The 255545-nt window shown below is 43.8% G+C and overlaps 3 protein-coding genes across 7 annotated transcripts; 1 reads left to right on the top strand and 2 right to left on the bottom strand.

Moving 5' to 3' along the window:
• The first annotated feature begins 9443 nt into the window (after positions 1-9443).
• Positions 9444-15838, top strand: Dynlt1 (dynein light chain Tctex-type 1). 2 transcript variants are annotated; one of them, XM_048420527.3, is made up of 5 exons: positions 9444-9537; positions 11714-11755; positions 14486-14609; positions 14961-15038; positions 15420-15838. In XM_048420527.3, exons 1-5 carry the CDS (start codon positions 9511-9513, stop codon positions 15488-15490), a joined length of 342 nt encoding a protein of 113 aa, XP_048276484.1. In that variant the 5' UTR covers positions 9444-9510; the 3' UTR covers positions 15491-15838. The 2 variants fall into 2 exon arrangements, with proteins under 2 accessions (XP_048276484.1, XP_048276492.1); XM_048420535.3 differs by lacking the exon at positions 15420-15838 and having other exon boundaries at positions 14981-15036.
• Positions 15839-18418: 2580 nt separating this feature from the next.
• Positions 18419-73006, bottom strand: Tmem181 (transmembrane protein 181). 2 transcript variants are annotated; one of them, XM_087912252.1, is made up of 17 exons: positions 72861-73006; positions 47351-47454; positions 41200-41255; positions 38918-39008; positions 36892-37013; positions 31018-31128; positions 30079-30159; positions 28370-28469; positions 27768-27898; positions 27430-27521; positions 26081-26138; positions 24471-24573; positions 24014-24065; positions 22614-22696; positions 21637-21726; positions 21261-21327; positions 18419-20470 (listed from the first exon to the last, which is right to left on the bottom strand). In XM_087912252.1, exons 1-17 carry the CDS (start codon positions 72989-72991, stop codon positions 20392-20394), a joined length of 1551 nt encoding a protein of 516 aa, XP_087768378.1. In that variant the 5' UTR covers positions 72992-73006; the 3' UTR covers positions 18419-20391. The 2 variants fall into 2 exon arrangements, with proteins under 2 accessions (XP_087768378.1, XP_087768381.1); XM_087912255.1 differs by lacking the exon at positions 72861-73006 and adding an exon at positions 61364-61496.
• A 17145-nt stretch (positions 73007-90151) lies between these two features.
• Positions 90152-250743, bottom strand: Tulp4 (TUB like protein 4). 3 transcript variants are annotated; one of them, XM_085687695.2, is made up of 15 exons: positions 250640-250743; positions 214949-216913; positions 159239-159367; positions 150768-150929; positions 139143-139323; positions 136222-136356; positions 125374-125540; positions 118959-119183; positions 117694-117928; positions 110210-110354; positions 107494-107638; positions 105763-105856; positions 101329-101472; positions 96915-99430; positions 90152-94690 (listed from the first exon to the last, which is right to left on the bottom strand). In XM_085687695.2, the coding sequence occupies exons 2-15, from the start codon at positions 215198-215200 to the stop codon at positions 94574-94576; spliced, it is 4647 nt and encodes a 1548-aa protein (XP_085543821.2). In that variant the 5' UTR covers positions 215201-216913; positions 250640-250743; the 3' UTR covers positions 90152-94573. The 3 variants fall into 3 exon arrangements, with proteins under 3 accessions (XP_085543821.2, XP_085543828.2, XP_085543834.2); XM_085687702.2 differs by lacking the exon at positions 250640-250743 and adding an exon at positions 219143-219216; XM_085687708.2 differs by lacking the exon at positions 250640-250743 and adding an exon at positions 193096-193225 and having other exon boundaries at positions 214949-215088.
• Between the last annotated feature and the right edge of the window lie 4802 nt (positions 250744-255545).

The following is a 255545-nucleotide window of genomic DNA, read 5'->3' as shown; positions in this document are numbered from 1 at the left end:
CTGTGACTGCTGAGCCATCCCTCTGTCCTGCTCTTCGTATTTTTAGAGCTAAAACCTAAACTTCATTGCCATCCAATAAAGTTTCATATTCATGAGTATATGAAAGTGTGTTATTTTAAATATATCTTTGGGTCAAAAAAGAAACTTCCAGCCAGAGGGGCACAGTTAAGGAAGTTCAGAGACCTTCACCTGCAGCTTCCAACCAGTGTGAGCAGCAGGTCGGGCGTTGGCAAAGACGGATGAGATGTGGAGTAGAGACTGAGCAGGTGTAAGTGAGATCAGATTCCAAAGAGATCCAGTCCAAAAGAGAGGTGACGCCACACTGGCCTTGGGATCAGGTGGATTAGCAGCGGAAGGGCAAAGTAGCTGCTGGGTGACAAAACCACACAAGAGCGCTGAGCAGCAGGCGCTGGCACCTCCAATGACGTGTGCAGAGATAGATGGCGGGTGCCACCAGAAGCAGCACTTAGACCGGTTTTCATATCACTGCTCCCCTTCCTTCACCCTCCCTTGGTGATTGCAGAGGGCTTAGCCATCAGTGCCGCACCAGCATGGAGAGGCCATGGCAGGTTCTCAGCAGTCATGGAGGGTGGGCAACAAATCAATCCGTGTTGCCATGAGCAAGAGTCCAGGGTCCTTTGTTTCTGCAGATAACTTAGCTTGTTCTGATTGATATAATACATATTTTTTCATATACACACATTTTATTTTATGTTTTAATTTTTTTTTGTTGTTGATTTTCGAGATGGGGTTTCTCTGTAGCTTTGGAGCCTGTCCTGGAACTAGCTCTTGTAACCCACGCTGGCCTTGAACTCAGAGGGATCTGCCTGCCTCTGCCTCCTGAGTGCTGGGATTAAAGGTGTGCGCCACCACCGCCCAGCTACACACAATTTATAATGAAACAAACTTAAGTATTTGTGTGTGTATGTTTGTATGTGTACATACGTATGTAAGGCACATGTACGTGTGATGATATGTGGGGGCCAGAGGTCTCTCTTGGGTGTCTTCCTCCATCTTTGGATAGGGTCTCTCTGACTCTACAGCTCATCAATTCAGCAAGATAAACTGGCCAGCTGGCCCCAGGGACCATCTTGTCTCTGTTTCCCAGTGCAAGGATTACAAGACACATCACTGACCCTAACTTTTAATATAGGTTCTGGGGGATCAAACTCAGTCCTCACATTGCATGAAAAGCACTTTACTGACTGAGCTGTCCCCACCCTGAGAGCAACACAATGTAAAGCAGAGATGTCCCGTTCAGTTCCGACGCCAGTTGCAAGCTCCCACTCTGCCATGGGTAATGCTCTAGCTGATGGGTCCTGGGGGCTGTGTCCCAGGGAAAGGTTTGCAGAGCACCCCAGCTGAATACTGACCCCATACAGCCTCTCTTGGCTAATCTCCGTGCATGACTTCTCAGCCCACGACTCCCACCTGCAGTGTGTCAGCCAGAAGCGCGCCTTCTTGCTCTTTGCATTAAGTTCCTCAGATGAGTATTTTCCCACTGCTGCTCCCCTCCCCCTTCATCTCCTCCTCCTCTTCCTCCTCAGCTTGTTCACAGCATATTTTAGGAACATACTCCTAGATGATCTTCCCTGACCTCCTCCCACATAAGGCGGAGGGGTAGAGGGTGTTATGGGGCAAAGCGTCAGCACTTTTGAACCCCTTTTCTCCTTTTTTCTCACCCTTTTCTTTTTTTCTTTCTTTTTTTTTTTTTAGTCTTGCCTTTTCAAATTTGCTTATAATTGCTTGTAGTTGCTTATCTGACTCTTTTAACTTAGAAAGGTCCGGGTATAACTCTCCCCACTCCTGATGATTTCTTTTACTGTTTGTCTTTTTTGACTTTTTTGATCTTTACTCTTGTAACATTTTTAGCGCTGCCTGTCCAATTTTTATCACTTTACTGTAACGCTGATCCTCCAGACAGCCTCTAACTAACTTTTAAATTGGTTTGATCTCTCCCTTAAGGATCCAAACTGTCCTTGTCCTCGTTCATTTTTCATAACTTTATTAGGTAAATTAATATAAGGTAGCAGTAATAGTTGAGCAATTCTTTGTCCCTTGTGGATCTGAATAGTTTCAGATAATGGTTTCACCATGACCTTAATGTCATTTTCTGTGTCTGCATCTATGACACCTGGCACAACTTCAAAATTCTTTTGATAGTTGGAACTTCTTCCTATAATAAGTCCCATAGTTTGTGGCAACAATGTTCCTTTTATTGATGTGGGTACTAAGGCAATGCCATCCCATTTAGAAAGGATCATATTCTTTGAGCTAGCCAAATCAAGGCCAGCGTTACCTGGTGTCGCTCTAGGCAACTCATGTATGAGAAACTCTGGAGCATCAGGATTTAAAGTTCCTGGCTCTGATTTCTTAACTGATTTCTCCTTTCCCTTAAGGATCCCTTGCTTAAATGTAAAGTCTAGGTCTCTCCCTTCTTCTCCCATAATGACATCGAGAGACTCCCTGAAACAGCAAGCCAGGGTGCAATGGCATCACGTTTATTTAAAAGTTTCTTTTAAGTATTTTGTCTTATCTCTAGATTCTTTAAGCATAGTAGCTCATTAAGAGCCTAAAAATTTGAGTGCAATTGATTAGCACCCATGTTTAATTTATATTTCTTTTACTTTCGTTTTGTCAACTTGTGAAACTGCTTTTTACTCACTCCTTATTTATGGAATGGGCAATAAATCTCCCGCTTTGATAGCGGCTGCTCCCACTTCACTTCCAGGGAAAGCAATTAACCCCCCACTTTGCCGCGGTTGCCTTCTCTCTATTTTTAAAGAGAGCTATTAATGAATCCTGCTGTAACAGCAGACACTTTTCTTTTATTTATAGGAAAAGCAATTATTCATTCCTACTTTAGTTGTAGGATTCCCATTTACCTGAGAACTATTTACCCCTGCTTTGGTCACAGGATTCCCAGCTTACCTGAGGACTATTTCCCCTGCTGTAGTCCATGGTCTGGACCAGGTCCTGGCAGCAGATGTTGCACTGGGGGTCATCTTACCCAGTGGTCAGCATCATTGTTGTTATTCAGGTGGAGACATCATGGTGTCCCATAATCTTCTCTGTAGACCTTGGGTCACTGTTAGGATCTCAGAGTCTCTGTCTAATATAAGCCTTTCAAACTTTATTTTAAATAACATTTTGTATAGATTTTTGAAGCATTTAGGGCTGTACAGGTATCTCTGATTAGGCAAACTTTATTATTTTTATTAACTTATATTTTTAACAAACCAAAAATATATACCATATTTTTGTTAGAGTAAACCTGTAAATTAATCATTTTTAGCAAAGACAATGAGGCTAAAACCTAAACATTAACAATATGAAACATTTTATAAGCATTTGTGTTTTATTTTTAAGACATAAAAATTCTCAAAAATTGTATGAGTCAGAACATTTGAATATTTTACTGCAAAGAATAACTGTCAAGATATTAGAAAGTCTTTACATAGAAAAAAGACGAATCTTAACTATAATTTCTTTGCTGAATGTGGAGAAAGCATTATTTATTTTAGTATAAACAATTAATCAATGACTATATTATTAAAGAAAAATATACCCAAATCAATATTTGTTCAGGAAGTTTTTGGCAAAATATGGCAAAATCATATGATGTTCATAGGACAGAGTTTTTGAGACCCTCATTCTGTTGAGTATACTCACCTCATATATTTTAATATCACAAAGCTACACAAGCATGCATAAAAGAAATAACCATGACCCTTTCACAAAATCTTTTAAAACCAGAATTGGCCATTAAACATTCAGATATAAGAAATTACAGCAAACTTCTTTTTGGCCTCTTGTTACCTTTTATGACATTTTATATACCTTTTGTAATTTTTAGGTTTGACTCCTTTCTCAATCTTTGTTTCATTGATTAAGCCAGACACTTTTAGACAAACCCCTTTTATTATTTTTATTTATTATTGTTATTATTTTAGCCTTTTTGCCCTTTTTAGTTTTTAGATAATATGGAAGCCTAATGCATCTTTAACATTTATTCTAAAATTAATGTTTTTTAAAGTTACAGGTTGGTATAATTTAAAACTTTTTATAAGCAGTATTAGGACAGGAAAGAGTTAAGAGAAGAAACTGCTGGCCAGCGGAAGAAACCTTGAGTGTTATCACAGTGAAGAACTTGGCTCAGAAAAGAAAAGAGGCACAGAAAGTGTCCTTAGCTGCTAATGCCTTTTTAAATTCCCTGTTAACTTTTCTCTGATCATAATTTTAAACCTTTTTGTTTTATGTTTGTCTGGTTTTTATTTCTATTTTTATGTTTATTTTTTTATTCTTATCTAAGAGCATTCCATCTTGGATTTACATTCATTCTTCCAGTGCTTTCCCTTTTTGCACAGGGGACAAAGTTCGGGAGTTTCTCTTTGCCCTGTTCCCCTGGGCCTCCTACAGTCTTTCTGCATGTGCCCAGGTTTCCCACAATTATAACAAGTGAGAGATGAGGAGTCTCTTATACCTCCTCCATATGTCTTTTTAACATTGGCACTGAATTTCCAACCCTTCATTGCTGCAGCATAAGCCATTCCTTGAACTAATGCTGATGAGGCATCTCTCATAGATTGCCCCATGGTTCCTCAGATTTCTTATGCTTGATCGATAATCCTTTACCGACGAGACTGCAGATCTCTGGTAAGAGCTGTTCCTGAAAACTAATAAAAGGAAAAAGAAAGAAAAGAGAAAGATTACCTGTCCTTCAAGTCCCTGTTCAGGCGCCATCTGCTACGGACCGGCTCAGGGGAGCCACTCAGACCGTGGGGGAATCAGGGCGAAGGCACAGGAGAAATCAGGATACAGCGAGGAAAGTGACAAACAGACCATTCTCAATGTATTTGAGACATGCTGTTGTGCTTTACTTATTCAGTGCAAGGTTTTTATATTATTACAAACAAAGAACTTGGCAAAGGCATACATCATCAGATCATAAAATAGAAAAGAACAGCATAAAACAGTTTCACAAAGAGAATCTTTAAAGATGCTTTGGCATGAGTACAAGGACTTTTGCTTCCTCACATTCTGTAAAGTTACCTTTTTTTCTTGTTATTAGAGAGACCATTGTTCTTGAGTTAGGCCACCTTTATTAGCTTGTACCAGGTGGCTGACTGGGCTCAGCTAAGTGACCTTGTGTGTCTGGGTGAGAAAAAAGAAGGCTACTATCTTTCTGGGAAAACTTTCTGCTAGGAAACTTTAAAGACATGATTTCAAACTTGTCTGAAACTCATTTTATACCATTAATCTCAACTCCCTTTCCTTCCCGACTCTCAGGGTCAGATGTTAGCCTAGGTTTTCTGGCCATAAGGAAGGTTGCATAGGCCTCCTGTTAAGTTGCACGTAAATGCCTAATGCTGTTTTCCTGTAGAAGGTTTCTAAGGTTTTTCCTGCTAAGATTAACTCCTTTTATTTCACAACATCAAGGAATTGTCCTAATGATGATTTTGGCAATTCCCAGAACTGGCTACTTTTTTAAGGCTTTAATTAATAGTGGAGCAGAATTCAAAAATGTCCTCAGCAGTCTTGTTTATATCTGCAACTGTCTGGAATAGTCTGATCTGTTAGCAATATGCAAGGATCACAAAGAACACACAGACAAGGGAAAAAGACAGACATATAGCACCAAGTACAGTCAGGTCGAGTCAGTACAAATGGCGACTCAGGTGGCATTACACCACAACTGATTGCCAAGGGACAGCCCGGAACTCAACTCCGTGGAGCGCGAATCCCAATCCTCCGGCAATATTTGCCTGCCTAGTCAGCATTTCTGCTACACTGGCGAGACAGCCGTGGATATAGCAAGAGTTCTCTTTCTCTTTCTCTTCATCGAGGCGACCAGGCCAATATGCAGATCTTCGTGAAGACCCTGATGAGCAAGACCATCACTCTCGAGGTCGAGTCTGGAGGCACCGTCCAAGGCCACACCTGACCAGCACAGGCTGACATTCGCTGGCTAGCAGCTGGAGGATGGCCGCAACCTGTCTGACTACAAGACCCAGAAACAGTGAGAAGGTAACTTGTATTTTTAATTCAGTGTCTGGCGTGGCAAGGCGTTGATGTCTTTTCTCTTTAGTATATATGATGACACCTTTGTTCAAGTGTATCACGTAACTTGACTCTATTATTTCTTCTTCTTCCTGAATGGTACCCATTCTTTTCCCATGTCATTTATATATGTGATTACACGTACGACTTATCTATAAATTGAGGTCCCCACATGCCAGAGAAAACGTGGTATTTGTCATTTCTTTGGGGGCCTGTTTTGTTTCGCTCAGCTTTTTATCTCATTTTCCTGAAAATAACATAATTTCACTCTTGCTTATGGCCAAATATACCCCACTGAATATATACGCATTTCTTTTATCCATCCATCCATCAGTTTCTGGTTCCATGATGAGGCTATTGTGAGAAATGCCACAGTTAACTTGGAGGGACAGGAGTCTCTGTGCCATGACGACTGAGACCCCTTCAGGTCTATTCCCAGAAGTGGGAGAGCTGGATTATATGGTAGCTTTCTTTTTAGTTTTTTTTTAACTGATTTCCTGGTTCACACAGTGCTGCTACATCCATGCTAGTACTTGATTTATTCACTTACTTATTTTTGAAGCTTCAGATAATTTGTTAGAGTTTAAAAGGAAAGTCCCATAGCCAGGCAGTGGCGGCACACCTTTTATTCCAGGACTTGGGAAGAGAGGCAGGGGGATCTCAGTGAGTTCAAGGCCAGCCTGATCTACAAAGTGATTTCCAGGACAGCCAAGATTGTTGGACAGAGAAACCCTGTCTTGAAAAACAAAACAAACAAGGAATAAAATAACAGGAAAGGAAAATTCCAGGGCAGGTGAGCTGTCCATCTCCAAGCTGCCCAGAAGAGAAGAACGGAGAAGTTCTGGCGGAGGTAAGTCGTGTGGTACCAGGTTGTCACACAGTGGAGGAGGCACTCTGGGAAAAGAACACAAGAGCCCGAAGCATCCGTTGGGTAGTTTAAAAGCACTCTTAAGCTCTAGTCAGTATCTGAGAGAAAAAACTGAAGGGAAGGAAAAGAAAGAATAGCTGCCTTTTGCTGAGCCAGGACCCAGAGGCGCAAGCAGATCCAGATGGACCTCGTGGAGACTCGGTTTCTCGGGACTGTGGTCGTGGTTGATTTTAGTATAGCCATCCTTTCAAATTAAGATAAATAGCCATTCTGGCGCAGGTGAGATGGAATCTCAGTGTGGTTTTGGTTTGCAGTTTCCTGATGGCCGAGAATCTTGAGCATTTTCTTGGTGTATTTATTTGCTATGGTGAGATTTAATCTGTTTATTTCATTCACCCATTTATTGATGGACTATTGGAGGCTGGCGTTCAACTTCTGGGGTTCTTTATATACTTTAGATAGCAATCCCTGTCAGATGTGTGACTCACAAAGATCTCCCCCATTCTGTGGCTCCCTTTTCACCGATCACTTCCTTTGAAGAGCAGAAACTTTTTAATTTATGCAAAATTTCAATCTTAATTTCCTGAACTATTGGAGTTCTTTCCAAAAGTCTTCCTCCTATGCCTATATCTTAAACTGTTTCTCCCGAGTTTTCCTTTAGTACTTTCAGATCTAACCTGAAGGCCTTTGATCCATTTTTCAAAGTTATTTTCACTTGAGGTGAGTGATATGGATCTAGTTTTGTTCTTCTATACAGGGATATCTAGTTTTCCCAGTATTTCCCACTTATTAAAGAGATTGTCTTTTCTCCAATGGTTGCTTTTCCTCCTTTGCTAAAAGCATTAGGAAGCTGAACTGCGGTCAGTGTATTCTCGAGCCTTTGATTTTATTCACTGTGTGTCTGTGCAGGTCCTGTGCTGCTCTTCTGTGACTGTGTAGGAGAACTTTAACTTAGCCATTGCCACACCTCCAGAGTGGTCCTTTTGTTCAGTATTGCTTCGGCTATGTTTTCTTTTCTTCCAGAGAAATTTAGATTTTTTTTTCTACTTCTGTGGCAAACACTGTTGGGATTTTGATGGAGATTTCATTCATCTATAGATCACCTTCATTATTAGTATAGCCATTTTCACAATATTAATTCTGTAAACTCATGAGCATGAGAGATCCTTTCACCTTGGGTCTACAATTTAAAGAAATTGTTTTAAAATTCTCCTTCCATGCTAGCAAAGTCAGCATCGCTGCTCTTCACAGGAAAGACTGGGACAGAGGGCAGTGTCTTTGGAAAAGTTAGCTTCTTTCTCAAGGACTCTAGTTAGACCCTAATGAATCATCCAGATTCTGTGGTCTCAGTAGTAATCCAAGTGACAGACACCAACCTTGAGCCTGAGTGTAGACAAAGGGTCACTGAAGGATCCAATGGAGCCTGACCCTGAGGCATCTATCATCTATCTATCTGTCTGTCAGTCTGTCTGTCTGTCTGTCTATCTATTATCTATCTATCTATCTATCATCTACCTATCAACCATCTATCTATCTATCAATCTATTATTTATTTATTTATTTTTGAGATAGGGTTTCTCTGTAGCTTTGGAGTCTGTCTTGGAACTAGCTCTTGTAGACCAGGCTGGCCTCGAACTCACAGAGATCCGCCTGCCTCTGCTGGGATTAAATACGTGTGCAACCGCTGCTCGGTGACTCTGAGCAGTGACCCTTAAAACCAGTTGTTCCCAGGGATTCCAACAGCTGGCTTCGGGGAAGTCAGGAGTGTCCCTTCGGTTTTAAGTGCATGGTAAAAACAGAACACACGCCAAAGTCAAAGCTTCAAGCCTCCAGTACATGCAAGCAGGTGCTAACACCTCATTTCAAGTGGGGGAACTGTGGACGAGCTCAAAACATCTCCTCGTCGCCCTGGGTACAAGTAGGCGCCTAGTTTAATCTGGTTAAGAAAGCTAGGAAGTGGACAGCATTTTACAAAATGTTGAGTGCAAAACGTTTTAAAAAGTGGTTCTTAAAAGGAAAAAACTCGCATTGATCGTATATGGAAATCCTAACGTCTGCAAACTACCGTTCTGATAGCTGGGAGAATCCTGAACCTAGATCCCCAAGGGGAAGCAACCAACGCGCAGTACTGGTACTGTCCCGACATTTTACAATTTGTTCCTAGTTGTTCGGACTTATTTGAAAGTTTCAGTCAACTTCTACAGTGCTAGCGGGAGGGAGGGCCAGGACCGTGCTTTTCGTCTTAGACTGGCTTTTGTGCCTTTGTTTGGTTTGGGTTGCCACAGTTTAGAGAGTGGTTAGGGGACAGTTTCTTTGGCAACCACCTCAAGACGACTGAGAGTCACGCCCTGCTACTTGGAAACATAGGAGGAGCAGGAGGCGGGGTCCGAGCGGAGGGCAGAGTCACTTGTGGGCGGGGCGATAGGCGGTGTCCCCCTAGTGGGAGGGGCCTGGCCTTAGAGCGTGGGTGGCTATTGGTAGTGGTCAGGATCCCTGGCGCGGGGGCGGAGGAGTGGGCGGGGCCTAGGTGCGCCTGCGCATTCCATTCTACTTGGCGGCGGAGGAGACGCGGTAGAGGAAAGATGGAAGACTTCCAGGCTTCCGAAGAGGTAACGCCGGGATGGGCCACGGGAGGGTGGTGGCCGAGATCCAGGCGTGGCGCGGCCCAACCTGGGAAGCCGCAGCTACTTCTGTCCACGGCCACCCGGCCCGAGGCTGATGAGCCTGGGTGGCGGTTCCCAGCGGGCCACTCCGAGTCTTTCCCGCGTGGGCGGTGCCCGTGCGGGCTGGTGGACTCCGTAGGGCTCTCGTCCTCCGCCGGGAGGATGACATCATCCGCCCCTTTAGTGCTGCTGCAGACCCCAACCGGGACCGGCTTGGGAAAGTAGGGGTCCTGCCGTGGCATGGCCTGATGACACGGGTGCACAGGGCCTGCTCCCGGTCCCTGCAGTCGGGGTCTGCTGTCCTACCAAGTGCAGACGTGCAAACAGAACCTGCCTTTGTCTCCGTGCCGCACCTTGTCCTTCAGTGCGGCGCTCCCCACCACCACGGGGTACATTTCATTTCAGTTTAAGATAGTAATGAGATCGCTCAATCCTGGGGTAGGGGGGAGAATGCAAGCCCCAGAGTGCCCTAGACACTTTATTGGATGTGTTGTCAAAATGGCTTTTCCTTCGTTCTGACTTATTCAGGAAACAGCTTGAATGGACGCCCCAGTTATAGTTGCTCGTTTTTTCTTCCTGAATGATCTTTTTTAAAGCTCATTAAAGTCTCATGTATTACGCAGTTTGCCAAAAAAAAAAACCCTACCATTTCCTCTTTTGACATTTCTAAAACGTAGTTCAACTAAGGATATTCTGAGGGAAGAATAGGGCAGTTGCATTTATCGGAGACTTTCAGTTTTGGTCTCATTTCTCGACACAAACTTTATGGCAGTATCATTCTGTGTTTGAATGCTGGTGGAAACCAACTGAGTAATCTCAAGCCACGATTCGGATGCAGCTGGCAAAGGGGCTGGCTTGCCCAGATAGCAAACTGACAGAAGGCTAAAAATTGACTTGTGTTGTAGTCTCGACTAGTCGAACTTTATAAAAAGGAAATGGCCCATGTGGAGAGAAAGCCCCTAAAACTGCATTGTAGTTCCAGTTTGTACACGTGAACTGGCTAGCCGATGGCATCTGCTAAGAGATGTCTGGGCAGAGCAATCTGAGTTTTACATGGGATGTTAGCGGCAGGAGGATGGATGCTCACTCTTATTTACCCAGCAGCCTTTTCTGCCTGCTCCAACTCTTTCTTGTAGCAGCTGGCACTGCCCGCTGGCTTCCATACACTTTGTCTTCTTTCTCCTGCTCTAGCTGTGTGGAAAGCTGCAGAAGGGACTTTGCTTTGTGGTTTAGGATCACTGTAGTTACTCAGGAAGATTCTTCCAACTGACTCTCTAAGACACCACATTTGCACTAGTTTAGTGATTCGGTTTTGTTTCCAAATGTTAGACTTTGGGAGTCTAACAAGTGAGCTGACTTTGGGTCATCAACTCTTGTTCCTCCTGAAGAGAAAGGGTATTACTCAATACTAGAACAGGGCAGGGCCCACGGTGGTCAGCAGCCAGGAAGTGTCTTCAACAAAACAGGACTGGCTGCCTTTCTACCAGGAAGGCAGAGGCCTCGGAGCTGCCAGTGCTAAGGATGTCCCAGAACTTGGAATAGTTTGTTCTCAAACGAGCAGCTCCCAGGCAGGCTAGTGTCTGGCTGATGTCATTTTCAGGACACCCTTACACCCATTCAGATCCACTATTGTGTTAGGAGGAGACTAAGAGAACTCCTTCAGACCCTGTTTTACCGATGGCCCACAGGGTAGAGAAATATGACACACACCAGCCTCTTACACGTTAAAGGTCCTAATCCGTTTACCTCAGGGAAGAGAATGTCCTGTCTCTAAAATGGTTACGTTTCTTCAGCTAGTTTGAAGTCGAGTAACCTATAATACAGCGCCTGCACTGGTTAATGGTCCCAACAGCCAGCTGCAAGGGAAGGAGAGAAAGGATTCTCGTGGGAAGTGAAGCTTGGGTTGCAGTGGGATTTTAACAGGGTTTACCTGTGCTTCAGCCCTGCAGAGCAGGGATCCTGTGGCACCCAGCTGCTTCGCGTCTCCGGGCTCTGAGCAGTGCAGCCCTCTGCCTGGTCAGCAGCCGGATTTCTGAGTCACGTTCATTGTCTCACTGTGTTTATTGATGCTGTGGAGAAAGAGGTTTTAAACCAAACTTATCTAAGTTTTCTTCCTTAACAGACTGCATTTGTTGTGGATGAAGTGAGCAACATTGTGAAGGAGGTAAGTGGAAGCATGCCTGTCTTTCAAGTGTTTGATTGATGACTGTGTCTTAGGGTTACCATAGCCGTGATGAAACACCATGACCGAAGCAGCTAAGCAGCTCGCGCAGGGAAGGGTTTACTCGACTTACCCTTCCCCGTCACTGTGCATCACTGAAGGAAGTCAGGACAGAACTCACTCAGGGCAGGAACCTGGAGGCAGGAGCTGATGCAGAGACCATGGAGGGGAGCTGCTTCCTGGCTTGCTCTCCATGGCTTGCTCAGCCTACTTTCTTAGAGAATGCAGGACCACCTGCCCAGGGATGGCATCACCCACAATGGGCTGGGCTCTCCCTCTTCATTCACTAATGAAGAAAATACCCTACAGGCTTACCTACAGCCTGGTCTTATGGAGGCATTTTCTCAATTGAGGTTCCCTCCTCTCAGTTGACTTTAGCTTGTATCAAGTTGATATAAAACTAGCCAGCATATGTTACCCTCATATGTATGAGGGTAACACTATATGAATTAAAATGAGGAAAATCTCAACAGCTCTTGAGCCTGTGTTTTGGCTTTTCAAACATGTTTACTTATATATGTAAAACTTACTCTCATATACAAATTATGTATACTGAGTCAGGAAATCTCACATGGCATTAGATGATGTCAAGGCAGAGTCTGTACCCTTGCAGCATGGAGGATTCACGACACCCACATGGATAAATGTCTCCAGTGTCTGATGAAAAAGAGCAGCAGCAGAGAAAATGTAACAACTTCATAGCTCAGGACCTGGTGATACAGCTGGGGGATGCATTGTTGATAGGAATCTTAGTACCTCCCTTAACGAGGATGACAGACAAAAGGAATTGGACCACTGTGATAGGGTAACACACAAGAGCAGTGTTAAGGGAGGAAGGTTGTTTTGGCTCACAGTTGGAAGGGATCCAGTCCATCATAGCGGCAGAGTGTGCAGACTGCTCACCATGCGTCTTTGTCTAGTTTAGGTTATCCTAGTTCCTGGATGTGGGCAGCCCCATTCCACAGGCCGGGGTCCCAATCCGAAGAGAAGGGAGAAAGCATGTTGAGCGCCAGCATTCACTGCCTGCTGCTTTCTGACGGCAGACTAATGTGATCAGCTGCCTCGGGCCCCTGCTGCCATGATGTTCCCACCATCATGACTGGGAGCTAGAATTAACCCCTCTTGTTTTTGCCAAGTGCCATTTGAGGTCCTTCAAAGTAATTTTGGGTTGACTGCCGCACAGGGTTATTGATGTCCATTACTGAGTTGTGCCAGCATTAAAGAATCACTATGTTGTAAGAAGTATCCAAAACCAAAGTGACATCTCTTTTATGTACAGTGTTGAGCATTGGGTGCGATTTTTCTGGTGCTTTGCAGGGAGCGTAAGTTTGCCTTTTATTGTTTCTTCAGTGTAGTGTTTCCTGTGGAACAGGTGGGAGGTGGAAAGTGGTAGATTAAACCAGAGCTGGGGAAACTAGAGTGGGCTTGTTGGGGGTGACTTCTGCCTCTTGTTTTCTGCATCCACTGGGACTCAGGTCCCAGGCCACAGGTGGTTGAAAGCACACATTAGCGGTCCATAGGGAAGTGTGAGGTGACACAGCCTTATTGCCCTGGCAGTAGGCTTGTCCTGCCCTCAGGCTGTTTAAAAGTAGTGTGTGTGCGGGGGTGACTCCAAAACTAGAAGTTTCCTTTCTCCCTTGAAACTGAATTCCACAGTGCATAGAGGGCTGCCCTTCCTCCTGGGCAGTATTTGCATCTGGCAGTACCCTGACTAAAGCAGGACCACTGGTCCTCAGCCCACGGTGTGTTCTCAGCCTAGAGTGGGCGTTGTGTCAGCGTGACTGGTGAGAGCCCCAAGCCTGCAGCTGCAAGTCATGGCCTCTCTGATGTCGGCTTTCATCCTGAGGCAGCCAGTTGCTGCACTTGGCCTGCGGTGTCCGACCCTGCTCCTTCACCATTGTGCAGTGAGGGCCCCCGAGCTGTGTCTGAAGACAAGTCCTGGCCCTTTAGTGAATGTTCTTTAGTCTGTCAGGAAATCTTCATTTTTCTGGCTTCCGGTAGATTAGAAGAGGTGGGGAGGGAGCTACTTGGAGCTGCACTGGCGTCTGGGAGTAGGGCTACTGGGGAAAGACCCAAGGGGTCACTGGATGGGAAGAGGGATAGGGCAGTGAGGACATTCTCCAGAAGCGCTGGAACATGGGGGATGTGAAAGCCTGGGCAGTGTGTGGTGCGGTGACCTAACCCATAAAATGAGGGCGAAAAGCATTAGACTGGAAGCCTGGACCGGTTGTATATTGCCAGCTGTACAGCCAGTAAAATGTCATCTAACATACACTACTAAATTGCATATTTTATGGTTTGATTAAAAATGTCTGGTATACTTTATAGAGAAGTTGGTAAAATAAAATGTTTTTCAACCTCTATAAGAAAACGTGTTGCTTATCTCCGGATATTAACAGTAGCGTGAACAGTCAATCCATTTGTTTAGTCAAAATGTTGAACACGTTTGACAGATTCTGTAAAACACAGATCTTCAGCCAATGTAAACATAACTGGAACGCAGTGTGATGCTGCTGAAGGAAGCCATGCATGCGAAGGAGCCCAAGATTCAGCGTTAGCACACATCTTCCCTGAGCCTGTCTTTAGCTGCTAGGTGGCCCGCGGGCCATTTCAGTTGCCTGGAGGCTGTGGCATCTGGGTTCCCTCCGTGACCTCTTGTGCCTCTTTCCCTAGGCTATAGAAAGTGCCATCGGTGGTAATGCCTACCAGCACAGCAAAGTCAATCAGTGGACCACAAATGTTGTGGAGCAGACTCTGAGCCAACTCACCAAGCTGGGGAAGCCATTTAAATACATCGGTAATGGATCTTCTTCTTGTGTGTTTTGATACCAGTCTTTAAATACTGATCAGAGGTGTAGTGATTTGTTGCCTAAGCTCAAAGAAAGTTCCTTTCAGGACCAGGTCTCTTGTGTAGTGAATGAACCCCGCACTTCTTCCATCAGGCTGATACCACTGTTACAGGACTTCTGCCAAACAGGCATCTACAGAATTTCTGATCAGACACTTTTAGAACATGTTAAGATAAAGGAAATATAGATAGGTAATATCTATAATTTAGGAACATCAGCTGTGTGATATACCTACACTTAAAGCAGGCAAAATGAACTTATGTTGCCAAGGTTTCTAACAGAAGTTTGTTTAATTTAAGTGACCTGTGTAATCATGCAGAAGAATGGAGCTGGGTTACACACCGCAAGTTCCTGCTTCTGGGACAGCTCTACTGACGGTAGGATTTTCACCCTCTTAGGAAATGTTGTTATGCCCACTGCTCTTCAACTTTCCCATGGCTGTGGTCCAGAGCACACTGTGAAGTGTGCACTTAGTTGTCTCACATTCATTCTCCAGTGCATCTCTGTAAAAGTTACCATTGCCTGGCATAGTGGTGCACACCTTTAATCCCAGATCTAGAGAGGCAGAGGTAAGCACATCTCTTGAGAGTTTGAGGCCACCCTGGATTGCATAGTGAGCCCCTATCCAAACATCCTGTAGACATTGCCCATTTATCTGTATTTAAATGAAGTCACTTTCTGTGTCTGTGGGAGGCAAGCCCTCCAGCCTGCATCTCCTGGGCCTCCTCATCTCCCGTGCCTGTCTGTCTTCCCTGCAGGGAGCTGCACAGTCCGATGGGAGAACAAGACCATGTACTGTATCGTCAGCGCCTTCGGGCTGTCCATCTGACCTCCTCGCCAGCCTGCCGCCTCCGTGGCTCAACATTTCTCTTTCATCTTAACCACCAGCTAGGGATTGGGTGAACGTCTTCCTCCTCTTTGTGTTTTGTGGCACTCGAAACATAGAGAAAAAAACCAAATGACTCCACAATCACAGGAACCAACGGTGTCAGGCAGAGGAGCAGTCAGCTGTCACCGGAGGCTGGTAGCACCGCTTGTCTTAACTCTGTCTTTTCAAAGGTGCTAAAAACCGAAGTCTGCTAGGGGGAATCTTTCTCTACTGTCTGAAATGATTCAGATACACTAATTTTCCATACTTTATACTTTTGTTAGAATAATAAATTATTCAAAATTAAAATTTTGTTTTGTGGTCTGGAGCATCACACATGAATCTATGTTACTGACTTCAGAAGTATTTCTTTTAAAAGGTTGCTTTCAGCCCTTTGCACGCTGACATAAAAGTGTCGGTGAACACCCTGCCCTGGCTGACGGTCTCAGAACAGGTCGTGGGCCTGTCCTTTACTGTGATGGTGAGACCTGGTGACGCTGGCGGAGATGGAGAGACCGTGAACCTCAGAGGCAGGTGAGACACGCGTGACAAGATGAGCCTCCGTCGGAGGCCTGGAACGATGGCAGATGTCTCTACCCCGCAGTTTGGCTGTTTCATTTTTAAATTACATTATTATTTGTGACTGTGAGTGAGAACACTTGTGAAGGTCAAAGGGCAACTTGTGGGAGTTGTTCTCTCTCTGTCCCTGGGCCCCAGGGATGGAACTCGGGTAGGCAGGCTTGGTGGCAGCACCTTCACCTGCGGAGCCATCACAAGTGACACAAACCAGGAAGCAAAAAAGCATAGGAGAAAAAAAAACTTGGATTCTTTGCCCAGCAACATAGTAAACATAAAATATCTTAGTAGAGAGGAGACATCGCAGCTCTGCCTTGGTCCTCCAGAACGGAAGTGTGCTGGTTTTACCTGTGGAAGCAGGAGCCCAGCCACGTGGTGACCCTTCATGCCTAGTTCCTGCTTTCTGGAAGTGAAAGGGTAGAAGGTGGACGAGCCAGTGAGCCCCAACTCCTGCATGTGTGGCTCAGCGCTGCACACTGCACCTTTTAATCCCATGTTGTTGAGTTTTCACTAGCAGCCATGCGTTTAGTGAATTACTCTGGTCACAAGTAATTCAGTTGCTTGGGTATCACACAGGACTTGCAGTCTGTCTTATTAATTCCAAATTGCAAATTATAGTGAGGAGGGACCCCAAAGAGCAGGCTGTCTGTTGACCGCTTTGGGGTTCTTGCGGGCCACATTAGACACTATGATTGGCATTACCGCTTGCTTGGTGTGTGCATGTGTGGTCTGTGTAGGAGTGCACACTCACAAGTGTGTCTTCTATGCTTGTCCAATTTCAGCTTATTTTCTCACTGAATGTACGGCTATTTCACTAGATTGGCTGGCCACCAAGGCCCGGGAGCCACCAGCCTCTGCTCTGCTTTCCCAGCCTGGGTTACAGACACATGCCACTGTGCCCGCTTCTGCATGGAAACTGTGGATCCAAAGTCACGAGCACTTTACCCTTAGCTGTCTCCCAGTGCCCCAGACTGAGGGACTCCTCTTTGTAAAGCACTCGTGTAAAAAGCAAGTAATACATAAAAGGTGAAAAGTCTGAAATACATCAGCATCGATACACAAGATATTGTCAGCTTGAAGCTGCCACCGTTTGGATGTGAAACGGCCCTTCCAGGTTCCTGTGCTGACAGTGCTAATGGGGAGGTTCTGGAGACTTTAGAGGTGGAGTCTGCTGACAGAAGCAGATCACAGCAAGCATGTCTCTAGGGACAAGGGCCTCTGGTCCCATTCTGTCACCCTCTTTGCTGCTTGGGCACCAGGACGTGAGCCACTTTGCCACACTCGGCACTGTGTCCATCATGGGCCCATGGTGGAGTGAGCTAACCACGGGCCCATGAGCTGGACTAACTGGCCTGTGAATCGTTCATCAGGTCTCTCTGTCATAGCCACGAAAGGTCTAATACAGAAGTCATTCCTAAAACACGACTTTTATTGAATTTTCCATAAATAAGCATTTATTAACTCCTTGACTGACTACCCAGGTGACTCTGCCACCCAAACTTAATTCACAGTTCCTGTGTTCCTTCTGGACTTAGAGCCTAGTGTCTTTACTTAACAAATATTTATAGACATTTTTTAAAAATGCATTTTTCAGTAGCAGAAAACCCTGTGCATAGAATGTAATTACACTGTTCTGTGTCCCGGGATGTGTCATGGGGTGGTATTAGACCTAGAAGCACCCAAAACACCAAGATAAACTGTTTAGCAAGGTGTCGGACTAAATTAGTTTCCCTTTGGCCTGAAAAAAGTTGTCTCTCTCCCCCTTCCCCCATCCCTCCAAAAAAGAAATCTAACCACGAAAGCAACGGATTTCTAAACCCTCAAATGTACAAACACACATCAGGTGTTGGGTCTGTTCCTCACGGAGCGCTCAGAGAAGGCCCTTCTAATTCTGCCTTTCATGGGTGTGTTCTCTGTATAGCTAGTAACCACCTTCTAACCTGTTTCTCATACCTGTGCCCTCAGTGGCTTAGCTCTTGAGCCTGTTTTATAAACTCTGCAGTTGACGTCACACATGTAAACTCACTGCAGTCTGTAACTGCATGGAGACCCACCTTGCGAGCCTCAGATGTATTTCACACATCCCCTCCTCTAGCCAGTCAAATGGGGTTTGAAGGCACCGTGTCACTGCTACAGTGGTTTGACAATAAATCAAGCAGACTCACTATCCACAAAGATAATGAAGCTCCCTCGGGGGAAGCCAGGAGACGTCTCTTCATTTTCCAGGCTCCCTTAGATTGGACCAATATCAAAAATACCCAAAGACAATAATATTCAAACCATTACCCTGAAAGAACTTGTCAGCCATTGGAATTCGTAATTTAAATTTATAAAACTTTAATTCCCTTAGAGCAAAACAAACTTCTCATTACTATCAAAAGTTTCTGGTTAGTGTTTGAACCTAACACCTACAGCTTCAGTCTGCCCACCCAAGTCTCTAGATCTGTAAGCAGAGTCTACACAGCATATAATCCATGATTGTGCATGACGCAAGGGAGGAAAGTGTGAAAACAGTTTCATGACCACTTCCCCTTAGGAGCTTCTTTGTAATTCCTATTTCCAACAAAAAAATTATTCCCTTATTTTAGTTTCACAGACACGAGGATCAGTCTATAATTATACTGCAGGACAGTTTTAAAAATTCGCAAGTCTCTACATAAATGCTTAAAATACCTTACACTGACTGATAAACAGCGTTCTAAATCATGGAGAATTTTTTATAATGATCAAAACATGTAAACTATCACATATTAGAACATCATGGACTCGGCACAAGTCAGGGTCTAGAGGACGGCAGCTGCAGTGGTCGGTTAGGTAGCAACCTTCCCAGGTCTCAGAGCAGACTCAGGGGTCACAGCGCCGCAAGTGTCAACATCATGTAAACTTGTCACCCTTGCAACTAGAGTTCTCATTCAAATGTTCATATTTGCAAGGTTCTTTTTTAAACAATGCACATGGAATCCATATTAAAGTACACTGAAGTTTAAGAAGACAGGCAGGCAGAGTGAAGTCTCCAGGCATCCCTGGGCAGTAACCTGCAGCTCAGAGCAGAAATCTGAGTCGGTGCATAGATGAAGGGAACATGGGCGGCTGTTCCTGGGCCTCTGGGTTTGCAGCAGGATGATCGGCCCCCGTTACCAGGCGGTCACCAAGGTGTTAGTGGGAGGCTCCATGGAGTGTGAGGGAGGGCCGCGACACACACGGGACTTCCAATGTGACATCCCTTTTCTACAGCAACATTCCAAGTCCCTTCATCTGAAGGTGTCTCCACAGCCATTCAGAATGTTCAACTTTGTCTTCATTTTAGTTCCAAATGTTAAACTGAGAACTTTTGGTAATAAAGAATTTCTGATACAGTGGTATTTCACATAGCTTTCATTAAAAAAACAAAACAAACCAGAACTCTTTGGGGTTTCACATGCAGCAGAGTTGCAAAAACTCTTGGACTGGGAAGGGCACCCTGTTTTCCATCCTTACCACAGGAAGAGAAGACCCAATCCTATTGTGTACACAGATACTTGGACACAGACCCTTCAAAAGCACCATGGCACAATACCTTGCCCACAGGACTACTGACTTGTAGACACTTTAGCTTCCTCCGGTCTGGCACACACACGTGCACACACACATACACACAGCCCAACTCAACTGGTTATCACTTCTACTCACATACACGTGCACGCACACACACACACCAACTCAACTGCTCTGGGGCAGTCGTGGACTGCCACCTAGCTACCCACCATTCCTGAAAGCTACATCGTGCGTGGCTCACCAGATGTTCGGGAGTCAGCACACTGACCACTCGTGTCTGTGGAGATGGAAGCGGACTGCCCACCTGAGGCGGGTGCAGGCCCAGCTTCCACTGAGGGTAGGATACTACAGGAAGGTGCCCTGGAGAAGAGACTGCCATGCTGGGACCTCGGTCATCAGGCCTCCCACCAACTCAGAGTTAGCAAATTGCTTTTTAAAAGGAAAAAAGTACATAATTCTTTTTATTAAAATGGGTAATTTCTCCTCATTGCAGACAGGCTTCATCTCATCCAGGATCCTGTGAAAGGATCTGCCTTTGGATTCTCTTCGGAAACAGTGGAGCTACCCAATAGCAGACTCCAACCAAACATTTCAATCCATTTGGTTTTTCTTTTTAAAAATATGTAAACAAATAAGGAACAGGGAACCTTTACTTCCAGGAAGAGTCCAGACACACACAGGCAGAAGAAGGACCAGGACACGTCACTAGGGAAAACCTCTGGCCCCCACGCTGTCCCGTCTGCTGCCAGGGCTCAGTCACTGTCCGACTCCTCCTTGTACTTGGCCCGGATGGCCTGGCCGTTCTGGAGAGGCATTTCTTCATAGTCGCTCCTGCCACAGAAGAGACCTTTGACACGCTGCTCTCTGGCAGAGCTTTTCCGTGTGTGCACGTGTGTGAAGGGCAATCGAGTGTCTCCCTTAATCATTCTCCACCTCATTTTATCTGCCTGTTTGTTTATTTATTGAGGCAGGGTCTCTTACAGAACTGAGCTCACTGATTCAGCTGGAGTGGCTGGTCACCGAGCCCCAGGGATCCTTGCATCCCCAATCCCCAGTGCTGGGACTGGAGACCCACTGAGCACTGGGTCTGACTTTTGTTTGTGTCTTGTTTTATGAGACAGGGTCTCACTATGTAGCCTTGGCTGGACTTGAACTCAAAGATCCTCCTGCCTGTCTCCTAATTGCTAGGATTAAAGGCGTGTGCCACTCCATCCAGCTCAAAGTCTGGCATTTACCTGGGTCCTCAGGCTTATATAGCAGGTATTTACTAAGTCACCTCTCCAGCCCCTGTCTGTTAGCCCTTGACTGCCTCTGTTGTAACACTGCTGTACGGAAAGAACTCCTCTCACAGCCTCCCTCTTAGGGCCTATTCACCTGACACTTGTCCACTCTCCCCAGCGTGACTCTCCACACCTATTAGTTCAGACAGACTTAGTCTGTAGTTACCACACATGGCAGGCCTTGTGGAATGCCACTAAATCCATGCGAAGCACACAAAACAAAGCCATAAAACTCCCTCCGACACTCCCAGGCAACAGTCTAATGCATGGAGACAGTCTCCAAATGCTGTCATTTCAGTAAGCAGAAGCAGGCTGGAATGCACATGGTGACTGTGACTTACCCGTAAATCACATCATCATCAGAGTCGTTCAGCATGGAAAAGGCAGGGTTGTCTTTTAGCTGAGACTCTGAAAAATCAACAAAAGCATTTTGAATAAGAGCATTTTGTGTTATTAGCCCAGGTAGGAGTCCGAAGGAACTAGGACCCAAGTCCTAAACAATCTCAGAGAGACGTGCTGTGAGACTGTGACATCCCGGGCACAGCACTGCCGTGTCCTGTGTTCAGCTGTGAGACTGCTGAACACAGGCTACCATTGTTCGGGCTGCCATTCACCTGCCTTCTCTCTGTCCCAGAGCCCTGCACCTGGGGAAAACCTGAGCCAATGGAAATTTCTGTTTCAGCTCTCTGGACATCGACCCCGACCCGGGTGGCTCACCGTACAGCGCATTCTTCGATGGAGAGTACACGAAGGCCAGCGTGTACAGGTAAAAGTTCAGCAGGCCGTAGAAAGACAGGAATTCCGCTGGTGGTGCGGGTCAAGGGAGAAGCGTGGGTTTGGACACACAAGCCTCCGCCTCCTCCCCCATTCCCCAGAATCCCTTTCTGGGATGAACTACTGACCAGCCTAGGGGGTCCACGGCCCAGAAGCCAGGGTGCCTCAGCTCAGGCTCATGGCTAGATGTCACAAGAACCCTTCGGGGTACATAACTCCCAAAGCACAGGAAGGGGATGAGGTCCTACCAACCCAGGCTCAGGGTGATCCCCACCTCCTCCACACTACAGACTCCCAAGCACCTAAGAAATCAGCGTAGAGCTTAATCACAAGTAATAAAAAAAGCCACCATAAATCCTAAGACACATATGCTTTCCATCCACCTGACCACGGACAGAGCCAAGAGAAACGGTGTGGACTGGGCACAGCAGGAATCGAAGCTCCAGGGCTGAGTGAGCCTTCTACCCAGACTCACAAGCAAACTGTCATCACAGTGACGCTGGTATCCGACTGCACCTGAATGATGCTTAGAAGGAGCTGTTGGCACGCAGAACTCCAACCATCTCTGCCTGTTCCTCAGTGCACGCTCTCTCTCTCTGCTAGAGGGAGCAAGCAGCTCAGGACTGCCTGCTACTGAGAACGGTCCGGTGCGGTCAGCAGTTTGGGTCCAGGCTATGCAGTGACTAACCTTGGGCACGGACTCAGCCCTGCTGTGTGTGAGCTTTCTGTCCAACAAGGAGGACTGACGAAACTCACCCTTCCCAGGGCCATCAGGGAGCCGAGAGAGGGGGCAAGGCATGCCTGAGGCCTGCTGAGCACAGGCCCTAAGGGGCTGACCTATCCCTTGTAAATGTCCAAAGCTAAGGTGTTAACCATGAACACGGGCAGCCCACAGGCCTGGCTCCCCACGACAAGGATATAGTTCTGGTAGTGAGCCGACAGCTCTGCTACAAAGTTGTCTTGCAACACTTGTGCTCCAAACCTTAGGTAGAGGATGACGATGCTGAAAGAGAAGGGGGAACCACGGTGTAAAAACACAGAAGTGCTCGCTCCGTTAAGACTTAACAGGAAATTCTACACACATACCTATGCGACCCTCACGGTCACTCTGGCTCCCGGGAAAACACATCTGCTATGTGCTGCTCAAGCAACTAGAAAAGCAGTGTGGGCACCCGCTGGACGGCTTTGACAGTCCCTGCAACTTATTCAAAGACAGAGCTGCCTGGGGGACGGCTTTGTGGATGGCCGCCTGCCCCGACAGCCCGACAGCGGCTTCTCATTGGTGTCTGCTGACAGCTCACGTGGGATTCTCTCTTTAGCACCAAAAGGGTCTTGAGGCCCAGACACACCTCAGGGAACTTCGAAGGACGTGTTTCCCTGAGGTGGGTCACTCCATGTGTTTGGTAGGGTTAGATCGAGGAGGGAAAAGTGGGGCTAATGGCTTCACCAGCCAGGACCTTCAGGATGGAACATTTATAACCTAGGCCATTAAATAACTTTTTTTGGTTTTAGTTTTTTGAGACAGGGTGACTCTGGGTAGCCCTGGCTGTCCTGGGCGTACTCTGCAGACTGAGAGGGCATACTCTCTCGAACTCAGAGATCCACCTGTTTCTGCCTTCCACATGCTGGTATTAAAGGTGTGTGCCACCACAGCCTGGCTGTTACATAACTTTAATCAGGAGCCCTCTGCCTTCGTGGATATGTGTGGCCACAAGAACCCTGAATTAACTTCACACAGGAGATAACAGGCAGGATGGGAATATGTCCTACAGCTGGGGAAAGGCTCCATGCCTGCCATGCCAGCATGAGAACCTGAGTTCGGATCCCAGTGCCAGGTAAAAGCTTGGGTGGTGAAGGGCATCTGTAAGCACTTGGGAAGCGGGCTGGAGGAGCGCGGGGCAGACTGTTGGACAGCCAGCTCAACAGTTAGAGAGCACGGGGTCCAGTCAAGTCCCTGTCTCTAAAACAATAAGATGGAGAACTGGGCTGACCAGATGGCCCAGTAGGAAGAGATGCCTGAGGCCAGGCCTGATGACCTGAGTTTTTCCTATGGACCGCACATGGGAGGAGCAAGCAGCAGAGAATCTTTTCCTCTGATACATTCTACATACGTGTACCACCCCAACATACACAGTGCATTAGTGAATTAGTTCATATAAAATGAAAGAGGAAAACACTCATGTTGACTCTCTGGCTCCAAACACACATGTGTACACACTCAGACACACACATGCATACACACTCAATCACACCCTGATGCACACGTGTGCACGCCCCCACACAGACGTGCATGCCCACACCTACACACAATAAGCCTTACCTAATAACAAGCACTACAAAGGTCAATGCAGTCAAGAACTTTAACCTGAGGTCTGAAAAAGAAGGAGACATTCGCATTAACAAAGTCCACCTCACCTCAGAGTCTGAAAGACACAAAGACAGTAAACAAAGCCACCCCTGGGCAGGCCCTCTTCCTTGCATGCTCTATGCGTGTTCGACTGTGGCTAGGGAAGACCACACACAGTGGAGCCCAACACAGTGGTTTCAGACAAAGGACCCTAAATCTTGTGCCTTGCTCTGGTCAAGGACAGTACTATTTATGGCCCTGATAGATCTCTGGCAGTTCTCACAACCCTGTCACCAGGGACCACTGGCTACTACTTTAAAGGCTTCTTTCCAAATTGCCAATCCTTCCTGAGGCATCTCATGGCTTTCTAGAGCCAAAGGCTTGCAGGGCTGTGGCACCTGCTGCCCATGTGTCCCAGAGTGGCACTCACCCACATAAGGCATGTGACGAAGCTCAGAGCATGCCCGCACTACCAAGAACAGGAGGTACAAAATGTACAGAGCGGCTACCACCATGAAGAAAACCTTCATGCCCTGGAATAAAGGAGATAGCTGAGGGTGAGACCAGGTGTCGGAGTGTCGAGGCCCGGTGTGGTTAGAGGTGACCCCCACTGCCACAGCACCAGGAAGGGCTCCCCAAGCACAGGCATCTCATGCCAAGGCCCCTCTAATCCACGCACCAGTGCTTTGCCTAGAGCCTGAGGCAACTGGTGGCAGCCACTGAAGCCACCCTGGGGTGGGGCCTGCTGCCTGTGCTACTGAGGGCAAAGGTTATGCTGACAGGGCTGGACCCGGCTGGTCCTCATGTAAGTCTTGACTGTTCCAGGCCTTGTGCTCCTGAGAAGGAGGGGCTGAAAGGAAGATTCTAGGAGAGCTCAGGTCTGGAAGCATTCATTCCCGTCCATGGCTTAAGGACAGGAACACCCTTATCTGAGGGCAGGAAGTCAGTGGCTCCCGTGAGAGGGTGACGTGTGCTCTCCTCATGGAGCCTTCTTGACTGTGGAGCTCCTCTATGTGGGAGCTTGCACCCTCTCCTGTCCTCCCTGAAGAAGAGTCCCTCTCTTATGGTCACAGCCTCGAGGCTGGGGGCTGCAGGTCAGGGGCCAGGATTCTGCTTCTGCTGTGGAAGAACCTTTGGTCTGGGTTCCTGTCCTCATAGAGGGGAGGGGCAGGACAGCTGTCCCCAGCACCCTAGCAGTCTCTGACCCCTGTTGTGTCCTTCAGTAAAGGATGTGGGCTGCCCCCTGCTCTTGGACCGTCCCAGCTCCAGTCCAGAGAGCCTGGCTGGGAAGGGCTCACCAGCAGTTCAGGACAGAGCCTCGACTGTGACATTTGGCCAAGATCTCTGCATTCCTTGTATGATGGAGGAGATTGCACTACTGACCCATTTTACAGATGAAGAAACAGAGTGGGCTCAGTCACTGGTTGAGCCTGTAATGGCCTGGGCTGCATACCCTTGCAGTGTAGCTCCTGACTCTGCAGCCCTCCTTCCTGCCTCAGCTTGCCACAGAAATGACGAACCAGGCCAGACAAGCGCAGTGACAACAGCACAGCAGGTCCATCCCACCAGGGCCTCCACATCTGGAAGTGTCACTCCCAATAGCCCCAGCTGACTCCTTCCTGGTCCCATCCCCCACCCAGAAACCCCCTTCAAGCTCTCGCCCTACCTATAGCTGGCTCCAAGCTCCTTCCCTCCACACACAATATGGATTCCCTTTCTGACTAAGCTCCTCCCAGGTATCTTGCCCCAGGTCCCTCATCCCAGAATCCTCTGGTCTCCCCCGATCCTAGACTGGGCTTCTCCAGTCCAGCACCCTCCCTGGCTGAGGTCCTCATGCCTGTGTGGCAAGTACCTACCACATGAGCCATCTCCCTCAGCCTACTTTTCACAGGACTCAGCCACTTTCCCCAGATCTTCCACTCCTGAGCTTCCTATACTCGCCTTTAGACAGCCACTGGAAGCTTGCACTAACAGTGTGATTACAGACCAGAGCGTCATCACGAGCAGGAGCAAAAGTGAGGCCGCATGAACAGCGCTTACCTGAAAGTTTCCCGTGTCAACACGATACTGGTACATGGGATCATGTAATTCATTAAATCTAAAAGGATGATGTTAAAAATCAGATTAATAAGAAAGTTTACCCTGAATTTCATACTCTTCTGAGTTTTTGCTTGTAAATGTACAGCACTTGCTCCCAACACTGGAGGATCTGCAAACAGCAGCTTTTATTTTACACTGAAAAAGTTCCTAGCGCTAAGCCGGGTATGTGGCGCCTGCCTGCTAACTGTCCTGATCAAGAGCATTGATTCTTACAAATATCCCTTATATAGTTCAAGAGCTATCTCTTATACAAATTTACTTTTTAAATTATGCATATGTATGAGTTCCTGGGAAGGATGTGTGCACGGAAGCGTAGGTTCTTGGGGAGGCCAGAGGTGAAGGATCCCCGGAGCTGGGGTTAGAGATGGTTGTAAGCCACCTGATGTGGGCACTGGCAAGTAAACTTAGTTCCTCTGGGAGAGCAGTACACTAACTGCCGAGAAGTCTCTCCAGCTCTAGGACCTATTTCAATGGCATGCGTGGGCACATGGGAGAGATGAAGGCAGAGCAAGCAAAAAGAAAAGAGAAAGCAAAAAAGAAGGAAAGAAAGAAAGAAAGAAAGAAAGAAAGAAAGAAAGAAAGAAAGAAAAAAGAAAGAAGGAAAGGGAAAAAGTGTACTATAACCAGGCAGTGGTGGCGCACACCTTTAATCCCTGCACTCGGGAGGCAGAGGCAGGCAGATCTCTGAGTTCGAGGCCAGCCTGGTCTATAAGACCTAGTTCCAGGATAACTTCAGAATTAGCATTGGGGGCTAGGCTGGCAGAGAAGGAAGTGACTTGGATGGCATGAAGTCTTGTCGGGGTCATTGATCATGCACAAGGCATGAACGCCATCAAACCGCACAGGGTCAGGGGCCGAGCGGTGTCTCTGGGGAGTTAGGCAGTGATGCACAGCTCCAGGAGCAAAGCCGTTTCACCAAAGGGGGACAGTCTAACCAGGGTCATGTGCGTGTCCAAAGCTGAACAAGGGTCAGAAAACCTGAAGATGCAAGAGGGAACCCCAGTGTCTCTGCTGGGCAGTCCTGGGTGCTGTCCCAGCAGACTAAGGCCTTTCTAACTAAAGAAGCCCAGGATGACACAGACTTTCTCCCTTCCCGCCTTACACTAGGAGATCTTTCAACGTGGGCCACACAAGCCAAGCCCAGTTGGATCCAGTTGTCTGACTACACATGAACCGGAGCAGAGGCTGTCATCTGGATGAGATCACAGGGCAGGCAGGTCGAGTCTGCCCACTGCTGTCAACACTTTCCAGGGGTGACTGTTTCACACCCAGTAGCATTCATTACTCACGTCTGCCATATTCCCAGTGTAACGGAAGCCAGCCACAACAGTCCAACAATGAAGAATTTAGGCAAATAGAAGGTTAAGCATTTTCTTTCTCCCTAAAAAAAAAAGGGTAGGAAAAAATAAGAAATAGAGCAAACAGTGACTAGCCCCTAACCATCTACACAGCAGCGCAGGCCAGGGAGGGTCTCAGGACACCACTCGTCCTGAAGGATGACCGGCATCGGACGAGGAGATGGTCCGTCTGCTTACCTGCACCCGTACCCCGTGGTACGCGCACAGCCAGAAGAGCAGCAAAGCACACAGGAACAGAGACTGGAGGAGGAGATGGTCCGTCTGCTTACCTGGACCCGTATCCCGTGGTACACGCACAGCCAGAAGAGCAGCAAAGCACACAGGAACAGAGACTGGAAGAGGTCGTCCAGCATCCCTGGGAACCAGCTGCTCACCAGGAAGGAGAGCGGGAAGAATGGGTCTGGAAGGCAGAAGACAGAGCATGGGCAAGAACAGGGTTGGCTGGCAGTCCGCACAGAGCCCCCAGCCTCTGATCCGGGAAAGTACAACAATGAACTCTGAGCTCAAAGGTGATTTTGTTTTCTGAGGGTCTGAAAGCCACTGGGCAGATTGAAACAATGATCCTAACAGAGAGAGAGCCATCTGCCCCAGCACCGCAGCTCAGGAAGCAAATGCTTTCTGGAATGGGGACAGAGGAGGAGAGCCACACGCATGCATGGGCACCTCAGCCAAGTCCCAAGACTGCTGAGTCTGCAGGTCGTCCAAGCTCTACTACCCAGGCAATTTGTGTCTGCTCAGGAGCCAAGCATCTGCTATGGCTGTGTAACATGGTGCCTGGGGAGCAGGAGTCCCTGCGGACACACCTGGGGTCTCTGGGACCAGGCCAGCTCTGGATCTGGAGGGGAAGCTCTGACACGAAAGTGGCACCCACCGTTGTACAGCAGCAGCAGCGGCAGGAGGACCGACATCCACTTCTGCTCGATGCCCCAGTCTCTCATGGAGAACTTGCGCAGGGAATGTGCAAACAGGCACTGCAAAGCAAATGGCCGGTGACTTTCAGCTGGGCGCTGCTCCCCAGCAGGGCGAGTCTCACCCCAGCAGGGTGACACCGGGCAGGATCCACTGAGTTATTGGTTAGAGTGGCTACTGAGGTCCCACCAGCTGTCGGTGACAGCCAAGACAGGGTGAGATATGTCACATGCTGTTTCCACGAGGCTGTGAACTTTCTGCAAACAGAGAGCATGCCCACCCCTTGCATTTCTGCTTGGGCTGCTTCGGTCAGGCCTGTTCCCACACGGAGGCTCGCAGGGCTTCCCAGGGCACAAGCCCATCTGCAGGTCACCTACCCAGCAGGACAGTTGACAGAGGGCACCATGTACTAAGGATGACATCAGGATCCCCAGGGGAAAGCCAAGAGCAAAGCCAGGCCGCAGTCAGAGGCTGAGCACGTCTCCCCTGTGTGTAGGGCCCTTGCGAGAAATGTCTTTAGACAGCTCAAATGCTGTACATGTTACATAGGGGTTATTTTTCCCTGTCATCTCATATAAACTAATAATTTTCTGGGCTGCTTGAATTTCCTGGCCTGGGGCTGTTTTTTTCCCAGTACAGGCTATCTGCTAATGTTTAGGACTCTTCTCCATTTAAGAACAAACTTCGGTCTGTGATTACCAATCTCTGGGCCCCAAGAGACTCCAGATACCAGACAGCCCTCAAAAAATAAATAAATAAATAAATAACAACCAACCAACCAAACAAACAAACGAATGGGGGTGGTGGTGGAGGATTTCTGGGAGACGAAGTGTGAGGTCAGTGGTCCTGTTCTCTCTCCATGGCCCAGGCAGGGCACAGCCACCCTAGCCTGACTCAAGGGTCCAGGCCCTGCCTCCATGCACCCTACAGTAGATGCCCGTGTGCTGCTCTCCACTGTGGCCTATAATATGCCAGGGGTGCTCTCTGTGTCCGCAGAGAGGTCATCCCCACACAGTGCAGATGTGACCACAGTCCCTGTCAGCACGAGGGTGCACAGCAGCTGACAACAGAACACGGCTGTCAGATGTCAATCAGCCACTTGACCCGGTGCACTCCGCCTGCAATGTCTGCACTCCTGTTCTCAGACGCCCTTTCTGTGCTTGAACACCCCCACAGTGTGTGTGCTGTGGGCACAGATTTCAGGTCCCCCACAGTGTGTGTGCTGTGCGCACAGATTTCAGGTCCCCATGAACCGCTTCTCTGCCAGCTTTTCCTTTAACCGTCCCAAAACTCAAATATTCAGAATAATTTTCCAAACATAAAAATCTAATTGGAAGCTGCTGAGTGACCCTCCAACAAGGCCAACTCCTTTCCTTAACGGTTGAGTGATGTTTACCTTGTGATGATGGGTATTTACTAGACGCCAGTGACCGACAACACTTCTTACACTACACAGAAACACCCATGGAATGATTCACCACCCATTCTTTTTGCAGCACAGTGCCTCAGTGGACACAAACTGGCTAGTAATGCCCAGATGGACCACTAGAGGACCTAGCTCAGCGTCTGGGTAAAGCTCCCTGGAGCTTGCTCTCTGCCAATAGGAACTTCACAGATTAGCCTCATCCCCAGTGATGCGGGGGAGGGAGCCCCCAGGCACACGGTACTCACAGTGACGATAAAGGTGAGCACCACAAACACGAAGCGGAACCAGATCTCCAGCTGGGAAAACGCAGGGTTGTACGTCTTCCACTGAAACAGGAAACAGATGTATGTGTGGGGTTGGGGTGGGCGGGACAGGGCAGGGCAGGACTCAGGTGGAGTGGGTTGTGTGAGCATGCTCCCCAAGACACCAAAAGTCAGATCTGCACCCAAAGGGAGAACTCCTGACTGATTATCAGAGACAGTCACCCCATGGTGAGGGCACAGGGAGGCACACCTGACATTAGTAACCATCCCTGAGGAGCTCAAAATGCTTTTTCCTTCTGTTTTCTCACAATGTTACAAAATTTTAAAAAAAATTTTATTTCTCTATTAAAGAACAGATTTTAAAAAGCCAGAAGATGGTGGTGTAGCACTTAGAAGGCAAAGACAGGGGATCTCTGAGTTCGAGGCCAGCGTGGTCTCCAGAGTGAGTTCCTTGACTGCCAGGGCTATACAGAGAAACCTTGTCTCAACCCCCCCCCCAAAAAAAAATTCTTAAATACTAAGAACTTTTTGAAATGGTTTTATATAGTGAATATGGCAGATAAACTATTCTATAATCATTTGAATTTCAGATTTCCTATCAAAAGTCAGCCTTGCCAGTCTTTACATGAAAAGAAAGCAGACTTGTGTTGTATGCATGTGTGAGAAGTATTTCCTAAAATACTTAAGGAAAATATATAAATATGAATGTGCGATCCTAACAGTCCTGTGGGCTGTGCTGCCGAGTAGGCCCTGGCTGGCTTGGCCTGTGCTGCAGGGCCCCGACTTCTCCATTTCTGTGCCATTTGTTTAAGCTATTCTTGGTTCCACACACTTAAAAAACTGGTTTTCCAAAATAAGCCATATGAGGCACTGATGTTCCCAGGCACCTAACAAGGCAGCCGCAGGAGCGTGTGAACTCACCGTGAAGTTCATCTCCCTGATGGGCTGGTTCAGGTGCTCAAATCCCACAGTCACTGTGTACTGCGTGTAATTCAGGTAGCCAAGGTGGGCCACAATGATTTCTGCACATTTCTGAAAGAAAGGAGGTTCACGTCATCAAAGCAAGTGGAAAGGACCCTCCTACCCACAAACCCAAAGTGACTCATTCCAACAACAGATGAGCAGAACACATCCTCTCAGGAGAACTCGCCAGAAGTTCGGGGAAAGGCAGATGCCAGCCAAGGACAGTTCCTAGAAAGCAGGTGCCCAATGGGCATTTAGTGACTTACTGTGATCAGAATCATCCTAGTGCGGGTGACCAAAGACAACATATCACCCACATAGAAAAGCTAACTATGCAAGTACACAAGCCTGGCTCATCTGTAAATGTGCTACTGCATGGGGGACCTGCATGCTTAGCCATGACCTGGGCCCACTCTGCAGTGCTGTGACCATGTGCAGTCTATGAGAAACGTATTTTTCTCTCCTCGATTTCAGCCTGCCGTTCCCTACATGGATCTCTATAGTGATATTTTATTTGTGTTTTAATAAATAAAGCTTGCCTTAAGATCAGAGTGCAAACTTAGCCACACTAGTCAGCCATAGAGGTTGGGTGGTGGTGGTGCACGTCTTTAATCCCAGCAGCCATACTAGTCAGCCATGGAGGCCGGGTGGTGGTGGCACACACCTTTAATCCCAGCACTAGAGAAGAATGTAAGATGGGAGGAGAAAGGAGCTCAGGGGCTCAGTCTCAGTCTGAGGATTCCTGGAGGCAGGATCGCCCGTTTTGGTCTGAGGTAGAGGTAAGATCCAGTGGCTGGTTGCTTTGCTTTTCTGACCTTCAGCTTGAATCCCAATAACTGTCTCTGGGGTTTTATTATTCGTGCTACAGATGTCCGTCCCCTGCCCCCCACACCCCCACAACAAAAGCAAAGGCCGCGAGCAGTGGCGAGTTGATTGGTAGATGTGGATGCTTCACGGGCTACAGAGTCTCTAGTCCTTCAGGATGAGGACTTGGGCCCCCACTGCATGGCCAACCCTCCCGCCAGGGTGTGGCTGTGTAGCCTACAGAGCCTGCAGGCACTCTCCACCATGGCTCTGCCCCGACCCTGCCACAAAGGCCTTCAGCATCTGGGTGGTCAGGCCCTCTGCAATGGCAGTGTACCCACGCCTTGTTCCTTTCCCTGTGGCTCCCAGCAGTGCCGTCAGAACCACACCTGTCAGACATACCAAGTGACCAACGTCTGGGGTCGGGGTTAGAAACCTTAAAAGACAAGAGGGCAGTGACAGGATGGGGTGCCACCATCACTGTCCATTCTTAGGGACAGGGTGGGGGCAGAGGCTGGAGGCAAGCACAGGCCGTACATGCAACCTGGAGCTGCAGTAAACCCCTCCACAGCCAGCCAGCTGGGCAGCCCCTCGAAGAGGACAGGAGCCCTTTGATTTACCCCTGCTCCCAAGTCACAGCAAGAGTGAGTTGTGATGACTCCTACCGGAGTGGCTACCTCCTTCTCAGTGCTGGTTGCCTGCCCTCTCCACCTGTGTGGTTCTTACCCCCTGCAAAGCTATGCTCCCCTTTCTGCTGTGACTGTCGTCACAGGTGTCACTAAGGACTCAGTGGAACCAGGAATAGTCAAATTCCATGTCAGTAGCACACCCGTACACCTTTTCTGTGAGGAACCGACCGACTGACCTTCCTTCTTCTTCTTTTTTCTGAGACAAGGTTTATCTGTATGTAGCCCTGGCCGTCCTGGACTCACTCTGTAGATCAGGCTGGTCTTAAACTCAGAGATTCGCCTGCCTCTCTGCCTCCTGAGTGCTGGGATTAAAGGCATGTGCCATCACCACCCAGCTGTCAGAGACATTTTTTACAGGTAAAAGAATCTGCTGGGCGGTGATGGTGTATGCCTTTAATCCCAGCACTCAGGAGGCAAAAGCGGGTGGATTTCTGTGAGTTTGAGATCAGTCTGGTCTACAGAGTGAGTTCCAGGACAGACCCAAAAGCTACACAGAGAAACACTGACTTCAAAAACAAAAAACCAACCAAACATACAAAAAACAAGTAAAAGAATCCTTTGGAATGTAAATGTTGGAGAGAGAGAGAGAGAGAGAGAGAGAGAGAGAGAGAGAGAGAGAGAGAGAACGCACGCGCATGCCCAAAAACACCAGAAGAGGGCATCAGATCCCTTGAGCCTGGGTTATAGGAGGTTGTGGGCTACCTGATGTGGCTGCTGGAAAATGAACTTGGGTCTCTGAAAAAGCAGCAAACGATCTCCACACGACCCATCTCTCCAACCAGAGGTGTTTTTATTAGGAGACAGAGCGCAGTTCATATGCACTGCCACAGACGTCATAGCGAAGCCCTACCTGGTGATTTGTAGATCCCAGGGTCAAGCTATGCTCTGTTTGATTAGGAAGCACCCCGCAAATGACCAGGGTTTTCTCGCCACCTCAGGGTGCTAGTGCTTTTTGTTTACTTTATATCAAATTAGCAACGAGGACTCGGGAGGTGGCTCTGTGGAGAAAGTGCTCACCAAGTCAGGTCTCCACCTCCTTCAATCCCAGCACTCTAGAGAAGACAGGAGACAGAGCAAGGCCGCCTACAGTGAGCTCTGGGCTCAGACAAGAGGACCTCACTTAATAGATAAGGTGCAGAATTATTGAGGAAGACACCCAACACCAATCTCTGACCTCTCTACCCATGTGCACAAACGTGCAAACATGTGCATACATACACTTCACACAGCCACACAAAATGAACATGCACATACATACACTTCACATAGCCACACAAAATAAACATGCACATACATATACTTCACACAACCACACAAAATAAAAAGATTTCAAAAACCTAAGAGGGTGGTAAGTATCCATGCAACATAAAAATTCCTTGTTTTCTTGAATTAGGACAATTTCCTCGCAGCAGTAAGGGGAGAGCAGAGTGCCTAAGGAGAGGGGGAGATATTTCCAGACAGTGACCAGTGTGCAGACTGACCCACAGAAGCGCTCTGAAGGACCACCCTGAGGATAGCTGTGGAGGGCACATCCCAGGAGCAGTGATATAAGCCCCGATTGCTCGCTCTCCTTGAAGCCAAGAACTGAAAGTCGCGTGTGCTGGGAGATGCTGCAGATGTGCAGGCCAGGGCGACCTGTCACAGTGAGCAGCTGTGTCCCAATCTGGTGGCGGAGGGAGACTCACTGGCTCCTGCTTGGGGCTGGGCCGTCTCTCAGGACTTTCACAAGTTATACTCATTATTCAGCTGAACTGACCCAGTGTCTCCTGCACACTGGATGTAAGGACATGGGGGACCTTGATCCTGGCGCCTTTCCCAGAACAGGCCGGAAGGGCTTAATCCCCCACAGACAAGATTATGTTCCAGAAAATTGGCTCAGGCTGCTTGCTTAGGAAGGAAGAGAGACACAAAGTAAGGGGCCAGCTAGTTCTCTAGCTAACACCTGTCTGTGATGGGTATGGCTGTGGTTGCTGAGGTAAGGGCTGCTCCCCCGTGCCCCCAGTACAACTCACTCTTCTACAGCTCGGCACCCTCAGGCGGGGGGCTGAACCCTTTGAATCAGCAGAAAGGAATCACGAGAAGGGGGACTAGCCACTGCACAGGAGTCCTTCCCTGCTCGAGTCTCTTCTTGCAGGGAGAAATCAGCAGTGTTCTTACTGTTGGGAACTCGGCAGGATGCGTGTGGTTAAAGCCACGCAGGCTTGTGGATAAAAGAGCGCCAGCTTAGATCCTGTCCCTCCCACTTAGTATCTGTGTCAACCTGCAACAATGCCTGTGACCTCTTGAAGCCTCTGTTTCTTCTTTTATAAAGTAGAATTGGATAGTAGTTTCCACCCCGTGGACCTCCTGTGAGGACTTAATGAGTGGCGTACAGAAGGTACTCAGCATGAAACCTTGCAGCCCACTCCAACATCCCTTGTCTAGTTAGGCCTCTAATCAACACCCTGCCTGTTCTGACCCAATCCAAGGGCGCCTGCTGCTAGGAACCTGTTGAGTCCTGATGTGGCTCCTGGCAGTGGCAGAGGTGGGGTCTGAGTTATTGGCTTCTGAACAGAATACAGTATTGATGAATAAAGGTGCGAGAGTTCATCCTTATGCTGGATCCCACAGCCATATACTATGTCCCGCAGCAGATCCTACAAAAGTGGTCGCTGATCACAAAAAGGCCTGGGCACCCTGTCCCCCATCCACAGATGGACCAGAGCACTCAACACCCAGGATAAACCACTCAAAGTCACCATGATCAAGACTAACCCTGAACAGTGGCAGGGGCTCATCTGAGACCTGGCTTTCCACATCGCCTACTGACTGCAACCATCAGGTGTCACATGGACTCAGAGTTCGTGGCAGACTGAGTGTGCATGTGCATGCACGTGTGTAGGGATGTGTGTGTGTGTGTGTGTGTGTGGTTACATAACATTAAATGCTTCTGTGCAGCAAATGAAGCAATCATTTGATTAAGAGATAGACCACAGCAGGGCGAGGTGGGTGAGGGTGGAGGTCTTCACCAACTCTCAGACAGGGGATTAATACTTAGACTACAGAAAGAACCACAAAAACTAAACACCAAAACCCAAGTCATCCAATCAATAAATGAGCTAAAGAACTGAACACACAGCTCTCAAGAAGAAACATAAATCATCAAAGCTTCAAAAAGTGCCCAACATCCTTAGTCATCAGGAAAATGCAAATTAAAGGTGCTTTGAGAGACCATCTTGCCCCAGTCACAGTGGGTTATCAAGAAAACAGATTCTGGTGAGATATGTGAGGAGAGAGGAGCCGGAGTCCCTGCTGGTAGGAGAGTAAACTACAGCCACTACTGACATCGATGTGGAGGCTCTCAAAATACAGAAACTAGAACTACTATAAGCCAGCTACGGCACTCCTGGGATATGCCGGCAGGACCTAAGTCAACACACCACGGAGACATGGCATACCTATGTTTATCGTTACGTCACCGACAGAAGCTGGGAAATGCAATCAACCCGGATGCTCACTGACAGACTAGAGAAGGAATATGCAGCACATAGACTAAATGGAATTTTATGTAACCAGGAGGAAATAATGGAAGCATGAGGGTCATGGGAAAACAGATGTAACTGGAAGGCAGTATGCTACGCAAAATAAGCCAGATTAAAAGAGACAAATACTGCGTGTTTTAGATGCAAAACCTAGACTTAAATTTATGTATGTGAGTTTACACATGTGTGTATCTGTGTTGTGCGTAGGTCACAAAACTAGAAAGAGGGTCATGAGAGGGAAGCGGCCTTGAAGGAGGTGAGAAACAGAGGAGACAGGACACACAGTAAGAAAGCAGAAAGAGGGTCTAATGGGGATGGGTGGATGGGGGCGGGGCCCATGGGAAAGGGAACAGATGAGAACCAAGTATAATGGCATGAGTGTATGTAGACGGCAGGAGGAAACCCATTATTTGCACGCTATTTTAACATTTTTTTAAAAAAAATTTATTTATTTATTTATTTATTATGTATAGAATATTCTGTCCCAGGCCAGAAGAGGACACCAGATCTCATTACAGATGGTTGTGAGCCACCATGTGGCTGTTGGGTATTGAACTCAGGACCTTTGGAAGAGCAGGCAATGCTCTTAACTGCTGAACCATCTCTCCAGCCCCATTTTTATTTATGTGCATTGGTGTTTTGCCATGGGTTTCGGGTCCCCTGGAACTGGAATTATAGACAGTTGTGAGTTGTCAAGTGGGTGCTGGGAATTGAACCTGGGCCCTCTGGAAGAGGCTAAGATAATTTAACATGTTTAAACCCAGTTTTGAAGGCTTCCCCTAGCTGTGCCCGCCTGCTGGGATGTCAACCGCACTCACCCCTGCGCACGTGAGGGTCCTCGTTCGATTGTGAACCTTGTTATGAATGTAGATCGTGCTTCCATCGTGAGCCACACCATTGACTTTCACAGTCATGGAAAAGCTGGTTTGAATAGACGTTTCTACAAGAGAAAGAAGTTGATGAGACCACACTGGGCATCTCCCAGCAGCAAAGGCACCTGCTGAGAGACACAGACGGATAGCCCAAGAGCATCCTAAGGCTTCATTACCTCTTCTTCTGTGTTTGCAAGCCTTATGTCATTCAGCAAAGGAAAGTCTTCACTAACTCCCTCCATTGCTGAAGAACCTGTGCTATGTTAAACCTGCATTTCTGATCCATTCATTTTACTTCACGTAAGGGCGCATCGCTATGAAATCACCCCTTTAATTCTCTATAAGTTCTTTAATTTATACCAAGATATAATCAGTTCTCTATTTCTGGTCAAAATTAGTCTAATTATATTTTTACTCTAAAAAAGAGAACAGGGCTGTTGAGATGGTTCTATGTGTGGTGTGGGAAGTCCTTGAATGTATGTGCTGTTTTTATTGGTTAATGCATAAAGAATCTGCCTTGGCCTCTGATAGGGCAGAATAGAGCTAGGTGGGGAAAACTAAACTGAATGCTGGGAGAAAGAAGACAGAGTCAAGGGGAAGCTGTGTAGCTGCCACCAGAGAAAGACGAGCAGGAACCTTGCCGGTAAGCCACAGCCATGTGGTGATACACAGAAGAATAGAAATGGGTTAACCAAAGATATAAGAGCTAGCTAGTAATATGCTTAAGCTATTGGCCAAACAGTATTGTAAATAATATAGTTTCTGAGTGATTATTTCAGGAGTCTGGGCAGCCGGGAAACAAATGAGCAGCCCCCCCCCCCGCCCAATGGGTGGGTAAAGAAGCTTGCTGCTAAATCCAGCCAACCACCTCAGCTCCATATCGAGGACCCACATGGTGGACGGAAAGAACTGACTCCCTAAAGTTGTCCTCTGACCTACTCTCTCTCTCTCTCATAAATAAATGCAATAGATTTTTAAAGAGAGAGAAAGAACAGTTTGAAGAGATGGCTCAGGGTTTAAGAGAGCTTGCTGCTTACGACCGGAGTTCAGATCTGAGCCGTACAAGTGCCCCCAACATGTGCCTGTAACCCTAGACTGGACAGAGGAGATGAGGACGGCTGGGGCTTTCTGGCTCCCAATGCAGCCCAGAAAACATGAGCCTCGGGTTCAGGGAGAGATCGTGGCTCAAAAGAACAGGCAGAGGGTTACACAGGAAGACACAGGATGCCCTCTTTTGGCTTCTGCACCAACACAGGTGTGCACCCCCAGCCACATACACGAACAAACAGTATTTAAACAAACAGACAAAATACCCACATAAAGGTGGCTTCACTGAATAATTACAATCCCACCCTAATAAGCATAATATTTTTGTGGCTATCATTCTTCTAGACCATCTTCTAAACACACAAGTTCTGATGTAAAACTTATTTTTGCTTTGTCTCCCTTGTTTTACTATGGTAAAGGGATTGATTTTAAATTCTTTCCTGGAGTGTCTCAGATGATCAGAGACCACCTTCACGTCTTAGTAGAATGAAGTAACCCTTGTGTCATGGAAGATGCAGAAAAAAGTCTTTGAAAACAATGGTACCCCAGAGCTGGGCTTCTCAGCACCCTGCCCTTCCCCACCCCCTGCTGCCCCCAGCTGCTGACTGGCACTGCTGTATGTGCCCTACAAGACGTCAGTGGCAGTCCTGCCTCTCCCATGTCAAATTGTCCTCACACATCACCAAGTATCCCTGGGGATCAAAATCATGCCTTGGGGGTATCAGGATATCTCTCTCAACTCCGCACTGAGCTCAGCTGTCCGCACCCTGACTCCCACTGGGACAAGGCAGAGGAGCGTCCAATCTCTCTTCATGTAGCCATGGGCTTCTTTCTACACATATCTGCCAGCATGTGCCGTCTTTCCAGTTCTCAGAATGAGAGTTTGCACTAAACACAAGAAGCCACCCAAACATCAGGTGCATACCTTCTGAGGGCTCCAGCTCCACCACACATGTCAGCCATAGTTGTTGGTTATATGTAGACAGTGTGTTTGAACGTATTTGAATTGACCTTAGCTGAAGCAGAAGAGAAAACAAAGTCATCATGTGCCCTGTTCAGAAGCCCTGAACACCTCTTTTTTTGAGGCATGGTTTCTCTGAAGCTTTGGAGCCTGTCCTGGAACTCGCTCTGAAGACCAGGCTGGCTTAAAACTCACAGAGATCCACCTGCCTCTGCCTCCTGAGTGCTGGGATTAAAAAGGTGAACACCTCATCTTAATGTACAAACAGATGTTTTGCACACAGCTGTGAGCACGAGCCCTGACCAAGCTGGGAGGGCTTCCCTTTGCCAAGCACCAAGAATCAGTGTCCTAAAGAAATGTGCAGCTGGACTGCACTGTCTTCCTGCCTCTCCAAGACTCTAGGCAGCAGTTCCTACCGCCAGCGCCTGCTAGACACCACAGGAAGCCATTGGAAGGAAAATGAAAAGGGCAGACTCAGGAGACACACGGCAGCAAGGGACCCCAGAGAGCAGGGTTCCTATTCTAGGGAACATGCGTCTCCATCCCATCTCTGTGATAGCCGTAGACTGGGTATGTTGCTGGCTAGTGTTTGTTACTCTGGCTTTAGAGACGTCTTAGCCTACCTGCAGAGGGAAACGAGAGGACCGCGTGAGAACTGTCACTCCACAGTGGTGTCTCACGGCAGAGGCTGTGGAGGGAGCTGGTGAAGGTGCTTATCTCCACTCCCTAAACCAGCATCACTTGAAGGCCTCAGCTGTGGAGGTGAATGTCTTGTTCCAGGCTGTCAGGGTCTTCGCCAAACTTTCTGAGACCACACTTGCCAAAAGTCAAAGGGGGAGTGGAGGGGAGTGGAAGCTATTGGGTGTGTGGGTGGAGGGGGAGAGATGTTGTCTTTCTCAAACAAGATGCTTGTATAGAAACCCTCAGTTCCATGGGATGGCTTACTGTCAGAGAGAGACCCTGAGAGGCAGAGACTGGGAGACTCATGACTGTCAATAAAGTCATGGTGGTGCTTCTTCAAAGCTGACCCTCTGTCCCAGACCTCAAGACAACAGGAATGCAAAGAAACCTGGCCACCCAGAGGTCGTTCCAAGGCAGCAGCAGCAGCTAGAGGTATACAGCTTTTCTCTCTGCCCTTTTAGAAATCATAAGGAGAGCCATGCATGGTGACATACGCCTGTAATCCCAGCACTGGAGAGGCAGAGGCAGATAGATTTCTATGAGTTCAAGGCCAGCCTGATCCACACATCGAGGTCCAGGCTAATCAGGACTACAACGTGGAACCTTGTCTTAACAAACACAATGTTGTAAGAGGAGACCCTAGAATGCAGGCAGGAGAGCAGAAGGGAGGGCGAGCAATGACCGAATCTACAGGAGCTGTGAAAACATGGCAGCACGTTCAGTGTACAGAGACTCGGTGTAAGACCCTACTGTTCACTTCTCCAGTGGAAAGGACTTGTTTTCCATAAAGGTGGTGATAAATCAAGGTACATTTAAAGAGGGGGGAACCGACTTCATTTTAGGATGAGCTCATGCAGGGAATCCCAGACAACAAAGAGCAGCCGCTACTGGAACGGACACCGAACAAGTCCTGACTTGGACGAACACAGCAAACGGTCAGTCTGTAAAGCACTTCCATGCAGGCATGAAAACCTGAGTTCTGCTCTGGCAACCACCAGGCTGAATGCCACATAACTGAAGGCAGAGACAGGAGGATTCCTGGGCTCACTGGCCAGCAGCCTAGCTGGCAAGCCCAAGTGCCAGTGAGGAACTCTTAACTCAAAACAAAACAAACAAACAAACAGGCTGCCAGCCAGCTCCTGACGACCAAACCCTATAGTTAACACACATGAACACACATGAACACACATGAACACACATGTACAGATACACAAATTAAGCTTTTTAAAGGAAGGCCCAAATGCCTAAGTAATCATTGTTAAAACGGTGAGTATGACAGGATTTCTGACGTGAGCAACCAGGACAGGCTACAACATTTGGAAGTCAGCTGTAGTTTCATCAGAGGAAACACCAACGTCCTTCTGCTGCATCCTTCTGAGGACACCAGGGACCTCAGAAATGGGAATTTCAATGCCAAGAACCTGGCTGAGAAGTAAGAGCCGTGAGTCTCTTGAGGACCCAGAGCAGGGGAAGGGAGGTCTATCCTCAGACTCTCCCAGCGGGGCCACGTCTCAGGGACTCCAAAGTTTATAGTGAACCACCCGATGCTTTGAGGCACCTCTTACCTTTTTGCTATTATTTAGTGAGAAATTAGCAGCAGACTGCTGGATCACTCTGGGTCCTGAGAGTAACAAAGAGAAGGGGAAAGGGATTAGAGCAATTAACTTACTTTATTTTAATGCGAGAAAGACACATTAGACACCGTGATCTCTAGTCTTACTATTTTTTTTAGAGAGATTTTATGTAAGTAGGTAAAATATCAAACACAGAACAGACATACACTCTGACACAACTTCCATCACACTAAGGCAGAAGGACCAACATGCCATGGCGGGATCTCCACAGACGCCCTCCAGTGCTCTCTACAGGGCCCCAGCGGACACCACTAAGAGTGAAGTCAGTGCATTCATCCGGTTAACCCAGTCTTCTAGAAATAGTAAGCAGAAGCAACAAAGTGACGGATATCCTGCAAAAGCACGGCACAGGGCTTTCTTGAAATAGATGCTTTATGAAGTTCTTTCTTCCCCGATTTTACTGCAATTACAAAGAACTAACCAATATCAGAGGACAATTCAGCAGGATTAAGTACATCTCTACTGTGCAGACATGGCTCCCCATCTCTGCAGCTCTCTTTGTAAAACCCAGTCTGCCCCACTAACCGACTCTGCGCTCCACCCCCTCTGCCCTGGTAACCTTCTTTGTGGACCTCGGGTGAGTGGAATCACACAGGGTTTATCAGATTGGGACTGGTTTATGTCATCTAGTAAATATCCTCATGACTCACGCTGCGATGTGTCTAAACTATCTAATGTTTTCCTTTTTACAGCTTGTGTGCATGTGTGCCAGTGTGCGTGTGGAGATCAGACGACAGCTCTTTACAGTTTGTGTGCACATGTGTCAGTGTGCGTGTGGAGATCAGACAACAGCTCTTTACAGTTTGTGTGCACATGTGTCAGTGTGTGTGTGTAGATCAGATGACAGCTCTTTACAGTTTGTGTGTACATGTGCCAGTGTGCGTGTGGAGATCAGATGACAGCTCGAGGTGTCCTCCTTCAGAACTGTGAGGCTTGGCAGCAGGTTGCCCCCAGCTTTATTCACTGAGCCATTGTTGACAGTTTTCTGCAGGGTCTCTTTAAACAGAAAGATGAATAACTCAAAATAGCTTCAGGAAGTCCCTGAAACTGACCAGATTCACTAGGCCTCTCCCTGCCAGAGTCCGCAATAAAAGCTGAGAGTCCTCCTCGGAGGAAGGGAAGCTGAGCTGGAGAGGAGATGGAGAGGAGAAAAGCTGTAAAGAGCCTGAGCCCAGACCAGCTGACCGGGAGAAGCAGAAATCAGTCAGGCTGCCTGGAAGAGATTTAGTCCGGAGTCACCTGGAAAAGACCCTCCTCAGCTTTTGTGAGCTGTCACCCAGACTGGGTGGGCCTTGGTGATGCAGCTGTCTGAGCCATTTCTGCTCCTGTTAGTGACCCCCTAGTTGGACTTTGGTGGTACCCATACTCTGGTCTGTTGTGGGCTCCCTATTGGGGGTGAGTAAACATGTGTGTTGCATCTCTCCAGGCAAACAAAGTCTTGTCACACAACAACCATCTTGAGGCCTCACCGTAAAGATTGAATGATGTTCAATTGCAGCACATGCCACATTTTCCTTATCCATTCATCTGCCAATGGATGTGTCCCTCCGTCTTGCTGTGGGCAGGGTTCCATCTGGCTTAGGTTTTCTGCAGTTCAGCTACAGTGTCTTGGTATGAAACTGAATTTAGTCCACTTGAGCTCATTAAGCTTCCTGGATATATTCACCTTTCATTCAATTTGGGAGCCGTTCCCCTGCCTCCTCTCTCTTCTCCTGAGACTCCTACAATGTGTGTATTGATCTATCTGATGGTGGCCCAAAGCCCCCACAGGTTCTGTTCATTATCTCCACTCATTTTTCCTTCTGCTCCTCAGACTCACCATGCCTCCCACCCTACCTTTGGGTCCGTAGATGCTCCCCTTTGCCTGCCCCGATCTGCTTTTTAGCCTTCCCGTGAAGCTCAATTCAATTATGGTCTCCTTTAGCTCCAGAATTTCCTTTTGGTCTGTCTCCCTTTCCCGTCATTCCCGCCATGGTCATGGTTTGCTCTCTGGCTCTTTCCATACTTTTCTCTTACTCCTGAAGCTGTCATAGCCTTTGTCTAGCTGATCTGCCCCATGGTTTCAGGGACAGAGTCTTGATACATTTAATTTTTTTTCTTTTGACAGGCCATATTTTATTATTTCTTAGTTGGCTTTGCCTTTAACTATAACACTGTGGTGCCCTGAAACTCCAGAGGTTTTCTTCTTTGTTTGTTTTTGGGCTTTTTGTTTTGTTTTGTTTTGTTTTGTTTTGTTTTGAGACAGGGTTTCTCTATGCAGCCATGGTTGTCTTAGAACTTGCTCTGTAGATCAGGCTGGCCTTGAATTCACAGGTCTGCCTGCCTCTACCTACTGAGTGCTGCACCACCATCACCTGGTGTGCTTTTGTCTTTTGCCAAAATGGTTGTTGGTACTGTAGACGTCTGTGCTGAAAAGCAGCTGGCAGTGTTAACTTAAGGTCTTCCTGGGTTTTGTTCTCCTGTGTGTTTCTCTGGACAGGTGTGGTGATTGCCTAATATCTCCTGACTATGCTGCTCCTTTGGAATCTCCAAAAGTTCGTTGTTTACTTCCCAAGAAGAAAAAAGGAGAACCATGCAGGGGACCGGAGGAGAAGGGCTAGCTATTCAAACTCCCTGTTCGTTGCCTCTGCTAGATGGGGTAGGGTTTACAGCGATGGAAGCCTTGAGTACACCAGCAATGGCTGCCTTGCCTTGCCTTGCTCCGCCTCTGTGACCAGAAGCAGCGACTGAGGCTCAGAGCTCAGGTTCCCAGTTTAGGGAGGACAGAGTCCTTTCGTCCCTTCGTTCCTACAAGCTATACACAGGCCAATCAGAACCGGAGCCAAGGATGCCTGCTGTAGAGCCAGCGTGGGTGTGAGGGTCTGCCACAGCAGTAAGGGCCGGACTGGCTGAAATCAATCAATAGTGTATTGTCCAGCTGCCCCGCCCCTCGGAAGTTACAAACCTCCAATAGACTCAGTCAGGTTCCACTGCCAGGGCTGGTCTGGGCATGGAAGCACATTCCTCCCAACACTACCATCTTCCCAGAATCCCTAGCATCTCTGATTCTAACTGTGATCGATCCTTCAGGGCTTTGGCCTTAAGTGATTTTAAAATTAATTTATGGCTAGATTTGTCTAAGACATACTATTCTTGCCAAGTGTGGTGTCACACGCCTTTAGTCTCAGCCCTTGGGAGGCAGAGGCTGGAACTCATCTCTATGAGTTCCCACGAGCCTGGTCTACACAGCGAGACTCTGTATTTAAAATAAATTTTAAAACTACCACTCTTAACTTGTGACGCCAATTCTTTGGGCTGCCTCTGTGGCCGCCCCAGGCTCCTGCGCTGGTGCAGGGTCTGCACGTGACTAGCACAACTTCCTGTCTGAGGCACCTGCAAAGGCCCCGCTGCTGTCTCCACACAGGAAGGAGCCGCTCCGCGGCAAGGTATGTGCCAAGCAGACTCCCAAGACCAGTGAACTCTTACTCTGGCTTCTGGGAAAGACTTAAAAACCGGCATCAGTAGCACCTGGACTCTAAGCTACACCTGGGCACCCTGGGCTTCAGTTTCCCCCACACTACCCCGGACTCTCCACTAGTAACATCACTACGTAAGTAATTGAGGAGAGAGCGCTGACAACGGCTGGCTTCATGCATTAATCTCAGCGGGGCACAAGTGTTTGATTAAACTCTGCTCTCAGGTGTCTGTGAGGAATTTCTGAGTAAGAGTCCCCTTTCAGTCAGGAGACTCAACAAAGCAAACTGCCCTAGCCAGGGAAGGCGGGCCTCTTCAACCTGCTGAGGCCTAAACAGACATGTGGAAGAGACTCTGGTCTCCCTGTCTCCATTGGTAACCTGAGTATCTGGCCATGAGACCAGACCTGGACTGGGGCTTACACCATTAACCTCTTGGCTCTCAGGCCCCTGGACCCTGACTGATGCACTGGCTTTCCTGGCTCGCATTTGCTAACTGTAGACCTGTGGATTCCTTAACCTCCCAAATCATGTGAGTCAGTTCCCTTATTTCACATAGATATAAAATAATATCACATATAATTATTATATATACTAAAGCTCATAATTCTATTACATACTTAGATCTAACAATATTAAAAGATATTTATGTTGTAAATAATTTATACTTTAATCTAAATACACTGTTTGCATTATAATTATGAATATATTATAAATTATGTATTATAATAGTATACAGTAATGAGATATAATTATAATAATATAGTGGGTACATATATATGTGTGTGCACGCGCGTGCATACACACACACACCTTATTGTTTGCTTTTCCAGAAGACTGACAGTAATCTGTGTGGTGGAAGAAAGTGATGGGATCCTGACATCGCCCCTGTCTTGGCCTTGGGGCATCAGTTTTTGTCTTCGTTTCAGAGTGCAGGCTGGGTACAGTCTGGACAAGAGCTGGCTGATACCCACTGAGACTGCACACACTGTTAATGCCTCCCTACCAATACGAAAGGACAGTCTGACATGGAAGTGAGATAATGGGTAAACCTGTATTAGGATTAATGTGACTTTAGCCCCTTGGTGACTCAATGGGAAGGAGAAGAAGTTGGCTATAGTTGCTATGGTGACAACTGTGTCATTACCACAGGGCACGAAGGATCCCAATGGTCACTCTCTGCCCCAGCCTGCTCTAGCCACTCGCCAGTCCAAACTTCTGTTGAGATTAAGAAACTAGCTTTTGCCGGGTGGTGGCGCATGCCTTTAATCCTAGCACTCAGGAGGCAGAGGCAGGAGGATCTCTTTGCTAGCCTGGTCTACAAGAGCTAGTTCCAGGACGGGCTCCAAAGCCACAGAGAAACCCTGTCTTCAAATACAAAAAAAAAAAAAAAGAAAGGGAGGAAGGAAGGAAGGAAGGAAGGAAGGAAGAAAGAAACTAGCTTTCTGAGGCCTGAATACCTCTGGGATTTAACCACGCCATCGTTTAGAATAGCTACCACAAACCACCCTCAATGAATAGGCTATCTTACTTAGAAAGAAGGACAGACATGGAGGAGAACACTCTCCCACCAAGGCGGGCTCCTGCTGCCATGCTGGAGATGAGACAGAGGGAACCCTGGCCTCTGAGACCTTGTGAGGACCACTTGGCTTCTGTAGCTCTGTTTTGTGATTATTAGAAAGAAAGTTTGGGGCAGGGGGACAGCTCAGCAGGCATGAACTTGTTGTGCAAGCGTGAGGAGTAAAGTAAACGCTGGGAGGTACAAGGGCTGTCTGCAATCCCAGGGCGCGGAAGGCAGCGACAGATGCCCAGAGCAAGCTGGCTGGCGAGACCAGTTGAACTGGTGAGCACTGGGTTCAAGTGAGAGATCCTGCCACCAAACATAAGGTGGCAAGTGATAGAGGAAGACAGCTGTCATCACCATCTGGACACACATACACACACACACACACACACACACACACGACAAAAACAAAATAGGTTAGTCTTCCTAGAGGATGTCAAAGCTAAACATCGCTAAGATGTGGCTCTTCTGCGAGGACAGTTTCTCCTGCCTGGCACTTTTCACACAGTCCTGGAGCTTGAGATGTCACCAGCCCAAATCTCTACAGCCCGCCTAGACTGTTACATGGCCTGTTCCCTCCTAAGGAATCAGTAGGTTCTGGACCCCCCCCCCCCCGCCCAGGACACAACAAACTCTAGAAATGTTTGCATGGGTTACAGAGCAGATTCAAAGCCAGTTTGGCTTATTTTAAAAGGAGAAGGAAGAAAGGAGGGAGAAGGTAGGAGAGAGGAAGGAGAAGGAGGAGAAAGAGGAGGAGAAGGAGAGGAGGAGGAGGAGGAGGAAGAAGTGGTAGTAGTTATATGGCAAATAAAAGGCAGGTAGGAGTTGCCTGCACTGACAAACTGACCTAGGCTGTTTGCCCTGGATGCTGTGAACAGCATTACCCAACTTGCCCCCTGCACCTCCAGAGAAGACAAGGTTCAAGGCATGACCACCTTGTGCCCTGTGGACTCAGAGAGAAGGAACATCTCTCTTCATACTGAGACCTGGCTAGGAGTATGAGCTGGGCTGGCAGCACTGAACCAGAGTGGCTATAAGTGGGAAAATGATTAAAGGAAAGACTTACCCTTGATCCCAACGAAGACGGTCAGTCCAAAACAGATGAAGAAAACGACAAACACGAGGACAAAGTGGCGCTTGGAGAGCGTGTAGAGCCGCATGGGCGCCAGCCTGCGGGGCAGAAGCCGGGAGTGAGGACAGTCAGCGCTCCCACATCAGCCCAGGCTAGCACTACCACAGGCCGCACCAGACCTGCTCCTCCTCAGAAGCACACCGCTCCTGGGGAACCTCTCAAGGGTGGATCATCTGTCTGTTTTCTGTCAGAGTCACCGCCACTCTGGCTTGCCTCACGCAGGCCAAACCCAGAGCTGTGGTTGAAGAATGAATGCATGGTGGTTTCCATGCCAAGGAGAAATGTCACCACCCCACAGAAGTGACCTAACCTTTTACATAGCCCACTTCTAGCTTCCAGAGTAGAGCCACAGCTCAGGCCAACAAGGAGTCTGACTCTATTTATCCATTACTGTAAAACCCAGGGAGAGAATACCAGGGACCAGAGGCACCAGCCATTTCCATCTGGTCTACCCAACGCTCAGAGTCCTAGTCCCCCACACTAGTGAAAAGCAGCCCACCCTTCCCAGAAGAGAGCGTCCAACTCCTCCACGCTTCTGTGACCTACAGGAATATAGAAGCCCTTGGAGAGGCTTGATCCCCGGATGTAACTACACTTCCCTCAGAACAAAACATGGGGGGCGGGGACACCAGAGAGACAGTTTTGCGGCTACAATCATGTACTGCTCTAGCAAAGGTCCCAGGGTGCACATCAGTGGCTCACAATTGCCTGTGCCTCTTGCTCCAGGAGACCCAATGCCCTCTTGGCCTCTGTGAGCAAAACTGCACACACCACAGACCCCATCCCTGCCACTGACACTTGCACCCACACATAATTTAAAAATTAAAATAAATCTTTACAACAAAAAACTCAGGAAAACATTTCCTGCTCAGCACTTAATGCAGCATACTAGGCAGGTAAACCAAAGAAATCTGTAAATTCTTCAGCCTTGCGAAACACGGAATCTGCAGTCTCAGAGCTGTACCCTTCAGCGTGGTCACGGTCTCACAATCACATGAGCAATGTTTGTACTTCAATTAGCTTCACTAATAAAAAGCAGTGTTGATAGAAGTGGCCAACCCCAGGAAAGAGTCCTAAGGAGGGGGCTGACCCCCAGGGGAGGAGCTGGGGCAGGGGGTGGGGTTTGCTTGCTGGCTGCACTGCACCTGTGGTCCTGCTGCTTAATTTGGAAGCTGAAAGCAACAGGAAGGCTGAGTCAACTGGGGGGTAAGGGTGTGGCCTGGAGATGCAGGGTAAGGTTACCCGCCAGCTTGGACTCACAGTGCACACCCCTTCCTTCCACATGTGCCTGAGACTCCAGATGGCAGGCAGGAAGTCAACCCTGGGGCAGGGCAGTCTAAGCACAAAGGTGAGGCCAGGGAGCCGCTGCCGCTCTGACGTGGCACTGCTGACTAAGCAGGCCCGTGCAGCCACCTGATGAATACCCGAGTGGCCTGCCTGACTCTCAGACCACTATCAATGCATTTGGTGAAAGATGGATTGTAACCTGGAGGTCTTCTTGGGGCTCTGGCTCCAACAGAGACCCCTAAGCCACCCTGTTGGCAGGGCAGGAGAAACTGGTGACATAAGAGAGTGCTCCAGCTAAGACAGGGCCCCTCCCGTATCAGATACAGAACTGCTCTCAGAAGGAGACAGGTTTCTTTATAAACTATAGTTCTCACTCCAAAGGGCACAACAGAGAGTTTGCTCCAAGTTAAATATGAGTGACCAGGGCCCAGGCACATGGATTCATATTGCTTTGATGATATCTTCCACTATGGAAGTGGTTACATAAGCTTTTATCAGTCAATACATTTACCAAATACATTAGTGGAGACACTAGGCAGGCAGGTCACAGCAAACGGGGAGTCTCTGGTATAGGCTTCAGGAGCTGTCTGATGGGATTCTTAGCTTTGGGATTGATGGGCCCTAATGGCTGTGTCTTAGGGTTACTACTGCGGTGATGAAACACCATGACCACAGCAACTTGGGAGGAAAGGGTTTATTTGGCTTATGCATCTACATCACTGTTCCCCATCAGAGGAAGTCAGGACGGAAACCTAAACAGGGCAGGAACCTGCAGGCAGGAGCTAATGCAGAGGCAAGGAGGGTGCTACTTACAGACTTACTCATCATGGCTTGCTCAGCCTGCTTTCTTATAGAACCCAGGACCACCTGCCCAGAGTTGGCACCACCCACCATGGGCTGGGCCCTCCCCCATTAATCACTAATTAAGAAAATGTCCTATAGGCTTGCCTACAGCCCAATCATATGACTTTTCCAGGGACTTTCAGTTCACACCTAGGCTTTACAGATAGGAAAGCTGAGATCTGGAGGTGACAGACCTGTCCAAGATGTCACAGCCATGCTTCCCTGGAGGGAGGAGGCTCTGGGAGACAGGGCCCAGTTAACGCCCACCTGGAAGAGGCCTGAGGAATGTGAGTGCTGGCAGAAGCACAGGTGTCCCTCTTGTCCTTCTGTGACCCAGGTGCCTATTTATTTAGACAGTCTGTCTGGATATATTTCTGTTTTAAGACTGAAAGGAAGGGACGGTTTCTAGGCAACTGCATAGGACATTTCCACAAAGAAACCAAGATTTACACAAAGCTAAATGGACTGGGTGGTGGGAAGAGTGTGAACAGCGATAGTTAACGGCCTCTCACCCGTGTTAATGATGCCAACTGAGATAAAGGTGCCAGGTCACATGAGACGCTGGTATCAGGGGAGCCTGGTATCCTTGCCACTTTCCTATGGATTGAAAATGGTTTGTAGAAATCTCAGAGCCATTTGTGAACTATGACTGCACTATGCTCAGAGTGACCCCATCTTGCTGATAGATCAGAGACAAAACAGCATGGAGAACTCCGTATGTGAGGGCTAAAGCAGCGGCTTGGAGAGAGACATCAAAAGAAGATTAGATTTTAAACCTGTAGTTAAAAATGCATCAATTGGCCACGAATCATGGTGCACGCCTTTAATCCCAGCACTCTGGAGGCAGAAGCAGGTGAATCTCTGTAGGTTCGAGGACAACTTAAACCACATAGCAAGTATGAGGACAGCCAGGGCTACATAGAGAGATCCCGTCTCAACAAGCAAACAAATGCACCACTGACTTCCCGAATGCGTGGTCACTTAGCAGACGAGAAGCCGGGGCTCAGTACCCAGCACTGTGCTGGAAGTCAGGAGCACAGACAGTTCCCTTGCCCCAGATCACACAGCTACCACACAGCAGTATCAGACCCAAGCATCACACTTGCTTCCCAACAGTCCAACCAGACTCCAGTCAAGTTCACTCAGAGTTTTCCTGATCTGAAACCTCTTCTCCCAAGCCACGGAAATCCTATGCTCAGCCTCCCACCTTCTCATGACACCTTCCTTCAGTACTCCATCTCTTGTGGCTGCCCACATTGTCTCACTACAAAGAGAACTTAGTGCCTAAAGACATTACCTGGCCTGTTGGGGCTGCAGACCCTCAGACCCTTGACTTCCTGTGACCTTTGCCTGCTGGAGTGAGCTGAGTAAACAACTTGTTTTCCTGTGCCTGCTCTGAACATGAGATCCTCATGAGTTCCTGATGGCAGGGGAGTGGTTTTTGGTGGGCCTGCAGCTGAAAATCCCAAGAGCTGGGGCGTGGATATCAGTTAAGGATCCCTATATAAGCTTCCCTGGTGCACAATAAAGTTGGCATTCTTGTTTCAAGGATGACCCATGTCTCTGGCTGAGTGTGTATGTGTTTCAATCTCCAGCCCCTTGCCCGGCTTGCGAACTGTCCCGTAGTGCAGGCGCTACAGGTGGGGAGACCCCCAGTGAGATCGGGAACTGGGGTTTCCTGAGAGATCACCCTCAGAAGGCTGGCCAGCAAGTGAGAGGTTGATGGTGGGGGTGGACTGAAGATGGGTGCCAGTAAATCTGTTCAAGTATTGATCGGCCAATTGATAGTTCTTTTAGAGAAGCAGGGCACCGCTATTAAAACTGAGACAGCACAAGAGTTTATTAAGACAGTTTTAGAATTTAGTCCTTAGTTTTCACAGGCAGGGGGTTTTAATATTCCTGATTGGGGGCAGGTAAAAGCTGACCTTCAAAAAGCTTTAAAAGAGTGAAAGCCAGAAGAATTTCCTATGGCAATACTTTCACTATGGCGTTTAGTCAAAGGTGCTCTTCTCAGTGACAATGTAAAAGTGAAGGAACAATTAGACAATTTAGCCAAAACCTTTGAGGAAATTCAGGTATTTTCCCAAAATGTCAAAAGGGGGGAGGCATTGGGCTAATGAGTGCCGCTCTAGAACTGACATTCAAGGAAATCCCCTTCCTGTACTGGGAAACAGAAGAGGCCTGAGTACTGTGAAAATAAGATAGAACAGAGCAGGGTTGGAAACTTTATTCTGAGGGCCACTGTTGAGCCACGAGTTGCAATTCCCATCAAATGGAGAGAAACTAGACCAGTGTGGGTGAAACAGTGGCCCTATCAGAAGAAAAGCTATTGGCTGCTCAGCAACCTGTGCAAGAACAGTCAGCTGCTGGGCATACAGTGCCATCCCCTTCCCCCGGGATACCCCCATGTGTGTTATCAAGAAGAAATCCGGCAGTTGGGACTATTGCAGGACCTCAGGCAGGTTAGCAAATGTATGGAACATCCTCTAAGGGAGCAACATCCCCAGCAATATGTCATTCATCATATGGATGATATTCTTATTGCAGCCTCAAGGGAATGTGATTTGCATGCAGGATTGAAGACACTTTATGAGGGACTGCAATGGTCTTGTTTAGTTGTTGCCCCCAAGAAAATGCAGACTATGTTTTCTTTTCAGCATTTGGGACATCACCTTCTACAGACTGGAGTTCAACCACAAAAGATTACTCTTAGATCAGCTCTGCACTCTTAATGACTTTCAACAGCTTTTAGGAGGCATTAATTGGATTAGACCACCAATGGGACTAACAACAGGAGAACTAAAACCCTTATTTGAAATCTTAAGAGGTGACTCAAACCCCAGGTCTCCCAGGCTACTGACACCCGAAGGCGGTGAATGTCTTAGGCTAGTCAAACAGCGGTGAGCAGAAGCCCATCTGAATTATATTGATTGTGGCCAGCCTTTGCTTCTGCACAGCCTTGCAGCCCACTGCAGTCTTGGCAAGAGGGACCTAGTCCCTGTGTTCATGGACGAACCTCTCCCAAAAAGGTTGTGCAGCCCTATCATTTGGCTGTCCTGGAGGTGTTGCACTTTGCCTACCTGGAAAGTCTTAAGACATTTGGTAAAATCCCTGATAAAGTGAGTATTCCATACAGTAAGGAGCCATCTTAACTGGCTCCAGTTATGTGGCCCAGAATGGACCATCTTTTTAACCACTCAGTCTGCTGAATTTGACAACTATTACGCTCCCCCCAATAAATTAGTAAAATTTTTTGAGGAACATCCGGTTCGCTTTCCTAAAATTATTTCACTTGCTACCCTTAATGTATTTACAGATGGGTTCTCTAATGGCACAGCTGCTGCAGTCACAGCCCAGAAGACTGTTAGGTAGGTTGCTAAGGTTCTTCTCACCTTGGAAACAGTAGGGAATATAGCCACTACCTCTGCAGTTCATGAATTGTTGACTAACATTCAATTACTTTTATGGAAAAGATCTCATAAGATTTATATTGGCCACCTTCAGGCACATTCTGACTTACTGGCCCTGTTAGTGAAGCAAGGCACAGGCTGACCAGGTGATCTGAGCTCTCTTAATCTCTCTGCCCCAGGATTCCTTGGCCTCTGACCAGCGAGCTCATGATAAATTCCATCTTAATGTCACTTCTTTGAGGCCCACATATAAAATTTCTAAGGAACAAGCTCTTAAGATTGTCAAAGCAGGTTCTTTGTGTGCAGAACTTGCTCCTGCCCCTCATCTGGGAGTCAATCCTCGGGGTCTTTTGCCATATTTGGCAGATGGACGTTACTCAGGTGGCATCCTTTGGCCAACTGGGATTTGTACATGTTTCTGTGGGTACTTATTCAGGCATGCTCCTTGCCTCTGCCCACTCAGGGGAAAAGGTGAAGGATGTAAAAAGCCATTGCCTGCAAACTTTTGCCTACATGGAGGTCTCAAAATTGATTAAAGTGGACAATGGATCAGCTTACATCAGTGAGGGCTTTCAATTATTCTGTGACAGTTATGACATCCTTCATAAGACAGGAATCCCTTATAATCCCCAGGGACAGGCTATAGTGGAACAGGCTCACCGAACTCTCAAAGACTATATCAACAAACCAAAAAAGGGGGAGTACAGTACTCCCCAGGATATCCTTTCTAATGTTCTCTATATATTAAATTTTCTAACGATTGAATCACATACTCAAACATCAGCTGCTCAGAGGCATTGGCAGCCCCGCGGCTCTACTCATCTATGGCACAGTGGAAGGATGTGTTGACTGAAGCATGGAGGGGCCTGATCCAATCCTCACTTGGGGGCATGGAAGTGCATGTGTGTTTCCACAGAATACTGAAAGTCCCATTTGGATTCCTGAACTGTTCTCCTGACCATCAGCCACAGCCAACAGGTACAATGGGCCCCCGGAATCCTCCGGTGCTGATGCGGGTAGGACTGGATAGTCCCGTGTGGCCGTACTTCCTTTCCACTAACCGGGCTATGGAACAGCCAGCCATTTCCATTGATTGGAGACATAATAACATTATTGGTATGTGGAAACTATCTGGCAGCTTGTGTTTTATTTTTGCTGAATTTTCCCTCTCCTTGTACAAAATGTTGGCCCAGTACTATGGTTTATGGCCAGAGTGCATTATTCATTATGGTGATGGGAACCGTGATCACTTTACAAGAATGTTAGCAAGAATTCTCAGGAGTTTCATTTACAGAATCCAGCCCAATATTGTACTGTATCTGCCTTCACAGGATGGTATCTCTGTGGACTTTGTGCCTGTTTAAACTTTAGACCTTGGCTATGCAGGATTTTACCTTGTTTAATAGCACAGCAAGATGGAAAACCAGAGCCAAAATAGGGCTTCTTGTGAGGCCGTCTGTGGCTAATTATACCTTGAATGATTCTGCCCTTAACAGTTCTCAAGTTTTGTGTCCTTTGAACAGCTGTTGGGCTAACGAGATGACTGCCGCTGTGGCCCAGGTTCCGTCTATAAATTGCCTTGCTCACAGTTTTTTATTATAGCAACAGAAAAGGAACTAAGACATATACTCATCTGCCATTACTTGTTCCAACAGTGTGTAGTTCTGCTAAAACAGAGGTGGGATGCCAGGGTGCAGGAAGGAATCCCTGTTTCTCTCTATACCTAGGCCATGTCAAACACATCTGCCGGCCAACTAACCAGATGTCTACGGCTCCTGCCGGATCTCTGTTGTCCATCCTTGCACATGTGCTGGATTTCCTCTCTGGATCAATCAACCACTTGGGATCTCATAAATATGCCCTACAACCCTGGACAAGATGGGCCCCAACGGCCCTCGGAAAAAACTCCTAATGCAATGAAACAGTCCATCCGTATGGCCTCTTTGGGCTCTGAAACGTCAATTTCATGTGCCACGAAATGTAATATGACTTTGGAAGAAAGTCTACCACCACCCCAATGCAGCCATTATCCAAACTGTGAGCCCAGCCGCCACCTCCCAAGGAACTGCTTCCATGGTGAAGTCTGTGACGGTATCAAGGCAGGTAAAGCTATAGGGGTCTCCGTGACAGAGGGTCTCTCCTGGGGATACACCCGGTTCTTGCTGTCCTTCGCTTCTCTCTTCTCCTTGTCTCTGCTCACTCCTTAGCTTGTCTCAGGCATATGATCGCAGGTGAGGGGTTTTGAATCATCCATCTCCATCCAGCCCTCAAGTCCATGCCCCTACTGTACTGCCCACTCACCTGATCCACTTGGGGAGTCAACAGACACCTCAGTGTGAGTCCTTTGAACTCAGTCCCCTGGCCCTCCCCATCACGTGCTCCGCCCACAGCGCTCTTCACTTCAGGCCCTAGCCATTCTACCTTCTAGTTGCTTAATTCTGGATGCCACAAGCAGTCTGGTGTGGGGACTGGGAAGACAGATGCCAACTAAAGTCACTGCAGTCTGGTCTAGTGGAGTTGAGCCTGGCCATGCTCCACTGTGACTTCCAAAGAACTGAGGTTGGGTCCCCCTGCGGGCTAAGCCCCCTTTCACAAGACATTCTATTAAAGCCAGAAGCTTCCTGTGAGTATGCTTATCCTTCCCAGATCGCAGAAAAGCAAAATTAAAAATGAAACCCAAAATACTAAGTCACTGCACCAGCTGAGGACTGCACTATCTCACAGCACCAGAATATGCCTTCAGCCTTTGACTCACTGATAGGCATCCCTGCCAGCAGGCCTTGCCCTTCCCATTGCCACAAACTTATCTGTGGTGGTATTTTGTTTGTGCTTTAACCAATAAATCTGTCAGAAGATCAGAGTGTGGAGCTAGTCACATTAGTCAGCCATAGAGGCCAGGCACTGGTGGCACACACCTTTAATCCCAGCACTCAGGAGACAGAGACAGAGGCAAAGGACCTCTGTGAGTTCAAGGCCATCCTGGGATACACGAGGTTGAATCAGCCTAAAAGAGAAACAGAGTCAAGCAGTGGTGGCTCACATCTTTAATCCCAGTGGTAGGGAGGTGGAGATGGGAAGTGATGTGGCTGTATGGAGAGAGGAACATAAGGCGGGAGGAGACAGGAACTCAGGATTTAGTCTGATGATTCATAGACAGGATCTTGCCCCCTTGGTTCTGAGGATTTCACAGAGGTAAGGACTAGTGGCCAGCTGCTCTGCTTTTACCCCCGTGATGTAGGAGGGTTAATTGTCTGTGTTACTTTCATTGGTTAATAAAGAAACTGCCTTGGCCTTTTTGATAGGCCAGCCCTTAGGTGGGTGGAGTAGACAGAACAGAATTGTGGGAGAAAGAAAGCAGAGGCAGGCAGTTGCCATGACTCTCCTCTCCAAGACAGCTGCAGGTTAGAATCCTCCTGGTAAGCCACCACCTCATGGTGACATACAGAAATGGGTTAATCAAGATGTGAGAGTTAGCCAATAAGAGGCTGAAACTAACGGGCCAAGCAGTGTTTAAAAGAATACAGTTTCCATGTAATTATTTCAGGTAAAGCTAGCTGGATGGCGGGACGCAGCCAGCCGCTCCTTCTACACCCCCCGAATATCTGACTCTGGGTTTTTATTAAGACCAATTAGAAATCGTGCACACCTATCAACTAGCGTCAGCTCACAGGTACCACTCCTGCCTTGAGTAAGAGATGCCAACCACTATTAGAAGAACAGGCAAACTCTCATGGTTTGGTGAAAGTGACCAACTGTTCACTCCCCTCTCCACCTTCCCCAGCCCAGAGCTCCTGCTGCTCACAGTGTGTATCCAATGCACAACAAATGTCTAAACACTTCTGGGTCCCCAGTCTCTACTTTCTTTGCCCTGATCTTATGGTTTCTTCCTCTGAGTTCCTCTACATTTCCTGCTATGATTAACAATGAACCACTGTAGCTGCAAGATAGAATTATCTTCTTTCTAGGTCACCTTGTAGTGGCATTTGTGGCTATTTTGTCTTCTGCATTGAAAGCAGGCAAACCAGTTCTATGTCACTTTGGTCCAAAGGCCATCTGACTAACATCCGCACAAATCCTCAAGGATCAGGCATGCTCAGTTGGCACAGGGAGCATCCTGGCTTAGCCAGCTGGAAAGTCCAGTCCCCATTAACCTGACTGAGTGGCTTCTAGTCCCTGTCACCACCATTATGCCCACTAAGCACTTCTGCCTCCCACAAAGGCCCCTAACAGTCCATAAACCAGAGGGCAGGACTTAGCTGAGTGGAGAAGGTAAGAAAGCGCCTCCTGGTGCTGGCTTCCCTGCTGTGGAATATTTAGCTATGTAAGAATGTGTTACATTTGTTTATGCTGCATTTGTTTAATGATGTAAAGAGGTGTTGCCTTTGTTTCACCTTGCCTGCCTAAAGCACCTGATTGGTCTAATAAAAAGCTGAATGGCCAACAGCTGGCAGGCAGAGAGAATAAGTAGGAGGAAAACTCTAGGCAGAAGAGAGAAGATGAGAACAAGGGAAAAAGAGAGGGACACGTGCAGGGCCAGACGTCAAGCAGCCGCTGGCCAGACACAAAAGCAGTGAAAGTAAGATATACAGAAGGAAAGGAAGGTTAAAAACCACAGAGGCAAAACATAGATAAAGAGGAAAAGGTCAAGTTAAAAGAGATAGCACGAAAGGAGCCTAAGCTAAGGCCGGGCATTCATAAGTCTCCATGTCATGATTTGGGAGCTGGTTGGTGGCCCAAAAGAAATCCTGCTACACTTTACCCAGAGGAAAAAAAACCAATGTCAACACTCACCACCATTATAGTATCCCAACAACAGTCCAAACCATCACCTAAAAGGAAGTAAGTTTACTCCCAAGACTTATCCCTTCACCACTCGAATAGCAGAGAACACTGAAGTCACGAGGCCAGAGAAGCGGCTTGCAGGGTAGAGTACCTGTCAGGCAAGCATGAAAACCTGGGTTGGGGCCTCTGGCACCAACACATAAATCCATAAACCCATGCACAGCATGGCATGCACGTGTCATTCCAGCATTGGGGAGGCAAACACAGGTGGATTTCTGGGGCTCACTGGCCAGTCATGCTAGCCAGATCTGTGAGCTGCAGGTTTGGTGAGAGAGAGAGAGCCAGCGTTGACCTGCAGCCTGCACACGAGCGCCTGTGCAGGCAGACACACTCATGCATGCAAAACAGGAAGACTGAAGAGTCCTCAGGACGATCAGTTGGGTTCTCAGTCAACCCAGATCCCCCATTTTAAATCCATCATCCCACTTCACATCTTAGTTGAGTCTATTTCCCCCCCTCCTACAACACAATTGGCATAAAAACAATCTCTCCTTTGACTCAAGGTACTGGTTTGCTGCCCACAAGCCTGGGTCCCAACTTTCTACCATTCAAGTGAAATTTTCTCCCTCTTATGACAGGTGAACTGAGGGCTTAGAAGGCTGTTGTTACAGGTTGACGAATTCTCGAACAACAGGTTTAAAGCAATGCACTGAGAAAACAGCAAAACCCCAACCATGTTAGTTAGCAGTACTGCATTTGCTCCTCTGCTGAAAGGGGGGAAACCCCAACCATGTGAGTTAGCAGTACTGCATTTGCCTCCTCTGCTGAAAGGGGGGGGGCATTTCTTTTGTTTGTATTATAATTTATTTATTGGTTTTCTTTCTCAGTAGCACTGGCTGGCTCTGAGCTTGCTATGTAGAACTCTGGCCTCAAACTCAAAGATTGACCTGCTTCTTCATGGTCTACCATACCCTACAACCTATTTCATTTTTTTCAAGCAGGATTTTAATTTGTTGCCCAGGCTAGACTTGAACACCTAGGCTCGAGAGATCCTCTCGCCTTAGCCTCCCAGTCACGAGCAGAGACCCAGGAATGCCTCATCATGCCCAGCTTTTCTCCTTATTTTTGAAAAAAAATGAAATGAAGACGCTGGCACAGTATCTCTTAAGATCCACTGTGCAAGAAGTCTCTTGCTCCTTTAGCCCCAGTCAATGAGAGGGAAAAACTGGCATTTCCTGTGCACCTGCTTGATACCAGGCTAGCCTTCGGGGAGCTACTCTGGGAACAGGTATTCCCAGCCATTGACGCATAAAGGGACACAGGGGATGGGGCTGGGGAAGCAGGAAGTAGAGGCGGAACCTGAACCTATCATGCACACCGGGCATGTGAGGGGCTAGCTGAGGGGAGGGGGCTACCACACCCTCACACTCTCTACAGCCCCTACCATCTTCACCTTTTAAAGAACCAGCACTTGACAGGAAACTCTGAGGGGAAAACCTGAAGGTTGAAACTTCAATCGGCTAAGTCGAATAGACTGTGAGCCATTGAGCAGATTTCAAAAGAAGCATTCGTGGCCATCCAAGGCCTAACAACATACACAGTTTAACAAACCGACATTTAGGCTCTCTAAGGGAGCATGAGTTCAAGTATGTTGTTCCTGGGCCGCAAGCCCAGTGGCTCAGACCCAGGGACATGCAGGTTAGGTCATCGAACACCCTCCCAGTCAGACAGGAGGAAGCAGGCAAATACTGATCACAGAGGCCACGTGTGGCCCAGAGAGACCATACGCTGGACCACTGCCAGGCTGTCACAGTCCAGAACACAGGCAGGGAAGCCTCTCTCCACCATGGGTCATCAGGGTGACCCGGGTGGGTCATTCTGCCTCGCTAGGATGCTGGTTCCTATTGTAACATCCAGGAAACAGGGGCTCGAAGTTGAGAGGAAGGTGAAGCCTCATTCCCAAATACCCTTGACTAGGCACACATCAGCTGCCGGCTTTTGTCAAGAGCTTGGGCTCTGGAGTCTGCCCGCGGAAGCTATCATCTCAAGGAGAGTTACGAGTTATTCATTCGTTGACTCCTATACACCTGTGTCCTTCATTTGTAGCTCTGAGTAACAAGAGAAACTCCTGGACAGGAGGGCTGTGGTGGGCAAAGCTCACAAAACAATGGATATAAGCTAATGCAGCAGGGGCTGGGCAGGGGGCCAGGCAGGGGGCAGCCAGGAGCCTCTTAGTTAAGAGCACTCGCTACTTCCAGAGGACCCACATCACTGCCACAGCCACTTAGAACTCTAGCTCTGGGGAACCCAACTTCTGGCCTTTTCCGGCACCTGCACACACATGGCACATACTCACACATAAATAAAATAAAATTTAAAAAGGGATACAACAGTCTCTACACTCAAGTTTTCTTTCATTTTGAGACATCAGTTTCATTCCTGCAAAAAAAAAAAATTACCCTAAGAGATACACACCACCCTTAACCTCTATCCCATCAGAGCCCAAGGCCTGCCTCCCAGACAGCAACACATGCCCAGGGCTGTAGGCGACAAGCCCTTAACAAAGCTGCAGTCTGCAGTCCCTCCCAGTGATCTTTTCCTAGTAATGACTTTCCTCTGGTCTAGTTCCTTGTCCTGTATAGACTCCTGGATCTCAGACCTGGTCAAGAACTAACTCTCTCTCACATCCTCTGCCTCTGTAAGTTCGCTGAAAAGTACCAAGGATGGAGATGTGCCACGCAGATCCGGGCCCGGGAGAACCATCCGAGGCAAGTAGCTACCACTTTGCTGGAGAGACGTAACTCCTGGAGGAAGGCACACTTCCCAAGAGGTGAGAAAGATCACCTGTGAGTGCCATCCCTGTGCCTGGCGCTAACTCACCTCCAGCTGGCCTCTAATCCACCTGAGTCAGGAGTTCCTCCGTGAGTTGGAGGGACCGAAGTCAAACTTCCTAGGAAGCCGGAGGAAAGGCGTCTTTCCACCGTTGACTCTTGCATTGAGATAAACGCTTCCCGAGTTACCCTGCTGCCTCCAGAACCCCGAATGAGCCTTGGAATAGCATCCGGTCGCCCGGCTTCCCGAGTTACCCTGCTGCCTCCAGAACCCCGAATGAGCCTTGGAATAGCATCCGGTCGCCCGAGGCCACCTTTCAACCTCCGCCGCCCGGGTTCCGGGCACTCCCTCACCGCTACTTCAGTGCACACCCAGGCGACAGCTGCCTCAACAGCAGCTTTAGGGATGGCGTCCCTGGGGTTCGGGTTTTCCTCATTAAAATCTCTGCACTTTACAGAGCGACTCGGGGCCCCAAGTCAGCAGATTGTAAAACTCCTATAAAACTCAGCACCCGAGAGATCTAACGAGGCTCTGCCAGCTCCAGCGTGCCCACGTCACCAAACGCCACCGAGAAGCGCGTCTGGGGGAGCTGAGGACCCCGATCGCAGCTGGGGTCCAGCTCCAGCTGGTGGGTGCAAGAGCCGGGGCGTTCTCACCGACTCCGGACGCGGAGCAGCTACGGACCGGCCCTCTCCGCGTCCGCGCCCGCCCGGAGCCCCGCGGAGCGCACGAGCCGGGGACCCCCAACCTCAGGCCCTGGGACCCCACGCCCAAGCCGCGGCCGGCCACTTACGGTTCCATCTCGGAGCCCCGGGCTCTCGGCCGCCGCCGGCGCGTCCCGAGCCCGCCCGGCGTCCCGCAGCCGCCGCAGCAGGAGCCACCCGCGAGGCCGAGCAGCCGGCCGCGGAAAACGCATCAGAGCGCGACGCGCGGTCACGTGCGCGGAAGCGGCGGGCCGGCAGGGAGGAGCGGCCTACAGCAGCATTCACGCTGGACACCTGTCACGTGGGCGATCGGCGTGGACAGCCGAGGTTCGGGTCTAAAAATCACTGAGGAGTACGATCCCAGAGACCCTGTCCAGGTCCCCAGACACTCGTCGTGGCTACTTCCGCTTTCCTTCATCTCCGAAAGTGGGGGGAAGTATGTAAGAAACTATTAGCAGCTCTCTAAAGTTTACTGCCGTGTTAAGGCGTCAGCACGTGCCACGCTGTCTCTCTAGCAACCATTAAAACTAATGCCCGCGGGTTTGTGATACCCACAACCAGAAGCCGAGGGAGACGAGCATGCCCAGTGCAGCCTCTCCCCCTCTAGCATGCAGGGCTCAGGCCCAACTCTTCTGCCTCCTGTGTCTCCCTTCACCTTTGCTGCACCAGCCCCAGTCAGAGTGAAACGGGTATTAGTCACGGTGTGGATGTGATATATTTGCTTCTGCTGTGGAACATTTGTTTAATGATGCAAAGATGTGTTGCATTCTTTTATGTAGCATTTGTTTAACGCTCTGAAGCTGGGGTTACTTGGTCCATCTAAAACATCTGATTGGTCTAATAAAGAGCTGAACGGCCAATAACAAGGCAGGAGGAAGGATAGGCGGGGCTGGCAGGCAGAGACAATAAGAAGGAGAAATCTGGGACGAAGAGATGAAGGAACTAGGAAAGGAGAAGAGGATGCCACTGCTTAGCCACACAGCCAGCCATGGAATAAGAGTCAAAGTAAGATATACAGAAGGAAAGGGAAAAGCCCAGAGGCCTAAAAGTAGATGGGATAATTTAAGGAAAACTGGCTAGCAACAAGTCAAACTAAGGCTGGGTATTTATAAGCACTATTAAGTGTCTGTATGTGATTTCTTTGGGAGCTTGGTGGCGGGCCCCCCAAAAAGTAAAGAACCCAAACAGTAGAAACAGCCAATGACAGTATTGAACTGTGCGATTCCAACTATCCCTGCTGTTGCCACTTGTCACTTTTTACGTGCCTCCCCCCCTTTCCAAGATCTGACAGCCCAGCATGGGAGACACTGCACACATGAGCATTAAGCAAATGATTCGGGGGCACTTGCTGACTGACTAGCAATAGACTCGCCAGCTTTCTAAAATTGGGAGAACTGAGGAAGCCTTCTCATGGGATCAGAGACAGAAGGCAGGGGCCAGTGAGTGCCTCACCTTCCGACTAGCGTGAGCCAGTGGCTGTGCTGGGCCTGAGCCTTCTCATAGTATAAGCACTGAGAGTCATATATCCTGGAGACCCCACCCCCACCCCCCGCCCCAGGCAGGCAAAGATCAACAGAAGTCACACCCTGGCCTTGGTTTTTATTGTTGTTGGTTGTTTCTGTGAGTTACCAGGCAAACCTGTCTTAACATTAAAAAAAAAAAAAAAGTCTTTAGCTTGATTCCCTCAAGAACAGAACTAGGGACAGTAGTCTCCATGTTAATTTCATCAAGAACCTGAGAGATGACAGAAGAGTGTACTGGAAGGGTCTGAGCTCTCAGGGGGCTGGCGGCTTCACCACACATAGCTGATTGGTCTACAGGACAGTGCCAGAGAAACTACCGGAAACTACCATCTCTCGGCTTGTCCTATCTCCTGTGGCCCGTGGGTTAAAGTCTAGCCTGCACACCCAGGGACTACCCATCCCGGGCAAACAACCCAGGGCCAGGGCCTTCAGGTACCGGGCAGCCCACCCCTCTGTCAGCACTACTGTGCCAGGGCCTGTGGTGGCAGAGGCTGGAAGCCTGGGAGTTTTCACAAGCACAGAGGAAGCAGAGTGGAATGAGGACCAAGGAGAAAAGCCAAGGCAGGGGCAGTGCTGGTCTGAGCAAGGCCAGGTCTGAGGAGCTGGCCTGCGGATCCTGCACTGGGAAACGGGGTTGCTCTGGAAATGCGAAATGAGGCATTTGGACACGATTAGTAGTCTTTGGGGGCTTTCTTGAGACTTCAGCTGAAGGTGGTGACCTTGTCTCCATGGTGACCTCAGGGTATGCCTACCTGAGGGTGAATTCCTCCAGGAGAGCAGGCAACCTGAGCATTGGGTAGGGAATTCCAGTATTGATCCAAGATTGGGGGCGATGAACCCAAAGGGCAGAAGAGCAAATTAGCTTAGCACAGTGGTCGCAAAATGTGCTGAAGTGAGAGTGAGTGTGAGAAGTGGGGAGATTTAAGAAACCTCAACCCAGTTAAAGCAGATCAGAAGTGCAGCTTAGAGTGGGTGCTTTGTGGGGCTCCCCCAGGACTCTGAGGCACAGCAAGTTCGTTAATCAACTGTAGCTCTCCCTGGGGGCCAGCTGCATCTCTGAGCTCCGGATACTCTGTATCCCGGTGAGAAGTAAGAAATCCTAGTCATAAAGGCTGCAGTGCCATCTCCCTGGAGAGTGACACTAGCTCTCCCTGGCGTGGACATGGCTCTTAATGCTGGAGACTATGACATAGCTCCCATCTCACTGCTGTGGGAAGGACGCAGTCCCCTGCAGGAGGATGCAGAAACTGGTTACCTGCAGAAGCATCCAGTCTCCACAGCAGCCATGAGACCAGGTCGATCTGCCATTCCCAGAACTTAATACCCAACCCCAAACATGGGACTGCACCCTAGAATCATCACTGACTTGGGGGGTGGGCAATGGCCCAGTTAGCTTCGCTTAGAGATAAAACCCTGTCTTAGAATCCTGCTGCGGTTTGGTAGGGAAGCACAGTTGAGCGTTGCTCGATACACTGGCCCAGAGCAAATGGCCAAAACGGCTTTTTGCTGGGCATGTGGGTGTATGGAGACAGGTACAGCGCAGACTCCTTGTTCTTTCCAAGTTCTGTTTGGCTCATTCATTCCACAAGGAGTGAAGCAAGACAGGGAGTGCGCACTGGCTCCCACTGCCCCCCACCTTACACTGAGGCAGCACTCACAACTGGGGGGTCTCCAGTGGGAGGAGGAGAGGGAAGGAGTGAGAACCAGAGCAAGCAGGCACAAGTACCTGTGCTTCTGGAGGGTGGTCGGTCCTCAGCTCAACCCACTTCCTGTGCAGCAAATCAAAGGCTGCTCAGTTAGACCATAAGGTTGCATACACTGCTGAGGTAGGGAAGGCTGAGGTGAGCCAGTCCTAGGCACAGGATGGATCTGCCCAGCTACAAGACCCAGAGTCGAGAGGAAATCCTCTGCTTCAGCCTTGAACACACAGATAGATCCGAGGGCTTTCCTTTGGTTTCCTGACTCTGGACTAAACCAAACGACTCAAGAACACACAGGGTAGGGGGGTATGGGGTACAGAAAGTTCCAGAGGAGCAGTGACCTGGGCCAGCAAAGCTGGGGGACTTCACAGGGTGAACTTGGACTATGAGTGGTGGTATTAGAGCCGCCAGGACCTGAGGTGGTGGCCCGGGGAGAGAGAGCCTCCTGATGCACTTTCCTAAGGAGGCTGCTACGGTTCAAATGCATGAAGGTAATTTTTAAAGTTATGGAGGCATTCTTGATATTACTAAGTCATTTCTGGATAGGACAAGAGAGACTGTGAGACAGTTGTTATTTTAGAAAGAGACTTGGGGGTTGCGCTAATGATCTGGTTGATAAAGTGCTTGCCACACAAGCATGAGGACCTGGATTCAATCCCCCAGAATCCACAATAAACAGTCAGGCAGGATGGCTGTGTGCTTGTAATCTCAGCTCTGGGCAGGCAGAGAAAGGCTCCCTGCGGCACACTGGTCAGCCAGGCTAGCAGAGACGGTGATGGGAGATTCGCCAGTGAGAGAGGGGCGGGGGTGGGGGGGCTGGGGGAGCTGGAGACAGGCTCAGCGACTAAGACTGCCTACTATGCAAACACAAGTGCTTGAGTTTGGATCCCAACACTCGTGTAAAAAGCCAGGCAAGAAAGAACATAAAGTTGGGTGTTTAGGGAGGTGGGGAGGATAGACGATGATTTAGGGAAAGGGAAAACATGAAGGAAAAAAATTTACATAAAAAAATTTAGCCAAAAAAAAAAAAAAAAAAAAAGCCAGGCAAGACTATGTAGGCCCCAACCCTGTGGGGTGCAGAGATGGAGGGTCGCTGGGGCTTATTGGCCGTCAGCCTAGCCAGGTTCAGTGAGAAATCCTATCTCAAGGGAGTAAGATGGAGGGTGAGAGAGTAGGACAGCAAAACCTTCTTGGGGCTTCTGTATACAAGCATGGGTGCACACACCTGCACACATACAACAAACACACATACACCACACCCGCTCACATACACCATACACACACACCACACCTGCACACACACATACACACCACACCCACACCCATACACCACACTACACACACATACACCACACACACACATACACCACACCACACACAACACACCTGCACACACACATACACACCACACACACCACACCCGCACACACACACATACACATATACCACACCCATACACATACACCATACCACACCCACACACACACACACATACACACACACACCACACACTCACACACATATCACACCTGCACACATAGACCACACACTCACACATACACCAAACACTCACACACACACCACACTCACACACCAAATCTGCACACATACACCACACACTCACAAATACACCACACTCACATACATACACTACACTTGCATGGTGTAGGAGTTCTTCTGTCTATGTGTTGTTTTCATTGGTTAATAAAGGAACTGCTTTGGCCTGTTGATAGGGCAGAACTTAGGTAGGCGGGGAAGACAGAACTGAATGCTGGGAGGAAGAAAGGCAGAATTGGAGAGACACCATGTAGTCACCGGAGACAGAGGCTGGGAATTTTACCCAGTAAGCCACTGCCATGTGGCAATACACAGATCAATAGAAATGGGTTAAACCAAGATGTAAGAGTTAGTCAATAAGAAGTTAGATCTAATGAGCCAAGCAGTGATTTAATTAATGCAGTTTCTGTACGTGATTATTTTGGTTTTGGGTGGCCAGGACAAACAAGCAGCCCTCTTCTTGCAATACCTGCACACATACACATCACACCTACACACATACAGCACACATACTCACCACACCTGCACACATATACCACACATGTATACCATACTCGCACATACACACACACACACCACCTGCACACATACACACCACACATTCACACATACCACACCTGCACACATATACCACACACACACACACCACACCTGTACACATATACCATACATATACATCTCACCTGCACACATACACCACACACTTACACACACACACACACACACACACACACACTTCAAAAATAAAAACACCCAACACATGGTAGGCAGAGGTAGGCAGATTTAAGTTTGAGGCCAACCTGGCCTACACGGTGAGTTCATTAGTCCAGGCAACATAGTAAGACTCTAAAACTAAATAAAAAAAATACTTAAAAGAGAGAAAAACCAAGGAGGTGTCCCATGCCTCTAATACCAGCACTGGAGAAGCTGGATCAGAACAGTCATGAATTCAGGGCCAGTAGAGACTGCAGAGAGGTACAGGTCAGGAATAAGTAAATAAACACTGTGCTCACCCCAAGGCTCTCACAGAAATAATTAAATGCTATTGAACCACCAAGCAAGAGGTCTGATCGTGTGGCTTCAGCTGCTGCTGCTGCAGCGCAGGACGGGCCTGGGAGACTGCAGGCTTTATAGACATGCCTGTAGCATGTGGAATATGGATGCACAATGAGGTACACGGAAGAATGCAATGTAAGATGATGGGGTCCCAGAAGGCTCAAGTCCCAGGGAAGTATTGTTTCACAACCTGTCTAATTATTCACCTTCCTCCTGCCTCAGAACTGAGAGGCTGTTCAGAAAAGAAGATCCGGCCAGGACAGTGGAAAAGGACAACAGGAGCCTGCTCATGTACAGCAGAAGGGTGACAGACCTGGCTGCCAAGCAAGCCACCCGTCCTGGGGTCTGTGGATTGTTGGGAGTACTCCGCATACTCAATAGGAACCTGTATTCTATACAGGGGACTGATGTGTCCAGTATCTGTGAAAGGGGTGATCTGGAGCTGTAGTTCAATAGTAGGGTGCTTGCCTGGCATGCTTGGGGCCCAGGCTACATCCCCAGCACTGTAAAAATCAGGGTGCACAACTTTGAGCTAAGAAGTTTCTTTGTGTGTTTGGAAGTTCATGGTTGAGGTGCAGAGCAATGGGGTGAAAACTGGGCAGCAGAGCTGGGGTCTCATCAGCAGGGAGTTGGCATGGGAGGTCCTCCTGCATATGTGTTGCTTTTATTGGTTAATGAATAAAGAAGTTGTTTTAGCAGAATAGAGCTAGGCAGGGAAAACTAAACTGAATGCTGGGAGAAAGAAGGCGGAGTCAGAGAGACACCATGTAGCCTCTGCCAGGAACAGACGAGCTGGAACCTTGCCAGTAAGCCATGGTCATGCGGTGATACACAGGTTAATAAAAATGGGTTAAATTAAGATGTAAGAGTTAGCCAATAAGAAGCTAGAGCTAATGGGCCAAGCAGTGATTTAATTAATACAGCTTCTGTGTGGTTATTTCGGGAGTCTGAGCAGCCGGGAACAACCAAGCAGCCTCCTACAACAAGGAGTGACTTCCATGTCATAGCTTCCTGGGTTAGTATGAGCCCTGGGGGAGCTTGCAGGCAGATCATGGAGTGCAGTTCTGACCAGACCCCTGCCACTGCCAAGCCTTCACTTCCTCACAAGCATCTCCCTCCTTCTCCAATGTTTTATGGTCTGTGGGTCTTTATACCATCAAACACCCTGTAAATTCGGTGTCCTGCCCACTTGTGGACACAGGACTAGGTTACAAAGCTTGGTCACAGCAATCCTTCCTGTATTCTAAATAATGGTTCCTTACAAACCACAGATAATGGGCCCAGGCAAGGCATCTAGAGATCCTGCTGCCAGCATCCCCTCTTCTTCCTCCCTGTGGAGGCTGGCATGGATGTCACACTGCTCCTCATTCAGTGAACAGCGAATAGAGAGATAAAAGTTTTGCCTGGGACTAGAACTTAAATTCCAGTCCCACCTGAGTATTCTGTTTTCTGGACCCTTGCATCATTCACTGAGATCTCCAGTGCCCCAGAAGTTGAGCCAGCAAGCATCTATACCCTGTCTCAATGCCAAAACAAAAGAGACAAACACTCAGAAGTCCTAGAATGACTCAAGGCAGATCCAGATGCCTAGATCAGAGTTACTGTGGTACTAAGGATCCTGTTCCATCTTTAGCTTCAGGGAATCTCTGCCCAACTTCTCCCTTTGATCTGGAAGCTGCCAGACAGGTAAGAAGAGTCAGTAGTGCCTGGTTCCAATACTGTAATCCTCCTCAATTCACACTTAACGTCCCTCTGTAACACACGTACAACTCACACTCACAGGAGCACCCCAGGTCCTCTTACAGGGGGTTTGATTCCTCCTGTAGGGTATTTGATTGAATTCACACATTGACAAGTAGACGTTGCCAGAGAGTCTGTGAAATCACACAGAGAGCAAAGAGGGAGAACAAGGCACAGGGAGTTACTGCAGCAGCAGACAAGAGTTCTGAGTCTAAGGAGGTCCCGCCTCAGGGGCAAACCCTGCAGAACACAGGGCAAGGCATGGAAGGATCCACAAGGCTTGTGCTTAGATGTTCACTGGGGACTTGGCAGGGGCAGCCAGCTGAACTTTCCAGGGTGACACTTGGGGTTCGGGAACTGTGAGAAACTGAGGCGTGCCTACAGCTGTGAAGCGTTTATCCCCATATAATATCCAATCATGGGCTAAGTGCACACATTCATCTCTCTACTGTGGATGAATATTTAGTCGGCCTCCAGCTTAGAAACATTATACTGTACCGATGTCCGCACAAACCTATTCTGACAAGAACAGCTTCCTGTCTCCCAATGGACTCCTGTCTGGGTCCCAGTAGGAGATGCCACACTCAAGAGGAAACGTGGGGTAGGTGAAAGCCCAGACTTTGCAGACACTAAGCATTTTCTACAGAGATGACACCCACTTGTACCCCATGTGAAGTATATGACAGTTCTAAGTCCTTGTCAACAGATCTGCCTTTTCCACTGATGCCATTGCTGGGGAGTGTACCAGACCTAAGGCTCTCCTTCTCTTTTGAAGAACTTCACAGAGAGCCAACCCCTCTTCCCCATGAATATGAGTGAGAAGGAGCAGTTCAAATGGTTAGTAGCCCCTGATGGCAGTCAACTGCTACTAAGTTAAACACTGTTCAGGCTAACTTGTGTTGTCTGTCCTCCCCGGCCGAGGACATCTCTTATGGTGTCTGTCCTCTCTGGCCGAGCAGATCTCTTCACAAAGAACATCTTTGTGAAGGTTGCATTCAGGGGCTTCACTTTTCTGCCACAATTCCATGGTGGAATTCAGTGATTTCTCTAAATCCAGGGAGTTCATAAAGGGCTGACTTAAGCCTGGAACCCAGGATTTCAGCTCCCCACTTTCCCTTTCTTAGTAGGGACCACAACTGTCATCTCCCATTCTGTGGAGATGATTGTTAGTATTCTGATCGCATGGCTGCAACTTCCACCAGGGGCACAAAGCCACGCCAGCTGATGGAGGGAGGGGCTCGCCATCGTTGGGGACAAGTCATTAACAGTTGTGTTCCTTGCCTTACCCTGTTAGAGCAAACTGTTAACCATGTGAGGTTAGTCTCTGGTCCTCTGGGGAAGTGGGGAGGGCTGGTGTGTCATTAGTCACACGTGAGGAAACCAGGACAGCGGCGAGGAGAGTGGCTGTCAACGGAGTAGTAGCAAGTCCGCCGTCTGGAGAGGCAGACCCAGCAGCCGGAACTGGAACCTGAGCATCCCAGCTGGGGTGTGAAGGAATGACCCACTGATGTGGAGGCTCAGTGGAGCTCCTGAGGAGTGTTCAGTGACCTATAAAACACTCCCTGCTTCAGAAGTTGCTGCGGTTCTCAGCGAAGTGCTTTGCTGCATGTGACAGTATAAAGCATCCTGCAGTCCTCTTGTTCTCAGGGCAGGGTGCAGATTTAACCTCTGCCCCTTTCCAACTATGGGAAGTTTGTCTGCAGAACCTAACTCAAATGACAACGATTCACACGCTTGCTAGAGGGCAGGCAGCCAAACTGCTTGTCACTTCCCCCAGTGACCCCGGTGACTTCACTGACTGACGTCGCTGTTCCGATGCAATCTGAAGTCACTGGTGTGATGGTTAGTGTTAGCTGTCAGCGTGACAATTTAGAATCATCTGGAAGATGGGCCCTGGACATGCCTGAGCAGGGGTGGGTGGAGGTATTTTAGTTGTATTGTGTGAGGGAGGGACCTCCGCCCACCATGAGCAGTACCATTCCCTAGGCTATAGAAGGAGAAAGGCTACTGTGTATCCATCTCTCTGTTGTCCGGCTATGGCTATGACATGAACATCTGCTTTGAGGTGTTGACACTTTGGCTTCCTTGCCATCATGAACTCGTCTCCCTCCAGCGACCTTTGCCAGGGTGGTTTGTTTGTCATTTATTTTCAGCACAACACTGGTCTGAGGTCAAGGCTCTAACCTTACCCACCCCCGCTCTAAGATGCTCTGTACCCTCCGGTCTGTGCCCTGAACAGATCATGTGTGTAGGGCTCCAGGGGGTTTATACGCCTCCTCCTCTTTTGTAAGTTTGACCTGTGATGCCCCATCTAGGAAGCTCCTCACTCTTCTTAAAGACTCTTCTGACCACCTGACCTGACATAGGACCTCTCCTGCCATCATGTCTCCTGGTTTGCCTGGCTTGCTTTCATGGAAACCTGAAATCCCATTTCTGTAAGTGCCTAGATTTAGTCTTAAGTCTTTGTTGCTCACAGTCACATCCGCCGCACGTAGAACAGCCACGGGAGATACCCAGTAGCTGTTACAGCTGAATGTGTGGACAGAATGACACAATTACAGATTAACCATGTGTGTGATTTATTCCCTTTTCTACTACCTGCGCGGAGACCACGCCCTTATTTGCTGGTTCCTTTATCCAAGAAATGTTCTCAGTGGACACTAAACAGAGTGGTGGGAGACACTCAGGAAAAGAGATGGGAGATTCTCTTACTTCAACAATGCAATTTGAAACGCCCGGGAGCTTCCTTTACCTGCAGGTCTCTCATTAGAGAGATTATGGGGCTCACAGGGTCTCCGCGCCACATCACTACACGACTAAATATTTTTAAATTTTATTATTGTTGTGTGTGTGCCATGTGTATGATGTGTGACGTGCAGGCACGCGTGGGTGACAGCGTGCTTGCAGAGGTGAGAGGACACCTTTCGGAGTAGGTTCTTTCCTTCCACCTTTGTGTGGGTTTGGAGTTCAAACTCGGGTAATCAGGCTTGCATAGCAAGAGGCTTGCTCCCCTGCGTCCCCTCACCTGCCTGCTCTGCGTCTTTTAAAATGGCCTTTCCATTCATGGACATGATAGAGCCCCAGGAAGCTGCTGGGCTTTCCAGATTTACTTGTGACACAGCTTTTGGTGCAAGAGTGTAACTATTAGTCCAGCATATGGAGTGCCACCCTTTACCATCAAATGTGTGAACTGTTTATGTGTCAGACTCCCCACCTGCAGAAACCTCGGTCAAGCTGTCCATTTCACAGATGAGGAAGCTCGAGATTTGACTCCGGTAACTCCCTGCTCACACAGCTACTCAGTAACGCCATCAACTTAGGCCCGTGCCTCTCTGGACCCAGCAAGTCCTTTCCCTACAGCTCCAGGCATTAGATATGCAAGCCCTTTGGCCACAGACACACTTCCCCACCAGGAAGCAACGGCGGCGCAGCGAAGAAGGGAAAGGTGCCCTTCAGCAAGCCTCCGCAGGCTGCTGCACCTCTCTGGTTTCCACTGCAGGTAGGGGACAGAAAGAGCTCAAACAAACCCACACCCACAGCTCCTCTGGACGCTCACTCATACGTGGAGGCTACACGCATCTTCTCTGGAAAGGGAAGAATCCGGGGTTTGAGAACATGTGCCAGGGCCTGAGCACCCCAGCACAGAGGCAAAGGCCCACCCTACTCAGGGAAGCTCAGGTGTGTGTGTGTGTGTGTGTGTGTGTGTGTGTGTGTGTGTGTGTGTGTAGGGGTGGGGGCGGCAGTTCCCCAAAGCAGGGCTTGGCCATGCTCCTGTGGCGACAGCTAGGCAGCAAGCGTGGGAGATCGGGACATGAGGGAGGAGCCAAGCAGGGATGAAAGCCCAGTCCTCCTAAGGCGAGCCTCCCGGCTCAGGGTTCTAGAATGGAGAAGGGCCCAGGCAGGACCAGGCCGCTTGGGGCTGCCCTTGACCCCTCGCCCTGTCCCGGACTCAGGGTTCCGGGGCTGGGGTGTGGCGGCGGGAACACAGGGCCGGGGCCCTCGGCACCTACCTGTAGTAGCGGTCATCCTTGAACGGCGCGAGGTCCTCCTTGAGCTCGCGGTACGCCTCCTGCAGCCGCTGGCAGAGCTGCTTGAAACCGTTGCAGAGCGGCGGCTCGAAGACAGGGTATTCCGCGTCCATGCCCGCGCCGAGCTGCGCTCCGCCCTCCCGATCGCCGCCCTCGCCCCCTCTCCTCTGCCTGCTCCAGGCGCGGGCCTCGGGCGCACTTGGGCGGGACCGGGCAGGGGGAGGAGCAGAGACCGGGAGCTGGGGAGGGGGCGCGCGGGGAGGCGCCGGCGCCACTCAGCGACCCGAGGCCCCGTCGCCGCCCGCCTGCCAGGGTTCCCGCCCGGGAGAGGGAGGCCCAGCCCAAGATCGTCAGCAGCCCGGTGCCAACCTCCCTGGGTGCTGTACCGAGAAGGAGCGAAACTGAAGGGGGACACGCGAGGGAAACCGGCTGGAGGGCGGGCCCTGAGGCCTGTTTTGTAGGGCAGGCCCTAGGCCAGAAGCGGGCAACCACGTTCAGCACCGCGGACAGATCCCGCGAACACCATCCCGTTCTGGGCAGGAAAAGCATTTAAAAATAAACCCCTGAGTTTGAAGAGAAGGCTTAGCAGTTAAGAGCACTTGGACCTGCGTTCGGTTCCCGGCACCTACATGGTGGCTCACAGTTTCTAGTAACCCAACTCCCTTCTTCTGACAGCCACAGGCACGCACGAGGTGCACATGCATATCAGGGAAGACATAAACAAAAATGTAAAAGAATATATATGTGTGTATATATACATATATATGTATATGTATAGATAGATAGATAGATAGATAGATAGATAGATAGATAGATAGATAGATAGATAGCCAGTCAGTAGTGACACATGCCTTTAGTCCTAGCACTTGGAAGGCAGAGGTAGGCAGATTTCATGAGTTCAAGGCCAGCCTGGTTTACACATAGAGTTCCAGGACAGTCAAGGATACACAGAGAAACCCTGTCTTGAACTCCTGCCCCCCCCCAAAAAAAACCCCAGTCTGATTATATAGTATTATTTTTAAAGATAATGTGTTGTATCCAAGAAAGATGCCACTTCTTACACACCTTCCCTCAAAATACTGCCTGGGGAAAGGAATCCCTCATCCCACAAGCCCAGTAGTGTGCATGATGTAAACCCACAGTTAACACGAGGGATTACACACCTAGAGAGTGGTGGAGCCTCTTGTAAATCTAACAGTAAGTGCAGAAATAATTCAAATAGTATTGTGTTTCTGCTTGGATCCAGGGTAGGTCCCCATGGAAGATCAATCTTGGGAAACCTGTTAAAAATATACACTGTAGGTGGGTAGTGGTGGAACACACCTTTAATCCCAGCACACAGGAGGCAGAGGCAGGCAGAGCTCATGAGTTTGAGGCCAGCCTGGTCTACAGGAGCGAGTTTCAGGACAGGCTCCAAAGCTACAGAGAAACCGTCTCGAAAAAATCAAACACACACACACACACACACACACACACACAGAGTGTCCCTACAATTATGATTACATTTTAGAATATGCATCTGCCTTGGTTTTGCTTCTGCTGCTGTACAAAATGCCTTTACAAAACCAATATAGGCAAGAAGAATTTGTTAGCTAATGGGTCCAGGTTACAGTCTATCATCTGTAATGATGACTATGATATGACTATGAGTCTGTGATATGACTATATGAGGTCATAGCACAGGAGCTTGAGACATGGTCACAATTCATCCTCAGTCAAGAAACAGAGGAATGAAACAACACATGCGTGCTTACGGTCGGCCCTGGGTATCCACTGGCACAGGTCAGGATGCTGGGCCAGGGAATCCTTAGCACAAGGATGTCCCCACCTCAGTTAACAGAACTGAGGTCCTCACAGGCCAACACAGACCCTTTACTGAGACACTCTTCTAGGCTGTGTCAACTTGACAATTAAAGCTATCCCTGTGATCCTGGACTGTGATTTGCCTGGGCTCCCAGGTGGGTCTCACGTTCACTCAGTCTACACAGTCCCAGGATCCCCCGTCTCTGCTACCCAAAACTATGCTCTGACTCTGCCCATTCTTATTCTCATCATTGCTTGTTATTTCTTCTCTTTTAGATTGATGAACTCGCCAGGTGGTGGTGGTACACACATTTAATCCCAGCGATTGAGAGTCAGAGGCAGGCAGATCTCTACAGAGCTAGTTCCAGGGCAGTCAGGACTGTTACACAGAGAAACCCTTTCTCAAAAAATAAATAAATAAAAAAAAATAAAATGATTTGTTGACTTGCCAAGCTCTTCTCTTGGGCCTTGTAAATCTTCTCATAACTTTTGAACATCTGTAAGAATGTTCATTCTTACAGAAAATCCTGTTTCATGGATGCAATGGCCTTCAAGTATCAACACACACGGAGGCACGTGTGTGTCTGTGACAAATTCTCAAACAGCTGAGGCTGGCCTTGAATTCATCTTCCAGCTTCTACTTGCCAAGCTCTGGGATGACAGGTGTACGCCACCATGCCTAGCTTGTCTTCTGTAGAAATTTTCCTTAGATCTCCAGTGGCGGAATGATCCTACTTCTGAGTGCAGCACAGGAACACTTGGGAGCCCTGTGTATGGGTGAGAGATAAACCTTGTTGCACTAAATAGTGTCTAAGTATCATGCGCTCCTGTGCTTGCAGTGAATGACCACCTCAGGACCAGACACACACCTCGGGATGCACCTCTGCTACAGCAAGGCCGCCTCTGAGCTCCCTGAGATCTCAGTCGCCGATGGCAAGTCTCTTGTCATCACCAGTGGGGTTCACACCAGTGATTCCATCTCTGAGACAGAGACCCACTCCTATGAAACATGGATACATGCCGTGTCTCTGATGGAGCTGATGGTCCCAACCCTTCACCATGAATTTCATTAGAGGGCCCGTCATGCCGTTTTTATATTGCCTGTGACTGGAACGGTGTCGGAAGTTGTGCCTTAAGTGTGATATCTGCAATTATGAAGATTGGGAAGGCTTGAGGGAGTAGACATGCCTCCAGTCCTCTTCAGAAACAGATGAACCACCTCGTACAGGTCAGGAAGGCTGGGCTGGCCCCTGCTCTGCTACCCATGGTGCCATATTATGTCACACTGCTGCAGCCTGTCACCCCTCCCATCCAGGGACAGGATATGAAAACTGGTCTGGCTTTGTAACTTGCATGGACAAGTACAATGAGTTGGGTGTGACACTACCTGGACATAAAATATGACATCTTCTGTGGGCAGCCCTGCGGGGAGAACTCAACTTCCACACCGGAGTTAACATGTGGAGAGAGGCTTGGAAGTTGAGAGGCTGTGTGGAGGGAACCTGAGGTGCTCACCACAAACCACACCGACCACCAGGCTGAGAGCAGGGTATTCTTCAAGGCACCAGCCCTCGGCTGCAGCAGCCACAGGGCAAGACCAGAAAAAGCAAGTGGCCCAAACGTCACTTGACCAGCCCAGTCCAGCACTGCTGTTGTCATGGCTGATAAGCTTTCAGAACAGTCTCCGCTACAGCAGAACCGATTTTGTCTGGATCAGTAGAAAAGGATCCTGTCACTTCTGGCTGGGGAGCGGAGGTCTAGTTGGCAGCATTTGAGGGGACAGAATAAGGCTGCCAGCTCCCTCTCACTATTTTATCCTTCTGATGTTGTTGTTGTAAATAATGCTCAATAGTGCTGCAATGACTATGGATATGAGTAAGTTTTTCTATTTCAGATTATATTCTCCACAGTAAACAATGGCGCTATTGAGCTAAAAAGAATATAAGCACTGCAAACATTTTTATCATGGAAAAACATCAAACGTTAAAAAGTTAGTGAGCCCTTATTTCACATGAACTCACGTGGTAGTTTCAATGTAATTGCCCTACCTAAACTCATTAGGAGGTGTGGCTTTATTGGAGTAGGTATGGCCTTGTTGGAGGAAGTGTGCCACTGTGGAGGCAGCCTTTGAAGTTTCCTGTATTCAAGATACTGACCAGTGACAGCCCATTTCCTGTCACCTTCTAATGAAGATGGAGCCAGCACCATGTCTGCATGAATGCCACCATGCTCCCTGCCGTGATGATAACTGAACTCTGACTGAACCTCTGAACTGTAAGCCACCACCTCAACTAAATGTGATCAGCCGGGCAGTGATGGTGCACGCCTTTAATTCCAGCACTTGGGAGGCAAAGGCAGGCGATCTCTTGGAGTTTAAGACCAGCCAGGTCTACAAGAGCTAGTTCCAGGACAGCTAACGCTGTTACATAGAGAAACCCTGTCTTGAAACACAAAACAAAAACAAAGTCAAAGTTGCCAAGGTCCTGGTGTCTCTTCACAGCAACAGAAGCCCTACGACACTCCTACGCCCTGAATACCGACTCTATGAGACACCCATTCCAGCTTCAAACTGGAATTTGTCCATATGTGAAAACAGTGTTAGATCAAAATAATGGATCTCTAAATCTCTACAGGTGGAATTTAAGGCAAAACTACTGCCTGTGTTAAAACAGGAGCTACTTAGGTAGGCATGGCAATGAACACCTAGAATCCTAGCACTTGGGGGGCAGGAGGCAGAGACAGGAGTGTGGATAAAAATGAGATGAGCCCGATCTACAGAGCAAGTTCCAGAGCAGCCAAAGCTGCAGAACCTTCAGGTTAATGTCCCTCAGTCATAGGTCATTACTTATTCTACCAATGTGACTGTTTCTCCATCCTCCACAACAGTGCTGCCCATGATCAAGCATCTGATAAATACTGTTTACTGAAGAATAATATCCCTGTACCTTACCTGGGAGCTGACATCCAACCAAAGGCTGAGAATCCTGTAAACACATGGCAATGAGTCCGTGGGCACAAGGCCAAAGACTATGCGCTCTATAAATGTCTATCTTGTAACAAAGCAGTGAAGTCCAGTGAATTCAGATCCCTCCACGGAGCTGAATGAATCCAGAAACTAAGACTCCACATGAAGCCCTCAGCTTTGTTTTCTGCCAATCAACACTCAAGCTTCCTGCTTGGATGGATACACTTTATAAAGTAGATGTCACATACTGATGTTGATAAACAAGAATCACTAGTGTCATCAGTGAGGGCTTTGGAGATGCTGAGGTTGGTGGCTCCTTTCCTGATTTTGTTTGAACCTATTGAGTCTTCTAGGGAGAACCCCTGCTGTTCTCAGAGGGGAGTCTTCAGGATTAGGCACATCACTGGATCTGGCTAACCTGTGTGCAGCACTGCTCTCAGAACTCCTCAACAGCATGAACTGATCCTTGCTCGGAGTTGACCTTCTAGTGCTTTGAACACTCCGAAGCATGATTTGATGTTTATTGAGACTTAATTAACATTAAAGTGCTCCATGGTTCGATTAAAAGTAGAGGAGCCAGGCATGGTCTTATCTACTTACAGGTCCATCCAGCTGCTTGGAGCAGGAGGATCACTTGAGGTCCAGAGTTCTAGATTAGCCTTAGCAACTCAGCCAGATTATTTTAAAAATAAACAAACGGTCTGGATATGAGGTTCAATGGGTAAAATGCTTGCCATACAAGTGTGAGGACTGGAATTCAGATCTCCAGAATTTATGTAAATGCTGAGGCAGCCTGCCTGTAATGTCAGCTCAAAGTAGGAAAAGACATAGGGAGTTCCTGGAGGAAGCTGGCTAGCCAGACTAGCCAGAATGGAGAGTTCTGGATACCACAAGACCTGCCTGCCTCACTATGTTAGGTGGATAGCAATCAAGAAAGAAACTCAACATCAATTTCTGGTGACAACATGCATGCATAAGCACATTCATTCCCATACAACTGTGCACTCACGAATATGCAATACTTATACCACACATACACACACACACACACACACACACACACACACACACACATGCACAGACATTAAATAAAAATTAAATGTAATGCTAATGGGGTTTTGAAAACTATTGGAGCTAGTAAGTCCTTATATATTATCCAAGTACATTGTTCATCTAAATTAAAATTAGCCAATATACATTGTGCAAACATATTTTTGGTGCATCTTTATAAAGTATCAGCAGCAAAGAAAAGAAGACATACCACCTGAACCTGGCATCACCATGTGCCATGTGTATGGTGGCAGAAATCATAATCTCAGCACTTGGGAGGGGCAGGTGGGGCAGAAGTTTAAGGGTATCCGCAGTTGGAGAGAACTCAAGTGAGCCTGGGATACAGGAGCCCTTGTCTCAGGACAAAAGATGACACTATACCACTTGGAATGGATCCCTAGCCTTTGTCGTTTTGAAGCAGGAAGTCTCGGGGGAGAGCAGAGCGTTCCATCTGCACACAGCCACCCTCTGGTTTGTGGCTGTCGTTGATAACATTCCGAAGGGCATTGTTCCTCTTGAGAACACATCCGATGGAAACCGCTGCTCAGATCATTGTTGTTCTCTGGGGGGAATTAAATAAGGGGAATTAAGGAGACCCGGAAAAGGAGCTGGGAAGGGCAATGCAACACAGACAGCCAAATGTGATGGTTAAATTCACTCTTCCTTAGAGGCCATGGAAGATTCCTGCTTTTATGGCTCCTAGTTGAGATACTCCCTGAATGCATTTTCCACCGGCAGCTATAGTAAGGGAACAGTTTTTCTGAGCTTCCACTGTACACCTGATGCTTGGCCAGGCATTTTCCAGCACCGTCTTACTTAACATTCTCTGCCATTTTTGAGACAGGTATGATTATTATGCTTATTCTGGGACAGATAAGGTTTTCAGAAAATTTGCATGCCAGTGTCTCAGAGTCTACCTGTATGGTGGGAGAGGCTTCCCTTCTGTACAGTGCAACTAGTCAACACTTTCGACCTGGCTAATTCATTTCCAAGCATACCGCTGATTTCATTCTTGAATAGGATAGATCAGACCATTTTTAATGTGTATCTACACAGCAGGTAATGGGTGTGGTATTTGAGTGTGATACTTTTTGTGTTATTTGTATGTTTACACAGAATTGCTTCATTTCTGATTAATTTTGTTCCCGATGGTCCCCTAATCATCTGCGAGATGCCAATGATTTTAACACAGGAAACAACTCATAAGATTCTTTTCTGCTGGTTTCTAGAGGTCAAAAGAGAAACGAAATGGAAAAGTGAGGCCTAGTTTCCCTTCCTGATGGGGTCTTGTCTGGGTAGCAATCCACGAGCTTGATGTTGGGAGCTGGGCTCGGGGAGAAATGTGCCATGTCTTCCCCAACCCGGGCCTTCTCCTGGACATGTGTGAGGAATGGAAGGGGGCGTTCCTTCAGACTTGAAGCTACTCTCCAGGAAAAGCATTTGCCTCAGACATTTCTTTGCAGGGAGATTTTCTAACGACTCATGTATGCATACAACATTCATCAGGTTCTTATTTACAGGAAGTTGTGTCTGCCTTTCATCCTTCGAGTCACACCCATGAGCTCTCTTTTTCCTTATGTATCATGCTGGTGTCTGTCTACTTTGTCCTCACGGATGTTTTTTTTCATCTTGATCCCAGAGGGCTTTTTTGCCTGGTCTGCCATTTTGGGACAATGAAACGTAAGCAGTTAATCTTCACCAGATCCTCACCATGCCGGCATCATGATTTCATCCTTTATGCTCCAGAATTGTGAGAAGTCAACTGCAGTATTTTATGCTGCCCAGTCCGTGCGTGGCCGCGACAGTACTGGGGATCTTCATTCTGCAGTTCAGACACGTGCTGAGATGCCCAGCACCATCCCCATCACCAGCAGCTGAACACACCCAAGTACACGGTCAGCTGCTGCCAGACGGGTGTAAGCTGAGGAGCACTGTAACCCTAGATGACCAAACAAACACAAAAACCTCCACTCTGGTTGCCAAGTGAACTGGCCTGGGAAGAGAGGGTAGGCAGCTCAGGGAGAGGCCTCTGCAGATGTCAGTGAGGGAGGAGAGCTACAGAGGTTTTGAGCAGCAGTAAGAGCCGGTGGGGGTGGTGGGGAGCTCCATGGAACAGGAAGGAGAGGGAGAGGGAGAGGTCAAGAGTGATTCTTTGTTGTCTCGTTCAAGCATGAACCCTTCTACAGGGCTTTGGAATACTGGCTGGTGGGTGGATAAGGAATGACTCACCATCCTCAGAGGCAGGTTAGTTGGCAACTGCACGACTGGACACTGTCTTGTTCAAAGCACAACTGCCTCCCAAGCCAGGCTTCTCGGTGGCGGACACCACAGGTGTTTACTGCATGTGCCAGCTGAGTGACTTAGACGGCCTAAACAAACATGGCTCCACTGCCGCTGGATCTGAGACTGGCCTGTCCTGGCTCTGAAACACACACACAAAACCTCGACCGTGCTGGAATCACTTCCAGTGAACACAGAGAGTTGGGAGTCAAATCCAGGAATCTTAAAAACTGGTGGTGAAGCAGAGCTGCTGTGAAGAACAAAAACTGCTGCTGGCTGCACAGCGTCCGGTGCCCCTTGCAGGGACAGCGTGCCGCTGGAAAGGGCTCTGCTGGGAACACGGCATCTCGGGCTGCTTTACACTTACTGTCTTGGTGTAGGCACGAGACTTAAGTATGAGTCTAGCGCTCTGCAAACACTAGCTAAGTGTTCTATCATTGAGCTAGAATCCTGGCCCTTAAATGTGAGAGTGCCGGCCTTTAACTTGCAATCTTCCTGCCTCAGCCTCCATGGTATAGCTAGGCTGATGGGTCATGTCAGCAGGCCCAGGCTGATTCCTGTTTTCATGGAAAATGAATGAGGGTCAGGAGAGTTAAATGAAAACTGTGTTGTACCTACAGCCACGCCATCAAGGATATCACAAAAATTGAGAAAGCCTTATATTAAAAAGTGAGTATCCACATCAACAAAGAAGTGCGGCTAATATTTAAGGGAGTGTACAACCACATTTCAGATGTCTCACTGAACATAACCCTTCTACTTCTGTCTCATTTAAAAATGAACATAAAATTATCAATGAACATGGTAACTGAGTCAGCAGACGGTGATCTGCTCCATTAACTTTCAGAGTTCAGAACCACAGCGCTCTCTCAGACCTTATCCCACCCTTGCCTCTTACTGTCCTGACTGGTTTTATGTCAACTTGACACAAGCTAACCATCTAAGAGGAGGAAACCTTGAAAAAACCTTGAGAAAAGATTTCCTTTAGATTCACTGAAGGGCATTTTCTTAATTAGTGATTGGCGTGGGAGAGTCCAGTCCATGCGGGTGGTGCTAGTTCTCAGTATTATAAGCAGACTGAGCAAGCCATGAGGAGCAAGTCAGTTAGCAGGCCCCCTCCATGGCCTCTGCATCAGCTCCTGCCTCCAGGTTCCTGCCCTGTGTGAGTTCCTTCAGTGATTGCTAGTGATGCGGAAGTGTATGGAATCCACCTGTTTTTCCTCTGATTGCTTTGGTTAGATGTTTCACCGCAGCAACAGTAATCCCAACAAGACAAGTTGGTACCAGGAGTAGGGAATTGCTGTGAAAAACCTAACCATGTTCTGGGAAGGATCGTGGAAGGACTTTGGCCTAGAAAAGCCTTGAGGGCAGAGAGCTTAGTGGGCCACTCTGTAGGAGCTTTGAAGACCACGAAGCAGTGCAGAGGACAGAGGCCTGAGTGTGATGTTTCAGAAGGAAGCAAAGACTGTGCTGGACCATTTGAATCAATATTTGATATTGACTGATTATTGATTGATATTTGAATCAATACTCTGTGATTCTGGCGAGCTGGCTGAAGAATTGGCTGTGATTAACAAGAGGCCAGAGACACTAAAGCAAAACCTGTGTTGTGCTGGGACACTTGATGCTGACACTGGTCTCAGCTGGGGCTGAGAAATTATGGCGATGAAGACGAGACCAGTACCGTGGAGGTGAAATGTACCGGGAAGTGTTTCCTCAGGGTCAGCACACAGAAGCTGTGCTCCAGAGACAGCCAAGGCTGTACCCTGCACTGGCAGCCAGATTTGGAAGTCTAAGAGTCAACCGGGTGGTACTGGTTTGGAAAGCATCATGGAGAGCAGTGGAAGCTTGGCACTGTGAGAGGCCAGGGAGAAGCCATTGGTGAAGGTTCAGCCTCAGTAGCAGCTGAAGGCCCAGGACTGAAGGAGTCATGCAAAGAAGTTGAGGCTTGGCACCATGAACATAGCCTATTACAGGCTATTGGTGAATGTGCAGCCTGGTTGCAGTGTTTTGGAGATGCCAGTACCACCAAGAACAGCAGCAGTGATGGAATGGAGCCAGCTAGTGCCTAGAAGACAGGCTGTGTGTGTTGCAGAGGGCAGAGCCAGAGAAGTGACCCAAACCCCTTGGAGGATCCCAGAAGATCATGAGTGAATCCCAGATATTGGATATTGAGTTATTTACATTTTTTGATTTAGTTTTTGCTTTGATTTGCATTGTGACTGTGGCCTAGTCCTTCTCTCTTGAAGTAAGAAAGTATTTAAATTCTTTTTGATTTTATAGGCACCTACAGTTGACAAACTTTGAAGATACTTTGGAATTTTACAAAAACTTTACAAAAATTTTGTAAAATTTTACAAAAAAAATTCTTAAAAGAGACCAAATACTTTAAAGAGACTGTTTTTTTAATTTAATTTTTAAGTGTTTAAAATTTTAACGAGAGTGGGACCTTTAAAAAAGTTTATATAATTCTGATATTCACATGTGATCTTGGGGATGAACAAGAAAGGAAGGGTTGTAGCTTGTGATGTTAGTCAAGTTGACAAGGGCTCACCCATCATCTATGATCCTATTGCCCACCCCTTCCAAAGGAGAAGCTTCCTCTCAAGATTTTCTATCATTTCTGGTTAGCCAGGAAGAATTTGCTACTGGAAAAGAAATGGAAAAACCAAACAATTCACATACAGCCCAGGGAACTCTGGACTGAAGCACAATTAATAAAAACTCAGAGACAGAAATTGGGGTTCAACCTGAAAGTCAGAAAAGCAAAACAGTCAACCATTGGCTCCCACCTCTACCTTAGTCCGAAATGGCGATGCTGCCTCTAGGAACCTCAGAATGAGACTGAGGCTGAGAGCTGTCTCCTCTTGTTTTATATTCCTCTCTAGTTTTGTGATTAAGGGCGTGTACCACTACTGCCTGGTTTATGTGGCAACTGGAATTAAAGGTGCCTGTTGCCACTGCCTGGTCTGTAAAGTTGACCAGTGGGGCTGTTTTACTCTCTGATCTTCAGACAAGCTTTATTTATTAAAATACAAATGAAGTATCACTACACTGTACCAACCTTCTCTAGTTTTAGAGTCCATTCATGTTTTTTTTTGGATTTTTTTTTAAAAAGAAAACTATCTTTTTTCATTTTATATACCAATCCCAGTTCCCACAACCCCCCTCCACCTTCTCTCACGCCCCCACCCCCTCATCTACTCCTCAGGGAGGGTAAGGCACATTGCTTTGAAGAAGGTCCAAGGCCCTCCCTACTATATCTAGGCGGAGCAAGGTATCCACCTAAAGAGAATGGGTTCCAACATTCAGAGGGTTCAGTTTGGTCCTATGCTGGCTCCTTCCCTGTCTGGCTGGAGCTGGTGAGCTCCCATTAGCTCAGGTAGACTGTTTCAGTGGGTGAACCCATCATGATCTTGACCTCTTTGCTCATATTCTCACTCCTCCCACTCTTCAACCATCCTGAGTGAGGTAATCCAGACCAAGAAAGATGAACATGGCATGTACTCACTCATAAGTGGATACTAGCTGTAAAGCAAAGGATAATGAGCCTATCATCTGCGACCCTAGAGAAGCTAAGTAACAAGGTGAACCCTAAGATAAACATGTACAGATCCACCTCAGAAGGGGAAATAGACAAGATCCCCTGACAAAATTGGGAGCATGGGGGTGGGGGAGAAAGGGATGGCAGAAAGGGAGGAGGAGAGTAGAAGGGGAAGGGGGAGAACTTGAGGGAATCGGAGGGTCGAGATGGAGGAAGGTCAGAGATGAGAGCAAAGAAAGAGATATTTTGATTAAGGGAGTCATTATGGGGCTAGTAAGAACCCTGGTACTACAGAAGTTCCCAGGAATCCCCAAGAATAACCCCAGCTAAGACTCTAAGCAATAGAGGAGTGGGTGCCCGAACTGGCCTTGTCCTGTAGTCAGATTGATTACTATCTTAAATTTCACCATAGAACCTTCATTCAGCAACTGATGGAAACAGAGGCAGAGACCCACAGGGGAGCACTGGGCTGAGACCATTCATTTTTTTTAAAAATAATAATTTAATCCCTTTTTAAATGGAATGACCTGTGCCCCCATTCCTCTCCCCACTATTTAACCATCACCACATGGCTGGGCCATTTTCCCTCTACCTTTACTCTGCTGATTTCAAGATAAACACTCACTCTCTACCAGGCTGCCCCGAAACCATTGTACAGCCCAGGCTGACTTTAGACTTGGGGCCCTTCCATCCTCTGTTGGAACATACCTGTAATGTTCCTGTTTTTTGTTTGTTTGAAAGCTCATTCATTTTCCTTTTATGTGTATGGATACTTCACCTGCACATAATGTTTGTACACCGCATGGTGTGTCTGGTGGCCATAGAGGCCAGGAGAAGGTGCCAGATCCCCTGGAACTGTAATTAGACTCCATGTGAGCTGCTATGTGGGCACTGGGAACCAAACCCAAGTTCTCTGCGAGAACAGTATTTTTTGGTTACCAAATCTTTTTTTCAGCACACCCTTTATTTATTATTTAAAGAAATCATATCACTATATAATCCAGGTTGACTTAAATTACTGGGCTCAAGTGATCCCCTGACTCAGCCTTGCTGGGAACTGGGTCTATGGGTTATTGGTTACCACTGTAACACCCACTTTCCCTGTCTTTTGGCCCTAGGGCACATTAGGAACTCTGGATGCCTTTCCCTCTATTTATCTAGTGTTAGCATGCTTCAGCAAACTCCATTACTGAATCATCAGAGAGCAAACTCGAATTTCCCAGCGTTATGAAAACACCTAAGAAATGAAGTGGGCTGGGTAAGCACTGCTAAGGCCAAGGCTGCTGGCCCGCTGAATGCCTGCCTCGGTACCTCTGCCATCGCTGTCAGCTGGCCAAGCTGCTGCAGAGATCCAATGATACAGGGGAGCTGGGCTGTCACCGAAGTGGCAGACAGGCAGGTAAATTCCTCACCAGGAACTGACCAGGTCTATGTGACTTAAGTTTTAAGAAGCCCATTGGTTTAGTCTGACCCATCAGTTCTTCTTGGGAGCTGTATGTGGGGAACTGTGGCTCTGTTCTCAAAGACTCTTGGTCCTGAAGGGACCCTAGTCTACTCTAGCCTGTGGCTCTGGCAGGCCTTAGATTATATTCCTAAACTAGCCCAAGGTCTATTTCCTTATTTGGTCACTTTCTTCTCCTGAGACTGACTACCAAGGTCCAGCAATCAGATGCCCCCTTTAGCTCACCTAATTAACATGCCCAATTAAAATTAAACCCCTCATCCTAACATGGGGTTTCCCCCTTTACCTTCATAAGATGTCATTTACCTATATGCCACTTCTGTCTCCTCTCTACCCAGAGACGTAGTCCTTTGTCTCTCTGGGACAAATATCCCTGCCCCATTGCATGGTTCCCTTCCCCTCATCCTCCATCTCCCTTACAACCTCATCCTAACCCATTCCAACACAGGCCTCCCCTTTCTCTTCCTATGCTGACACCTGCAAAGTCATTGGATGCTGTTTTTCTGTCCCAGTTCGAAAGCAGCCACTTTAACTTTTCTTCTCCCTTTATTAAAAGGGAAAGAATGCACCTGTGAAAACAGGTTATTTGGGTGTGGTTTGTGCTAATCCGAGGTCTGGAAGGGAGCCCCCACTGTGCGGGAGTCCCCTTCAGCACCCACAGCTTCCCCGGAGCTAAAGTTAGCTTTGCAGCTTAGCACCTGCTAGGAGGTGTGTGTAAAACCAAAATGAATGCTTGTACTTATCTCATGGGAGGAAGCTCTGTAAGCAAGGGGGAGACTCCCATCTCTAGGTACAGCATTTGGGAACTGATGGGCAGGAGGAAGCCACGCTTAACTTCCAGGGATCTGGGATGGATGAGAGTCTAAGAGTTCAATAAACTATATGACACGTCGTTTTTAGGGCAACCTCCCTTTCCAGCCTACATGGCATAATCTGCGGTCATCAAAGACACCACTTGGGCTTGCAGATTCTTTTCCCATAACTGCTGGAGATGAAGCCCAGGCAGGGACCGGCTGTTCTAACGGATGAGTGAGGACCAGAGGAATGGTTTTAAAACAAAAGAGCGGGGCATCTACCATTGGTAAAGAATCATACTCCTCTTCCAGTCCACAGCAGACTTGAGAAAGGCAGGAATCAGAAGTCAGGATCCCAATGGTGCGCAGAAACACATTCCTTGAGAACAACCCTCCTACAGGAGCTACAGCCGTGCTGTACTCTGGTGTTTGCCTTTTTCACTTGGAGGAGAGAAAAACAAGACAAAGCAAAACAAAGCCAACCAGAACACTGGTCAGCTTCAGCTTTCAGTGACTTGGGAAAGAGAACTGTACCTACTGCTGGACCAAAGTGCAAGATCTTGGGTAGGTTCACAGATCTTGATAGGCTTCATTTCAAAGGACCAATCACCTAGGACTTATCTGAGTCCAGGAAAGAACTGAGAGAGCTATGCCAGCCTCAGCTCCCATCACAGAATGGAATGGCATCAGGATGACCTAGTCTTTCTGTTCTGGATGGAAGTCCAGAGCAGCACCGAGGGCCCAGGAGGGTAGGGCTGGCTGGCCCTGTCGAGGGAAGGCACTGGATCCATGGCTGAGGACTGCTAATGCATCCAGCCCAGATCTATCTAGCACACTCCATCTTTTGAGGGTGTTGTGGAATGCAGCAAGGGAGCCCTAGCTCTATGTGTGATGAATGGCTGCAGAGGTTCTAGGTGAGGAAGACCACGCAGAGGGGCACGGAGTAAAAGGAGCAAATGGGATTCCTGAGTTTCTAAAATGCTGAGCTGGGAGGAAGTTCAAACTGCTCATGATGAAGAGATAAAGGCTGGAGTTGAATAAATCCTTCAGACTTATTCCTTACTAATCCAGCCATTTCGCTTTTATGGTTCTGTAATTTCTCAAGAGCTCTCTTACCTCGTCTCCAGCTTCAAAGTATTCACTGAAGGTTCCGACTCAAGAGAATTGAGTGCTGGCTTTCACATCATCTACAGCGCAGGAGCGCACTTCCCTGTGGGGAGAAGTGGAGAGCAGAAAACCCAGAGAAGAAAACGAAGGGATCCTACACCACTGTCTGCATCCGACACTGGGTTCATGCTGGGTTTTGCTCCAGTGGAGTGACCTTCTTCATTTGAAGCCATAGGTTTGGCAGAAACTTAAAAAGACCCCAGGAGTGAGGCTACTTGGCATATGGATAGCTTCATATTTTCAGCAGACGGCATAAATGTTTCTAAGAGCTGCAGAGAAACAAATGCTCATCAATCTGTGCCCTTGTGAGGCCTGGCTGAACAATCCAGCTTGTGAGAGAAGTGTTAAGACTTCAGAAAGTACTGACACAAGAGCACCTCCGGAGCGGGGACGCTTGTCCGGTATTCCTCACAGGTGATTGATTACTCATAGGTTATTACTAAACAGGAGCGGGAAGCTGGGAGCCTGGCACGGCACATGCTTTAAGACCAGCACTTGGGAGGCAGAGGCAAGTGGATCTTTATGAGTGAGGCCAGCCTGGTCTACGGAGCTAGTTCTAGGACAGCTGGGGATATATGGAGACTGTCTCAAACAAAACAAAGAAGAGAGTGAGAATGTAGGAATAATTGAGGTCTTCTCACTAATGTGGCCCAGAAACTCTGGATTCTGTTTCAGGACTGGCTTTTATCTGTGGAATTCAGCAATCATTTCAACCTCTTCAATGGTCCAGTTTTGTCCTTGTTTATAAAAAGGGAGGTGGATGGCATCTTCTTCACAGTGGAGTTAGGGTGTCGTGCTCTGGTTAGTGCCTTTACATCCTTGGGAAACTGCACCACAGTCTCGAGGCAGACATTCCTCCTCACACTGAATGTTTGGGGCTAGGAGATGGAAACTTATCCCTTATTTTTCTAGGAAAAGATAATTGCAATAAACAGAACACAACCTTTCTGAATTTCTAGATGGAGATTTTCTAAGTTCTCTTTCCAAGATATTAAAAATAAATCACACAGGTTAGATCGTTGGCTCAGTGGTTGAGAACAGCTTTGCTCTTGCAGAGTTAACAGGTTTTATTTCCAGCACTCATATGGTGGGCCACAGGGGTCCATAATCTCCTGTTCTAGGGGCTCAAACAAATGCTTCTGACCTCTACAGGCAGTAGGTACCCACGCTGTGTATGTACACACATGCAGGAAAAATATTCTTTACATATAAAGATAAATAAATCTTTAAAAATACGAAATCATTCTTGGAAATCCCGACTTGACTGAATTGTCCCAAAGATGATAAGTAGCTTGGTGGTACTAGAAATCCTGGACATAGCTCCTTCCAGGAGGCCCAGAGAGGAACTAGGTGTTGGGAATACTGGTGGGTGAGAGGAGACAGACCAGATTTGGGCTGGCTGTTAAGTGAAGATGTCATGAAGAAATTCTCCAATGACCATGAACACTCATAACAAAATGAGACAGACTTGCTTTTGTATAAGGCATTTGGTCATCTTTTGAATATATAAAGCACAGGTTTATAATCCCATAATGATCTTAGAACAATTCCTAATTAGGTTGTGCTGGAGTTGGTGCAGGTTTGTGTTCTTCTAGCTCCTTAAGTCTGAATGAGCACAACAGTTGATTTGTAGACAGACAATGTAAAGTGCTTGTACACATTCTCCCCAGGCTCCAGTCCTGACACTTAAGAGAAAGGAGGCCTGCAAGCATTCAGCAGTACCATAAGTCAACATTTACACTGGTGTGTTTTAGCAAAATGACTTAAAACTGGGTTTAATTAAGTTTCCCAGAAAGTAACTAAGGTGTCAACTTATTTGGCACCTCTAATATTTTAGGTACTATACAGATGCATTCATCCCCCCTATAATATAACTAAATATTTATTAGAAAAATTAACAAGCAGCACAAATCATATTACACAATCAAGTAAACTAAGTATCATTCAAGACTATAAATGCATTCTTAACCGGAATCTTTTTCAGAAAGAAGAAAAAATAAAAAGTCAAAGCAATTCATCAAGTAGACAACATGCTCTGACCTCTCAAACTCAGCAATGGAGTAACAGGGACATTTCAGTGTCCCCAGTCATGTTGGCATTTCCCAGGGGACACCTGAAGCAACTAGTGGGGGGTTCAGAAGGTCATGCCAATGGAAGGATGTAGTTTCTTCTCAAATGACTCATAATTCAAACTTGGCACACATGTAATTTCTTTTTTTCATCTGCAAAATTTTATTAAGCAATAGCTGGACAAATCTTACAATTTCAAATCATCAAGAAAAAAAAATTGAGAGTAACCCATCTCAATAGTAAAGGCAAAATAATCTTGACAAACTACATCATTTTGAATGCAAACCATTTATCCCATCTAAAATACTTCCTGCGCAATCGAGTATACAAAGTACATACAAAGACAGGCAAATAAGGGAGAGATCATTGAGAAGCAATGGCGACTCTCAACAGATCTTGTCTGGAAAGTTAAACAAAGCAAGATGCTGAATTAAAAAAATAAAAATTAAAAACCAACACAGTGGGGAGAGGGGCTGATGTGTACAAAACAGTGCACGCTGTTCCCAAAGTGTGGACAAGAACATGCTGGTGGTCTCGTTTGGTCTGTGACCTATGCACCCCACAATGCACATTTATGGGAATAAAAAGATGAGAGAAGGAGAAAGGTAGATGCCAGCAGTAGCCATAGTAGTAAACTTGGAAATTATGCCCAAATTTACAGTACTAAAGTAATGCATTTATAAACAAATGCAAACAATACACCTTTGGTAAATAATACAGTGCCTTTTCACTCAGATGTACAACCCATGCTCTCTCACAACACGAGAAGAAAATTATCTACAATAAACAAGACCTTAAAACCCTACCCTTCCCCTTAAAAATAACTTGTAAACAGAAAATATAGATTCAGTTAAAGTCACAAGAAAACTGCACAAAGCCGAAAAAAAATGGAAACAAAATAAGCCACAATCCTGCAGAGTTTATCAGCCAGAAAATAAGGAGCAAGATACACAGTGGTGTAGAGTTCTCAACTGTATGCTACCATAAAGTCCCGGAAACTCAAATGACAGTTGGAACCCAGTTAACGTTGTCAACCCATCCACAGCCCACACAGGAACAGTAGGACTTTCCTCCCCACAGATGCCTTTCTCAGAAAGTCTTCTGAATTAGAAAAAAAGACTCTTCCACATGAGTGCTCTACAGGAAGCAAGCCATGAATGACACTCTGAACCCACTCTCAATTTGAGACACATGTGCCCAACGAAGAGAGCACACTCACAGGAACTTTCAGGGACTTCCACTGTACTTGGATTTGGTGCTTCTATAATTTTAGTAGACTAAACATGATTCCAAACACATTTTAGGAGTGAACTTTCAAAGAAACGTTGGTTTCTGTTCAAGTAGACAGTTCTGACTCAAAAAAGAACTTTTTTTTTTCTACAAAAAGGCCATATTTTGAAACATATTTTCAATCTCATGAAGGGAAGATGAGCTGCTGAATTAGGCTACCGGGGCAAGAATGAGTTTTCAAGTCTGCATAGCCCCATCCCTTTCAATAAGAGATGGACAAAAGTAGGTAAGACACCCCCAGCCAAATTCACTCTCCACCACTGTGACAGAGCAATTCGACCTTGGCCCCCCGACCTTTGATTACAGAAAAGACATTACATAAAGGAGCAGGGCTGTGGATGAAAAGTACCAACTTGCAAAAGCTTTTGCTTTCTGTGTCCATTAGAACTCTGAGTAGTTCTAGCTTTATAGGTCCAGTTTTTTTTTTTCAGAATATAGATTCAAATGGGTAACTGTACAAACATTCATGACCTCTGTTTTGATGAGGTCAGAGCCAGACAAACCTAACACCCGTTTTGCTTATTAACATACTGTCTTTCTGTAAGTCTCTACGTAGTTGACTGTTTTTTAATTTAGGTAGCCAATGAGACATTGTGACATTCACAAATTGCTATTAGTAGCCATGAAGTGCCTAGAATTCTGTTACTTAAAGTCTTAGCTTGAGGAGAATTTAATCAAATGATGTTGACTGTATGAAGCAATTTTTAAAAAGAAGCCATTATCTTAAGTGACACTGTGTCACAACTGCTGCTGCCTGCAGCCTACAGCACATGTGGTACCTGAGACTCACTCCTCCTCAGCCTGGGAAAGGAGTCTAGTGGGTGGCAGGAGCTCCCGGTTCTATTCTGCAGCTCATAGGTCAAGCATCATTCAAGACAGGAAGCAGGCATCTCCATGGATGGAAAATATCTTTTAGAGATGATTTCCTCCATACTCAATCTTATTTAGCCAAGTTATAAAGTATAACTTTTACAGTTTTTGCAAAAAGCCAGCTTGAACTAAAAACAAAATTGAGGACTGTTGATCAAGGTTCCTCTTTTGCTACTCTAATGTAAGAGCTCTCACCCTTCCTTGGGTCCCATCACTTTTTATTGCTAACCAAAATTTTCAAAATAAGGAGAAATACTACCTTTGGGTATGCCATCTCAAAGAAATAGCCTATTTTGCATATAATCAATACTGATGGAGTGAATTTACTTTTTAAGGAATTAATAGGATTATTTTTCAATTTTCAAGAAAGTTACAAATTATCCAGCAAAAACCATCTTCGTCATATTCTCTTTATTTTTTGCAGCAAAATATATTGCCAGCAAATAAGTCATTACAAAGGTACTATTTTTCTAAATAAATAATAATGGGCATAAGTCACCAATACATAGTAACAAAATAGTTCCCAAGAATATTATAAAGAGCAAGATAAATATCTCTTAGACAATAAAACAAAGGAATTGCATTTAAATTATTCCATAAACTGAGAGGCTACAACCATATTGCACAACTAATGATAGCACGGGAACACCTTAGCAAGCTACAAAAACTGACGTAAACCAACACAGTCATTCCCAATACACTACTCAACACTTACTGGGACAACTGACCCACCTAAGAATCAGCTCCCATATTTTAAATTATAAAATGGAAAACTCCAGTATCAGCTGGGAGATGTCCTTGTTAGTATTTCTTTGGACTTTTGAAAGAATGATGAGTTAATTTAATTTTGCTCAGATAAAGAAATCAAACAGTTTCTTTTCTAATTCTTAAACCAAACACAAGAAAAAAAAACACAAAACAATTTTTAAGTGAAAAGTTTCCTGTAACATCTTCCACTTGTCAGTTTTCAAATAATACCCACACTTAGGAGTCAAGGTCAGCGGGCAGTTCTTGTGCTCTGGGAAAGAACAACATCACAGGTAAAAGCTACAGCACGAACTGGCTCCTATAATAAAGTTTGGATATTTGCCCAAGGTGTATTCCCACAACAAGAAGAAACTGGGCAAAGATACTATAGGCAGAAGGAGTGGCATACGGACAGCCGACTACCTAAGTCTGATAGTCTTAACAGGGTTTTCCCGGTGGTTTGTCTTTTACACCCAAACACAGTTCTTTTTTTTTTTTTCCCTTAGAGAATACTGTGGAGCTTTCCCCGAAGATCTGACCACATCCCTATCTTTTAATATCCTGTGAAATGCACAAATATTTTTGATCACACTTATAATAGAAGAAAAGCATTCAAATCAGCTGAACTTTAGTGTGGCCAAGGGAAGGAATGGTATAGTTTCAAATCAAATTCCATTCATACTTTAGAAAAGACAGAGCAATGAGATCTAAAAGAGAAAGTTGTTTACAGTAAAATATTCCAGATTAAAACAAACGCAGGATAAGGGAGAACAAAGGCTGTTTCCTGACAAGTGTAGTATCTGGTGACGGACCAGTCTGGGGAATGTGAATAGAAGCCCAGCTCTTCCTCAGCCTGATGTGCCCACTGATGTCTCTGACCTTCTCCCAAAGTCAGATGGGATTCTGACTGTAAAGAAACCAGTTGGGTTCCCACCAGTATCCTTGGGAGAGAACAGTCCTAGCACAAACTCACCCAGGTGTCTGCAGCGTGCTGTAGGTCTGTCTCCATGGGCAGTCTATCGCCTCACAGACTGCCTACCAAATCACACTCACACTAGTGACAGCACCCATTTCCCTTGGTTTACATCAACAGAGCAGAAGTCATTTGCATATGTTTCCTTCATTCATGTAGGTACCTTCTAGTAAGCAGCACATATGTGTGAATTAAGTTTTGTCCTCCCTCAAAAGAGAAGCTGAATCTTCCAGAGTTTTGGTTATGTTGAAAAAAAAAAGAAACCAACAAACATCTTTTTGCACTAGTGATAATGTTGGAAGGGTTAGAGTCCAGGTAACATGAAGAATGAACACTAACACACACTCCCTATGCCTAAAAGAAGAGCAGGCTCAAAGCAATCTGTCTTCTTTCCAAAGGCCTTCGTCCTAGTTACCGAAAAGTAAATCAATAAAACATTCTATAGCCAAGCTACACTGCCTTCAAGAACACAAGATACCACAAGTTCTTGGCTTCCAAATACTACTCTATCAAAAGGAGAAAGGAGGGACAATAAAGGATAAATGGACAGTTGACCACGCCTAAACATCAGCACCCTCCTGGCCTGCTGGCTTCTTCTACTGTTGCTGTCTCCGGTCCTCCTGGGTAGTAGCAGCACATCTTCCTCCAAAGGCTCCTGGCATGTCTCCCTCTGCATCTGTCTATTTTAGGCGCTGAGTCACATTGGCCAGGGCAACAGCAAAAGCCTGCACAGCTGAGAAGGGGTACTGGAAGTCTAGGATGTATGCATTACCATCAATCCGTCCAAACTGCATCACCTAGGGAAGAAATGAAAAGAGCAAACACAACAAAGGAAGAGAAAGTGAGCAGTCAGATGTACCAACTCCGAGGGGAGCAGAGAGCATCTTTCATGAGAGTTCTAGAAACTCATGGTGCGGGAGAATTATCTGTATTCTGTCATTCATGTTTTAAATAAATGCTGATTGGCCAGGCAGGAAGCACAGGAGGGTCAACCAGACAGGAAGTAGAGGTGGGGCGATGAGAACAGGATAATTCTGGGAAGGAAGAAGCCCATTCCTCTCAGTTCTGCCCAGACCACCTAAGAAGCAGGATGTGACCTGCCCTGCTGAAAAAGGTACTGAGCCATGTGGAGGAAGTAGAGGCGGGGCGAAGAAAATAGGAGAATTCTGGGAAGGAGGAAGCCCATTCCTCCCAGTTCTGCCCAGACTACAGAAGAAGCAAGATGTGACCTGCCCCGCTGAAAAAGGTACCAAGCCATGTGGCTAACATAGATAAGAATAAAGGGTTGATATAAGTTATAAGAGTTAGCAAGACTTGGGAGGGTGTTGGGAAGAGGGGCGTAAATGGAAACTTTAATAATTTAATAAAATTACTTTTAAAAAAAAAGAGTTAGCAAGACACCTGAGCTAATGAGCCAATCAGTTTATAATCTTATGGAGATCTCTGTGTGATTTTCTTTGGAACTTGCTGGCTGTGGGAACTGGGCAGGACAGAAACCCCAACAAGCAGGCCCTCATGTTACAAACCCACACTACTGAATCTGAGGGGCTTCTAGATCTAACTAAAGATTTATAGGACAGGGGACAGAGGGTTGTGGTGATGATTAAGGGCTACAGGTGAGATAAAGTGGGTTCTCCATGGCAGACAAAAGGAGGCTTCACATTCGGAGAGACCAGAGATGTGCCAGCTTTGTCCAAGTTCTCCATCTCAGAGAAGGCGTCCCTGGCCACTTTTCTAAATTACCACAACCTCCTTTCCACCATGTTCCTCCTTGCCCTGTGGCCTCAGAACATGAGACTACTGCATCACAGCACAAGGCACACACGCATCTCTTTGTGGTCTTTCTCCCTTTTGTGAAAGACACATGACAACAGTTACTTCCATGTCTCCCAATACTCTTAATTTCATAAGAATAAACACTGGCAAGCTTCCTGTAAAGTACTGATAAACATTTTAGGCCTGTAGTTAACATACTCTGTAGAACCACTCAACTTTGCTTGTGTTAAATAAAGGTAGTTGCAGACTTGAGAAGTAAGGACTGTGTTTCAGTAAAACTTTATTTACAAACACAGGAAAGGGGTTAAGCAGATCCATGGGGCAGTCTGCCAAGTGTTGGCTTAGAAACTTCCAGGGACACAGCAGACAGTAAAAATATTTGGTAAATTAATTAAGTAAAAATGAAATTTTAAAATGGATGGACTTCTCAGGATGGTCAAGAGGTGAAATGAGGTGGTAGGGTTACAGAGGCCATCCATGTTGTAAGAAATACTATTTGTCTTCTATGCTCCTCATCTGTACTAAGAGGAGACTTGCCTTCTATTAGAGACCTGTAAGATGAATTAGCAATAAACAGAAATAAGTAAACAACTAGGCAATTAAAACATTTAGGATTTTGGAGGAAGGGCTCAGTCATGAATCACTTACTGACATAATGTAGTCACCAATGCCTACTCCATAAATTGGAAAGTGGGGACAGTTCTCATGTGCACATATGAGGTAGGGGACACAGCTGAGAAGGAAGGGGTATTGTATATATTGTATCTATCCAATTTGCATTTTCTTAGGGAAGCAAAGCCACAAAATGAAAAAGCAGGAAAGAGATAACCAGGTTCACCAGCTACTGTGGGAAGCAGGTAGCACAAACTACTAAAGAGTTACACAGGAGGAAAGCAAAATATGATGGCTAAAATAGAAATATTAATAAATAAAAGTATACGCTCTTTTAAAATATAATGATGTAAAATATTAGAAAATCCCAAACTCTAGAAGACACCTGCAACTGAATGAAGAGTTGGTGGTGAGGGGATGGTTTTCTTTCTAATCTCATGCAATCATCTGACTAATGGTATATGCATCACTTAGATTTAAAGTACATCAGAAGGTTCTCTGAGAATCAGAACCTGAACCAACTAGCTCCACCTGAGATTCATGAGACGTTTCCTGCTTCCTGCCTGGCTTTTTAAGGGCTTGTTCCTTCAGTCCACAGCATTGGCCCATTTGTTCAGTGGCTAGTCTCCTTACCTGCCGTCCCTCCAGCTCGATCTGGAAGTTCTTGGCAGATTCCTGGGTCACCCTTCCTCCAAAATCCAGCTGGTACACCTGTGTGGCTTCGTTCCACAGAGGCTGTTTGTTGGCCATTACATACACGAAGCCTTGGCTGCCCAGTCGCCCGTCTTCCTTCTCACTGGCTTTGCGGCACTTGAATTCCTCCAGCTCACTGGCTGTACGCAGGCTCCTCTTGCTCTTCCACCCCTTCTTGCTGCCCTGGCTTTGGTTCATCAGCTCGTCTCCGCTGATGAACAGCTCGGGCTCACTCTCTGAGCTGTCCTGGAATTCGTTTGTCTTGTTCAACTTCTTGGATTTCAGTTGGTCTTTCTGACTTTTCACTTTCTTCTTCTCTCTCCCCAGGCGAGGGCTGGAGATGAGAGAATTAAAGTCACTCAAAGCCCGTGCATCCTTTTTGACTTTGCCCTCAGTGATGGCCTGAACATTTCCTTCCTCTGCTCGGCTATCCAGGCGCTTCCGGTTCTTCTTTCCAAATTTTTCTGTTCTCTGGGGGACAGGGCTTTCTGTTAGAGAGAGGACTTCTTGGAAATTGTCCGCAGTCTCTACCATCACTTCTGTGCCCATGTGGCCTTGGAGCTCTGCCGGTGGTGGGGACACAAGAGGCTTCTCCACCACTAGATGGGGCTTGGAGGGGAGAGTGCCCTGGGGATTCTGCATGGGTGGGCAGGTGCTATAGGAACTCCAAGGGTGCAAGGCGATGGGTGGCAGCTGTAAACTGGAGCATGTGCTGCTTCCTGGGTATGTGGGGGGCAAGGTGCAATAGGAAAGACTGGGTGGGTATGCTGGCTGAAGTACAACAGCAGACTCCTGTTGTGCAAACTGTGCTGGGGACAGGGCATCTTTAGGGGAGCACGGAGCTTGTACTCCAGGCAAAGAGGGGTTGTTATAGCTGCCTGGATATGGCACTCCCATGCCATAGCCTGTCTGGAAGGTGGCAGTAGGGCTGGACGGAGATTTGGGAGACACAAAGGGCACTCGAGCTACATCCAGGTGCTGGCCTTGCCCTAACATCAGGGGGGACAGTTTTAAGGGGTTGGGCACTGCAGTTTGTGCTGTCCTTTCCTGAGGAACCCAAACATCCTCACCCAGCACAGGGTCCCAATGGTAAGGGGGAGGCCGCTTCACTGTAACAGTAGCTTCAGGAAGTGGGGGATGCCTCAGAGGCTTCTCCAGCTGACAGTGCTGGGACAGGGCCTCATCCTCCATGAAGGCTGAGTTGACATAGTCAGTACGATCACGGGAGGTGTCCGGAGGGCTCAGAAGGTTGTAGGAGGACTGGGAGGCTAGTGGGGAGGTGCTGATACCATGGGCCAGGGATGCACCTGGCTGTGAGCTGGACCCGGCTCCACTGCACTGGCTGCAGGTATACAGGGCAGGTGGAGGCCTTGTTGGGAGCTGTGCCACTGCCCCACTAGGGCCACCCTTAGGTTTGACCAGGGGCTGCAGTGGGGCGCGGGAGTTGTCAGCCAGCTGGGCCATCTTAAGCGCAACTTCACGGTTGTTCCTTCGCAAGGTGGCATGGATGAGACTACTGTCCAGTCTTTGAGTGGCACTCCGTCCCTGTGCCAGCTGACTAGCAATTTCAGGATATGGAGGTGGATCCCCTGTGGGGATAGAGTATCGAGGGACAGTCAGGCGATTCAGAGTGGCACTGGTGCAGGGTTGGAGAACCTTCTTCTCGGTGGCTGTGAGTCTCAAGGTGGCAGAACTACCTGGGCCAGGAAGAGTGTAGGTGTTCTGGGAACAGAGCATCCGAGTGCGAGGCCGGCATACCTCTTCCACATTGCCACTGCTGTCAAAGGTGGTGATCCTCTCATAGCCTAGGGGAGGTTGGTAATGTGCTGCTGGAGAGCAGAGGGAGAAGTCACCTTTCTTCAGACACACATCCACTGGAGGCTGTGGTGGTGGCAGAGGAGGTGGGGGTGCTGCTGTGGTGGGGGCAGCAGGAATTGTTCCTGGGTATGGGGGTGGGGGATTCATCTTTGCCACCTGGACCTCCTGGGGGGCACTGAAAACCACTGCATCCCCCTCGGCTGCCAGCTGAAGCACTGGTCGCAGGGACTTGGCTGACTTCTGCAGGTGCTCATGGTCTCGATCTCCATGGTCCACTACAGACATCTGCAGAGGCCCCTGCGGTGGTGGCGGTGGTGGAGGTGGCGGCAAAGGCAATTGAGGAGGATTCTGAATGATGCGGCCCATTTCTACACCTCCAAAAATCACCTGTCCAGGATTGGGGTACCGACTGGAAACTGGGTATTGGGTGGCAGCATCACCTGCATGCTCTACTGCCCCTACAGCTGTTGTCTGATTGGTCAAGACATCCAGCTGCACATTTTGATTGGCCAGCAGGGATTGTACCAGCCCTATGCTCTGTGTGGGGGACAGAGCTTGAGCCGAGCTGTGGATTGGTGCAATAGGGATGTTCACAGTACAAGGTGGGTTGTTTTCAGGGACACCAGATGATCCAGTAACTGGAAGAAAATCAGAACAAAGAATTGGTTGCAAAACAATGCTGTGGAATTGGGTCAGAATAAACAGCATGCCTGGACTTATCTGATCTTTTGTAAGCAAAATGCAACTGTTAAGACTGAGATGCCCTTGCTGGGAGACAACAAGGCTATTCACAAAGCTTCCCTAACATTTCTGGAAGGACACATGGCCAACCAGAGTCTGCAACCTAGCCTGCCTGCTCAGTGTGGGCTGAGGCATTTTCAGAACATCTCAATGAATATGTCTGAACATTCTGAAATTGGTACCATGTGCCTGAATACTACCATCATACATAAAGAACTCTTTAATGGTTATACTCATAAAATGTCTATATAAAATAAAGTGGAAAAACCAAAGAAAAGAATTCCCTAGAAATATGTGTATTCACTGAATGACCTTTTCCTATTTACTGCTTTTTAGCATTTCAAACAGGGTTTAAGGAACAGCCAACCAAATACAAACATGTGATCATTTCATTCACTATTCAGTGATCACTTCACATATCATGAAGTCAACAGTGACTGTGGGAAGGGGCTCAGAACCACAGTCTGTGCCCTTGTCGGCAGTGGGACTAACTCCAGTTTTGCTTCTCTCAGCTCAGGGACTTGGCTGTGTCTCTTCCTCAGAGTACATTGTCATAGGTCCAGAGCCTGGAACCTGGTGTTAATGCTGCATAGCAACAAATAATTGAGCAGCAAACAGGATCTAACAGGCTCACTGTATAGGTTGGCCTGGCCTGGGGCCTCCACTAAGATAGCTTATCCTCTGGTTGCAGGAATCTGAGTCTGCCTCAAGCTTCCTATCCTTCCTCTGCTGATCTCTCTTTGAGATCGCCTTTGGTCTCCAAGGAGCAATGACTTCAGGTATTTCCCTCTCCATCCTCTCAACTGAGGACTACACACAGCCACCGCAGCAACTGAATGCAAAAAAAGTTGCTTACTGCATTTGGGAGAACAGAGAGGTTGTCCAAGGGAAAGCATATGCTGCATCTAAACTGGAGACTCTGAAATAGCAGAGCATGTGTCAAGCCTAAGTCCCCAAAGTTTACTCACCAAAGGGTGGGTATTGATGCTGGAAGACTTTGCTTCTACAAAATTACAAGTGGCTTGTACTTAAAAGGGGGGGGGGGTGTTTCTCAAGTGCCCTTGAACAACTGAGAACAGTTAAGAGACAACTCTCTAGCAGTCAGGGGAAAACATTCTGATCTGTAAACAAAACAGAACCCTTTAAGAATCCCCCACTACAGTAACCAAATCTCAATGCCCACAGTTTATCTCTAACTCAAGCCAGGCCTCTGTGAGTTAGAGATAAACTGCACAGTGGAAAGGGTATTCAAATGCAAAGGCTCTGAGTCCTAGAGACAGGTCAGGCTTCAGGAGCTGGAACCTGTGTGCACTGCAGGTCTCTAGAGAGAAGCTCTTTAAGCAGGGATAAAAAGGGTGGAGGCTAGGCGGGACCCTGAGACAGAGTTTAGTTCTGATTTTACATAGCGCTTCTAGTTTAAGTTCCAGCCTCTAGGTTCCTGCTTTGAGTTCTTGTCCTGAATTTCCTGTGAGCTGAACTAAACCCTTCCCCCACAAGTTGTTTTTGGTCATGTTTTTATATGAGCAGCAGAAAGCAAGGAATGACAATATGATATGAGAAGTACTCTGTGAATTGTCACATGTCACTACCACCTTAACCGTCCATGCTCTGCAAGTTTCTCTTCTGCCAAAAAGCACGTACTGTGGATTTCCTCTCAGATATACCATGTCTCCTAAGCTTAGAGTGAGGTGGGCCTTTTCAAACTGTGCCAACAACCAGACTCAATGACTTACCACTCTACCCCCTTGCGTGATATACAAAGAGAGGGACTATAATAGACATATACGTGACACACCTGGTAAATCATCCTCATCTTCACTGAAAACATTTGGGTTGAAGACAGGTAGATTAATATAGTCCACGGAGATCTTCCTAACTTCTGGGAGATAAATGGTCATCTGCCGCGGCTGGAGATGCAGCAGGCTAGTTTTATAGATTACTAGTGGGAGAAAGGAGCACAGTTAATGAAGGCATGCCAACGGAGAGCCAGAGTCAGCAGTGATGGAGAAAAGAGAGAGGGCCATGGATCCCTCTGTTGGCAGGCAGATCTACACAGGCTGGACCAGGAGCAAGCACAGCTCTTAGCTTCTAATGATGTATATAGAGCCATGTGGGATTGGCAAATTCTTTGTCTACAGAACCACAGATTTTAAATGCCAAAAACATACCTCAGACTTAAATCATTTCTTGCAATGATCAAATGCAGGAAGAATACATCTTTAAGAGCTTCATTTGCAACCAGAAGGATAATTTAGTTGAAACAGTAGTGTCATGAGTGCCAAGCTCAGGAGCTATTTGCCGTCCGTGGGACCAGACACCACGGATGCACAGAGAGCTGCTGCCGCCAAGACTGAGGCCTTATCTCACTGTCACCTTTGGGGTCTGCAAGGGACTCACAGGCACTTCCAGAAACAGACAATTATAAAAAAGCCTAAGTTGCAAATGAAATAAAGATAAAATTAATTTAAAAATGATGAATCTGAGTTTCATAAGCAGGTAAAAACAAGGTTAGTTTTTGTCAACTGTCTCTTACGTCAGATATTTATTAATTGTGTATGTGTGTTTGTCTGTATGCACATACATACAGATATATGTGTTCCATGACACATGTGTAGAGGTTAGTTCTGTCCCATTTGGAGATCAAACTTAAGTTGCCCAGCCTTTGCACAAATGCCTTAAATCACTGAGTAACCCTACTGGCCCAACTTTTATGTTTGTTTGTTTGTTTGTTTATTTAGTATTTTCGAGACAGGGTTTCTCGTAGTTTTTGGTGCCTGTCCTGGAACTAGCTCTTGTAGACCAGGCTGGCCTCGAACTCACAGGGATCTGCCTGCCTCTGCCTCCCGAGTGCTGGGATTAAAGGCGTGCGCCACCACCGCCCGGCCAACTTTTTTGTTTAAAACTCTTTCTTGCGAAACTGTACACAGAGACACGTGTATTCAGCATTTTTTCAGTAAGAGAAGCCACATCCTCTCCTTGTCCCCTAACTAGCCCGGCTGACAAAACACTGAGGGTGATACAATAACCCTCCTGACCCGTCACCTGACCTCCCAGTGTATACATCAAAGACTGACCTACAATTCCCAACTGTCCTGAGGGCTTCAGCTCAGTTTGTTCCCCACTGTTGACACTGCCTTCTTGAATGCCCTCTGTCCGTCTGGACCTGCCATCTGCCTTCTCATTCATTCTCCTGGACTTCGTCCTGCCCTTTGCCTCTGCAGCTGGACAACTGAGTTCAACTGAGGTAGAGGTATAGTGTTATCCTCATATGTAACATCTTCAAAACTAAGATTAGCACTGTTACTCAGGGGATATACCAAGTGAAATTCTAAGCATCCTAAATAATCAAAATATCAAATCTCAGAAGGACTTAAGAAACGTACAGCGTGAGAGAAATATTCAGTTGCTCAGAATACTTAATGGTCAATGTAGTAGGAGATGTCATCCAACATTCTTGAAATCCGTATAGACGTGTTCTGTGATCCAAGCTGACACGTGCTTGATGTGAGATATGTGAACCTAAATGTACATCTGAGTTCTGCAGTGTGGGGACTGCCTGGAATGATCTAGTCTTTTTCCTCCAGTTAGAATTGAATCTTTTTAAAACTATTTTGTATGTGTGGGTGGGTGGCGCACACTTTTAATCTTAGCACTCCGAAGGCAGAGGCAGGCGAATCTCTGTTAGTTTGAGGCCAGCCTGGTCTACAGAGCTAGTTCTAGGACAGCCAGAGCTATTACACAGAGAAACCTTGTCTCGAAAAACAAACAAACAAAAAACCAAAAAAAACACTTTTTTTTAAATTGAGGATTACAAACATTACTTGCCTCCAGGGGAGAAAACCTAGGTAGACTGCAATAACAACGGGAAACTTTATCTTTTTTTTTTTTTAAGATTTTATTTATTATGTGCTCTGCCTCCTTGTGTGCCTGCAGGCCAGAAGAGGGCACCAGATCTCATTGCAGATGGTTGTGAGCCACCATGTGGTTGCTGGGAATTGAACTCAGGACCTCTGGCAGAGCAGCCAGTGCTCTTAACCGTTGAGCCATCTCTCCAGCCTCAACTTTATCATTCTTATGATTACCTTTTTACTGTATGTCCCCTTTAATTTAGCTTTTATACAGCTCTTAAGTGGTGTGAAAAATTGAAGAAATTTCATGGGCCCGTCTCAGATACCATGGCTCTGTGCACCCCCATGGTCATAGGCCCTCATAGGTCTAGAGGTGACAACAAATGTGAGCAGGGCCAGGCACAGCAATGAGCTTCTGGGACCACCAGCAGAGAGATCAACTTCATATGGGACATGACCCTGGAGGTGTGGGCTTCTCACACTAGATCAGCAGAGGATGCAAGTTCAACAAAAGGGTGGAAGGCTAAACAGTGAAAGAGGAGGAAGGGGAGAATGGTGGTGGAGGGGGTGGGGCCAGGAGGAAGCAGAAAGGTCAGTAACAAACTGGCTGCCATAAAGAAAGAGGCTAACAAGGACTAAGCCAGACCCTCTTTATACTGCGTGCGTGCACACGCTTCCCCCCCCCCCCCCCGTGTGTGTGTCTCTGTCTTTCCCTCTCTTCATGGGCTAAGTCTGTTCTAATTGAAGGAAAAATATTATTAAACATAGGGAACACTCACTTCCTAAGCCCATCAGCACATCATATATTGTATCTGAAAAGATTAACAAGGTGACATGAAGAGTAGACTTTCTTGCATCCAAAAGCTGACTTCTCTAATATAATCAAATGAAAAATTCTTTAAGCTTGGCAATAGCAACCATATGGACTGAATGATCTTTTTAAAAAGTCAATGATTAATGGCCTGGAGAGTTGGCTCAGCAGTTAAGAGCACTGGCTTCTCTTCTAGAGGACCCAGGTTTAATTCCCAGCACCAACATGGCAACCCATAACTGCTTGTAACTCCAATTCTTCCAGGGGATCCGACATTCTCACACACATATTGGTAGGCAAAACACCAATGCACTTTTTAAAAAAAGAGTAAATGATTAGGAGAACAGTGAAGCTTTTCTCTTGACACTCTACCAGCTCACACTGGAACAGCATGGGCCCCCAAGACAACCACTACTCTGTTTTAGCAATCTTAGTGGCTTAGCTGTGGATCTACTTATCGCAGGAGAAGGGCAGAATTTAGTAACTAACTAACTTTCCACCCCAGTTCTTTCTCCTGGTCTTTATTTTAGGAAGCCTAAGTTCCCAGTTTACTGAGATGGAGGTGATGATAGTTAAACAGGCTGGTAGGACAGAAGTGGACACTTCTATGATCATCAGAGTTTCCAGGTCATTGAAATGTTGTGAGGAATTTCCTGTGTAGGCAAGAGAGCTGTACTGTGAAAAAAAAAAAAGCGGGGGGGCAAACAAAAAGGAAACTGTTCGTGTGATAAAACTTAACATTTATTGCATAAGCCAAGTGCATACTGCCACCTCATTTCCTCATATTATATGTAGCAAGCCTTACTGAGTATTTTTTTGTGAGTTTGAGAACTATATCCAATTCAATTTTATGTTCTTTGCTTTAATTTTATTTGAAATAAAAACTTCAAAATGAAAACTCTAAGCAAGCGCTGTTTTAATAAAAAACACCTGTAGGCACATAGAGCAGCAATTAGTCTTTGGATTTGGGGTGAGGGGATGGTGTGAGAGATCACACCTAGAGCCTCAAGCATACCAGGCAAGTGCGCTGCTGCTGCACTTCATCCTAAATGGATTCTTAATGTTTGGTTTTCAAGAATAATTTTGTAGGTCTACCTAGGACACAACTTCTGTAGACAGAATTGTTGAAGAACAATCTCATTCGGGTGCAGAGAACGCATGCTGGATTAAGGGCCAAGGCCTATCTGGTCCCACTGAGAGAAGCAACCCAGGAACTTCTTGGTCTTCAATGCCCTTTCCCTTCTCTTTAGAAGTTCACTGGAACTTGAATCTGCTCACAATGGCCGAGTGTTTAGAACTCCTCCAGGGCTTTCCTGGAGAGGTTAGCTACTTTTACTAGTTTCATAACACAGAGTTCATAGGGAAAAAAAAAAGAATGAAAGGGCCAGGGACAAGAAACAATGAGCACAGGTTTGTTTGTCCGACATCACAGTGGCTAGAGTCAGGAGACAGACACAACAATCCTAGACTGTCTTAAGAGCTCATGTTTTAATCTAAGCGGTCACAGGCTGAAATTGTAACTTTTATTGATTTCCGAAGAGGGCAGTAAGAAAATGGAAGGAGTCTTTACCTGCACCAAGGTTGGTTGGCAGGAACGCAGCCAAGCCCACAATCTTAAATTTGGTTCCCCAGATATTGGATGTGACCTGAGCAAGATAGTTGTGCTGTGGGGAGAAGAGGGAAGAAAAGGAAGAATCTCAGTCTGTTTTCACATTGTCTGTTGTTCACTTAGTACTTAGGGCTAACATGAAAAGTGCTGTAAGCAGACACTGCCAGGAACAGCAGAGATTAACTAGAACACAATGGGCTCTCATGTCCACTGGTGGTCCACTGAGCTGGGAGCGAGTGCTCACTGTTCCAACATGTCCATGTGTTCAGTTTGAAGGGGTCACCAGCAGCTAGAGAGACGGCTCAGCAGTTCCAGAACCCACATCAGGTGGCTCACAACCACTTGTAACTCCAATTCCAGGGGATCTGGCCTCAATGGGTGCATGTATGCACCTAAATGCATACAAGCATGTATAAATACATAAATGAATAAACCTTTATAAAAGTTATTAAAGGGCTGGGGGTGTAGGTCAGTTTGCAGAATGCCCACCCAGAATGCATGAAGCCCTTGGTCGATTTCCACCTCTACACAAACTTGGCCTGGCCATACAAGCCTGTAATCCCACCACTGCGGAGGTTAAGCTGAAAGGATCAGAAGTTCAAGGTCATCTTGCCTACACAACAAGTTTGAGGTTACCCTGGGCTAGCGGAGACCCTGTTTAAAAAAAAATTCTTTTTAAAGGCCATCAAAGTTCAGAGTAGTGATATATGCCTATAGTTCCAACTAGCGAGGAGAAAGTGGAAATCTGAGGCCAGCCTGGACTAAAAAGCATGGCTTCATCTCAAGAAAAGTAAGAAAATAAAGTAGGTATGGAGGACTGTATTCTCAGCAATTGGGAGGCTGAGACAGGTGTCTACTGAGTTCCAGATCAGTCTGGGTTGCTAGCGATAGCTAAAACAAACAAACAAATCAATTAATTATAGGAGAGAGTAATAACAACTTAATATAAAATAATGAAAACATAACCTAAAATAAAATAAATAAAATTTTAAAGGTAAAAAGGCCACCAAAGTGATGGAATACAATTTTGTTCATTTCTCCTTTTTATCACTGATAGATTCTGCAGATGGCAGCTGAATTCAAACAATTATGTCCTTAAATCTCTCAATTATTCAATTTAAAATGAAAAACATTTTAAAAAGTCATTGCTATGCTCAAGGTGGGTGTGAGTAAAATACAGATGGGAAGAAGACAGCTTCTGGAGGAACTTACGACTAAGGATGGATAATATGGCTGTCCCTGGTTTGTATGCAAAGGGTCTGAAGGCCATCAGAAGGGGGATAGGCACCACACCTGCTGGCTGGGCCAGGGCAGAAGCCTTCACAGAGAAGGTACAAACTGACTTAGGGATGGAAGTGGGGGTAAAATAAAGAGATGGAGAGGTGACTCAGGGCACAAAGGTTGAGGAAGGCAGGCAAGACCAGACTGTGGGACTACAGCCAGCATTCCCTTCCTAGAACTGAGGTGTTACTGCAGGACTAGGAGGCAGAAGTGAAGAGGGAGTGTATTTCAGTCAGAGTTCCCTAGGAGGAAGAGTCCAATAACAGAAAGGTACATGGAACAGGGCCACACAGTGTGCATGCAGGTGCAGCAATGTACAAGACAGGCAAGTTGGGAAGGACAGTGGTGCTTCCAGGCAGCCTGACGTTATAGACAGCATTGGAGGTGTCACTGTCAGCTATGCACTTCTACCTGACTGATGTCTTCAAAAGGAAACTCTCGCCGAGTCAGGCTGGGCGAGCCCATGGAGGGCTTGCGCATGGGCAATCTGGGAGATCGAGAAATCTCTTGAGCAGCCCGGGGCAGCTTGGGTGATTTTCGGGCCTCTATGCTGATCCTGTGGAAACAAGGACAGAAGGGTGAGACAGGCACAGAGGCATGCATCTTGATCTAGAACTCTTCTTTCTCTTGACACTCAGCTGTAGATGTTGGCTCTCAATGCTCAAGGCCCCTAATTTCTCAAAGCACTCTTGCTTTTGATTTAGGAAAGAATGCCAACTAAACACCAAGTAATATATACAGAAATCAGACTAAGTGATTCATCTGTAAGAACGTAGAGAATGAACACTCACTAGCTACTGACTTACAGTAAGTTTAGAAGTCCACATGCCTTCTGACACAGGTCTGCAGAATCAGCCCTGGGAAAATGGCAGGAAGACTGTTTTTCATCCTATGATCACTGTGATTTATAAAATTCCTTGTATGTCAGCTTGAATTTTAGCAGATTATTTAACACTGACACCTATAATATTTAAGTCAAATAACTGAATACAAAGCTTTTCTATTGCCTCTGATTCCATGGTCTCTCTCTACTCCTTTGTCCACAATGTAAATACACAGGTGTTTAACCCCAGTCTACCCAAGAGATGGAGCTATGGAACAACTATGGTGAGGTTATCATGTCCTGTGAGAAAAGCACATGAAGCACCAGAAACACTGTTTTCAAATTTGGTAAGATACTTGAGGCTCCAGAGAGATGGGAAGATGAGGGATGGAGTAGCATGCTAAGACCATCAGCTCAGCTGCTGTGCAGAAGGAGCTCCAGCGAGAAGAGAACGAGAAAAGGAAAAACCAGTCACAAAGATATTTATAGACAAAATGTATGGCAAATGATCTCTCTGCTTAGGAAGTGGAAAAAGCCAAACACAATACTACATGTTCATAATTTTACATGCAGTTTAAACAAACTTTAGATGAAGAAAAAAAAACCGATGAATCACATTACTGGAGAATCTGGATAGTAAAAATAATTGTTTTCTCTTCATTCATATCATATTCAAATGTTAGCTTGAATTTAGTGTGAAATTTAGTCTGAGATTTAGTGTGAAAACTCTAATTTTAAAGCTACAGGAAGGAGGCTCATGGTCTTAGGACGGACAAAGGTTTCTTAAGAGCAACACTGATTACAAATGAACCTCATATACTGGACTATCTAACAAAATGTATATCTGACATGAAGTCCTCTCTATGCTACAACTCAATAAAAAATTCAATAAAAAAATTAAGGAAAAATCCAATCAGACACTTCACCAAAGACAGCTGGCACACACAGGGTAAGTGCTCAGCTCAGCATCATCATCCCTGGAGATACCATAGTCAAACTCGGAGGTCAGACACCATACACATCCACCAGAATGGATAAAACTTTCCTAAAGTGACAACAGAGCCGGAAGTGAGATCGGGAACTGCTGGAATTCTTAAACACTGATGCAGAAATTTAATTTGATACACTCACCTTGTAATGCTACTTGGCAGTTTCCCACTGAGGTTTAAAATGTATTTAATTCATGACCCTGTAACTCCTTTCCTAAGAATATATGCAAGAGAAATGAGTGCAGTATATCCCAAAAGATTTGCACAAAAATGTTTATAATGGGTTTATTCATCACAATCCGAAACCAGGGACTATCAAATATCTATAGATTGGCAAAGTAGCATATTGTTATAATAGAATAACCCTACAATGTCATTTAAAATAAAAAAAAAGCTAACAACTGATACCCATGATACTGTGCTGAGGGAAAAAAGAAAAGCTAAATAAACAGTACCCATATTCATATTAAATTCAACAGTAAAAAGAAAAAACAAAACAAAACTATAGCAACAGAAATCTTACTGACTGCAAGAAACACAAAAGACCTTTCAGGATGATGGGCATATCCTTTATCTTGAACTGGTGGGGACACACTGGTGATCAATTGCCCAGTGAATCAGTTGTTTAAAAGATGGGCATCTGGCCATGTGTAGGGTAGTATGGTAATCACCCTCTTGGTTTGCATGCTGTCTCAGAACTGTAAACAAGCAAGAGTCTGTCCACCCACAGCAAGTGTTGTCTGTCCAGTCACATAGCCATGACAGCAAGAGGAGTAAGACAATGCTCTTCCAGATGGTGACACCAGCTCTTCTGCTTTCAGACAACGTTACAGACACAGAACTTGGCACTCTCTTCAATACAACATGTTTACTACAAAACCTTGTTTTGTGAAACAGGAAGGGAAAATAAACAACCTGGGAAGCAAAGACTGTTCTAAGTCACCTACCTTCAGTGACCTAGGAAGACCTAGTAAAATCTTAAGGCCTTAGCATACCTCCTTTCTATCCCGGAGGAGAAAGGTGGGAAGGAAGGAAAGGAAAGTTGTAATTACTCCGGATAGAATCGTGCAGAATGAAGAGGGATGAGAAAACAAAAGCGGAGTTGATCTTGCTGCTGGGCAAGGGTGAACTTCCTTTCCTTCCTCTTCTCAAGGTAGTCAGGTTCATTTGGACAGAAAAGGTCCTAGAATTGTGCATCAGTCTAGACCTATGGGACTTCAGAATGCTTATTACTGTCAGTTTCAATGGAACTCTGTTTCCAGAACCACCAAGTCATGCCACACTGGAGGCATAACAAAGAGATACATACTGTTACCTTGGAAGTTTGGGCGATTTGCTAGCTCTGGAAATTTTGGGAGACTTCTTGGCAGCCCAATCATCACTCAGTTCAATGTCACTGGAGTCCGAGCAGTTGCAGCTGTCAATCACAGTAGAAATCAAGCTGTTTCCATAGATCTCATCTGTAAGAAACCAATCATCAGGTGTAAGCAGCTGTTACTGCTACATAGGATAGGCTGACTTTTTGGCTTCCTCATTATGACAGAGGTTGAAATAGAAAACAGTCCTTTTCCTTTTACATTTTTATGCTCTTTTCTAAGCAGAAGTAGGCAATTTCTACAACTGTTGTTAAAATGGGTGATATTTTAGTGTCCCAGAAATATACAAAAGTGTTCATTATGTCAAAAGCTGAAAATGAAAAATTTACAATTGAGCCTCAGAACACTCAGGTGACTAACTACTTAGGCTTGTGCCAACTTTCAACTAGACTAGAAAACTAGGCTGAGGGCTTGTCCACAGACTTACTGGAACCTGAGTTCATGGCAAGGTCTCTGGGCAGAAGATTCCGCCTAGTACAGTTGACCTTGTCAGACAATTGAAAGGGAGACTCTGGGCAGTGAGGACTTGCTCTATGGATATTTAATATGGAAGCCATTCCTGGTAACTTTGCTAGCTGGCCAGCAGAAGGAATACTAGAGGCCCAAAGCAGAGGGTAAGACAGAGGGCAGAGAGTAGACACCCCACCACCAGAAGTCTCTTGTTCATTCCACCATGCCACACTCTCAAATTTCTTCTATTTGCCACCTAATCCCCAGTTTCACCTCATACCTCCTTTAATGTTAGTACCCATTCTTCAAAATTTGTTGTGCTGATAAAAAATTTCATGTCCTGAAGAGCTTCAGCAAGTAATCAAATTGCAACATTCAAAAATAATTAAATAATTCAGAGGAAATGACGTGATGCCAACATTTAAAACAGATGCTGACATTTCAAAGGATGCATTTGTTAACTCAAGCTTATTACTGAGTTTCTGAGTAGAGGGGGTAAGAGGTGAGCAGGAGCCTCTCTGTAACAGGGTTCTGCCTGTAACTAGAAAAGATGTTGGTGCCCCGTTCGTGTCACTTGTAATCCCGTTTTAAAACTATTTACCAAAGGAGAGGCACATACCTTGCATCTAGCAAGCCACTGTGCTATGTCAGAGCCTGATCACATAGAAAAGGTCCATACACAATGAACAGTGCTTTCTATGACTTAACGTACTAGTCACTGGACCAAAGGAAGCTTAGCCATGAGTCCAACCAGAGGCAGGCTCAGGGAATGGCTCTGTGTGTGAGAACTACACTTAGGGAAATAAGTCACACATCACTCACCCAGATTCCTCTCCCTGTCAGAGTTTCTGTCCCTAATTTTACTTCTCTTTTGCTCATAACTATTTTAAACTGTATCTCCCCAGCTAGTAGGTAAGCCACACAGGAATAAAAGCTGACTGTCATGCCTGCTGTGGGATTTGGTGAAGCATACAGAAAGGATAAATAAGGTTAAACCACATGCTTCCAGAAATTCTGTAGCATTAACTCATCATATAAGCTGTGATACAAACATCCGAGGTGTGGAGAAATGTGAACTGGAGTTGGTCTTTGAGGAACCAAAGACAACTAAAATATGCAACCTGAATTAGGTGCCTGGGCAGACAGCCCAGTCAGTAAAATGCTAGGTTGAAAACATGAGGACCTAAGTTTGACCCCTAAGACCCAAGTAATAGGCAAGGTGTGCTATGTGTGTGCAATCCCGGCCCTGGGAAGGTGGAGACAGGATGACCCCTGGGGTTCAGTAGCCAGACAGTTTGATCTAATTGGCAAGTATCAGATTTCAGTGAGAGACGGTTGTTTCCAAAACCAAGGTGGATAGATGTCTCCTGAAGGACACCTCTGCTTTTCACATGCATGAGCACACATATGTACCCTCACCACTGGCTGCTGATGAAACTGAACCCTTTTACTGAAAGCTGAGAGTATTAGTATCAGGAAAATATCAAAGTCCAGTTTTAGTTCTTAATATTTTCATAATGCCTCAGTATATCAGCTCTTCAGTTTTTCTAATCTATGGATTGAAGCTCTCCTTTTCCCTTCAGAATTTCACGTGAGTATAATGCTTTTTGATAATATAAATTCTTCATTCCCTCCAACTTTTACTGGTCCTAATCTCAAATTCATGTACACACACATACACACACACACACACACACACACACACACACACACACACACACCCTTCCCATGGGTATCTATATCCCCATGTCCAGTTAGAGCTGTCCATAAACATGTGGGCGCAGACTTGCCTCTTGAACATGGGTAACCTACCAAGCAGCTCATCCCTGAAAACACAAATGCAGGGGCCTAGAGAGTTCACTCGGTGGCTAAGAGCACTTTTGCTACTGCTGAGGACTTAGGTTTAATTCCCACCACCCACATTGTAGTTTGAAATTACCACAACTTTAGTTCTAGGTGATCCAACCACATTTCTGACCTCTATGGGCACTAGGCACCCACATGGTTCACATGCATACATACAGGCAAAACACTCATACACATAAAATAAATGTAAACAGAAAATTTTAAAAAGACAATGGATGTTCTCTCATGTAGAAGTTGTCAACTGCCTTTAGCTCCTTAACTCGGGATGGAGCCTTTTGAACTATCACTATCCATACAGGAATATTGATTTGTATGGTCCAGAAGACAGGATAGTTTGGTGACTCCTAGATTTTCTGTCCCCTCTTCCACAATGTTCTCTAAGTCCTGGATATAGAAGTTGTTTATAGATGTATAGAGGGATGGACACTTGTGCTGGTTGGTCTCTGTGAACTTGACACAAACCTTGGAAGAATGAATCTTATCTGTCCATCAGACTGCCTGTAGCAAGCCTGTAGTGTACTTTCTGATTAATGATTGACAGAGGTGGGCTCCCATCCCATCCCAGAGAGAATTCTGGTGCTTGAGCTGTATAAGAAAGCCAGCTGAACAAGCCATGGGCAGCAAGCCAGGAAACAGCACTCCTCTGTGGCCTCTGCCTCTGTCCCCACCTCTAGGTGTCTTCCCCGATTTCCCTTTATAATGGACTGTGTGGGGACATGTAAGCTGAAATGAACCCTTTCCTCCCTTCTTAGTAACTATTTTATTGCTGGAAAGAAACACCATGACTGAAGGAACTTACAAAGGAAGGGGCTTAATTGGAGGCTTGCTTATAGTTTAGCCCATCACCATCATAGTGGAGGGCATGGTGGCAGGCAGGCATCATACTGGAGCAGCAGCTGAGAGCTCTACATCTTTATTCAAAGGCAGCAAGTGAGGAGAGAGACAGAGACAGAAAGAGACATGCCCAGTGACACACCTCCTTCAACAAGGTCCTAACACCTAACCCTTCACAAACAGTTCCACTAACTAGGGACCAAGCATCTAAACCTATGGGGCCATTCTCATTCAAACCAACTCACTCGCAAAGGTGCTTTTGGTCACGGTCTTCTACCACAGCTGTAGAAACACTAGGGACACCACCACCCCACAGCCACTTATTCTCCACATGCTGACTAGCTCTTGTTCTCTTATAATCTCCAATTACTGCAAAAATAAACTTCTGTGAGGAGGAGTGAGAGCTGAGCTATGCTATAAGTCTAAGTATAAACATTTAGAAGGCAGTTGAATACTGTATAAATTCAACCAAATAGCAGTAGTGAGTTCTCCTCTAAGGTCTATCACCTCGCCAGCCCCATGTTCCTGGTGAACTTTGCAATACCAAAGCTGTGTTTCTTCCTCCTGAGTAAGCCTCAAATTCAATCAGGCACCTATTGGTTACCTCCAAGACATTAGCCATGTGTTGGCATATCCTGAGGGGCCAGTTGATACTGTTAATTGCAGAATTTACAGCCAGGTTTGATTCGTTCACAACATCTATCCCTTGGCTGCTTGCACAGCACCTAACACCATGTACAATGGCCATCAGGGACAACGTTTGCAGGTCAGCACCAGCTTGAGTTCTGCAAGTCCTGTTACTGAAATGTGTGGTGTCTTCAGCAATATGGTCTTGCCCTTAAGTTCTGGCAGGCAAATAAGAGCAATAGCAACTGGGGGTCTCTCGGGACCCCATCCCAGACTAACTACTTGAAGGGAGGTGTTCAGAGTCCCTTTCCATAGTGTGTGTGTATAGAAAAACTGCTCTATCCCCTTTTTAATTTTAAAAATTATATTTATTCAATGTGTATGTGTGAGGGCATGTGTATGTCATGGTGTGGCCGTGGAGGTGAGGGGAAAATGTCAGGGAGTCAGTTCTTTTTTCTACAGTGTAGTGTTCTAAGGGATCACACTCAAGTTGCCAGGCTTGTAGGCAGGCATCCTACAATCCTTCCTGAGTTATTTGCTGGTACTCTGAGGACACAATCCTTTAACCTAATAAATTACTCAACCTTAATTATCTCTTTAAAACTCTATGTCTCAGTAGAAGACCATAAGTTTAGCCTATGAAAGGCCGTGAAAGTTTAGCCTATGAAAGATCCCCAGCATCTCCTGCCACCAAAGATCTCTTTTTGAAAATTTGTAGACAGTGTATGTGTGTAAGTACATGTGCACATGGGTATGTTGAAGCCTGAAACTCACCAAATAGGTAAGACTGGCTAATCAGTAAGCCTTAGGGATCAGCCTGTCTTGACTTCCCTATCACTAGGACTACAAGTATTCTTGATCATGCCTGGCTCTGTGTGTGTGTGTGTGTGTGTGTGTGTGTGTGTGTGTGTGTGTGTAGTTATTTCTGAGGATCAAATTCAGGTTTTAATGACTGAATTTTCTAGCCTTCCAAATTTCTGAATTTTCACAAAAATTTTCTGGGACACATATTACACAGTATAAAAATACACACTAGTTACACACTTACACTTACACACACACACACACACACACACACACACACACACACACACACACAGTCTCCTGAATCCCAGGATGGCCTTGAATTGGACACACACAGTCTCCTGAATCCCAGGATGGCCTTGAATTGGCTATGCAGACAAGGATGACTCAACTCTTCAGATCCTCCTACTTTTCATTCTGAAATGTGAGGATTACAGACATGTTACTCTAGGCCTGGTTTATGGGGTCATTGAACTCAGTGTTTTGTGTGTGTGTTGGACAAGCACAATTTCCAGCCCCACCATGGTAATTCTAACTGTCAAGACACTTGGTGAAAATTTCTAGCGGTAAATCACAAAATTGAGTCCATAAAAATCCCCCAAGGGAAAGAAAGAAGAAAGAAAGAAAGAAAGAAGAAAGAAAGAAAGAAAGAAAGAAAGAAAGAAAGACAGACAGACAGAAACTCCCAAGGAACCCAGGTCCCACAGCAGACTTCAACAGTTATTATAAGAGTGAGTTTAGGACTTACAGTTAAATACACCTATCATATGGTCCAAGGGCCACATCTTGTGAAATAATGCTGTGCAGTCTAGGAAGGGTTAACTAGCTTCTCATGATGAGACAGTCCTGGCTTCTCAAAGTTACAAATCACCTCCATCCTCTGAGCTACTTTATATATACCATTTATTTGCCAATTAGTCATACTGTGCCTTGTGACACAGCTTCTATTTCTGTCATGAGGTGTTTGAATCTGATGAACTTTTCAAGTGCTTAAATTGTCCTGTGCTCTAGCAGGGTTCACAGGGGCTCAAGTATCATACAAAGTGGGCACTGACTTGGTGTTTGTATATTTACTTTATAACTTTTAATTATAAAATTATTAAGATAAGGCCAGGCAGTAGTGGAGCATGCTTTTAATCCCAGCACTCGGGAGGCAGAGGCAGGTGGATCTCTGTGAGCTGGAGGCCAGCTTGGTCTATGGAGCGAGTTCCAAGACAGGCACCAAAACTACACAGAGAAACCATGTCTTGGAAAAAAAATAAGATAATATACTTCATTTCTCAAAGAAGTGTTAGCAACTGAGCAGTCTGTATTTGGACTAAGCTGCCAGTATGAACATGAAAGAAAATCAGCCAGGTGGTTAAGTCAGGATGCAAGTAAGTCTGGTCTTGGGAGACTGCAGACCCTTCTGTAGAGGAATTCAGACACATGGAATAGAAAAACAAGCCCTTCACCCAAGAGACTTTAATTTTCAGTCTCAGCCTGAGTTCTCAGAGCTGTGCCTCGTGAAGGTCCCTGGGCGAGAGATGCAGAATGAGAGAGATGCAGGCTCCGAGGTTCCTGGTCCCTCCCTTCACCTTCCATCAGTACACTATCCTCCTGAAGCCACCTGTGCAACTTTCCGTTTGCCTTCCTGTACTTTCTGACTGCATGCCCTAAATTCTTCTACTTGTTCCCTCTTCTCTTGGTACTAGTCGATCATGCAAGTCAAAAGTCAGGACTAATGATGAACATTCAATGCCTTTGAAAACTTTATATTTTTTTTTGACTTTTTATTTTATATGGGAACACTAGTAGAGAACACTGCCATGGATGCTGTGATAATGCCTAACCAACATGGTTGTAAATACTGGCATTGCCAAGGGAGGCTTAGGGTGAAGAAGACCGCTTGCTTTAGGAATTAAGGAGACCTCGCTTCAGAGACACAACTGGAACAGTGAATTGGCACTAGCAATAGGCGAATATTAACTAATGAAACAAATCCAACATAAACAATGTTGTCTCAAGGCCTGGCACTTTGGAATGTAAAGATGACCAGTTCCCTCCCTCTAGGGAAAGCAGGATCCTGGGAAAGATGACTGCAGTGTGCCAAGTAGGACACTCTGACAGGAGATGGACACCGAGGTCAATGCTGTGCATTCTGTGGCTCTGTTCACAGGGAGGTGGCAGAATCTGTAAGCTACAGGTACTAGCAGGTGGATGGACATTTGGCTGGCAACTAATTGACACAAATCCCCACAGTCTCTTCCTGTGGGGGTCTCAGCATGGGATCTGGAGGAGAGGCCCCTTTAGAATGTCTAAGCACTGTTGCCCAAGAGGACTTCTACAAGAACAGAATGTTGTTTCATACTGGAACTAATGGATCAGAAAGAAACTTTCACTAGAACCTAACTTAAAGTAAGACAGTGCAACAGAGGCAAAAGCATAAGGCTGAGGTGGGCTGAAGGTCTGAAAAGCTGGATTCTGTCACCCTTCTGGGAAGGCAGGGACTTAATGTTTCTATTTCCCCAGTTTTCCATTAAGGTACTCAATGGATGCTTCACTCAATGACTGTGAGAGGGTCTACACTCAGTGCTAGAGGACTACACCAGCAGCTTTCTTTGGCACGGGAGCTGATGCTTGCTCACCCTGATACCCATGGAATGCTGTGAAAACCTCCCAACAAGAGCATTTAGACAACTGCCCACTTAAGTGGGAATCAGGAAATGGAGTAGCTATGAGAATGCTCACACTAACCAGCATGAGAGCATGTCTCAGAAACAGGTATTCTCAGTGCATGGCTCTAAGAGTGATATTCCACACCATAAAAGAAGGGTTGTAGTCCCTGTAGCAAGGGACCCACCTGATTTGCTGTCTGTCCGAGGGTCCATGATGACAAACTCTGGCCGCAGCTTGCTGATGCGCCTCCCTTTGAGAATGGGCACAAGTCCTCCCAGGTATTCAAGGTAGAGTGTGTAGCAAGGCCCACCAACCTCTGGGTCATCTTCTGTACGCTTCATGGTGCAGTGTAGCCGCTCATTGCCAGCTGAGGGGTAGCTGACAAAGTCTCGCATATTGTTGGGGTCTGGAATTGGGGGCTAGAGGCAAGACAGAGGCAGAAAAAAGCAGATCTGGGATTCCAGAAAGTACAGAGCAGACTACCGGCTTCTGTCACAGCTACTCTTGCAGCGTAGAGGCCACGCAGAGGTCAACTATCTGCTGCAGAATGGTGATTCAGAATTGTGAGGCTTCTAAACAATAAATAAGCCAAAGTCCCATTTGGACAATGAACTGCAACAACTGGTGACAGCTTGGACATCTATTTTTTTCTGATTTAATATACAAGAGTTGAGAACTGCTGATATACTATCAATATTGTAAGGTAATTTAGATAAGAGAACCATGAGACTCTAAAACTCTGGTTCACTAGGAGAAAAGTGATCAGTAAGTCTACCTAGAGACAGAATATGGAAAGGTCCTAGGGTATAAAGGTATAAAGTCACAGGAAGCTTCATGTGAGCAGAGACTGGCAGATCTATTTCACATGTTGCCTCTATAGAGGTATTTTCTGGGTGGTAGTCTGTATAAGAGATGGCTGGGGGCTGCACTATGTGGAGACACACTTAGTACAGAGCGAGGAACACAAGCCTGAGAACTGGTCTGAAACCAATCCTGACTAGTCTCATAACTAGTTATATAACATGCTACTTCCCTGATATGAATTTGTTTCCTAATTTATCAAGTGGAAACAATGATGTTAGAGTCTGTGGGAAGTCAAGACTAAACAAAACAGGCCTTTATGAAGTACTTGGTATACTGTCAGGTACTAAGTAAACTGTTCCTTTGCTCATCAGGATGACATACTAATCAAGCTGGCCAGAAAGGAAGCCAGTCACATAAAGCAAACCTCATGCGGACACTAACAGGAAGGCCAGTCAGGCAGGCTGCAGACAAAATAAGGACATGCTGGTTTCTGCAAAGCCCATGCAGCCAGCCCCAGGCTGCATGGGGAACTCTCATGGGGAAACAGAGAAGCCTCTGTGCTACCTCTGCTACCTCCAGTATCTCTCCAGTCTCTGGCAGAAAGGCTAGGAGGAAGGAAGAAGGGAAAGGGTGGGAAGACTCTACCTTGATGGTGGGAATGAAGGCAGTGGACAGGTAGGAACAGAGTCGAAGGGGCAAGGTCAGCTTGCTGACATCCTTATCTTCTCGAAGGGTGCTGGCAATGGCCTGCTGGCACAGTAGCTGGAGGCTGGACACTCGGTGTTCTACGCGAACCACATACAGGGCTGGTCCTGAGGCCATAAGCAGCCGGGAGTCACGATGGCCCCAACAGATGGATATGATGGGGCGCTGCCGGGAAAAGAGGTGGGTCAGCTATTGTTTCAGTAAAATTAAGTCATTTGACAGTTTGGAAGATTTTCTTTTTTAAGCATAGCAGAGAATATTAGCTCTATACGAACTGGTTTCTAAGAGCAGGGACAGTGGGTCTCAGGGCACACTCACCAATACTTCTTACCATAATGCTGATCATTTGGATCCTCAAATTACCCAGTGTTGTGCCATTGAATTAGAAGGTGATGAAGAGGTAAATCACACGACCTTTTTCCAATCAATTTTCCCAAAAGACAGCACTTCAAAGTCAAATTAACAATGGATGTGGGTCTCACAGCCATGAAACCTGGGACTAATCGCAACTTTAAGCCTCCTACTTTTCAGAGTCAAAAAGGAATGCTGTGAAGATTCTAAGAGAAGGTAGAACCATGGTCTTCTGGGACCCATTAAGGCTACAACTCAGGAATTAGGTCACTGCTCTTCTCAACTATCCTGAAAGCAATGGGCCAGGAATGGCAAGCAGACTTCTCTTAGCAAAGCAGTTCCTAGGGAAGACTCTCGGCGTTTATGAGGATCTTCTTTGAAAACTCAAGCTGCAATCCAAATATGCATATGTTACAAACTTCTTGTACTGAAATAAATCTCAAACTCAAGATTATTATCTAAGTACAACTATTATATAACCTGAGCAAGGCAGAAAGAGATGAAGGGCTGTGACAGAGAAACAGTGAGATTTGTTCATGCTGATCCACACAGATAGAATGCTAATTTAATGAGGTCTCTAGGGGTTTCAGAGATCACAACTGGAGTGTCAGATCTTTTATATGAATGACAGATAGGAACAGAATTTTCACAACACTTCTGTGACAAACATCAAGATAAAAGGAACACATAAAGACAATTTCTTAAAATAGCCCCTAGGGTCAGGGTTTCAGGTTCAAAGCAAAATGCAAGGCTGAAGATATTTATCTTGTACATTTATCCATGAGGCTGGATCACAGCTCCCCAACCAAAGATGATCAAGCATTTATTAGCTAGGGATCCAGGAACTCAAATCTGAGGACTTCTAGAACATTTCAAGCTGTGCTTCTACAATGAGATGACTCCACAGAGGGCAGACTCCTGGAACCCTTTGGCAAGGCATGATCACTGACACAGCAGACCAACACTGTGTGTGTGTGTGTGTGTGTGTGAGAGAGAGAGAGAGAGAGAGAGAGAGAGAGAGAGAGAGAGAGAGAGAGAGAGAGAGAGAAAGAGATTATTAAGTCCTGCAGCTACAAATTAGGATAGAGGCTCTAGGAGCACCAGACTTCTATTTACTTAGTTGGTGGTGTTGGGGAGTCGTGCTGTGGAGGCACACTATGACTGAACTAAATACCCAGCCCTCAGGCTTCTTTAATTTAAAGACACCTGCTCGCCCTTTACCTTTGCACCCTATCCCCAGCGTAGCATTCCTAACTTGGTGCTAAAGTCACGAGATTCAGTCCTCTACCTGTACAACCTGACACGCCTGCCTTCTTTCCTGCAGTTTCCATTCCTTTTTGATAGATGAATGGATCTGCTAGGCCAGCAGTACAGGGACTGCAGACGGCAGACTGCTACCCTCTCGCCTAGTTCTGCTTTCCATGGAACTATTTCTGTATAATGGCTGATTATATTCAGATATAAAGTTATCCTAAGCACATATCTCTTTTCTTTATACCAGGAATTTATACTAGTAATCCAGACTTTCAGCTAAATGTGAAGTTTCAATTGCCATCCATTTTAACAAAGGAAGCACATCTTCAGACCCCACTATAGTCACAATAGGTACTCCTGTGAATTGTCTCAGTCCTCTCAACACAGGCACTCTTGGTCCTGTTAAAACCTGAGGATGGAGAAATCAAGAGGGCTAGGCAATTAGTTCCAGCTAATAAATGGGAGAACTACACTTGGCCCAACCCAATAAATGGTGTTTACTACAAGTAGACACCTCTCCTAAGTACTGGTGTCCCAATACAACAGACAGTCTTAAGAATGTGTACTGCCGGGGCTGGAGAGATGGCTCAGAGGTTAAGAGCATTGCCTGCTCTTCCAAAGGTCCTGAGTTCAATTCCCGGCAACCACATGGTGGCTCACAACCATCTGTAATGAGGTCTGGTGCCCTCTTCTGGCCTGCAGACATACACACAGACAGAATATTGTATACATAATAAATAAATAAATAAATAAATAAATAATAAAAAAAAGGTTTTAAGAATGTGTACTGCCTCACTCAGAAAATCAGCTATCTGTCATTTTGTCGGTAATGAAAACCCATTCTCTCCCTAGTTCATTTAGGTCAAGGCTATTTTACTGAAGAAACAACAACAACAAAACATGTTTACAGAAGAGATGACAGGACAGGAGAGACAGGCTTCACAGACAGCACTGACAATGAGCTAGTTTTGCATGGCAGGAAAGAATCCACAGGCTGAGTGGGATACATCAAGAATGAACCACCAAGGAGGATGAGCAGATGAACAGGAAAAAGCAGGACTTCTGCACAGTAAGGGAAGATGGTGTTGCTTCACGCTGGGCATCAAAGGGAAAGTCAGAAAATCAAGGAAAATGTGGCCCTTGGTTTGAAGAAAGTAAGACAGTAAATACATGCTGAAGGCATTCCACACTGTAAGAGTTTAAGGAAAAGAAGGCCATAAAGCTTTGGGCAGATTTAAAAGAGCATGCTATCTAGTAGATGTTAGGGATAGATTTCTTTGAACTGAGAAAGCCGAGCAAGACATTCTTTATAGAGGGAACAGAATGCTGGGCAGACATGTATTCAAAGACAGAATCATGAGATATGTCTCAAGCTGAATTCGAAAATATCCAATTAAGCACAGAAGTCTTATGAATTTAGAAATACTGAAAAACTTCCCATATTCTCCTGCCTGCCTGCTATGCACACAAGTGAATGTGTTCCCAGATGCCGAATTAACCCTCAAAGTTAAATGTCATGGCGTTATTTGGATGTAAGACCTTTGAGGGACCTGGGGTTAAAACTGGTCATGAAGTGAGGCTGCAAGAAGGCACTGGTTTACTAGGAAGGGAGGGGACCCCAGCTGCTATGCTTGTTCTGTCTTGTGTGGTGCCCTCTCCCATATTTTGATGACATCAAGGTCTTCATCAGATACTACATTGACCCTCCTATCTCCTCATACCAGGTACCAGTGTTTCTGACTCTTGGAAGGGGAAGGAAACGGCACCACTGGCTCTGCTCTAAAGCTCCCAGCTTCCATGTGGATTTCCTCTCAGTTTATTTTGCTCCCAAGGGCTCCTGTATTCTACCTCCATCTGTGCTTTTTATCTACCTCCCCAGTCTGCCAGGGAGCCAGTCGGAAGCTGTCTCATGGCTTCTGCTATACTCTCTTCCCTGTGCATGTCTTCCAGGCTGACCACGCTGCCCCAAGCTCAGTGTCCACCTTGACTGAGGTCTGGCATATTTCTTCTTTTTCTGCCGCAAGGTCTTATTAGTTGCTTATGAACAAACATGTCTGTTTCATGTTACCTCCCATTCCTTATCTTCTTTGCATACTTTGTCACTTTAAACAGTTAAAAGTTCAAATATTTTACTCTACTTCAGAAAACAATAGGGCTGCTCATTCTTTATCTTTGCTGTTGCAGCGAGATCCCCAGCATCTAGAACACTTAACACAGAAAGAGATGGCTCCACAAACAGTGACCGACTGAAAAAATATTTACAGTAGAACTTCCCTCACAATGATAACACTCAACCTTACGACCTCCAAACCCAGTTTTGCCATGTATACATTCAGCTGCTGTCCTGTAGGCTGACATACATCCCTGAAATGGTTCTTTATGGCATTTTATCTCCTTTGCATCTGCTGCTTGCTAACTGAAGGCCATATTCTACTCTCTAAGCATAGGGAGTTCTTTCTGTATTTACCCGCTCTCACTATCCATTCCTTTTTTTTTTTAAATTTATTTATTTATTTATTTTTATTTTTGAGACAGGGTTTCTCTGTAGTTTTTGGTGCCTGTCCTGGAACTAGCTCTTGTAGACCAGGCTGGCCTCGAACTCACAGAGATCCACCTGCCTCTGCCTCCCGAGTGCTGGGATTAAAGGCGTGCGCCACCACCGCCCGGCTACTATCCATTCCTTTGACACTTAATCCAATTTCACTTCAGGATAAGGAATCTCTACTTGAATCTCTTAGTCCCACTTCCTAATTATCTTCACCCACACATCTGGCTGGACTTAGAGCTGACAGTTTGACTTGGCTTCTGGGTGAAGCACTGATGGGTAGCACCCCGACCTTCAAAGGAGCCTGCCCATCTGGGGTTCCTTGTCAGGATGAACGCTCTATACCTTTACAAACAGCCATGACAACTGTGGGGGTGTCATAGATTTCACAAGGTTCACTGAATGAGATAAGAGAGGGGAACCGGTTTCATGGAGGAATAATAGGTGGACGAATACGAGGGCTGTGATGAGGAAAGGTAGGATAAAGTAGAATGAAAAGAACCGTGTTACAGTGGCTCTGTCTACTGAAACCCACCCCAGATTCATTCTACTAGGGTTGTTCCGATGTAAGGGATGGCTGATCCGTAATACTACGGATCCTCAAAATGGTATCTGTCCTCATGGAGTACAGAGCTGGAAAAATCCCCACGAAAAGCAAGTCCCACTAAGTATTCCTTTTACCATTGTTACCAAAGCATCTGGAAGACAATTCTAATTCAAAATCTGGAGTATAGATATGTGATTATTATGTATCTTCTTTAACTGTTTCCAAGGTTTGGGATTTTGTCTCCTTGTTTAGCTCTTACACAGTGGTACTTAAAAGCTATGCCAGCCACATAGTAACCTCTCAAAATATCAACTTCTATGCATAGATTAATAAGTGGGCAAACATTCTACTATGCTCACAAAGATGTAATAGCAACAGACATTTAAATTTTACAAATTAACAAAAAAGCAGCTTGATTAAAAAATGAGCAAAAGACTTGAAAAGCTATCTATTTAAAGATGCACGAATCTCAGAGAGATACTCAGTGCAGTGCCCAGCAGCACACAAAGAAACATAATGTATACCCAGTGTGACATAAGAACACAACTTCCAGATAAAAACAAACACTAGTGAGGACATAGGGAAAGTGTGACTCTTTGAAAGGTAGGTGGGAATGTATAAACACGCAGCTCAATGGAAAATAGTGGGTCATCAAAAAGTTAAAAGTGAACTTCTGGGTACATATCCAAAGAACTTACAGAAAGGTCTCAGAGAGGTGTCTGTACAGCATGTTCACAGCAGGACACTCAACAGTCAGCAAGTGAGCGGGTGTATGACTTCATACCAGCACTTGAAAGGCAGAGGCAGAAGGTCTGAGTTCAAGAACAGCCTGGTCTACACATTGAGTTTTAGGTCAACCAAGGCTACAAAGAGAAACTCTGTCTCAAACAAAACAAAACAACTGCCAAAGACAGAAGAAACTCAAATGTCCATGGATGTAAAAATGGGCAAAGAAAGTGTATTATATTCAAATAATGAAATCTACTTAGCCATAAAAATGTAGGCAGATTCAGCCTGTACACCGTAACACGGATGAATCCTGAGGGCATCATGCTAAGTGAAACAAGCTAGAGGAGAAAAGAAGATCCATCTGCATGAGGCATAAGGGGCACAACTCACAGAAACGGAAACTGTGCTGCTACAGCCTGGGGATGAGGAAGATGAACTGCCAGAGTCCCTTTTGTGGAAAAGGCTGCAGAACAAGTCATGGCTTTGTCTTACACTGTTCTCTTTCTGATGAGCCTTTCCCTCACTCTTTTAGCAACGTCCATAAGCCTGCAGTCTAACACAGCCCTCTGTGACCCACCTTAGAGTCTGTCAATTCTATGGTTGCTTCTCATGTTCACAGGAGGTATATGCTAAGTCTCTATGTTCCTCTTGTGTGCAGACCTAGAATTCAGTCATCTCAGGACTTCCTGTTAAGTAGCCAGAACGAAACACATCCCTCTATTTCTCTCTCATTTGATTTCAAAATGGAATCAACCATTTTGGTTAAATGGTAAAAAATGTTTTCTTCCCTATTTCCCTGGTTCATACATCATTAATCAATTGAGGAAAAAAAGATTAAAATAAAGTTTGCCAAAGGTAACAACAATAACTAACTCCTGATTATTTACCAAAGATGGACCGTAGCAACAGATATTTTCAAGTGTGCTCACCTGCACAAGTGTGTCCAGTGTGAAGATGTGCTCCCCTCTAACATTGTAGAACTTGACCATGGCACTCTTCAGAAGAGGACCATTGGGCAGTTCACTGAGCTGAGGCTGCTGCTCCATCCCAGCAACTGCCAGTAAGTCTCCTTGTGTACACCACTGGGCCACCACCTCTGGAACCATACAAAAGGGTTGGTTAGCATGAGGACACAGACAGACGACTACTTCTTCAGCAGCTTTAAACACAGAGATCCCAAAGACAAAAGCGGCTCTTCCTCTTTCTTTTATGAAGGAACATCTCTTATGAGATAACAATTCTCTACTAAAAACAGGTATTTATTACCCAGCTAGGGATTGCTGTGCCTCTGGAATGTAACTAATTCAGAGTGAATCAGATCTAAGAAAATCGACATGTTAAAGCCAGGTATGGCAGCATGTGCCTGTAATCCCAGCTACTTGGTAGGTTAAGGCAAAAGAGTCACAGGTGTAAGGCTGGCCTGGGCTACATAGCAAGATCTAATTATTAAAGTACGTATAGAGATATATACACAAAATATATAAGATAAAAATAAACAATTACTGGCATGTAAAATGTCTACCTCCAGTATTGTCATTACCATAATAAAATTGTGAACTTCTCCTATAAGGAAAGACACAAGGCTAAGGCATGTTCTATCAAGGCTTTGCTACTATGGTATCCTTCATGTCCACTGTCGCCTAAAAAGTTTATTTATAAATTATCCAGTTAAAAATGAATCAAGGCAAACCCCAAATTTACTAATTAATGTCAGGGCACCACTGGGCCTGTAACGTTCAGGCATTGTAATCACATGATGTAGGAGAGCTCTGGCTTTATTAGACACTTATGACGTGAGAGCAGAGAAGAGAACAAAAAGGATTCCTGCCAACTGCCAGACAGCATAAGTAGAGAAAATCTTCATACTGGAGAAGAGATGCCCACCTACAAATGGCTAGTAAACACTGTAGCTTATTCTAATATAAGCAATTACTTATCTCTTGCTGATAAAAGAAATAAGTAAACAAATAAACTAATTAACACCTATTAATAGTAGTAAGATTCTCAGCTCTTTCCTTAAAACCACCATCTAGATACCTCTCTAAAATCTAGATCCATTTTGTATAGAGGCTGAACTAAATCATGGAAGGCAATCCACCATGACAACCACATAGTTCAGAACCCAGGGCTAGAATTCAGTGCCCAACCTATAACAGGTGACATGTGATCAAACCCCATGTGATTGATGGAAATAATTTTGATGGTAAAGTCAGTGCATTCATTCTATAGTCAGTTAAGTTCTTTAATTTCCTGGAGAAGTTAAGAGAGCAAGTCAGCCTCCTAGAGCTTTCTCATTGAGTCAGCGTAGTACAGAGCAGAAACAGGAAGCAGGGCTGAGGTCCACAGTTACAAACAGAACAGAAAAGGCTGTACGCACCTGAAATCATACACCATCAATAAACTGGAGTTTTCATAAAAACTCAAACCAGAAAACAAAAAAAAATTTAAAAATCAAGTAAATAAACTGGTTAACAAGATTTTCAGTACAACAGATGAGGGAAACTTAAAAGACACATCCATCTAGGATGTTGTACACATCTGATGCCAGACTGTGTGATTACCACTGATAAATGAAGGAACTGTTTTGGGCCTTTAGCAGAGCTATAGGGGAACAGAGCTAGCAGGAGAAAACTAAGCTGAATGCTGGGAGAGAGAAGGCAGAGTCATAGAAGAAGCCATGGAGTCTCCGCTGGAGACAGATACGCTAAAACTTTGCTGGTAGGCCACAACCATGTGGTGATGTCCGATTTATGGATTAAATTAAGAGGTAAGAGTTAGCCAGGTGGTGGAGGCGAATGCCTTTAATCCCAGCACTCGGGAGGCAGAGGCAGGTGGATCTTTGCGAGTTTGAGGCCAGCCTGGTCTACAAGAGCTAGTTCCAGGATAGGCACCAAAGCTACAGAGAAACCCTGTCTTGAAAAAACAATAAAACAAAAAACAAAAACAAACAAAAAGAGTTAGTCAATAAGAAGTCAGAGCCAATGGGCCAAGCAGCGTTTTAAATAATAAAGTTTCCATGTGATTATTTCAGTTCTAGGCGGCCAAGATAAACAAGCAGCTCCTTCCTTGCAACAAATTGGTGCCCAAGCCCAAACAAAATCCACTGAAAACCTGAGAAAGCTTGAAAAGGAATTCCAGACACACACAAAAAAACAGAGTTTAGCACAGTTTCTTGGTAGCCACAATTTTTTTTCTAGATGGGCTTGCAGCGAGCAAGGGACTGTGTGTAAAAACTGTGTGGCCTCTTTAAAGAAGAAAGAAAGAAACAAACAAACAAACCAAAAAAACAAAAACAGGGGCTTCCTGGTTCGCCAGCACAAACACCTCTGACTCTTTTCAGAGGTCTGGCTATGGAGCATTTAAACGGGGTTTGTGACCAGAGTGCTACAACTTGCTTAATGGCAACATAGACTGGCTATGTGCCTAAAAATGGGGCTGTGAGCATGGTTCTCAGAGGCAGCAAACAGTTCCACCATGTCGGACTGGGTGAAGCAAGCAGGAAGTACCGCATTAGCCCTAGCAATGGTGAGACCTAAGTTTTAAGAAGCACTTAGCATTTTAAGAAATGCTCCTGGACAGTAAAGAATTACAGATACACAACAGGACAGATTCAGACATAAAGGGTCACAGTGTTGGGATACATGTACGTAGGCTTGAGAGAGAGAAGAAAAAGAATACAGACAGTTATAAAATGAAGTAAATGATTTTTTTTTAAAAAAGGTAGTCTTTAAAGAGACAGAGGACAGACAGTCATAGACTAAAGAAGTAAAAAACAATAAGCCATGTAAAGATGGAATATACATAGAAGAGTCTGGATTATGTGTATTATTGTGTTTCCTCTGAATTTTTTGACTGTGAAGGAGCTAACAACAGAGAGACACTTCATTGTATGCGCTGCTAAGTTAAACCAGCATGTATATTTTAAAGATATCTTGAATTCAAAATAAGGGTCTAAGGATATGTTGCTTTGGAAGAGAGGTCCTTCTTTTGTTTCTACAGAGGATGAGAACCTGTGGATTAATTCCAGGCTAATGTGGTTTGATGAACCAAGACACCCCGAAAGGTTGCTGTGACCACCCCCCAAAAGTGCCCTTAGTCACCCAACTGCTGACTGAGATGAACCTAGCACACAGAATACACCATGAAAGACCTGATTAACAGCACCCTCAGTCAGCAGGAAAAAGTCTAGAGAACTACACCCAAATTCCTAAATACTGTTTATAAATGTTTGTTTACATTTAAAAGAGGATATGCTATAGAGATTTGCATGGGTATGAATCTTGATTTACCGATACAATTTTAAGGTCAATTTTGTTATACTGTATATATATACACACACACATTTCTGCTCTTGATTAAGGTATTGTGATTGTGTAGTTCATTTAAAAATGTAATGTATAATTAAGAAATATAGGTAAATAGATAATCATCTATAATAGTCAAGTTTGTAGTCATGCTAGTTAGATTTTCTAGATGGACAGATATGTATTTCAGATGGACAAGCATTCTTCAAACCTGTCAAAGACTATGGAATATGGCATTTAAAATGTTTTAAGAGCTTAAAACTTTTCATGACAGTGAGACATTTGTTCCTGGCAGCACCAAGCTACTTTAAGAAGATGATGGGTGTCGAAGAGGCTCCTTAAGGAGCTTGTTACCTATTTGGGCAAGAAACTGCTCTTGCCTGAACTGCTTAATGAACTGGACATGAAGAACCCGCAGAGAAACAGACTGCTAAACTTGCCTAAAGGTGAGATGATCCTTCGGGGTTCCTGCTTCATGAAAGAGTCTGTGAGACATTCTATAGGATACAGAAGAAAGTGACTAACAAACTGCCAATATAGGCGGACCTGTCTTTAAAATTTTCTCCTTTATGGAAAAGTCTCCTGGATACTATGGACCTGTAGGCTGAAGATGGATGCCCCAATGGTACAGGAGAACTCTGGGTGGCTGTCCAGGCAGTGAGATGTCTGTCAATTCTAGAGTTTTGGCAGTTGCTTACAATGTACTTCCTGTTTACTTAGGTAATATTATATCCTCCTGGAGTCTTTGATGGAGTTGAAGAATAGATAGTAATAATATATTTTCCTTAGTTATGATAAAAGATAAAAAATATAACTGCAATTCTTGTTTGATAACTGTTTTATATAATTTTACAACGTTAAAGTTTAAACTTTCCTTTTTATTTGAACCGAAAAGGGGAGGTGATGTAGGATTTCCCTCTGTATGCTGTGATTATCACTAATAAATAAAGGAACTGCTTTGGGCTATAGCAGAGCTACAGGGGAACAGAGCTAGGCGGGGAAAATAAAGCTGAATGCTGAGAGAGAGAAGGCAAAGTGAGAGAGAAGCCATGGAGCCTCTGCCAGAGACAGACATGCTGAAATATTACTGGTAGGTCATGACCTCATGGTGATGCACAGATTAACAGAGATGGGTTAAATTAAGAGGTAAGAGTTAGCCAATAATAAGCTAAAGCTAATGGGCCAAGCAGTGTTTTAAATAATATAATTTCTGTGTGATTATTTTGGTTCTGGATGGCTGGGACAGACAAGCGGTCCTTCTTGCAACAGACCTTCTCTGGATAGCAGCATACATCACATAAAGAAACCAGAGAAAATCGTAGTAAAGATTGTAGTCCGTGACAGCTGAGACAGGGAAGAAATAAATATGGCAGTATTTCCAAGACTCCTCATCTGATTCAACCTGCTCAGTGGGTGACTGAATAAATCTACCCCCTTCCTTTTATTATTTTTCTTTTTAGACATAAAGTGGATGTAAAGAAGAGAAAACAAGCTGTTGCCTCTGCATCACTAGATGCACAATGGCTTCAGACTGCTCAGAGCCAAGGCAAGCACAAGCTGAGAACTTATGGGATCTGTGTGCTAGAGGTGGGAATGAGGCTGTTGCTATGACCACAACCCAAGGATATCTTTCATGCAGGTGCGGAGTCAGACTGAGAGTTGTCATCGGCAAAGGTAAGGTCTTCTCTTCAAAAGCACACACTCTATATAAACAGTCCACTTCATGTACTGGCAAGGACAGACCTGCAACAACCAAGGGATGAAACACAAAGTGTTGGCTTCTCTGAGATTTAGCAGGCTCAATTGTGCGCCACTGATGTAGGATTTACTTCATGAAATCCTGACAACTAAGAAAAAAAAAAACAACCTGGAATTTTCCACTGTAACCAAGACACTAAGATCTCTGCAGGGGTAGAGTTCCTGGGATTAAAATTTGAAACAGTCATAAACTGGTGGGGAAACAAGAATAAAAGTATTCCTTTGATTGATAGCTGAAGAGAAAGATACAGAAGCCTAGGTGTGACTGGGACATAACATGTCTTATTCAAGATCTATTATTTATTTTCATTTTATGTGCATTGGTGTTTTGTCTGCATGTATGCTTGTGTGAGAGTGTCAGATCTTGGAGTTATAGACAGTTGTTAGCTGCTATGTGGGTGCTAGGAATGGAACCTGGGTCCTCTGGAAGAAGTTAGTGCTCTTAACCACTGAGTCATCTCTCCAGACCCCAAAAGTCTTTTTTTTTCTTCAAGACAGGATTTCTCTGTGTAGCCCACAGTTTCAGGCTGTCCTGAAACTTTCTCTGTAGAATAAGCTGTCCTCAAACTCACAGAGACCCACCTGCCTCGGCCTTCCAAGTGTTGGGATTAAAGGAGTGCACTACCATGTCCAGCTTAAGATTTTTAAATATATATAAATTATGCTTGAATCACTTTGAAAAATAATCTCCAATGCTTCTTCCCAAGATCCTTCATTTATTTATTTTTAAATCTTGAGGACACTGTTTACAACAACAGTAGAAGCAGCCGGTAAGTGCTACTTGCAGGAGAACCCTTCTCCTTTTGCTGCTGCTGCTGGCATGCAGGGCCTGGCAGCTTCAAGTGGCCCCATGCCTCACCTACTTTTCTCAATGACTTCAGGGATCTGTGCATTTGGGCATCCTAAACATCTTACACAAAGAAAGACAACAGATTTGTACTATTCACCTTGTCCTGGCTAGCTTTAACTGTCAACTTGATAGTCATCCGAGCAGGAGTCTCACCTGAGGAACTAGCTTATGGGAATGTCTGTAGGGATTACCTTATCTATTACTTAAGTGGGAGGGTCCAGTGATGGAGGAGGGTCATCTGTCTATGTGTTACTTTCATTGGTTAATAAAGAAACTGCCTTGGTCTTTGATAGGACAGCAGCTTAGATAGGTGGAGTAGACAGAACAGAATGCTGGGAGAAAGAAGCAGAGAGAGAGAGAGCTGCCCGCCATGAAGCTGCCAGGTCAAACATGCTGAATCTTTCCCAGTAAGCCACGACCTCATGGTGAGATACAGATTATTAGAAATGGGTTGAATCAATATGTGAGAGTTAGCTAATAAGAGGCTGGAGGTAATGGGCCAGTGTTTAAAAGAATACAGTTTCCGTGTAATTATTTCGGGTAAAGCTAGTCGGGGGGCGGGAAGCGGCCTGCCATTCCTTTTACAGAGTGGCCCCAAAGAGGGGGAAGTGGTGCGGGAGAATTATCTGTATTCTGTCAATCATGTACTTTAATAAAATGCTGATTGGCCAGGCAGGAAGTATAGGCAGGCCAACCAGACAGGAAGTAGAGGTGGGGCAATGAGAACAGGAGAATGCTAGCAAGGAGGAAGCCCATTCCCCCATTCCTGCCCAGACCACAGAGAAGCAAGATGTAACCTGCCCCCACTGGAAAAGGTACTGAGCCACATGGCTAACACAGACAAGAATTATGGATTACCAAAAGATGTAAGACTTAGTTAATAAGACTGAGTAATGGGCCAATCAGTTTTATAATCTTATGGAGTCCTCTGTATCATATTCTTTGGGGTATGCCGGCTGTGGGGTGCCGGGCGGGACAGATACACCAACAAGCCAGCCCCTCATGTTACAGTCCAGCCTACTGTGGGAGGTACCATTTCCTGGGCAGGTGGTCTTGGCCTTTATCGAAAGCTGGTTGAGTGTAAGTCTGTCTGCAAGCCAACGAACCGCATTCCCCTAGGTTTCCTGCTTCAGTTGCCTGCTTGAGTTCCTGTCCTGACTTTCCTCTGTGATGAACTGTGTGACCCACAAATACAATTCAGGTAACTTAGATGTGGTGGTGTATGCTTGGTTTCTTATTGCTAGAGAGGTGGTAGAAATAGGTGACTCTCTACGGAGCGCTCAGCCAGTGAGCAACCCAATCTCAGAAAGCAGGTGGTATTTCAAAGGATGACACCCCAGGTTATTCTCTGGCCTCCAGACATGGATATACGCATACACACATGCACAGGACAAAAAGGAGGGTTATTTCCCTTTCTCCCTCTCCTCCAGGTAACAGAGTAAGGATTGAAGAGCAAAGCATGTGGTACATGGGGATGACGGTATGATATTCACATGGGCCAAAGCACAGGAGTCACAGCTTGCACTGAGTGACACCAACCATCTCAAAAACTGCTTGATTCTCAGAGAACTCAGTGAATTCATAAAGGGCAATTCTGGGCCTGGAGAGATGGCCCAGCCATTAAGAGCAGTTGGTATTGAGGGAGGGGCTATCTTCAAAATGAAAAAAACTATGCATGTGGAACGGTGGGGTGGTCACGGGAGGGAAGACAGGAACAGGACACTACCCACAACAGGATACTACAATGGTACCCTTTGTCTTTTGTTCTCCAATACAAATGGGATGCAATGTGAAGGGTCTCTGAGATTTACCACCTAGAAATGTGCTGCCACTGCCTGTGTCAGAACACCTGAGCTCAAGGAAAAAGAAAAGCATACCAAAAGCCCATCTCCTACTCTTCCTGTGCAGAGTAGAAGACCGAGATAAATTACTCAGTCAAGTTGGTCCCAAGTGGGACTCCCTAAGCAAGAACTGCACAGAGAAAACAGGTACCTACTTCAGAAGCCTCCAGAGTCTACAGCACAAAACCATGGCAGGAGCTGCAGAAGCGGACTGTTCATGGAGGACAGATAAACACTGATTGGCCAGTAGCAAGGCAGGAGGTATAGGTGGGAAAACCAGTCAGGAAGTAGAGGCGGGTCAATGAGAACAGGAGAATTCTGGGAAGAAGGAATTCCTGGTTGGCAGTGTGACCCCAGCCACAGAAGAAGCAACATGTAACTGCCCCGCTAAATAACTGTCCACGTGGCTAACACAGATAAGAATAATGGGCTAATATAAGTTTTAAGAGTTAATAAAAAGCCTGAGCTAATGGGCCAATCAGTTTATGGTTAATGTAGACCTCTGTGTGATTTCTTTAGGACTTAACGATTGCAGGAACCAGGCAGGACAGAAAACTCAGTCAACAGTATGGAACTGTAAGATCTGAATGTGATACGAGCTAACAGCGCTGGTGATGAAGGGCATCACAAGTCTCCTTTTCCCCTGGACAAGTTCTCTGAGACACTATAGAAAGACCATAGGGATCAGAGACCTTTGGTCTTCATGAGACCCTGAGGGCACAAGACTTTTACCAAAGAACTTGGGTCACATCATCTTTAGTCTTGAACTGCAAATCTGAGCAGTCTCAGTATCTCTGTTCACCAATTTTTCTCACGGTGTTGTCATAAAGCCATGACTAGGCATCTCTGATCTCAGAGTACCTGCTTCTTCCCACTATTTACCAATGCAGACTGTAAGATAATTGTGTTAGTTAGGTTTCTATTGCTGTGAAGAGACACCACGACCATGGCAACTCTTATAAAGGAAAACATTTAAGGGGTGAATTACATTTTCAGAGCTTTAGTTCATTATCATCATGGTGTGTGCGACATGGTGGCAAGGAGGCAGGCATGGTGCTTGAGAAGTAGCTGAGAGTCCAACATCTTTTCCCACAGGCAACAGGAAGAGGTCTAAGACACTGGGCATGGCTTAAGCATATGAGAGACCTCAAAACCCACCTCTACAGTGACACACTTCCTTTAACAAGGCCACACCTATTCTAACAAAGTCATGTGTCTTAATAGTGCCACTTCCTATGAGCTTATGGAGGCCAATTACATTCAAACTATCTCAAAAAATAAAATTTAAAAACAAGAACTATTGGTGCTATTCATACCACATGTAAGGCAGAATCTAAGCCATTTGGGTTATCAGATCAGAAACAAATATCCTGAAACCAAGGCAGGAAAATTTTTACTTTTATACAGTAACTAGCGGATGATACGAGCTCAGGGAATCTAACTCTGCAACTGGAAAGACGGCACAGCATAGACATTCACAGCCATCCCAGTTACAACACCATAAATAACTCACACATTTCAAATTAGATTTAGATTTCTCATAGGTAACGACTAAAACGGTAAATTTATAGAAAATAATAAACTTAAAAACACAGTACATTTTAAAAAGACTAATTTCGGTCACCCATTGTTTTTCTATTACCATAATGCACACTTGGTAAGCAGAGGTGTTGATAGACATTCAAGAAGCTGATATAGACACAGGTAGACAATGCACAAATAAATAAAAAGGTAAGAGCTCCAATAGCAAGAAGGTAAAAAGAAAATTGTGAAGAATAAACAGTAATGGAATGGCAATTACAATGTTTTGAACTGTAACCAAGTCTTTGATAGAGAACAAAATTCAGGATTCTACAACGAGAGGCAAATCTCAAGAAATTGGCAAATGTGGTTAAAAAGTTTAAAAAGAGAATTTTTGAAGAAAAATAGACTTTAGACTAGGAGACACATGAATGAATTTATAATGGCCAGTCCTATTTTTAACTCCATGGAAGACAGAACATTCAGAAAATAATTAACAGAGCAACACAAGAATTTAAGTTTGCCAGCAACAGAAAGAGAGCTATTAACTCCTAAAGGGACTATCTATGGTATGGATAGTTTCTGTCCTGGAGGAGCTGATAGAGTAAATGATTCCTTACAAGTGCAGTTCTGAAACAGCAAAACGAGATACCTAAGAACAAGTACAATTTGCTTAAAAATATTCTGCAATCTACAAACAGACTGAGTAAGTGTGTGGGCAGCACAGGAGTGCAGTGCACTGCTGCCAAGTGGGGTGCATACAACATGACTCTTATACCCCGGGCCCAGAGAACCTAGACAAGTAGCAGCTGCTTCCACGGCAATGACTCTTGACGACGGCCAACTTAGACAGCAACTAGTTACATGGAAGGGCCTAGCTTGTCTGTCTCCCTATTCAGATGATAGTAGGTCCCTTTAGTATCAAGGACCAGAACTAGCCCAGGATTAAAATTAAAATTTAAATTTTCCAAAAAAAAAAAAAATCCAGCAAAGTCACTATGTTTTTAAGTAATCTTGAATTTCACAATCAGAACATTCCCAGTAGCTCTGTCCACTAATTTTTCTGTTGAGAAAACATTTCTTCACAGGAAGGTACCAGCACTTATCTCTGCCCTTCATGTATACATGATCGTCTAGAACCTCCATAGATCTTTCACAGTAACTCTTCTTACAATGATCAATTCCTTAGTAAGCTTGCCAAAATTCTACATGCTTCTGGGTAAAGAACAACTGTGTACAATCTGCTGCCACTTGAGTAAAGTGACAGATGTGACCATAACAGGCCACGCTCTTGAAGAGGAGAAAAGAGAAGGTGAAGAGGAAACCTGAGTGCACAACTCAAGATAAAAGCAGCTACAGATGCTGAGATAAGCAGGGGAGCTTAGCAGAGTGCCCCTGCTAAACTTCACTAAAAACGTCATCCTACAGGAGGGAACTCTATAGGCACTAGTCTAGAAAACAGATGCTCACAGGTGCCACCTGTGGGGAAAGATGTATTTGTACCTTTCAGCCCTGAACGGATGACGGTGGGGGATAAGTCATCATAGTTGTTCATTAAGCTGATGTCTCCCGAGGTGAAGCTGACGGTGAGCAGAGGCTTGATGTTCTGCACAGGGATAGGGTATGCTGCAGGACCATCTGTAGAAACACAAGGCCGAGTGAAAGGCAGACTATGGGCACAAAACCTGATTCAGGGGTCTAAGGCTACACTGTTGCACAGTGCCTGACTTAGTGACTTTATGCTGTCATGACTAAGGCAACTTGTAAAAGAAAACATTAAATTTGGGGCTCATGGCTGCAGGGGGACAGAAGTTAGCAGGCAGGCAGGCATGGTGCTGGAATAGTAACTGACTGAGAACTTGCATCCTTATGCATAAGGGAAGAGAAAAAGAGAGCTAACTGGGAATGGAATGGCTTTTTGGGGCCTCAGATTCCATACTCAGTGACACACCTTCTCCAGGGCCATACCTCTTAATCCTTCCCAAACAATTCCATCAACTGGGAACCAAATATTCAAACATATGAGTCTATGGGGCTATCCATTCTCACTCAAATCACTACAGTGCCCTAAAAGTTATCTAATAATACAGATCCCAGCCTGGCTTGGGATGCCACCAAGTGAAACAGCACTGAAGCTCTCAGGAGTCACACAGTGGGGTACCAGCTTGGGCAGCTGGAATGAGGAAAGGATGTAGGATATGCAGGTCCAGAGGAATTGGGGTGATAGCCTGTGTGAGTTTATTAACATGTATGTTAAAGCACTATATGTTTCTTCAGATATTAAGTTTAAATTATTTAAAAGGTATATAATATAAAGAATGGTGGGAAGGGGACAAAAAATGTTTTCTTAACTGTGGTCCAATGCACAGAACAAAAGACTTCACTGAATGTTACAGGCAATAAACAGCCAAGACAGCCAATATTAGTTCCTTAAGTTTTCAGAGAGGGCAGAACCAGATATGACTCATAAAGTGCTTTACCATGTGTGGAATACATGACCAGCATAAGGAAATTCTGCTTGGAAAGTTCTAGGGGTGCTCCTGTATAAGAGGCCATGAACTGGTTCACCCATGTTACTTAAGAAAGTAAGTCAGGATGCAGAGAGGGCTCAGTGGTTCAGAGCACTCACTGCTCTTCCAGAGGACCTGGTTTTGAATCCTAGCACCTACCTGGTGGTTCACAACCGTTCTTATAACTCCAGTACCAGGGATCTACTGCCCTCTTCTGGTTTCTTTAGGCACTGCACACATGTGGTGCACAGGTACAGATACAGGCAAACATCCATACATATAAAATAAATGAATTCTTAAGACCTGTTTTTTTTGAGGGGGGGATTAGTTTTTTTGAGACGGATTTTACTGGATAGCCCTGGCTTTCCTGGAACTCACTCTGTAGATGAGGCTGTCCTAGAATTCACAGAGATCTGCCTGCCTCTGCCTTCTAAGTGCTGGGATTAAAGGTGTGCACCACTATCTCCTGGTAAAAAAAAAAATTTTAAGTGAAGGCCTCTTTGAAGAGGTGGATGGCCAGAACTCCTCATAAGTTTCTGTAGGTGCCACAGTCAGTCATACTGAACTCATCTCCAGCAACCAGGCGAGGTGGTCTACTGGATATCCACCTACTGGGTAACCGCATCTCTTCCTTTCACTCTGAGTCACTGTGTCACGCTACCTTTCACTCAAATACTGCACACCTAAAAGGCAAGTGTATGCTACTCCAAAAGTACACCACTGCTTCTGAGAAATGCAGCTTTAGTTAGAGAAGTACCAGGGGAAAGCCTGATGCCTCAGATCAACTTTAGATTGCTTTGTAATGTTGGTCTGTGCACACTATTTCTTCTTCTAGTAAAATAAGGAGGAGTAAGTCTGGATCCCACTTACTAGACAGGATCTGCCTAAAGACAAGCTGCCTACATTTCATAGAAATTGACTTTATTACTCTTAGACTACAGAAATATGAGCAACATTTTTATCAAGGCTGTGTCCCATCAGGAAAGTGATAATTACTTCCTGAGTAAATTTGTGGGTGCCTGAACACTCTCCCTCCTACGACCCAGCAATCCTGAAATCCACCTGATCATTTCTTTTTAACATGGGAAAAGTTCCTAGAAAGCCCCTCTCTCTGTCTCTGTGAGTGGAGGAGGAGACAAGCCCTTCATAGAATGGCATGTCTCATGACAGCAGGAAAGATAAGAAATTAGTCAATGCATGGCTTCAACTCCAGGGTATACAAAAAAAAAAAATCAATCGAGGACAGGAGTCTGTAGTTGTGTGACACCCTTTTAAGTAGGAGTTGTTTCTTTCCACCATTTTAAATACATTTTTCTTTTTAAAAAAGTGCAGAGATGGGATATTGGGTGAACAGCCAATGCTGACTCAGGCAGAGGACAGCAGAATAGGAAAGGCTTCCCTCAACTTTTGCTTCTTCCCTTTGGTCTCTAACACATCTGAAAAGTAAAACATACTACCAGAGGCAGAGGAGGCATGAGTCTGAAATTACCTCCACCTCGAGCATCTAACACCAGTAGAGCTTACAGAGGGGCACCTGGTCTCTGGAACAGCAGAATGAATCTTTCTTTTCTACATCTGAAGCTAAGCTACTGGCTTTAAAACCGCTATGGACTTGGCTATATCACCTACTAAATTATATTAATAGTACAGAATTTTTCATCTGCAATGCTCTTTATTCCCACTAAGCAGCTAAGTCCCACAAAGCCAGAGGGACAGCAGGAGACATATGTCTCACTTTACATCTAGGAAAACCTAAGCCTCTGGGGAGTCATCAACCAGTGATCTTGAGAAAAGGGGTGGCAGGGAAGGCTCACATCAAGGAGAGAGAGGGAGGGAGAGGGAGTGGTGGACATTCTTCTCTAAGTGGTGTCACTCTGTCAAATGCAGTAACAACGAGGGAGAGGAGCTGGGTACCTTGGGGAGGAGAATAGTCATCTGAGTCTGTGTCACTCTCACTGCTGTCCTCCACCAGGAAGATGGGGTAATTCCACGACATGCTGAGGATGCCATCAGATTCATGCAAGAGGACATGGGCCAGCATTCTGCCATGGCAGTCCATGACGATCACCTGTCCATCTGCTGTGCCAAACAACACCTGCAAACAAAGATCAGGGCCCTTTAACAAGCAGGCAGACATTCCAGTCTTAATTTATTTTAGAAAGACAAAATATATTCACATCTGAAAAGATAAACCAATTAAAACTGAGGACGACAGGACAATACCTTAAGTCTCTTCTGCTGCTGCGATAACATGTCCTACAGAAGCAACATCCAAAGGTCTGCTGTGTCTAAGCCCCGAGGTAGCAGTCCACATAAAGAGGACATCACAGTGGCCGGAGCTTGAGGAGCGCCCACGGTTTCCCCAACCAGGGTGATGTTCACGCACGCGCGTGGTCAGCTCACTTCCCCCATTTACACAGCCCACAGAGAGTGCATCTTCCTACCTCAGTTAAGATACCCCTCAGTAGCATGCTCAGAGGCTCATTTCCCAGGCCACTCTACCCCTCTCTTTATCAAGCTGACAACCACACTAAGCATCACAGCCACACTGTTGAGGACTCTTAGACTCTTAGCCTGAAATGTGAGACTAACAGCATAATGACGACATTTTGCTATTTAGACATTTTCAAATACCAGAAAAACCTGCTTTACTGCTTTTGTTTCTTTTGTCTTCTGGCTAAAAGACAGGGCTAAGAAAAGATATTCATTATTTTGAAAAATAAAGATGCATCAGAAATTCATTATTATAGTTCTAACTTAGAGATAACATTCATGTCTGACTGAAAAGAAAATACATTTGGTCACGTAAGCACATGCTTACGTGATGCCCCTAAAATAACTTTTCAATTAAAAAATTTTAGGTGACTTATAAAATAATGGGTTTCATTAATATATTCTCATACAAGTATATTTTTCCTGAAAATGTTTTTAATTTGCATGTTTAGAATTTTTTCACACGATAGTTATATTAATGAGTTAATCATCAATGCAATGACACATAGACGATATTAACATGTTCACGGAATGCTTAATTCCGGTGCTAAGAATAATGCCAAACATGTCATCACAGTGACAGAACTTCTGGTTCATGCAGAAATGGACCCCAGAGGAGCCTGACACCTCAGTACACTTAGGGTACTCCTGAAGAGTTTTCTTTGATCCCCCATGGATATAGGCAGGTGCACATCAGAGCTAGCAAACTCGGGAAGATTCTGCAGGTGTCAGCTCTGCACTGACAGCAGCATGAGCCCCCCCCCCCCACCTCTCAGAGTAGCTCTAAGGCATGCTGGACACTAGTGTGTCACCAGCTAGAAATCAAAAGAGCAGCCTCGGGTCCCAGAAAGCATGATAGACACTACCACTGACTTTGTGATAGTCTCTAGAAATCTTGCATCTGACACTATTACAAACTTCATATTTTTGTGCTCAACAACCACTTCTCACTGTGACAAGCACGCCAATCATCATCTGTATTTCACAGACACAAATAGCTTAGGAGAAATCATGCAACCTGATGAAATGGTCAAACCAGGACTATCTGACTGCAAGGGATTTCACTCAGGGCCTAATTAGAGCTTTTTCATCCTAGCATCTTTTTGCTCTTGAGATTTAGATGACATGTACCTCTGCAGCTGACTCTGCAGCTATATCCCTGGCATCTCACAGAGCCCGAGTACACAGTGGGCTCTTGGTGAATATTTTTTTTTTTTATGAAACAAATGAATTAAAGTCAAGAACATGGGCATTTTTTTTTTTTGAGACAGAGTTTCATTGTGCAGTCTTGGCTGTTCTAGAACTAGCTTTGTAGACAAAGCTAGCCTTGAACTCACAGAGATCCACCTTCCTCTTCCTCCCAAGTGTTGGGATTAAAGTCACATACCACCACCCACCCAATTTAAGACATATGGGTAATTGATTAACTACAATGGAAGATACATTTCCCTAGAGAAGCAATAAGCTTTTGGAATTTGTATGGGTGTTTTAGAATAAATCAGCCACTCATTAAATATTCTATTTTGCTATTGTTTTTCAGACAGAATCTATATAGCTCAAGCTAGATTCAAACTTGTAAACCTGCTGCCTCACCTTTTCTGGAGTTTTAAAACAGGCATGGACCACCATGCCAAATTCCTTTAAACATTATCTATAATGAAAAAATTTCCCCCAAGAAATTTATCAGTGCATGTAGATTAAAGGTAAATACAGACAGAACTATTAGAAACAGAAATCTCGGTTGACAACAGAAAACTCAATATCTAATGGCATGTCTATAGGATATTCAAGTAACATGGATACAAAGATAGAAGACAAGAACACAGCTCAGAATTACTGAATTATACACTAAAACAAGCAGGTATTTAATGTACATAATGAACAGTTTGCAACAAAAGGAACGGAACATGTTGTCTTACACTTTCAACTGAGGTGCACACATTTCCAAAGGAAAAAGGCATGAGGGTCCAAACAATGCTAACATTATGGACGGTGTCTGTGGAGCACACTTCTCTTTGCACCCCAATTCTCATGTGCCTTCATGCCAAGTGAAAGGACATTTGGGCACATAAGGCTTTATTGATGAAAACAACTCACTAGCAGAAGACAGAAATTCTTCAAAAGTACTCAGGGTTAAAGTATGTCAATCCTGAAGAAACCCAAGCACCTGACTGCTGTGGGTTCTCCTATGACCTTGGAATTTTCACTGTCTTTACCATGTGACTATATGTCTAGCCCCCTTCTGAGAACATGGATGTCAACAGACTCATTGTTTACATATCTGCCAAATCCTTATGCTAATAGCAATTTGAGATGAGGCCTACAGGACGGGTTAGGTCTAGATAACGTCCCAAGAATGGGGCCTTTATGGTGGGATTGGCACTCTTCTAGGAGGAAAAGATACAAGTTGTATTTTCTTCCTCTCTACCTTCAAGCATCAAAGAGGCAATGTGAGCACCTGGGGTCAGTCGCCTTCACGCTGAAAGAAATCCTCACTAGTAATCAAACCAACTGACACCTTTATCTTGACCTTTTCAGCCTCCCGGAATATGAGAAATTGATGTCTGTTTCCACCAACTCGTTTATAGTACTTTGTTGTGGGAGCCTGGGCTGAAATCTGAAGGATGGGAGCTTTGTGTATCAGCATGCGTCTCCCCACGACCTGTTGTTGTGCACGGAGCTCAGCACAGAGTCTGCAAAGGGCAGGGCACGCCTCTGCATTTAGTGACACTCAGTTTCTGTTCTAGAGAGTGAACAGAGAGCCAGCTGGGAGAACAGACATATAAGTCTTTAAGATAAAGGACTGGCAATTTAATGAGTGCCTGCTATTCAAGAGCCACACCGAAGCAAAGGAGAACAGAAGAGCAGCTCCAAGAGCCCTCTGTGAATTCTTTCCGACTATGGCTCCTACAGGAAGACACTCCACTGAGATGGGCTGAAGGGGGAAGAAACCTCTCAGTCTAGCTTAGAAAGCAACTCTTTTGGAACAAGTATGTCACAGATAAATGAAGAACACTAAATATAGCATGAAGTCAGATTTGACAAACAAAAATCTCCATTACAAGTTCTTTTCACACCTTAACACTTCTAATGAGAAAAAGTTCATGTGAGGAAAGGTCTTCAGGAGAACAGGACAGTGTAATAATGAATACCCATGCAAGCAGACATCAGTCTCTGGCCACAGTCCTAACCAAGGAGGAAGTACAGCTGAGGCAAACTGGTGCTAGCCCCTTCTAATTTCCTCCTCATCTTGCAGTTCAAGGTTAGTCCTAACTCTTTTCTCTACAGTCATGCCCACAGCAGCTCAACTATACTCAATCCCTTCCCAAGTCTCTCCTAGGCCCTGAAATCACGTATCCAACTGCCCGCCTGCTAGATTCCCCCAGAAGTATCAAAAGCCTTCCATGTCAGCATGTCCAAGGAAAAATGCTCTGTTTTTACCTAGAGCAAACACTCAGACCCGCTTCCTGCCAGGAGAGACTGTGGCTTTGTTTAGGCTCCAGTGCCAAGCATCTGTCTAGTACCCAACAGGTGCTCATTGCCTCATACAGGCCTTTGGGGGCTCTCCACACAGAAGTGATTTTACACTAACCACAGCTCCGTTCTGGTTTTGGGTCAGTCTCTATCATACCTCTTGAAGGCAGGTCTGCATCCTGAGATATCAAATGGTTCTATGAAGAATTATCAGTGACTATTATAAATGGATTTTGATGTAGGTGGGTCTTCTTTCTATTCGTTGCTTTCATTGGTTAATTAATAAAGAAACTGCTTGGCCTGATAGGTCAGAACATAAGTGGGTGGAGCAGACAGGACAGAATGCTGGGAGAAAGAAAGCAGAGGCAAGCAGTCACCATGAAGCTCCGACCCAAGATGGAGGTAGGTTAGAATCTTCCCGGTAAGCCACCACTTCGTGGTGCTACACAGATTATTAGAAATGTGTTAATCAATATGTAAGAGTTAGCCAATAAGAGGCTACAGATAATGGGCCAGGCAGTGTTTAAATGAATATAATTTCCATGTAATTATTTCAGGTGTAAAATAGCCGGTGAGCTGGGATCCCTGCGGGAACGCAGTCTGCTGCTCCTTCACTACAGGATTTCTGTAAAAATCACTGGCTTATGGCCAAATTTTTCTACCAAGCAAATTTTGACTTTTTTTCCTTTAAATTAAAACCCAATATTCACATCCTCCCCTAAGACTGCCCTCCCATTTTCTTCCTACTATTTCTTATGGTGGCTCCTATGCTTCTGGTGAGAGTAGGCATGAGACTCGGTAAGGTTATGAAACAGTTTTATCAGCAGACAGCTCAGTTAATGCTATCACTTTTCAGCCGGAAATATAAAATGCAAGGCAACTTCCGAAGATTTATTTTATTGTATTTTTAAAATTATATGTATTGTGTGTAGGTATGTGTCCATGAGTGTTGATGCTCACAGAGACCAAGAGTCAGATGTCTTGGAGCTGGCATTACAGATGACAAGGCAAGCCACCTGACGTGGGTACTGGGAATTAAACTCGGGGTGTCTGCTAGTGCAGGAAGCATTCCTAATGGCTGAGCCATTTCTCCAGCTTCATTTTTTAAAAGTAACAATGTGATTTTATTAATCCATTTATGTGCTGCATAGTTTTAGATCAGCTTGACACAAGCTAAAGTCAACTGAAAGGAGGGAACCTCAATTAAGAAAATGCCTCCAACTCAGAAGTTGGGTAGCCCGGAGACCTAGGAGAGAGCCAAAACAAAACAAAACAAAACCAAAAAAACCAAAACAAACAAAAAAAAGGGCAACGAGAAAGATTCCTAATAATATTCTGCAATACTCACAGATTGGTGCCTAACCTAATTGTCATCAGAGAGGCTTCACTGAACAACTGATGGAAACAGATGCAGAGACCCACAGCCAAACATTAGGTGTAGCTCAGGGAATCCAGCAGAAGAGGGGGAGGAAGGATTATAGGAACTAGAGGGAACAAGGACACCACAAGAAAAACCAAAGAATCAATTAACCTGGGCTCATAGGGGCTCACAGCTACTGAACAGACAACCAGGAGCCTGAATGGGACTGACCTAGGCCCTCTGCATATATAGTACAGTTAAACAGTTTGCTTTTCTGTTGAACTCCTAACAGTGGAAGCAAGGGTTGTCTCTGACTCCACCGCCTGCTTTTGGGACCCTTTCCTCCTACCAAGTTGCCTCGCCCAGCCTTAACAGAAGAGGGGGTGCCTAGCCACACTGCAATTAAAATACTACAGGTGGTTGATATCCATAGGAGACCAGCCCTTTTCTGAAGAGAAATGAAGGAGGAGAAGTGGATAAGGGTGAGGGGCAACTAAGAGGAGGAAGGGAAAACCGGTCAGGATGTAAAAGAAACAAAAATAAATAAATACAGGAAAAGAAAGGAAGAAAGAGAAAACGTCTCTGTGAGATTGGGTTGTAGGAAGCTCATAGAGCATTTTCTTGGTGATTAATGGAGAAAAGGCCCAGTCTATTGTGGGGGGCACGAATCCTAGGCTGGTGGCCCTGGGTTATTTAAGAAAGCAGGCTTAGGAAGCCAGGAGGAGAAACAAGCTAGTAAACAGTTCCCCTCCATGGCCTCCGCATCAGCTCCTGCCTCCAGGGTCCTGCCCTGTTTAAGTTCCTGTCCTGACTTCCTTCGGTGCTGTGGTGTAAATCAAATGAACCCTTTCCTCCCCCAGTTGCCTTCTGGTCACGGTGTTTCATCGCAGCACTAGAAACCCTCTCTAGGACAGAATGAAATCTCCTCATTTCCAAATAGAACTAGTTTCAGAGGAGCACTGTTACCAGTGGTTTACAGTCAACTGTGAGCCAAGCTCCAACTCTGAGCAGGAAAGGGTGAAGATGAAGCATCATTCCTAGGACTCTCATTCTGGAAGCAGCAGCATTCCACCAATTCCTTTATCTCTGGACAGAATACCCATCTACATTCTTGAGTAAGAACAGACTGCATGTCAACAACACATGCTTCGCCAACAGCTCTTTGTAACAGTGTGTAATTACTAGCACTGGAATTAGTTCTTGGAGGAGGTGGTGACTTTTTCTATACATTTTATGGCCAGAGGCTGGGGCAAACCTTAGCACTGCTGGTGGCAGACCTGAACGGGCAGCTGAGGGCCAGAATGAAAGGACAACCCTCCTTTGCTTCAGAGGGAGCCTCAGTTCTGATGCACAACTCACACCAAACTTCCCTCTCAAAGACCTCCCTGGTGCATCTCAAAACAGTAGTCTCAAAGGAGCTTCAAGGCTAGTCCTTGACATTAAGTAACTAAAGAATCAGGTTCTAAAATGGGGAGCTGTAAATGAAAGAACTGCTCACCTGATGGTTATTTCCTGTTTTGTTTTGAAAAGACATGAAATCAAGTTTCACAGTTGAGTTCAACCATCACTTACAAATCTGTTCCATAGGGTTAAACATGGAATTCTGTAATTCTGAAGATGACTCATCTCCTTACTGCAGAAAAGAACACCTCTAAACTAGCCTAAACAGCTATGAGGAGATGACCCTTGCTGCCAGTGATGTGGGATTCCCCTCTGTATACTGTGAATATGTTTTATTACCACTGGGTAATAAAGAAGCTGCTTTGGCCTATGGCAGGGCAGAATACAGCAAGGCAGAAAAATCCAAGCAGAGAGGAAAGAAGGTGGTGTCAGGGAGACACCATGTAGCTGCTAAAGGAGAAAGATGCCAGAACTGGTATGCCGCAACCTCATGGCAATACACAGATGAAGAAAAATGGGTTAATTTAAGATGTTAAGAGCTAGGTAGAAATAAAACTTGAGTCATTGGCCAAACAGTTAATATAGTTTCTGTGTGATTTGGGTCTAGGCGGCCGGGAAACAAGACAGTCTGCATGTAGGACCCAGAAATGAGTTTGCCCATTAAACCAATGCCAAGAGTGGTTCTCTTCCCTCCTCCCTGCAGACTCAGAAATGACTCTGTAGTAGTGCTACACCGCGAAAAGGAAGTCTGTCTTTATTTTGAGTCCTTAACTAATCACCCATGGGAAGACTCCTTTCTAAAACAGGCAAGGAGGACATGAATCATCACGGCTGAGGGAAAGAGGAAGAGTTAGGAGACAGACTCCTGCCTTTTCTACTATCTTCATCCAACCTCTGTGCTATTTTATTTCTAGTTTGGATCATTTTGTTTTGTTTTGCATGTATTTTGAAAAATTTTTTGAGTGTTTTGTGGAAGAAATTTCTTTAACCGAAAGAGGTGCAGCTACTGTGTTTGTAACTATGCCTCACTTTTTATTGCTGTTCTGGTTACTAAGGGTAGCAATTAAGACCCAAAGCTGGGCACAGTAGTACACACTTGCAACCTCTGTACCCAGGGGCCAAAGTAGGAGAACGACCCATGTGAGCCCAGCCTGAGCTACTTAGAAAGACCCTGCCTCAATCCACACACTAGAATTCTGGTTGTTTGTGGTTCTCTCTGGGCTCAGCTAATTACTGAATCACTAGATAAATTATAAGATACATTAAATAAAAATCTTTCATGAAATTTATAGTGAAAAAATTAAAATGGAAGGAGAAAATTGTTGTATAGACATCTTAAAGTCACTCTTTTGTTAGAATTTCTTCAAATGACTTTCCTACCACCACAGCCTAACGATGGTCCTTACATGAGTCTGGCTAGACGGCTGACCTCCGGAATCAGTTTCCCAGGGTTTCCACAGCCATTCCTGTGGATTGTTATGGCTGTCTTTTCATGCTTGCCCACAGCAGCCCATTTAGCATGTCTGCCCTTGGCACTGAAGGCATGTGTGTCTTGTCAGAAAGACGACATATGTGCTGCTTCAGTATAAGAACGATCCCAAATCACTCCAATCAAAGCCTTTGAGCCCTGACCTTGAGTACACCTAACTGTGACCTAAGAAAATGCAGAATTTGAGCACAAATAGTTTCATTTACTCTCCTTCTGCCTCTCCCAGCCTTGAGTGAACACTGATACTGTTTCTAAAAACTTAAAATCATGGCCTTAAAATGATACTGGCCTCCCTCAAATTCCTGCCTGCGAAAGCGCAAGGTCTCTAAGAGAACTGGTTCTAGGCCTCATCCCAAGCTAGGCCCAGTGCCCTGCTCCTGGTGGAGGTCAGCTGGACAGATCTGCAATTCTAACTCCATTTACAGGCACCTTCCTGCTTGTGCTCCTCCCTACTCGACAATGCCAGTGTGCTTGTTTCTCTTTTCTCATTCTTCCTTTAAAATACCCGGCCATTCACATCCACACAATGGCAGAGCAGCTCAATTTACTTAGGACTCATACCTGCTTCAGTAGACACTGCCAGCTGAAATCTGTCCTTCCTAGTTTAGTTTGTGTTGGGCTTGGTTTGTCTTTAGCACCAGAGATAGTCCTGTAGACTCTGCTCCGGTCACTATGTTTCTCAAGGAGTGTGGAGCAGCACAGACCCGGAACCTCTCAAAAACCCCAAGGCTGATCTCAAATTTACAGATCAGCCTGCTTCTGCCCAAATGCACCACACCAAGTCTACCACTCAGTCCTTTTATGAAGAAGCTTATTAGTAGCCACAGGAAATTAAAAAATATTTTAAAATATACTTGGATAAATTTTAGCGTTTAAAATCAGACTGGAAAGATTTTATGGCTGGCAGAGGAGAGTACAAGCAGAGTTTGAAAGTAGGAGTTACAATAGGACCAGTTGACCCACACTGGTTCTGGTCCTGGGTCCTTTCCACAAAAAAAGATGCTTCCCAACATGTCTAGATAGTCCACATGGATCCAACAAGCTAGGAGGATTCCAGCACCACTTGGAATCATTCATAAAAATTCAAGGATAGATAACCACCTTGGGCCTCCTTTTTTGGTGAGTGACAAACGGGGTGTTTGTGTTACTTCAAAGACCAGATCATGAAGTTTTAGATCATGTTTTAGAGGCATGTCTTTCTCCCTCCTTCATTCAAAACATATGCACTTTAATAGGTAGTGCACTTGAATCAGAATAAGGTAGGAAGGGCCAATTGTTAGGTACGGATTTACTTAACACACTGCTTGCACTGCTCATTTCTAAGCATGGTTTCATTTGCTTCCTGGAACAGAATGAGCCTTGGAAAGACAGCTAAAACAATGGGTCATGCCTTAACAACCTGCTGACTGCCTGTCCTACCTTATGGCTTTAGAGTACAGGAGGGAGCAACTAGAGCAGAGGCTGAGGCCTCCCAGGAACGACCCTCGCTTCAGTCCACCATGACTTCTCTTTCCTACTCGCACTGGTGTTGGTATATTTATTTCAGAAAGATTCCTACAACACACTCATGTATTAGAAACGAAACTTCCCCCAAATAAGTTCCTCTCTCCTGGACCTAAGCCATCAGATTCCCCAGAGGCACATGTCTCAAGTGGCTTGCACACCCTTCTGGAGATGTCCTAGTCAGGAGCCAACAGTTACCACACTGGCTCTTTAACAAGTTGCTCTGATCACTGACAAAGGTCTTCAGCAAAGATGGGTAACCAAAGCTTTACTCTACTATGTTTCACAGTTTTCTGTTTAACATGTCTTTTTTTTAAAAAAAAAGAAACAATCTATTCAAAAATGTCTGTGTGAGGGATGAGAGAGACCACTGCTTTCTTTTCCTGCTGGACTGAGCACAGCAGTTTTTGCATCTTTCCCAGGCCAACAGCAGCCTCTGCCGTAGGACTCAGACCCTGTAGGCTCCAGGGAGGCAACAGTGGAGCTGAGGGGACAGCCAACCCTTACAGAGAAGACAGAGAATGTTTCCTAAATGAATACAAATCTGCTGCAAATAATACACAGTCATCAATACTTTAGGTTTTCAGACTTGCCATTTTTCTATCAAAGGGCATGCCTCTCTTCCAGGTGTTAGACTACCTGGGTGTCAAATCTTAGCAAAGTAGTTTTACAGGAAAAGGACTTTTATAAAGCTGCTGTATGCTGAGAAAGCAGAGGCTATGTGACTGTCTGGCTGTGTGTCCCAGGGAGCTTCTTCCCTGTCTGACAGCGGCTGCCACTCTGGCGAGCTGGTTACAAGAGCAATGCACACTCTGAAATACCTGCTCCAGTGCACAGCTGAGCTCAAGCTCATTCTGAGTTTACTTTGAAAATACAACAGAGCTGGCTTTGCTGGTACAAACCTTTACTCTTAACATTCAGGAGGCAGAGGAAGATGGATCCATCTCTATTTGTTATTCAACAATCTTGTCATCAAAGCCAGTTCCAGGACAGTTAGAGCTACATAGAGAGACTTTGATTCAAATAACAAAACAAACACAGCAAAAAATGGTCCGTGATGAGTACTTGCTTAGCATGCACATAGCCCTGACCTCTGCACTACACATACTCCTTCTTCTCTCTCCTCTCCCTCCTCTCTCCCTCCCTCTGTCTCTCATAAACACACACCCCAAAGACAGTGATAAAAAAAAGTGTGAAAAAACTGAGGCAAAATTTGATGACACTGAGATTGTCCTTAAATTTGTTTAATGATTAAGCATTAAAAGTCTTAATTTAGACTTAAAGAAAAATATATAAACTCTAGCAACGGCTTCCCTGAGCAGAAGTGATGGGGACACTGCTCACACTCCTGCCCAATAACCTCAGCACCATCTGTCTTATCTCACCACTGCTCATAAGTGAACTGTGCTAGCTTTTTCCCCATACAGAAAACATTTTCCACAATATGATTATCAGTTGAACTTCCTTTTCTACTCATTCCTATTGATCAGTTAGCTGCTCATTTGGATTTTAAAAATGAATTTGTATGAAAATCTCATGCAGTGAAAATGTTAATTGAATGGTTACCACATTAGAATTTCTCTAATATTTGTCTCATCTACATTGTTTCCATTTTCACCTGGACAGTGATCTTTTATTTCTTCCCTTTAGTGTTGGAAATGGAACTCAGGGCTTTGTACAAACTGGACAAGATTTTCTACTGGTGAAGGGTGCCCTCAGTGCTTTGTGATTCTTTAAGAGGTTTTTGCATCTGTCCCCTTCAGCCTCCTTCTTAATCTGCTATGATAACAGTAGTATACAGTGGCATTTCAGAAGTTACCTGCTGGTCATCAGGAGTCCATATACCACACGTGATCTGGCTTTCCAAGTTGATTTCAGATGACCAGTGTCTTTGCCCACTGACAGAACCAACCAAGACAAACCCATCGCGATATGAAATAAGCGCCTGAGTTCCATCGTGGCTCCATGTGAAGTCACTCACCTTAAAGATAAATAAAGAAGGGTCAGTTTACAGCATAAAAGGGAAAACACTTTTCATCAAGGCCAAGACGCATTAATCAATTTAAACTCTTGTTTAAGATCAAGATGGCCTAGAGACAACACTATAAAAGGGAAAGCAACAGTAGTCAGAGATGGTACTGCAATCCTGCACTTTCTGCAAGTTGTAGGCTATCATAGTGAGTTCCAGATCAACCTTAGCTCCAAGATAAGACCTTGTCTCAAAATCCAAACAAATGAACAAAACCAACCAATCAACCCTGCATCAAGAAAACAAAAGCAAAACAGCAGCAACAACAAAACCCACTACCAGAAGCTGGATATGTACGGGGTGTAGGTCAGCAAGACCCAGAGTTTCAGACCAGCTCTGGAGAAAAGGGGAGCACAGTAAAAATCACTGTGTGTCAGCACTACACTGATGGAGGAGGGTTATCTGTCTATTATGTTATTTTCATTGGTCAATAAAGAGACTGCCTTGGCCCCTTTGATAGGACAGAAAATTAGGTAGGCGGAGTAAACAAAATAAAATGCTGGGAAGAGGGCAATGAGCCAGAAGCCATGGAGCCAGCCACCAGGTCAGACATGCTAAATCTTTCCCGGTAAGCCACACCTCTTGGTGTGATACAGATTATTAGAAATGGGTTAATCAAGATGTGAGAGTTAGCCAGTAACTAACTTTCTAGAGATAATGGGCCAGGCAGTATTTAAATGAATACAACTTATGTGTTATTATTTCTGGGGCTAAGCTAGCCATGCGGGAGCTGGGCAGGATGAAAAGCAGGCCTGCCCGCAGCCCCTCACTACACTACACAAGGCCTTTGTGTCCTTGAGTTCATTAAGCCACACAACAGCTGTCCAAGGAAATGCCATCATTCCATTTACAGAGAACCAAGGGCACAGCGGGGTAAAGTATGCCTTAGCCACACAGCAGTGAATGACAGAGCCGAGTCTCATCTCAGAGATGCCTGGCTCCAGAGCTCTTGCCTTTTCCACATAGCCTCCTACACGGTTAGTAACAGGTTCTCTGTCCCCATGTCTTGATCAATTCCACAACAGTAAAGTTCTCCTCTTCTAATTCCTACACTGCTTGAGGGGAACCCTCTGATCAGAGTGAAGAGATAAAAAACTAAGTGGAAAGCTTAGACTTGAGCAATGAGTGACTCAAATGTTATTTAGAACATGTATTCAAATGCTGCTTTTCTCCTTTAATTTTCTGTGCTGAATTACTTCTATGTTTTTTTCAATATTTCATTATTCTCATACCTTAGGGATGGGGGACTAGTGTGTAAAAAATTAAATTAAATCTGGGCTACAAGTGTAGCTTAGTAATAAGGTATTTGACAGCAATCTTGATTCCTACCATGGCAGGGGAAGGTGATACGTTTCTTTTGTCTTACGACTTTAACCATTTAACCACATCTCCACAATCTGCAGATACAGAAATTCAAAACTATTTATTTTATTTTTCGTAATTACATGTGCATGTGTATCTGTTTGTGGGTGTGAGCATAAAAACTGGGAGCAAGCACCAAGTCCCAACTCTGGTATCACAGGCAGTTGTAAACTGCCGGTTGTTGGGCACTGGAACCAAACAAAGCTCCTCTGACTTTGGTAACCACTGAGCCATCACTCCAGCACCCACATACAGGATTTGTCTTTCCTCTTCTCCCTCCCGACAAGACAGGGTTTTTCTGTGTAGTCCAGCTGTTCTGGAACTTGCTCTGTGGACCAGGCTGGCTTCAAACTCACAGAGATCTGCCTGCCTCTGCCTCTCAGTGCTGGAATTAAAGGTGTGTACTGCTGCCATCACCAACAGATACAGAATGTGACAGATGTTAGTTAACACATTTAATTGTCTTCAAATATGCATGAATTTGGGGAAATCTGTTGTGAGACAGAGCCTTACACAGTAGTCTATGCTGGCGTATGTAGTCCAGCCTGGTGGCCTTGAACTCATGGCAATCCTCCTTGTTCGGCTTCCTAAAGTATTGACATTACAAAAGTGAACCACCATGCCCTGCTCACAGGAATTTAATAAATTTTGTGCCAAGGATAAAACCTAGGTCCTTGCCTTTCGTGAGAAGCACCTTACCAACTAAGCCATCTCTGGGCCCCCATCTAGGTTTTTAAATGTAGAATCTGTCCAATTTTATTTTTAATTAAATCTAGTCCGTTCATATTTATTCTATTTATTGATGTATTTGATTCTGTCTCTGCCACCTTAATTTACTTCTTAGTTTGTACTATTAACTTATCTCTCTCACACATAAAATCACTAACCAGATCTTTACTGTTGCTTATACTTGGAAATAGTCTTTTAAAAACTTTGTGACATTGCTAAGTATATATTACACTTCAAAAAATAAGAAAATAAACGGCAAAGAAAAAGTGCTTTTAGCTGTTTTCTCAGCAGGGCTGAAGGTTGGCACTGATAAGCAGTGTCTACAGTGACATGGCACTGACTTGTGGAATAAGACTTCAACAGCTGTTGGAGACACCATAGTTGTTCAGGAAAACTCAAAACTTTGGCTTCACATCATGTTCTGCCCACTTACATGAACTAGTTTCTCTTAAGAACATGAAGTTTCCAGAGACAGCATATTACACTGGACAATAAATTTTACATTTTCCCCAAAGATCATGCTATTATTTACATGTACTTTAATTATGTATCATGAAACAGTTATAATAAAGAGGAAAGTCTTAGAAAAAACACACAGCCAATGACAAGAAGCAATGAACAACATATTATTGTTATTTATTTATAGTCACGTTATTGGTTGGCTTTTTAAACTTATTCATAATCCTACACAGGATCAAATAATAAAATAGAAAGTTTCCAAAAATTTTGGCAGGAACAAACGGTTTCTGAGCACACAATGACCAAAAATTAATCCAAAATCAAACGCATATTGGTCCATGGTGTTTCTGTCAAAGCTCGCATGTGTTGCATGACAAGACTTCAGTATAGCCTTGGTTCTGAACATGTAATACACGTAATTGAACTGTGCACAACCACTTTAATACCATGAGATACCAATGGATTCAAGGTTGTTATACCTTACAAACTGGTATTTTTACTTCATATGAAAAATTTTCTTCTTGCGCAGAAACATTCACCTCATAAAAAAAGACTTCATATTTTCTACTATGATCCTTCAGCATATAACATATGAGTTATCTTTTGACCACACTGTGTTGGAATATCTGAGTTTTAAAACTGATATTTTAGTTGCTGCCTTGAGTTTCATGAAGTCATTCCATGAATTTTGGTTTGGAATTAGGACAGAATTTCCAATAATTTCTGAAATGGACTACATATACCTACCTCTGCAGTCATGTGCTACATATTTATGCAAAATGTCATTTTCAGAATTGGTGATTTTAAAATCAAAATACTGATCAACTCTAAAATCTATTGAAGACAGTATATTCTGCAGTGTCAAATATTCAGCCAAGATTCATTCTTTTCTGTTCACTTCTTTTGATACCAGTTCTTCCTATGTAGTCTCCTGCTAGCCTGGAACCTGGTATATAGGCAGTCTGGCCTCAAACTTGGAATTCTCCTGCCTCTGCCTCCCAAGCACTGGGATTATAGCTATAACCTTATCACGCCCAGCCAATATTTAACTTTTTAGAGAAAAAAACGAACACATTCATCTCATTAGTGTAAAATTTTGACTTACCTTTAATAAGTGAAAATAAGTTCTTGGTGGCCGTTGTACTAACATCCCTAACAACAGTATGCGTCTTAGGGTTTCTACTGCTGCAATGAGACACCATGACCACAATGAAAGTTGTGGAGGAAAGGGTTTATTTGGCTTACACTTCCACATGTAGTTCATCAATTAAAGAAGTCTGTAGTGGCATTTCATTTGTATTTTAATAAATAAAGCTTGCCTGAGGATGAGAAAAGTAAAACAGCCCCACTGGTCAGCCTTACAGACCAGGCAGCAAGGACATACACCTTTAATCCCAGTAGCCACAATGACAAACACCTTTAATCCCAGTAGACACACCAGTTTAACACAAAAACCAGGCAGTAGTGGTGTATGCCCTTAATCCCAGAACTAGAGAGGATTATAAAACAGGAGACAGCTCTCAGTCTCATTCTCATTCTGAGATTCATGGAAGTAAGATCACCATTTTCAGACTGAGGTTGAGGTTAAGAGTCAATGGCTAGCTGCTTTGCTTTTCTGGTCTTTAGGTTGAACCCTAGGATCTGACTCTGAGTTTTTATTAATCATGCTTCAGAGGTCAAGACAGAGATTCAAACAGGGCAGGGCTGTAATAAAACAGTCCCACAGGCAGGGACCTGCAGCAGGAGCTGTGCAGAGGCCATAGAGGGTGCTGTTTATGGCTTGTTCCTCATGGCTTGCTCAGCCTGCTTTCTTAGAGAATCCAGGACCATCTGCCTACTGTGGGACCATCCACAATGGGCTGGGTCCTTCCTCAAATCAACCGCCAATTTAAAAAATGCTCTACAGCCAAACTTATGGAGGCATCATCTCTGAGGTTCCTCCTTTCAGAGGAGGCTAGTTTGTGTGTCAAGACTGGCCCAGACAGCGAGCATCTTCTTAGTACTAATCTGTCTCTGACAGCAGTCTTCTCATAGAGACGACATCTATCTCACTGTAGTTTATGTGCATTTCGTGATGGCTGATCTGAACACTTCTTCATACACCTGCTGTTTCTCTCTGTTTTCTTTGGAGAAGTATTTATTTAGGTCTACTGTCAAGTTTCTAATTGGATCACCTTGTATTTTTAGTTTTTTTTTCTGTTGTATTCCTTGCACCTCTAAATACTAACCCCTTGTCAGACATCTTGCCCATGAACAACCCTCATTCTAAGGCTGTCACTTCCTTTGTTATGCAAAGCTTTCTGCTTTTGCTTCCTGTGCTTTGGGAGTGTTATTCAAAGAAACAAGAGCCACTGACCATCCCACAGAAAGGTAATACAGGATGTTCAAATGAATTAACCTAGTTGACTCCCTCAGTACAAGGCAACAAGAATGCACGGGATTTGGGGAGCAGAAGCAGGGAGATGATCAGTTCACGTCAGCAGAAATGTACATTCTAAGGGAGGTAGTGTCTAAAGAACCAAGTCCTAGGGGTGCACATCAGGAGTGGAGTCGTCAACAACTGTACTCCCCCCAACACACCACACACACACACACACACACACACACACACACACACACACACACACACAGAGACATGGTACACCAGCCTGCCTGCCTCCCTCTTCTCAATCTGGAGAAATGCAAATGAGAACAAGCACTAAATGCTAAAAAAACAAAACAAAACAAAACAAAACAAAAACCAGAGAAATTTCTCTTTGGGAAACTGTTTTAGGACTGCAAAAGCATATCAGTCTCATTTACAGAAGAGAATTCTCAAATTACTTGAAGCTAAGCAGCATTTTGGTCACGCCACTGCCTGAGGCAGCTTTTCATCAGAGCCTCTCAGAGTATGTGCCTGGCACAGGCAGTGACTAACACTGGGAAAGAATGCAGGCACTGTTCCACACCCGCTTTGAAATAACAGTCTCACCATCATTTCCTGAAACAGGAACGGCGACAGCAGTGCTTAGCTGTGTCAACTGCTCCAGCACTTTGGGCATGTTCTAAGCAAGGATCATCTGCGCTCCTTAAACAGTGATGCTTTTCTTTGAATGCCTTCAAGGATGCTCCTCCTCCAAGCTGCAGAACTGTTCTCTGCCAGACACTTTTCCAGGTGTACTGAGCACATACTGCCTTGACCAGTGAGCAGCATTATCTGTGTATGGAACTCTTTTTTTGTTTATTTGTTTTTTAAAATAAGGTCAGCTATAACTCTAACATTATCAAAAGCAAACAAGACTCCCCTAAAAGGTCAGTATTTAATGATAGCAGTTGCTCATAGCTTCTAAGGCTTGAAGAATCAGTTTTAAACAGTAAAAGAACAGAAAAATTGCCTGTCAGGAGCTAAAGCAATACTTCAGTAGCACCTGCAGGCATAGTCACCTGTGAGCGCTGAATGCTGCCAGATGTTCTATGGTCCACACCAGCTCACTGGCCCCCAGTGTTTATTTCACTTTTCTTGTGTCTGATGTGTGGCTGTTTAAAAGTCTTTATGGAAAAATCATGGAAGGCTGTGACATGTGAATCAATTTCACAGCTGCCAGATGGAGATAATGAGGGCTGGAATGTTTGGGATCCTTGCTGAGAAAGGATAGTACTGGGGGAATCAGGCAGTGGTGCTGCTGCTTGGCTGATAGGGTGGGTCTTTCAACAATAACAAAGTCTGGGCAGTTAGAGATATAGTAAGAACACATGGATTTTTGTCAAAGAAAAACAGAATAGGATGAAGTTTTTGTTTTGTCTAGAAACACTGTGGTAGAATGTTTTAGAAGAACAAAGGGGGTTGAGTTCTCACTTTAATGCCCATAAGTCTCTTTGGGCAAGTTATTGGACATCTTGTCCTGGATTTTTTGTCTCTTCTATTTGCTGAAAATAGCAAATTTTCAGAATAAAGTTCTTATGAAGCTTGAGAATAAAAAACACATTAAAAAAAACACTTATGGCATATGTCTAGTCATCACAACCAAAGAAACTCTTAAAAAGGTCAGCATTTAATTGGAGTGACTTTCAAAGATCTAGTTAGTCCACTATCATCATAGTGGGACATGGTGGCACACAGGCAGATGCTGGAGCAGAAGCTTCTTCTTTAGTTCGGACTCTCTGAGGCACTTCTCGTGGTCATCCTTAGCTGTCTTAGTCAATGTGCTAATGTCTATGTGATTGCTTCCATAGCCTTTTGACCAAGTGGAGAGTCTTATAGCTCTTTTCTGTTGTGTTTTCAGTTAGTATGGTCACCTGTTGTCATCTTCAGCTCTTTTCTGATACACTGTCTTTACTCTGGGTCAAACAGTCATTCCAAGGATTTCCTGTTGAGCTACTGCTATGACAGAACTGGGTCTTGGCTGTCTGGCTTGTCCCCGGGAAGCAGTTACTAAAGATATTTGTACTATCTCCCTGTGGTGGCCTGCCTCACTGTACATTTCAAGTTTATGGGATCATCATCTGCTCCTTTCTCACCTGGTTTTTAAATAAGTTATGAGCGTTCCACATTTGAAAGATACAGATTATCCAGGTGAAATAAAATCCCAAGGAATTAAGATATTATTGTCAGTGTTGATTAGGCTGAGGGCCTTGCAGGATGTCTATCCACAGAGCACTCGTTTTTCCTGAGAGTATATTCATTTAGAAGGTAAGCAGAATGGGCTCCTCTGGCACATCTGTTTCCATCATGCCTCAGTGAGGAAAGCAGGAAATGGTAGCTGCCCTGTGACACTGATCAGCCTTTCTGAGGGGAAACTGCAAATGCAGCCATCTGCAGGTCCATGAGAAGTGCATATTGCTTTGCACGGTCAAGGGCATGAGCTCTGTGGTCAGAAGTCCAGCCCTTGGTTTCTAAGTACAAGGGAGCTCTTTGTGCCTATTCCCTCATCTAAAACAAGGTGAGAGTAATGACCCAGTCTCAGAGGTGACTGAGAAGTACACCAAACTGTTCATAAAAAGTGCTTCAAACCCTGCTTACACCTAGCAGATGTCGCTGCGTGTGACCTGCAGACTCCTGAGCTACTGCCTCGTAGACCCCAACATAGTGTGTACCTGCCAGGACAGTAGCCATATAGCATCTCCAAAGTCAAGTTTCAGGCATGGAGGTAAAAACTCTTCATGGATTTTGTGAGACAGAGACTTTTATAATCCTGCTTATAGAGTCTCTGAAATGTTATAATTATCCATCTTGCAAAAGTTTAGGATTCTTATTTTAAATGTGTATTAATTTTGGGTTTTTTTTTTTGTTTGCTTGCTTTTTGTTTTGTTTTTATTTTTCGAGACAGGATTTTGCTGTAGCTTTGAAGCCTGTCCTGGAACTCGCTCTTGTAAATCAGGTTGGCCTCAAATTTATAGAGATCCTCCTACCTCTGTCTCCCAAGTGCTGGGATTAAAGGTGTGTGCCACCACCGCCTGGTTGTGTATTCTTTTTGTCTGCATATATGTATGTATATGTACATGCCAAGTGCTCATAGAGACCAGAAAAGGCTGTACGATCCTCCAAAACTGAAGTTATAGACAGTTGGTGAGACACCATGTGGGTACTGAACCAAACCCAAGTCTTCCCTAAGACCTAGCAAGCACTCTTAACCACTGAACATCTCTACAGTGTCATATCACTTTTTTTTTCTCTTAATTTGGTGACATTGAAGCAGCAGTGTTTAATGGGAACAAGTCTACCATCCACTCACCTGAGCCCCACGGTCATTGACCAGTTCCACAGACCACCTGCCTTCATACTGGATCCACACAAATATTCCTCCATCTGCATCACATGTGGCCAGTTTCTGATAAGGCTCATTCCATCTCACCAGCACAACCTAGAAAAACAAGAAAATGTTAAAAACACGAAAAACAACTAGTCAGGTTCATTTCCATAAAGTATTCAGATTCCAAAATTAAATAGGAAAAGTATGGGCAAGACTGTGAGAATTGGTATAGGAACTGGGTAAAGCCTACATGAATCCAGACACATCTGACATGTCCCAGAAGACAGCAGACATCTGAGCATCTGAGCAAACAAGGAAACATTACACTGATATGAAAAGAGAGGTCCCACCTAAATCAGCACCTGTTTCTCACAGATGCGCAACGATCCCTCATTTGTTGGTCCTGTGCTGCAGAGGAATGGTTTTCACAAAATTCTCACTTGTGAATCAATGTTTTATGTGTTTAGTCCAGGAAAAAGAAATGATGAGTCTTAGCTGTCTGTCTTTTTTGGACTATCTTATTTCTGAACAGCTCAGCATCTAAACAAAGTCAATATGGAAAACACACGGTGGAGCTTCTGTGGTGGTTTGCATGAGAATGACCCCACAGGCTCCTATCACCCTGATAAATGCTTAGTCACCAGATTAGGAGGTAGAGCCTTATTGGAGTAGGTGTAAACTTGCTGAAAGAAATGTGTCATTGGGGGTGGGATCTGAGGTTTCAAAAGCCCACACCAGGCCCAGTGTCTCTCCACTCACCCTCTCGCCCTGCCTATGGAGTCTAGTGGTCCCAATTAAAAGAGTCAGGAACATCTATGCAGCAATTAGCAGTTGCTAAGTCTCAAGAATCTGAGCCACGAAAACAGTATCTCAAGGTTCATCACATGACTATCCCCTAAGGCTTTTCCCTCCTGGTGAGAGAGATGAACTCAGCATCATTATTACACTTATGCAATGTGGCTAATGTTGAGTTGAAGGCTATGAATCACTTCCACCACCCTCAGTGAGCTCAGAGGGAAGCTTGAAACCCAGAACACCCACAGACACATTGATGCCTCTGATGTGTCAGTAAAGGACTGTCACTGATCAGCAAAAGCACTCCATTTAATTAGGACTCGCACACGCTCTTATCTTTCCCTAGATGTGCACTGGTGGTGCCACAGTAAATGGTATCATACCACGAATAATAAAAACCAAAGACAGATATAGGAGTTAAAGCTGAAAATCAGAGAAGCAGAGCGGTAAGCCACAGAGACACCTTTTACCTCAGACTACCAATGCTCAGACTAAAGGGGAGATCCCCAGAAGGCCTAGACTGCACTGTTTCTTCACCAAATCTCAGACTCCATACTCCAGTGAGTTCCTGTTTCTTTCCCTATATAGTTCTCTCTCTGCCTAGCCAAATTACTCTTATCTCTACCTCCCTAGTGATGGGATTAAATGTGTGTGACCCCAAACACTGGAATTAAAGGTGTGAGGCACCTGGATATGTTTCTGGATCCATCTTGTGTATCCCAGGGTAACTTTCAACTCAAAGAGATCCATCTGCCTCTGTCTCTCTAGTCCAGGGATTACAGGAGTGAGCCACCACTGCCTGGCCTCTAGTGTCTTAGTGTTGGACTCTGATCTTCAGAGACACTTTATTAAAATACAAATAAAATGTCACTACTTTGCCACTAATAAAAAGATGGCTATAATTAATATAAGAAAAAACTATATCTTATATACTTTACACCTCTTTAGTGGGTTTCTTTTCTGGCTCAGGTAAAGAAGGAAAACTGTAACAATCTAGTCTTCAACTCCCTCAGAGACTCAAGAAGGACACAATATTAACTAAGTAAGCAGGAAGTACAAGCAAGAAACTTCCAAAAAATATGAGAAATGACAAAAACAGCTGGCTACCTGGACTGTCACCCAAAGTTCCTCTGCAATGTTGGGGCATCCATCTTCAGTCAAAAGGCCTAAAATATTCCACAGACTTCCCTATGAAATAGGATTTTTGAAGGACTGACCTGTCATGTCTTAATAATATCTGGCACTTACGCTCTTTTGTACCCTGCTTGTCCAATTAGGACAGCACACTGCCAGTTGAGGCAAGAGTACTTTCTTGCCCAGTGGTTTACTTTTGCACCAAAGAAACTAACCTCTATGTAGAGGTTCTTTGATGTCCATTATCTTCCCTAAATTAGATTGGTGTGCGAGGAGAAGACATGTCTCATTGTCATAAAAATAGAACCTATGTTATTACAACATCTCTTAAATGCCATATTCTGTAGATCTCTGAAGTGTTTGAAGATGACCTGTCTATTTAAAATATATCTCTACTTGACATTGAAAACATACCTAATGTGACACAAGTTTGATGGTAATAGATGACTAATTACCAATCTACATTTCTTTAGTATCCTAAAGAGTTGATAATATCTTTCAATAACTAGAAATTTGTATTATACTGATAAATGAGCTGTGTGGGTACAATACCTTGAACAAGATTTAAAATGTGTGTACAGTATGTTTTAACAAAAATTAGTTTCAAATTTCTATCAATATATAAAATTTGTATAAAACATGCAAAAGTCCAATAAATGTAAAATATTTAAATCCTGTGTTTTTTTTAAAGCAGATTAAAAAATTGACCCTTTTATCTTATCATACCTGTATTCTCCCTTTTTTCTCTTCAGAGTAGATTCAATAACTTACCCTATTATTCTATCATATCTATGTATGCCCTTTTTCCTTTTGAAAACAAGAGCTCTGAATCTAATAACTTTCCTTCTAAACATAGCCCATAACAAATTCTAAACAATGACAAATATCTATAACCCATTGAATGACCAAAAACCCACCCACCCCATCCCATGGGAATGTGGTCATCGTATTCTAAAATTTACTTCCTGATATCTGGGTGTGATAGCATCGTTAAAAGATCCTGAAAAGAAAAATTGGGATTAATTGTCAAGTCCTGGGAGAGGCAGCTATATTATTTGTTGTCTAGTCTCTGTGTAACGAGAAAGTGCATGGCTTGTCTTAAGTCCTGGCTAGAGTAGTCTGTTAGACTGGATCATCTCAGCTACCCACCTCAAAATTATTCTGATCAATTTATAAACCAAAGTTAATGTTCTTCAGCTTAGTGGTGCTATATAGTTCTAAAGGAATCATCATTGTGGGGTCCCATCCTCCTTTTGGATACTACAAAGGTTGCTGTTAGATATGCATATGGTTCACTGCAGAAAACTGAGACTCTAATCCGAAATCCTGTACAGTAAAGAAGATAAAACATTTTTCTAGAATTAGTACTCTATATGACCACTAGTATGACAAAAGTTTAAAATATAGATATACCCACACACACCTCCGTGTGTGTGTGTGTGTGTGTGTGTGTGTATCTTATAAAATTTATACCTTAAGAAAAGCTGTTGAAGAGTCAAAATAAGACCAAAGGATTGTGAGATTAGTGGCAATAAAGAAGTCCATAAATGTACTTTTCTTCTGTTCCCTATCAGGTGGCTCTTTTGACATGAGATATGGATTTTGGATTTTACTTAATAAGCACACTTGGGTTCAGAGAAGGAGAGAGCCACACTCCAACTCCAAAGACAGCTGTAATATTTAACTTGACTGGGACTACAATAAGATCATTAGGATTAAGTGTCTGTAGAGAATAATAGGAACAAAGATTTGCAAAGATTAATGAAATTTTATCCTGTTGAAAATATGATATACCAAAAGTCATTAATAGTCTGCAATCAATCTCTCCTAATGCGCCCCACTTGGGAGCTAATTTTTGTTTATTTATTTTATAGCCTAAATAATAGAATCTCCTCTTTGTACTTTTTCAGGAACAATTTGCAATCCCCAACAAGGCAAATTTTTCTTTATTTCTTCAAGCATTCTTCCTAAAGTATTTACATTTGAATCAAATACTAAAATGTCATCCATGTAATGGCAAAGTATAGATTCATGAAATTGTTTTTGTATCACTTCCAATGGCTAACTTACAAAATATTGACACAGGGAGGGGTTATTTAACATTTTCTGTGGGAGAACCTTCCATTCACATCTCTTAGTAGGCTGAACATTATGAGCAGGCACTGTGAATGCAAATTTTTCTTGTAAAGGTATAGTGAAGAAACAATCTTTTAAATCACTAACTATAAGAGGCCATCCTTTAGGTAACAGAAAAAAAAACAAACAAATTCCAGACTGTAGAGAGTACACTGGCTGAATTACCTTATTAACAGCTCTTAGATTTGTTACCATTCTCCATTTTCCAAATTTCTTTTTAACAACAAAAACAGGAAAATTCCAAGAGCTGGTTGATGCTTCAATATGCTGAGTATTTAGTTGTTCCTGTACCAGCTGTTCTAAAGCCTGCAATTTCTCTGTTGTTAAAGACCATTGTGCAACCCATACAGGTTTGTCTGTCAACCATTTTAAAGTCTGGTGCCTTTGAAATATCAGCAGTTGTTGTGCTGTGTTCTTGTACAACCTGGATGATTGGTAACTGTTCTTTATAGTATCATGTAATATTTTCTCAACATACATTAATTTATGGTTTGTTTCCAAGATTGGGGGAATGTCAGTAATCCGAGTTTTCCACTGCTGCAACAAATCATGTCCCCACAAATTCATTGCTATGTTTGCCACATATGTTTTTAATATTCCCCTCTGTCCATCTGATCCTATATATTCGACCCATCTCATGCTCTGCTTTAGCTTAGATAAAGTTCCAGTTCCTAAATACTGAACATTAACGTCCTGAAGATGCCAATTTGGATGCCAAGATTTTGATGAAATTATTGTTACATCTGTGGTGTGGGAGAATTGTCTGTATTCTGTCAATCATGTATTTTAATAAAACGCTGATTGGCCAGGCAGGAAGTATAGGTGGGTCAAACAGATAGGAAGTAGAGGCGGGGCAATGAGAACAGGAATATTCTGAGAAGCAGGAAGCTCCCTCCGCCACTCCTGCGCAGACCACTGAAGCAGCAACATGTAAGCTGACAGCTGAGAAAGGTACTGAGATGTGTGGCTAATGTAGATAAGGCAATAGGGTAACATAAGTTATAAGAGCTAATAAGTAGCCTGACCTAATGGGCCAATCAGTTTATAATCTTATGGAGTCCTGTGTGTGATTTTCCATGGGAGTTGCCGGCTGTGGGGTACTGGGCGGGACAGATACCCCAACAAGCCGGCCCACATGCTACACATCTGTACCTGTATCTACCAGTCCTTCAATGATATCATCATTTATACAAATTTTTAATTGGTCTGTGTTCATTTGTAGAAGTTTGCCAGAATACTCGCTTTATAGTTTCTCCTGAATTTTCTGTTCCCTCTTTTATAGCTGTTCTATCATCCAGAGCAGCATGGCTTCTCACAATAGGCATTAGGTTCTTTAATTGCTTAGGGAAGGAGTTTCTTCTATGATGACAGGAAATGACTGAATTGAACCTGACATAGGGGCCTGAGAGGGCCCCTTCATGGAGTTTCTTGATGGCAAAGGATCACCTTGAATATCCCTTGTTGACCTACATTCATTAGTCCAATGCCTGTCTCTGTCACACCTTCTGCATAACCCAGAAGGGAGGGACATTCTAAATGGATTATGTTTAAAAAACAAAAACAACACTGTTTCTAGGGACATCCTGTTTACAATCTCTTTTAAGGTGACTTTGTTTGCCACAATTGAAACACTTAATGCTTCAATTTTTCTTCAGACCTCTGGACATTACCTCTCCTATCCAAGTATCATCATGGTGATGAGATTCAATATTAATTGTATCTTGCATCCATTCCTCCAAAGGTGCTGACCCTGCCTTTAACAGCCTAATTATTCCTTTGTATTGAGAATTAGAATTTTCAAAAGCCAGAGATTCAATTATTATTTGTCTAGCTTCTGAATTTGATATTATTCTATTTACTGTTGATATCAATCTTTGTAAAAAAAAAAATCCATAAAGGTTTCTTTGGGCCCTGTATGACTTTAGTAAATGATTCAATCTTCTTTCCTACATCTTCAGTTCTGTTCCAAGTATTCAAAGCTTCTGCACGGCATAAAGCCAGAATGTGGCCATCATATATGGATTGCTTTTCTATAGTAGCACAATCTCCTTCTCCAAGATGTAGATCTTGGGAGATTTCTAAACCTCTAGCTTTACTTCATTGTTCAATAGTCTTAGCCTCTTCTCTGAACCAGGAACTCCATTTATTTGTGGACTATACTCTAAAACAGCTTCAGCTAACTCTTGACTTTAGGGATAACTCTATTATAAACTGAACACGAGTTTAACATTTGATTCATGAAATGTGAATGTATACCATATGAAACTATTGCTTTCTTGAATCTCCTTAAATCTAATATTGGCACAGGAGTCCATTCAGTTCTTACAGAGCCTCTATCACTTAGCAATTCTTGTAAGATTACTGGCTATATTAAGGTTGGTTGTTTGAAAACCTTAAGCTGTTCCTGTCTGTTCTTACAGTGCAATGGTGAAAAAGGTTCTCCATTAAATTCCACTGTCTGGATTTGAATATCTCTATAATCTGTTTTACTAAGTTTTTCTAAAATTTGTATCTTAGCTCTCAGATTAACCAACATTTTTAGTGATAAAACAAAAATGATAAAGATGATGATTACAACTGACATTACATAAATCCCATCTAAATTAGCTATCCTCTTATTTAATCTTTCCATTTTCAAACTATCCAGCATATTATCATACAGAGATGCAAATTGCTCCATTGTAATGTAATGGTGTTTCCCAATTTTTAATATGCTAAAAAAAATCTCTCTTTTAATTCCTCCCTTTAAGAATTTACAATTGTCTTACCAAATCTACCAACTATGATGATGAAGACGAGGTTTATTGTTGCTGAGTAGAACAGTAAAAGCCTGACTGGAATTTAAGACAGTTACCTAGTTTGACAGTAGACCAAGAAAGGGGTTCAGAGAGAGCCTACTAGGGGAGAAGAAACAAAAAATCTAGCCAGTAGGGCGGTGACTCCAGCCTATGCCAGTGGCTATAAAGTCATATGCAAACAGCTTTTTTCTGTGAATCCATACCCCAAATGTTAAGCACCAGATGTAGCACAATTAATAAAAACCTAGAGACAGATATTGGGGTTCAAGCTGAAGATCAGAAAGCAAAGTGGTAAGTCAGTAGAAGAGACCTTTTTACCTCTGGAAATGTTCAGACTGAGTGGGGTGACCCTCAGACTACCTAGACTGCACCTGTGTCTCCACCAAACCTCAGACTCTACACTTCAGTGAGTTTCTGTCTCTTTCCCTTTATATTCCTCTCTGTCCAGTCATTATTGTTCCTGTCTGCACCTTCACAGTGCTAGAATTAAAGGTGTATGACTCCCAAACACTGGGATTAAAGGAGTGAGCCACCACTCCCTGGCCTCTAGTGCCTTAGTTTTGCTCTCTGATCTTCAGGAAAGCTTTATTTATTAAAATACAGCTCAGTTTACTCAACAGGCATAATACAGTGCTCTCTACACAATTAAGGCATGTGGTAGCACAGGCCTTTAATCCCAACACTTGGGAGACAGAGGCAGACAGATCTCTGTGAGTTCAAGGTGTGATGGCACACACCTTTAATACCAGCACTTGGGACACAGAGGCAGGCAGACCTCTGTGAGTTCCAGGACAGCCTGGTCTACAGAGAGAGTTCCAGGACAGCCAAAGATACACAAAAAAAACCTGTCTCAAAAAGTCAAAAATTAAAAGTAAAGATAAAAGAAATAGAAATTAAAATAAAGCCACGAAAAGATGAAAAATACTCAGAGAGTCTGGATACTTTATGTTATTGTGCTCTTTTTGAATTGTTTGAATGCTGAGGAAGGAGCAACAGCTGCTAAAATATATGTTTATAAATGCTGCTGAATTAATCCAAGATAGGTATTTTGAAAATGCCTTGACTTCAAAATTTAAGTCAAAATATATGTTACTTTGGAGAAGAAGCTTTGCTTGTTTCCACAGAAAATGAGAAGCTATGGATTTACTCTGAGTTAATAAAAATCAGTATTGATCAAGGAAGACTACCTGAGAAATCTCCAGTAAGAGCAGATTCAAGATGTTGCCTGAGATGATCAAGCCTCACAAGATACTCCAGTCAGGACTTGATCATAGTTCTAAATTTTCTTTAAGTCCCCATAAGATTATCAGTGCTCCCAACCAGCAGGAAGTAGCCTGGAAAACTATGCCCACATTCCCAAAAATGGACTATGGATATTTTCCTTTGTTTAGAATGTTTGTTACAAGTTGTTATGGCTAATGGTCAGGAGAAAAACTAAACAAAGAATATTAGATTCAGAGTTCTTACTTAAAAAAAAAAAGAGGGGGAAGTGGTGTGGGACAATGGTCTGTATTCTGTCAATTATATTTTAAATAAATGCTGATTGGCCAGTAGTCAGGCAGGAAGTATAGGTGGGACAACCAGACAGGAAGTAGAGGCGGGTCAAGGAGAACAGGAGAATTCTGGGAAGAAGGAAGTCCTAGTCTGCAGCAGTCGTGACCAGCCACAGAGCAAGCAAGATGAGACTGCCTCGATGAAAAAGAAACCAACCACATGGCTAACATAGATAAGAATAATGGGCTTTTAAGAGTTATAAAAGTTAATAAGAAGTCTGAGCTAATGGGCCAATCAGTTTATAGTTAATGTAGACCTCTGTGTGATTTCTTAGTGCTTTAATGACTGTGGGAACCAGGCAGGACAGAAACTTCAGCCAACACTACAGGTTTCCAAGCTCTAACTTAGGTTCTGCAGTTGAAGTAAACTGAGGCCTAATGGATGTTCTCCATTGCCATACCCTCCTTATATCTGCAATACTTCCTCCTCACAGACCAACAATACACAAATCCTGTAACTTTTCAGAACTATGCAGTGGGTACACCAGATTTGAAGGTTCTCTGACTTAGTCTGCCTTGAGCTCACCCTAGTTTGTTTACCTCAATGTTTAAAAAGGTAAAGATATTACAGCATCTTAATAACACCACTAAAAACAAAGAAAGCAGTCAGCTTGTGATCTTTAAAACCCCAGAAATCTTTAACTTAATCCAGTTGATGGCTACCATGCTACATGCTACATTCAACTTGCAATGATGCAAACACTAAGAAATCCCTAAGTAGTCCCATCCAGCCACGTCCTACAGTAAGACCCCTTGCTTGGTCTGGCCAGCTTTACATGTCTGTAGCACATAATGTGCTATAACTATCACTGTGAAGGCAGGATCTATGCAGATGAGGACATCTTCAAAATGACCAGTTATTTTTAGTGTATTCTGAAATAATATTATAATTAGAAGCTTTAATATTTATTCAATTATATCTTTGAATTATAAAAAGTATTAAAAATTATTTCAAATTCCTAAAAGCACTTCAACAACAGCAAATACTGTCTGTATGCTTAAGATTAACTAAACACTGTTAGATGCCAAAGAAAAAAATTAGGCATCTCTGGCCACAGAGCTCAGTTTCCTCAACAGGCATAATACAGTGCTCTCTACACAATTAAAGAGCTGTAAATGTATAGAAGTGGGGACCTTTCAGGTATGGATAAGGGAGCAACAAATTAAGATTTGCTTGTGTAAATCTAGTTGATTATTTAAATTGATTTGATTATTTTAAAAAACCATCAGCTTAAGTCTATAAACAACATTTGAATGTATCATGAAATTCACAATCTCCTAACAGTCAATAAAGTCAAACTCCTTTACTTCCTTCAGATCTGATAGTGATTTGGCCTGAAAATTGCAATATATAAATATGGGGTGGTTACAAATGGTCTCCACTGACAAGCTTTCCTCCCAGCAGCCAACAACCATTTCAGAATGGCTACAAAGAACAGAATACAACAAACAGGAACACCATATTCATCACTGCTGCTTTTAAATTGTTTCTTTGGGTAGGCACAGTAAACATTCATCTACTGTAAGGATGTCTATAAAATTGATGTTTCTGCCACCAGTGGCCACTGCCATATGTGATCACAAAATTAGCTGCTACCAAGGAAATACCTCTTCATGGAAAATAACCCGCACAATGACACAAGCACACACAAAAAAAGCAGAGGCAAAACATATTTAAGATTATCTCTAATATTAAAGTAAGATTTTTTTAAATCTTAAGATAACACAGTTGCTACTGCTGGATAAACAAGACACTGACTCAGTTTCCCCTTCTAGAATTCTAAGCTGAGATGCAGCAGTGACTGGAAATGTGGTCCTTACTCCCAGGCTTCTTCACCCCAAGTTCTAATTGGCACAACTAAGTAGGTAGATGACTCTGAACTAGAAGAAGTCTTTCCATTGCTTCTTCGTTTAAAAGTGAAGTAGAACTGTCAATGTTTGTTTGGCTGGCTCATTCTCATTTCCTCTCCTGCCTGCAATGCACAGCTGCCCGCCTTATCTCCCAACAGCTTATTTCCTGTTCTCTAAATCCTGCCAGCCTCCTTGGCAATGTTAGGACATACCAGAGTGTTGACAAATTACCAGCCAGTGGTCAGCTGGGATTTTAGTTGCCCAGATCTTGAAGTTAGGTGCTATGGATCTATACAAGCATCCTAACCACGTCTTTCCTACCCTTCTAAAGGGAAAGAGGATTGATTTACTCTGTACCAAATAACTTCTCCAGCTATGATGTTGGCTGAAGGTTGCATATATTTATTTTAAAAAAATGGATAAGTTTTAATTCATGCCTTTGAATATAAAAAAAAGTTTGGCAGAGTGTGGTGGCATATGCCTTTAATCCCAGTACTCGGGAGGTGGATCTATGTGAGTTCGAGGTTAACCTTATTTACAGAGTAATTTCCATGAGAGTCAGGGCTACAAAGAGAAACCCTGACCCAACCCCCAAAAAAAAGAGAAGGAGGAAACAAAAAGAACAGCTTATGACCATCTCTAATATAAGTAAGACCCACCCTATCAATTTATAGCATGGCTGTAAATTGAATGCTGATCATAGCAGTATTTATTGAATGCTATTAACATTAGAGCAACCTAGAATAAAAACATAGGACAGGACTGACAGAAGCATATTTGGGGTGTAAGGTAAGATCCAAGATATGCTGTTTCACTCCTTCTACCTAGAGTTACTTCTAGGGAAAGCAAGATAAATGCCAGTTAGTGCTGATGCTTGGCTTCTGAGGCAGGACTCCCCAAATGGTGAATATACAAACACAGGAAATGACTTCAGTGAGCAACTATATCACCAAAGTTCAGGACCATTTCCTTTGATCTAAAAAGAACACAATTTGAACAAAAATGAGAAAGAAAACAGTCTCTATAACAATCCCGTGGTGATCATGAGCCAGCTCATCTTGTTCTGTAATTTATTAAGTGAAACAGCAACAGGATTAACTGCCCCAAAAGACGAAATAAAATCATGAAAATGGCTCTATTAACAAAAGAAATCTACAGAGTCAATGCAACTCCTATCAAAATCCCAATAACATTCTTCACAGAACTTTAAAAAACTAAAATAGGAAGACAAAATGCACCAATAGTCAAAGCAGTCCAAACCAGAAAGAACAACTCTTAAAGGCATCACATTGTCTGACCTCAAATTATACTACAGAGTTACAGGGGCAAAACTGTACTGGGTCAGCACAAAACAGGTATGTACACCAACGAAACAGAAAAAAGGCAAAAAAAAATAAACCCCAACAGTAACAGCTATTTCACTTTTGACAAATGTCAAAGATATACACTAGAAAAAAACAGTCTGTTTAACAAATTGTGCGTGCTGAACTTGATAGCAGGCTGTAGAAGAATAAAATAAATTTTTATCCCTTACCCTGCTCAAGAATTAATCAAATGTATCAAAGACCTTAATATAAAATCCAGTGTTGAAACTACTAGAGAAAAATACAGAGAAAACACTTCAAGATGTTGTCATAGGTCACAACTTTCTGACTGGACTTCAAAAGCACAGGAAATAACCCCAAGAACTGACAAATGAGATCACAGGAATGTAAAGAGTTGCACAGTGAATGAACACAGACAAGGGAACGCTCCAGAGCAGGAGAAAGTCTTTGCAGCTACACTTCAGACAGGAGTTAGTATCTAGAACATAGAACAGGTGCATATTTTTAAACCATAAAAAAACAAACACTGGCCAGCAAGAGGATTTAGCAGGTAAGGGTTCTTGCTGCAAAATCTGATGACTCAAGGCCGATCCCTTATATTTACAGGGTAGGAGGGGACTGACTTCCGCTGGTTGTCCTCTCAATTCATATTCAAACTATGCCAGGCAGGGGGACACATGTGTGCTCACAAGCGTAATAAGTAAAAACAAACAAAAACTTGAAAAGGACAGAAAAGAAATGACAACTGCTGGAGAGGATATGAGGAATGAGGACCCCTTACTCACTGCTGGTGGGAATATTAACTGATGCATACACCATGGGAATCAAGAGGATGGTTTCTCAGAAGCTAATGCTGTAACTAACACGTAACCCAGGTGTACTACTGGTCCTGATAATATGCAAAACATTGCATACCCCACCACAAACACTTGTGATTCCATGTTTACTGATACCATGTTCACAATAGTAAGAAAATAGAATCAGCCTGGATGTTCATTTGCAGACATAATGGACAATGAAAATATGGTCCAATGAAAAATACAATGAAAAATTCAGTCGCAGAGAAAAATGAAATCTAAAAAGCTGTAGGAGAATGAATGAATCTGAAAATTATACTGAAGTAACTTCTACACAGAAAAGACAAATCCTGCATATCCTGTATCTTGTCTATGTGGGCTTGAGTGCAGGGACAGGTCATTAAAGTGGACAGGAGACCATAAGACGGGAAAGGGTCAGGTAATGGAACACATGTGTCACGAAAGCAGAAAGCTACTAGGAACGGAAGACTACAGTGGCAAAGGAAGGAAAAGGGGCACAGGGCTGGAGAGTGAGGTAAGATGATTAACCAAAACAAAGTATGAAATACCATAATTATGTAATTTCCATATAAAATAGAACAGCTAGATTCTATTTGTATATTTTTGGAATACTTTTATATATTTTCAGAAGACCAGCTTCATACTCAAGAATTCTTTCTGTATACTTTTCTTCCCCCACTCAAACTTTTTAAAATACTACACTTGATGAAATAAAAGCAGACGTTGCTCATCACAGTACTTACTGAGGTAATTCAAATGGCACTCAGGCCCAAAGAGCATGTATAGTTCTATACAGGACATGAACGGTTCAGTTCTATGTAAATTCATTACGAATAACTGCTTAAAATCAAGGGTAATTCTGACCAAAATCACTTAAGGGATGAGGTAAGCAGAGAGTAGGACAAACAGGAAGGGACTTGGGCTCTAGATTTTATGTGACAGAGAATATTTAACAAAAGCAGCTACCACGTGTGCAGGGCCAACATACTGCTTGATTCTCTACTAACAGCATTACATGCATTTAGCTCATTTCTCATTTAATTCCAGTGAGTTCTCCAATAATAAGAATTATGATCTGCCTTACTTTTAGTGATACAAAAACTGAGGCATACAAAAACTGAGGCATACAAAAACTGAGGCATACAAAAACTTCACAATTTGTTCAAAGACTCAACTCAATGGTGGAGCTGTATGTGAAGTCTGGTGGTCTAAGTCAAAAGCCCATGGTCCTTCGCAGTCTCCTGCCTCTTCCAATCTCTTTTTTTCAGATCAATTCCAGGAGAACTGAGGAAAGTATAAAAATATCAAACCACATAAAATCCCCCAAAAGCAAAATTGTATAGCTATAATGTGCCCATAAAGGGTGGGAGTTGGGGTAAAAAAGTAAGAAAAATAGACGAAACTCTAGAAATACATAATACGCTCACATTTGTAGTGGATACCCACTCTTGATCTCTACAAGGAGAAATGCCTAGTCCATTCAGGTGCTGATCCAAAATCCCATAGCAACCCTTCTGCAGAGCGAGCACCATGCTGTAGGCAGGCTATTGGGCTCTTCCCACTTTTACTGGCCATGACTGCTCTAGAGGTAAACACGAAGATCGCTTCAGAAATTGTACAGGGCTCCAAGAAACAGACTGCACTGAACCTTCTCGCCTGCATTCTGAGTAGCTCCAGCCATAGTATTAATAGAGTCCCGTCCATTCTGACTATGGCTTGTTCCTATCAAAGGTCATGTTGAAATTCGACCCTCAGTGTAGCTATAGAGCACTGCTGTGGCCTTGAAATAAGACTGGTAATTTTCTTGAAGTTCTTGCTCTTCTGGTACTGGAATGGTTATGTAGAAGCCAGTTGTTATAAGTCACTCTGGCTCCTCTCCTCCATCTTTTCTTTATGCTTAGTTTCAGTTCAGGCCTGTTTGCCCTTTCTGCTTTCCATCACAAATTGAGCCATCCTAACAGCTTCACCAGAAGCCGAGCAGGTGCTGGCACCTGCTCCTGGATCTCCAGAACTGTGAACTAAAAGAATTCTTTTTCTCATAGCCTACCTGCCTTAGCTATTTTATTAATAGCAACACAAAAAGAATTGTAAAGCTTACCATTAATAGATGCAGTGATCTCAGTGATCACTAGATTTTAAAACATTGTATTTTATTGATTTTAAATGCATGAGTGTTTTGTCTTCATGTATGTCTGTGTACTGCATGCATGCCTGGTTCTGTGGAGGCCAGAACAAAGGGTTGCATCCCCTGGAGCTGGAGTTACAGTTATAAGTGGTCATGTGGGTTCTAAGAATTAAACCCAGGTCAAACTTAGGAAAAGCAGCCAGTGTTCTTAACTACTGAGCCATGAGCCATTTTTCTCCAGTCCTAAACTTATAAGTATCTGGGGTAACATTTCAACTAATGAATGTATCACAATACTAACAATTAAGTTTTAAGGCTTTATTTATTATGGATACAGTTTTCTGCCTTTATGTATGTCTACAGGCTAGAAAAGGGCACCAGATCTCAGTATAGATGTTTGTGAGTCACCATGTGGTTGCTGAGAATTGAACTCAGAACCTCTGGAAGAGCAGTCAGTGCTCTTAACCACTGAGACATCTCTCCAGTCCCAATCAAGATATTATATAGTGTGTTTTTAGAATTTTCCTGATATAAGCTGAGCTGTATGTTATCATTTCTGATGGTGAGAACACTTTGGAGAGGGAATAAAAATGTAAAATAATTAAAGAATGGTGAAAAGGACCTTTCTGGGTATGGCTGTACCTTGTGCAATTCCAGTTTCAGGGAAGCTAAAACTGGAGAACTGGGGGCCTGGGTTATAATGCAATTTAAAGGCTAGAATGGGTTAAAAAGATGGATGGTATCCAAATTTTACAGAAAGAACCTGAAGTTTGAGGACGCGTTTGCCCAAAGTGAAACATGTACTAATCTGAAGTTTGATGCCAGAATCTGTTGACTCCAGAAACCATGCTCCTGCTACAATGTGAATTTTTATTTTGGCCCAAAAGCCAGTCTGTGAACTGGTTATCTATAGCACAACTTCACTAGAGAGGCCCCAAGTCAGAAACCCTGAGAGCAGATTGCAATACAGAATGGCAGATAATATGCACAGCACACAGATACTAAGAATGTTTTATCCTTTTTTGGAGCCTGTCCTGGAACTCGCTCTGTAGACCAGGCCAGACTCAAACTCACACAGATCTGCCTGCCTCTGCCTCCCAAATGCTGGGATTAAAGGCATGTGTCACCACTGCCCAGCTTGTCAGATGTTTTATCTTTAACATACTGTCATCATAAGTCCTTGAAGTCCTGATATTTTTATTTGCCAAGATGGTATTTCTGCTGAAGGACAGAGATACATACTCAACAGGTAATTATGTGGGTTTTGAAATATCTCTTAGTCATCACCAAATGGAATACGGAAATTTACGTTCAGAATGCCAACACATTGAAACAGATGAGGACAACTCTATAAGAAAACAGTACATTGATTTTAGTCAAATAATTGGTAACTGAAAAGCTTGTGCATTAATTTCAGAGTTCCTAAACCCACCTCTAGGAAGTTTTTCAAGTAGTCCATTTGCTTTGTCATGCCTCTGCAGTGAATACAAAATTCAGAAAATTACTTTCTGAGATCTGGAACATCCTCTCAATCAACGATCTTCTCAGCCCCCAGCCCAGGAATGCCTTACCCTTATCCTTCTATGTTCAGGTCAGTGTTGCAGAATGGTCATTGCTCAGGTGCACTTAGGGTTTTAATGCCAACTCAGCTCAATTTAGACAGCTGGCTAATCCCTGTCAACAAATTCAATGCCTGATCTGAAAAAAAAAAATCAACTAATACCAGTGGATTTAAAAAAAAGGCAATCTTTATAAATAACCTTTAACAGGCTTGAAGTGCTTATGCTAAAAGTCAAACTGGTATCTGGTGTTGGGAATATTATTTTAAGGTGTGTTACTTTTGTTTATGCTGTACTTGTTTAACTCCGTGAAGCTGTGAATCTTTGCCTGTCTAGAACACCTGATGATCTGAGGAAGATCTGAATGGCCAATAGCAAAGCAGGAGAAAGAATAGGCAGTGCTGGCAGAAAGAGAGAATATTGAGATTGGGAGGAGTAGTACCCGAGAAGAAGGAAGACATCAGAGGCCAGCTATTTAGTTACACAGCAATCCATGAAGAGTAAGTAAGATTTACAGAAGTAAGAGAATGGGAAAGCCCAGAGGCAAAAGGCAGAGGGGATATCTAAATTAAGAAAAGCAGATAAGAAACGAGCCAAGCTAAGGCTGGGCACTCACTCATAACCAAGAATACACCTCCATGTGTGATTTATTTGGCAACTGGGTGGCGGGCCCCCCAAAAGAGCCCAAGAGCATAACATCATACTATTATAATCTGGGAACAGTGCTGAGGACCTGTCTTCCCACAGCTTCTCGAGGGAGGTTGGGGCAAATAGACCATGAGTCCAGAAGGCTGACATTCAGAACAGCAACACACAGTCACTGGGTCTGTCTTTACAAACAATCATCTGGAGTGCTCTTCTGCACCCCCAGGCCTTTCACATCCAGGTCAAAGCACTGCTCTGGTCCCTATACACTCCCTTGTCATCTTCATCCTGGTATGGATGAGTTTTCTGTCTATTCTAGGGCACTAACAGCATATCTCTGTTAATCTTTATAAGTGTCATCTCCTCACTGTCATCCAATGGCCCTGAACAAAGACAACTACCAAACAATGCAAAACTGAATCTTGAAGACAGTTTTCATGAGAAATGTATGGCATTGTTTGTGAACCTCTTTCATTTTAATCATTTCATTATAATCCTCAATATATTACCTGAAGTGGCATTTCATTTGTATTCTATTAAATAAAGCTTGCCTGAGGATCAGAAAAGTAAACAGCCACACTGGTCAGCCTTACAGACCAGGTAGCAATGGCACAAACCTTTAATCCCAGTAGCCACAGTAGTTTGCCACAGTAACCAGGCGGTAGTGGTGCACGCCTTTAGTCCCAGCACTAGAGAGGATTATAAGACAGGAAGAGACAGCTCTGTCTCAGTCTCATTCTGAGGTTTCCTGGAGGCAGGATCACCATTTTCGCACTGAGGTCAAGGTAAGAGTCAGTGGTTGGCTGCTTTGCTTTTCTGGTCTTCAGGTTGAACCCCAGTATTTGTCTCTGAAGTTTTATTAATCGTGCTTCAATTACCATAGAACAGATATAATCAATGGCCAGATGATAGCAGGGAAGTAGACAGAGGATTAGCACAACTGACAAAGTATAGCAGAGATGCCTGTTGGGATGTGTACTGGACAGGTAAGGTTATATTATGAGCAATGTAAGGTGGGACAATGGGGAACAACATGCCAGGTCTGAAGTCACAAGATTAGTTCAGATTCTGAATCTTAGCGGCTGAAGGACCGAGAACAATGATCTGATCTTGGCCTCTAATTCACCAAACTGCTTCTTATAACCCACAGTAACTAAACTGCCTATGACACTCATCTCTGAACCTGACTTCTTACTGCATTATGGACATAGCACCATTCCCTCTTGACTTCCCAAGATTAATGGCATTCATTATGCTCTTTGACTCATTTATGTGAAAAGGATATTTTCCTAATTAATATATCACCCTTTACTGTAACGACATCTCAAATAATGCTAGAGTTAATGATCCATAAGTCTCACAGTTTTATAATGAATTATCAGTGACAATATGGAAAGTGACATTTGTCCAGGTTTACTAAGTGGCTTTCCCTACCATCACAGTATTTTTTATTTTATTTTATTGAGCTATACATTTTTCTCTGCTCCCCTCTCTTCCCCACGCCCCTCTCCAACCCTCTCCCATGGTCCCCATGCTCCCAGTTTACTCAAAAGATCTTGTCTTTTTCTACATCCCATGTAGATTAGATTCATATATCTTAGGGTCTTCATTGTTGTCTAGGTTCTCTGGGATTATGAATTGCAGTCTGGTTTTCTTTGCTTTATGTCTAAAAGCCACTTATGAGTAAGTACATGTGATATTTGTCTTTCTGGGTCTGGGTTACCTCACTCAATATGATGTTTTCTAGATCCATACATTTGCCTGCAAATTTCAAGATGTCATTATTTTTTTCTGCTGTGTAGTACTCCATTGTGTAAATTACCACATTTTCCTTATTCAGTCTTCAGTTGAGGAGCATTTAGGTTGTTTCCAGGTTCTAGCTATTACAAACAATGCTGCTATGAACATAGTTGAGCACATGTCCTTGTGGCACGATTGAGCATCCTTTGTGTAATACGCAAAAGTGGTATTGCTGGATCTTGGGGGAGGTTGTTTTCTAATTTTCTGAGAAATTGTCATACTGAGACCCAAAGGGGCTGTACCAGTTTGCACTCCCACCAGCAATGCAGGAGTGCTCCCTGTAACCCACATCCTCTCCAGCATAAATTGTCATCGGTGTTTTTGATCTTGGTCATTCTTACTGGTGTATGATGGAATCTCAGAGTAGCTTTAGTTTGCATTTCTCCGTGGCTAAGGGCCATCACGGTATTGTAAGTATCTCACTTTATTCTTACTACACACCTGTGTGGGAGAGTTATCTACTACTATCATTTTAGAGAAAACCTGGTTCATAAATTTAAGGGAAATTTCACAGAAGTAAAACCAGCAAGGAGAAGCCAGCCAAGGCCTTCTGCTCTGCCACTCTCTTTACTGCCTTAAAGATAGACAGTGAAGAGGAACGGCCACAGGGGAATATCTATGATGTGGGAAAGCTATTTTCCCATCCCACTATTATGCAATTCAAACTGAGAAAGAATCCTCATGGCCACATGAATCACTGAAACCACTGTCAGCTTGTCCCGCCAGCCTTTCCAGAGGCCCATTAGATCAGTTGGTACAAGGAGCCAAGAGAGAGCACAAAACTAAATAAACACAAACACAGACAAGGGTTTCATGACCCCAGAACAGCTACCCAGTCAGACGAATTCCCAAAACTCTGCTTAGGTTTTGCACAAAAGACTACAGTGAATCATGTAATGCATTTCAAATGCATTTTAATAAATACGGACTGTCTGAAGATCTGAGAGTAAAACAGTCCCACTGGTCAGCTTTACAGACCAGGTTATGGTAACACACACCTTTAATCCCAGTAGGCACAATGACACACACCTTTAATCCCAGCAGTCACCCTTGTTGCCATAGAAATCGGGTGGTGCATGCCTTTAATCCCAGTGGTGCACACCTTTGATCACAGCCCTAGAGAGGAATATAAGATGGGGCGAGACAGCTCTCAGATAGAGACTCCTTCTGAGATTCCTGGAGGCAGGATTGCCATTTTCAGACTGAGGTCGAAGTAAGAGCCAGTAGTTGGCAGTTTTGTTTTTCGGATCTTCAGGTTGAACCCCAATCTCTGACCCTAAGCTTTTATCAATTGAGCTTCAGAATCCTCTGGAATCGTGTAAAAAATATAGGCGATCATGGTGCACCTAAGCATCAAGCCAGATAATGTTCCCACCTCCATCCACTGTGTACTCCTGCTTCTCTTTCAGACACACACATATCTAAGTGTCTACTATGCCAGACTACAAAAGATGAAGCCATCATGTCCCCTGCCTGGATGGAGCTTCCTGCTCAAGGGAGAGAGATGTGCAAGTTGTAAACGTGTTACACGTACTAATAGTGATAGTGCCAAATTTGAACAAACACAGATTAGTGGCCAATTTGTTCTGTTTAAGATTTCATTAAATTTCTATGAGTTTTTAAATATTTGCTATTTGTATAGGTGTGACCTGCATAATTTATGTGTACCATGTTTACATGCCATGGAGCCCAGGGCTATGGGATTCTCAGGAACTGCAGTAAGAGTGACTGTGAACAGCCATGGAGATGCTGGGAACCAAACTTGCATTCACTGCAAGGGCAGCAAACACTCTTTTACCACTGAGTCATCTCTTCAGTCCTATAATCAGAGATTCTAGAGAGATAAATTAAATTATACCATTGTTCTCATTAATAAGGCCACCTGAAATGGTCCTCTTGGGTAGGCAGAATGCAGACTATCCACACAGCAAGTCACAAATTCAGTCTCTCACAACTCTAATAAGCATCAAGACCACACAGGAAAAACTAAAAAACAAAGTCTCATGTTTGAATTCAAGTTCTCATCAACTATTCACATACTTAAAATGGTGAATCTTGAAAATAAACCATTTTCCACTAACTTACCAAACATAACCCCAAAACTCATTCAAAGGGGGTGGAAAGCATCTGTTAAGCTTGTGCTCATCCTTCAGTGAGGTCTGCTGGCCCACAGGTGCCTTCACACTCTGTGGTCTGTGCTTCACATGTCTTCAAAACTTCAAATACTAAGCTTTCAAGGGCAGCCTCAGATAAAACCATGGTGTGAAACAACACAATACACACACAAACACAGCCCCTACTTGCTATTAAGAAAAAAGGCTGTGCATCTTATTTTCTTGCCTGTAATCATTTCCCCTAAGTCACCAAAATATAGAGATAGAAAATGTCTAAATGAATTACAAGATCATAATGGGCCCTCTACCTCGTCTGGGCCATCTGTGGCTTTCATAAGAGACACCACACAAAGAAAACTGATTTCTCCATCCTAGAACCTGGCAAAGAGCTTGGGCTCTTGTCAAATGGAAACCTTCTTTGAGTCATCTCCATGTAGATAGCAATGGCTCTTACATCAGGATCCTGCCCTTCAGTGCGACAGTGCACACACAACCTGCGACTCCACAGTTTCAGAGGATCCAACATCCTCTTCTGTCCTCCCAGGGCACTGTAGGCACATGATGCACAAATGTACAAGGGGACAAAACACCTACATGCATAAAATAAAAATATTTTTATAAAAAGAAAGAAAACAAAACCTTTATGCCCGCACCACTTTCCAACATATGCAGGCTGCATGCCCCTTTACTCTCACTGTTGCAGGAGAGATGGCTGCAGCACCCTGTCTGTAAGTTCCACAAGTGCTGGGGACTGACTAATCACACTGACCCTTCAGTGCTTCTACAAGGTATCAATCAGCCCTATTTTGAGATGGTTTGGGCAGGTTTTTGTATGTAAGAACTTCCCTTACGGCGCTTTGTGGGCAACTTCAGTCACAGGTTCTGCTGAAAAGACCAAATGTGGTACTTACTCTACCTTCACCACCAAACGGTGATGGTAAGGCACCACCAACCCACCAACACCTAATTCGAGACAATCCAGCACTAATGTGAAAGGTTCAGTACATCTGACTGAGTTGAAGGCAACTCTACTCTTCCAGTTCATCAGAACAAGAAGTTCTGAGTTTCTCTGCCACTGCTGAAATATGGTTCACTGGTCTACAGTGTCAGTACACGTCCATAACATATCCAGAAACAAGTCACCTCTGACACCAGCTTGAGTTCCCCAAGTAACTGCAGCAGCCTCCCTGGTCTCTGGTGCACAAGCCAGCCTATCTCCAGCACAACATACAACACAGAGAAACCCTGTCTCAAAGAAACCCAAAACAAACAAACAAAGATCCCCCAAACCAAACCAAAATAACAACAACAAAAAAAACCATAAAACACAAACAAACAAAACACAACTGAAATAAGAACAGGCACTACTTCTGAGGTTTAGATGCACTATTCACATCAAATCCTTAGCATAAAAGCCAGGACAAAAAAACTCCATGTTCAAGTTAGAGTTACTGTTACCCATCTGCTTTTCAACTTCCAAAAAAACTGTGAATTACTTAGCCAAAAGAATGTTATTACGCCTAAAACAGTGTTAGGCATGCAGTAAACAAATGCTATGTATTTCATTATCAGACTGAATAAACACAATTTACAAAAAACTAAGAGGGCTTCTCACTGCCTATGCACGTTCCAATTACTTGAGCTGGAAAATGCCTCAATAGGTAAAATACTTGCTGCACAAGCATGAGAAGCTAAGATCAATTCTCAGCACCTATGGAAACATTAAGCACAGTAGTGCTGGGGAGGCACAAACAGTATTCCTGGGGCTCACCAGCCAGCTAGACTAGCCCAACTGGTGAGCTACAGGCCAATGAGAAACCCCGTCTCAAAGGAGGTAGGTAAGAGTTTCTAAGGATGACACCTAACTTCTGGCCTCCACACACATTCATATCTGTGCATCTCCTCCCTTAAAAGCTTTGTATTAGCAATAAAAATAAAATCCGGAGGTTAAGAAAAAAGGACTGTGATCCCAGAAATTCAGTTTGAACAACATAATGAGAACAGTCTCACTGTCTTTACTCTGGTGAGTTTATGTGGCGGTCGGAGAACAGCCCATGGAAATCCTGCTCTTCTACCATGTGAGTCCTCATAATGGAATTCGGCCATTAGGTCTTGGAGGTAAGCACTTGAAGCCATAGAGCCATCCTGGCCACAAGGCTTACCTTGCTCTGTAGTCCACCTGGCAATGAACTGAGAGCTCTGCCTTACTCTCTCCAATACTGTGGTCACAGGCATGTGCCACCACATCCAACACTGAAGTTAGCAATTTTAAGCCCAGACTTTTCAACACTCAACAGTTCAGGCACTGGATTTTAGGGTACTTGAAACTTAAGAAGCGTAATGTGGAAATCTGGGTTAACTTTATTATTTCATTAAAAATAGAATTTTTTCAACAGATGGAGAACTTGGAAGTTTTCAGAGACAAAATAATTATGGCAAGGCTGACAGCACAACTGGATTATGCACTAGTCCTTTGAGAAAGGGCTATTTTGAGAAATCTTGAACTTGAATGACTTCAATGACCAGCAAAGAATTGCACATGAAATCCGCAAGATAAAAACATACTGACTTTACCCATGACCCGACAGCAGCCAGGGTCTGTGTTGATATCCATGGCTTTAGTAACAACTGAAGGCCATGCAGATGCTCAGGGTCTTGTCAGCCACCTGAGTTCATGTAGGTGTCTGCGGTAATCTGAAGGAAAATGGCCCTCAAAGTAAGTGACACTATTAGGAAGTATGTCCTTATTGGAGTAGGTGTGGCCTTTTTGGAGGAAGTATGTCACCATGGAGGCAGGCTTTGAAGTCTCATCTATGCTCAAGACATGCCCAGTGAAATAGACCACTTACTGTTGCCTGTCAGTCAAGATTAAAGACTCTCAGCCCCAGCACCATGTCTGCCTGCACACCACCATGTCACACCATGATGACAATGGACTAAACTTCTAAAAATGTAAGCCACCCCAAGTAAATGGTTTTCCTTTATAAGAGTTACCATGGTCATGGTATCTCTTCGCAGCAATAGAAACCCTAACTTAGATAGTATCCAAGAGCCATGCTGCCACCAGGGCCATGCTAGTCTGGGTGGCCTGTGCTGGCACCCAGGCCCAGGCTGCTGCCTAGGGTCAGGTCTAGTCCATGGCCCTTATAGCAACCAGGGTCCGAGTTAATGTTCGTAACTCCTGTTACCACTGAGAGCCATGCAGGCTGGTCAGTCACCTGAGAGCACGTTGGTGTCTGAGGGTCATGCTGCCTCAGGGGCCATACTGATCTAGCTGACCTGTGCTGCCACCAGGGCCATGGTGATGTCTCAGTCTGAGCTGCTGCCAAGGGCCGTGTTGCCACTAGAGGTCATGGGAATCATGCCTGTTGAAATGCAAGGGCTCTACAGAGTCAGCCCCACCCTTCACTGGCTCTGGGAAAGCTGGCCAGGCCCCTCATAGAAGAGATGGCCCAACTCCTCATCACAGGCAATGGGAGAGCTGGCCCCATCTCTCGCCGAAGGAGGCAGCAGTCTCAGAGTACTACACTGGACTGACCAGCTCAGCTACCACCCAGGCCCACATTCTGGGCCTTGGGTTGGTCCACCCTAATATCTACTCTATCTAGTTCCTCCAGCTGCCGGAGCACAGCGCATGAAGGAGCTGGTCCTGTGGTGCCAAGACTGTGCAATTTCCATGACCAGGGGATTGCAATGATCACTTGTGGGTGAGGCTAATTAAACAAAAGGGTGTCACATAGCAGCTCCCAATGACACTGGGACAAATGAAGAGGTATTGAAGAGGCAGGAAAGATGAAGGAGTCAGTGTGTGTTTTATTTGTTTTTAATTAATTTTGGGGGGATTCTTTTGAGGGAGGATGCTGCAGGGTATGGAGCACATATGGAAAAACTGGGAGGTGAGCGAGACTGGGGTGAAAATTCCCAAAGAATCAATAAAGAGTTATGTTAAAAAGAAAAAAATTATTGACTTTAGAATTAAAAACTTATTTTACCTAATCTATTGCACAATATCATATTTGTCTCAACAAAAAGACATTCTAGACCTAAGCAGTAGAACCAAGTAACAGCACCTCATACAAACCGCTTACTTTCACACAAACTAAAGGTCTAGAGGCAGGCACTTGTCAGTGGCTGTCAAAAGTACTCCCGCCGTAACTACTAGCACAGCAAACACATCCACCATGTAAACTTGAGGTAATGTCCCTCTGTCTGGTCTGTCACACAGAAGAGCTATAAATATGGGATTCGTGGTCAAAGTTTCTTTATGCCTCGCTGGTGTCTTGGAAACTAACGAGCAGACAGCTCTTCCCGTTTTATGTGCTATACGAACAACATAATTAACTCTCAGAATTTAGGTGAGCTTTGGAACAATAGTGGTCTCGAGGTGATGCCACAGGGCTTCCAGGCTAAAGGAACAAAAATGGAATTCCTGCCTCAGAGCTGAGCAGTTGCTCTGCTGGTAAAGGGCCTACTGAGTAAGCATGCAACTGTAACCTCAGTGCCAAGTAGAAAGAACAGGGTGTTAATGATCAATTACTAAACTGGTGAGTTCCACATTCAGTGATAGACCCCGTCTCAAAAAAGAAGGTGGGATTCTTGTAGAGAGTAGTATATTCTGGAGCTAGAGAGATGGCTGAGCAGTTGAGATCAGTTGTTGCTCTCTTACAGAGGACCTAGGTTTGTTTTCTAACACCCACATGGTGGCTAACAACTGCCTGTAACTTCATTCCAGGGTATCTGACACCCTTTTCTGGCCTCCATAGGCACTAGGTATATACATGGTATGCATACACACACACACACATATATATATATTCATATAGGCAAAACACTCATACAGATGAAATTCTAAAAATTTTTAAGACAAAAATATTAAAGGGCAACAAGATGGCTCAGTAGGTAAAACCACCTCTCAAATCTGATGACCTGAGTTTGATCCTCAGAACCTACAGTAGGAGAAAAAGTTGTCCTCTGATTAAATGTGTTTCATGGTAAATATATGCCTATACACAGCTACAGACACATTATACACATCATAGAGTAAAAATTCTAAGGTTTAGAGCAAAAAGGAAGGGCTACACACAGAAAGATACACATGGCCTGTTCTCTGGCCTACACACACACACACACACATATTCTGCTTCTATTTATCTTTCCGTTGGTGTCAGGGGAAGAGTCTAGTTATGCTGAACTGTGGAATCAGACCACATAAAGGGAGGCACAGAGATCTGAAGAGGGCTTAATTGGGCCTGGACATCATACACAAAGGTGAAAAGCCTTCAAGAAGACCCCAGAATAACCCAACCATGCCAACTCCCAGCACCCCACCTAGAACTGCTCAGGAGTCTCCTCCTGAGACCCTGACTGACCAGGGCTTTCTACTGCTCCCACCACCATGTTCTGTAGTGGCATGCTGTGCAACAGATAAACAGCTAAAGCAGTAGCGGAGTCACAGAAAGACGTGTAAATAGTCAGAGTTAGCGACTAGCACCAGGCCACAGTTCCTACCTCCCGGAAACGCTGTGATGCTTATTTTCTTTTGTTGTTTTAGTTTTTGAGACAGGGATTTTCTGGGTAGCCCTGGCTGACCTGGAATTCACTCTGTAAAACAAGCTGGCCTTGAACTCAGAGATCTGCCCGCCTCTGCCTCCAAGTGCTGAGATTAAAGGTGTGCGCCATCAACGCCCAGCTTCATACTTGTTACCTCTACATTGCTTATTCCCTACAAGAACTCTATCTGGAGCTAGCCAAACATCAGGATACTCTGCTTATTTCCATTAAGCCACAATCTCCCTCACTTCGGTCCTTCCAGATGTCATCAATTGTTACATCTGTCTTCTCCCACCTTTTGAGCTTCTTTACTCTAGTTTGAGCCCCTGGAGACCTCACCATATTCTCACATTTTATTTATTAGTTTAAAGTATGTACAGTATGGTTCACACCTATAATCTCAGTTACTAGAGACCAATCGTTCAAGGCCAGCCTGGGTAACATAGGGAGACTCTGTCGAAGGGAAGGAAGAAGGTAGAAAATAAAAAATTTAAAACCCCATTTAGTAGCTTAATTTACAGTTGAGAACCTGAACTGTTTAACACGTAGCTTAAGTAAGTATAACAAGCCACCGTTTTAGAAGGGGAAAAAAAAAAACCACCTTGAAAATATGAAACACATCAAAAAAAAAGTCTTTAATAAGCTAACTTGAGAAAATGACACATTTCAGACCTGTTTTAAAACAAAAATAAAATGAGTATTAGACAGACCCATCTATGAATAAATTCACAGTTGAAAGGCTGAAACCATGAGCGTTTTTTTTTTTAACTCCAGCCGGTACAGCATGCTGCTATATTTACTGTCACTACAACCAACGGAAAAGGGGAAACACTTTTATAAGCAACTATATCTCCAAGGTTGTTGGGCTTCATAGGCCCGGGTGTGAGGTGTAAATAACTTCCTGAACCTAACTTGAGTCTGGTGACCTGTCGTTGGCCATGACTTTTGTATATGAGTGACTCAGCACAGCCTACCTAAACCTACTTCTGCCCAGCCATTGCGAACGTGGCAGAATATTATTGGCCCTTATTTCTTACTCCACCTCAACCCATCCCCAGACTCCCACCCCCTATCTCAGCCCTATATAAGTTCCTGCCTGATGCAATAAAATGAGATCCTATTTTAACAGACTCCCAGCTCAATATGTGTGTTTCTCCCTGGTGGCCAAGGGAGAGTTGTTGACATTCACCATCCTGCTCAGCCCCAGGGAAAGTCCAGCAGGTTCAGTTTTAAAAAGTAAACAGTGAGTCTATAGAATCACATGGCAATCAAAGTGATAAACTATGCTGTCTGAGTCAATAGCAGGCTACCCACTCTCCCCAGCATGGCAGTTTTCTTCTCCCAAATGGCACAACTCTCACGATGGACTATAAAATGGATAACTGATCCTGAAGGACAAATGAAGGATCTTCTGTAAATCTTGTAATTCTTCCACAGTTGCTTTTATTCTTGGAAAATCAGAATAAATAACAAAACACCGCCACCATGTGCTATCCATCTCATCTGTAACTCACTCCTAGGAAATGTCAGCATTTATCTCTCAGCAGCACCACAACCAGGGAGACGTGTCCTGCTGTTACTAATACAATCTCCACAGCCCCGTTCAAGTAAGTCTGTGCAACCCAAATTCCTAAATAATGGGTTATGCCAACATGGAGTTCTGCCTCTACTCCCAGAGTGAAGTAAAACAAAACTGTTTTCATACCTGTCCTGAGACAAGTGCACACCCTGAAAGCCCAGCAAGGAAGGTCTGCCAATGGTTCCTCTCTCCATGGCAATAACCTAGTCTCCAAAGATGAAATCTTTATCTTCAAGAAACTAAATCTAATTAAAGGAAAGAAGAAAGGAAGGAAGAAAGGAAGGAAGGGAGGGAGGGAGGGAGGGAGGGAGGGAGGGAGGGAGGGAGGGAGGGAGGGAGGAAGGAAGGAAGGAAGGAAGGAAGGAAGGAAGGAAGGAAGGAAGGAAGGACAAGAATAACAGAAGGAAAGGGAGGATCAGAGCGATAGAGAACTAAATCATGCTTCCAACTGCCACAACTCAGTAGGGGCTTGATAAACCATCGCTGAATGTATCAACAACAAATTCTAAAAGCACACATTTTACAGTAGTTTGGAGATGAGTATTATGGTGATGGGGAACCTCCTTCAGCCAATGGCCTTTGAGAGGACCAGGTTGAGGCAAGGCTTTGGGGTACCAAAAGGCTGTGGTCCCACCTGCTCCCCCCTCTCTTCCCATGCTCCACACCTTGATGTTGGACCCCCGTTCCTGTTCTGTTAATTTTCTCTTTTAATAAAGACAAACCTTAGAATATTCTTAGCTTGGGATTAATTGACTCACGTTCCTCCCATGTGACACATTCAGCATCATTATGTTAAGTCCTTAGGAAAACTCTGCATGATTGAAAAGACAACTCCTCAATGAGTAAATGTTAGAAGACACCCAAGTTTTCCATTACTAGTTTAGCCAAGTTCCCTCTCTCTGAAAAAATTAGTATCATTAAGCAAAATTTTCATGTATAGAGAAACTCTTTATAGCCATTAAATGCAACTACACATCATCAATTATATCATTACAGCCCTGATTCATGTACCTGTCACCTGGGTACCCTGTCTCCTCCGCCCACCCCTAATCTCCCCTCCACTTCCCACTGAGGCAAAGCTACATGGGAATGATAAAGTCCACACAACAGAAAGACCGTGTGTGCCAAATTCTGTAGCTTTATTTGGAGTCTCCTTGGTTTCTTACTTTTGGTTCCTTTCAAGAGCACTACACCAGGAAGCAGGGCAGGAAGGGAAAAGCCTCATGCCTCACCTTTTCATTTCATGCCAGGAGCAAAACATTTAATGACCTGGACTTTCTGATAAAGCAAATACCTGCCTCAGAGGATTGTATAGACATGCTGGCCTGCCCTGTCACCTGGGTACCCTGTCTCTTTAAGAGACAAGCTCCACAGACCCCAATCCCCCTTCCCTCCCCTGCGCTCGCACTTGCTTGCTCTCTCTCTCTCTCTCTCTCTCTCTCTCTCTCTCTCTCTCTCTCTCTCTCCTCTGTCTCTCCTTCTCTCTTTCTACCCCCCCATAACTCCTTAGCCTTATACCATTTCCAATATCCACTAAATAAACTCTATACCTAAGTTCTCTCTGCATGGCGTATCTATCTCCTACTTGCTGGTCTCCCAGCTGCCAGGATCCTGATGGGGTCGGTCAGTTTATGAATCATAACACCGGTGCAAGACTTGGCCAGGTTCTATCTATGCAGGCAGTTGGGCTGAGGCATGGGGGACCCTGGACCTGACCACTTTCCAATTTCCTGTGTCTGCTCCATCGCTGCACACAACACCCACTAAATGGTAAGGTTCCCTTCTCCAAGTCAGCTTTCACTCACATTCATCTCTGGTAATTCTCCATGGCTGAGGACTGGGATCTCGTTTCTCACGTCTTGGACTCTAGTCCCTCACCACTCAGAGTGGTCCTCTGTGCTGATGAGCCTGAGGATGGATTGACCAATCTGCTTGATCCTTGCATTATCTCAGGGACGCCTGAAATATATTTGCTTTTGGATCTTGTCTCTTATCTCTCCTTCTGCTCTGGGAAACAGCCACATATCCCTAAATAACAACCTAAAAATGGCCGCCCATGAGGTCAGGGAGATGGTTCAGTGGGTAAAGCAATTACTTTGCAAGTGTGAGGTCCTGAGTTCGGATCCTCGGAGCCCAAGTAAAAGCTGATCAGCACTCTACAGTGAGATGGGCAAAGAATCAAAAGAGTCCTCCAGACACTTATCAACACTGAGACTCTTCTCAGACACGGTGGGAAGTGAAGACTGTCAGCCAGGGACCTGCCAAGGTTGCACCACCATGAATCCTAACCATATCTATCACCTAGAATACAGCATGGTACAGAGGTATAAGCAAGTGCTGTTGCTGCAGATCTTGTAATGCTTAAGTTAGTACACCTTTCCATGTCAGTGACATGGAAGAACTTTCTTTAACATATATTTAACATATATTTACAGTTCTGCTACTATCTGCCTACACATCAACTTTCCAGTTCTTTCTAACTAAACAAGATCAAGTTGATCACATTATCAACAGAAATGCTATCAATAATTTCCATAATCACTGCAAAAAAATCTAAGTATCAGCCTGATTTCCTCATCTTTATATCCATACTCAATTTTTCTAAGTGCTACAATTTATGCCTTTTCATAATATGAAAGTAACCAAACAGCAAAAATCAAAACAAGTATTCCCAAGAATACTTGCAGATGATAAAAAACAATACTTTAGGACACAAAAAGACAAGATTATTACAGATGAGCCCATGAGCTCCACATGCACTGGAAGTAATTCGTATTTTCAAGTTTAAATTATCTAGAATGTATAGAATGTCATTTCAGAGCTGCATTTTCATTAAGGACAATAATTCTCTACTATTCTTTTTAAACTTTTATTTATTTTCATGTGCATGGGTGTTTTGTATGTTTGTGCACAATGTGCCTTGTATCCATGTAGGTCAGAAGAGGGCACCAGATCCCTGGGACCAGTGTTAGACAGTTTATGCCACCATGTGGGTACTGGGAATCAAAAACCAGATCCTCTGAAAAAAACAGCTAGTGCTCTTAGCTGCTGGGCCATCTCTCTAGCCCAGTTCTCAACTATTCATGAAGTACTCCAGGGTCTTTCCAATTATTTCATACTATTCAAACTCTTAAAATTGAAATTGATTTTTATTTAAACCTAATCTTTAAGACATATGGCACACTGCACTATATGTCAAGATGTCAAAAATCAACAAGACAGTTCTACTGTATGTAACTCAATAGGTCCTATAGCTCAAACTAATAGCTTTCTAAAAGTTTTAAATCATCCTGTCTCTAAAGTACTACAGTTGTTGTTCTGACCTTCCTGCTTCAGAGAAACTGAGAAGGAAGTCAAACCAGCATGCATTACAATGGGTCTTCTGAGAACCTGCCAGTTCTTACCTGTTCCACTATTGTTGAGGGTTTTTTATTGCTCCTGTTACTTCCCCAAATTATGGGAAAGCTTCCTTTTTTGTCTTAAAAATAGCTGAATGGATTTGTTTACTAACATTTTTTGAAATCAGATCCCACTATGTAGCCCACGTTGGCCTTGAACTCATGATTCTCTTGCCTCAGACTATCAAGTTTTAGGATGACAAAAGCATGTGCCACCACACACAGTGTAAGGTGGAATTATGTCTTTTAAAATTTAGGAAACAGGAAATTCAAATCTATTCCCAGAAGAATGATCTCGACAGGCCTCTGTTCTGGAACTTAATGTAAGTAGTTCTTAGCAGTTATAAGGCAAGGGGATTTTATTTTAAACACGTGGTTTTGGACAGCGAGTATGCCTGTGCCAGCTAAGGAACTAAACACCTTGCTATATTCCCTTGTGGCCTCCACTTTACTTTAGAATATATTATTCACCAGTGCTTTTTAGGTATCATATACTGTACTGCACAGACCATACGCCATTTCACCAACAACTAATTCTAAAATTTAAATGGCTTTCTCTACCCTGAAGTTTTACTCTGACATACAATGGGAGACTGAACACCAAATTGCATTTAGCCTGTATGGTTGGGGCCAGAAGCAGGAGGAACATCAGCTATGGCCAGCCAGGTGCAACCAGGGTCACCAGACATCAATCGTCTCCATGCTTGAAAATCTCTGTTGGTGTCTCTTCTGGTTCCTGGTACCAGAATATGAATGACAACTACTCCAAACTTCAAGTTCTCTTTAAGTCCGGTGGAAATGAACAATATTTGTTTTCCCTTGCCAGGCTGTCCACAGTTGTTCTGCATCTCACTGCTCTGTAAGAGCTATTTGATACCATTTCACTGATGCCAGGAACACGAGCACCTAAGCCTATGTCATTACCTGCTGTCTCACACTGAGCTGGACTCTCAGCAGGAGCCCCAGCTAGAGGGTAGGACTGGCAGGCAGAGGGTGAGTGCTAGATGTCTTAAACAGATGTCACACAATGCTGTATCTCTGACAGAGAAAATAAAGACGTGGGAACTTTTTCAAAAATTGTTCGCTGTCAAAATTACTCTGATTTTACTACCATCTTGTTAGTACCACATAATTTACTCCCAGCAAATCACAGAAGTTACTACTGTTTAAACTACAGACCTGGGCTTTGAATCCATCTCAAGAGTATATTCCACATGACACAACGATGCTCCTTTCTGAGAAATGAGAACAGGCACTTATATAGAATAAATCCACCATGAAAACATGTACTCTTTGTGTCTTTGTATTTATAGTTTGAATGTGCATTTCATGTTCATGGTCAAAACCACAATGTGGAAACAGATGTAGAGAAGAAAAGCTCCCCTTGCCCTTCTATTTCCCTTTGCAGGGACACATCCTTTCTAGAAATATTCTATACATACAAGAATATATGAGCATTGATTTCCTAGGAACCAACAGTGGCATCTTCTAGTCTGTACCAGAAATTTTTGGAAAGCCCCAAGGGAAAATGTCCTTTAGGATCAGACAGCTCTCATGGTGAATGGCCTCAATCTGATCCTGTCTACTGCACTCTATGCCAGGAGATGACTCAAAGCTCCCAATGCTCAGCTGCCCTCCCTTCTAATGTGACATCACTACAAGTAATTATAACAAAATAAGAGCTGCACGAAATAAAGGCCTGAGGTTAAAATTGTGGTCTTTATGTGAAAATGCGTTGGTATTTTTAAAACTGATTCTAACAAGATATAAAGGGAGACACGTTAGCAAATTGCACTGTACTTTGCACAATGGCTCTTTAAAACTATAAATTAATTCCATCAAGTGCCTTCAGAATAGGTGAAGCTATACCATGACATGTTTTTCTACTCTTGTAGAAAACTTAGGATCACACAGAAAAAAAGAAAGAAAACACACACACATACACACAGAGAAACCTAGAAGAGTGTGATAAAAAAATTCTCTGTACGATGCTGAATGAACTAAGCAGCTGTGTTAAATATCGCAAAAATTAAAAACATTAGCATGGGATCCAGAGATTTACTGCTCTTGCAGAGGACCCAAGTTCAGATCCCAGCACTCACACAGTTCCAGGGGACATAACATCCTCTTCTGACCTCTGTGGGGTACTGGTACATGCATGGCATATGCTCACAGAGACATACACATAAAAAAAAAAGTGATACAACAGTCTCTACCATGCAGTCAATACTTCAGTAGTTTAATTTCTAGACATCATTTTGATGCAGAAAAAAAATATACTAAGAAACACAATCTTAATTCCACAGCAGCAGGTACAGGATATTAACCAATACTTGGTGTCTTATCTAGTGTCAGATAATTGGCAGGCCCAGGTCCCTGAAGACACAGCAGACACCCCTCCTAACTGAACTACATTTAGGCTTGAAAATTTTTTTGTAACCTGCACACACAAGCTTTAAAAGAAAGCTGTATTATTTTTTCATGTGACTAAAGAGGCAATCAAAAGTATACTAGTCATGATCAGCAGTAAGCTAACTATGATAATCTTCCTGGCTCCAACAGAAAGGCAGTGTGGAGTGAAATTACAAGTTTCTATGCATAGATCAAATGCAGGTATGGAACATTCTAGGCACCAAAGACTTTTGAGACGTATACATACCATCATTAAAACCGACGGTATTAACTGGTCAAGCCTGAACATCAATAATCGCAATCTGTCTATTTTGCTGTCAGTAATCACAACATCTGAATGTTCACTGAACGAGCTTGGTATGATCCATGGAAGATCCCTTTGTGGATAAACAGCAAGAGAGTCTGGGGTTAAAGTTAGTACAGATAACCAAGGTGTTGAGTTCACATCTCTGGCAAATGTTGCTGCCACTCAAGTGAGCGTTTTTAGATATGGGCCAGTTATGCAACAGAACTGTTTCTATGATGCAATGGATCCTTTTTAATAAAGACCAATAAAAGTAACCTCAAACTAGTTTTCCAACTACAGTAGGATATTTCAAAGTTGACATGTCTAAATATTTTTGAGGTTAAATAAAGCACTTAAAGTTTTATGTTAATGATGAAAAATATACAAGAAAAAAAACAGGTGGGGTGAACAGACTCATCCACAAATAACTTCTAAAATCAGAATGTAGTTGGTATCAACACTTTTCTAAATGGGCTATAGGTTCCTTTGTAGCACGAATTCTAATTATTCTTAATAATAAAAACCTGGAGTCAGATATTAGGGGACAAAAGCTAAGAGATCAGAGAAGCGGTGCAGACAGCCATTAGAGAGACCTCTATGGAATCCTCAGACCAAAAGGACGATCCTATTGTCAGACTGAGTTCTCTGACTGACTGCTTCAGACTTCATCTCCAGACGGCACCCAGCTCTTGTCTCCTCCTGTCTTATATTCCTCTTTCTACCCAGCCATATCTCTTCCTGTCTCCACCTCCCTAGTGCTGGGATTAAAGTTGTGGAATTCAAGGTGTGAGCCACCACCGCCTGGCCTTTAGTGGCTTACCTCTGCACTCTGATCTTTAGGCAAGCTTTATTTGTTAAAACACAGACAAAATACCACTGCATTCCTTATTAAAAAGAAAATTAAATAGTTGGGAGTACTGGTGGAGAGGTGGAAGAGAAAGCAGAGCAGTTTGCACTGTGGAGTGAGGTGGAACTGAAGAGGCAACTACAGTGAGGAACAGGTGGCTATGCGGAGCTTGCACAACCACCTGAGGCTACAGTGATGTCTGGGCCTGCCAAAGGCTATGTCTGGGTCCCCAGTCCTACTCTAGCTGGGGTCTGTGTTGACATCTATGTTGCCACCAAAAGCCATTCGTATGTCCATAATTTGTGCTGCTGCCATGGGCCAAACTGATCTAAGTAGCCTGATCAGTGCTGTCACCTGAGGCCACAGCGACATTCTGGCCTGAGCTGCCACTGAGGGCCATATCTGGGTCACTGGTCCTGCTGTAGGTAGGGTTTGTGTTGATGTCTGTGGCCTGAGTTACAACCAAAGGTCATGCAGATGTCCATGGTTAGGGCTGCCACCTAAGGCCATGTGGATGTCTCAGGGCCATGGGGTTGCCAAGGGCCTACTGATCTGAGTGGCTAGCACTGCCACCTGAAGCCATGTTGATGTCTGAACAACATGCTGAGCTGGTTCCACCCCTCACCTGCAGAGGGAGAGCTGGTCCCGCCCCTCACTGGCAAGCAGCACTTACAGTGGCATGGGTTCAGTGACAGCAGTACAGGAGAGCTGGCCCCGCTCCTTGACAGCAGCTGCTCAACGGTATAAGCAGGAGTGTGGGCTGGTCCTGTCTTTGGGGGTACAGGAGAGCTGGCCCTGATAGCACAGGCATAGTCCTGTCCTTTACCTGCTGTACAGGGGTAAGGGAGGCCCGGTGGAGACCTGGGCTGACTAACCAAGCCACCACCCAGGCCCAGATCCAGGGTCTTAAGACTGTCCACCCCAACATCTATCCCATCTAACCTTCAGCTTCTAGAGCATGTAAAGGGGCCGGACCTGTGTTATCATAGCTTCAGAATCTCCATGACTCCGGAGTCTCAGTGAGGGTCCAGAATTGATGGTGTAGCAGAAGCCAGAGGACCTAAACCAAGCCAGCAACTCATTACAATGAAAGCTGTTTGGGCAAAAAGGTATACTGCACAACACACTTCAGCAACCAATGTCACTGCAACAAACAATATGTGATGGAGAGGAGGGAAGATGGAACCAAGGGGTCTAAGTACAGCGACAGCCGTGACTGCTATGAGAGAAGGCTGTGACTGATAGAGGAGCAAGTCGTTGCCCAGAAGTGTTGGTGCGATGTGCTTTTTAATTTTAATGTTAATTTTTATTTATTTTCTTTTCTTTTAGGGGAGGTTACAAGGGTGGAAGGCAGATATGAAGGACTGAGAAATGAATGGGTTTAGATTGGGGTGCATGATATAAAATTCCCAAAGAATCAATTAAAAAATTATGTTAAAGAAAATTATGCAATGAAAATGGAAGTAATAAGATAAGCAGCTAGCTTTTAATGTCAGAAGACTCTCTTTCCATGTTCCTCTCCAAAAGGAAATGAATACGTTAAGTATATACCTTTCCAAACAGTGCAGGCCTTGTACTGACAGAAGGTGTATATACTAATTTGAATATGATGGTAAGTGGCTTGCATCCTTGAAAGAGAGATGCTAAAAGATTTGAACAACAAGCTGTAATTTTAGGATTCACTAATTCAATAAAATAGAACACAGACCCACTAATTAAGGGGGGGAACAAAACTTAGGACTAGAGAGATGGCTTAGCAGTAAAGAGCACCAGCTGCTCTTCCAGAGGACCTGGGTTCAGCTGCCAACACCGATATGGTGGCTTACAACCCTCAATATAATTTCAGTCCCACAGGATCCAATACCCTCTTCAGTCACTGCAGACAGCACACAGACATACATGTAGGCAAAACACCCATACATAAAAAGTAAAGATAAAGGGAAAATTATAAAAAACTTATTCATGGAGAGAATCTGGCACAGTAGATTAAATAGGCTTCTAGGTTCTTATCTAGGAACTTACTGTGTATCTCTTATTTGCAAAGAACAACACACAACTATCTTTGAAGATTAAAATACACACAACTCAAAACTTTTTAGAAACTTTCTAACAACTACAGGTAAACGTTACCCTAGTCAAATAATCAGTACACACTGATACACCATTAGTGGGAACAACTGCTCTACTCAACTGTTCTACAGACAACCTTGTCTGGCAGCTCCAACTTAGGACCACCTTATAAAGACCTGGGGAGGAACAAATAAAAATGGACAGCAACAAGACCTGATTTCACCACAGGCATTCAGTGTTAGGCTGGCAAGATGGATCAATGGATACATGTGCTTGCCTTCAAGCTTAATTACCTGAGTCTGATCCCCATGACTGAACAACAGAATAGAAGGGGAGAACAGATTCCAACTACCACAAGTCCTCTTATCTCCAAACACTCACCCTGGTACATACAACTGTCCCTACACACATATAAATAAGTGTAGTTATTCTTTTTTTTTTTTTTTAAAGAATTCACAGCCGGCAAGATGACTTAGTAGGTAAAGGCACTGCCCCCATCCTAACAACCCCAGTTCACTCCCTTAAAAGAGAACTGACTCCTCTGATCTCCACATATGTACTGTGCACATGATTCCCCATACAGTAAGTGTAACAACAAAGAATGCAATTATCAACTGTTAAGTATAACATGATAAATTAAAGACAAATTAAAAGTAAAAGAAATAGAATTTAAAAATTAGAAGCTTAAAAAGATGTATGAAAGTTGGGTGTGGTGGCTCATGTTTAGAGTGCTAGGGCTCTAAAAATAGAGGCAGGAGCTTTTGGTGTAGATGTCATCTGTTCAAGGCCAATCTGAGCTACGAGACAGTGTCTTTAAAAAAGTAAAGCAAAACAAATAACAAACATATAAAGACATGTTTAGCAAATAAGGAGGCAGGAAATAAATACCAAAGACTAGCGGGGGGGGGGGGGGCGGCACAGCACACGATGACACAGAAACAAGATGAACAGAAAACTGGTAGGCCCGAGCACACTATTAATCATTACACTAAACGGAAAGCTTCTAATAGCCCTTGTAGCAGGCTAACTACAGGTCAGGATACTGTTTCCAACAGCAGGAATAGATTGTGCTCTCCTGTTGACCCCTCACTGGATAGGTGTTTGTGTATCCAATGGTCATTTCCCTTACTCAGACCTTAGAGGCTTACTCTTACAATCTTCCATCCCTATTATTATAACATCTAAGTGACAAATAACTGCAAAACGTGTGTTAATGGATGGATGTCTTCCCCTTTCACCTCATTTTCTGGTTAGTGTTATCACCCATTTTGTAATAGAACCTAAGTTTTCATCAGTTCTACATTTAGTTACCAGTAGTGTTCTTTTTCAGCAATCTTCTAGATCACTCAGAGTCAGTATCAACTTGGAGACTGATTCTTAAAGCATATTTCATAACATGTTGTGCAGCACTTTTCTTCCAGATTAAAACCTTCCATTTTGAAACGAGCTTGTTAAGAGCCAGGATGTTGCTGGGCAGTGGTGACACATGCCTTTGATCTCAGCACTTAAGAGGCAGAGACAGGCAGATTTCAAGTTTGAGGCCAGCCTGGTTTACAGAGTAAGCTCCAGGACAGCTAGGGCTGTTACACCAAGAAACCCTGTCTTGAAAAACAAACAAGCAAGGCTGGAGAGATGGCTTAGAGGTTAAGAGCACTAACTGTTCTTTCAGAGGTCCTGAGTTCAATTCCCAGCAACCACATGGTGGCTCACAGCCATCTGTAATGAGATCTGGTGTCCTCTTCTGGCCTTCAGGCATACAGACAGACAGAACACTCTATACATAATAAATAAATAAATCTTAAAAACAAACAAACATGACAAAATCCAGTCTGCAACCTGTTGACTGCCTGCAGGTTGTACAGTGTATTCTAGGTGTCGGCTTCAGTGAGCTAACGACATGCTAGAGTGGACTTTGGCAATGCAGACTTTTTTTGCAGCATTTATGAGTCATTTCTGGTCTTGTAAGCAACCCTAATTAAAACACACTGGTTCTTCAGGTTGACTTCGGTGGTATCTTTACTTTGGTCTGCTGTCAACTCCCTATCTGAGATGAATAGTCCTTTGTTAAGAACAGTATCCCACAACATACACCTTAGATAGACACAGCTTTTCCCATAAGAGACTGCTAGCTCAAAGGGTGAGCTCAGAGTTGGTCCATCCTGGAATTCTGTCTCAAGGCTCTGCACACCCTGAGAACTCATCTATACGGACAGGCAGGCACAGGAAGGCTTCTTACTGATTCACAGGCGCCGTGTGCTGGGACACAGCCTGGATGTGAAGCTGTCTGTGGCTAACCTCCTGCCACAGTCATCTGGAGATGGGGCAATGCGACTGAGGGCTTCAATTAATGTGTTCAAAACCAAGGAATCAATTCTGACCATTAGTCACATTATTTTAGAGGTGGGGGAGGGTGCTTCAGTTATTTTTTTAATCAAACAATTAATTCTGATCATTAGCCCAGCTGATCCCAACAAGTCCCCCAAGGCCAGACCCAAAGACAGGCAGTCCTGAAGAATCACTGCTAGCTTTAATGATCCAAAGGCCAAAAACTGAATGCAAGCCTAAGACTAACCCAAAGAAAGGCACATGAAGTAATTAGAGTAAAATGTAAACTTTCTTGTGTGCCAAGACCTACTGAGCTTAAGAAGGGAAGAAAAATGCATAATTTTAATATGTTTAACTTCCATGTTTGAAATTATGTTAGTTCCTTTGGAGAATACAATCAGAAAAGGATGCAAACATAACTACCAAAGAAAGATTCTTCTTTGAATAAGAAAAAAGTGGTTGGGTTCCTCCCTTCATGTTCCATCACTACACACAATCGTGAACAAAACTCATTTCCTTCTAGGTCAAAGAGGAAGAGGGGTGACTGGCACAGAAACCCACATAAAGGAGAGAACCCAATGAGGGGGACTTCCTGTGAAGGCTACCTTCTAAAGTCACCGCTTTTTCCCTAGTCAACGTCAAAGAATCTATGTTGAAATAGTGAGCATAGTTGCTGACTATTTGGGAACAAAGCCTCACAGCCAGCATCAAGTGTGCATTCCCCTAGGGGTCTGACCCAAGCCAACTGTTGGCCTTCTCATCTCCCCGACAAATAGCCTGGGGGGCAGTGCTTGTCTTCTTGTCTTCTGCTGAGAGAGCACTATCAACATAAAGTGTTACTGCTTCTGAAAAACCATGTGTAATGACACCATCAAAATAAGCATTTTCTCCAAGCTGCCTGTGTTTCAGTTAGTGTAGGGAAAAGCGCCAGTCAAAGAAACGCACCCTGGCTCTGAAATCAGAGCCAGTGAAAGAAACACACCCTGGCTCAGAGATCTGAGCCAGTGAAAGAAATACTTTAGCCCTGAACCCAGTACCAAAGAAATACATCCTAGTTCTGAAACTAATGCCAAAGAAACATACTTTGCCCTGGAATCAGAGTCAGTGAAAGAAATAAGTAGGTCCTGGCCCCAAAACTGGAGTCAAAAAGCTATATATATAATATATAATATATATAAAAGAGGCCAGTGAAAGAAACACACTTTGGCCCTAAAATCAGAGCCATCTCTGACCCTGACCAACTAAACTAACCAATCCCTGAGCAAGAAAAACTAACCAATCCTTGAGCAAGGAAAACTTACCAATCCTTCTTCTCCCTGGGAAAACTCCACCCCTAAGAAGCCCTATATAAGCCCTGTAGCTGTTCAGTTTGCAACTACTCTTTCTCCACCCTGGCAGAGGCAGCTGGTCTCCTGGGTTCTTCCCTCCCAATGAATCTCACTGAATGAGGTTGGAGTGAAGTCCTTTTGCTGGAGTAGAGTCAGAGCAGAGTTAAGCAGAACTGTAACACTTTCACTGGGGGAGCCTTCCCTTAGCAACTCCAAATTTATTTCACCAGGGAAACTAGAGACAGAGGAGCAGAACAGGGCTGGAACACTTTCACTGGGGAAACCTTCCCATAGCAGAGCAGAGCTGCTACACTCCAGAGCACGGAAGCCAGAGCATCAGAGCCGAGTAACAGCTTCGCTGGGGACGTCCTCTCCTGCCAGAGCAGAGCTGTTACATTGGGGAAACCTTTCTCTAGAGCAGCGCTGTAAGTTGCTACGCTTACTGTGACCTGTGCTATTCCTTGGCTCCCGAATGCCAGGATCCCTTTCCATTTGAGCTGTGACACTTACAGTAAGGCCTTTAGAATTTTCTATGAATTGTGTATTATTACTCCACAAACGCTATTCCTGTCTTCCAATAAAAGATCTCTAAATGGCCTCTTTATACCTAGGATTAACCAGACGTGTGATGTACAATTAACTTATAGAAGATGCCCGCTTTTCTTACCTAATTTTCTATAAGAACCAACAAATTCCTTTGTTTCTTGTTACTCAGTGACACCTCAAACAATTTACCAGGGAAGCTCTCTTTGTAAAAAGGTACTAACTTCTTAAAACAAGGCATAAATTCACGTGAGACAGTAAGTTTTCTCCAGATCTATCAGTAAAGTGAGTATGTCAGAGGACTGAGGGATTCGCTTAAATAAAAAAGAGAAATCTTAACAGCTGACCTAAGGTGATCTGTGCCTGTGTGGAGTGTTCACCCTCCACTCTACAAGTTTGCTTTGAGCCTTAGAAGCTCTAGGGGCCTTGTTTAATTGCCCTACAGACCAGGCTGGTTCAGGACTCAAAGATCTGTTTGCCACAACCTCCTGAGTGCTGTGATTCACCATGCCCAGTCTTCGCTCTGGTTTCTTTTGAGGCCATTGCTTAGACTGTTAAAGTAGAGCAGTGACCAAACCTCCTAGATGGTTCCCTCAGGCTCCCATGAGCTGGGATTGCAAGTGTGGTCCACCACACCTGGTTTCTGGAAATTAAATTCTAAATAAAAGAGGTGGGAAATACATTGTTTTGAGGAAGATAAAATGGGCAGTGGCTCAACTGGTAGAATTTTTGACTATACCAGAATCCAGAGAATAATCTTGGTGCCTCACCAAGAATGGCAGGAACAGTAACTTGGCAAGGCAATTCTTTCTAAAAAAAGGGTGCAACCAGAACCCAGAGGGACAAACAAGCACATCAGAGCAGGCAAGGCACATAGTTTTTAATTTGGTAACTGTGTCTTTTCCCCATTGGCTGGGGTCAAACCTCATAGCCTTTCACAACTGTTCAGTATTCAAACAAGGTACAAAAGAAATGGAAGGAAAGGTGGAAAGGGTTGGGTCAGCTTCTTTGAGCCATGAAATTCTGGTCAGTGGCACGACTGGCATCTCGTAAACCAAGTGTGGCAGCTCATATCTATAATCCCACCACCAGGAAGGGAGAGGCAAGAAAGAACTTCAAAGCCATACTTGGCTTACCTGTCTGTTTGAGGCTATCCTGAAATACATGTTATATGTTCCCAAAAAAAATCATAACAGAGTGGACCTGGAATAGCTCTACGTAAAGGAAATGAAGACTGTAAGCAGACATAGTAGGGTGAGGAGTCCTTTTAGAGGGATCTTCAGAACAGTGTTCATAAAGCACACTCACATCCACACATAGACTCACATTTGCCTCTATGACTAGCTCCCTAATGCTTGCACCAGTTTTTACAGGGACATCTAAAATGTCTAGTTCCAATGCTGTACGTCTTCCTCATCCGTGAGCTACACACCTCCACCAAGCTTTACTGAGCAGTGTCTGAGAAGTAGATCTGTGAGTGGCAGAGAAGGGTTGAAAAGCTACAAGTCAAGCACTTCTCCTGGGGGAATGCCAAACTAAACCATTAAAAACAACATCTGTGTGGTACTTGTTAGGCTCCTGGAAAATCTCCAATTTAATCCGCAAAGTAGCCAAGTAAATTGAGGATTCATTCAGTTCACGTAAGTGGTCGCTAGGTCAGGTTTAGTAGAATGCCCAGCCTTACTTCCTAAGTGGCTGAAAGCCCAACTGTGAGGGAGCATAAGCTATACCTTTTGAGTATAGCGTGGGACTGAGGTCCTAAAGCAACACAATTAGGAAATCAAAAAGTGACAGCATCACAGTCGGTGAAAGTGAAAGTTACTTTGCTTGGCTCTGACCAACAAACCATGAGGATGAGGCAGTTGAGTTCTTGGAGACTTTTCTGGGCACAGGATCACACCGTTGGTGTAGTTCTGCCAGCTGATGAACATGAGGGCAGATGGTAAAGTGCTCTCTCTCTGCTAATCTAATGGAACTGCTGGCATCTGTGGGCCTGCTGGCTTTCCCTGGGCGTTTTTATGTAAGATCTCATAGGTACATCACAAGCCATGCTGCCACCTGGGAAGTGCAATCTTCTCAGAATGTTCTTCCCACAGAAGACAACATTTACATCTAAAAATGTCTGTTAAAAGACAGATCTCCAACAAATGGTACTGGCCAATAGTGAGTATCCGACAGACCTCTGCTTAGCCCTGCCCTTCAAAACAGCTATGTGTTCATTCAAGAAAATACGGTTTTAGGGACAAGCTCTCATTTCTGGACAAACAAAATCTTTACTTGAAGACAGATTAAGCAAATTACAACTCAGAAAATAAGTGACTGAAAGTCAACAAAACCCAACTGTCTTCCTATTGGTTCCCTGACCATCATGGTTCCTTGACTCTTCTTTCCTTTACATTGTACATCTTTAAAAACAATAACAAAATGCAACAACAAAACAAACAGAATAAGACAAAACAACCAAGACAGGTCTCTCTATGTAACCCTGGCTATCTTGGAGCTATCCATATAGATCAGGCTGGCTTCGAACTAAGAGATCCTCTTAGTTCCTCTACCTCCCAAATGCTGGAATCAAAGGTGTGAGTTACCATGCCTAGCACATTGTGCATCCTTTAAAAGAGCAAATGAGTGACTCATTATTTTCAATTTCAGTTGCACGGAAATTGAGGTTTCCCTCCCTACCTCTAGCTAAGGGTTAACTCATCAATGGGGGAATGGGAAGTGTCTTTTACATAACCTCCAATAGCAAAAAGGTATTAGAGATTCTAGTTCTCATTTCTGCTCCTTCTCCATTGTCAGGAAGAACAGGCAAGGTGTATAATACACACTCTCTTGTCTTAAATAACAGTTCTGCAATAAAATGTAGCTCTAGGACACCGGTGATTCTTGGATTGGAATCTGCTCAAAACAGTGGACTCAAGATGACTGCATATTTAAAAAAAAAAAAAAAGTGGCCAAACTCACTGTCAGGATTCTCCAAAAGGAGGAACCAGCCTTAGGGGGGGACTATCTGTAAATAGACTGAGAAACTAAAGAGATTTTTGAAAGATGTATATTCACAATTACCTCACTAATTAAAATTCTAACTACCTTAGAGGAAATCTCTCTGTTCTTTAGTTCAGCTATGTATAGAAGAGTTTTAAAGAAAGATTATCTGGCATGTCTGAGTTTGCTTAATTAGTGCTTGTCTTGCTGAAAGGAAGTCATAGATAAAAGACTCTCTAATGATTACAAAGTGTTTGTTGATTTTCTTACCAGCAGTACTCTTGAGTCTACTTATAAGCTAGAAGTAAATATGCATGGATTCCTCTATAACCTGAACCTAATCAGGCCCAATCCTACTTAGCTTCCAAAAACAGAGGAGATCAGATGAATTCAAGGTAGCATGATCAAAGACTAAAACAGGACTTCAAACTGATTCAGAATCTCACAATAAATACTACCATATTTCACTATGTTAAAAAAAAAAGCCTTTTTTCATGGTAGATTATCCAATAAGCAAAGTCAAAAGTTATATAAAATATTTAGAGAAATATATGTTATAAAGGACTAATATCCCCAATATACAAAGACTAATTTATTTTTTTAGGCATGGTCTTATGACCATGATCTTTGAGGCCCAGGCTGGTCTCAAACTCTTATATCTGTCTCTTTCTCCTGAGTGCTCATATTACAAGTACATTAATTACCACAATATCTAGCAACAAAAAAACTTATAAAAGTTTGAAGGTTTGAGATACAGTTCAGTGGTACATGAACGATTAGCATGCACAAGGCTCTAGTTTAATCCCTGGCACCAAAAGTTAATTAAATAATTAAAATAAAAAATACAAGATAAGTGACCAAAATTCTTAACTATCAGTGGATAAAGGAGACCAAACACAGTGGCCCACACTGTAATACGAACTCCTTAGAAGCTTGAGCCAGAAGGCCTCAGTGTCTGAAGTCAAATTGAACAGCAAATCAGGACCCATAATTGATAAGGTAAGGGAAAAAAATGGACCCTGGATATTTGCTAAACAAAACAAAAAAACTTCAACTCTGCTCTTAAAAAGAGACACCCATTATAGGCTAGTGTCTGTTTTTTTTTCTTTCAGTCTGGGTCACTTCCATTAATATACTTTCTAGGCCCATCCATTTTTCTGCAAATTTCCTTATTCTTTACAGTTGAATCATTTTCTGTTTTGTGTAGGTATCACATTCTCCTTAACCGTTCATCTGCTGGTGGACTAGCATCGAGGACCACCTATAAATAGGGCAAGAAACTAAAAAGGTTAAAGAAAGAAAAAGACTGTATTCACAATTATCTCACTAATTCTAACTTCTGGATGGTTATTTCCAAATAACTACCAGTAACAAGGTAAGTGTGGGTATAACCTAATACTTAGAGGACAGGAGAGGGTGATAGTAGGTGAGGAGGAAAGATAAAATACCCCAAAGGACACCAGAGTCATGAAAAAAGACGAAGATGTGTGCGTGATAATCACATCACATCTAACCCCTCGCAGAGGGAGGAGGATTCTCAGGAGCACGAATCAAACTAGAGAAACATGTTAACAGTGAGGGAATTTCAGTAGAGTGACTATCCTCCTATTTTGTTCCAACTTCCATGCACGCTTAATTTAGAAAAATATTTAATGCCTTTTATCCAAGGTACTAATCATGCCTTTATGATTTCCACAGGAAGCACGTCTAAAATTGCACAGCACAGTAAATAGCTATTAGCAAATGAGCACTTGCAGATGGCTAACCCAAACCTAGATATGCTGAATTCCAAGACTAAATACTTTTTTAAGAGTATAAATACCACTCAAAAATTTTATATTAATTACACATAGAAATAATATCTCAAGAATATTAGGTTATGTCTTATTAAAATTAATTCATTTGTCTATTTCTAAAAACAGTGCTTACTTAAATTTAATATTGGATATGTGATTACTATTATATTCTTACCAAACAATAAAGATCTAGAATATGATATTGTTTTCTTTTTGAATTTTAAGAAGTGTCACCAGCCTTTAATCACAGCACTGGGAAGGCAGAGGCAGGTGGATCTCTGGGAGATCCAGGCCAGGCTGGCCAGCTTGGTCTACATAGTGAGTTTCAGGATAGCAACGGCTATGTAGAAAACCTGACTCAAAAAAGAAAAGAAAAGAAAAGAAGAGAAAAGAAATAAAAGAGAAAATTGAAGAACTCTTTTTCCCCTTAAACAATTCCTTTGGTAAAGATAAAAATGTTGATTTATACTGACAATCCTAACTCCAGTAAGTGATTTCAATCTTAAAAATAGGCAATTTGGTATTTCAAAAATAATTAAAAAGAAAACTAAACAAGTACTCTTGCTCATGTAAGTCCTTCCCTAACTGACCACAATCAACCACTTTTGTTTTCTGTATGAATAAAATCATTTCTCAAAGACCTAAATATAAACTCATAGCATCTTACAAAGTTTTTAAACATTTATTTCTGCTACCAATAAGTCTACAGACTTTAATAATTAGTGCTTCTAATGTAATTTTCTTTAACACTTGTTTCTGAGAGCCTAAAAGTATAAGAAAAGAAAGAAAAAGAACTTAGCAGATTTAAATACTGTTAGATAGGTGGGTTATACAGAGATGAAAAAAAAAAGATGCTATTGCCCTGAACAGGAGGTATTCTAGGACAAAGAAAGGTCTCTAAGACACAGTCAGTTTCTTCTGCATTTTAGAAGATCAAATCTAACCAATCTAGGCCAAGTGGAAAAAACAACATATGTCACTGAGCATTCCCTAAAACAGCAACAATGATGAAGAGAAACCAAATGTAGGTTGCCAGAAGGTATAATAAAAGCACCCAGCAGTGCAATCTTAGGCCAACACAGGCCTGTTTGTTTTGGAAGCTCAGAGTCAAGTGTGTGGGTAGCTACAACTAGAATCCCTTCTTACCACATCCCATGACAGCTTTGACTTTTAGATCAAAACCAATAAAACAAAACAACAACCTCCTAAAATATGATGCCCATTGCTAAGTGTTCTAAAGAAACATTTCTGCAATTAGACATAAAGGGCTTGTTGAAATGTCTTCTAACAATTCTATGTACACTGGAGGTCATAGGTCAGGTTCTGTTGTCTTGAGAAGCAGCTGCACAAGTTTCCTATAATAAATACTAAGGAGCACCTTGCAGATAAGAAAGCAAAACACAGGCTGGAGACATGGATCAGACCTTAAGAGCACTAGCTGTTCTTTCAGAAGTCCTGAGTTCAAATCCAACAACCACATGGTGGCTCACAGCCATCTATAATGACATCTGGTGCCCTCCTCTGGCCTAAAGGGGCATATGCAGGCAGAACACTGTATACATGAATACATACATACATACAGACAGACAGATCTAGAAGGGAGGAGGAAGAAAGAAAAGAAACACACTATAGGCTCCCAGTATCCTAGGAACCCCAAACTGATGGTGGAACTAGTAACAGCAGCCGAGTCTCTCAATGGAGTGCCCCTACCCCTACAACTCCCCATCAGCTTTTATAACCCTCCAGTGCCTCTCTCACTTCACATTCCACTCCTCCATTCAGGAACCACCAGGGCAGTCAGCAGAGGACTTCAGCTATACTTTCCAGTGTTGTAAGAAGGTTGCTTGCTGGTTCCCGGCTGCTCAGCCCCGAAATAATCACAAAGAGACTATATTATTTGCAATACTGTTTGACCAATAGCTTAAGCATATTTCTGGCTAACTCTTACACCTTAATTTAACCCATCTCAATTAATCTGTGCATCACCACGAGGTCAAGGCCTACCAGAAAAGTTTCAGTGAATCTGTCTCCTGCGGTTTCATGGCTTCTCCTTGACTCTACCTCCTTTCTCCCAGCATTCAGTTTAGATTTCCCCGCCTACCTAAGTTCTGCCCTATCAATAGGCCAAGGCAGTTTCTTTATTAACCAATGGTATTCACAGCATACAGAGGGGAATCCCAAATCATTCCAGCCAGCCAAGGAAATGCAAAATGCAAATAAAGAAAAGCCTAAGGATTGTTATAGAGTATTGGGGGAAACTCACTGATATCTCCAAGTTCTGTGTCCCAGGACAAAGAACTGTACCAGGGACACATGGATATTAATTTAATAAAAACGGTGTATAAATAAAGATAAAAACACTCCCAAGAATAGGAGTGATCTAATGATCTGGGAAAAGACATCTACTAGGACATAAGACTCAATACCTTTTACAAGTCATTTACATAGGACCTTCCTCTCCCATCTTTGTATATAGCAGTCAGCTTTTTTACCCTCACATTATGTTCGGTTTGTTGCATTAGCAACAGGTAGGAAAAGGTTTCAAGTCCTCTGGAGACCGGCTTCTTTCACTATGTTACTCTTGATGCCAATGTCTCCAGCTCTGATTCTCCTATCACAGGATGACAGTGTGCCTGAGAACACGTGAAAGGAAGGAAGGAAGGAAGGAAGGAAGGAAGGAAGGAAGGAAGGAAGGAAGGAAGGAAGGAAGGAAGGAAGGGTGAGCAGATTCCATATAATCCCTGGGCTTGCTGGCCAGCCTACCCAACCTAGTATGTGAGACCCTGTCTCAAAAACCAAGACAGCTCCCAGAGAATGACACCTCTCTCTCTCTCTCTCTCTCTCTCTCTCTCTCTCTCTCTCACACACACACACACACACACACACAGAGAGAGAGAGAGAGAGAGAGAGAGAGAGAGAGAGAGAGAGAATTAAAACAGTTTAGTAATACAAAATCTTAAATTTCACTATTTTCAGGTTCTTACAAAAAATACCGAAAAGTAAAAGGCACTAGGATCTGAAAGGAGTAAGAAGCAAAGGGAATACCCAAGATGATAATCACAAAAGGGAATTCTGGAAATCAGATGGGAAACAAACTACTGAGTAACTCCAATCAAAATGTAGTAGCACAATTGATTCCCAGGTGGAGCGCTCCAGGGACACAGAACAAATGAACCACATACTGGATGGAGTCACAATGAATGAAGATAAAAGCACTGAACAGAATACTGATTTCTATATTTACATTTGCTTTCTTAACATTTTTTCTCTGAAAATGATATTTTAATGGTGTTTGGGGTATACAAAAGTGCTGCCTTCTTCCACCCACAGACAACTGCTACTACTGCTTTTTATGACGACTATGTCTGGCCCCACTTGACCAGCCCTGCCTTCCCCTAATCCCCAGCATTTCACTGTCACAGGCACATGAAACAACCCCTCACAACCATTCACTGTCTCTCTGCTCACAGCGCCTCTTCAGTTCACCTTCTGAAAACAGTGTCATATGGAAGGAATACAGAAGTAAATTCAAATCCCAAGTCTCCAGTCCTCTAGCCCTGTAGTCTCAAGGAAGATCTCCTCTCTGAGCTGCAATTCCTTTGACTTTATAGCAAGGTTAATGCCAAGTTGTAGAGAGTTGTTCAGTGGCTAAAAAACAATAAACATAAAGCACATGAAGAACTTATGGAGCATAGATGAGAACTGTCATCAGCAACAGCAACAGTATAGCCCCCGGAATGGTAGCCATTGTGATATCCAAGTCATCTAGGCTGGAAGAGTTCTTGTTTCATCACTGTACAGCCAAAGACCAGCAGGTCCCAGCTCAGCACAGACCTGCAAATGGTTCATCAATCAAAATGAGTTCAAGGGATAGTTTGTTCTCTGCCTTGCCCAGAAACCTCTGATGGCGTAGGTCCAAAGCATGTCATCCTCCAACACTTACACAACAGCTACCACACACTTCTGAAGTTAACCATGGCAATGTTTTAAAATACATTATCATACATGTGCATGGAGGAGCAGTGCCACAGTTCATCAGTTGCACAGTAGTGCATTTGCTCTCACAGCAGTGGAAAGAAGCACTAATCACTATACCTGTGCTATCCTCCTCAAATAGACTATCCATGAAGAATCTGTGTGAGAAACAAAGGCTTTGTGGGCTTTGCTGGCTTTAATACAGAATGACTTTTCTCAGTAGAATTAGTATATATATTACTAATGTTAAATTTTGCAAAACGCTTATAAATCAAAGTTTTCAATACCACAATAAAACCCATTACTTTGTATGTTAACTTACCAAGTTTTAAAAAGTGTTTTCAGCTCTTATGGATTTAAGAAGCTTGTGCCCTAAGGTGTAGATCTGGAGTCTGGCTCTGAGTCTTCACCACAGAGCATGACAGAGTCATAAAACTAAATTTAAAAGATCCTTCTCACAATCCAGACATTCCTGTTCTGTTTTGTTTTGTTTTGTTTTTCTAGAATTGTGATGCATGCCATGCAGTGGTTTTTAAGAGGGGAAAAGTACTTTAGAAATAATTTCTGTAATATTTTAGCTACTCTTGGGGAAACTAAGTATGTACTGTTAAGTACAGTCTCCAGAAAAGCTAGGTGACAATGTTTAGGGAAAAGAGCTGTAAAGAGGCTTGACTAGATGTGGTGGTAAAGGAAGATGGAGAAAACAGCGTTTATGATATGGAAGCCAGATACAGAGGGAAATCTTGCTGTAACAACTGAATTTGGGATCAGAAATCCTCATGGATATCAGAGAACCTTGACTGCTGCCTCTTCACATCTACTGAAATGGAGAGTACCAGGGACTGGTCTGAAGGTAGAGGGGTCTGAAGGTAGAGGGGCCGGTGGAAAAGGAGTTATATGTAGGAGACTGCTCTTTCATTTCCCGACCGCTCAGACCCAAATAATCACACAGAAACTGTATTAACTACAACACTGCTTGGCCTATTAGCTTGGGCTTTTTATTAACAAATTCTTACATCTTAAATTGACCCATTTTTATTAATCTGTGTATTGCCACAAGGCTGTGGTTTTGGATCCTTCTTCTTCTTCGGCAGCATGGTGTCTCTCTGAATCTGCTTACTCTCTCTCTATACCTCTTCCAGCCTGGCTATATTCTGCTCTGCTATAGGCCGAAGCAGCTTCTTTATTGACCAAAGGTAATAAAACATATTCATAGCATTCAGAGAGGAATCCTACATCAGTTATACTGGAGTGACTATGACTTGATATTACTGAAGCTCAATCTTAAATCTCATACATCAAACTGGACAATGCAATCTGGAAGCAGAGGGAGAAGACAGGAGACAGAAATGTGGGAGTCATCAAGATAGGTGGGATTAAAAACAAGAGATAGTCTTTCATTTATTGTTCTTATTGACCTATTGTTCCTCTCCCTTCCTCCCCTTCCCAAAAAATAATCTTTAAAAAGCTGTACCCCATCTAACATTTAAAGATGGGGGTGGACAGAGCTTCAGAGAAAGGTAGACAGGCAAGGCAAGAAAAGAAAAATAGGAGAGTCTGGTATTCTGGAAGGAGAGAACGCTACTGATGCCACAGGTCATCAAGTGCTATGGGCTTAGCACTGTAAGATCACCGGGAAGGATCAATGCTTCATTAGAGTGATAGGGAAAGAAGCCACAATGAACTGGAATAAAGATTTAAAGACCATTTTGAAAGACTAAGCAGCATTTCCTACTAAGTTTGCTAAACTTACTGGGCAGACAACTTCAGCAAAGCCCCGTCAGTGCAATCACAGCATCAGAGAAAGCATCTCATCAGATATGAGCAAACTAATGCAGCCACCAAGACCACACTGCAGCGGAAGTGGAACAAATACGGCTGGCTTCCAGGAGCACTCATAATTAAACATCTATGTCTGCAGCTGGAGTGATAGGATGATATAAAGAGCCTCACTTATAACTCAGGTCTTGCCATTCTGTTAACAAAATTCCCATTTCAGAGCTCTTAAATTTCAAAATTGGGGGCAGGGGACTACAGATTTGCATTTAATACAAGTTTTAAGAAACTAGAAATAAGCTGAGGAGCCTCAGAAGGCTCTGAATTAAATTCCAGCTCTCCTCCATACACACGGCACAAACTTAGACAAAGTGTCCAGTGTCTATGAGTGTAGATGCTTTCTGTTGTAACTCTTATGGGAACCACGGAAATAGTCACGAGGTTGGAAGTTTCTAGTATCAAGCTGGCACTGGGTAGGGGAATGACTATCTCAGTGTACTTGGGACTTCCCTGGATTTGGCATGGACAGTACCACATCTTGGAAAATTAGCATAGTTGGTCACTCTACTCGGCAGTCATAAATGGGACACATCCTAAAATGAAAAAAATAGAAGTTTGGTGTGGGAGAATTGTCTGTATTCTGTCAGTCATGTTTTAAATAAATGCTGATTGGCCAGGCAGGAAATATAGGCGGGTCAACCAGACAGGAAGTAGAGACAGGGTAAGGAGAACAGGAGAATTCTAGGAAGGAGGAAGTCCATTCCTCCCAGTCCTCCCCAGACCACCAAAGAAGCAGGATGTGACCTGCTCCACTAAAAAAGGTACTGAGCCATGTAGCTAATATAGATAAGAATAATGGGTTAATATAAGCTACAAGAGCTAATAAGTAGCCTGAAATAATGGGCCAATCAGTTTATAACCTAATATAGACTCTCTGTGTGATTTTTCTCTGGGACCGGGCGGGGCAGAAACCCCCACAAGCAGGCTCTAATGTTACAGAAGTTAATGTAAAATAAAAATGTAAAGTGAGGGAAAATGACTCAAAATCATTTCAACAATGAAAGAGGTCACAGTCTGTGAATTACAGACCCCTACGTGGTACACAGAATTCTAAGCTCACCCAGCCTAATGTGTATAACCTGCAGTCCTCTCCCAAGTATGGAGGTGGGCACAGCCAATTCAGGAGGCCCTTCTCCAGAGCCAGAATCAGAAAGACTGCACAGAGAAGAGGCTAAAATGACAAGTTCACTGAATGGCCCCTACCCAAAAGAAAGCTTTAGTCCTACAGCCCCAACAATCTACATGAGCATACTGTGTTACTCAGACTGAGAGGTCTTGGGCAGAGGCTATACCACATGAGGATTTCAAAACTACAGCACTGTGAGACTTGAAATATAATGATTTTGCACACATATTCATACATTACATATGTATATGTTAGATGTGTTCTGTAATAAGTGTGAAAGTGTCTTTAAAATAAAATCCCTTATCAAAGTATAAAATCTCCCAAAATTAATAAAAATGCATGTATATGTGTATATATATATACACATATATATATCCCCTGAATTTGTACCTTTAGTAAGAAAAGTTCAAATACATAAGAAAGTTGTTGGTTTTTTGTTTTCTTTTATTTTGTTTTGTTTTTCAAGACGGGGTTTCTCTGTAGCTCTGGGACCTGTCCTGGAATTAGCTCTTGTAGACCAGGCTGGCCTCAAACTTAGAGATCTGCCTGCCTCTGCCTCCCGAGTGCTGGGATTAAAGGCGTGCGCCAGCACCACCTGGCTCAGAAGAAAGTTCTTAATAAATTAAAATTGCACTGAGAAGCAGACTCTCAACCTTGCTTAACAACTGAAAATTTCAAATTTTGATAGTGGAATGTAAAATGGTATAACCACTCTGGAAAACTTATTTGGCAATTTCTATTTATAATACATGCCAACACTATAATTCAGAAATTCTACTTTCTGTGTGCATAGCTCTACCAAAAGATATACACTATGCATGAATGTTCAAGGAGATATGATTCTAACAGCCAAAACTGGAAGAAACCCAAATGCTCATCAACAGAATGGACAAATTCTGTATCTTATGTCAATGGGAAACCAATAGTTTTTACAAACAGCAGTTAGTCGAGGCAGAGGCCAGAGGCCAGAGGGCAGAGGGCAGAGGGCAGAGGCCAGAGGGCAGAGGGCAGAGGCAGAGAGAAAAGAAAAGGAAAGGAAAGGAAAGGAAAGGAAAGGAAAGGAAAGGAAAGGAAAGGAAAGGAAAGAAAAGAAAAGAAAAGGAAGGGAAGGAGGGAGGTAGGGAGAGAGGGAAAGAGGGAGGGAGGGAAAGAAAAAAAAAGAAGGAAGGAAGGAAAGAAGGAAGGAAAGAAAGAACAGACGTACGTACGGTCTAACAATGTACACAACAGGGATGAATCTACTACACCGAGTAAAACAAGTATATAATGAGAAACACGGGTTACTCTTCAGTGGGGACACACCTGACACAGAAGCACCTCCTAAAAGACCTGATGGAAACTATACAAGAACACCTATCAAACACAGTGAGCTGGCAGATATGTGCAGTGAACCTGCTAGAGTCTTGATCTTGGACTTCAGCTTTCATAACTATAAACAATAAATTTATATAAATTGTGGAGATATTTTGTTTATGATATATAAAGCTTGCCTAAAGACCAGAGTGTAAAGTTAGCCACACTAGTCAGTCATACACGCCGGGAGGTGGCGGTGCACGCCTTGAATTCCAGCACTAGAGAGGAATATAAAGCGGGATGAGACAGGAACTCACTCTCTTTCAGTCTGAAGATTTCATAGAGGTGAGGGCTCTCTAGCAGTTTAACTGCTTTGCTTTTCTGATCTTCAGTTTGAACCCCAGTATCTGTCTCTGGGTTTTTATCATTTGTGCTACAATAAACTACCTAGTATAAGATATTTTATTACAGCACCAAGAATGGTCTAAGATGAATGTAAAGCCAGAGAAGGAACAGCTGCAGGTCCCTGTAACAGGTACTGGAATACCCCATAACTAATATGGTGGGAGTTTACATGTGAAACTCTAAATTATATTGCTACAGTATGAATGCTGAGCTCCTCTCTAAATCCCTAGGTTGAAATATAACCTAGAGGGAAGGCCTTTATACAGCTATTAAGTCATTGGCCTCATGAAAGGGACTGGTACTCTAATAGGAGATTCCAGAGGATTGACTTGTTCCAACAAGAAATAATCTGCAGTGTACAAGTCAGAAGAACATACCCTCATCATCCCCACAAAACACTGCAAGTTGGCAACCCAGATTTCAGTCCGACCACCAGAAATGTGGAAAGTAAGTCTTTACTGGTCATAAACGACCAAATCTGTGGTATTTAGTTAGAGCAATCTGGATAGATTAAGATGCACAGCCCCAAAATATTATTGCTTTTGCATAACCATCTAATGAAATTTTAAGATACCTGAAATTTTCACAGATTTCTCATAACACTCACTTAAGCTAATGAACAATAAAGCATATTATCATGGTGTTGTACAAATAAACATTTAGCAAGAAACTATCAATCATGCATGGCCTTCTTTTAAATACAGTTGTTAGCATTTAAGTATTCCTCAACAAAAAGTAGAATAAACTTTTGGGTGGGTACTAGAGGGCCAGATTATGTATAAATATGGAACACACAAACATCAGTACAATGAGCCTATACAATGTGAAAAATTGAGTCTTGTCAAATCGGGTGTTAAGCTAGTGTAATTGGTTACTGAGGTAGAAGCAACACCACTTTCACACTGAGCCTCAGGATAGAATACGCCCTTCTCTGTCATGAAAACTAGGAACCTAAAAGGCTGGTTATGATCATCTAGTCTGATTCTTCCACCCTAATCAGAAACCCACAGTGTGTCTCCCAAGGCAGCAGCAGCAACTCTCAGGAATGGGGAGGAAAGCACAAAAGGAGGGGACAAGTGACTTCCTTGTGGAAGGTCAGGACTCTGTGAACAATGCCCACCTTAGCAGCTATCTTTCTTGGTGGCATACAGGAGAGAGAATTCACAGTATTAAGTCTTACTACCACCAAGTCTAAGAAGCTGAAATAAAGTTTGGGGCCAGGGAGGAGACTCAAAAAGATCACCAGAAGTGACCACAGAAAAAACGAAACAATGCCACATCTTACCTCACTGTTGTGGCCTCTCAGGTTGAAGTTGATCCTCTGTGGAGTACTGCGGTCTCTGCGACAGTGACTAGAGGTGAAAGTCACCCCTACCACACCACGCCCATTGCCTGTGGCCAACCACCCTTCTTCATAGTAGCGCCTTCTGCACACAGGCTTCTCCTTCTCACTTTTGGGGACACGCCCTTTCCAGGACAGGCAGAGGATGTTGGAGTCACTGCAAAGCACAGGCCCATGTTCCACTGCTGCATACATACTTTTTTCAATGAATTATTTCACTTAAAATGTATTAAGAATTTCAAGCCAAGTTTCATTGGCTTATTTTTGTGGCTGGACTTGGTTTTGTTTTGTTTCTCCTTTAGTTACAACTGATCTAGAGTCTAATTAAGGTCAGTATTTTATAAAGATCCACCGAATGCATAGTGAAAAAAAAATTCCTCTATAAAAGATAACATCAGTCTGCTAAGAAAGGTATACCTAAAAACACATGGGGTCCGTTTTCATTTCCAAAGTTCTTGGTAAAAACACGCTAATCCTCTGGAGAAAGAGCTCTGTTAGTGTGTGGTGACAGAAACTAAGTTCTCTTTGTCTTTACTGTTTGGTTATTCTCAGCCTGAGATTCCAGTTTTGTGTAATGTGATTCCAGAAATAAAATATTGTGAACACACAGATTTCAAGTAACTTAAGACGGTAAGAATCCCTCTAGCTGAAATTTCCTATTCAAAAGTTCAAATTCAGACAATGACCATACAAGATCATCGTCCTCCTGAACTCACCCTCCGGCACGCTTTCTAAATTAGGCAAATTTCTGCTGTCTAGCTGAAAAAGGTTGCATGAGGCAAAAGGCACACTAATGTGCAAAATCAGACCGGAGCTTGTGTATAGAAGCAGCCCAAATTTTAGGAAGAGAAACACTTTTCCCAATGTTCACAACCAGAAGTTTCCTGTCTCAAAGACTGGCCCTGTGTCCCTAGGAACATGGGGCTCCCTAGAATGACTCTCCCATTGACTGAAGCACCCCTCAGTGCCATAGGGACTAGAGCAAAGTGCCTTCCCTCCGCAGAGGAAGAGGCTAGAGCTTCAACCTGGACCAAGTGCTTTCCTTACTCCTACTTCTTGCTGACAAAGAGATTGCAGGAGTTTGCTTTTCCTTTAACTCGTTTCTCTGCTTTTTTGCTCCTAAAGATCACGTATTCTTCTATCTTGATGAAAAAAGAGCAATCTTGGAATTAAGTCCATTAATCTTCCTCTCATATGCAAATCTTTAAGCCATCCACCTAGGTGTGCAGCAGAGTTCCCCAAGCTGTACCATCTCTTGAGAACAGCTCCACACTTTGCTGAAAAAAAAACCTTCTTGTTCACATTCAAGCCTGTTCACACACCTCTCAACCAAGAAAGGTTTTTCCTTGATATTTATTTTGTAATTGACAGTTCCAATTAGTATTTTAAAATACCTTAAATATGCAGAAAAGAAAAAGATAATAAATAAAAATTTTCAAATAGTTAGCTAAAGACACAAAGAAAACTGTTCCTTTTCAGATCTATCCCTCACTGGAGCCACGAGCACAGCAAAAGCTACTCAACTTCAATCCAGAGTTTTAAATCTGTTCCTTCTTTAACTGGAGGGTATTCTTGAGGCTTAATCTGTGTGATTTTTTTTTTCTTCTGCAAACTTGCTTTGCCCATGAACACCATAAGGAAAATTTGCCATTAGTGATGGACTGTCCTCCAGGGACTCCAGACCCCAGCAGTATGAAGTTGTTCCATTTGATGCTTAAGACTAATGTTCATCAGTTGCAAAACTCTCGATGTGCAGAATGAGCCTGCCCTCTTATGAAGGTGTATGTGTAGAGAAAGGTCTCCCATATACAGACGCACTCTTCAACTGGCACTTGCGGTGTTTGTTTTCCCAGTTAATTCAGGAGCCATCAGGTTATTCATTGTTTGAAGGTCTTAGACTCTCACAATCTGTAAAACAACAATGACAAAATGGGATATGCATATTTTTAAAAAATAGCAAATAAAAGTTCTAACAAATAAGTGCTGGAGCTGAAAGTAAAGGGCAGGTTTACATTTGCAACTACCTGATGAAGCCACTTGTAGACACTGCTAGCATCTGAGTAGAAGACATGCGACAGGAGTCACCTGCCACACACTGTCATGTTAAGCCTGTCAACCGCACTTGCACTATCCTCTCTAAAATTCTGGGCCCTCAAGTGTGGGTCTTTCCCCTATCGATGACTTGGTGTAAGCAAGCTTTCTCAAAAATGAAACTCAAAAGCTCTAGGAAAATTAGTGGAATCAGTTTGTAGGTTTTTGGTTTTTTCCATCATTATTAAAGAATATTTGTTATTAAAGAATAACACAAAGCAACAAGAGCCTTTAAAAGGCTCTTGTCTCTGATGGTTAGCCGCTCACTGAGCAAGGCACAGCTGATTTTTCAGCTTTCAACTTTTCTACTTGCTACAAATTCCTAGAACAGTGCTCTCAACCTTCCTAATGCTTCAGTCCTTTAATGCTGTGCCTCATGTTTTGGTGACCCCCCCAACTATAAAGTTATTTTCATTGCTACTTCGTAACTTTAATTTTGCTGTGGTTATGAATCATAATGTAAATATCTGATATGCAGATGGTATTAGGCCACCCCTGTGAAAGGGCCATTCAAAATCCCAGAGGGGCTGCGACCCACAGGTTGAGAACCACAGCACTAGACCATCTTTTGCTGCCTTCCCTGTGCTCTTCAACATTTGCACCAATTTGCAAAAGCAACAGTGATCAAACTGTCAAGTCTATCAAGACCCAGCAGAGAAATTTCAACAGCACTAGAAGGCTATGGAATTTTTTTTTAAGCCAGATTATCTTCACAAGAGACTTAAACCAGCATTTTAAAAAATTATTTTTGAGACTGAGTCTTGCTAGTTCCTTGAACTCAGGATCCTCCCACTTTAGCCCAAAATCAACAAGATTACAAGCATATGCCACCAGACCTGGCAATAATTTAATTAAATACTGACCTTTGCTAACAGCAGCAAAAAAAAAAAAAAAAAAAAAATTAACAAAATGCTGACCCTTTAAGTTTGTAGCTTTTCAGTATTTCACATTCTAGATTATCAAATAAGCAAAAAAGCACCTCTAATGATGGTCAGAGTATATGAGAATTGCAAGGGGGAAGTATTTACATATAGCTACAGTGGCAAACGAGTTTACCATGCTTCCACAAACACCCTATCTACTGAAAAGAGTAAATGACAAACTGAGCATTTGTCATTTGTCTACTGAACATTTTCTTGAACATGAACAAAGGGAGCCCTGTCACGTATGCAATATTTGTTGCCAAAATAAAAACTGAGCTTTGAAATTATAATCAGAATTTTGAGAACATAAGCATCCAGTATTATAGATTATAGCTATATAGATTATGTAGTATTACAGATACTATAAGCATATATTATTATAGATATATAGCTCCCTAAAGCTCAAAGACCTTTCCCATGCAGCTGAAGGTAATACTACTACATGAATGAATGAATTTTCTATTTTATATCACTTTATACTCCTATGACTTGGATATATGATTGTCCCCAAGAGGTTCATGTGCTGGAAGCTTGGTTTCCCAGTGTGTCACATTGAAAGGTGGTAAGACCATTAGGAAGGAGTCCAGGTGCCAATTAGTGGAATTAGCTGAGGATTAATAATGTTGGTCTCACACATGGGTTAGAGCTCACATTAGTAAGAGAGCTCCTACAAGAGTAGATGTTGTAAAAGAGTGAGCATGGTCCCTTCTTGCTTTCTCTTGTCATGTGATCTCTCTCACACACTTGTGTGACAAGATGTAATTTGCTCTGTTATGACACAGCTAGAAGGCACTCGCCAAAGACCAACAAATTGGCTGGCAGTGGTGAACCACGTATTTAATCCCTGCACCCAGGAGCAGAGGCAGGCAGATTTCTGTGAGTTTAAGGCCAGCCTGGGCTACACAGAAAGTTCCAGGAAAGCCTGGGCTACACAGAGAAACTAATCAGTCTCCAAAACTAAGAGCTTTTCACTCTAAAAATGCTCAGTTTTGTTTTAGTTTAAACACAAAATGGACTAGGCATGTCAGTACTCAGAAGATGCATGTCCTTTAGTGAAGTACTAATTTCCAGATGATCATAATGATGAGAAAAATTGCATCTGAGTAAAAGACAAAAATCTTACTATGTAGCCCAAGCTGGTCAGGAAAGACTTGAAAGCCTTGAACTCAACTTCTTCCTGCTTCAGCCTCCGAAGAGCTGAGATTTCAGGCAAAAAAAAAAAAAAAAAAAAAAAAAAGGTTACTAATGGGGGGATTTCACTGATGTATTTCAAAATGTATCTGTATTATTTACCAATTATATATAAAAGCTATTTGATGTGTGTGTATATACATAATATATTTAAGACATTGTAACTTGAGTTGGGCAGTCATGACACACACCTTTAATCCCAGCCCTTGGGAGGCAGAGGCAAGCGGATCTCAGTTGAAAAGTTCAGACAGAAAAGTTGAAAGTGAGTTGGAGTTATCTTGGTCTACGTGACAAGTTCCAGGCCAGCAAGGACTACACAGAGAGTCTCTGTCTCAAAACATCAATCAACCAACAACAAAAAAAAACTTTCTTCGAATATATTCATATTACACTGGTTGGCTACCAATTACGATCATTGTTATACTAACCGTCTAATGAAAATCTACACCAAGGTCAACTCTCAACAACAAACTTACCAGTTTGTAAGTAAAATGAAACAAAAGTAGAATATGTAAGAAATATGTGATGCAACTTTCTTGACTAACAAATTGTGGGTGTTGACTCCCCAGTTACTTAGAAAGTTAATCACATATCCAACCATCTGTCTAGTCATCTAGCGAATGCCTCAGTTAGCCTGTTATGAAGACTAGTCTCACATCCCAGTAGTTTTCTAAAATAACAGATAGCTGTCTCATTAGGGAGTAGGGACAGAGATTCAAATGCTAAATCTCAAGTCAAGCAAGGGCCTAGTGCCCACAGAGGTCTGTTGCTTTGAGAATGCCTTGAAAGAGAATGAGTAAATCCACTGTATAGCTCAGTAAGAAGAACCTACACCTAAGCTAAGTGTTCTAACACTAAGTTCCACTCAGAGTTCAATTCTTGGCAATACTCTGGGTAATATTCAGCACTAAATAAACTCTCAGCTAGTTCTATTACTATGAATAATTCCCAGGTAGTAGAAGCAATAACTGACAGGGACAAGAATGGGATTAGGGGTTCAAAGGGCTTATGAAATATGATCTATCTGATCTGTTAAGTATGCACTGTACAGGAACACTTGAATCACAGCTTCCAAAAAGGACAGACCAGAAACATTAACGTAAGAATCACTTGTCATAGAGCTGAGTTAGTCACAAAAAGGAGAGAGCTCAGCAAGGGAGAAGATAAGGATGGAGAAACAGATCTGTCAGAACACAGTCCGGGAATGGAGTTGCATGAGAATTCTGAGTGTTTGTGAGAACACACCCAGAAAACAAGACAAGAGTCTTGTGACCTCAGTTTCTTCAAAACATGAAACTGTTCTAGGAATGTATTTTCATGTTCTTCCCAGGAACATGAAAGGAGTGAGTTTACCTTAGTATAGGAGTGAGTTTACCTTAGTTTACCTCATTATTGCTCACTATTGCTAATCAATTAAATGTTTAAATTTTCCTTTATATGCTTCTATGGAAAAATATGTTTTTGCCATGTGCAGCTTGTCCTTGTGATTGTACACAGCTTAAACTCATGAGAACTTTACTCTGTGACCTTTCCTAACGCTCAAAGTATAAATCATCTGAGGTTCTGAATAAAGCTGACTATTGCATGAGATTTTTGTCTGCCTCATTTATTGGCTCAATTCTCTCAGGCCCCACCACCTCTAGAGCAGTGACATGGGTCTAGTGGTAAACTCTAACACCTCACATCAGGCAAAGGTAGAAGATACACTAAGGAGTCTAACAAAAGTTATGGCAGAGTCCAGAGTGAAGAGTGAGATAAGAGAAACCCCAGCACACTCAATGAGGAGATATTCTCTGAGCCTGGGCTGAGGCAGCACTGGAGTGCACAGGTCAGTGAAGTCTAGGCCCTGAGCCAAGCACCATCAATACAGTGTGAGAAAACAGGCAAAACAAACTTATATGAAGAGATCAATGCTTCAAATAATCGTCAACAGGTACTTCAGGCAAAGTTGAGAGAATCCTGATGCAAGCATGTCCTGCAATGCAGTCAATGCAGCAGGACCTAAAGAAGACGTTACAACAGCAAAACAAAGACAAAAAATTAAAAGACCTGGGTGAAAACAAGGAAAGTTTAGTGACGAAACTCCAGTGACAAGAAAGCCCTAATTACTGAGAAAAAGTTAGACTTCTGTTAAGATTACAGGTCGGCCTGGAGAGATGGTTAGTAGTTAAGAGCACTGGCTGCTCTTACAGAGGACCTGGGTTCAATTCCCAGCAAGTATGCAATTTAAGCTAAACGACACATAAGCACACCTGTGGTACACACACATACATACATGTGAGTAAACACTCAAACACATTAAAAAACAATGGTGGTTCAGACTGGAGAGAATTTAAAGGAAAGAAAAAAATCCAATTATATTCCCTAGATTAGGAAAAACTCAGTGTTATGGATTAGAATTAGCATATTTAACAGAAACAATGCTTTAAGCCTGATCCTATCTTAACTTCATAATAATTACCTTTTCTCAAAAGATTATGTAATATTTCATCAATATCTAGATCTATAAGCAATAGAATGGGCTTACAGTGCAAAGGAAACAAGAAAAGACCTCCAAATAAGCAGTCAATCCTGGAGAGGCCAGAATGAAAGACAGACAGAACAGCAGCAGAACAGACAGTGACTGAGGAGGGTGAGCAGCCTTGTGCAAACTGGGTAAGATTAGGGAAGTTCAGGTTTGAGTTCAATATTTTCCAGACTTTCAAATACTGAAAGGCTTCATTACTTGAGATCCCTAACCTGAAAAATCCAGAATCTGAAATGCTGTTTTCATGGGAAGTGATCAACCTTTACAACTCTGCAGGCAGATTCTATGGGCAATATGGTTTTCATACTTCCCAATTGGATCCTTCTATGGCTCCATTCCCTAAGGTGTGAGAACATGGGAAAATTAAAACAAATATATGAAGGAATTGCAAATAATTGCCTGGCTGCCATATAATGTTCAATAAATGTTGAACATTGTTATTTTATTAATATCCTACCATTTGTAAAATCTGGAATAAAATAAAAGGATATTCAAAGACAATTAACTCTGATACCATTTTAAAAGCAGGAATAAAGAATAATGCAGAAAAAGGGATTATCTCCGATTACAACTAAAGGCTAAAAAACAACACTTCTTACTGAATGGCCATATTATGATAGTGAATTACTGAACAAAGGAGAAAGGCTGATCAAGAACTAAGGGCCCATTGCTCACCCACAAATTTACAACCTCCCAGAGAAATAATACAACCACTTTACAAATTCTTAAACCAAGGTTGGAGATGTTAAATGAAGTTTTCAAACCTCACCAGTCTGAGTGACAGAAATAAAATCTCATGCCAATACCTATCCTTTTCCACCAAACTACACTGCCAACATTAACAGTAGTCATTTCCACTCCACACCCATGCTGCTGTGAAATAGGAAAAGACGTGATCATTTGATGAGAACAAAAATGAATCAAGATCAATTCGACTGTTCTCGGCTCCAAAATATCTAGAAGAAATAACAAATGACTTAAAGGGAGAAAATAGTGAAATTTCAAAGAGTGGTAAGTTGAGGAGTAGGGTAATTTTTACTATCTAAATTATTAAGGCATCATGTTTTGTGGTATCTTTGTTCATGCTAGTAAATGAAAGTCAGTTAAGCTAAAATAGGTGATTATACCTGACTCTTCTAAGAATACACATTTACTGGTAAGTCCACTCTGTGTTGACATATGCAATCTTCTAAAATTTTTTAATAAACTGCACAGCAACACTTGAAATAACAAACAACCAAGGTGAAATTTACTTTTAATATGAAAAAATCAGATTTAGGAGGAACTTCCCAGTTCTCATGGTCACTCAGCACAGTGTGGCTGTGAATGACAATCATTTTCCAATTCTGGTTTATTTTCCCAGAAAACAATTTGGCAAAATGCAGAAACTGATTAAAACCAACATTACCAAAGCTAAAACAAAGAATCAACCAAAGATATCAATAAAATGTGCTATACCACCCCAAATTCCAGTTAATATATCATCACAGAGTGGGGGAAGAAGCCATATAAAAAAGGAAAGTACCTAAAATCACCTTTAGCTATATATATAATTAATAGGTTACAGAATTTAATGAAAACAGCTTGAGGAGAGTTAAGTACAATGGGAAAACACGATTGCTATGATCTAAGTAAATGTTGTAGAATATTATTTTAAGGTGTGTTAAATTTGTTTATGCTCTGGAACATTTGCTTAACAATGAAAGATGAGTTGTTTTTATTTATGCTGTATTTGTTTAACTCTGTGAAGCTATGATTCTTTGTCTAAAACATCTGATGGTCTAATAAAGAGATGAATGGCCGGGGCTGGAGAGATGGCTCAGTGGTTAAGAGCATTGCCTGCTCTTCCAAAGGTCCTGAGTTCAATTCCCGGCAACCACATGGTGGCTCACAACCATCTGTAATGAGATCTGGTGCCCTCTTCTGGCCTGCAGACATACACACAGACAGAATATTGTATGCATAATAAAAAAATTTAAGTTTTAAAAAAAAAAAAAGAGATGAATGGCCAATAGCAATGCAGGAGATGACAGGTGGGGCTGGCAGGCAGAGAGTATAAACATAAGGATAAATCTGGAAGGAGAGAGAGAGCGAGAACAGGAGAGCAGGATGCTAGGGGCCAGACACCCAGTCACACAGCAAGCTATGGAGAAAGTAAAGAAAGGTATACAGAAATGGGGAAAGATAAAAGCCCAGAGGTAAAGGTAGACAGGATAATTTAAGAAATGCTGGCTAGAAAAAATCCAAGCTAAGGCTGTGCATTTATAAGTAAGAATAAGCCTCCATGTGTGATATATTTGGGAGCTGGGTGGCAGGGCCCCCCAAAAGCAAAAGAGTAAATAGTAAAAGAATACTAACTAAAGTTTGGAATTCCAACATGGGGCTAGACTAAAAGAAAAACCAACTACAAGTAAATTTTGGTATGCCCCTCACCCCAATTTGTTAGATCCTAATACTCAAGATGAAATTATCAAGTTTGGGATTTTGGTCTGGAAAGATGATGCAACAGCTGAGAGCACTTATTCTTTCAGAGGATCTGGGTCAATTCCCCGCACTCACATGACAGCTCACCAAAATCCTTTACTCCAGTTCCAGGGTATTCAATGCTTTCTTCCAACCTCAGAAAGTACCAGGCACAGATATGGTACATAGATATACATGCAGGATAACACTAATAATATATGTAAGTTAAAATAGAGAAACCTAAAAAATTTTTTTGGAGATGGGGTCCTTGGGAAGGGATTCCACCATGAAAAGTGATCCTCACAGTAGATTAGTCCCCCACTATACAAAAGGCTCCAGTAAGTTTCCTTGTCCCTTTCACAGTGTAAGATTACTCCAAGGTACAGCCCCCACTAGACACCAAATCTACTAATGCCTTTGACCTTGGACTCAACATCAAGACTGGGAGCAATAAATTTCTACTGCTCACAGATTACTCAGTCTAGTGTGTTTTGTTCTAGCAATGAAAAGAAGGAAGACAGAAAAACAAGAAAAAATTAAAGATGACAAGTTAGCCTAGGTGTTTCCCAAATTCCCAATAAAATGATCAGAGATAAAAGAAGAAATGCAGAAAACAGAGAGATCATAGATGGGTCTTTTCATTACTAAAAGACAAATGGAGTATATGAGATCAGGCTGACAGGAAAAGTGCCTAAGAGCCTTGATTCAGTCAAGCAAGCATACTATCTCAACCAACTACCTTCTTACACCAGGGCTGCCTAAAGGCTAAAGAATGACACAGACCCACAGAGAGCCAAACTTTGACTCTACCAAGCTTTTCTTGTCCCACACTGACAGGTGCAGTGATATTTCTATTTTAATAAATAAAGCTTGCCTGAAGATCAGAACGCAAAACAGCCACACTGTCAGACATACAGACTAGGCAGTGGTAGCCAACACCTTTAATCCCAGCAGCCACAGTAGTTAGCCATAGAGGCCTGGTGATGGTGGTGCACACCTTTAATCCCAGCACTAGAGAGGAATATATAAAGCGGGATTATATTCCCGCTTTCTTTCAGTCTGAAGATTTCATAGAGCTAAGGGCTCTCCAGTGGCTTGGCTGCTTTGCATTTCTGATATTCAGCTTAAGCCCCAGTATCTGTCACTGGGTTTTTATTATTCATGCTACATTTGACATTCAACATTTGAGGTACGAATTCATAGGCTGGAGCTACATGAGGTTGGAGTCACTGCCCTACTGGCTAAGTTTTTCTTTTTTATTTCCTGGTGGGTTCTCCCTGAACCCCCTTCTCGGACTATTGCCAAACTAGGTGGCTGCCTTGAAATCCAGACAGGCTTTTATTGTTCTATGCAGCAGCAGTAAGATGCTCATCTTCATCATCATCGTTGGTAGATTTGGTAAGACAATCGGGAATTCTTAAAGGGAGAGAAAATAATTGAAAGTTTTTCCCCACATTAAGAAACGGGAAACACCACTGCAATACAGGTATTTGGGTCTCTGTATAATATATTAGACAGTTTGAAAATGGAATGATTAAACAACAGGCTTTCTAATTTAGAAGGGATTTATATAATGTCAATTGTAAACATTATCAGCTTTGTCATTTTTGTCTTATCACTGAAAAAATTGGTTAATCTCAGTGCTAAAATGCAGGCCTTAGAAAACCTTAATAAAACAAATCACAGACACATTCAAATCCAGAGAGAGGAATTTAATAAAGAACCAATTTCAGCATTATAAGAATAGAGGCACATCCTAGGTTTTCAAACAACCAACCTTAATATATCTAGTAACCGACAGGAACTGACAAGTGATAGAGGCTCTGTAAGAACTGAATGGACTCCTGTGCCGATGTCAGATTTAAGGAGATTCAAGAAAGCAATATTCTCACAAGGCATGAATTCACCTTTTGTGAAGCAAATGTTAAACTCGTGGTAAGTTTGTAAAAGAATTATCCCTAATGACTGGATAGAATTGGTTAAAGCTGATTTTGAGCCGGGTCCACAATTGCAATGTAGTAGTTGGTTCAGAGAAAAGGCTAAGACTATTGAACAGCAGAGTAAAGCTAAAGGTTTGGAAATATCCCAAGATCAAATTCTTGGAGAAGGAAATTATGCAACTGTAGAAAAATAATCTCTTTATGATGGTCACATCCTGGCTTTATGCCATACAACAGTTTTGAAGGCTTGGGACATAATTAAAGAAGCAGGAAAGAAGACTGAATCATTTACTAAAGTCATATAGGGTCCAAAAGAAACCTTCATTAATTTTTACAAAGACTGACTTCACAGTAAATAGAATGATACCAAATTCAGAAGTTAGGTAGATTGATGTGGGAGAATTGTCTGTAATCTGTCAATCATGTTTTAAATAAACGCTGATTAGCCAGGCAGGAAGTATAGGCAGGAATACCAGACAAGAAGTAGAGGTGATACAATGAGAACAGGAGAATTCTGGGAAGGAGGAAGCCCATTCCTCCCAGTTCTGCCCAGACCACAGAAGAAGCAAGGTGTGATGTGCCCGGCTAAGAAAGGTACCGAGCCATGTGGCTAACATAGATAAGAATAATGAGTTGATATAAGAGTTAGCAAGAAGCCTGAGCTAATGGGCCAACCAGTTTTAAAACTTCAGGAGACCTCTGTGTGATTTTCTTTGGGGCGAAACAGCTGTGGGAATTGGGCAGGACATAAATGCCAACAAGCAGGCCCCCTCATGTAACAGTAGATTAACTGAATCTCTGGGCTTTTTGTTTGTTTGCTTTTGAGACAGGCTTTCTCTGTACCTTTGAAGACTATCCTGGAAGTCATTCTATAGACTTGGCTGGCCTTCACCTCACAGAGATCCACCTGCCTCTGTCTCCCAATTGCTAGGAGTAAGGCCAGTACCAACACAGCCCAGAGAATCTCTGGCTTTTGAAAATGCAAATTCTCTATGAAAAGGGATAATTAGGCCATTAAAGGCAAGGTAAGCAGGATTGGAGGAATGGATTTGAGATACAATTAATACTCAATCTCATGACCATGATGCATGGATAGCAGAGGTGATTTCCAGAGGATTGAGGGGAAAAAAATCAAAATGTCAAATGTTATAATTGTGGGAAACAAGGTCACCTTAAAAGGGATTGTAGACAAGGTATTCCTAGAAACAATTTTTTTTGCCTAAGAATAATCCATTCAGAACACCCCTCTCTCCTGGGATTATATGGAAGGCTATGGCAAAGGCAGGTACTGGACAAATGAATACAAGGAACATTCAAGGCAATCCTTTGCCATGGGACAAAGGGGCCACTTGCAGACCCCTATGCCAAATCTGGTTCAGTCATTTCCTGAACTATATATTGAAGACATTGAATTTATATTAGATGATACAGACTTGACTTTTCTATTTACTCAAGTACAAAATATAATCAGGAAAAGGAATCATTCCATATACATAACACACATCCAATCCCATACTGGTCTCCGAGGTCCTCTAGCACCAGGTAATGCAGAAATCAATCAATTATTGATTAGAAATGTGCTGAAGGTCTCAGAATTCATATAAGACATCATGTCAATAGCAAAAGGTTAAAAAAAAAAACACTCTTCCATCATGTGGCAACAAGACAAGGAAATTATAAAAAATGTCCTACTTGTTCTTTATACAAACAAACACCACTACCTGCAGAAAGTGACCCAAAGGGTACTGAAAAGAAAGAAATGTGGTAGATGAATGGGTTCCATTTTGTAGAATCTGGAAAACTAAAAGTATACCACACCATTGATGCCTATGCAGGTTTTCAATGGGCAACTGCTGTGACTTTGAAAAAGGCTGATTTGGTAATCACACATTTGCTAGGAGTTATGGTCATCATGGCTATACATGTACAAATAAAGAAAGACAATGTTCCAGCATATGTCTCTAAGAAAATTAAACAGTTTTTTGCTTATAATATAAAGATAGTGTCAGGTATGCTATACAATCATATAGGTCAGGCAGTTATTGAAAGATCAAACTGAACTCTAAAGGGCATGTTAAATAAACAGAAAGAGATGATAAACACCCCCAGAAATAAACTACACAATGCTTTATTAACTTTGAATTTTCTAAATGCTAATGAGAAAGGAACAACAGCTGCGGAGAGACATTAGATGGTAGAAAAAAACTACAAAATTAAATTAGTCATATACTTTAAAGATGTACTGACCTCAAAATGGAAACCAGGACATGTGTTACACTCAGGAAAAGGGGTTTTGCTTTTGTTTCCACAGGAGAAGAAAAGTTGTGGATATCATCTAAATTGCTAAAGATTCAATTTGAACAAGAAACTGTTCTTAATTAGAAGAGATGATACTTCTTCAAACAACATGGCCATTTAACCAAAATTAACCTATAAAACTAACAAATGCTTTTCATCTGATCAGATATAACTTGTCAAAAGAAATCTAGCTAAGGAATCTGAAGAGTAGTGGACAAATGAGACATCTGAAAAAGGACAAATCATCCAGAAAAAAAAGTATCTCAAGAAAAAGAGTAAATTGACCTTGACCTTTTGGTATATCATATTGCCAACAGGATAAAATTTCATAAATCTTCGCAAACCTTTGTTTCTATTATTCTCATTTAATGCAAATGATCTTATTGTAGTCCCAGTCAAGTTAAACATTACAGCTGGCTTTAGAGTTGGAGTGTGGCTCTCTCCTTCTCTGAACCCAAGCATGGTTATTAAAGTGAAATTCAAAATCTGTATCTCATGTCAGAAAAGTCACCTGACATGGAACAAAAGAAAAACAAATATTTAAGGGTTACTTTATCGCTATTAATCTCTTAATCCTTTTGTTTCATTGACTCTTTAACAATTTTTCCTAAGGTATAAGGTTTATAAAATGTATATATATATTAAATATAATATATAATATATATCAAATTTTTGTCATGATATTAATGGTCATACAGAGTACTAGCTAAGTCTAGAAAAGGTTTTATTTGCCTTCCTGTACATGATTTCAGGTTGGAGCCTCTATCAGTTCTCTGCAGTGGACCATGAGCACGCCTAACTGTGACCTTTGAAGTCCATAAAGAAGATGGAGCCCCACGGTGACGCTTCCTCCAGGATTATATAGCACCACTAAGATGGAAAACACCACCTAAAGATTGGCTTTGGACGACAAACTGCAACTGCTCAGAACAATGTAACATGAGGGGCCAGCATGTTGGGGTTTCCGTCCTGCCCAGTACCCCACAGCTGGCAAATCCCAAAGAAAAATCACACACAGGACTCTATAAGATTATAAACTGATTGGCCCTTAGCTCAGGCTTCTTGTTAACTCTTATAGCTTATACTAACCCATTATTCAGTATTCTGATCTATGTTAGCCATATGGCTTAGTACCTTTTTCAGCTGTCAGCTCACATGTTGCTGCTTCAGTGGTCTGGGCAGGAGTGGTGGAGAGAGCTTCCTGCTTCCCAGAATTCTCCTGTTCTCACTGCATCACCTCTACTTCCTGTTTGGTTTTCCCGCCTATACTTCCTGTCTGGCCAATCAGCGTTTTATTAAAATACATGATTGACAGAATACAGATAATTCTCCCACACCAGAACAATTTCGTGGTGGCTAGCTGAGATGATCCAGCTTAACAGACTACTCTACCCAGGATGTGAGACAAGCCCTATACCTTCCCATTACACAGAGACTGGACAACAAATGATATAGCTACCTCTCCCAGTACTTGATAATAACCTAAAATTTTCTTTTCAGGATCCCCTAAAGATACCATCACCCCCTACCCCAACAGCAGAAAGTAAATTTAAGAATACAAACTCCACATTTCCAAGAGATGGGGTGAGTGGTTTTGGTCATTCAATGGGTTATAGATATTTGTCACTGTTTGGGGCGGGGATGTGCTTACCAGTTTTTAATTGGTTACAACCAGGAGGAAAGTTGAACAAAGGAGATTAGATTCAGAGTTCTTGTTTTAAAAACAAAAAAAGGAGGACATAGATAAAACAAAAAGGAAGATTGCTGAATCTACTTTTAAAAGGCAACTACTGGTTTTAAATGTTTTACATTGAATTGGACTTTTGTATATTGATACAAATTTGAGATTAATTTTGTTAGAACATACTGTACATAATTCCTACTCTTGTTCAAGGTAATATACATATACAACTCATTTAACAATGTAATGTAATTTTTGAGTCCTTGAAAATTGTTACCAACTGTCTAGGATAATAAGGAATAGCAGGTTAGCAATTAATCACCTATTATAACTGATCGATCTTGTAGTCGTATTAGGTATGTTTAAGGTCAAATATATTTTTTACATAGACATGTCATATTCAAACACGTCAGAGATCTACAAAATATGACATTTAAGATGTTATAATAACACATGCTCTTTTTTTATGACAATGAGATGTCTGTTCCTGGTAGCAACAATCTACTTCAGAGAAGATAATCAGCATTGAAGAAAGTCCATATGAAGTTTACTTTCTTTGGTGCAAAAGCCCAGAGCAAGAAAATGCCCTTGCCTTGACTGCTGACACTATGCTGTCCTAATTGGAAAAGCAGGACATAAAAGAAAGTGACTGCCAAATACTGTCAAGACAAGAAGAGGCAACCCTTCAGAACATCCTGCTTCACACAAAAGTCTGTCGGATATGCTAGGCCTGTAGGCCAAAGACGGATGCCCCGACATTGCAGAGGAACTTTGAGTGACTGTCCAGGCAGCCCGCTGTTTGTCACTTCTCACATATATTGGAAATTCTTTGCTCATACTTGCTGCTTACTCGGTTAATATTATTTCCTTCTGCCATCTCTGAGGGAGTTGAAGATTAGATAATTATAGTTTTCCTCTTTACCAGAAGAGGAAAGCAAGTTATGATAAAAAGTAAATTTCGCACAAGACTTTGGACTCACCAACGTAGGAGAGCTAATGGAGTAATTTCTATGAATTAGTCAAATGCAAATACACTGAACATTTTTATGCATTTATTGCTTTTATATACCGTAGTTATTTTGCTCATTGTATATTTTTTATATTAGTTATATCCTTTTCTTTTTATTTTAGACAGAAATGGGGAAATGTAGTGATATTTCATTTCTATTTTAATAAATAAATCTTGCCTGAAGATCTGAATACAAACAGCCATAGCAGTCAGTCATACAGGCCAGGCAATGATGACCAACACCTTTAATCTCAGCAGCCACACTAGTTAGCCACGGAGGCTGGGTGATGGCAGTGCACACCTTGAATACCAGCACTAGAGAGGAATATAAAGTGGGATGAGACAGGAACTCGCTCTCTTTCAGTCTGAAGATTTCATAAAGGTGAGGGCTCTCTAGCAGCTTAACTGCTTTGCATTTCTGATCTTCAGCTTGAACCCCAGTATCTGTCTCTGAGTTTTTATTATTCATGCTACAGACAGGAAAAGGGGGAAATACTGAAGTTAACTGGAGTGCTAAGCCATGAGGTGACTAGGAAATGAATCCAGCCTGTCTTAGCAAAGCAGGCTAATCCTTAGTGATCTATAAGACTCACAGATGGCCACTACTAGAGATGGGCTGAGGACCAGAAACCCAACTGTGGGCATTCTGGAATCCTACCTTCCCACTTAGGATAGTAACTGTCTCAAAGAGAAATGGAGCCTATCTCTGATCACTCTGCATGGATGAGAGGTGCTTTGGTTTTCCAACCGGGTGTGACATATTTACAAACCAACTTAGATGAAGGCAAGCATACCTTCTAAATATATTATGATGTATCTCTTTGATAGACAATTACCTGTCTTCTAAAACTCTGAGGATTTCCTGCTAATAGATGAATGGGTAAATACAATATGGCACATACATAAATAGAGTTATACAATCTTAACAAGGTAGAAAATTCTGGCACATGGTAGAACATGAAAGAGAACACCGCAAATTTTAAAAGTCAATCACAACATGACAAATACATATGGTTAGACACTAATATGAAGTGCACAGCATGAGTCTGGGAAACATTAACAGTGTACAGTTTCAATTTTTTTAAAAAAATTACAGTGCTGCTTGGTACTGCAGCTGCCTTGTACTGTGAACATAGACAATACCACTGAATTATATAGGTATAATGGTTAAAATAATATATTTTATGTATTCTTTACCACAGTAAATTTTTTTCCAAAAATTAATTATTAAACTATATAAATGTCAAGTGTCAAGTTTAGTGACATATACCTGTAATCCCACTCAGGAGATTGGAACAAGAGGATCATGAGCTTGAGGCCTGCCTAGGGTATATAAGCTTATGGGGGGGGGGGGGGGACAAACCACCAACAGAAAATATAAAGACAAAAAAATACTTGCATTATATCTAGTTTTAAACTTTAAAAACAGAACTGTTTTTAAATGGTCTTAAATGTAATTATGAAAAATGAACATGAGGAAAGCAGTCAAGAGACTGCTATACTTAAGAATTACGCTAGTGAGGGGATTTCATACCATTTTATAAGCATGTAATGGGCTGAGTCTATGCAGTTCAGTGACATAGTGTGTACTCAGCCAGCCTGAGCTCATGTGGTCTTGCCCCAGCACCACCCTATGGAGTTGCATTGAAAGACCACTTTCTTTCAATTTACCACACTAATATACACACTAAAATAAATGTGGTTCTATTATGTACCACCTTAATGTACATTTTTTGCTTCATGGGATTTTTTTTTGCTAATAACTTCTTTGCTATTTATTTTTGCATTTATTTTATACTAAGAAGACAATGTTAAACAAAAAGCAAACTTAAGTCTTTCCCCCCACCCGACTGTTTTTCTGGAGACAGGATCTTACTGTGTAACTCTGGATTCCTAGAACCTACTACATAGACCAGGCTGACCTCAAACTCAGAAATTTGCCTGCCTCTGCCTCCCAAGTGTTAGAATTAAGGCTTTCTTCTTCTTTTTTTTTTTACATTTTTTTTTAATTACAACACTGTTTGGCCAACAGTTCAGACATATTTCTATCCAGCTCTTACATCTTAAGTTAACCCTTTTCTATTAGTCTATGTATTGCCACATGGCTGTGGCATTGCCTTGTTTTCTATATGCCTTGTTTTCTTGGCAGCTGGCTGGCATCTCTTTAACTCTGCCTACTCTATCTCTGTTCAGATTTCTCACCTGGCTTTACTCTGCTAAGCTATTGGCCCAAGCAGCTTTATACATTAACCAATAAAAGCAACACATATTCAGAAAGACATTCCACATTATCTCCTTTTCTAATTAAAAGGTTTTAACTTTAACATAGTAAAATTACATATACAAAACAATTATCAAGCAAGAATTATAGTTATATTTAGTCCATTTGCATTGGGCAAAAATTAAAGAAAATATTCTATCATCTATCTTATCTTTGTGAGTCTAAAGTTTCATAAATAATTTATTTTTTATTATAACTAATGAAAACTATAACTATCTGTCTTCAACTCCATAAAAGATCCCAGAAGGATGCAATATTACCTAAGTAAACAGGAAGTGCATTGTAAGCAACTTCCAAAACTCTAGAAATGACAGAGACATCTCGCTGTCTATACAGTCACCCAAAGTTCTTCTGTAACATTGGGGCATCCATCCTCAGCCTACAGGCCCATGGTATCTGTCAGATTCTTTCATGAAGCAAAAAATTCAAAAGGTTGTTTCACCTATATTGGCAGTTTCTCAGTCACTTTCTTCTGTGTCCTGAAGAATGTCTGGCAGACTCTTTCATGAACCCTTAATAACTGACTTGCTGTCTTTGGTCAAGTTCAGCAGTCATTTTTTCTGTGGGTCCTGCATGTCCAGTTTACACAGAATACCATCAATCAATCCAGGAAGAGCAATTTCTTGGCCGAATGGCTAGCAGACTCATAGCGAGCCTCTTTGATGTCCATCATCCCTTTGAAGTAGGTTGGTGCTGCCAGAAGCAGACATGTCCCACTGTTGAGAAAAGTCTAATTTCTTAAAACATTTTAAATGCTATATTCCATAGATCTTTGAAGTGTTGAAGATTATCTATCTAACTGAAATATATCTCTGTATATCTAGAAAACCTAACATAATTAAAAGTTTGATTATTACATATGACTATTCATCTGTATAACTTAGCTATACATTCCATTTTAAAATGAGCCATGTGTTGCTGGGCAGTGGTAGCATATGCCTTTAATCCCAGAACTCGGGAGGCAGAGGCAGGCAGATCCCTCTGAGTTCAAGGCCAGTTTGATCTATAAGAGCTAGTTCCAGGACAAGCTCCAAAGCTATTAAGAAACCCTGTCTCAAAAAAACAAAAAAAAAAATTAAAAAATGAGCTGTATAAACATCTTAAACAAAAGTAGAAATTTATATACACACATACGGTGTAACAAAATTGACCTTAAATTTGTATCAACAGACCTAAATCCAAACCAATGTATTCATTTCTTTATCATATTGCCTCCCACTTTTTTTTTTTAAAGAAAGAGATGTGACCATTAACCACTTATAATCAACTCCCTCTAAATGAAAACAAATATTTATAAACAATCATTTTGGGAATTTGGATGTTTTCTTCTCCAAACTGCTTCCTGCTGTTTGTTGGGCGAAGGATTTTTAGGGTTCATGGAGATCTTTCGGGGGGGGGGGTTGTTCCATCAAACCACATTAGCCTGGAAGGAATCCACAGGTTCACCTCTTCTGTGGGAACAAAAGTAGAACCTCTTTTCCAAAGTAACATATCCTTAGACTCAAATTTTGAAGACAGGATACCTTTAAAACATCTATGCTGTTTAGCTTAGCAGTCCCCCAAATCAAATGTTTTTTAGCAGTTAACTAATGAGTTACATTAATAGTCAAAAAGAAAACACAATAATCCAAAGAAAACACAAAATCCAGACTCTGTGTATATTCTATCTTTACACGGCTTATTTTTTTACTCTACTACTTTGTAATATTTAATCATCTTTACTCCTTTAATCTATGACTGTCTGTACTCTTTCTTTTCTCTCTCTCTTAAGCCCATGTACATTTATCCAACACTGTGACCCATTCAAAGGTCTTTTTTCTCTGAATCTGTCTTATTGTATATCTGTAATCATTTTCTGACCAGGAGAGGGTTGTTGTTGTTGTTTTAATGCTAAGCAGGAGTGGCTAAGACTAATGCTGCACCTCTGTCTCTTGGTTTTACCCCACCCAAAATGGCAGAGGTATGTTCACTGCCTCTGCCAGCCATGCTCACCACCCCAGCTCCAGGGATGCAGCTGATCTGTGTCACTATTAAGCAACTAGTAGCACGCTACTCACAAATCTTATTTAAATGCTCTGTAGCAGGACCTGTTCAGAGCTGTTCCTGCTATCAGCATGAACCAGGAAGTTATCTCATAAAGAAGCTGTGCCTCTGCTTGCCACCAGGAAACAGAGCCTGTCTGAGGGGAAAAAAACAAACAAACGACAACAACAACAAAAAAACATATGGCCACCAAGAAGTTCCAATTGACTACCTTTTTTGTGGATCTAGAAGCATTTTCTTTAAAGTTTTCTTAGGATTTATATAGACGTATGTTGTCAAATGTTGGGTACCATTATGTAAACAGAGATTGTGCTTTTGTTTCCAGCTACCCAGACCCCAAATAATCACACAGAAACTATGTTAATCACAACACTGTTTGGCTAATGGCTCAGACATATTTCTAGTTAGCTCTTACATCTTAAATTAACCCATTTCTATGAGTCTATGTATTGCCACGCAGTTGTGCCATTACCTTACTTTCTATATGTTTTGTTTCCTCGATAGCTGGCTGGCCTTTTTTACACTTTATTACATTTTTTAATTGAGTGGAGGGGTGCAAACATGGAGGTTAGAGAATAACTTGAAGGAGTTGGTTCTCTTCTTCTACCATATGGGTCCTAGAGATGAAACTCAGGCTTGGCAACAAGTACCTTTAACCACACTGAACTACTTTGTTGGCCCTAGAGCAATTTTCTTATTCAAGTTTAAAATAAGTCTTAAAGTAGTAGAGACAACTCAGCACATCAACGATGCACATGGACCAGGAACTCCTAAGGAGCATACAGTGCTGTGGCACTCAAGAAGTTTTGCAAAGGTCTGACCTGGTAGCACACACTTTTAGCCCCAGAAGTCAGAAGACAGAAGCAGGTGGATCTCTTGAGTTTGAGACCAACCTGGTCTACACAGTGAGTTCCAGGACAGCCAGAGCTGCATAACAGAAGAGACCTTGTCTCAAAATAGCCATTCACTGAGGCCGATCCTCTTAGAACTGCAGAGAGTTTGCCAAAGAACTTATGCAGCATTTGAAGCAGAGAGGAAATGTGAAACCTTCCAACAGTGAGTGCCTCAGGAACTAGCCAAATCATTTTGAATTGTTGTCCCTGCTTATTCTACAAAACAATATGCCACTTCCCAGTCTGAATTTGTCACACAGCAGAAGTAGACTGCATATAACTGGCATTGACCATCTAAGTAACTGAACTAAGCAGTTTTAAAGTATTTCCCAAAGTCAAACTTGAACACAAAAAAATCATGGCTGTTGTACGGTAGTCTGTTTTGAGTACAATCCAATCCCACTACAACATTCTGAACCCCAGTTAGTAAAGTCATTGATCAACGGAAGTGCCCAAATGTTCTCCACATCATAAAATCAACACTTTAAAAGTTGAATGAATCAGGCTACAAACTTTTATCCTATGCACTGCATTCACCTGACCTCTTTAGAACTGACTACCCAAACATCTTCCAGTATCTCAACATTGTGCAGAGGAAATACTTCCACAATCAGCAGGATGCAGAAAGTGCTTTCCAACAGGCCATCAAATCCTGAAACATGGGTTCTTACACTACAGTACTGAACAGAAGCAGTCATTGGCATAATCATGTTGATTATAGACTTCTATTTTGATTAATAAAGATGTACTTGAGCCTAGTTACAATTATTTAAATTCACCATCTGAAAATGCAAATCCTTATGCTAACCTAATAGATATGAGAAAGTAAGTCTCTTTCTAGACACCTGGAACTTTAATATGAAAGATGGAGAGGGAAGGGGGAGCTGGCTGGTAGCCAGGTTCTAGCTCCTTGATCATAGAGTAGAAAATTCTGTCTATGATGGAGGCACTGAGGGAAGAAAGCTAAACAAGGGACTAGGGAGGGGATGGAGGTTCCAGATTTTGCCATGTAGCCTCCCAGGCTCTGCTCTGATCCCTGGTCTAGATTCTGCAGACAAGCAGACCCATTCAATAAAATACTTTTGTCACGTTAGCCCAATTAGGACTCTAACTTGTTACATGAACTCCCTGACTAACAGAGGGCTCTAAAGACTTTTTCATTATTTTAGAAGAGGCAAGACATGGCGCCCCCAACTCAAGCCACAGCTGAAGCTTAAAAGATACTTTCTGGTAGGTCACTGGACTACTGATTATTAACTCATCTAGTTAATCTATCAATTAACTGCTAGGTCAAACAGGAAATGAGGTGTTCTGTTCTATACTGCTGCTTTGTGAGCACAATGCATGAGAAATGAAGCAAAATTTGGGGGATAAGACCAAAGAACCCATGCCAGCTGGGCATGGCAGTACATGTCTTTAATCCCAACAGTGGGGAGACAGAGGTAGAATGACTTCTGTGAGTTTGAGGTCAGCCTAGTTTATATAGCTGGTTCCAGGCTAGCCAGAATTACATAGTGAGATCTTATCTTTAGAAAAAGAAACAAGGGCTGAAGAGATGGCTCATTGGTTAAGAGCACTGACTGTTCTTCCGGAGGTCCTGAGTTCAATTTCCAACAACCACGTGGTCGCTCACAACCATCTATAATGAGATCTGGTTCCCTCTTCTAGCATGCATAGACTAGCCAATCAGCCAGTTGTTCCAGAACTCTGTAAGTTCCAGAACAGTGCAAGACTGTCTCAAAACACAAAGTAGGCAACACATGAGGAACAACACCTAAGATATCTTCTGAGTAGACACACACTTGTACCTATACATAAGACTGTACACACATGCACTTGTACATGTACACACACACACAAGATAAAATAGTAGGTTTTTTACATTTACCATAATTTACAAAAACAAGCCCCCTGAAAAGAGTAAGAGACAGACAAAACCCCTTAGGACACATACTAGGGGTAGTGGACAGTAGGCATATAAATAATATACCCCTGGCCCACCAAACTCAATATGGTACTGGGACAAGGCCAAGTGTTTAGTGTGGGTGGGCAGAAAAGAATTGTCTCTTCAGGGACTGGGAAGAGGGTTGAGCCAAGCAGTCATCTTCTGAGTTTAGTGGTAACAAAACTCACTCAACACAGTCTTAACTCCTCCAGGTAGTTTTAAGACCTGATCAGCATGGTCTGTGCATTACTAACTCCAACTATTTCAACATAAACGGAACAGTTCCTCACTCCTTAGAAATCACTGCTGGTTTCCAATCAACCATAAACAGATGGCAACTCAGAAGAGCCCTGTTTCCATTATGCCAACTTGGCAGGAAGCACACCTGCCACCACCTGAAAGCAATCCCTCCCACCTTTACACAGAAGATTCCCAAACACAACTAACATCATACCTAGATGCCAACAGACCATCAGACTTAAAAGCATTCAGGGAGGAGTCACCTTACAACACAATAGGTAAAAAATAAGAAGGATCAATCACATCCTGTTGTAATTACAGAAGTAATGTAGCTTTTCATTGTAGTTCCACTACAGGGTTCAGACAGGATCCCTGCTGGATTTTGTTAGATGTAGTCAACTTTATTAACATATTTATAAGTATGTGAATCAGACCATATCATATTACAACAAACCTGGAGGAAACTTGGGGTGACGAGAAAATGTCAACTAGAAAAACATTAGATTATCCTACTTTTTTTTTTCCTGGTTTAGGGATTGAACCTAGGAAATCATGCAAGGAAAAGAAACAGTATTTTAACAATGAGCCCTAGTCATCCTTAAAAAAATTTATATACATTAAAAATGTGTAGCCTGTTTTTATAACATTAACATAGATTTCTTAGCTGATAATTTTCAAATAATCAGACCAAGAGAATGACAGGCTATTCACAATTATTTCTAAGGAAGGATTCATGAAAGCTACTTCCTATACATACCCAGGGGCATAGATGAAGAAAGGATGCTCCCTTCACAGAATTCCAAGATGTTCATAATACTTTGTGGATGCACCTACCAATCAAGAGGGCATTAGTCATTTACTGCTTCCCTGCCTGCTCAGCAAATCAAACCATTAATCCAAAGTTTTCTTTGGAGGGGATGGTCTAAATTACCTCTGTGTTCATGCCATATACCAGTATTTAAATCCTCCAGAAGCTCTATTCTTGAAATAAAAACCAAAATCTTTAAATATGGTATACAAGTTCCAGCATGAAAAAAGATTCTTATCACCATGGCATCAGCATGTCATCTCTCACACTCAAACTGACACTTTCCAGGAAATCATACAGTAGTGCAAGCATGGCAGCACACACCTTTGTGGCAGACAAAGGCAGGCAGATCTGTGAGTTTGAGGCCAGTCTGGTCTAGATACTAAGTTAGTTTCAAGACAGCCAAGGTTACATAGTAAGACTCTTGTCTCAAAAGCAAACAAATAAATAGAAGGAAGAAAGGAAAGAAACAACTCATACAGTGGAAACTATGAGGGAAAAGACAGACAAGTTTACCTCCATAAGAAAATTTCAACTTTGACATATCAAAATACATAACAAACATAAATCTGAAAGGCAAACTGAAAATATTTGTAATACACATGTAAGAAAATACTATTCACAGTAAATTCCAAGCTATCTTAAAAAAAAAAAAACTTGACTAAGTGTTCCACAACTGTTCTCACACATTCCTAATGTATGACATGTCCAAATCCACATTCCAAATCTCACTAAACCAGATACTCCTTCCCATTGCACCCAATGCTTGTGATTCCCCAGCCAGGGATTCCTCTAGAGCACAACTCACCGCAGCTTCCTCAGCCAAAGGCTACTGTCTTCAGTGTTACTGAGACGTGAGGAGACACTATGACCAAAAGCAGTTTGGGGAGAAAGGGTTGATTTGGCTTTCATACCCTAAATCAGTTTACTGAGGGAAGCTAAGGCAGAACTCAACCAGGAAAGAACATGGAGGCAGGAGCTGATGCAAAAGCCATGGAGGGGTTTTGCTTACAGGCTTGCTAACCTACTTTCTCATAGAACCACAACAGGCTAGGCCCTCCCACATCAATCATTAACCAAGAAAATTCCCTACAGGCTTCCCTACAGCCTGATCTTGTATCAGTAGTTCTCAACCTGTGACCCTTTAATACAGTCCTCAAGTTGTGGTGAGTCCCCAACCATAACATTATTTTTGTTGCTACTTCATGACTGTGATTTTGGTACAGTTATGAATATTGGAAATATCAGTGTCTTCTGATGGTCTTAGGTGAGCCTTGTGAAAGGGTCATTTGATCACCATAGGGATAGTGACCCAGAGGCTGAGAAGCTCTGTCTTAAGGAGACAATGTCTCAATTGAAGTTCCCTCCTCTCAAATAACTCTAGCTCTGTCAAGCTGACATAGAACTAACCAGCACAGCCAACTTTTGTCTTCCATTACAAACCAAAGTCTATTTTGGTTGTATGGTTGGTTGTTTTTTTCAAGACAGGGTTTCTCTATGGAAGAGCCCTGGCTGTCCAGGAACTTTGTCCTGGAACTTACAGAGATCTGCCTGCCTCTGACTCTCGAGGGCTAGGCTAAAGAAAAGCATGTATAACCAACCACACATGGCTCCAAAGTCTCCTTGAACCTAAAATTTTTCCTCTCCAAATCAATACATCAAACTCAACTACTCAGAATCTGCAACAGGAGTCAAGTCAAAACAGATGTCAAGTCCTAAGAGGAGACTGAGGAGTACAAAAGCCTGACATGTCAAAACTATACTCAAATTTCAGCACCCACCAGCCATTAGCCTGAACAAAAAAACAAGCAGGAAAACAAGACAAGTTGGGGTGCCTTCTCACACCTACAGCTCCATGTTCTAGGACAGTTAGAGATTCACATACTCAAAGAAAAATATGTATCCTACCACATTTAATAATTTAAATTAAAGCTGATGTATCTTTGGGCTGGAGAGATGGCTCAGCAGTTAAAGAGCACTGACTGCTCTTCCAGAGAACCTAGGTTAAACTCCCAGCACCCATATGATGGCTTACAACTGTTTGTAACTCCAGTTCCAAGGGATCCAACACCCTCTTCTAGCATCTGTGGATACCAGGTACAAAAATAGTATACAAACATACATACAGTCAAAATACCTACACATGTAAAATAAATAATTTAAAACTGGTCCTTTTTAACATCATTTTGATTGTTAATTCTGGGTATGTTTTTATTTTGGGTCTTTTTTTTAAGGCAGTGTTTCACTATGTGTTTCCTGAACTTACTCTATAGACCAGGATGGCCTTAAACTCACAGAAATCCATAATAGGTTTACATCTCAGTAGATTTTCTTCCAATATGTTAGACAACTACGTCGTAAAATGGCATGATTCCTGAATAATGAGAACAGACAGTGGGTAAGACCAGGCAGACTGAACATGGAGAAAGGAACTGGACCAAATCCTAAGTTTCTAGGAGCTCATTCATCTCTAGCTTGTGAATGAGTCCAGACTCCACAGCACACTTCCTTCTTCAGACATCTCGCCTTGGGTCCACTTCACTGCTCATTAGCACCACAGGAGGCCCAACTCAAACCAATTTTGCTAGTCATTAACAATCTAGTAAAAAGTCCAATAACTGATTAAAATTAAAAGGTTGAAGTAATTGGCTTAAACAGACCTCCAGAAACTGACAGTGCTACCATACTTCCCCTAAATTTGGCTGGTCTTGTAAACACATGACGAACAGATCAATTCCTCAAAGCCAACTATACGCCTCGTTTCTGTGTCACAAGAAGAAAGTATACTATCTGAACATGGATGAAAGACAACTAAGAGAGATGCATCGATACGATCCCGATAGACAAGAAGATCACACAGAAAGTCAGAAAACAAAACTTGTACCCAAGGCTCACAGAACTAAGAATGACAGTCACACCATTTCTGAATCAATTGACCAACCTGCCACCCTCTATCTTACAATAAACTTAGTGCATTAAATTTTTAGATGTTGATTTGAAAGTACCTCATGACCACTGCTGAGTCGCTCTATCTCCGTGAAAAAAGCATTTTCAGCCTAAGAGAGATCTATAATACTTAATATTTCTCATTGTTTTTCTTAAAAAATGTACAATAAATACAAATCTCATTCATTATGCAAACTTCCTATTGTTTTGCAAAATTTTTCAAAACATTTGAATTGATTGAAACTTTAAAAATAAGCTGAGCATAATCCCAGCACTTGGGAGGGAGAGGTAGGCAGCTAGATCAGTGAGTTCCAGAACAGCCAGGGGTGGGTACACAAAGAACTCCACACTCACACATACGCACACTCTCTCTCTAAAAACAAAAACAAAAAATTAATAAAAATAAAAACAAGAAGAGGAGGAAGAGGAAGAAGCCACAACCAAAACCAAAACCAAAAACACTTTAAAAATATATTTCATACAGCCATTCAGCTTGTTCAAAATCCAGAAAAGACCTGAAGTCATTAGTCAAAATCAAGGATTGATGCAATTAGATAAAATTGAATTACAGTGATAGTCTGTAAACTTCACACATTAGCACTTTGCTGATAAGAGAGACCCAGATATCACACAGCACAGTCCAAAGGAGGGCAGAAATGCAAAACCAAACAAGTAAGATGCTATGATAAATCCAAGGAGATGGGGAATTAATGTTCCAGGAAGTTATCATGGATAGATTCTGGGCAGCACCCAAATCCTACACTACCCCTTCATTCCCGAGTCCCTCAGACCACTTGGAGCGAGGAGACAAAACAGTACCAGGCCACTTTCATTCTCATCTCTGCCACAGGATTAAAATAATTACGAATGAACCAGGTAAGGAAGCTGTGAGCTTTCTAGCTTTTATTAGTTGTGTTTTATTCAAGGCTTTTAAAATATTACAGGATTTCATAAATTTCCAACATATGAAATACCAAACTGGGTTTCTCATTTCATGGGGAAAATGACAGGAATGAAAAATGGAAAAGGTTCAAACTGTCTGGCAGGGCTAGAAAATACAGCCTGAGCATCGACCACATTCATCTACCTGGTTCTCCTATGATCCAATCTCTTCAAACCATCTTCCAGATAGACTAAACCAAAGATTGCTTTTGTTGTTGTTGTTGTTGTTAGTTTTGTTTTTCGAGACAGGGTTTCTCTGTGTAGCTTTTGGAGCCTGTCCTGGAACTCACTCTGTAGACCAGGCTGGCCCTGAACTCACAGAGATCCATCCACCTGCCTCTGCCTCCCAAATACTGTGATTAAAGGTGTGTACCGCCACCACCCAGCTCCAAGATTGCTTTTTAAAATCAATGTTTCTCTAATTTGACAAATACCAAAGTAGAGTTACACTTTCTGATTATATAACAATTAGTAGTAACTCTGACACTCTGACAACTGAAACAGTCAGCTCTGCCGGCCAGGGCCATAAGCCTAACTTCTCATGCAACTCTTAACATGCCAGCCACTGAAGCTGCGCTTTCCACCTGTTACATACACTGGCTAAGAGTGTTGCTGGAACTTAAGAAATGAAGGTACTCCTGAAAACACCCCACATGTGGTAACAACACTGCTCATCTACTCTTCATACACATTTTAAACATAGTTCAGCCAGCTGCTCACCTGAGGAACTCCGACACTACTACTTTATCACAGCTGCCAGAACTAGTGATGTGCACAAGGGGAGGCACATCTACTCCAGACAATCAGAAATAGGAGAGGACACAGCATTGGAAGGGTTTTCTGAGCAAGCTCTAGAAGGCCCGCTAGAGTCTGAGGAGTCTCATGCACATACAAATCAGGAGTCAAGTGCCCCAAATAATCCATGATTATCTTCCCTTTGTTAGTGGGAAAAGAACGTGTGTCCAGTAAAATGAGTAACATCTGTCCACAGTACTTGAGTAGATTTCAAAAACATTGAGCAATGGAGGGCTTTCCCACATGGGGAGAGGGAGCAGGAGGTGTTTGTCATGTTATTTGTTGAGACAGGGCTTTGCTATGGAACCCAGGTTGGTCTTGAACTCACGATCCTTTTGCCGAAGCCTCCCCTGTGAAAAGATTATAAGCACACACCAACACATCTGTTCCTGAACAAAACTGTATTTAGAAGCCAGTACTGTAATCAGTAAGTAGCCAAATCAACAACTAAAACGCAAGAGTCAAACATTTCAACTGTTCTTTGAAAAAGCCAAATTCTCAGCCTTAGCAGACATTAATATACTACAGAAACTTTAATTCAATAGCTCTAATATGCCCATTCAAAAAGACACTCAAACATTAAAATTACCAAAAGAAATAGTAATCTAACAACTTAATACCTCACATAAAGTGTTTACAGTTCTTTTGTGCCTGTTGCAGCATAAAGCTGGATAGTTTTAAGGGAGAAATCTCTTACATGGTCGCACAGATTATCTTCTTCAAAGCTTATTCATTCTGATCTACAAAACCATAAGCCATAATACTACACTGTTACTCTCAAAGGCTTTCTAGGTAGACTACTACGGTCCGTTTTTTTGAGACAGGGTCTTACTATGTAGCCATGGCTGTCCTAGAACATCCATATAGAGACCAGGTTGCCTTTGAACTCAGAGATCTGCCTCCCTCCACCTCGAAGTGCTGAGATTAAAGGCATAAGTGAGATTAAGGCTGACTACTGTGTTTTAATTCTACTCTTAATATCCTCAAGGGTATGCTGACACCATGTAAGTACAAAAACTGCTACTTATTCACTGACATCAGAAAATATATGTGGTTCTCAACTGTATTTAATGAGGAAAACAGCGTAATTTTTAAAAAACCTTAAGAATCAAATTTTAGGGGCTGAAGACTTGGCTCAGCAGTTAAGAGCACTGGTTGTTCTTCCAAAGGACCTGGGTTCAAGTCCCAGCACCCATATGGCAGTTTACAACTGTCTATAACTTCAATTCCAAGGAATCCAACACCCTCACACAGACATACATGCAGGCAAAGCACCAATGCACATGAAATAAGTAAATAAATCTTTTTCTAAAAAATCAAAACTTAAGGCCGGGTGGTGGTGGCACACGCCTTTAATCCCAGCACTCAGGAGGCAGAGGCAGGCGGATCTCTGTGAGTTCGAGGCCAGCCTGGTCTACAAGAGCTAGTTCCAGGACGGGCACCAAAAACCACAGAGAAACCTGTCTCAAAAATAAAAAAATAAAAATAAAAACTTAATGTTGACCAATAATCTTCTATGAAAGCAAGAGGAAAAAAATAGAATTGACACACTGATACAAGTCCTGACACATTAAAGGAAATGATAATTAAAGGAAAAGGAAATCCCAAGTTCATCTGTTCACAGTAATTTGATGGATAAATGGTAATTACTCAACATTTCTGAAGAACACATTGCCTTTTAAGTAGACAAGCAGTAGGTATCTATTTCCTTGTCTTCTCCTTTCTTCAATTCAATGTATTCCAACTCTCTCTGTGACTTCTTCCCAATCCTGTACCATGTCTGTGGAATGCCAACTGACAGCAAAACTATTCCATACTCTCTTTATTCTCATTCTGAGTGTGTGTTCATTATTTCAGAGGATAAATTCCTATTAATTGTAGATATTCTAGGTCAAACACTGTGCATCTTATTAGATAGCTAACAACAGCACTTCAGACTGAAAACATCAATTCCAACCTCTTCTGCACCCAAGGGTAAACACGTTTTCCTTCATATGTACCAGTCCTGTGAGTTACTATCATCCTTATTCACACTCCACATTGGCAGATGTCCAAATATTAAAATTATCAAAAGAGGGAATAGAAGTCACAGTAATGCCATACTGTAACTGATTTTAAATTTTACCAAATTCACTTGCATTAATTAGGGTCTAAATTATCAACATTACAGCTGAAGATGACACCTTAGTCCTAAGCTCAGGCTGCCATACTAAATTATCATTGTCTCTCAGCATCCATAGGGGTTTGGATCTCATTCTTCTCATGGAGTCACTAGCAATGCACAAAAAATACAAGAAATAAGTCAATGAACATAACATTATAGGAGCACAATCTGCAAAACTCAGTTTCTTCAATATAATTTACAAAGAGAAAAAAGATGGAGAACCTATGGATGAAAGAGACTTAAAGTCGGGCATGGAAATATGTACACACCTGTAATTCCAGCACTAGGGAGGCTGGATGATGATCATAAGTCCAAGGCCAACCTGGTGTAAATAACAAGTTCCAGGACAGTTAAGGGGTACATAATGAGACCCTGCCTCAAAAAGACAGAGGGAGGGAGGGAGGAGAGGACAGTAAAGCAAGGGAAGGAGAGGAGAATGCTAAACAAATTATTTAATTGCAATGTGTGGACCTTATTTGGTTCTTAAAACAACTATATGTAGATGATTCCATAATTAAATCTGTTCCTGTCTTTAGACCATAGATAACAATACATAGCATAATCGGGGAGTAATAATGGACATTTGGTATATTAAGAGTGAGTGTGTGTGTGTGTGTGTGTGTGTGTGTGTATTCTTTTTGAAACATCACAGATCAAACCCAGGCCATTCTCATACTCTAGGCAAATACTCTTAGTGTTGAGTCACATCCTCATCACAAGTGGGGGACGGGGGAGGCAGAGCACATGTGGTAGTCAGAGGACATCTTGTAGGAGTTAATTCTCCCCTTCTACCTGGTGGATTCCAGGAATCAAACTCATGTCATCAAGATTAGCAGCAAGCACCTTTACCACTGAACTATTTGATAACCCAGAAATTATCTTTAAAAATAATCATATTTATTGTGAGAAATCTTTTTAGAGCTGTACTAAGATATAGACAAAATTACAAAACAGTTGATTTGCTTTTAAATGATTCAATGACAGGAAAAGAAGCAACCCTAAAATTAAGACTGAGGATGTTGTATAATTCTAAAGCTGAAAGAAAAATAAAATGCTTCAGAGTATACTAGTGCCTACCTTTTTTAATGGTTAAAAAGTTGTTCCATGATTAAAAAAAAAACACCTATAGCATGTTCAAGGTCCTGGGTTCAATATCCAATAGCACTACAAATAATAATAGTTAATGATAAAGTTAATACTTAAAAAAAGATTTTCCCACATCCTTAGATCCTTTTTCTAGGTGCTCGACTTTGGCTGAGTTTTTACAGCTCAAGACATATTGAATGTTTCATACATATCACTCATTTTTCTAGTTTGCCCACATATCTTTTCATTCACATCATTCTTTGCTATATAGATATTTAAAATAAAGGAAATTCTAACACACAGATAAACGTGGAGGACAACATGCTAAGTGATATAAACCAGTCAAAAAAGGAAAATTACTGTGTGGTTTTAATTGTGGTTAGTTCTACAGTGGCAAAGAGGTGGTGCAGAAGTTAGGAGAAGGGAAAAACAGAAAGTTCTTGATTAATGGGCTCCAGACTGGAAACCTTAGTGGTAAGTGTTTTTTAACAATGAATGTACTTAATGCCAATGAATTGTTCATAACGGCAGAAGTAGTAAAGGTATCCCAGCTTTTATTATATACTTTACCATAGAATATTGTAATTATGTTAAAATGTAGTAACTAAATTAACATTACCCCAGGCAAACTGAAAGATCTGACATGGCTACCTCAAATTCCATGCAGTTTCAACAGTCTCAGTGCGGGCAAATGAGCCTTGGGAGACTGACAGACTTCAAAGGCCCTAAACAGGACGGAATGCAGTAACTACATCACAGCATTTTATCCTGAGGTTTTACCCATGTTTAACTACACTTTACCAACAAATGCACCATGGGGCCACTCCCATGGTCTTCACCTTTCCCCTCTATAGCAAACAGGAGAAAAATGGATACTATGAATGTGGTCTAAGGCCACTGATTGCCACATACCTTATCCACACTCACAAGAGCCATCCAATACCTTTCTGAATCCAGCCTGCAGCAAACTCAAAAAGAAAACTGTGTTCACATTTGGTTCTATAACTATACAGAGGGCTGGACTCTGGCTTGAAAAAGGGTTGTGTCTCCACCAAGCTTCATTACTTAGAATCTCAGCACCAACAGAGGATGTTTTGATTTAAACTCTCTTCATAAACAACAACTATTACTATTAATAATAGACATGATGATAATGATAATCTCTGCTACTACTATTAGTAGTTGTAATAATAAAAACTCTCTGCATGAGGCTGCAAACACACTAAAGTGAACACACTAAGAGCACCTGCTGCTCTTGCAGAGGACCTGAGTTTGGTTCCCAGCATCCACATCCGATGGCTCACAACCACCTGTTTTGGCAGCACATACACACACTCAGGCACAAACACATAAAATAAACCTAGAAAGACAAAGAGGAAAGGTATAAAAGGGGGGCAAGGAAGGGAAAACTCATTACAAAATAAAAGTTGGTTTCATGTATCATTCATCCTTTCAAAGGTTAAAATTCCATTGAATTTTAGTGGTGGAGGGAGAGTTGTAGATCACTAAATGCATCTCTTATATCTCCATATGCAAACCAGCAAGTTCAACATAATTCACAATCATCGTTTCTAAGTTATTTAAAATACGCTTAGTAAATACATTATGATTCCTCAGAACGTGGGTAAGAATGGCTTTCCTCCATGCCTGGAAGCTCCAAGGTGTTTAAAGTATTTTTCCCTACATGACTTCCTCCCAAATCTGAGTCTGGAGGCGACACCTCTCCCATCACCTGGAAATGCTGCTACTTTCGCATCCCTTATTAAATCAGACTCCCTTTCATGTTTTAAAAAAATTCTCATCTAGTAACTCTTTCACACAAACTACTCTTTAATTGAGGAAGCAAAAACTAGATGTGGCTATTCACAAATGCTCATACAATCATTTCTCCAACAGTACCACAGGAAAGGACACATGTGACTTCCATTTGGAATGTGGCTCACGCTACATGACTTTACATCAGCTCCCAGCTGCCCACCCTTCTGAAAGCTACAAGTCTTCCCGTGGGTTTTCTGGATTGGAGTAAGGTTATGTGCACGGCCCAGTCACTTTACACCCTTCCCAAACGGAAACTCTCCAGGAACAAGGCACCTTGCCCCCTGGGATTCCTGCAAGAACTAAACTCCCACCAAGGAGTGGAGACTCCAGGTACAGAAAAGCAGATTTAAAATAAAAGGGTCTTGGAATGGTTTTTACGTTCCTCTAAACCTTCGGAACAATTTCCCCTCCTAGAACCTCCTTCAAGGACTTAAAGAAATGCCCTTAAGATGCTCGACCACTGTAGAACAGAGGTGGGCCTGGTGTTGTGGCACAAACCCTTAACCTCAGCTCTGAAGGCAGGCAATCTCTTTGAATACCAGGGCAGCCTGGTCTGCATTGTGAGTTCCAGGCCAGCCAGGGTTGAACAGACCGTCTCAATAAGTAAATAAGTAAGCAAACAAACGAAAAAAGAAAATTTTAAAAGAGGAGCGTCCCCAAGTAAAGAAACCCTGAAAACAATCCCCTCTCCCAAGGGAACAGATTATCCCCGGAGGGAGAAGTCTAAACCTGACTTTCGCATTACCTGGGCAGGCAGACAGGTGGAAAGAAGAGGTCCCTAAGTGACATCAACCCCACTGACAACTGTCAACCCCTCCACCCCCAATTCAAGCCACAAAACTCGATGGCCCTCACCTTCCCAAGCCAACTATGCCTCCACAGAAAGTAGACACCTCCTTGCTAATTGCCCCAACACGGTGTAACTTCGCGACAGCATCAGGAGCTGGGTTAGGGGGGCGCAGGGGTAGAGGAAGGCTTGGCGCTGGGAGCGGAATCTCCGTGATTTTGCCAGAGGAAACCGCACAAGCTCCAGACAGCAGAAGCGCCGGGATTGCCATGCAGCTGCCACGACAGGTGACCGGGCCGCTTTGCAGACACCCGGCTCACCCGCTGCCTGGCGGGGCTTGGCTCAAGGTGGGGAGGGCAGAAAGGGGGAAAAGGGAAGGAAGAGCCGCCCCGGGACCCCGAGGCCGGCAGAGACAAGGGACGGAGGGGAGGCCCGGCCGGTCGGTTTCTCCCCGGGAAAACCGTTGGAAGGAATTTTTTTTCTGTCTCCACAATTGAGAAGAAGAAGAAAAAAAATGGCTCCAAGCCAAACGCCTTCTGATTTACACACACACGCCTGAGCTCCTCGGTCGGCCCATCTCCTCGCACGCCGGAACAATAGGCGAGCGAGCGAGCGAGCGAGCGAGGCGCGGGCCGCCCGAGCTGGGGGTCCGCTGAGGAGCCCCGCGCCGGCCGGCCACTCCCGCCGCGCCCACCGCCCGGCCCACGCCGCCCGCTCCCCGCCTCCCGGGCCCTCACGGCCGGGGAATCCCGCGCAGCCTCACCTCCCGAGCGGCCGTGGCGGCGGCCCGGTGCCTCTCCGCCTCCGCCTCCGGCAGCCCCTCGGCGCCGCCGCCGCCTCCGCCGCCGCCTCCCCCCCGCGTCTCGGCCGAGACTCCGCCTCCCTCAGCCGCCGCCGCCAGTCGGGCTGCAGGCCACGTGACGGCGCCACGTGACCGGCGCCTCCCCGAGCGGACCCGCGGCGGGTGGTGCCGCCCGTTGCGAGCGAGCGGGCGAGCGAGGGAGCGAGCGCGGAGGCGCGCGCGCGCGGGGTGCGGTCTCGAGCCTCCCACGCGCCGCTCGTTCGGCTCCAGGCACGGCCACGGCGCCTGGAGCCTTCAAGGTCCTCGCCGCCTCCGGAGTTTTCACACGCGATCGGGTCCGGGGCTCCCAGCGGGGGCCGGAAGTGGACATCAGGCCGACTCCACGGCGGCGCCCACCCGGAGCCGCTCGCAAGCACACGGCGGCTTGTACTATGAGCCAGCGTGGCTCCCGTGGAAACAGTCATTCTAGTACATCTGGCGGTGCTACCGCTGTCACGACAGTACTCCCTTCAGTTGCTTTCAGGGAGAAAAGAATCCGTAGCGTCATTTTAAGTCATACAGGCAAAGAGGCTTCACAGCCTTTACCCCCTCTCTTCAATGGATGTGCTAAGAACGGAAACTTCAGCCATCCCTCGGTTTTCCATCGTTACAAAGAAAGCGTCGCTGGGTGTAGAGAATGCGTGGTTTAAAATTTAAAAATAGACGAGATCAGCATCTTTCCTTAAGGCAAGGCTAAGAACAGGAGAGTCTTTCAAAGTGTTAGGCACTGTTTTCTATTTCTGCGAATCTGCAAACGTTTAAAAGCACTTTACGGTTTTGTGTGTGTTCTACAGACAGGGGCTTCTTTAGCGCAGGCTAGCCTCAAACTCAATTCTCCTGCCTCAGCCTCTTGAATGCTAGTCAATTCAATTTTTCCTTGAGTTAATTCTGTAAAAAGCTTGAGTAAGAGTCCGTCAGGTTCTAAAACTGCTGGATATTTTATAAGTGTTAACAAAGGTCTTGGTTTCTGTTTGTTTTTAAGACAGGGTCTCACTATATCGCCTAGAACTCTGTGTAGACCAGCCTGGCTTGGAATTCACCGAGGACCACATGCCTGAACAACACAGGTGTACTTTCAATTGCAAACACTCTGTTAACATTGTATTTCCTTATTCTTTCTGTTCTCTGCTTCGTGACTGCCTCCCCGCCCCACCCTGTTCCTCCCCAGAAGGGTCTGTTCTCTCTGGTGACATTTCAGATGGAAGGTGGCTGGCTGAAGACCTTAAGCTTGGGTCTCACCTGGGGACTCACTTATAGTAATCTGTGGAGTCGGCTGTGAGTCTGCATTTTACACTTTAAGAACCTTTCTAATTCTGGAATGTCAAGAGTTGCCTCTTACTTAGGAATCTGGGGCAACTGGGAGCCATTAGAAGGGAGATTTGGCAGGGGGACCCCTTCTACAGGCCTCTGAAATCCCACTGGCCCAGTAGTTTTCATTTCATTGTGCTTAAAATACTTTTTCAATATTAGAATTTTAGAAATTAAACCAATATACAATAACTGCTGAAGAGGATCACTACAATGAGCAACATGCCTCTCTGCCCAGTGATACTGGCTCCATGATTAACTGGTTTTCCCTTGGCTCTACTTCACCTTTGAGAAAAACTTCCTACCACCCTAACCAATCCCCTATTAAACTGTGAGGGGTGTGTGACTTTTTTTTTTTTGGAACATTACACTCTCTTCTACCTTGGGGTCGCACAGTGAGCTCAGAGTTGAACAGCCGTTCTGGTCTAATGTATGATGACATGGTGATGGCATGAATGTTGTGTGCTCTCCACTGTGTGGCTGAGCCTCTGTGAAGGAGGGTGAGAAGAAGGTGAGGATGGAGCACCACTACACTGCTCTACCTAAAGACTGGTCCAGCAGGCACCAGAGCTCTGCAGTTACAGCTAGGGGACTTGTTGGTCCCTCCTTGGCTCTCCATCCTTCTCTTGACACCCTATCACATTACTGAGATACCCAGATCCTGGAACCCCAGTGTCATGAGATCTCTCTCCTTTCTCCCCCCTACCCACCAATCCCAGTGGGTATCTCTCATCCCTCCTTGCTGAAACAAAATCCAAAGAAAGCCCCAAGTATTTGCTGATTCAACACTTCAGCCACCAAGATACTCAGCACAGGCACATGGAAATTGGATCCTGGACACAGGGAGATGGCAAAGGAGCCAGAACTTTTGGAGAATAAGATACAAGCCTTTCAGTGTGTTCTGGGAGCCAAAAATGTTTGTGCCAGCTTAGGCTTCATTGCTGGAAGCACAGCATACAGCACAAAGGATAAGTGCCCACATCTCCTGGACTGCTCTGAGTCAAGCCACTTCTACACTACCAATCCTGGGTGCTGCCAGTCATGTGAAGAGAGACTGTGCCAGTACAGGGCAAGTTATGAAGATGAGTGTGTGTATGGGGGGGGTGGTGTGAGAGCTCTAGTCACTGTCTAGGGTCAGGCACTTCTCACAATCAGTTTGTGAGGGCAAGAATGTTTAACTCCCGAAGAGACTCAAGTTCAGCTTGCCATCATTCACTGAGTTCCTACTCTGGACCACACTGTCCAGAACAAAAGCTCTGTGTCCCCGGGGATTTGGAGGGTGGGATGCTGATTAAAACAAGGAAAGAGTCCCTATCAGGGTGACCCTAGAAGAAGGCCAGCCCTGACCGGTAGCCTTGGATTTGCTGTGGCCATTTTATTTCTCCGATGAGCTGGACTGGACACTCAGAACAGCTTCAGTTCCCGTCTGTGCCTTAGAGGCTAAAACTCCCAATGTTTCCTCTTCCTCATCCTTCTCAATGCCTCCCGGGACAAAGTCACAGCCGGACCCAAAGCCAGGATCAAAAATCTGCTTGGCTCACTCTGGAAGGGAAAAAATGGGGAACAAGAGAAAATGACCTTTTTTTTTTTTTTTAACAAAATGGGACTGAGCTTTTGCGTTTGTCTCCTTGGTGCGGCCTGGAAGCAGAGAGGTGGCAGGATGGTGCACAAGGCCTGCTGCTGGGCAGCTGGAGCATTCTCCTTCCTCCCAGTCCATCCTTCCATGGGTCTAAAGGGCATATGCATGTCTGGAAATATGTTAATAGTACCTCACCTCTTGCTGTTGGTTTCTGTTTGTTGTGTTGTCTTCTGACAGGATCTCACTGTGTGTCCCAGGCTTGCCTGAAACCCATAACCTTCCAGCTGAACCTTCCAGAATGCCAGGGCACCAGGCCTGTGGCACTAACACCTGTCCCTTGATTAGCAGAATTCTTGAGACAGGAGACAGGAGACAGGAGAAGTTATTTATGAAAGAAACTCCCATTCCTGTGGAGGAATGAGCCCAATGTCCCTAGACCCTCCATTGCATAAGCCTGTCAAGGCCAGTGGCTGAGGGGTTGGGGACTTGGGGGCGTTGGAAGTGAAGTTGTTGAGAGTGGGGGAAATGTGGCTCTTCTGTGCAAGACTGTGTCGAGGCTCTAAGGGTATATGCTGGAACAATCTGACCCAAACTTCAAGACGCAGTTGTCCTCTGGAAACAGCTACCTTAGAGCTGGCAGCTGAGGGCTAGGAAGGCTGAGGCTGAAGACATTGGAGTAAGGTAGCTGGAGCGAAACCAGACAGCAGACACATTAAAACTGTCTCACGGGCTGGAAAGATGGCTCAGGGTTTAAGAGCACTGACTGCTCTTCTGGAGGTCCTGAGTTCAAATCCCAGCAACCACATGGTGGCTCACATCCATCTGTAATGAGATCTGGTGCCCTCTTCTGGCCTGCAGGCATACATGGAGACTGAACACCGTGTACATAATAAATAAATAAGTCTTTAAAAAAAAAAAAGGAAAGAAAACTGTCTCACCAACTTTATATAACCCATTTGCTCTATTGTGTTCCATTTTGCTTCAACCACCACGTGGAAGAAAGAATCAAAACTCCTGAAGCCATAGCAGATTGCGGGCAGAGCTCAGTGATGGAGCATTGTATTAATTGTTTTTATGTTGCTGGGATAAAATACCATGGCTAAGGCGATTTACAGAAGGAAGGGTTTGCTTGGGCCTATGGTTTCAGAGGACTAAGAGTCCATCATGGCAGGGAATCCTGGGAGCAGAAACAGCTGAGAGCTCACACCTTGAACCATAAGCATGTAGTAGGGAGAGTAAAGGGGGAATGGCTTTTGGCTTTGGAAATCTCAAAGCCTGCCCCCAGAGACATACTTCTCCCAGCAAAGCCACACCTTCTAAACTCAGCCAAACAGTGTCGTCAGCTAGCGGCCAACTGTTCAAACATCAGAGTCTATGGTGAACATTCTTATACGAAGAACAATAAGCATTTTATATCTGAGTGCAAACCTCAAGTCCGACTCCCAAAATAAAATCACAATTTCAGAACAACCGAAGGGGCTGGAGAGATGGTTCAGCGGTGAAGAACACATCTTCTTCTGTTTTTGTTGTTGTTGTTGTTGTTTTGTTTATTTTGGGTTTTTTTTGAGACAGAGTTTCTTTGGAGCTTTCAGGGCACTCACTCTGTAGACCAGGCTGGCCTCTAACTCACAGAGATCCCCCTGCCTCTGCCTCCCAAGTGCTGGGATTAAAGGCATGCGTCACCACTATCTGACTAAGAACACATGTTCTTACAATGGTCCCATGTTCACTTCCCAGCACCCACAGTGCAGCTCAAAAATGTCTGTAACTCCAGTTCTAGGGGATCCAATGCCTTTTTCTGACCTCCCCCAGACACCAGACACACATGGCACACAGGGACACAGTCAGGCAAAATACTCATAAATAAATAAAGCTTAATTTCTTTAAGAGGGGAGGATAACAAGGTCTAGGTTGTAACTCATATGTGACATAGTGTGTAGG

Source organism: Myodes glareolus, chromosome 1 (genome assembly GCF_982192425.1).
Source record: "Myodes glareolus chromosome 1, mMyoGla1.1, whole genome shotgun sequence".
Lineage (NCBI taxonomy): Eukaryota > Metazoa > Chordata > Mammalia > Rodentia > Cricetidae > Myodes > Myodes glareolus.
This window is presented reverse-complemented; position numbering and strand designations above follow the sequence as displayed.

Coding starts and splice junctions, on each gene's coding strand:
- Tmem181 (XM_087912252.1), bottom strand. CDS start 72,991: ATGGACGCGGAATACCCTGTCTTCGAGCCGCCGCTCTGCAACGGTTTC. Junction 37,014..38,917: donor GGAGCTGGAGCCCTCAGAAG/GTATGCACCTGA, acceptor TTTCTCTTGTAG/AAACGTCTATTCAAACCAGC. Junction 27,899..28,369: donor GCTGCTGCTGCTGTACAACG/GTGGGTGCCACT, acceptor TCTGCCTTCCAG/ACCCATTCTTCCCGCTCTCC.
- Dynlt1 (XM_048420527.3), top strand. CDS start 9,511: ATGGAAGACTTCCAGGCTTCCGAAGAG. Junction 11,756..14,485: donor TGAGCAACATTGTGAAGGAG/GTAAGTGGAAGC, acceptor CTCTTTCCCTAG/GCTATAGAAAGTGCCATCGG. Junction 15,039..15,419: donor CTGGGACAGCTCTACTGACG/GTAGGATTTTCA, acceptor TCTTCCCTGCAG/GGAGCTGCACAGTCCGATGG.
- Tulp4 (XM_085687695.2), bottom strand. CDS start 215,200: ATGTATGCAGCAGTGGAACATGGGCCTGTGCTTTGCAGTGACTCCAAC. Junction 110,355..117,693: donor TCGGACAGACAGCAAATCAG/GTGGGTCCCTTG, acceptor GGTTTCTTACAG/ATGAGATCTATGGAAACAGC. Junction 101,473..105,762: donor GCCAACCAACCTTGGTGCAG/GTAAAGACTCCT, acceptor TTCTCCCACTAG/TAATCTATAAAACTAGCCTG.